Source organism: Archocentrus centrarchus, chromosome 10 (genome assembly GCF_007364275.1).
Source record: "Archocentrus centrarchus isolate MPI-CPG fArcCen1 chromosome 10, fArcCen1, whole genome shotgun sequence".
NCBI classification, from domain to species: Eukaryota; Metazoa; Chordata; class Actinopteri; order Cichliformes; family Cichlidae; genus Archocentrus; species Archocentrus centrarchus.
In genome coordinates this window covers 3,998,985-4,229,698 of record NC_044355.1, presented here as the reverse complement: position 1 = coordinate 4,229,698, position 230,714 = coordinate 3,998,985, and the positions used below count along the sequence as shown (strand labels likewise).

General features: G+C 39.6%; 2 protein-coding genes across 3 annotated transcripts; one reads left to right on the top strand and one right to left on the bottom strand.

The window, feature by feature from the left end:
- Window positions 1-13,199: 13,199 nt before the first annotated feature.
- fstl5 (follistatin-like 5) lies at window positions 13,200-221,624 on the bottom strand. Of its 2 annotated transcripts, XM_030738618.1 has the most exons (17): window positions 221,149-221,624; window positions 191,052-191,193; window positions 183,590-183,620; window positions 144,480-144,728; window positions 112,547-112,743; window positions 106,659-106,779; window positions 86,001-86,167; window positions 81,534-81,545; window positions 77,145-77,265; window positions 62,959-63,120; window positions 62,184-62,318; window positions 38,908-38,934; window positions 38,563-38,681; window positions 28,258-28,407; window positions 24,433-24,540; window positions 22,726-22,850; window positions 13,200-15,576 (listed from the first exon to the last, which is right to left on the bottom strand). In XM_030738618.1, exons 1-17 carry the CDS (start codon window positions 221,169-221,171, stop codon window positions 14,874-14,876), a joined length of 2,592 nt encoding a protein of 863 aa, XP_030594478.1. In that variant the 5' UTR covers window positions 221,172-221,624; the 3' UTR covers window positions 13,200-14,873. The 2 variants fall into 2 exon arrangements, with proteins under 2 accessions (XP_030594478.1, XP_030594479.1); XM_030738619.1 differs by lacking the exon at window positions 81,534-81,545 and having other exon boundaries at window positions 221,149-221,622.
- Window positions 159,557-160,885, top strand: LOC115786468 (uncharacterized protein K02A2.6-like). Its single transcript, XM_030738620.1, has one exon. It carries the CDS (start codon window positions 159,561-159,563, stop codon window positions 160,878-160,880), a length of 1,320 nt encoding a protein of 439 aa, XP_030594480.1. The 5' UTR covers window positions 159,557-159,560; the 3' UTR covers window positions 160,881-160,885.
- Window positions 221,625-230,714: the final 9,090 nt, after the last annotated feature.

Sequence of the window (230,714 nt, the reverse complement as noted above, 5' to 3'; positions counted from 1 at the left end):
CTAAGAGCCGTCAAGCTGGCGCGAGCTGGATGATGTTTTCTTCTGGCAGCGATAGAGCTGCTCTCTAGAATTATTTCCCCCCGTGCAGGATGCGTCTCGCTGTGTTTAGCAACCCAGGAGACGGGCATCACATCTGGTCCTGCACTCAGCAGCGACAGGCAGTGAGAGGTAAATTCTCCTAATGACAACTGGCTGGCCAACGGCCTGATCCACCAGGGCCTGGGTGTAAAGCTGGCATCCTGCTCTAGTAGAGAGAGAAATCCAAAGATGGGGATCTATATGATTTGTGAAACATTGAACACATTTGAGGGGGGTTTCACTTGGTGCCTGAATGGAAATGAGAGAGGCTTGAAACTAAACATGCTGCTGCACGTTTCACTCTGCTGGTTGTTTTCTCCAAGGTCACACTCTGTGGTCTGAAAGCTGTTGTGTCCAGATGGACAGTCAGTCGGGTAGATGATGGATGCTAAATGTTCATATTGGATTCCATTAATGATTGATACAAGACAGCAGGGACTCGACTCAGGGCCGGTTCATAGAGTACAGGTGTCTGCAAGGTTTTTAAGTGGAATAAAACACACAAATCAATGATTCTGTTGTTGCTATGTATGTTCTAGTTTCTGTACAGTTGCTGTACATAATCATGCCTGCTACATTAGCGTTCTCCGCAGGGTGTAAATCTGTGTCTGACAATGTGGAAAACTTGGTAATTTGATTGGTTAATTTTCTGTGAACACTGAAATCACACTAATAATAGTTCATGAACTTCTCATCTCTCGTTTTAAGCACTGCTGTTATTACTACTTCTAAGGAAATACACATAAATCTGATGAATTTAGACAGCATTGGCATTTGACAGCAACAACATATACTCAGGAAAGTGAGAAAGCTATCCTAGCTAACGTATATCACCTTTCTGTACTGACGTGGATGACAGCTGCCACTCACTCATAAATAATATTCAACATCTTTGAAATAGCCATTTGTTAGCCTAGGTTCTTTCAATTCATCTCTTTATGTGGAGCATAGGCTTAAATCACTTCTAACTGTTAAACATTGCACTGATCCTGTACCATAGATACCGTAGATGCACTGAAGCTGCAGTTCTTCTGGAGCTGATGGGGGGGCAGCACACACCTGCAAGTGTTCTCGTCACTCACCACCTTTGATCCTTTGTCACGACTCAGCAACACGCTGGGTTTGTTTTTAGTGTAATTTTTCCAGTTGAGTGAATATTACTCCTTCAAAGAGTCTGCAGGCAAAGGTGGTGGCGACCATTTTTTTTTTCTCCCTTAGACCTATTCAAGTAGTTTCAATGCTTAAACCTCAGCAGGCACCGAACAGCAACTGAGAAGAAAAAGTTAAAGCAGAAATAAAATGAAAGTGCAAAAAAAAAAAGCACTTACCAAAAGAGCTTACCAAAAAATGGTTTTATCCTCTTTTTAAAGTAAGAAGACTGACAGTAGCAATGGGGGCAGCATGGTGGTGTGGTCGTTAGCACCACTGCCTCACAGTGTACCAACATAATGACATTTAGAAGGTCTGGGTTCGATTCCATCTTGGCCCGGGCCTCCCTGTGTGGAGGTTGCATGTTCTCCCCGTGTCTGCGTGGGTTTCCTCCCACAGTCCAAAGACATGCAGTTACTGGGGTTAGGTTAATTAGTCACTCTAAATTGCCCATTAGTGTGAAAGGTTGTCTGTCTCTCTCTGTGTTGGCCCTGCGACAGGCTGACGACCTGTACAGGGTGTAACCCTGCCCCTGGCCCCATGTCAGGTGGGATAGAGTCCAGCCCCCGCGACCCCAAACAGGATAAAAAGAAGAGGATGGATGGATGGGACAGTAGCACTGACTTAAAAATTTATATTTTCTGAAAACTGAGAAGTTAATTTAACGTGTGTTCAATATGAGTTCTTTTTTTTTTTACTCCTACATCATTTGTTTGTAGTAATAAAAACAACAACCAGTCAAAGAATTTGGTGATTCGACTGAGCGACAGGATCCTCTGTGGCTGAATCAATAAAGAGTTGCCAGCAGAGAAACTTTGATGTTTGATTTTCTATTGAAGAAGTTCAAAGACTTTGCCTAATACACCCAAACAGATTATTAGCAGTGTACCAACATAAGGACATATAACATATATCAACCTCATTTCCCACGAACATCTCAGCTGGATATCACTGAGAGTGTTCTAAAACCGCTGTAGTCAGAAGTCTGCTGTGATGAGATACAGAAACACAATGAATGCTTTGAATATACTGCAGAGTTTGCTCGGAGTAATGCGATGGTCATTTCACGCCTTTTTAGGGCTCACAGACTCGTATCCCTGTCTCACTTTGAATAGATTGAAGAAGCGAGTTGTGCCGGGGCAGACCGGCTCTGTGCGGCGGTTCTGTTCAGAGACTCCTTGTTCAGAGGAGTTTGGACTGATCTTTAGCAACAGTAAATTGCAGGCTTCTAATTTTAGATACTTCTGTTCCCTAAATGTCTGTAAGGCCGTCTGATGTACAAACACAGGAACTGCTGTGGAGACATAATTTATAGTTTCTTAAAATAGTTTTTTGATAATCAGAGGTGCTTCAGCACGGATACATCAGCTGAAACAGAGTTTAACTTTAGAAAAACATCGTTTTTCAAGATAAAGTAGCCAATGCCATGACTATTGCATCTCACATGTAAGTAGCTGAAGCTTTCCTTGTATTACAGTTAAGGATTGGAATTTTAAGTAGAGATGGGAATCACCAGAGACCCATGATACAATAGTATCCTGATATTTAACTCACAATGCGATTTTAAACATTTTGTGGTTCAAACTTGTTTTAGTAAATATTAAATATTATTATTCTTTCTGCCCTTGTTACTAAGAGCACGGATTGTGTGCACGTGCTGCAGTGTGTCACAGTAACGGCTGCCTCCACCCCTCAGACAGTCAGTCTTTTTACTAATTTAGCCCCGGTACCAGGTTAATACCTTATTTTTAATATGCATCCATGTAACTTAGACTTTCAGTTGAGGAAGATTGTAAGATTCAAGATGATTGATTATCATTATCTAATGCATGACTGCACAACAAAATCACAGCTGCAGTTTTTTTTTTTTTTTTATGCAACTGAAAAAACAAAAACACAGAATGAAGAAATAATTTAGTCATTAAAAAAACTATTTTTTTAATATGTGGAGGATGGGTTCAGTAGTCTTGTAGCCCGAGGAAAGAAGCTGCTGTGAAGTCTTGTGGAATGACAGCAGATGCGTCTGCTTGTCTGATGACAGCAGGGTGAACAGGGGTGTTGGGTTTTTTTTTCTTCTTATGCTTTAGGCCCTTCCACCTCACTGGTATCTTGGAAGCTTGGTAAAAGACCGGTGCCAGTGATATTCTGGGAGGTTTTGATCACCAGCTGCAGAGCCTTCTGGTCTTTGGCTGCACTGTTTAGCAAATCTAGCAAGCAGGTGTAGAGGTGTAACACAGAAATACAGCTACCTGTTAAATGGTGCTATCAACAGCTAAAGTCAAGGTGCAGTGTTTGAAATGAGCCAGTTACGGCTCCATATTATCAGGTCTTGAGCATTTACTGGTGACGTACGATGTGCATTGCTTAACCACACCATGGGTTTCCTACAGAAGGACCAGCCTGCTTTTACTCTTAGATCTTCAAATGTTTCCATTTTCTCAAATCCGCCAATGAGACGCCAGCATTCTGAAAGCAGAAATGGTCATGGTTAGTCCAGAGGGTAGAGGGCTAAGATAGGAACTAATGCTAACAAGATTTGTTAACAAGTCGCATCCATAACTGTACAGGTGCAGCACATCTGCTAATTAGTGCTAAGAAACAGATTTATGAAACAATACACAGAGCTGTGAAAAAGTATTCGCCCCTTCCTGATTTTTTTAGTTTTTTGCATATTTGTCACACTTATATGTTTCAGATCATCAAACAGATTTTAAAATTAAAGATAACCCGAGTAAATGCAAAATGTTTTTAAATGATCATTTCATTATTTAATGGAAAAAAGGTTATATGGTAAAGTAATTGAAAAGAACCCAGAACAACATGCAAAGAACTGCAGGCCTCATTTAAGGTCAGAGTTCATGATTCAACAATAAGAAAGAGACTGGGCAAAAATGGCATCCACGGGAGTTCCAAGGAGAAAACCACTCTGACCAACAAGAACACAAAGGCTCGTCCCATTTGCCAACAAACATCTTGATGATCCCGAGCAGGGGCGGAGCTTCTGGAGGGGCTGGGCGGGCGGCACGCCCCCGGCCCAGGGCTAGAGGGGGCCCAGATGGGAGAGAGGAGAGGAGAATAAGATTTCAGGTAGCCAGGCCTGCGCGAAAGCATCAGTGATGCAGCTTCAGCTCTGGGATCAAACCATTAAACTCTCCCCGCTGCTGCTTTCTTATGAGCTGGATGAACCCATAAACTCTCTTTCTTCCTTCTCTTGTTTAGAAACATCAGGGCCTCATTACATTATCGCTTGATGTCGACTCCCTTTCTTTCACAGTGCGTTTTATGAGGGCGATTTATTCGCGAAAACGCAGCACGTCCGGTGTGAATGTAGGTTACAAGACAAGTTCACATCTGAAAGATTCGGAATTTCATGTCGTTTTTACGCAACGCATCCGGTGTGAAACGGCCTTAAAGGCTTTAAGTGGAGCATTTTTACGGACTAAGCTAACTTGAGTGGCACTTCATAACATACACATTCCCGCTGTTCTGGGCATGTGTATGTTGTAAAATGATGTTTATTATTTGGGTATAAAGGGCCCGGTCATTTGCCCCGCCCCCGGCCCGGCTCTGATTTGTTCCGCTAGTGATCCTGAGGACTATTCTGTGGACTGATGAGACAAAAGTTGAACTTTTTTGGAAGGTTTGAGTCACATACATCAGGTATACACCTAACACAGCATTACATAAAAAGAACGTCATGGCTACTAGGGATGTGCGCGATACCCAACTAGACGACTAATTGTCGCTATTGTTACTAGTCGGTACCAGACGTACTAGTCGTTTAGTCTAATTAAGGTTTTAATTAACCCAGTGCTAGTAAATCTTTGTCCTAAGTGTTATGCAGCCATCTGCCACCAGATGGGGCTGCAGCCCTTACATCGTTATAGAAAAATACCATAACGTAACCTGAAGCACACCTCCCAAGAAACACCCTTCCCTGCATTTCTGGCTACTTCCTCCAAGTTTGTTCAAAGAAGAGGAAAAAACTAGAAGGACAAATGTGTTTGCGCCTTAAAAAAACAAAAACAAAAAACTGACCACAGCCAAGAGTAGGACCCAGGAGGGGTAAAAGTGCCAGCATTTTATGTTTCTGTCGGCCGCCACTGCCTGTAAAACACAGGGACACGACCGAAAGGTAATTAACACACGCAATGCACGTGCACAGGTGGGCCACTTACGTAGGGTAGGTCGTAGCTGCTGAAATCTGAATCAGGTGTAAGCTGGAGGAGGAGGCTGGGTGAGAGGGAGGTCAGGGCTCCACTGCTCAGGATGCCACCCCGGATAAGCGGAAGAAAATGGATGAATAGATGTTTATTGTTTTGATGCGTGTCATGAATCGTAGAGCAACGAGCATCGTTGATAATGCGCGGCACCAGGCGCCACACTTTTAAGTCGCAATTTATTCGTTTTTCAGATGTTATTTTCTCATATTCAGTGATGCGTGAACATCGTTTGCAGTAATGCGTTTTCATATATTTATATCAATTGATTTTGTTTTTATTCTTCGTTGTTTGGAGTGTAACATGGAGTGTCTATAATGCCTGATGTTTGGTGCCCCACAGTTAAACAGCATTTAAAGTGGGATTCATTATAGAGGAATGCAATTAATGGTTTCAAATGCCTTTGTTTAGACAGGCATAAAATTTTATTTGATATCTGAATTTTTCTTAGTTTTAGACTGGAAGGTTAGTCCATTTTTTTCCCCCTTGTTTAGCCGACTAAGAAGTTCAGTTCAATTCACTTTTATCTGTAAGGCACAAAATTACAGCAACAGTTGCCTCAAGGTGCTTCATACAGTAAAATAATGACCCTACGATATTAGAAACAAAACCCCGACAATCAGATGAACTCCAAGCGATCACTTGGTGATGGCAGGAAGGAAAATCTGAATTTTAAAACCAGGCTCAGGGAATGGCAGCCAACGGCCTTGACCTTTTGGGGGTGAGGGTTAGGAGAAGATAAGAAGAGCATAATATCAAAACTATTTTGCACCAGGCTTTAAAACATTATTTTTAATGGCTGAAATTTTACACGTTAACATTGGAGTCTATGGGGATTGGATCCTTTTTTGGAGCCTGCCTCAAGTGGCCATTAGAAGATTTGCAGGTTTATTTGCACCTGGCAATGGCTGTTTTATTTATATAGTACATTTCAATACATGTAAACTCAATGTGCTCAACACAGAAGATATAAATATGAACCTATGTAGGCTTACAATGGCTTACAATGGCTTATAAAAATGATTTGTCTGTTTTTGAACATATGCACAGATGTAACTGATCTCAGGTCAGCGGGATGCTTGGTCCAAAGAACAGTAACCACAGTAACTGAAAGCACCCTCAGCATACACAGCTCTAATTCTGCACCTGATGACCTGAGAGGTCTGACTGGAAGGTAGACAGTGAGCAAGTCAGAGATGTGCTTGGGGGGGGGGCTAAACCATTGACAGCTTTGTGAACTAACTGAAGGATTTTAAAGGTTATTATATATTACACTCTGAGTTAATGAAATGCCTTCAAAACTGGGGTCATGTGGTCAAATTTCTGCATACCTGTAAGAACTCTGGCTGCTGCATTTTGAATAACTGTTCAGTATTCATAGAAATTGTTCTATGATGATTTGAAGGATCCTGCAAATAAAGTGTTAGAATAATCTGGCCTGCTCGATATGAAAGCCTGGAGCATTTCTCAGAGTAAGTCCGGCAGATTCCTTTTGCCAGCTTTACCTTTACACTGTTTCTCCAGGGTGCTTTTGGTGGACCACGTACAGGAGCAGTATGGCCAATAATCAGAGATTTTCCATAATTTCATCAACTTGATGACAAAAATATACCTCTGTTCACAAACGAATGAGCTGCATTGATGACTTTAACTGCTGCATGTCTCAAAGTGGAACACAGACGAGACAGAAATATTTTTTGTTGGTCCAGAAATTTCAAAACATAATATTTGTTCATGTTTATCATCCCCATCTCTGAAACACAAGTTTGTGACCTTTTGTACGGGTGGGCCCAAACACATGCTGTTTAATATCAAAACATTCTAATAAAGTGATGAACTGTCTGGCATCAGAATTGCTGTTGTCACCAAATAACATGTTTGCAAGGTAACGATAACAATAGTGAATAAAATTGCTGTATTTACCAGTGTCCTGGAGAAGGATGAAACAGAGAGAACCTCTCCATTTACAACTGCTTTATGTCAGAAGGTTTCAGTATTATTTCATGGTTGAGGTGCTGCAATTGGAATAATAAGCTAGGAGATGCCTACCACGCTTGTCCGTCTGACAGCTAGCGGTGCTGATATTATACTCAGCAATCAGAGAAAATGTGTCAGAAAAGATGTAAAAGCAGTTGAGGAAATCCTGAGTTTGACTTTGGAGCCTTTCCCTGCTTGTTTTTTCTTCTCGGGTCGACCTTGAGGAGCCCTCCCCGTGCTGCCTTTTCACAGCACACTGAACAGCAAAAGGACAGACAAGGTGCACGTTAGGCGAAGGTGGTGGCTCCTGTCATAGTCGGCCTGGGTGCTATCAGGATGGGATCAGTCGTCTGTGTCTGGATGACAGAACTGCCTGCGTCCCCGTCACTGCAGAGTGTCCACAGGCGTCTTTCGGCCTCGGTGTCATGACAGCCAGCTCAGCACGACAACAGGACAACTAAAGGGGACGAGCCGTCTGCTGTCAGCAGTTAAAAACCACATTCTGGGCTCCTGTCATCAACCAATGTCCAGAATGTGAAATATTAAAGGCTCACCTCTACACGCACATAAATATATTTAAGCAATACTGAAACAATTATATGAATATTCAACATCTCCTGTCAGAATGATACATTTGCCAAAGATTTAGAAAATAACCTTTAAAAGGTTTTGCTATTTGCAGACTGGCGTCCAGATCCTTGAACTCCCTGAAGGTCTGCTGAACACTGGCTTAACGAGCGAAAACCCCCCCAAAACTCTGCATCTGTTAAACAGGGAGCAGCGGTCCAGAGGAGAAATAAGGAGAATATTATGCAATATTAAAGCAATTTTGTAAAATAATACAAAATGCTTGAGACTGTCATTATTAGCAGGTTAACATAAATATAGTGACTGAAAAAGTGCTGATTTTGAAACCCCCCATTAAGCAATCAGTCCAAAAGTGAAAGCTACAGTTTTGATTGTTGCTGATTCTCCAGCGTGGTCGCTGTAAATGATCATTTTGTAGACTAAACAAACTATTTTCTTTACATTTTTTTTACACAAATAATTATTTATCTACTGTATAATAGAATTAATTGATGGCCTTAATTTGAGTAGTCGTCAAATATTAATCAGAAAATACAGCATGCACAGTGACAAGTTTTCTTCTATCTGTGTTTAGATAATCATAATTTCATTGTGTGGACATCAGCCCAGGCTCTGAGTTTTTTTTCATATGTTAGCATTGCTGTAATAATGTTTATCTGCGGCTGCGCTGAAATGTCTCCAGAGCTTTCGGATGGTTTTATAAAGTTTTGTTTAGCTATGAGGATGCTCGTTTCCTGACTTTTGCTAGAGCAGCACAGTGAGGGTGACATTGATGGTTTTGAGTGGACTCACAAATATTTGATATGTCATGTGATCAAGTTCAAATATTCTTGATGTCCTCTGGATAATTTGCATTGGGGTCCCAGACAGACATAGCTACTGAGGTGCTGCCCATTGTTTTGGGAATTTCCATTTTGAAGCCTCGATGGGAGCATTTTCCACATTTTACATGAGCTCCAAAACATGGTAGGACACTGTAGCAGATGATCGCCGGCCTGTGTGACTGAGGAAGTGTGTAATAGTGGAAATGGTGGATATTAGTTCATCCGGTCCTGCAGCATCTCTGACCACATTGCGGTCATTACATTGCACGAGGAAATGGTTATGTGCAGGCAAATTTTGTATTTCTCAGTGATACCATGAAACCTAGCAGATCATCACAATCAGCACCTGCACCCTAAATCCGTGGGATGATAGTTCAGATATATTTCTCTGCTGGTAAGAGAGCAGGGAGCCGATGTTTATTAAGCCAGTAAATTGACACGCAGGACATGTGATGAAGAGCTCAATCAGTTGCATCCTGAGTGAAGCACCAGCTTTTCATGGTCTGCTGCCACACACTTGTCCTAAATACACACTTAGCCTGTTATAAACTGTAAATCTCGCTTTGGCAGCAGCCCATGCTGAGCTACTGTTGTGCAGTATTTGCAGTGAGACGTCAGTGTTGATATTTAATCACTTTAAGGTTAGATCTGGTTTTCTCATGAACCATCGCTCAGTTACTATGTGTGTCTAGCCTGTATTTCCTGTATTATTATTAGTTTTTGTTCATAGGCAAATAGATTTTTATGACATTGCATTATATATCATTTATATACCTCCTTTTCACATGGGTGTTGAGAGCACAACCCCACTTATACTGCTACAATCCTCCTGTTATTGATTGTGTGCATTTTGTGATCTCTAAACTTTAGCATTAGTTTGAGGCACTAAAAGCAAATCTTATCAGCCTGAACTTTGTGTTCAGCTTGAAATAAAAGCCGTACAAACTTGATGAACGCAGCAGACTTTTATTGTTCTGCTGTCACTATTCAAAGCTATCATCCCAGCCTTAAGAATTTTTTTTCCACTTATTTTCTGCAACCCCACAGAAGAGAAACATGTAATTTAATCAAAGCGCATGTTTGCTATGGTAATTAAATTCCTTATTATGTTTACATTTTGCTTACTGCACCAGTGTGACTAGTTCATTTAGCATTTTAGGAAGGCTTCTTTGTTTGAGAGAAAATCCATTTTCTAGCTGCTACCATCCACCGCCACACACACAAGTGCACTGATTATTCTGGAGGCGCAGAATGAGGAAGCGGGCAGGAGAATGCAGGATGAGGACCTACAACTGGCACAAGGTGCAAGCACCACCAGTGGCCTCAATCAGTCATGAGGTGCCTCAGCACGAATGGAGCAGAGAGGTTGTTGTGTTGGCAGGCCCCGGCAGCATGATTAAGGAGCCAGCAGTGTGATTACGCTGCTCGCCTTATGAATGGAGTAATAGAGGGAGGCATAGTCTGGTGCTAAATTCTCCTGATGGAGGTGAGACATGAGTATGCGGTGGGGAGGAGTCCGAGGCCCTCCCATGTGACCGAGAGAAGATAAAAGACTGACAATAGATAATTAAGGAACTGCCAGGACCTCTTTTCTATTCACATGGCTGTATTATTAAAGGGGATTCAGTCAGGAAGAATATTAATATAAACTACAGCCTGTGTGACTCAGATGAATATAAATTGGGGCTGGTGTGTGGAGGAATGCATTAGGGAGTGTTTATCAGGGGTGCAGGGGAGCAGAGCGATCATGAGAATGGGCTCCACACTTTGGCAATGGAGCTGTGTTGAGTTCCCGTGAATTACCAAACGCATGTCATCAGTTACAAAGGTTTGCATGTTCACATATTTAAATCGCTGCTGCAGAAAAAAGTCACACAGTTGTAGTTTTTTGGGGGGGTTTTTTTGTGCATATTAGTCTCCTGTTCATTTACGCTTCATCGCTTTTAATGATTAAAAAAGAAATAAATATTTAAACCCCAGTTGAGTGATTTTATTTTTCAACTGCTGCACAATACTACAGAACATTAAGTAGAAAAGCATTAGATTAATTGAGAATCAATATCATCAATGAATCTCACCGTAAATATAGTTCAGGCAGTAAAAAGCTCAGACTTTTCTGTGTCGCAGACGTGGTTGAATGTGGTAAGTTTTCACTTTATCTGTGTGAAAAAAAAAAAGGCTTATCTGATGTAGGGGTTGTTGAGATGGAAGTACCTCTCCACATGGATTTCAAAGATAAGTATTCAGCCGTATGCAATTTGGAGGATCCTTTTATCCAAAACAGCCGACTGAACCTGCAGCCGTATACATTTTAAAGATGAATAAGCCTGGAGAGGAAAATATGACACTGCCAGAAAACATTACCTGTGCCGAAATGCGAACATCCTGGATGGAGTTTTTTTTTTTTTTGTTTGTTTTTTTTTCAAAACACGTCAGCGGGAAGAAAATATCTCAATGATGAATCACTGAAGGAGTCGAGGAGATGACTATAATAGACAAAGTTAGGTTTACGGAAACAGAAGTCTGAAAGTTCTCTACATCTGACCCTTGTTTGAAGATAATGACAAACACTGACTTCTTCAGATGAGCCACGGTTTATTTTCAACGCCACTAGACATGAACCTCGCCTCCACAATCCCCAGATGTTCCACAACTCACGGGACACAAAGGATCTTCTGCAAGAACCCTTCAAGAGTTCCTGTGTTTGTGCCCCAGCCGGTCAGAGGTGTTTTTGATGGCACCGGGTGCACTATGTTTAGCTGCCGTTTTCTATAACTAAAATCTTGGGGGAAATTAAGTGGTTACCAGATCTGGTTAAATAGATTACATAGCTGATGGTTTTCTTTTGGCCTCTATCCAGGAAAAGCGTACAGATTATTAACCAGGTGGTTTTACTGATGTGAACTGGTGTAAGACATCAGGAAAAACGGCATTACATACCAAGACACCGTAACTTGCTGAGGACAGTTTGCCTCATCAGTGATGATGGAGATTCACTCAGTTCTGAGGGACTCCAATAGAGTAGTTTAATTTTCATTAAACTTATGCTGCCTGCAGCACATTGGAAATGAAAATTTTTCTGCGTTCACAGGTAGGTGCTTCCCAAATGAAATGCTTGCAAAATGTGATATTTTATAGATTAACCTGATACTTTATATAGCAGTCAAAATAAGCTCCATCTGGATCAACTTTAAGTCAAATTTAGCCAATGTGTATAACAATCCACTAATGTATAAATATAATAAGCACAAATACCATATTTTGAATAATAAATACTTTTTTAATACTAATAGATTTTATTACTACTTTGAATGTGCTCATTTTATATCCATCCATCATCTTCCGCTTATCCAAAGTCAAGTTGCGGTGGCAGCAGGATAAGCAGGATGTCCTTTTCCCCAGCCATACTTTCTAACCAGATAGTGAACCACCTCAACCATCTCCTTTTGAGACGCAGGAGCAGCGGCTCTACTCAGAGGTTCCTCTGTCTAAGGTCCTCACCTTATCTTTAAGGCTGAGCCCAGCCACCCTATGGAGGAAACCTCATTTCAGCTGCTTGTGTGAGCAGCCTTACTCTTTCAGTCATTACCCACATTTCATGACCATAGTTGGGACGTAGACGGACTTGTAAATCAGCAGCTTTGCCTTTCAGCTCAGCTCTCTTGAACCATGAGTCCAGTACAATGGCCACATTGCTGCTGAGTCCTCACCAATCCACCGGTCCGACTCGCACTGCCCCTTCCCGTCACTCGTGAATACGATCCCAAGATACTTAAAATTCTTTGCTTAAGGCAGCCTTTTGCCCCATCCCAGAGGTACGTAGTATTCCACTGTTTTCCAGCAGAGAACCTTGACCTCAAACTCGGAGGTGCTGATGTTCTAGTGTAATTAATTTATTAAGGAAAAGAGTACTTCAAATGCATATATTGTTGCACCAAAAATCTCCTTGTGATTTCTTTGGTTGCTAGCGCACCGCTGCGATTGCCCAGAGTCGTCATGCCTTTTTAAATGTTGGTTGTAGCAGTAAGGTACAACTTTGACTTTGAAGGAGAACGCGAACATTTCTGGTTTGTGTTGCACTGCAGTAACACACACACATTTGCATGCAACTCACAGCCTTTAATTCAGTTTTCACAGACCTAGCAAGTCTTCATTTATATTTTCTTTATTTGCTTCTTACAATTATCTTAAACACTCTTTGCTGCAGGATAAATGCACCCAAAGGGAAAACAGACTTGTGACCTTGTTCTTGTTGCAGAATAAATAACTGGCAGCTCGGCTCCTAAAGGAGCCTTTATTCCATAACTGTAAACTGGCCTGTATAGAAGGTCATTTTAACAACAAATAGACACAATAACACACGTTTCATGATATATTTTTTTTATTGTTGGGTAAAATGACAAGCGTGTTTTCTCTATATAAATAACAATCACATGAAAGAACATACGAGACATGGCTATATGGAGGGTGAAAGCAGTGTTTGTGATCACAATGTGGTGCTCGGGTACAGGATGTCCATAATGACAGCAGTGTTTGTTTTTCATTCTTAAAAAGGAGTGTGCTGATTATTCGAAATGAACAGAATCTGTACACTGATGAGAAACTAATGGACTCACAGCCAGCCGCTATGTACAGGACATTAACAGAAAGGTCAGAGGTCATCATCAGCAGTAGAGCCAGAATTTAAAATAGGAGGAAAATTAAAATCAAAGTATATACGCTTTAACTGGAAAGACAGAATGACTATATATATATATAATCTGTACACATCAAAAGTTCATACTAAATTTGAGATAAAGTTGCCCATTGTGATTCAGAGTCATAGAGTGCTAGGGTGAAAATGCATAGAAATGTGTCCAGCTAGGAAACGGTTTCATTGACTACTGCAGGAGCATTTAAAAAGAGCTGCTTCTCACACTCAGAGACCCTCTACTCAGTGCAACCACATCTACCCCAGTGTGCTAGCTCATCTTTATTTCACACGAAAACATCCACTTGAAACATGCTGTCAAACATGCTCCACATTCAGCTACGCTCGAAGATGCTTTTCTTTTTTTATTTGGTCCAGGGTTATTAAAGTTATGACAGAATTTTCTCCACACGAGTGCTCTATTGACTCTCTGCTAAGGAACATTTTTGAAATACTTTCAATTTCACAATGTGTAGTGTATAAAGCTGGTAATATTTACCTAACATCACCACTGACTTTCATTTTTCTGCTTTGGACTATAAATGGAAAAAAGAAGAAGAAGAAAAAAAACTATATCATTCAAGACCTTCCAAAGCTGATTATAATTTCGGATCAAAGGTTACAGAGCACACAACCATAATGAACCACTCAGTCTCCACTTCAAACAGGATGGGATCACAGCGAGGGCTCGTTTTAATTAGATGGACTTGGATGCATTCGGTGGACGAGAGCTGTAAATTTGTGAGGAACCACTCACACTCACCATGAATGAAGGGGGTCAAAGAAAGAGGTGTTAGTCTGCAGTCACACTGGGAATAATTATGCTAATTCCTCTGATGGAGGGGAATTTTCCTTGAAGGCACAGGAAAAAAAAAGTTAGGAATGGGGAAAATTGAAATTGCGAGATTTAATCTGGACATATTTATGTATATATGCGTTTCTGCCGATTCACTTCAGTTTGTTTTCTTGAGAGACTATCTACAGCATTCCCACACACTGAATACAACCAAAATAATAATGCAAAGTTGCACATATTTATGGTTTCATACCAATTTTCCTGAAAAATGTTCTTAGCAAGCAACTTTGATGTAGAGGCAAACCACCAGGCGAAAACAAAACAAACAAACTTGGCTTCAAGACAATATCAATCAATTATGCCCTCACGTATTTATTTATTTATTTTTTTGGATGACAGTCCCTCTTCCGTCAGACTAACAAGTCAATTTGGTTTCTGAATCTGTGGTTTTCATTATCACGCTCCCACAAAACTAAAGAATCTGCAACAGAATTCAGTGCATTAGTACCTTTGAAAGGAAAACAAAGCTCACTGGGTCTCGATGTCGTGACCTAAGACTCTCCCACCCACACCACCACGTTGCCTTTGAGGACATCAGTGATCTCACAGTTGAGCTTGTTGAGCCGTCCATCCAGGATGAAGAGGGACTCTCTGGACGGTGTCATGAGGTACTGCCCGAACAGTCCGCTGCCTGCCATGATCCTGTTCCTGCTGCTCCACGGCCACTCGAATGACTTGGTGGGCTCCTTCAAGCTCTTGATCATCTTGACTTTGCCGGTGCTTAGCTCCACAAACAGAGCGTCAGTTTGACGGCCGGAGCTGCCGAACACGTTGTACTGGTGGACCTCGGTGAAGGAGCGCTGGAAGGCCAGATCAGACAGGTGCAGGTTGGTGTGGATATCGAAGGGCTCCTGGATTTGCCCGCGTTCCGAGATGGTCTGGATTCTCATCAAGCCATCGCCGTCATCCACGGTGACCAAGTAGTGGCCATCTGGAGACACATAGGGAGTGCCGGTGATGTCACGGTTTTGTCCAATCACGCTGTCTGTCACACTGTCTAAGATGAGCTGGGGCTGCGTGGCGCCGGTGGAGTCTGGCCTGCAGTTAACAAAGTAGTAGCCACCGAGATGGGTGTAGGCTACGGATTTGGGGATGCAGTTGTACTCCCATAAACTGATGTTTTTCACGTACGATGTCGTCTCCAGGTCAATCTTGTGGAGGACAGGCTCATTTCGATGAAGGATGAGGCCAAATCTGTAGGGAATTTAAAGAGAAAAACAAAGATTTAATCAGTATCACATTTTTCTTCTGAAATCCACATTAGGGCTCTCAAGGAACTGCCATAGCAGTTGACCAGCTGATCACTTTGTACAAAAGTGGTGTCTGAGAATGTCCACAGTAACTGAGTTCACCTGGAGATCACTTTAGTGATACTCTTTTTCCACCTTTAACAGCATCCAAGCAGCAGTGCAGAAGTACCAAAATCTGCAGTTCCTTTAATGAGCACTTGAGGCTTGCTTCAAAATCAATCAATTCAATTTTATTTATATAGCGCTAAATCACACCAAACAGTCACCTCAAAGCGCTTAAATCAATCCCTATACCTCCCCCATGTTAAAACACCCAAAGAAATACAAAAAATGGTTTTGGCCTCTCTGGGTAGTTTCCCCCCTTCATAACAACTCTACTAACGGTGAATAACTGATGACCTCTCCTCCAAATATGGTCTCTAAATACAGCAGCCACAGCGCTAACTTTGTGGCTTCAAAATGTTGCCGGATTCATCCCAACAATTACTGTATGAATTTTCATGAGCATCATATTGTGGTCACCAGAAGATGAACCCTAATGGGTTCCGTCAGCTTTCATAAAATTTTGACCCGTTGGTGCCAATCTATCTATATTTTTATTTCAATTTGGTTAGTTTACTTCTAGCCTTTCTAGCCTTAGAACATGGATCTCAAGGGCAATATGTGTGAGGCAGCATGTGAAATGTCAGCCTTAAGAAGCAGACTGAGAATCCCAGCTCTGCACAAAGAAGGCCGAGCAGCAGTTCAGCTCAATTTGACTCAACATGTGAAACTTCGCCCGGACACAGAAAGAACTGATTGACAGCTCGCTCTTGATTTTGCGGATGATGGCGCATGGGTGGTGTTAGTTTGTGGAGAAATTCAAAATCTGCTTTTTGCATGTTAATGTACAAGTTTTGGAATTTTAGGAAAGAAAAGAAATGAAAGTCTGGTTTAGCCTGATTTTTACATACTGCATCACATTTAGGAAATCCTGAACAGGTACTTCAGTGCACACGCTGTCATTCAGACATGCCAATCTGAATAAATATGCGGGCTCTTCATGCTGGTTGTGTTGACAAATTTGACATTCTGACAAAGTCTAAAAATAAAGAATTTTCTGTATTTGTTCTTTATATATTTAGTTTTATAAGCACACAGTATTGTTTCAGTTATTTATTCAAACACCTACTGCTTGGACTGCTGCACAACTTTGTAATTTACTTTCACAGGCATGGTTCACAGACTTTGACTAAACCCTTTCTGATGTTAATCCTCTGAGTTTTACCTTTATTTCCAGCACTCGTAATATTAGATGAAATATCTCAACAACTGTTAATGAAATCTGGAGTATATACTCATCTCTTCTCAAAGATAATTATAATAATCTTGGCGATTCTTAGCTTCTCATCCTACACCATCATCAAGTTGCATTTTTAAATTGTTGGTTTATGACCCCAGTATATCACGCCATCGGCTGCAGCTGTGTTTAGCACTACACTTCCTGTAATTTGTGATCTAATACAGACTGACTAGCAATTAGTGCTAGTAAGCTGAATTTGAGAGGCAAAAATCATACATTTTTGGGATGTCTGCACCAGCTTCCCAGCCTTTTTTTGGATGATTAATGCAGAATACATCTCGTTAGTTCAAATCTAAAGTAACTTGCTTCCAACAGTCATGAACTGTTGAAAATCTGACAGTAAAAAGCCCCCTAAATGTTTAACCTGCAGGCGGAAAAAAATCTTAAATAAACCAGCACAATGTACATAACAAGACAAGGTCGACTTGGAATAAGAAATTAATAAGAAAGGACTGTTGGGCTGTCATAATGTTAAAGAAATGTTCAGGAGTAAAAATTAAACGTTGCTGAGAGGTCCATTTAAGCACTAAAACAGCCAAAGTCTGCCCCCTGACAGTCTCAGCTGTCTAGCATCATCTACACTTTCACCTATAATAGAATTATAGCAGTGTTATATGTGGGCAACAATCAGTAAAAAAGCTACTCATTAGAAAAACTCAGAGACCCGCTTAATGGCACATTACACTTTAACAGCTGAACGGGGAGAATATGCAAGGAGTGGACAGGCCTCAATTAAATGCGAATACCAGCTGATCGATGCTGACAGGCACTTCAATCTTGCTGTCATTCATCATCTTTTATGCCATTTGAACACCATGCTGTCTGTACCTGTGAACAGAAAATGGCTGTTTGAAAGCCACACAGCACATTATCATCACTGTGAAGGGAGTCATTGATCCAGAGATCGCTGCGTCCACTGGGGCCAAGCAGGAGGCTGCACAGGGACGCAGAAAATCTGAGGATTTTTGACTGGTTTTGTAACACGTGCACACAAATTAACAATAACCTGTTAAGCACATGTTCGAGGCTGGCTTTACTCCTTAATTAGTTATAGTTGACTTATTATGTGATCTGCTGACAATCAGTGGCTTTTGGCATATTAAACTGCAAGCCTCTAATGAGACAGTTTTTCATATGTTGTGGCCACTTCAGTCTGGACTGTGCTAACCGTGACACACACCTGTTTGTCCTTTCTTTTGATTCGTTTGCTCACCACAAACTACATTTTATCTGTTTTAGAATGAAAAAGCCAAAACAGTAGATTTAATTGTTCTTTTTCTAGCTCAAGCATTTTCCTATAGGAATCATGTGACCAGGCACTGCTCTAAGCACAGTCAGTCTGCAGTGAGTCTCTGTTGCATTATTTGACAGAAAAACATTTATCGTTTTGTTATTTGTGACTGTCACTAATTAGAATCATACATGATAAAACACAGTGAGCTGTGCGCCATCTTAAAGATAAAGCATCATGTTTTAAAGTCTTCCTTATCAACCAAAAAGGTTCCAGTTTTATCACCTGGGACCGGCTTTTTAACATCTGGTATCTGGTGAAGTGGCTCTTCACAGGCTCATAATTGTATTTTTTATTTTTTTTTGGGGGGGGGGGGGGGGGCTAGTATTTTCCATAGTTTAATGTTAAATACAGTAGTTTTATACTACATTGCTACATGATGTCCTTCCACCCTCTATCTGACACATTTCCATCTTAGCTTCCATGTCCTCCTCCCGGAAATTTGGCATTTTTGAATGAGGTAATGACAATCTTTAAAGTACATGAAGTCAACCTCTAAAAAACTATCAAATATAAAAAGTATCTACGCTAACAAAAAGCTCTAGCCTTTCTCTCTAAGTGGTGACTTAGAAACACAAATACAGCAAAAATCTGAACAAAAATGTTATCAGACGACTTAGTTTTAAAATCGGTACTTTAGTGATGAAGACTGTAAAATGGCTTGAAAGTAAACACTGGTTTAGTTTAGTCTTCACAGGCATCTGTTTCACTCACTAGAGCTAAGTCTTAAAATATGAATGACTAACTGAAGACTAATTCTCAATTCAAGAGTTGACTTTTCGGTCAAACCACCTAAGCGGTTTGATGCGACTTATAGAAAGCCCTGTGACACTAAACATGCTGCTTCTTGATCCTACTACAATATCCCCCCCACCTATATTAAAAAACAGGCTCTGAAGGGAGACGGGCAATTTAGAAGAAAATCATTTGAAAAACGTATTGTGCAGTTTAAACCTGAAAAACCATTTTCATCCAGTGGCAGGTAGAGCCGGTGATTTACAGACTAATATTACAAACTCTGCCTGTCCAAAAAAAAAAAAGCTGAAATTGTTTTGCCATAGATTATTTTCAATATTGTGGCTGATGATGACTAGTGCACAAATGCTGTGATATATTGGTAACATGCTTGGAAGCAAAAGGTCAGTGGTGCATTTATCTTGCGATGAAACAATTATTTTTCTGAACAGCTTGAATTTTTTTTCCCCACCATGTATGAAAAATTGATAATCAGACGTTGTTTGGCCTCGCTGCGATGTGAACACAGCTGGGGTGCTTCATTGGCAGACTCAGATTGCTCTGTGCCAAACTGACAGCTGCTGTTTGTCGTTCGTACCAACGATTAATGCATTAAAGATTCTCCCCAGTTCTGCACAACACAGTGAGGTTCAGCTACAGCTACTTGGTGTGGCATCACATCCCTGTGTCAGTGTTTTCACTGTAGAAACGGCTGAGTCTGAACACTTAACCCCAGAGTAATGTTTGCTATGCAGTTCAGTAAAAGATCCTCAGGGTAAAGCTCGTGAGTAGCGACAATGGATGCTGCACAGTGAAATATATCTAAAGCACAGCAATTCTTGTTCATCCGTCCTCCAGCACAAAAAGAAACATCGAATCAACATCTCGCTCGACTTGTTTTGCCAAAAGGGAGTCTGTGCAATGATTAGAAATTTGTGGGGGGAAAAAAAGGAGTGTGGGCAGCTCGAGCTGCAGGGTACTGTTGATGTCGGTATAAATAAGAAATAACCACTTTTTTTTTCCTTTTTTTGCTGACATGTAGATTCGCCCGGCTGTAAGTCGATGGTTGTAATGAATGACGGCCCCTGGAAGTTCCTGTTTGCTTTTTAGTAGCTGCCGAGGGAATCCCCAGTCATTAAACAGTCCCCGGAAGTTGCTGAATATATGTTGGCCGTTCACACACTGCTCATGTTGCTAAATCGACTAATCAATGCTTTGTTCCTGCCAGCAGATAAATGGCTGTGTGAGTACCAGATATATAAAGAAAAATCAGGGCCACGAGGCAGCAGTTAATTCCAACTTTCCTAGTATCCCCAATAAAACAACTGCCCAAATAAAAATTGTGTATAGATCCAAAACTTTTTCTGCTTCACATGTCGTCACACATTCTCCAACCGCACAGAAGAGTACTCGGCTTTAGCCTCAGGTCCTGTCACATTTTAGCCACATGAGCAACATTCATAATATTTGCAGCTCCAAAGACGAGGCTTCTTCTTCTTCTTTTTTTTTTTTTTTAGCTATGAGTAGCTGTTAAAGAGAGCAATTTTCACACAACACTGGGGGAAAAAAAAAAAAAAGTGGTCACACTTTCCTGCAATCTTCCCTGCAGGTCTCAGTGGATCTAATTACAGCTGTGCCAGCAACCCCACCCACGCTCCCACCGCGCACACACTGGACTGCTTACTCCTCCTCGGCAGGAGACTGTTAACTTCCTGAAATCCTCCAGACCTCCTGCTTGTTCCCGGTCTCTCCGTGACATTAGCCAAGCGTTTGGGAACAGCTTTTCTCTATCCACGTTAAGCCTGTGTGTGACAGCTGCTCATGACATGTGAAAACCGCAGCAGCGTTTCGATGCACTCCACACTCAGCAGGTCTCTGCTTTGTTGTTGATTAACTAAAGCGATAAAGAGCAGGTGAAGCGCCAACTGCCCCCACCTCACCCCACCCCACCCCACCCCACCCCACCCCTGGCTCTGTTATTTTTTTTCCCAGCTGAATTTTATTTTATCTTGGTGAGAACAAAGATGACGCTAATGACCGGGGTGAGTTGTGGGTATTTGATGATAATACTGCTGCCTGTTTCATTCTTAACCCCACTCTTTGACCATCTGACACTAAGAGTCTGGAGGCGTGTTTGTGTGTAGGTGTAAGAGGCTTCAATTGAATCAACATTTTTTTTAATTAATGCAGACTATGTAGACAACCTGTACAGCATTTAAAACGAAGCTAAGCCACAGGTATGGCTGCTCCTGAATTATCAGGTGATCATCATTTGCTGGTACAATGTGCATTGTTTAACCCTATTATAGATTTCTCACAGACTATTCATAGAGGCCAGAATCATTTCTGTATCAGGCTGAAAAGAGACTTTCTTTAGGGACTGACTCATTGACTGGCTTTTAGAGGCAGCCTCATGCAGCCATTAAAGGAAAAGCAGTTTTTAGCACATTCTTGTTAGTGTCCTTTTTTCAACTCCCAAGGTTGCTGCATGACTTAAACACTGAGTAGTCTTACTGTACATGTCATTTTCCTACATACAGGGTAATGTGACCAAGTAGCTTACCCTAAATTAACCTAAACTCCTAAACCTAACCAAACAGGCTCTAAACCATGCAATCTGGCTGAGAAATGTGAAACATCCACCACCACCTCCCCTCATGTCTCCTTAGGCAGAATTTGATGCACATTACCTCTTAGTGTCCAATATTGTAGCAGCCCATGTGTCGGGTGTCTGTCACACCAGTGACTTCTGACTAAACTGCACTTATCTGACGGCTTGGAACGTGAGCCTGTTGGATGGGCTGAGGTCCCACCTGCCACATGATTTAATCTAGGCTTGAAGACGCCTTACAGATTAACATGCCCTGAAGGGTGGATCCAGAATCTATTATGATTTATTATTAAATCTGTGGAAGTATAAAAATGAATCTGATTATCTTACTAGACATTTGCACGTGTCAGTCCTTCATTTTTGATCATGTGAAAAGCACATTATAAAAGATAAATATACATGATGATACTTCATCAGCTACTGTGTAGTATTTATAGTCTTTGCACAGGTATTTGTCAAAGTCTTAAACACACACACACAACCACCAATCAGTTTTAGATTGGATTTTAAGCAGCTTAGCAACGTTTGAGATTAAACAATAACTGATGAAAAAGTTAATGAATCCAAAATTTTCAACTGTACTGAAAACTGGTAACAATTCAGATAATTTTCAAGCAAAAGTGCAGAATGTTTTCTGCCACTTGCTGTTTAACATTACTGTACGCTGAATATCTGTGATCTGTTGTGATGCTTCTGGAAAAATTAAAACAGATTAATTTGAACTTTTTTAGGTTTGTATTCTGACATTTCTGCAACTAAGTGATTAATTAAATTTTTGTTCTCTTCGTGGCTTCTCTTCAAACTTTAAGTATCCACAACAGCTGATTTACATTTAAACTTGTTGAGCTGTGACTTTCTGTGGCAACACTGTAACTGTTCCATGAAACTGCCAAGAAATGTAAAGTCGAGAGTGCATTGACATTTCAAAAATTTCTAATACTTAGCAGGATAAATAATAAACACACTGGACTTTTTTTGTGTCTGTAGCACATTGTTTTACACTCTCATGTAGTGTAAAACAACACCTATTCAAATTATTATACTGAATCTTGAAGATATTTTAAAGTGAATAAAATGCTAAAGGGGTGAACCTTGGCACGGTTGCTGGATGTACCTGATGTGGTTAATGATGAGGCTGGAGGCAGGAATGAAGAAGTCGTCCACCCTGTCGAAGCGCCTGCCGACCGGTTGTGTGTGAACGGTGTGGTGGGAGACTCTTCCGCTGGCCTGATTGATCACCTGGTGAACAGAGAAGCAGGTGGGTGTTTAAAATGAGCTTGATGAATACACTCAGTGCTGCTGGTTTCTCCTCATTAAAGTCTTTAGCTTCTACTTACTCGGTGCTAACAATGAACCAAAAGGGACTAATATCAAAAAACTGCAGATGTTTCCAGCATTTATTACAGATAAAACTCTTCAGCCTCTCCTCGTGCTGTTGAGTTGAAGTGTGCTATATTCCTCGGTGTCTAAATAATACTCATGCATGCATGGAAGCATGTAGACATGTGGCCGTGTGTAGGCAGGGTTTGCTTTGATTGTCCCACAGTGCTGACGGCAAAATGCCACAGACCAAATCCCTGCATTATAAATCTCTGTGCTGGTGATGACAAGCTGGAATTTCCACTGAAACCACTCAACAGTCAAACTGAATCAAGATCACCCTCAGAGGAAACAAGTGAAAAAAACACACTCATTATATATATTTATTCTATTTATAGCAAATAACTTATAAGATGCAATCATTGGGTATAGAAAAAAAAAAAAGGAAATATTTGGCTGATTTGGGTAGTTAGTACTGTAACAGCACAACTACTACTGGGTCCGTTTGACACCGACCCAACACGTTAATGTTTGCTCTTTGTGCAAATTTGAAATCTGTGGGAAAATCACAGAAACACAAATGGTCCGGACTGGACTTCTAGGCAGCAATGTGAAATAGGAGCAGCACTGAGACCAGTCCTGAGGTGCAAAAAGGACCAACTGCTGATTTTTTTTTTTTTTGTGTTTGTTTCTACATTTGTGGTCCAAAGTTTACATGACTTGATTTATGTTGAGTCCAGTGGTCGTTCAGAACCAAAAACTGCTGAAAATGTGCCCGTCTTCATACTTGCTGCACTCAAAGTGATTTGTAATTAGGCAGGCAAGACAAATAGGTTAACAATTGAAAATCCCAGAAAAGGTGAGTGATTAATGCATCTATGTCATTTTGGAAAAATGGAGAATGGGACACCTTGGAGGAATCTACATTTAAGAAGTTAAAATATACTCATAGTGAGAAGCAATGAAAATACTTTTTTTTTTCCAACTGTCAGATAATGCACAGCAGAAGTCGCTGAATTTGTTGTAGGGAGAAGAAAATCAGTGTGGTTATTAATTACCTTTGACTTCCTGGATTGGCTTTGTTGGTAATGTTATGCTAATATTTATTCCCTGCTGCTGACTTTACAGCCTACACAAATATATTTCCACACAGTGTGAAATATAATAAGCAATACGATGATATGAAGTTTCCGTTGGTTCCCTTTATTAATAAAAATCTGAAAAGATTAGTTGAGTAATAGAAAATTATCCTATGTTAATAACCAGTCAATTTGGCACTGTTGGTATAGAAAAATGAGCAGCCCTGGACTGAGTTTCTAACAGGTACTGAATAAAATGCCATTTAAAGGATGTGAGCCATCCTTAGTTTGCCTTGATTGTCTGCATCTTTGTGCTTGTTTGTTTAACTCACTGCTTTGAACAGTTTCACAAGGACAGAAAAGGACAAGGACTGTAGAGGAGTGAAAAACACTGAAATATAATTAGTCAACCATAAACACACCTGCAGGGTAGGAAAATTCTTCTCCGTGTCTCCCCAGCTGAGCAGCCACACCTGGTCGTGAGATTTGTCATAGTGGAGCTTCACCGGATACGGGTCAGTGCTGACCGTCTGAAAGAGAACACAGTGCAAACCAAACCGAGCCTTTAAAGACAGCAGGGCCGCGGTATAATAATGCAAGGCAAACTAGACTCTGTTTGAAGAGATCCCTCTTTGATGTCCAGTGGTAATGCTTTTGAAAAGTTTTCCTGCAGACTTAATGCGCTGCAGGTTGACAGGACCAAGTCTTCTTTTAACAAGGCAGATTGGAGGTGCGCTTTTTATGTATAAGGTGTGTTTGGTGTTGAGCTGCATTTCAAATCAAGTGGTGACAGACACAATTGCTTTACCACACCGAAGTAATTGCTTTCAGTCTTTATCCCTTCTTTGACGCACAGCGGCAATATTCCCGACCAGAACAATAGATGAGTCGTATGTGACAGAGGAGCGCTCCTCATGCATTATGTCCACCTGAGTGCAGAGAGACAGCCGGCTCAAAGGGAATACAGAAAGCTCAGGGGAAGAGAGAGCATGCAGTAGCTTTACTCTCCACAACAGCAAGAAAAAGCAATCATCTTTTAAGAATTATTGCAACCCTGTATTCCCACAACCCCCTTTGACTGCAGCTTGCTTTCTTATAATATTTGTTTTGCCACAAAGTCCTAATGGTATTGTTTACCTTGGCAAAATATATATACTGTATCTCTGAGAGAGTGAACCTCTCCTAAGAGAATTATTCCAAATAAGATGAGAATATCTGTTGAATCCTAACTAATCTCTGAGCATGTAGTCATCAGAGAAAACAGGTGTTCACGTTGTTCTTTTCCTCTCAACTGACAACTTCTTTCTGGCTGAGGAAGATTATCAAGATCCTCAGCCAATATGCTCTAGTAACTTCTGCAGATCTATGAAGAGATGAAGGACCGAAAACATTATAGCTGCTTCCACACAAGTATCCGCATGCACTTTACAATTAATTAGTTAAAACGCACAGAATACAGCTTGCTCATTAAAAACTGTAAACTGAGAATTTAATTGGTTACAAATTTCAAAACGCAAATCGCTTGTTATTGTTGCTTTCTGCACGTCAGTCATATTAATAATTCAACGAGTACACGAAAATCTGGGAAACCAGAACTTACGTGTCTCTTACTATTCGAGATGAGTGACGGGTTCAGGTGGTTAATTAACAACTGGTAATATAATGCAATGAAGCTAAACCTCCAGGCGACTGAATAATGAGCTTGTGACAGACTCTGGGACACCAACCTGCTTACTGGCAGGTCCCAGAGAGGCTGGCAAGTCGTAAACAGCTATCACGGTGTCAGGAACATCTGCAGGGATCTGAGCAGCCTTGAATTATTCTGACACACCCAAAAAAAAAAAAAACCCAAAAAACACTGACACTGATGATTCAACTCAACACTACACACTAGAAATGTGCTGAATGTAAGAACTGTGCCATTTCCTGAGAAAGCCTTACATATATATATAAAAAAAAAATCCTTCAGGAAAAAGAGTGCAGCAAGGCGGCCGAGTGTTAAAGGAGCGGTCCTCACACCACCTGTGAGGTATCTGGCAGGAACTGCCATTTTAAAGTATTTTTGAAGTGTTGCCAGGCGACAGTATCCATGAAGAAGTGGGTCTCAGGGTTACTCGGTCATCACGTTGATGCGAAGGTTAAGTGTGGGTCTTGACAGTTGCAGTTTGTATGAAATGGGTCAGGTCAGGGATTAGCAGTCAAACAAAAGCTGATCTTAAAGCTGAAAAAGCAGCACTTTAGATCAGCGGTTCAAGTGGAACAGAGCTGGGCTGATGTACTGGAAAGCTTTCAGGCAAGTAAGAAACACAACAGACTTTGTCAAATACAAGGACAAAGTCCTGCAATCTGCTGTTGATACTAAGGTTGCTTATTAGAATGATTTTATCCCTCTGCAGTGGGGACAGCAGTGGCTGCAAACCCCTGGTCAAAATTTCTGTCACTGAGAATAGTTAACGAGTAAATGATTAACTGATGTCTAAAAAGGTAAATATGAAACATTATTTGTAACATTTTAAGCAACAGTATCGAACTCTCTGTGCTTTGTAAAATTTTGGAATAGCAAAAAAAAAAGTTTGGGCACCCTATGAGATTTGACCTCTCAGATAAGTTTTACCAAGGTCTCAGACCTTAACTTGCTTGTTAGGCCTATTTTCTTATTCAGTCATCATTAGGAAAGGCCAGGGTACTCCTCAAACCTCGTCCCAACAACCAGTAGCTGCTGAGTACTCTCAAAAATGGAGGGAAAAAAAAAAAGAGAATAATTGATCCCCACAAAGCAGGACTACATGAAAATGCATTTTTTTTCTAACTAGCAGCTTCCTTAGTTTGTAATGGAATTAAGAAATGTCAGTTAACAGAAAGAGGAGGTCAGGTTGAAAGAAATTAAATGAGCTGCATGAAAAATTGCTAGAAAAGCAAATCAGAATCATTTTTCCTTAAGTAGACTTAGCTGACTTCGGAGTGGGAGTTTGCACTGTGCCACAAAAATAAGCTTCATGGAATCAAAAGCTTGCAAATTAATATCCAATAAGAAAACTAGATGAATTGTAGATTGCTACAGTGAGCAAATGTATATTTGGAGGACAAAAAGGGTGCAGGTGTTTATGAAGAGAATGCCTCTCAAACTCTTCAGCATCACACTGGATCGGTCATGCTTTGGGACTGCGTTGCAATCAGTGGCATGGATTCAAGTAAATAACGAACTCTGCAAGTTGACGTCCCACTGTGTGAGAAAAATGAATAAATGAAAAGTGTGTGCATATAGGCATGTAGACTTGATCGAGACAACCTGCTGAAGTTCAAACTGAGCATCACAATGAGGATGAAAAGTGATTTAAGTGGCTTAAATTACTGTGTGGTGCAACAGAAGAGTCAAATCATGGATGTGCAGCTGACAATCTACAGCAACTGCATGATGCTATCATGTCCATATGGACCAAAGCAGCTTAATAAAGTGTGTGTTTCACTCATTTCTGTGCATTCAGTTGACGAATGAGGAAATTTATACATATGTTTTTATACTCTGTGGTGTTTTACTCATACTAATAGAGCATAAACTGGAAAATTATATAGTCTACTGGCATTTATCATTCAGAATACTCAGCCTGTAAAATTAATTTCCAGTGCCTGATGAAGAAAGCCAGGGTTAACAAATAAAGTTGATCGCCACCATCTCTGATAAAGGTTTCAGGTTTTGTTGAGCCAGAAAACACAAAGCAAGCCTGGCTATATTGAACGTGCTTGGGAGTGCACTCCTCATGTATTGGCACACCAAAGCACTCACTCGTAATAATGTTCTACTAAATTATTATATAAGTTAAATATTCCAACTACCTCTAATGTAAATGCTTCCAAAATATCTGGATGAAGGTCATTTTCAGTTAGGGTAGAGCGTTAGTTTGAGCAGGTGGTCCAAAGCCTTCAGATATTTGAGTTTCATGAAGCAGGAAAAAAAGCACTTCCTTCATTCAGCAAAATCAATCACAGAAAATGCCCATACGCAGTATTGATGTATCAAAGGTTTTTGTGGAATATGTTGCTTTCAGTCAACCTTGAGTTTTGTTTTGTTTTTTTGGCACAGATGGCATCAGATTACTGTAAACAAGCACTTTTCACTTTGACAAAGGCACAAACAGGTAAGATCATTCCTTATAATCTTGCGCCATCTAACATCGTCAGACCCTCTTCTCAGTGTTTCCAGCAAAACTGGCGTGAACCTGTTTTTTCCAGTTTCGCCTGAAAATTACCTGGACAGCCTTCTGAGACTGGATGTCAACTATGAGCACTCGATCCAAGGTTGGCTGTGTCACATAAATAAACTTGTCCTTGATGTTGACCGCTGATGACCACACACACCTCTGAACCGCCTCTCCTGGTGAGGTGGGGCACACTTCCTCCTGCAAAAACAAAGGGACACACACACCCCAACTGTGAGCTAATTGTTTTTCATATTACGGGGAAATATGTCACATTAAAAAACAATTACCTTCACCTGGTCGTTTTTCTGTGTTGTTTACTACCTGCAGTCTTATCACCTATGCTGATGTGAGTCGTGTTATCTTGGCAACTCAGAGAAATGAGCTTTACGTGGTCCAGCAAAATCTCTGTAATCACTCCCACTTGTCCACACATATTCGACAGAACAAAGCCTGCGGACGGTCTACGGCTGTTCAGCTTCCACTCCTGGCAGCTCTCGCTTTCCTGGCTAACAGGAAACTCAACCAACTTTCTGGCTCTGGAGCATTCCACCTCTCACCCCCTCCCTAGCCCTCCAACCCTCCAGGCAGTGCCCAGTCGTCCGTTTCAGACTCTGTGGGACAATTTAGGAAGCTGCAAGGATGAATGAAGGGCTCCGGCATGGTGGGATGAACTCTTTCTGTCATATTTACAACTGCAGAGGCAGCCCATGACAGGTCCCTTTGCACTGGCCAACTTCTCTTGGTTCGAGGGGCATTATGTAATGTATGAACTTTGCTCAACTTTATATATCAAGAATGAGGGGACAAAACAGAGACGTGATCTAAACTCTCCTGCCGACCTCCTCAGTCATGTTGCCATGTTCTTATCTGTAGGTTAATTTGGCAACAAAAACATCCAGCTAAGAGGTCATTTCAAGAAGCTAATCGCTAAATCAATGACAGTGCTTTGACTTTTCTGGCTCCATCACAAGGTTTTCAATTCTCTGTGACTACAGTGTCCAGGTGCAGCACCATCTGTCAGTGTTTTTACTCCAAAAACAGATTGGACAGTCCATTTTAAAAGCCAGAAATCCTCTCACTTTCTGAAGTAATCGTTGAGTCATTGTTATTGAACCCCGCGACACCTCTGCAGACCTACGCTGTGGTCATTTTGTTGCTTGAGGGGCTGTATATATCCAACTTATTGCACCTTTAAGAAGTGAGAAATCGAACATCTGATGCCCAGCTGAGGGTGTGAATGGAGGCGGCTGGAATTCTCTGTGTGTTGCATATGTCAGTATGTGTGTGGGTGCAATCCATGTATGCAATTTATGTAGTAACTGACAATTTCCAAAGACTGCCGAGATATATTTTCCTCCCTTTATTATGGAAATGCCTAAAATCTGATACAAAACAATATGTATATTTAATAAAATTCTGCAATAGGACCTTATGCAGCAGTGAATTTACAATGTGGTGTATTTCTTTAAAAGATGCTATAAAAAAAATACTAGTGTGAAGTTATATTTAGAGGATTTTACTCTCTACACTGGTGAATGTGGATGATGACATTTAAAGAGCTACTGTGAGAAATATGAGGGTTCTGATATTCTCTAGTTAAGCCGCCGGATGATTTGTAGAGCTAGTACATTTGTGACACATAAGCCGTCTGTGGGGAGGGAAAGTGCTGAAAACAGTGAAGCAGTGACATCCAAAAGTGTCAAAAAGAGAAACTTTGTGGTAAAGTCACGACACAATCACGTCTAATCTCTTGAGGTGTTTCTCCAAGCTCTCAATCCAAACTTCTGTACACTTACAGTATGACGTGATGGTACTTTCACAATATTTCAACACGCTCTGCAGGGTTTTTTTTTGTTTTTTTTACACGATAACTTAGTTGGACCTAAAGCTTTCAGAGGATTCTCCAAGCATGAATAAACATTTTTTTAAAAAGCTGCAGGTTAGTTTCAACTGGTATTACCCTAAAGTGTTTTTTTCCTGTTGAACCAGCATGTTAATACCACTATTTAGAGCAAACAAGGTCCTCTTGGTCCTCTTGTGACACTTAAAAAACACTTCTGATGAAATGAAAGAAAAATACAGAGGGTGTGCAAATGAGCCGTTGACTGAGTCCCTTTAGGTTTGTAAAAAAATGTGATTTCTCTGCAAATGATGTTTTTAAAATTCCATTTACTGTATGTATTATTAAATCTTTGCCTGAACAAAAAAATATAAAGTTTATATATGTAACGCATTTACACAAGCTAAGCACTGGGCTTCTCTATGCTGCGGAAACACCAACAGCTGCTCAACTCCTCAGCTGGAAACAACACACACTGGAAGAGGACCAGTCATCTCAGGTGATCTCCTGGATCTGGCTGACGACATGCGCCCCATCCATTCTACTCCCTGAAACCTGGAGCTATGGGTCCTGGTGAAGTTCTTCTTCACCACGACCCAAGCAGGGGTTGCTTCCATCCTCACCCAGAGGGTATTCAGCTGGTAAACAATTTTTATCCGCTGGAAAATGTGGATGTACCAGGCTCTCTGGTCACTCAGCTGGTCCTGCATCAATCAACTTGTTCCTGTCATCTGTGGGGTGGTGGCCCTGATGCTGCATCAGTTGTTGCAGGGAAGATTACACCCTCTAGGCCAGCGATGCTGGGACCTGGCTCAGCTGTAAAGATTGGACAGCCTTCAGAGCTCAATCCTTGGTCAAATTCTGTTTCCTTTATATACACTTTATATAAGTATTTGTTCATTTGCCTTCACATGCAGATGCACTTGAGTGACATCCCATTCTTCTGGGAAGGATTTCCACAGGTTTAGGAGTGTTTATGGGAATTTTTGACCACTCTTCCAGAGGTGCATTTGTGAGGTCAGACACTGATGTTGGACGAGAAGGCCTGGCTCACAGTCTCCGCTCTGATTCATCCCAAAGGTGTTCTTTTGGGTTGAGGTCAGGACGCTGTGCAGGCCAGTCAAGTTCTTCCACAGCAAACTGTCTCATCCATGTCTTTATGGAGCTGCTTTGTGCACTAGTGTGCAGCCATGTTGGAACAGGAAGGGGCCATCCCCAAACTGTTCCCACAAAGTTGGGAGCATGAAGTTGTCCAAAATGTCTTGGTATGCTGAAGCATTAAGAGTTCCTTTCACTGGAACTGAGGAGCCAAGCCCAACTCCTGAAAAACACCCCCATACCGACCCCCCCCCCCCCCCCTCCTCCACCAAACTTTACACTTGGCACAATGCAGTCAGATACAAAAAAGGGAAAATATAAACAAACAAAAAGCTTAACATTGTGAAGACTTGGAAGAACAATGTGACACTGATGAGAGGATTAGGCTTCCCAGGTCATTGCCAGGCCAAACCGGCTGGTGATCAGAATTATTTTAATTATTTTTTTACCCAGTTTCGCTGGCGGTGCAGCGCTCACAGCCTGTCCGAGGTCCCGGGCTGAACTTCAAGCCCAGCCCGTCCCTCCAGACAATACTCACTGCTCCGCTATAATGACCGCTTTAATCTCATCTTTCTATTGTTTTTAATGGACAGTTCCGCTTACAATTACAGTTCAATGATGTGAGGATCCTTGGTACAGTATACAGCGGGCTGCAAATGAATGCGCTTCCACTATTACTGCTCCTCCTGGTGGATAAACAAGACATTACCACCATTTTCCCCAAATGCTGCTTAGGGGCGTTCCCACCAGTGGCCGGAATTCCTACGTCATTAGCGGGGGATCGCGTTTAGGCCAAGGTTCGGCCACGAATCGGCCAAGGTCGCGTCACGGATCGGCCGGAAATTTTCAGTGGCTGCATCTGTAAGTACCGTTCCTCTGACCACTGCAAAACCCAGACTCGTCCATCAGATTGCCAGATGGAGAAGCGTGATTTGTCACGCCAAAGAACACGTCTCCACCGCCACCACTCCCCCGAGTTCAGTGATGGCGTGCTTTACACCACACTGACACTTTGCACTGCGCTTGGTGATATAAGGCTTGGATGAAAACCCATTTCATGAAGCTCTCTACGTACTGTTCTGGAGCTAATCTGAAAGCCACATGAAGTTTGAAGGGCTGTAGGTTATGTCTTTATATTTCCTTCATCTCAATCCTGGCAAAACTGAGGTTCTTGTGTTCAGCCCCAACAACTTTTCTAAGGAGGTCAGTCATAACATCAGCCCCTCACCAGCACTATTAAATCATCTGTTAACAAACTTTTTTTTATTTCTGACCAACATTTGAATTTTTAGTTTCACATCACAAAGCTCCTCCAGTTGCATTTGTTATTTATTCATTTAAGAAACATAGCAAAAATCAAAGCTTTACTAACACCCAATAATGTGGAACTTTTAATATACACTTTAATCCTGTCTTAATTTCTGTAACTCACCTTTCACATGCATCTCACCACGCCTCTATAGCCCGTCTTCAACTGGTCTAGACTGCAGTAGCTAGGCTGCTAACAAAAACTAGCTAGCACTCGCACATCACCCCTATTCTTGCTTCCCTTCACTGGCTTCCAGTGAAATTCAAAGTTAATTTAAAAATTTTATTAACATACATAGCCAGGCTTCTGCCTGTGCAGCTGATCTGCTGAGACACTGTTGCAGCAGTCGGCCTCTGTGCTAATCTGATCAGGGTCTTTTCATTTTAAAACCAGAGGCAATCACATTTTTTGAAGCACCTTGTAACAGTGTGTTTTTAAAAAAATGTTACACAAACAAGTTACTATTATTGTTGTTTATAGTAAAACATTACCAAAACCCTTCCAGCGCCACAGTACTTAACCTTGTGGGAGAGATAATAAAAGACTAATATAACATTTCTGATTGGCCTTTGTTCCATAGGAACGCCACATAAAAATACTTTCTGAAGTAGAACTGGACATCGTGTTTTCTTCAATATGGCACGTATTGCAGTTGAGCACTCTATATGGTGGATTTGGATAATGGATTGGCTGTGTGATTACCATAAGCAATCAATCCTCAGTGATAGAGAAAACGTGAGCACTGTGCTGGGAAACAGCCTCATGTGTTCACACCGCAATCCACCAAGACAAGAGTGGAGTGCTGCAGTGATTGATATCCTAATACAAACACCTCTCAGAGGAACGCTTGGCTGATTGTTGTACATTCACGGCATCGCTTTATGTATAACAGCCATCCAATCAGTGCAGGGCTCCTGGATGAAAGGCAGCTCAGAGGAAAGCTGCTATTCGAGAACACGTGTAAATCTAACAGGTATCTATCAGTTGGGTGCTTTAAATGTTTTGCTGCTTGAAAGCTTCAGTGATAAGTGGCGTCTCAGTGGGGGGAGGCTGGGTGTAAACAGTCCACTGCCAGGTGAAACTCACTCTGACTGCATGAGCTATGTCAGTGAATTAACACAATGACCCAACGGGTGGCTTGCATGTCCAGCGGGCATTGTTTTCCTCAACTATCCATCCATCCATCTGTCCATTTCCTACCGCTTATCAGGATTCGGGTTGTGGGGCAGCAGTTCGAACAGGGATGCCTAGAACGGCCACCGCTTCCAGCCCTTTTGGGGGGAGACCGAGGCATTCCCGAGCCAAACGAGAGAGATATCTCCCCAGCTTTCTTCGGTGTGTCCTCTGGTGATATGCCCAAAACACCTCACCTAGAAGCCATCTTAGTCAGATGCCCTTTTCGGAGGAGCAGCAGCTTTACTCTGAGGCCCTCAAGAATGACTGAGCTCCTCGCCCTATCTCTTAAGTCCAGACACCCTTTAAAAGAAGCTCATTTCTTGAATCTACCACCTGATTTTTTTTGTCTTTTTTCTGTCACTACAGCTTGTAGACATAAATGAGGTGAGGAACACAGACTGACCAATAAATCGACAGCCTCACCTTCACACTCGGCTCTCTCCACTATAGCAGATCAACACCGCATCCACATCACCGTAGATGCTGCATCAAGCTGCCTTTCAATCACTTGCTCTACCCTTCACCCCGCTACTTTTTTGATGGAAGCAATACTTAACATATTTATTTTAACAATATTAAGAAAACTACTGTTTCAGCCCGTTGTTTTTGCAAGCTTACTTGTTTGCTTGTCTCCCTTCAGAGAAAAAAAGCTCTAATCAAACTACCTGGAAAATGGAGTAGAGACGGTGGAAACCAAAAGAGTATTTATTAAACTAAATATTATAATGTGACTATTACTATTTTATCATTCCCTATGCCTGCTTTTCTAGCTTCCTCTCACAAAGACAGATTAATACAAGACATATGTTTCTCCATATTAGCCCTGCCCCCATCACTCTAGTCGGATAAGCATTTAAAATGAAGGGATGGGATGGGTTGGGATGGATTTTTCCACCCCGGTGGAATCTTCTGGTCTAGTCTGAGCGTGATCTCTCTGGGGTTCCTGTGAAACTCTACACTGCAATGGAAAGTTTTTAGGTCCATTAATTTGAAAATTAGCAGAAAGGGAGGACATAGCAACATTTCCTTTTGGATCTGTCATTGACAGAGTAAGATGATAACATCATTTATCATGCAGGTGTGTGAGGAAATACAGATTGATGTTTAAATCATATTTGCAAGCACTGGTGGTTTGGGGGGCATAAAATGTGCAGTGAGACATTGAACCTTCACCAGCTTAGCTGCCTTTGAATCTCAGATAAATCTCGCTGATTGCTCACAGTAGCAGGCACTCATACAACAGAGCACTTGTTGTGTAGGATATAAATAGTGAATAACACACTACTTGCTTTTCAAACACTCCTCTTTGTCCACAGGAGTCCACTGTAAAACACATCTAGGTAAAAAAAAAAAGAAAAAATACTTTTTTCAGTTGTTTTATTTTAATCTATGACAGCTTAGGACTCAAGACCAGTCATCAACCTCTTTTCTGCATCCACTTTATTACATTATCTGTTTCTTTTATAAGTCTGTGTAGATTCTCAGTCATCCAGGTCATAGTAGTCTCTGGAGCTTGAAAAAGGCGACTGGACTTCTTTTTGTTTCTTGAAGACGTTTCACCTCTCATCCGAAAGGCTTCTTCAGTTCTCAACCAAATGGTGGAGAGACCCAGGTATTTAAACCCCTGTGGGCGTAGTCCCCTGGAGGTGGTTATGACCCTCTATTGATCATGTGCGTGAACACATGTGCCCAGGTGTGAAGGGGGCGTGGGTCATATTTAATCAGTGGTTTCAGTTGAAACCAATTTAGGACTCCGCTCCATTGTTTCCTGTGGCCTATTGAGGTCACTGGAACAAAGGTGTGAATGGGGGTTGAGACGTCTGGGAAGGGAGCTCAGGACAGCACTGTAAGCGGGGGAAAGTTGGTGACGTAATCCACCTCCTCTGTTCAATGATGGTTGTTCACAGTGGACATAGATGGCTTCTTTCACTCCTCTTTCAAACCAGCTGTTTTCCCTGTCCAAAATGTGAACATTGGCATCCTCAAAAGAGTGCCCTTTTTCCTTCAGATGCAGATGTACTGCTGAATCTTGTCCTGTCGAGGTGGCTCTTCTATGTTGTGCCATTCGTTTGTGAAGAGGCTGTTTGGTTTCACCAATGTAGAGGTCCGAGCACCAAAGATCCACAAAGAAGGAGTCCCACTTCGACCCATTATCAGCAGTATAAACTCGGTCACCTACAACATTTCCAAACACCTCGCCACCATCTTATCACCGCTTGTTGGCATCACACCCCACCACATTGAAAACTCTACAGATTTTACTAACAAGGTCCAGAATCTTGTACTGGATCCAGATGAAACCATGGTGTCCTTTGATGTGGTTTCACTTTTCACTTGCATACCCACAACTGAGGCAGTGGAGACCGTCAGAAGACGACTACAGGAAGACGATTCCTTACTGAACAGAACCAGCCTCACCCCAGATCAGATTTGTGCACTTTTAGATCTCTGCCTTACCACAACATATTTTAAATACAATGATGGATTCTACAGACAGAAGCATGGATGTGCCATGGGCTCCCCAGTGTCTCCCATTGTAGCCAACCTTTACATGGAGGAAGTGGAAAGTAAAGCTCTTGGTTCTTTCAAAGGGATGGCACCTAGCCACTGGTACAGATATGTAGATGACACCTGGGTCAAAATCAAAACCCATGAAGTAGAAGCCTTCACTCGTCACATCAACTCAGTGGATAAATACATACGTTTTACCAGGGAGGACACCAGAGATAACAAGTTACCATTCCTGGACTGTGCGGTGCTTATCGAGGAAGATGGAAGCCTCAACATTGAAGTTTACCGGAAGCCCACACACAGACCAGTATCTCCTCTTTGACTCCCACCACCCTCTGGAACACAAACTTGGGGTGATCAGGACCCTACAACACCGTGCGGAAAGTGTTCCCTCTAAGGCAGAAGGGAAGCATAAGGAACACACACACATTAAGAAAGCCCTCAAAACATGCGGTTACCCCAACTGGGCCTTCATCAAATCAGCTAAGATGCACAGGAATGAAGGCCAAACACAAACTACAGAGAATAGGAAGGACAAGAGGAACAACATTGTCATCCCATATGTGTCGGGCTTGTCAGAGAAACTCAGAAGAATTTTCTCCAAGCATGACATCTCAGTATACTTCAAACCAAGTCACACCCTAAGACAAAAACTGGTTCATCCCAAGGACAAACCCGCCAAACACAAGATCAGCGATGTAGTGTATGCTGTTCAGTGCAGTGAAGAGTGCTCGGACCTCTACATTGGTGAAACCAAACAGCCTCTTCACAAACGAATGGCACAACATAGAAGAGCCACCTCGACAGGACAAGATTCAGCAGTACATCTGCATCTGAAGGAAAAAGGGCACTCTTTTGAGGATGCCAATGTTCACATTTTGGACAGGGAAAACAGATGGTTTGAAAGAGGAGTGAAAGAAGCCATCTATGTCCACTGTGAACAACCATCATTGAACAGAGGAGGTGGATTACGTCACCAACTTTCCCCCGCTTACAGTGCTGTCCTGAGCTCCCTTCCCAGACGTCTCAACCCCCATTCACACCTTTGTTCCAGTGACCTCAATAGGCCACAGGAAACAATGGAGCGGAGTCCTAAATTGGTTTCAACTGAAACCACTGATTAAATATGACCCACGCCCCCTTCACACCTGGGCACATGTGTTCACGCACATGATCAATAGAGGGTCATAACCACCTCCAGGGGACTACGCCCACAGGGGTTTAAATACCTGGGTCTCTCCACCATTTGGTTGAGAACTGAAGAAGCCTTTCGGATGAGAGGTGAAACGTCTTCAAGAAACAAAAAGAAGTCCAGTCGCCTTTTTCAAGCTCCAGAGACTTTCTTTTATAAGATTTTCCAATGTAAAAATAAAAATTTGCAAGGAGAATTCAACAGTGTTATGAGTTCCTGCCAGGCACAAATCATAACAGTCTTTTGGATATGCGTTTTGCACACTAGTAATTGTCTGGAGAGACGTGCATTTATATTAAATAATGTCTCGAAACTATTATACTTAACTTTGAAGTGCAGGCGCAATCATTTTTCAAAATTAGAGTTCTGACACTCATACAAAGGAAAAGCTGTTAAATATACCATGGATGTCTCCTTTTATGCAGTCCCGTCGCCAGATCTCAGTCTTAAGGGGGGCTTATGAAATCCAACAGGGGGGCACCACTATTATTAGCTTGATTAGTGATCTGGCTTGGGTGAGCGGGCCAGGGCGGGCCCAAGCGTATCAGTGGGCGGGCACGGCCCCCTAGGGCCCGCCCATAGCGACGGGTCTGCTTTTATGCTGCATGTTGGGTATATCAGCAGAGACACCACAGTGTGGCTAATTGGAAAGTTTAAGAGTTTTGGAGGCTCTATGGCTCAGAGGAATCTGGTATTTGGATACATAAACAATACTTCTACCCTGAAATCCAGTGTTGATTTTGGTCTTTTCCTGGGCTTTCACAACACCAGTAAAAAGATATTTAAAACAAAAAAAATTACTCCTAACTAAAATGCTCAAATCAGGCTTTACATTTTATTTAATTACTTTGGAAATACAGTGATCTGTTCCAACAGCAAGCCCGAGCGCTCCTCTTTATACAGATATGATTTAGGGATGGGCATTTCAAGCAAAGCCAATATTCGATATTAAGTCAGAACTATTTACCTTCTCTTTGAAGACTGCAACCTTCTCCAACCCCCCCACCTCTTCTCGTATGGTAGATTTCCGATATGCTAGCGTTGCCTGGTCGAGTTTGCACTTTGTTTTTAAACATCGTGCGGTTTTATTGGTTGTTTACAAACAACTTCTAGGTGCATTACTGCCACCTTCTGGCTACATCTGTGCTTTACATACATTTTTAATGACCGCATATTAAAAAAATTATGACGAAAGTCGCTGAATATTTAATTAGTCTGACCACTCACCTGCAGAGCCAGCAGCTTCTCACTGGGTTTAATGTGCCGTTGTATCTCACATGCAACAGGCTGAATGACTTTGATGCCGTCTTCATAGAACACATAGAACATGTTGCCAATGCCGAGACCTGCGATAGAGCAACGACAGTACTGTTACATACCTAAAAAAAAAAAAGCTTGTGAGACTGCACAGTATGAACATTTAGAACGGAAATAAGCCTACAACATTGTTATCTACTCTCGAAGAATCAAATCATTTAATCCTTCTCATCACAGTTCACTAACCCTATTACAGAAATTCAATTAACTCCGTTTAATGAATGCTACAGTGTAGGAGAAGCAGTCTAGACATACCTTCTTCTCGCCACAAAATGTTTGCCACTGCGAGGGAGAAAAGAGAGGAAAGCACAGATGAAAATAAATGCAAGAATCAATAGTGTCCCTTTGTGAGAACTAACACAGACTCCTGTTGAGGCAAAGAGGAAAGCAGACCACATGAAAGTTTTATGGAAGCCGTCTGTCTGACACCTACTGCAACAATCAATCGATGGAGCCCTCTGCTTGGAAATAATTTGATTCCAAAGACTGGAAAATGGAGTGCAGGCAACAACAAGTACTGTAAAACAGCTTATGATTTTTGGATGCTGCAAGCTTACACGGAGAGAGAGGAAAAAAAATAAAATTCTAAGACCTCAGATCATCATCTATCACTATGAACGTTATGGTTAAGCTGCCCCAGATACCCATGAGTAGACCACAGGTTTCAGGCTCAGATGATTATCATAAGTCATTAGGAAGGATTAATGTGCTGCTTCTTCAGTGGCATGAAACCTGCTTTGGCTGCTATAACAGGTAATTTCTCATTAAATTCACTTAGAGGTGACTAATGACATGAAATGTGGGATGAAAGCCACACAACACCCTAAATGTTCACTGGCGACCTAAAACACAGACTGACAGTTGGCTTTCAAAGCAGCTGTTGGATACTCAGAAAAGATGACATTATAAGACTAAATAGTGAGAAGAAAATCTAGAGCTATTATATACTTTCCATGCAAAGATAAGAGCAAATTCTTCTACTCAATCATTCTCATCCCCCAGCCCACCACCACTACTATCATCTCACACTGGCTTTTAACTGTGACCTTCTCTCATTGTTCATGTGTCCCCCAGTCTTTTCCTGCTTCTATTCCATCTTCCATTTTCATGCATTTTCAGTCTACAAACCAATCTCCAGGCCAATTCACATCCGATTCTAATCTCGCCTCTATTGCACTGCTCATTCCCGCAGCCTCTTGCTCGGGTGGACGGATGCAGAGAAAGAAAAGGGAGGTGAGACAAAGCCAACCAGACACCACTGTGCCGTTAGTCAGCCTTAATCTTTCAAAAGTGCTTTGTCAAGTCTTTCCTGTGCACTCTTGCATACCTTTTAGCTCATTAAAAGTTACACAAAAGGAGTGGGGTGTATAGCAGGGTCTGGAGGATCGAGGAAGGAAGGAAGGCAAGGACAAAACAAAAAAGAAAACAATACAATTTATTTGAGATCTGCCAAAAATGGAAAATGGAAAAGAGGAGCTGAGATGAGATCTTGTGTGCCCCGGTCTTTTCCAATAGCCTACAGTATTGATGCTATTCATCACTTGGCAGAAACACTGTGGCTGTTCTGCGCATACAAGGGGCCCATACATCAACTTCATCATCCATATAGCAAAACAAGCTGGCTGCCACTGTAGGCAGTGAGTTCACTCTTTCTGGCTGTAATAACTATGTTTCCACTGGGCCCGAAACATCGGGGACACCACGCTCACCAGCCAGTCTGGCCTCCGCAGTTCCTACCCATCAGCAAGGTTACATAAATTCAATTTGTTTACAAGAGCATGCTGCTGCAACAGTGGGCCAAACAGCCTGTGGTGTTCACTACAGTGGCATGGCAGAAGACAGCATAATACAGGTAAAGTAATTGGGTTACAGTCGATGCAAATGTAAAATGTAATTCATGATGACTGCCTTAGGTGTTCGGTTTTTGACTGCTTTTTCCAGGTATTCTTCAAGTAATTTCTTGGAAAAACTGACCCAAGACTTATGCTTTAATTATAAGCTACACACACAGAGACACACACACACACACACACTCTCTGCTGACAGGTTGAAAGTGCAAAGCCCGCTCACTGCTGTAACATTATATATTCAGAAAGGGGAAAAATAATGCTAGAAAAAAACAGGAAAAATATAATTCTTCATTCTTTCATCATCTGCACTGATACAGAAGTCCTTTGAGAGCATTGATAACATGCAGAGCAGGTACACCACATATCTGCGGTAAGCCAAAAAGATTTTTGGACGTGCTTGCCAACTCCCACTTACAGTACATTGAGGCCTGGATCAAGACGCCTTAGGACGCTCTCCTTTGGGTCTTAGCCAAAGCCTGTAAACCTGAATATCAGCAAATGTTCCTTTAAAAAAACCCAAAAAAAACAATGCATATTCCTTTTTCCTACTACCAATTCATGACACAATCAGAATTACGGAGTCAACCTATTTTCTTAATTTGCTCTGCACAATGAGTAACACTGTCTACATGAGCATACTACGGTACTTTTATGGCATAAATAATAAATAGCTCTGGTTACTCCACACAAGATATTTCTGGATTTTTGCCTCTCTTTTTGTCTGTGGTTTGAAGTAGGCAAGGCTCAGTTTAAAATAGGGGACTATGCATCAGTGTGCACTAAAAATGCAAAATTAGTCTATTCTTGTCTAGAAGTCAGAAACCGTAAAAACCAAGGACAATCTAATGTATGAGGTTACCCGCTGTGCAAACAGTCTTCACCAGTTTTCTTAACTTTGAGTCTTTAATATGTATTTGGTACGTAGTCTCAATAAAACAGAACGAACAGAAGACTGGTACTCGCTTATGAGTGAACCTTCGAGTCTTTATCTCCATTTCAGCTACAGTATAAGTCATCACCAGCTCCTCTGACACAGCCTAAATAAAACCGCTCATTTCTGAAGAACTGCAGAAGTGCACATGATAACATGAATGTAATCCATTTTACTTTCCACCTAGCTTCTTTACAAGTTCCCATCACAGAGAGCGAGTGAGAGGGGTGTCACTGGCTGCTGATGCTGCAGCTCCAGCGAAAGCCAAAATGTAACCGGCCTTGTATTTAACTCAAATGAATATTTAGTTAAAAAATGATGAAATGTTGAGACAAGTAACTGTGCACGTCCTTAATGAGGACTGATGAGAACTAATGTTTACATGAAACGCAGCAACACATGCCAAACATTTAACTATAAAGAAAGTGTTCACCAACAACAGGGGGCTCATGCTACTGACAGCCCAAAATATGTAAACATACACCAAATGTATAATATTTGGTTTCAGTAAATTTCCCCCCTCAGCTGGGATGTCAGGCCAGATGTCTTGTAAAATGTTTTTTTTTTTAATTTTTTTGGTGCTTTGAGAACCACTGAGTGAATGTCGTTTAGTTCCATTAAATACAGGAGAAGGCAGATACCTCTGCAACTGGGCACCAAAGCGATCTGACTCTAGAGTGAACTGTCCCTTTAACCTCAGTTTGTCAGACAACGCTCTGGGCGAAGGGTGGGAATAAAAAAAAAAAAAATCAGTTCTTGTTGAGAACCGCTTCCAAACTGTCCGATCTAGCTCGACTGTACGCCTCCAGCTGCTTTTATCAGTGCTTTCACATTTTGACAGTTGAACGCTGCAAAACAGGGACGGCAAACTGATGGAAGTGGAGCTTCGGCACACGTGAGTCACGTTCAAGACTACTTTTTCTACTCTCGTTCCAAACTGTGTTTATGTTGGAAACTTGAGCCCCCCCCCCCCCCCCGACTAAGTGAGTCGTCCTCATAGATTTTGGCTGTGATTTGCCTACCAACTAGAAAGAGGGTGAAGAAGAGCATACTTAACCCCTTAGATCTAACTAACTAGAGATGGGTACAAAAACACTTTCAGAGCAAAACAGCCTTTCAAATTTTAGCTGTCTCCATGCAGACCTGTACTAAGGCTTCAAACCTCAAGCCCAAATTTACCAGCTGAACGTTTTAGAAGCTTCTGTGTTTTTTTTTTTTCTCCAAGAGGCTCAAAAATGTCAGACAGACGGCAGCTGGTGGTTCCAGCAAAATTTTTTCATCGTTATCGTGAGTTTTTTTTTTATAACAAAAACAAGCCAACAGAAATAAACTGAAAATTAATGAATTACTTTTCACACCAAATCTGGATCCTTCAAAAAGCTCATTTATTTACATTTTTTTCCAAGTAAAATGAAAATAAATGAAACTTTAATTTCACTAATGAAGGGTCCACAAAACTTTTCAAATAACTTTACTTCAGCTTTTAGTACACACGCTATTCTTTCTATCGCGAGGCTTATCTTTTACAAAGAAAAGTCATAGTAGAAATCTTTATCCAGTTCTATGAACTGAGAATTATAAAGCAGCGCACCTTTGTGAGTCTGAAAGGTCACAGAAAATGTCATGAAGCTGAAACTCTCAGATGCTAAGCAGACTGACTGACTATCTTTTTCTTGCGTGTTTTGCAAAATGTAAAAATGATGGTTTGTGCGGCTGGAGAAAAGTCATGAAGGGTCATTTTAAGCGCCACGACATTTCATGTCTTATTCAAAGTGGCTATCAGCTGATAGCGGCTCGGCCTCTCCGGTGTTAAAGTGAATACTGATGAAACAATATCACTTTCAGAGCCTTGTGCTTCTCACTTGGCTTCTTCGCTCTGCACGACAAACACTTATGAGTCACCGAGTGATCAAGTCCCACTTCATACAGCGGAAGACTTTCAGCTTTTATATTTAACTCATCCATTCTTCAGTCACTAAATTCTTCAGATTTTTTTAACAGCTTTTTTCCCCCCATTGCTTTTAGCAGCTCTGCGCTTCCACAGCAAGTTCCCAGCAGTACTATTTAAAGTCAGGTAGAGCGAAGAAGCTTTCAAAATAACAGGTCTGACGGCACTTGAATTAGAGCTGGGAGCCTGCGGACGACCGAAGGCTGTATCATCTCTTTAGGAAGAAAAGTATTCAAAAGACTTAATCCCTGAGAGTTTTCTGAAAATGATGAGTTACTGGAGAGCGCTTCATACAGCCAAACCCGAAAAATAAAACTTGTTTTAACCGATTGTGCTTCATCACAAACAGTCCGCTATGGCAGACATACAGGGATGAATATCAACTGCAGCAGTGCAAACCAGTGTGATGCATCTATAATTGTGAAAAACCCTTCTGTCTTTTTTTATTACATCATTATGTTTGCTTTATCACATTTATAATACTTTGCAAAGTCATGGCAACTAAATCCATTCAACCTTTGAGTCGCTCTAGTTCTACAAACCTGGTTTAATGTAATCACTATAATCATTCAAGTGTAAACAGATTTTAAGTGGACGTGTTTTGTCCTCTCCTGTTCATGATTTGTACTGATTATGATCATTATCCTCATGATTAGTATTATTACATTAGTATTCAAAAGAATCATCACAAATATTCATGAGCTGTCATGTTGCAACTAGGGCTTAAAGGCGTTAAAACTTTCCACTGGATTTACGATACTCATTTCACAAAGCCATCAGCATGAAACTCGGTCGACAGGCAGTAGGCTGCTGACACTGCGGCTGTGATGGGGAGGGACACTACTGATGGAAACATGGACGCTATTTTGGCTCGAGCTGATCTGCTCTGTTCAGAGGATATGGAGCAGACAGCACGGCGAACAGCGTAGCATAAAACAGCTTTGTGAAGACTTCGGTGTGGAGCAGCGGTTCTCATCTGTGTAGTGCCGAGGCGCGGGAGATTGCAGGGCTTTGTTCCGACCAATCACTTCAGCAGCAGATTTCACTGATTAGATCTTCCCCTTCATCTGAAAGTGTAAAATCAAGCAATGCCGTGTTTGATTGGATCAAAAGCCTACAAACTGCTAGATCTCATAAAATGGCCAAGAACAACTGACAGAATAAAAACAGCAACCTATGCAGAAGAAAATGTTTAGGGAGGAAAAAAAAGCTAAGAGCTCTGAAAAGCGCATGGAGCACAGACAGCAGTCGTTAAAAATAATTGTAGGTTGAATAAAGTAGCAAAGAAGGGAGATTATTAAGAAATGCACAAAAGCAGAATGTTACTCATGAATCATGCTTTTCGAGAAATTTCTGAAACTTTAAATTTAAGTTTGGATTTTATCTGAGAAAAAGGCTCCTGCTGACAATCTAATAAAGCAGTGGGGGGGGGGGGGGGGGGCGTTTCTGTGAGCACCGCGCTGAAATCGAACGTGGACGATCTCATGAGCTCACGCCGCCCGGTGCCTTAGATGGAGACATCAGGTGAGGACCAGCAGTAACTGACTATGGGAGAAGTTTTAATGATCTATTATTGGTCATGGGCCTGTGTGAACACGCCTGCTGATTTGCAAGATAAGCAGAGAGGTGTGTGTAGTTATTAGCAGAGCAGCTCTGCCAACTGTGGTTTACCAGGACACAACATTACTATTGAGGTGGAATAGGAAAGGCTGCCCAGTTACTGCTGTGCATTGCAAAGCTGGTAAGAATCACAGATTGTTCTCCATTCTGTCTGACATTAATGATTCAGACTGGATATTTAGCTGGTTGAAAAACATACAACACGAGTGGGATGAAGAACATCAGAATAAAGGGAATTGTGGGTGTGCTTTTGCACTAAGATACATTTCTCGTTCTGGAATGCGAGTGCAGCCTTAATCACGCTTCCCAGTGATGCACACAGTGAATCTCTATCTGTATTTTCACACATGTCCTCTGGACAAATCTGGGAGAGTGAGGTTATCATATTTTCCACAGTTGTCCTTCTTCGCGTGTGGGACACATTACTAGAAATGCTCCGTGTGGTTTAGGTGAGGACACTGCTAGAATAGAATTTGAAGGAAGCAACAAATGCGATGCCCACCCACTAGTGAAGAACATGCAGAACAATTAGCTGCTCTGTTTGAACATCGAGGCAAACCTGACATTACACTGACTTCGTACCAGGGAGCTGGCGGCTTAAACACTGGCTAGTGTTCAGTCTCACAGTGTCACATGCATCTCTGTTGGGTAAGCCCTAGAAAAGTTCAGGGCTGCAGTGCTTGTGTGAAAACGGCTTAAGATACCAAGCTGTCAATTGAAGAAATAACCACAAAATACCACCAGTAGAAGACCTAAAATAAACTTGAAAACAGAGCCCTGAATATCTCAACACAAGAGAACAATCAGACCGAGATTTGGAATGAAGACAGTTTGAAATTCTCCAAACAACTTTGTGTCTGTGCCCTACAGGTGAAATAACTGCACCTTGGCTGGAGTTCTGCTGCAAAAGAATGATTTTAGGACTCAATAAGTGAGTCATATCTGAGTGGAGATGTTTTTGTAGCAGAACTGCTTAACTCACTTTTCAGCCCACTCCAGTTTCAAGACTCTCTGTTCCTGCTGGAGTATTTAAAGGTCATACATTAATTAATGAACCTTTACAGTGAGTCACGAAGCAACGGATAGAGAGTAAAAAACATAAAGTAGAGAAAATATAGTAATAATAGATACCGGACTTGAATAAATAGATACCGGACTCGTGAGTCAGGACCAGCACTAAGAGAAAACAAGGATGTACCCTGACCTGCCACAACATTAAAAACCATCTTCTTCTTGTGCTGCCAAAACAGCTCTGTCACCTCCAGGACCCATGACACTGGCACCAGATCCTTTGGGTCCCTGTTTGGGAAATTTGGAGGTCTGATTAATGCCTTTGATGCCTAGATGTTTTTTACAGTGTGATGGGGCGCATTCTCCTGTCAGGTAAGGCTGGTGTCTTTAAGGAGTGTGGTGAGTATGAATGCACAGGTTTTCCCAGCAGAACATTGTTATAAAAACGTGCAGCATTTTTCACCTTTTTCACAACAGGCTATAACCCCGTCACAAACAGCCACAATATTAACACCTGTGGCTTTAATGGTGGTAAATGTGGGTCTATGTGGAAATAACGGGGTATACTGTCCCTGCTCCGTCCACATTACTATAGCTAAAATAGCAAAGATGTAAATATAAGTGTTGCGCTAACAAAGGAGGTAAGCAAGAAATGGATGTTCCAATTAAAGAATATCTGATAAAATATGCTATTTTACTGGTAAGCTAAAGAAAATAAAAATTAACAGTAAAAAAACCAAACAAAACAAACTTGCTTGAAACTTTAACAAAAGATTTGGAAGCAACAATATTTAATGGAGATTTAAAAAAGTCTATCCACCTGTTAAACAGCTGTTTCTTTCTTTGCATGTAAAGGCTCTAATTTGGCTGCTTCCTCCAGTTTTTTGTTATTCTTACATATTGTCACATATTTTAGAGGCAACTGTACACATCACTCATCCTCCAGATAAGGAAGGTTTTTTTTTGGGGGGGGGGGGGCTTTTAAAAACTTTTATGAATCTTATGAACAATGGAAAACAATTGACCTATTATAATAGCAAATGCTTTCACTTAGCAAGGTAATGTCATGTGACAGCTGCCACTAATCTTCAATGGTTTAAGACTACAGAATACAACTGCCACCACGCTGTAACCTATATGCTAATTATCTTTCAAATGAGAACCCATTTAGGTTGATATAGAAAAGAGTAAAACCTCAGTCTTAAGCAACATACAAACCATAGCTGCTGAGCAGACCAGCTACAGTACTTTATGATTAACAACTTATACAGAAGCCATCCATGCAGAAAAGAGCAGCCCAAGTGTGCAAACCTCTGCCATGGTTGAAAGTTCCCTCCATACTGTACATTAATTGAGTCCCTGGATCCAAGAGGAGATCCGGATTACTGTCTGATATATTCTTGAGAAAATCATGATGTCTCTCAGTTTTTCTTATTTCAATTTGATATGCATTTGTGAAGCTATGATGCAAATCATCCAATTTTGCAAATACATCCAAAACAGAGAAACTGAAGTAATCACACGAACCCCTCGGTGGGGATAAAAATACAGTTATTTCACAACTCAATATGTGGCTTAATAGATGATAATGATATGATCACCCCTTGAAACGGTGCACGGCAGACTTTCTCACGAGGTTATTTCTAGCAATAACTGCATAATTAAAAGTTCTTTATTTGGTCCACAAGGACACTTCAGTCAAAGAGGGCAAAGAAGCAGTAGCTTGAGCCACTAGTTTCACTATAGAGCACTGTAAGTCCCTAATATGGGGTATGAAGTGCAGCATAATGTAGAGACATAAAGTGGAGAGACCAAAGCAACAAACGCTCGCTTTGAGTCTCGCAGATCCTCTGACACTGCAGAAATAATTGGCACATTGTGAAGGGCAGATATTTATGCCAGTTTAGCGGCAGACTGTCAGAGATGGATGGTGCTCTGCCTGCTGGTGACAGCTTCTGTTAAAGAGATCTCAGAATAGTGACTGCTCAGGTTTTCCCAAACAACAAAGTGCTTGGATAAATCTGAGAGAAAAACAATTCAGTGCGACGCCTGTGAAAAGAAGGTTTTGACCTCCAAGCTCCTCTGGTGAATTCATCTAAAAAAGATCGCTCATGCCTTGCTCATCAAATCATGTTTTTCAATTCATCTCCTGCTTAATACCTTATTCAGCCCTTTGACAACTGGCTTAGTTAGTTATTCAGCTCTCCTCTCTCTCTTATTGAAGTGTTTGAAGGAGAAGCCCAAGGCGGGTTATAAACAATGATTCCACAGAAAGAGATCATTACTTTCCACGAAGTTAGGTTTCTGAAACATTTCCAAGTGTAATCTCAATATGTCATTTAAATCTCTGTCTGTTTCAGATCAATGCTGTTAGATCAAGGGTAGTCTGGTGCCACAACATGCCCACTAGCATCTCATCCTGTGTAGGATCAGAGTATCGAGCTCTTGGTTGAAAGCGTCCTTGATTCTGGCACTTAAGGCAAATGTCATCTGTTTTAATAATGTGCATATCTTGTCCCTGAGCATAAACACAATTAAGTCGGTACTTGTGAGCATCAAAAAGTTAGAAAACCAGACGTAAGTAGATAGAATCTATCAATCATCTGGAAAATGTGTTTTTATATAGGATTGTTTAAATATATGTAAATTATTTAGCATTCACAGTTGCTGGTCCAATTTTTAATTAGTGAGTTAAGGTTTTGCAAAAAAGCTTACATATAAAAAACTGTTATCATGACTTCCATGTAGTAGTTGTTCCAAAACCTTTAATCATGATGCACATTTTCAGCTAAAAGAGCCCAGTTGTCATTGAATTTAGGGATGGCCCCAGAGCCTAAGGCCAAGCTCATCTCACTTAAATGTTTCAATGGTTTTTAAAGATAGGTTCCAACCCCCCAGCCCCCGTACAGGATGAGTGGAAGAGAATGGATGGATGGATGGACTTTCACATTGTGCACAGTTGCACTAATAATCACATACCCTATGTCCACAAAACAGAGTTTTTAAACTAACAGCACAATAGAAAACTCATCAAATTTACATTTAAGATGGTATAGCAATATGCAATCCTCATCATAATCCAGTATGTACATCTACAATCATATCCCCAAAGTGCGCACTCAGAGAAATGTAGCCACAATTACAAAAGCATGTTTTAGACACCAAAGAATACAATGCAGGAGGTATATATTCACAAATATCCACAAGTGTATAAATAAACTCAACACACAATGGGACAGTGTGAGTTGCTGACTGTGAGTGCAGAATCATCTCCACATATTTCTGTTTTTGTTCAGCAACTCATGCTTTCAAACTAGCAGCACAAGCTAATGGATGAGCTCTTTTTAGTACCAAAGAGACATGAGGAGTACTTCCTGAAGTCTGACTTGCATCAGGGCAGATCTAAATCTCCATTAGCTGTTCAGCCCCAGTGGGATCAGTGTCCTTACTCATGGTAGTTAACTGTATCACTGCAGATACACTAAGCTACTATGGACTAGATAATTGCAAATTCAAAAAATGCATATCCAATTAAACTAAATAGACTGGGATACAGCATCTTGATGTTCATAATAAAACAGCACAAACTAATCTGGGTCCAGACACTGCATTCATCCATGGTGTGGAGGGAATTTTGTATTTTGGCTTTGGGTTACAGAATCCTGTTTTATGTTTGTGTAGAATCTCCAGCGATTCACGAAGGCACTTAATGACCATAACACTGCCTTCAGGTATGTAATATTCCCACTATTAAACAGTTAGTGAATCTACCTCCTACCTACCATAATCATTTTCTATGTACAGCAAACTCTGATTACACAGAGAAGGTAAGGGTGCCAACAATGGGTGAATTTTACTGGAAATGGCCAGTACAGGGAAGGATATGCTTAAAAACTGAAGTTATAAATCAATATCCATCAAACAAGGAAACAATTGCTTGAACTGTATTCTGACTATTTGTGCTTATGTGGACAATCACCTTCCAAAAGTCCACTCTGAGCAAGGGAAAACCCTGGAGACATAATAAAGTCTCCTTATAATGTTTGACCTTTAAGAAATGCTCATCTTTGTTGTATAAATGTTGAGCTGCAAGTTTACTTCTTACCCTTATGTTTAGGTATTATTCGAAATGGTTTTAGGGAATTTAAAATGACTAAACTTGTATACAAATTTAAATCAGAGGGAGGATCAGGACTGGTTTGGTGCAGGATACTTCTTCACTGGGTTATCTAATTTCTTTTATACCTATCCCCATAGTCTCTCTGTGAAATCAGCTTATGAAATCAGATGCTGCTCTATGGATGAATAATAACTATGCCAATGACTTTAGAGAGCCTCTCTGGCCCAACATGATATCACATGAAGCTAATCTGGATTCACACTCTAGATGTACTACAGTGTGTGGGTTTAAATGAGGAAAAGACTAAAAAGACTTATTTATGTAGCATAACTAGGTGTCACAGATGTTAGGTAATCATAACTTTATCTAATCAGTCTAAAGTTACTTATTATTACAAACAACTGCTGCAGCTGAAAAGTGGTGAAAAGTTAGTAGCAGGTTTTGTGTTAATACAGAGACTGGCAGGCTGCTGATGAAAATCAAGGTCAAGGATAAGCTCAGAGTCAGAAGACAGCGTGACAGGCCAAAAGATCTTTGAGACAAAAAGATAAAGGAGTGAGCTGGTAAAGTCTAGCCAGCTTGTCTAATTGCTAATGTTTCTGGCTGCTGGAAATGAAGGGGAAAGAATCAAACTTTGCTGCCTAAGGTGGAAAGTTCTTTTTTTGAGAAGAAAAGGTTAACCAAGTTCTTGCAGAATGGAGACAGAAATTAAATACTGGATGACCTGGAACAAACTTTTTGGTCTGGTTACCATCATTAACCAAAAAGGGGATAGTCATATGAAAAATGTTCCACAGGAATCTACAGGAAAAACTAAGTAGACCTTTACTGCTTCCATAGGAATTGAGAGAGTAAGTAGCAGCCAGGTGATGCTAATTAAATGCAACTCATTAAGTATGACCACCTTTATAAAAGCCAGAGTTTTTGCTGGTTGACTGGTCTGGAGCATTCAGTGTATGTTAACACAATGCCACAGTCTTCCAAGGAGTAGACATCCCAGCAAGTAAATTGTAGGGTCTTAAGTAAAGACCCTACAATATACAGAGAATACCCCAACAATCAGACGAACCCTTATAAGCAAGCACTTGGCGACAGTGGGAAGGAAAAACTCCCTTTTAGCAGGAGTAAACTGAAAGATTCTTTCTCCCATTCCACAATTAAGCCAGTAGCTAGCCACCAATCGCCTGGTGCTGCCCCTTGCTGAGGTACTGTCGTGCCAGGCTGAGAATTTCCACTGTGAGCTACCAGAACAGATCACTATCATCACAGTTAGCTAGTGGCACAACCATTAGCACTAGCAAATGGTCGTTCGGTATCGAGAGCCCCAATATATTGCCAATCCTATCCTATCCTATCCTAGTTTTTAGTATATTCTGCTCTGTAATTTGCTTGAAACACCCTGCTGGTTGACAAGTCAACTTCCCCCAGTGGGATCAATAAAGCTGTCTGACTGTCTGTCTGTCTAATAATACTGTCTAAGGGAAGCGTATATAATGTAAATAGAATTTGTCATAACATGGAACCCTGTGGAACTCCATAATTAACCTTAGTGTGTGAAGGAGACTATAGGAATAAGAATGAAGACTGGCCTATAATTAGCTAAGACAGCTGGGTTAAGTGATGGCTTTTTAAGTAATGATTTAAATACTGCCACCTTAAAGGTCTGTGTAGCATAGCCCAGTAATATAAACTGACAGATCATGTTTAAGATTGAAGCATTAATTAATGTACTTCTTTAAGCAGTCTTGTAGGAATGTGGTGTAATAAACACGTTGATGGCTTGGAAGAAGTAACTATTGAAGTGAACTCAAAGATCAATTGGAGAGAAAGAGTCTAAATATCAGTAGCATTGACAGAGCATGTACTTAATAATAAGTCTGTGAGATGGTCATGAATAATGTTTTCTCTTTATGGCTATAACTTTATTTGTGAAGAAATTATCAAAGTCATTACTAGTTAAGGTTACAGGAACACTCGGCTCAACAGAGCTCTGATTCTTTGTTAGCCTGGCTACAGTGCTGAAAAGAAACCTGGAGTTATTCTTATTTTCTTCAGTCAGTGATGAATAGTAAGATGTTCTAGCCTTAGGGAGTTTTTTATTTATTTATTTATTTTTTTATAGAGCAATAAACTGTTTTTCCAGGCTAAATGAAGCTCTTCTAAATTAGTGAGACACCATTTCCTCTCCAGCTTACAGGTCATCTGCTTTAAGTTTCACATTTGTGAATTATACCACCGAGTCACGTACTTCTCATTTGAGGCATTTCTTTTTTTGCCCCAGAGGAGTCACGGCATCCAGAATTGGACACAGTGGGGATGTAACACAGAGGTCCATTATCTCGTTATTAGTATGAGTAGAATTTAGGTAGCTGCTCTGCATTGTGCTGGCACATTGCACTGAAAATAACAGTGGATGAATTATATCCTCAAATTTAGTTACATTTTCAGAAAGACATCTACTGTAATGAAACTTACTCCCCACTGCTATGTAATCCATTATTGTAAATTTAAATGTGTTAAGAAATGATCAGACAAAGACTGTTTTCAAAGAATACTGTTAACTGTTCAGTCAGAACAAGATCCAGACTGTGATTAAAGTGGTGGGCTCATGTACATTTTAAGAGAAGCCAATTGAGTCTAATAAGAACTCTGAATAAGTGCCAGGTAGATGACAGACGGCAACAAATAAAACCTTTTTTTGCGTCTTCCAATTAGGGTGGACAAGGCTAAGAGTCAGGGTTTCAATGAATTAAAATTCTGTCTGGGTCTATGGTTGATTAATAAGCTGTAGTTGAAGATTGCTGCTACTCCTCCTCCTTGACCTGCTTCGAGGATTCTGACAGTTAGTATGACTCGGGGGTGCCAATTTATCTGACTGTAATCACGTCTCTGCAAGGCAGAATACATCAACATGTTGTTCAGTCCCTGTTAGTAAATGATTCAGTAATTGAACAACATGTTCAATGATTCAGTAATTGAACATGTTCAATTACTGAATCATTTACTAATAGGGACTGAGAAGAAAAAGATCTAATATTTACTAATCCACATTTAACAGTTTTACTCATTGGTGCAGTTGAGAATGCTATATTGTTCTTTTGTTTTTATGTTTGAATTGGTTGGTTTGGTTTTTTTTCCTGATTTTTGGCTTGTTTTTTGGTGGTCTTGGGAGCAGACCATCTCTATAGGGATAAGGTTTTGGGGGAATAACAGGAGGTTAGAAGTTGCAGAAAGCCCTGTAAGTCTGCAACGGTTTCCTGGTCTCAACCCTGGATAGTCTTGTTTTTTTTGTTTTTTTTTTTTTTTGGGGGGGGGGGGGGGGGGGGGGGTGGGTGTTAATAATTTTGCCAGATTTCTAGAAATGAGAGCTGTTCCATCCAAAGTGGGATGGATGCCGTCTCTCCTAACAAGACCAGGTTTTCCCCAGAAGGTTTCGCAATTATCTATAAAGCCCACATTGTTTTTTGGACACCACTCAGACAGCCAGCAATTTAAGGAGAACGTGCGGCCAAACATGTAACATCCGGTCAGATTGGGGAGGGGCCCAGAGAAAACTAGGGAGCCCAATTTTGTTTTTGCAAAGTTACATACTGATTCAATATTAACTTGAGCGATCTCCGACTGACATAACTGGGTGTCATTACTGCCAATGTGAATTATTATTTTACCAAATCTCTGTTTAGCCTTAGTCAGCAGTTTCAGATTTCCTTCTTTGTCACCTGCTCTGGCTCCTGGAAGACAATCATTAATGGTTGTTGGTGTCTCTAACTTCACATTTCTCAAAACAAAGTCACCAATAACCAAAGTTTGTTTCTTGGCGGGTGTGTTGCCAAGTGGGGAAAAACTATTAGAGACGTGATGGTGTACCAGGGCCTTCTGTTTAAGGCTACACTTCCTCCTTTCATTCACCCAGCTGGCTTGATTTCCTGGCTGCTTGGGATAATCTGATGGGGGAGAGCTAATGGTAGCTAAGCTCCCTTCATCTGCACTGACTACGGTTGGCCTGGCTAGCTACAGTATTTTCAAGGGTGTAGAGCCGGATCTCCAATTCACTGAGCCTGGCCTCCAAAGTTACAAACAGCCTACATTTCTTACGATTATCAGTATTACTGAAAAAGGTAACTTAACATTTGACGCACTGAGCAGTCAAGTTCGAGAAGGACAGGATAAGAAGCCATGCTGTTAGTGACTTGGCTGAGAGCTAAGCTAATAGCCATGCTAAGTATGGTGGAGGAAGGAGGCCTCCTGCTCCAAGTTTTTGTTTGTTAACAACGTTTTATGTTTTCCTAACGTTTTATTTTAGGCTGTGCTGCATCCAATGTTTCGCTGATGGGACTACTAGCACTAACCAGCTTTAGTGGAATTAAAGGACTGTGTAGTCTTACCATCACCAGGACTACTGGATAACATACCCAAGGAGCTGTTGAGGAATGAGAGAGGCCAGGACCAATTTGCCTTGGGAGACCCTATCAGGAGGCAGAAGCCCCTCAAAAAAAAATAGTACCTGGGACCCCTGGGACACACAAATACCTCCACTACAGTAAGGTGACGATTCGCTAAAAATTCTACTGAAAGATAACTAATGAAAAGTTATGTTATCTGGAAACTGTGACATTTGTCAGACATATGGAAATATTAACCAGGCTTGTCGAGTATTACTTTTCTGTTGTCTTTTTCTTTCTTGAGTTATTTAAAATTCCAAACATGTATTGTTTTTATTACCTTTGGCTAAATTGTTCTTGTGTGCATGTGTGTAAAACATTAATTTTGTAATATATGTTTTACACCTTTGGTTAAAAAGAGTGATTAAAAAAAGAAAGAAATATGGTTTTGTTTATTTAGGCTCTGAGAACAAATATAAATATGGGTGAATGAATCATTAATTTAAAATATGTGAAATATGGTTTAACAGTATCGTGTGCATTTTTACAGCATTTACAGATTTTAATTTTATATTATTTTGCACGTAACTGTGTGAGATATGTCAAGATGAAAAGCAGTCCCTTAGCTACATCTATTCATAATAGATAATCATTTGCACTGTCTGCTGTATAAATTAACAGTGTACTAAAATACTATATTTACAGCACTCTAATGGCTACAAAAATGTATCAGTCTGCATGTGTAAATAAATAAATACATGTTAAGTAATTTCAATGTGAAATTTAGAGGATATTTGAATGTTTTGTGGGGAAGTAGTGACTGGTGGACATACTGCGTTATTAAAACAACACATCCAACAATATTAGCAAAATGGACAGGCCTGCATACTCTAAACATTAATATCAGAATCATCTGTTTGCACTAAGCATAATAAACCCATAGCAAACCCGTTATATTTTTTTAAATTACTGCTTAATATTTTAATATTCACTAAAGCAATTTCTCAGGAAAAAACCAGCTGCAGTGTACAGTGACACTTGTTGAGCCTGATTAAGTTTGTTGTGTTAAAGCTGTAACTCACAATACACATAAGCAGCTTAGACTCAGTGTCTGTGTTCTGGCCTTAAACACTGATGTATTGACAACAGCTGGCAGCTTTCTTCGGAAATATCACCCCTGCCAGCCCTTTATTGGAGAGCCCAATAGGAATATCTGTCCATCTGCAGTGCACTGCTAATCAAATACCAAGATAATGCAAATGACAACACAGGGTCAAAACTCAAACCTGCAACCCTCTCGCAGATTTAATGAGTTTTGTGTTTGTTTCACCTTTTCACATGAGCAGCTGCACAGCCACAAACAAGGCTGAACTTGTATTAGTCACCTGTTCTCCTCTATGCTCAGATATTATATTAACTAAGCATGAAGGAGAATTTATTTAATATTTCACATTAGCATGTGAAATATTAAATGTAGTTTTTTCTCAGTTTTACATGCATATATCTTAAGTTCATTGTATCAGTTGCTGCTCTTATTGATAATTTCAGTACATACATTTTAAGCTGTTTAATTCGTTACTACATATTTTCCTTCAAGCTGGAAAACCTTTAGACTGAGTGGAGACAGTTTAATAGTTTATAGTAGGGCTGGGCGATATGGACCAAAAGTAATATCTCGATATTTTTTAGCTGAATGGAGATATACGATATATATCTCGATATTTTTTTATTTCCCAAAAGGTATAAACAAAAAGGCCGTTCTGAGTCAAAGCTACATGTCCCAAATGTCACACAGGCACTTTTATTAACATTCAGCTGTAGATATACATGAGAAATTGCTCAAAAATAAACTATTGACATATTAAAAATAATAATGCTCCTCAAATAAATTAATGCTTTTTTTTCCCTCTATAAAAAGACTCACAGCTGTGCTATTAAAATTTAAATAGAAAAGATACACAGCAAAAATGGCAAAAGGCTGACTTATTCTTTAAAAAGCCAGTCTGGTGAAGTCTACTTCACTGGAAAATGCTTCCTCCTTTGTGTATTCCTGTACATCCAGTACTGTGACAGACTGAATGAACAGCCAGCTCATTAAATCCAGACATATGCGCTGACGTACCACAGCAACGGGCCCACCCGCTCAATGCAGCGTCTGCAAGCACACGAAAAAGACCCACTTCCGCTATTTAGGGTCACGTGACTTACGGTACAAACCAACTTCTGCTGCGTATGGCGGCGCCCTCTTGCCTGCAGCCAGGGACTCTTGGGAGTCCGGGCAATGCCAAAGTGTACCAACAGATGCAGTATGAAGGCTGTATGTACACAATACACGGCAACAGCAGAAAATTTCAGGTTTCCAAAAGTTGGCGAAGTCACCGAAGAAGTCGCTAAATTTGTCAGTAGCCACTTTTTGGAAAAAATGTCACCAGTGGGGTCTGAAAAGCTGCTAAATCTAGCGACAAAGTCGCTAAGTTGGTAACACTGCCATGTTGTCGGTTCCTGCATGATTAACTGGTAAAACAGAGAGAGGCGGGGCAGTGCGAAATTGTGCAGACAAACACGGAGATAAGAAAGGAGAAATGGTGGATCTACAGTACAAGTATGATTGTAGCGCGCCATAGACTACATCAATATAACAATATTGTCTCATATCGTGCATGAAAATATATCGATATTTTTTATTCAATATATCGCCCAGCCCTAGTTTATAGTTTACTTTCTCTGACACACACACACACACACACATTTGCTGTATAGCACTCTGTGATGGACCTGTGTTAAAAGCACTTTTGGAATAAATCTGACTTGGCATGACCTTGTGTGACCATTAAACTAATTACACTTGTAAAGCTGAACAATCCAATACCTTTTTGTCTTTCCCTCATCTCAGACCTCTTGTGATTTCTATGTGATGAGGACAGGTTAGTGTCTACACTGTTAACACATGACAGATGTCCGGCTTTGATTGTACTGCCCTATTGAGTTCTGAATGGAAGAATTAAAAAGATCGCAGTTTATTATTGTTTTATCTATCTATATTATATATAAATAAATAAAGTATAGGTAGAAGAAAAAAAGTCTAGTTTTTTTATGCCTTGATCGTTAGCCTCCTGGTCTAGCACTGAATAATGCATCAAAAAAGGTTTGATGGCTCGTATTTGAAGCTCACTGTCTCCAAAGTTATACACATGAAGTCCAGACAATTTTTGCAGAATCAAAATGGGACAGTTTCCACAATTTTCCATTTTCACATAAAACACAAAGGAAATAATCAGCTTCACGTGTATTTGTGCTAGTATGCAACTTAGGTGAAGGAGGCAACACACATAACATCTACTCACTAGTAGTAACCACCGAACTATTAACTGTACTATTCTCACACGGACTATGTACTAGGGAGCTGTCAGAGTAAAGTCTGATTAATGTCTGATCCAGCTGCATCAGACAGTTGCATTCTTTCATGCACATTAGTCGAATAAGACATGAAAGAACGGTAAGAAAAGACCCTTACTGACACTTGCAGAAACCCTCCTATCAAAGTGCTTGCTTCTATCAAAGAAATAGCCATTATAGTTATTTATTTATTTTTACTTTACCCTTTAGTTATCCAGGTAAAAATCTCATTGAGATTAAAATCTCTTTTTTACTAGAGACCTGGCCAAGAGGGTGGCAGAAGTAACAACAAATACGACACACAGAAATATAACAAGAATGCAAACACTGAGTCTATATGCAAAAAGGCCCATCAGAAGCTGGAGTTGCTGAGAAAGTTGAGGTGATTTTGATGTTGAAGAGTCACCATTTGCATTTTTTATTCATTACGTTAATTGATTTTAATTTTTTGCAAAAATTTGTTGGCTTGACAACCTCAGCACAGTTAACAAAAACAGGCTGGGAAAGACTGCTAAACTGTGCCAAATGACCATTAGTACCAACTTGAATGAACTTGGCGATGTTTACCACATTAGGGCCACTCAGAGAACATGCTGGCAGAATTTTACATTTGACATCATTTGTCCCCACACACACACACACACACACACACCAACTTAAATATGAACTGATGCATTGTTACTGTTTTCACAGCTCATTGCAACTTTTATAATGATGATATTTAACCTATGTTACATTGTTTCTTAGTTATTTATGATGTCCTGACTATTGTTGACACTGCAAACACCACCAGTAAAGTCTATTCAATCCAATGAAACTAACTGGACACCTAAAATAACTGAATAACTAAAATAACAAAAGGTACAAATGAGGGGAGACATATTAGAGTCGATGCCAATTTGAAACATTTTTCACCTTCTGAAATTTCAACTCTTTGATATGCAAGATTTCAAAGCAACTGTAGGTAACTGTATCAGCAGAAACTAAATCACCTCTGATCAAAAGTGGAGATGCAACTGTCCAAAAAAAAAATCATTTAATATAGTATGGCAATCAGTCTGCAAAATCATGGCTTCATAAGCTCCACAAAGCAAACCGTGGTGACAAAGCGAAGAGAAGTTATCAAGATGAATTTAACTAACAGGTTTATGATGGGCTGATAAAGACACTAGGGTTGGAAAAACCTGTTTAACAGGTGATCGCCCATCTTTGAAGTTTTCATAAGATAGTTACTTTAATGATCCAACAGTTTGCATGCATGACGGGGAGATTTTTAACTTGACATGATTTGACTGCTCTAATTACATCTATAAGGCTGAATATGACAGTCCTCTTTCTGTGTCTGTGTTATGTCAGGACCACACTGCACGAGAAGTACACTGATACTGTACTTTTTGTAGTCCTACCACCTCAGGGATGTATGCCTTTGCCAATTGAAGGCACAGTTAAAATCCACGTATGCTTCCACTCCTGAGTTTTGGCACTGAATAATAGCGAGAAAAATATTTTTGCAGATGATTGTGATGCCACGTGAAGCTGACCTTGTATAAAAATCTTCATAATTGACTATAAATTCTTGAGATATGCTCAAAAACATGTTTTGTAAGGTCACACCGAACTTGACCTTTGAAATTCTAGAGTTCATCCTTCAGTCCAAGAGAACTTTGTGCCACATGTAATGAAGTTTTTTCCAGAGTTCCTGAGGTATCACATTCAGAAGAACAGAAAGGACTTACAGTAAGTTTGGCCTTTACACATAAAAATTAACCCAGTCATCCTTCAGTCGCAGGGCTCTCAAAATCCGGCCTGCAGGCAGTGGCAACACTTTCTGTGCTCCCAGTGGGAAAGGAAACAATGTACTCCCGATAATGTGATATAGCAGCATTGGTGGGGAAAGCAAAACTCTCCAGGCACTGTTACATTTTCTGATTTCCTCTGCAACTTTTCTCCCTTTGAACTTGGATTCTGAATATTATAGTTTTTACAGTTAAGAGTCACTTAAATTGTTCATTTACATTTTCATCATCAATTTTTTTGTTTTTTGGTCAAAGCACAGGGACACTATGGGCGTCACTATGATAACATGTGCAGGACAATGGGATATTCATGGATGACTGCCAGGGAAGAAAAGGAATACTACCTGCTGCCATACTGGATGCCAGTGCAAAGGCAAAAAAACCTATTAAAACACATGAGTGAAGCACTCCATTGTACTGGCTGTGTAGACTGTATGTAAAAGGTGGGCATAAAACAGCTGGTTAGTGAAGTCCCAGTATGAAGCCTCGAGCTGCATACTGAGACTCTTTGTTCTCAAACCAGACACAGCAAGCAGGGAGTAGACCTGCCTGAGAAGCCCAGAGACATACAATACTTGTCAGCAACAAGGTAGGCCTGCCCAGTAGAGTAACTTGGTTTAATATTCTTTTTGACTCTTTTTGAACCGTAACTGACAAAATGAACACTATATTACATCTAATAATACTTCAAAGTGGACACCAAGTGCATACACTTATTATGAAAGGGTTTCTGAGGTCACAGAAAAGGTAACAGAACCAGACAAACCTTTCAACCAGATGTGTGGAGCAGCTTCTCTGGTTGCAAAACCAGGTCTGGTTATATAGAAGTGGCCATTAGAAAGGATGCAGGTTTAAGGCAATTCTGCTTTGGCTTCCCTTATCAAACTGGAAAACTACATCCATCTTACACACAGTCAAATACGTACAATCAAACATATACCATCCTGCTGCTACAACCAGCACTTAAAACACCTGTATTTCCTTTTTTTTGTAAACAAAAAAAGTCCTTAGGGCTTAAAAAAGTGTCATAATGCCAGGAATAGGGGTAAGTTGTTGAGGAATGCAGGCTTTGTGAGCTGACACCCCGCATTAGCCTCAGGCTCATAGAAACAGCGAGTTCAGGGAAAATAGATAGTCAGCTTCTATTTGCTCTCTTAACAAGTATCTGAATAAAGGGGACAATCTCATGGGAAAAACTGAATGGGTCAAGAATGCAGTCTTCAGATATCCAGGCTAGACAACAGCATGCGTAGTCAAGTGCAACCTTGTCTGCCTGTCAGAAGACATTCCTTTGAACTGACTCCAAAATGGTCTGCCATATCTAACTTATAGCACCATTTTGCCTGCGGTAGAGTTTCAAAGGCTTCAAAGCATAAGAGTGACTTCTGACCTCACCAAGTACGATCCTCTGATGTGTGACAGGCAGGGCGGAGGAAGTGTCGTACAGCAGGGATGGTATCTAAACGCGCCAGGTCTGGCAGGTGGTGGTGTGGGACAGGGTATGTATGATGTGTGACCGGACTGCAGAGTGGAAGCATGTGTTGTTTGGGAACTCTAATTACCCACAGGAAAATACAACACACTAACAACTGGTCATAGACCCCAAAGACAGATTCTGACATTTCTGAGAAGGTCAACATTAATTAGAGTGCGCGATTCCACTCACAAGGAGGAAACAGAAGAGTCTGTTGAGAAGAGTTTGGTGGCATAAAACAAATATGAATAAGAAGGTTACTTATGTGCAGACAGTTGACAGTTAATCCCAAAGACCACCTTATCAATAATAACGCTGGGGGGAAAAATAATTTTTGGTTTATGTGGTGTTTAACAGAACAGATCATAATTTTAAGACATTCCCTTATGCTTAAATTATAATAAAATAAACAGCAACTGATTTATTCATAAATGCATTACAGCTCCACTTATTACTTTCATAACCAATTAATCTATCATTGCTTCTAAGATTAATCATTTATTTATTATGCAAATGTTTCAGAACATGATGAAAAATTACTACACCCAAGGTGAAATCCTCATATTTCATCTGTTTAGAAAGCCATCACCGAGAGATGCTCAATTAATGATCATCTTAAAAAGAGCAAATAGAAAAGGCAAGAAACAGTTCATGTTTTTCACTTCTGGGACTAATAATTATTCAATGAATTAAATTATTCTTGTCAGCACTAATAGGAATTCTGATTGGTTTGATCCCTAGTATATCAAGGCAGAGGCAAATGAAATATGAGGAACAAAAATGGCCTTCTACTGGGTGAAAGGGTAGAAGAACAACTCTCCCTGCTTTCGAGCCAAGAGATAGAGAGTAAAGATAGTATCGCCATTACGCCCCTTCCTTCATCGCAGCATCACAGGATATAAACTATTAAGAGCTGACAGGATAAATTATTAAGGGCTCCATTTGCATGGCTCCATTTTCCCCCTGAATAAAAAAAAAAACTGACATCATGACTTATACATACAAGTTTTGCGCGCAGAGTCCTCCACAAATAGTGAAGAGATGTCCTCGTCCACACCAGCCTCATTTTTGGCAATACAGGTATAGGCACCGGTGTCCTCAAAGTGTACGTTGCTGATGTGAACCTCGCTTCCATTAGCTGTGAGGGACAACAGGACCGGGGGAGGGGGGACAAAAATAAAAAGACAATTTTCCTTCAGGACAGAGAGAAAAAGGTGACTTCAATACTACCATCCTCTGCTACCCTTATATAACAGTTATATGTTTGGAAGAAAGGTGAAAGGTTTGTTTCGGGGAGATTTCAAAAAGGTGGGAGTTCAAAGTAAGAATGTGGCACATGCTGTGTTTCTGTGAGATCTGGGACGGTTTTTTCCGCTCTGTAGATTTTGTGAGCAACCTGAGAGGAAAAGCAATCGTCTTTGCTGTTTACAGTCAGAACTATGAGACACTCAATAACTCTGCTTCAGAGTGTTTGATACCGAGTTTGGACAAAAGACTTAATGTTTCACGTCAGCGACATTGTGCACCTTTTGATGGCATAAATCGACTTATATCTCAGTTTCAAACAAACAGCTTTACAGTGAAATCAGTCACAAGAACCGGTCTTCAAGCAGCCACTGAACTAACAGGACAAATGTATGTCAATATTAGAAATGCATGTAATCATCTAGGTCGCCCAGCCCTCTTTGATACATGAAAGCGATGCGCCCCATGGTCATATATTAGCACAAAAGTAAATGCACAGGTGCACATGCAGTAGACTCATGACTCTTGTTTACCTTGCAGGGTGAGCTGTTTGGACAGCTTGGTTGTGATGTCCATGCCATTCTTGAGCCAGGACAGCTGTGGACTGGGGATGCCCTCTGCATGGCAGCGGAGGCTGGCAGTGACACCCGGCTCCCTGGCCTGGCTCTCCGGATAAACTCGGATGACAGGAGGAACTGAAAGATGGTATAAGAGAGAAGAGGGAGACAGTACAGAGAAATGAATAAACGCTGCTGCATCCCTCACTGATGTTTACATTAGAATCATTTGAGGAGTTGGACAACCTTATCGAACAAGAAGTTTTCAAGAAGATAGCAAGTCCTGAACTTATGGCTTGGAATTAGCATAAACTATCAATAGGATTGAGTGCATTTGCAGCATTACTGAATGCCTTTAGATAAGGTTAATGTGCTCCACAAAGCCAAACAAATCAGATAGATAAATAAGGGAGGGAACCTCTGTTCACTTGGTAGCTATTGATTTTCCGTAACCTTCTGTCAGGAAGGAGATGAGGGGATAGAAGAAGAGAAAACAAAATGTGCAGAAAGAAAAGGCAAAAAGCTAAATGTCGCTCTCCTCTGCAAACCGCTCCAAAAGCTGACTTGACACATTTCTGCACACGGTGCCACTGTCATGCTGCAGTTTCACTTGTTTACCCTACCCTGAAGCAAAGACAAACAAAAATATCTCTGACATATTGTACTTTCAAGAACCATACATTAACATAAATCAATAAAATACACAAATGCATTAATAATATGCATTTATGCATTGGCTGAAAATTATGCCACGAATTTTGCTCTACACCCGGGGGCCAACTTGTTAGAGCCCTTTTCCACAAAACATGGAAATATCAGAAGAATGAATTTGAATAATCCCTTAGAGAAGGGAGACTTCTCTGAATAGCATAACAATGATAAAACCTTTCATAGCAGTATGTCTGTGGAGACTCCTTCACTGGAATGGTGACTCAAACTTGGACAGTGACAATGAACTGTTTACAGAGCATCCATAAAAATGCAGCATGATTCATTCCACAACAGCCTGTCACATATAAGGATGACAACCTGGCAGCAGTTAAAGTAGAGACATCAAATCTCTCTATCTTGCCATCTTGTTTTGAGCGATTCCTTTTGAGCCTCTGTGGCCCAAATCAGCGTCTTCTTTTTTTCCCCTCTCTTTTCTGAAACAGACTTCAGAGACATGAGCGGAGGATGGAAGCAAGAGTCTTGGCAGAAGCAGAGAAGGCAGACGCGCTGTAGAGACCATTTCCTGTGGGCACTGGGTTAGAGGAAGTCTTTACTCAGCCAGGTGAGTGAAAGGACTAAAGATTACGGCCATGACCATCTGGTAACCACAGCACTCCTGGGCTTTGGAGCTCACGTCAACCTGACTGCCAACACGCTGTCCACAGTGGGCCACAAGGGTTCTTATGGCACTCGGGTTACTTTACCAATCACAGCCACACAGACACTCCAGTTATGCCAATGCCTCTCAGCAGTCACAATGCTGATTGCATGGAACTCTAGGAGACAATTATTTTGTACAATCATTTGAGAGAAGATTATTACTCTTGCTTAATGCCCTCACAGATGCACATACAATCACACAAAACAACTCTCTCTCTTTCTTTCTTTGTGTGTGGGGTGGGTGGGGGTGGGGTGGGTAAGGGGCATAAGTTTATTATCTTCCTTCCTTATCTGTTTTTGCACCATATGCTTATTGTAAATCACTTTGCGGCAGCCTTGTTTGCTGAAATTGCTCTGTAAATACAAGCTGTTCAAAATGAAAGCTAGAATCTACACCTGCATCCAAATATCAATCAGCCTGAATACACAAGTCATAAAAATCATATTTTAAGTATTTCTATAAGCCCAAACTTTTATGTCAATGTGCATATACTGCAATTAGTCCCATTCTGCACCATGAAAAAAAAAGCAAAGAAAATCCTGTTTGAGTCATATTTGGTCAATGCCCGCCTAAATTAATCTCTTTGTGCAGCCCTACACTGCTCCCAGAGCTCCAGCTATATTTCGATCACTCTCTGAAAGTCCCATTTCAACCATGTGCAGTTAGAATTTCACCATGAACTTTAAAATCTGCACAAAGAGCAAACATCACCTTCTGTGTGAAACGGACCCATTTTTAATGTGGAAGTCGATTCAGCTGGAAAAAGCTCAAGAATGTGATCACGAGCAGGCTCGTTACTTGTTTTCAATGTTTACAGGGCTGTTTAACGTAGCACCCCAGGGTCGAACCATCAATGGTGAGCGCTACTCTAATGTTCAGAAGAGCCTGAGTAAGAAAACCGTGAAAACAACCCAAACCATGGCGTAAACCATCATCTCCATGTGCACCTGCAAGCAGTCAGAATGGGACATCCAATAAGCATTTAAAATAGCAGAAAAGCCATTAATGCTATTTATGTGTAAATACCTATATGTACCTATGATATTTTATGTATAAGACATGATTTCCCATCATACATTCAATGTAGCATTTCAGATTCCAGCTTTGTATTACTTTGTAAAGTGTGTACAAGCACACCTGTAGTGAGATTATAATTGACATTTTGAAATATCATGTCATATTTGGCATCATATCAGCTTCTGTGTGAAACCTGGAACCTTTATCTTCCTGAGGTGTAATACTTCAGGTGGCATTTATTAAAAGTCTTTTCTGACAATTAAATAAATTATTTATGTTTGGTGTTAATGTCATCGTCATTTATAAGATATGAAATTTTTTTTTTAGCAAGCACGTAAATTAAATCATTGTTAAGTGAGAAATGATGATTTGAACACATGAATGTATTGCGGTATTGTGAAATGCAATCAAAGCTACTGTATGGGCAGTTTTTCTTACTTTTACAATAAATTTATTGTAGATTTAAATTAGGAACTGTTCCATTTCTTTATAGATATTTCTACTTGTGCATATTACCTACGTTTTGTGTGTGGAGGTGTTAAAGAAAGAGGGTCATGACAAAATTGGCATGTTTCTGGCCCACAACACCAATTAATCAAGAGCTGTATAGCACAAGCACGGATCAACCAGATTCCCCTGAGTATCCCCATCATTAAAAACCTCTCAGGCAGTCTTTCAAAGCTGTGTTAATTAGTATGTTGGAATTAAAAGAAAAAAAGATCCTCTAATCTAAGAAAATAACAGCTAAAAGGGGTGTGGAGGGGGGGGCAGGTACGGATGTCTGCTCTGTGAGATCCCGAGGTCGCAGAAAGATGGACAACAACATAGAAAAGCAGCATATCTATAACACAGAATGCACTTTTTAAGTAGAGGACTTTTCACCTACAGGATCCCAAGTGGACATTAGTGTGGTATAAGACCCTGGTGGTCCAGAGCCATGCCACTTAAACCCTTTGGCTCCCGAGGCAATGGAAGACAGATACCATCCTCATCCTGCCATCAGCGACTACCGCAGAGACATGCAAGGGTCTAAAGTAAAAGGATACAGTCTGGTGATACCTTTGGAGCCAGAAAAGGCCCAAAAGTCTAAACCATGGCAACAGAAATGAAAAGTAAGAGAAGGGTGAATAAAACGTGTAAACGCCCGTGAATCATGGGGTCCACCACCATAAATTTGAAAATGACTGTAGTCTCCCACTCAGGCCAGGGTTGGAGAAGTGTGTCACACCTCTGATTTGAAGGCATTAACACTCTTTTTTTTTGTAGCCATAGTGCAATAATATCACTTAGTTTCAAGCTTAAGCTCTTTAAAGTACATCATAGAATTACAAATGTAAATGTATTCTAAATGCAGTCTGCTTGATGATGCTCTCTACTGGCCCAGACCTAACAGGATTTTTCTTGTTAATTGCATTTTAAAAATTGAGGACTTGAAGTAAATGTCATTAGGCATTCAGCAGGTTTTCTTTTTTCTTTTTTAAAGATAGCAGGGAGTGGAGTTAATAACAGAAAAAATACCTTAAGGTAACTCCACCACCTGTTTCCCACAGGGTTAGTGATGGTGTCATAAACAAATCCACTAGTTAACACTGTGATTTGTGCTATTTTTTTTTCTTAGCCAGTACAACACAGCAGCACTTTAATAGGTCCAAAATGCTGCAACAAGACTCCTCAATATAAAGAATACTGTAATTTTTACAATGTCCAGACTGACAGACTTACTCGTATGTTTAACAATTGATTTTTCTCTTAATGATTAATTATTATTTCTTTGAATTTACTGCATAACAATCCCTTTATAAGCCTTTATATAGTCTGAAATGCGTCAGCGGATATATTTCTTGACATTCAAAGGCGGAGGAAACAGAATCTGTGAGCCTTCAGAGTCCAGACAGTCTGACGCTGGAACGAGCTGTCTGAGGAGATCAGACACACCAGCTCTTTCTTATTTTAGGTTTTTGTTATGAAATGCACATTTTTTGTTGTTTACTTTATAACTGAGTTCTATTAAAGTGTGTTATATGTAATCTGTGTTTTGATACAATAATATTTTAACTGCACTTATTTCAACTTTAACAGTATGTGGTAATGTGCTATGTAAATACAATTATTTCATTATTATTCTCATCTTTAGGTGTTAAAATAGCATTCTAAATATTTTTATACAGGTAACCAGACATTTTCTTGTAAATTCAATGTGATTTCAAAGATACCAAATATGATATATTTTTCTAAAATTCATATATTTTGGTTTTAACTCTAACAGGTGTTTCAGTGGCAGCCAGATTATGATCAGGGTGGTCTTTTGCTAAGGCCAATACAGTATATAGAAATATCTCCTGGTGCTATTGAGACTGATGGAAAGTGGACAGCATGAGATTGAGCTCACATCTCATCCAATTTTTGAGTAAATTGCTTGTGTGATTTGAGAAGGTGGAACTGTTGGTGCTTTCAGCTCGAGGTCTCTGAACTACGATCTAATAATAGCTGGTAACAACACTTCTGGAGCCAGATAAGTTAAAGTTAAAGGGTATTTTCAGCATATACAGGCACAATTACAGAGTAGGTAAGAGTGTGACTAATCAGTGCTGTGAATGGGTATATATATGTTTGCTGAGGCAGACCAGCAGTTCCAGGTGAGTGGGTCCTCTGTTGGTTTCATGGACCTAGTTCAACTAAGCATCTGTGATGGGAGGGAACCGCTGCCTGCCAAAATTTTAGTAACCTAGCCTAGTTTCTCAAACTGTTTATTCATGAACATATTCAGCACAACATAAACACATAATTAACTATGTAAGAGCAGGATGAGACTGCGTAAGGCTAAAAATTCCCTCCGTGCATGAATTGAATTCCTGTATCCAAATAATTCTGGGATATTTTCTTGAGAATATCAATACAATAATACTTTTCAAGCAATTCTGCTAATAAATAAATTTTCAAAACTTAATGTTTAAGTAGAGATTTAAATCTTAATCTGGGTTTTGAAATCTTTGTGGTGACTGCTTTGTCAACTTCCAAAGGAAGTTTGCAGGAAAATTACATGTATTCTGGTGCAGTATTTAAACAACATTTGAAAAGAGTGAGTTATTAAAAAAGAGCCTACAGGTATGTGACTTTGCAGCATGGTGTCAGAACTCTAATAAGTCTTAGGATATATCAATAAGTATGAATCAATATGGAATTTCTGCCTGTTGTAAGTGTTGTTTAGCAATCGAGGGTATGAACTCACTTCTTTCTTAGTCCTGAAAAGCTACTCAAATATACAGCTCACATATCTTGAGTGTAAAAATGTGACTGCTGTCATTTACAGCCTACAACTGTTACTCGTGTTTGAAAAGAAGGTGTGGAGGGCTAAAACCTGCGTAGGAGGTGCCAAGTTCTATCAATGTTGCCATAATTCCCAGTGGCTGCCCAGAGAGCTCAATAAAGGTCACTGCTTAGTTAAAGGCCTATTATTTGAGAAAAAGCTCATGTCAGTGAATTCCCTGTGTGACTGTGTGAATGTGGGAGAGAAAGCCCATCCTGCCCTGCTGTAGATGTCTATTAATGCTACTGGGGTTCCAAACGGTCACTGGTAGGGTTCAATAAGTCCACCAAGTTATTTAATTCCCACCTAAGCTAGAATGAATGAATTAAACTCTGGTGAGCCAGCCATGCACATCTATTACATTTAGAGGGAAAAAAAAAAAGAGTTTGTGTGGTGTTGGATGAGTGCAAATTGAAATGTTGAATTGTGGCACTGCAATAACTGAAAGTCATACTTAATGTATGTAATTAAGTTCAAAACAAATTTAGCTAATATTATCGGGAGAATTGGGATAATTGCTAGTTTAGGAGAAGCACTGTTTGCTATGAACAGCAATTAACTACAAAGTGTGTGTGGATGTGTGTGTGTGTGTTATAATATGAGCTTAATGGGTGAAAGTTCTGAAATAATGTAATCATTTAAAGTAAAGTATTAGGGCACATTTGTTTACAGTTTGAATAACAGCCCAGGGGACTATTGTTGCATGTTGTACCCAGTTTTTTCCCAAATGTTACCTTTCTAGCAAAATACCAAACAAAAATACTTGAACCATATATATATAGCTAGCAGCTGGACTGGCATAGTGCTAACATTATGGTCCTTGGAGCAGGAGGTCAAGGGTTCAAATCCCAACCAGGGCATACTTCCAATACAATTGTTGCATGTTGTACCCAGTTTTTTCCCAAATGTTACCTTTCTAGCAAAATACCAAACAAAAATACTTGAACCATATATAAATATATAGCTAGCAGCTGGAATGGCATAGTGCTAACATTATGGTCCTTGGAGCAGGAGGTCAAGGGTTCAAATCCCAACCAGGGCATACTTCCAATACAATTGTTGCATGTTGTACCCAGTTTTTTCCCAAATGTTACCTTTCTAGCAAAATACCAAACAAAAATACTTGAACCATATATATATAGCTAGCAGCTGGACTGGCATAGTGCTAACATTATGGTCCGTGGAGCAGGAGGTCAAGGGTTCAAATCCCAACCAGGGCATACTTCCAATACTATTGTTGCATGTTGTACCCAGTTTTTTTCCAAATGTTACCTTTCTAGCAAAATACCAAACAAAAATACTTGAACCATATATATATAGCTAGCAGCTGGACTGGCATAGTGCTAACATTATGGTCCTTGGAGCAGGAGGTCAAGGGTTCAAATCCCAACCAGGGCATACTTCCAATACAATTGTTGCATGTTGTACCCAGTTTTTTCCCAAATGTTACCTTTCTAGCAAAATACCAAACAAAAATACTTGAACCATATATAAATATATAGCTAGCAGCTGGAATGGCATAGTGCTAACATTATGGTCCGTGGAGCAGGAGGTCAAGGGTTCAAATCCCAACCAGGGCATACTTCCAATACTATTGTTGCATGTTGTACCCAGTTTTTTTTCCAAATGTTACCTTTCTAGCAAAATACCAAACAAAAATACTTGAACCATATATATGAATATATAGCTAGAATGGAATAGCATAGTGGAAACATTATGGTCCTTGCAGCAGGAGGTCAAGGGTTCGAATCCTGACCAGGGCGTACTTCCAAGCCTACCTTGGAATATGAGTGAGAGATACATGATTAACAAGGTTTGTGTCAGGTGTTGAGGAAAGTGTTCCAATATACGAAGGAAGCAACTGCTATTGCAGATTGACAATGCTACGCAATACAAATGCTATGGCAAGGGGGAGCCAGGATGACAGGACAGGGGGGAGATTTCATCATCCCCACACTGATTGGGTAGTTGGCATTGAGGGGTCCAATGTGGACAAGCAGAGCATTGTCCACAAGGGCTCTGAGTGCACATGAGTTTGTTATTATACCTCCTGAGACCCTTGGTATCTTGGCTTTGTCATAAAACAATCAACTATCTAGGTAGGAGAAATTGAAAAATAAATATAGTTTAAATGAAAAACCAGGTACTTAATGTTAAAAGCGTTGATGTGTTGATATTTATTTCTGGAGACACAATCAGTGTTGTTGCTTCCTGACACCTTTGTTTGCCACCAATGAGTATGTCAAAATACAGTATAGCTACTCTGATATACTGATATTTAACAACAAACTTTTACAGTATCCATTATTTTTGTTGAAGACCTGCCTTCTCTCACAGTAGATCCAGATCTTTCACCAGTGTCCCAAAAATCAAGACTCTTGAAAATGCCTCGCTCACACAGTCCATCAGTGCATATACACAAACTTGATTCCTGCGTGCAAATCACCATTTCTTTTGCCCCGACATTCGTAAAAACGCAAAGAGTGAGCCAAGCAGGGCGATTTTTCCACTCAAAACTCAATTCAGACAAGATGTGAGAAAAGTTGCATTCTGATGTGTTTCTGAGTGTGTCAGGAGAGCCACTGCCAGGAGAATGCGACACAGCAGGGCTGACAGCTCCATCATAAAGCTCCCCAGCCAGTCGTCAATCACTCAGCAAGGCTCCCGTCGGCCATGGCGCTCCAGAAGATGAGCACGCGTGCAGAGACACACATACACAAACAAGTGCAGAGCACACAAACACCATGGCAGGAGACCACTTCACCATCACACGATTGGGAAATTTCCAACTAAGTCTGGAAGTCTTGGTTCAGAACTTCAGTCAAATTGAACTTGTGACTCTCGCTATTAAACACACACACACACACACACAAACACACACACACATCAAGCACAAACCCGTAATAACGCACATGAGCCTCTGCACATCTCATCATGACACTGACTCATACACCATCTTGAAGTACTGTCCACACACCGACATCTGCAGACGCACACCAGGACAAATATGCACACCATGATGAAAGCTTTCTCTCTAGGTTGTGATTACTCTTTCACCTTCATGCCTCCCATGGGTATGTGGAAGCAATCCAGCTCAGACAACAGTTTGGTCCAGAGCCTGAATCCAGTGCACTATGTGAAAATCACACAGCGGGTGAAAAAGTACTTTCCAAGGGTAAAACAAAAGTAAAACTGCTAGAAGTGTTATTAAAAAAGATCTGGAATGGAAATTAAGTATAATGGATCTCTACAGAATACTGCTATGCCGTGTTTTTATGCTTTTTCCTTTCTGCCTCAAAAACATTTATGTCTGTATATGTGTGCACAGGGGCTGGGCTACTTTTTCCTCATTTAATGTGTGTTTTCTATCTGATTTATTATTTACTACAAGGAATTTAAATAATACAATTTAAATTAGGGAAATTTGGTCCACAGGGAATCTGCTGAACACAACAATAGAGAACAAAAACAAAGAAATCAGAAAAGAACAGATGTTTTGGTTTTCTTTTTTTTTTCCTGTGGAAAGATGCAACCAGAGTTATAATAATTTTAAGAGTTCTTTGATTATAAATTCAGTTACAGTAAAAATGCAAGTTGCTGATATGAATTAGAGACCTGTTTTGCCATTTTATTTACTGTAATTTGTACTGGGATGTTTTCTTTTAAAGCAGAAATTACTCAAAGGAAATATTCAACAGTCACGTAATGTTTAAACCCAGGATACTTAAAATCAGGCTCATGGGCTGGTGACCTTTGGTGACATTTTAAACAGCCTTGTACTCTTCTTCATCTTCATCGTCGATCTGGTGTTCAGAAATATCACAGAACACTAACAGTTAAAAATATATAAAAGCAATAATAAGCATTACAATGTTGTCTCGTTAAGTTCACCAAAACTTTGAGGTATGGTAAATGGACTGATTCTTATACAGCACTTTTCTACTTTTCTACTCAACTTTGAGCACTCAAAGCGCTTAATACAACATGGCTCATTCACCCACTCACACCAGCACGATTTCTACGCCTAAGTGCTTTCTATCTAACATTCACACACGAATGGAAGCATCGGAGAGCAACTTGGGGTTAGGTATTTTGCCCAAGGATACTTTGGCATGCAGACTGGAGCAGACCGGGATCGAATCTTCAAAACAATAGTCCACAAATCAATGGGTTACGTTACAGTGGCTGTTTCCTATTTGGTTAACAATCTATGGTTTAATTGTTTAATGTACCTACATTAAACACAACCAGGCAAATATTCTTATTTAAGAACTGAGACATGTCCATGTCCAATAGTTGCAGGCCAGATTATGGCAGAAAAATTAACCAATTACACAAAAAGAATCGCAACTGGTACACATGAGATAGCTCATTCTTCCAAAACCACTCTCTCCCACTTTCTTTTTCTTTGTCTGGTTACCCGTGTCGATTTGACAGAGCCATGACTTCCACAGGTGACAACTTCCCTAAAACCCCAACCAGACACTCCAAATCTACACGTCTGTACACTCTGTCTGAACTGCTCTTCAACACCTACGCACAGAAACACTCAGACCCTTTTCTCTCCACAAAATCCAACGGTGTGTGGGCAACCCACTGGTTCTCTAGGAAAAGCTCCAACACAGCAGCATTCAGCTAGGGGCTTATAAGCATTCACACATCCAAAGAGCAACAGCAGAAAAACAGACAGTCCAGTTTCAGTCAAGGTTTATGCTTCCTGAGCTTCTACACAGGTAAGCTCTCATGGGTTAAGCTCCACCTCTAGCTCTGTTTCTCAGAAATATGACTTTCCAGGCCCTGAGGGGCTGTTTTGCAGCCAGGGATTAGCACACCAAGGCTCACACCACACCTCCCACCTATAGCTAACCTCAGGGTTCATAATAAGACCCCATGGGTATATGTTAGTTTCAGCAGGTCTCTGAATCCCCATTAGTGTGCCCTCCCTTTCACACCCTACACCCTACCACAAGCTCTTAACCCCCAACAACACGACTTCCAGGGGTCACAGGGCACATAAACAACAATGTGAGATGGTATTCTTGGACACAAATAAGGAGCAACATGTGCATCGCTCCAAGAAGCTTAGGCCAACGTTTGACAGAAGATACTACAACTTGCACCAAAGTCCAACTTCTCACATGTAACACTTCAAAAATATTTTTGTTTTGAATTATTTTTTTCAGAATGAAGGCAGCTTTCTAGAGAGGAAAACTCAGCCTATTTTTCCTGGAGCAAAACTGGTTGGTGTATTTTATGATCCAACCACGACTTTCATTAATTTAGCCCAAACAACAATTTGTTTTCTGCTTAAGTGCCTGGAAGAGTGGACAAACTTTGCAGCCACAGTATAAATGAGATTCAGCTCTATTGATTCATGTGGGTAAAGTGGGGTCACCCCAATACAGAAGGAAAAGGGGGAAAAAAAAGAAGAGCAGACAACAGAGTTACAACAACGAATAATCACAACAAAACGAACACCACGAAGATAATAGCGTATACTGATGATAGCATTGTGGTGTCTTCATTAAAGATGGGGTGAACAATAGGACACAGCTAGATGTCAATAACAGCATGTGGACAATAGATGAAATGCTTGTGTAAAATCCATGAGGGACATTTTGATGAGTCAGGTGGTGTGGGTAAAAAGAGATCAAAACCAAAACTCCTTAATGATCCTCTACACTTTACTCTCAGCCTCTCTGCTCTCGGCCTCCTTCACTGGGAAATCAGAAAGTTCCCCTAAATATACTTCTAGTCTAAATTTCATTAGTTGCTCAGAATAAAACTCTAAATGCATATCTTGTCATTCTCTTGTGGCCTCAGTGATGGACAGCATTCTGAATCCACTTCCCCAGGATTACCCTATTTCAGCTGTTTCTTAATTGAGTTTTAGAAAAGCTCAGTAGCCATAGCAGGATGATAGCAGGTCCTCTGAGACTTCACCCAGACTAAGCATGTGAAACTCATAGTCTTCAGTAAAAAGGTCATCTGGAAGTTAGAGTATTAATTACAACCAAAAGTCACTGTCCTCATGAGAGTCACCATTTTTTTCCATATACACAATACTGGGTTTATTAGGGCCTGTATTTCTTTGCAATTAACCTCAGAGTAATCTATTTGAAGAATGATAATGAGCCAAGTGTCTGTCAAAAGTAATGAAGATCTTGAGCTTTCCACACTGACATGTTGTGGATTTTTTTTTTAAATACATTCAGCTCATTAGGAGCAGTATGGAAGAAAACTGTCTCATTCACACAAGCTTGGCCTCTTCACCTTTGTCCTCTCTTCACACCGTTATTCCCTGTACTGACTATCCCAAACCAATTAGCAAAAAGTAGATAATATACTGAACTTGTATTAGTTCTAAATGAAAGTGAGGTCACACTTACTATTGCACAAATGAAAGGGGGATACTCTGGGCTAAAAAAGGTGTGCAATGGGGCAAAAAATAAATAATATGAGAATGAGACTATTGCTAAGCCAAGCATGGCTTGTGAGCCATTCAGTATTTCACTGGACCTGAACATTTTTTTGCCCACCTTCCGCAAGCCAATCAGCATCTGTTTCCTGTGCTTTAAATCTCTGTGCTCTTCGGTCATTGTGCCTTTCACACTCTCATTCATCCTCTCCATCTCTACCTCACCCCTGAAAGTTAGAGATCCTCATCCAAGTCTCCACCTACAGTACATTATCTCCGCCACCGCCACCATCTAGACTTTGGGGGTGGGGGTTCCTGTCCTATGCCCTACCATTGTTGAACTCTGCTCTTTTATAATGTCATGGGAGTGCTTAGATGTGTAGTCACCCCCAAAGACCCATTCTGAGCCAAGAAAAATGGAAGGAACACATCAGCTTCAAAAATTAATTTTTGACAATAGCCTTACCAGCCTACCAGAGGCAGACAGAGATCTCACTGGAGTAGAAACTGAATTTTAGTAATCAGTCTTTTGGCCTTTAATCAAGTGAAGTGACAAAAGAAATAATAAATATCCAATAACTGATTTGTATGGCCAGTCGGAGGCTGCAAGAAGAAGCTGTAAATGCAACACTGACAAATAGTGAACTCATTACCAGATAAAGCAAACTTGCCAAACAGTTGCTTATTTACTTATATTAAATATTACACCAGCAACAAACAGTAACAATGTCTTTCAATTGGAGATGTGATTTCAGCACTGTTTTTTGTTTTTTTTGTTTTTTGGAGTGACAGCTTGGCAGGGAAATGTTTGAATCTTTGGCTGCTAAATGCTCCCATCAGGTAGTCGCTGTTTGCTTTTTGGTGCTGAGTAAACCAAGTTTCAGAGCTGACCACCCAGGCTGCTAAACAATAAGCCAAAATTCAGACTAAAACTCCATCAAGCTAATTTTCAGTTCAGTGAATGACCTCTTTGACTCTACCACACTTTTCTCCCATTGATTGGTGCTAGTGTGACTAAAACCTTAACAATACTTTTTACCTCTGGGGTGAAGTACTCATGTCAAAAAAATTCCACTGCATTTTACCCTGCCATTAATTACTGAGCGAAAGGTTTAGGGATATTGTGCATTTGTAGAGGCAGCTAAGAAAAAAAAAACACCACAGCAGAACTCGGGGTGCTGGTTTAAGCAGTGGGTGTGGTAACAAGTATTCCTGAGAGCAGCATGATAACCCACTGCTTACCATTTACCTACAGTCTCCATTAATAAGGAGTGCTCTACACAATCATTCTGTTTTGAAGTGATGCTGGAGAGGAATCCTTTTCTAAAGGACCGCTGTTCCAGGAATAAATACTCAAAACAACATATTTTCCCAGAAGTGAATTTCCACTTTTCTGCTCTTTACAGTTTTTTTTTAAACTCCATTAATGATGCTACCTGTACACCTACAGTCAAGTACACAAGTCCATTTATGGACAATCACAACTTCTGTAATTTTGCCTCTGTATGCCACCACAGTTTTACTTATACAATATGTGATACATTGGAATGGAAACTAATTTGGCTGTAGGACAACCATTACTAAGCTCATACTTACTTTTTTTTTTTTTTTTTTTTACAAATTTCAAAAATTTGTAAAAATAAATAAATAAGTAAAAAATTTAAAGCCTGTGTGCAACATTCTGTATACCTTAGCCCAATGAATACTCATACTAAGTTTGAGTAGAATTTACCAATAAATAAGAAAGGACTAGTGATTGATGTTAAACATCAATGTACAGTTTTTGTCATCAACAGTGGAGCTAAAAAGCATTACAAGTTTAACAAATAAAATATCTGGAGCTGACTCCAAGTGTTGAACTCGCATTTGGTATCTATGAAAGTCTCAATCTGAGGTCCAAAGAGATGTTGGATGCAAGAAAAATATCATCTAAACAAGTCAAGAACACTCAGGGAGGGGGGGGTAGGTGTGTCATTGTCAAGGTGTAAAATCAAGATTTTTACAAAGCTTTACAAATAGTGTGATAAAAGTATGTGTAAGCCTCTTACCGTTCACTTGAAGAGTGTGGGTCTGAAACAGTTTCTCGTACCCATCAGCATAACAGGTGTAGTTGCCCATGTGGGTAGTGGTGACCTTGGTGAAGTACAATGAGCCATCATCTCCAAAATCCTGCCCCAAATAGAGGGAGAAAAAAAGTTTTTATCACTCACAGGAAACTACCAGAAGCAGCAATTTTGGTTGAAGGCATTTAAAGCCGAAAATGAATAGTTTCAGTGGAAATGCAAGAAGCCTGTGGTGTGCAGATGAGATTTTTTTTTTTTTTTTTTTAATAGCACAAGAAATGAAAACTACCACATGACAACCGAAAAAGGCACATTGTGGAGCTAATGGCCATCAATCTAAGTCAAAAGTTGAAGCCGTTTAGTGCCACATAAAACAACTGTGGAACATAACTGTCAAAGTCACAGTTAAGAAGAATTGTTTTCTGCTTTTACAATCAGTGGCAAGAGATCTGGTAGAAAGGGGCTGAGGTGACAATTGATTACTGTAGAAATTACAAAACCATCAATACATCCAGTGGGTACAATGGGGGCTGGCCTAGCCCAGTTGTCATAGGGTGAGAGGCAGGGTACATACTGGGCAGGCCAATCACATTCACACCTACAGTCAATTTAGAATCACAAATTAGCCTAACCTCACGAATGTCTTTGGACTGCAGGAGAAAGCCGGAGTACCCAGAGGGAATCCACACAGACACGGGGAGAACATGCAAACTCCACACTGAAAGGCCCCAGACTGGATCCAAATCTGGGACCTTCTTGCTGTGAAGCAACAGTGCTAACCAGGTCACCCCCCCAAATTACACAGGGTTTCATAAACAAAAAAACAGTGAAATATTGTGTTGCAGACACATTCGAAATAACAAAAAGCTGTAACTGACCTTAAAAAAGGCAAAGCATTTACACTTTGTGTCCATGCATGTTCCACAAATACACAAAGCAATACTCGTGGTTTTCTTCAAGAAAAACAAAACCCAAACGTATCCATGAAAGCCAACTAAAACATGATTAATTCATGCTGTGCTGTGATTATTAAGCCAGCGAACAGAAAAAAAAAAATGGTGCCGGACATGGAAGGAGAGCGAACTGTAGCACAGAAAGAAGCCCCCAAAGCTAATGAGCCCATTGATGGTGTGCTGGCAAAGAGTGAATATCTGCCCTCTTGGTAAGATCACACTGCAATCAAATGTCATCTTCACAAGCTACTATAATAAGTTTTGGTACTATGCTGAGCCCTAGAGTAATATAATAATCTACTCTTAAAATTAATTAAAGAGGTGTTCTTTTTCTGCTTTGGATTCATATAATGCAATAAAAAGACTTCTTTTGCTTTAAAAAAAAAAGTAAGAGCTCTTTTCTCCTTTTTGCATCTTTAAATGAGTGAGACATTTTAACCTAAACATGCTAACAATGCAGAGAGTTAGGCTGGTGTATTCTGGATGTAGTATTGGCTCAGAAGATTCACCTTCTGAGACTTTCAGACTGTACAATACAGCATATCGCATAATGTCTAATTTGCTTTCTGAAACAATATGTAACAAGAGCACCGCTGAGATCAGCTGTTCCTAACAGTGCGGAAGGGGGAGTGGCAGTGTGGGGGTGTCAAAGCGCTGTTATAGCAAAGTCAGTGAACATGTGTGTGAAGTTTGATGAGTCTAGACTTAACAGTATGCACCTATGGTGTGAACCTGAACATCCTAGGTTACATTTTTCGAGTTATTGCGTTCCCAAGACTTTCAGAAAACTTCACCTCTGACCTTTACCTTCAGGTCAAGGTCACTGAGATTCAAACTCCTCCAAGATTTTTAGTAGATGCATCCATGGTGTGAATGGGAACATCCTGGGTGACATCCTTATCGACTTATTGCGTTTACAAAAGTTGAAAGTTGGCTGGTTGCCTACCCGCCCAGCACGGTGACAACAAGAGAGAAAGACTCCTCTCCAGAAAAGAACGTTTTCAAGTTATGGCCAACGTTAAAGTTTTCGTGGAACAGACGCCGCCGATGCTGCTGACGCCAAGGCTATGACAATGGCTCAACTTTTTCTTTGAAACAGCCAAGCTAAAAACCAGAATATCATAATTTTCCATGCATCTTCATTGTAAAGCAGTTCTTGTCGTTTTAGCAAGTTTATTATTTAATCTCTATTTATGGAATCATTTATTAAGTATTATGGGTGGTAATTCCACTCATGAACTCCAAGTTTATTCCTACACTTGCTGATATATGTTGTGTCTTAGGTTGGACCTGGTAGTAACTGTACAAGTTAAAAATATATATATGTTTTAATCTGTTTCTTTAAGACGAAAGGACAAACCTACATTGAATTATGTAACAATACTCATTTAAGTGCATCAACTAAATCAAGTGAATGCATTATGAATCTTCTAGGACTACTTAAATAGCTGCCTGTGCTCATAATAACAGGTTTCACCACTTTGTGATGCACAGCAGCTTTTCAGAAATGAACGTGCTGCGGCACTCTGCCTTCATTAGAGTTTTCACCAGTGCCACCTAACTTGATGAGGGGCAAATGCCAAAAAGTATTCACTTCTGATTGCTGCCACGCATTTAAAGAAAAAAGAAAAAAATCATTCAGATATCTTTTAGCAGCGTGAACATTTGCTCTTAAGAATATCCATGATTCTGCTTCAGTGCTCCTGCTTTATTTTAACTGAACACAGCATTGTCAAGTCTCAGCCTTAATTACAGGCCCTCTACCAGAAGGGTTCATAAGAAGAAAAGTACCTTTTCTCATTAAATAGCTTTTAACATTTTGATCACATCGCTGCAGACTTTACATCTTGACATTCAGCTTACCCTTAAATGTCTGCAGACGAGCGAAGACAGGCAGCCGTCGTGTTTACAGGCATACTGTGTGTTTATCAGTTCGTCTCGGTGTGCTCTGATCTAACTTACAAGCTTGGTAACGGGTCGGGCTGAGTGAAGCATCAGAGCTCCACAATATGAGGGGAAATCGATGGTGCGTTTTGGCCCCTTGGGCTGAGAGCATATTGTGTCACCTTCTTAAATGAAAAATGAATGGGGGGAGAAATGAAACTCAGAGGGGTGGAACGAGCCACGGCAGAGGCTGTCGACAAGATTCCTCCACCTCACCTCACCACCCTAACCTCAGCTATCAGCAGCACCCAGCACCCAGCTCCGTGCACACAAAGCAGGCAAGGGTAGGACAACTCATAGGGAAAGGAGACAAGGGCAGGTAGAGGTGGATTTACAAATAGGCCATGGCCCTCAAGAAACTATAATTAATAAAGCTGTCACTGCCCAGTCACCTCTGAAAGGACACTGAAGAGCCACCTCATTGAATAACTAACCTGTTACATGATGAGGCTTTTCAGAAAATGGCCTCTCAAGAAGTTTCCAGCTCAGCCTCGTGAAACTTTGTTAGAGGAACACAATATTGAGTAAAAATACCCTCCAGTGTAAACAAAGAGAAATAAATGCTTTTCCAATACAGCTAAAAATAGGCTGTTTGACATTAAAATGTCCAATTTAAAACAAAGAAACATTTTATTACTTACCTCTGTGTGCTTGTATATTTTCGGTTTTATGTGCCTATGTTTACGCGATTTCAGCTGCTGTAATTACTGCTCTGCCCCCTGACAATGGAGGTGAATGGTACTTAATCTGTTGCGCTAACAATGCTGAAAACTGACATTTAAAACAAGTGCATGTTTTCCTACAAACACTTTTTTTCTGTCTCAACTCCTTCTTATATAAAGTTTTGTATTTTGATTGTTTTGATGTTTGTAGGTGACTTATCTATGAATGCTTCATTGCTTCAAATTGCCTTTTTGAGAGGAAAAGAAAATGTTGGAAATGGATTGACTTAATCCACAGAACTCATTCTTCAACTTATGGAGACACAGTTTCTGGAGAAATATTGCTGTTGAAGTTCATTTGTTTTGATGATGCACGCATCACAAACAAAATTCCCGTCACCTCCGTTGAACTGGGGAGAGGTGTGAATCTTTGAGATGCATATTTTTAAATGTGGCATAAAAGACCGATCTGCATGGCTGACCACCACCAGATATTTGTTAGAATACCCATTAAAATAGTGATCAGAAAGTGGTGTAATAGGCATGCTTGCTTCCAATCCTTACTTATGTTAAGAATTCTCAGTATAATTTTTTTTTTTCTTTCTAGTATAAAACATTTATTTTGGTCATATTACTCCTTGTACTTCTTGTTGATGTCTAATATTTTTTTATTAGTTATTTAATGAGTTTATGGTTTGTATAGCAGCATCATTGTTGGCATTTTACAGCTTTGTGGGCTTTTTGTGAATGAAATGTTAAAAAAAAAAAGTGAATTTATGGCAGTTTGGTGAAACCAAGAAACCAAAACACCGTACCTGAGACGGGATCTGTTAGGGGAAAGACAGAAGTCAAACATTTAGAGGTTTATTTCTAATCAAAGCATGAATAAAAGTGATGGATTCTAAACCAAACAAGTAAAACAAATAATTAAGACACCAACATTTTTTTTTTCATCCATCTATTTTCTTAACCACCTATCCAAATGGGGTCTACAGCCTACTACCAGCTGTCGTAGGGCAGAAGTCACATCACTGGCTGCAGGGCCAACAGAGGCAGAAAAACTGCTAATTAGCCTAACATGCATGCCTCTGCACTGTGTGAGGAAACAGGTGCAAGTGGAAGAACTCCACACGGTCACTCGCACACAACCTGGAGATTTGCTTTGATGCACACTCAATAATCATAGCATAACAATCGAAATTATTACCACTGCATATAAATGAGACACAAGATCAGTTTCCTGATTGTTAATATGCAAATTGTTATGACCATTAATCAATGGGCGTAAGTATTTTTTCACAGAGAACTATGGAATCACTGACATCCCAGCACCGTAAGATGGTGACAGAGGTACTCTTAGCTCCCTCTGCTTTGTTCTGAGATGGTCACTCGCTTTTAACATAAATGGCCTCCTTGACTTCCCACTCAAACCAGCGTTCCTGATGTGCACATTCTGATCACTGAAAGAGTGGCCACTGTCCTGTAGTTGAGGACTGCAGAGTCCCGGTCTGACGAGGTATCTCTTCTATGTTGTGCTAACCACTTTACCAGTGGTTGTTTGGTTTTTAACTATACTACTGCTTGTGCCAGGGGATGTGATGGTTGAGGTGGACTGATTTCTGGTGAAGCATCTTTTGGGGTTTGAAAGCCACAGAGATGCAGGGTTTCGAAGATATGCACTTCAACTGGTCCAACACTCCTGATACTACATATGGGTTCAACAATGCTTTTCGCTTAGGCAGCGGCTGTCCTGGATCTCGTGGCTCATTGTTATGCAATGGTGGTAGTTTTGATTGTTATGCAGCTAAGTCTGGGGAAACCTGCAGTCAGTTGAGAAAGAAGAAGTCAGTTGGATGAGTGATGAAATGTTTCTCCCACTGAAAATGACCTGAATCAACTTTAAGGGAACCAGGAGCTTTGAACCAGGTAACAGTGCTAACCACTGCAAATGCTGAAAATGTACTGGTCTCAAATGTGAAAATTTGCAGTTTTTTCTTGTTTCATAGTACTTAATAGTGGCATAAATTTAGAAGATTTTACCTTTTGGCCTTTCAGCTTCTCCCTCAGATTTTCTAAGGCAAACTGTCTGCTGAATGAACACTGACTCGACGGCTTATCATCCAGTACAAACAGTACAGAGTACGAGTGTGACTCTAAGCTTCCGGACCACATGCGTAATTTGCCATTTTAAAACAGAACACTAAATTTCAGTAATTTTTATGTATTATCTGCAATGTGCTATCACACAACTTGAGTGAATCATCTGCTTAAAACAGCACAATACAAATGATTCTTCACAATTATCAAAGCTGAATATAAAAACTATAAATAATCACATCAATTTAATGTTGCATTTGGTTAAAAAGAACAGAATTATAGCAGATAAATGCCTACTTCACTGGATGTGATTAGAAAGGAGAGGAAGAACGACTCAGATAAGGTTTCCTGTGTTTCATCTGCTCCCACTGAAGCTTCAGTGTCCGTCTTCAAAACACGTCTATTTTTAAACACGTGCATGTTTTTTATGATTCAATTCAAAGATTTTGGTCCTAATGGGATATGTTTCTATTGTAAAGTTCACTAGTTTAAGTAGGACGTGTTACTGTGAAAGTCGCTGATGAATACTTTATGCAAACTTCCTCCTAATACACTTTCAAATAGATGGATTTTCAAACTTTTAAAAAAATTACAAAAATGTCATCATCTGAACTACTGCCAGAACCCAAGAGTCATCATCCCCAAAAGCAAACATGAAGGTACGCACACAAACACACACAGAGACATGCACAGTACATAACTGTGTCTTTGGCTCGGCCACTCAGGGAGGATTGAAATACTGACAGCCTTGGATGATGATGCAATAGCCAGCAACTGTCAACTTCATGGAATTACAGTAAGCTGCTTTGTCAAAATTCAGAGAGGCTCTATTGAACTCCAGGATACAAGCGCCCCGCTGGGATTAATGTGCAATTCACTAAGCCCGAGGAAAAAAAAAGAAAAGAAAAAAATCTAAAATAACAACGTTCTAAAATTGGGAAGGCCTGCGAGATTACACAGCATAAACCTCCCATGTGTACTCACAGGAATATGACTCCAATTAAGGCTGGCATCAGATGCTCACAAATATTAACAGACAGCAATTATACAGAAATTGTCTGCAAGGCAATTTGGAAAGGGCTTGCGGATGCCAAACGCAGGCAAAATCCATTCTCCTCTCTGGAAAGAACAACAATGATTGACTGGATGTCTGAGGGCCAAAAATAAATCTGGAATGAGCCGCCCCTGTTCCACTGGTGGTTCCTCTTGATGCTGCGTGGTTCGCACACAATCTTCTGTTGAAAAGCCCGTTACTATTCATGCTGACTGACTTGGTGGCAGTGTTCAGGGTTAATGAGCACCAGAAGAGGTTGCAAACTTGGTCGTCGGGTACCATCAAAAAAAAAAGAAAGAAAGAAAAAACCTAATCTGACGATCGCATACCCGAGGATCAGACTACATCAAGTTCTCTTAGTCTGAAGTGCCAGATTAGTCCCTGTAGTCAACCAATTCGGTTTCACTTCATGAAGCTACACTGGCATCAACCCAACATGCTGTGTGTACCATAGAGCAAGAGGCAGAGCAAGTTTAATTTATGTCAACAGTTACTACAAGTACTATGAAGCCCTGGGGTACCAAAGTCGGTTAGGCTTGATTAAAATGCAAACCGTTAGCTGAAGCCTTCTTTCAACTCTGTTTTCTCCATGATGTAGAACTCAAACTAGGAGTTCTGCAGACTGCCATCAAATTTTGATGCTTTCTCTAAGAGTAAGATGTTTGCAAACCACAAAGGGCAGAGCTCTGATTGATTACCAGCACAGCCTGTTCTCCTCCCCACTCACACAATAACGGGGAAAAATTTATGAGTGGAAAAGGTGAAAAGTTTTATTTTTTTTTAAAGTTCTGATGCAAAACCTAAAAGCAATGTCCAACAATTTTAAAATAGGTCATTTTTATTCCTTTGTCTATATGTTGTCATTATTCCAGCTACTGATGAATTTCAGAGAAAGCTTTTCTTTTTGCCACAGTGAACATAATATATCTCATTCGACAGCAGAAGCCTTCATCCCTGAGCTGACATTTGAATTGAAAATACACCTGAGCAAGATCTGATACAGGTCACTTGGGAAACTTGCAAAAAGCAGACAAAGACCACCCCTCGTTGGGACGCCGAACTCTGCTGTGTGTCTTCAGGCAATATCAGGAGATGAAACAAAAACTTGCTCTATTAAATCTGCTAAAAAAACAAAAAAAAAGAGAGAAAGTAGTAAAACAGTTCTTGGAAAAAAATGTATGAAAGACATCAAAGTCTGGGTTGACCTTACAAAACCTTGCATCTCGCTTTTTTTTTTCCTCCCTTCCATAAATCCTTTGAAAGATATCCACAGCATTTTTAAGAAATAATCTGACTTATGCATGGTGTTGGCACTGCTTTCTATAAGAATCACACATCACCAACATCCAGTACCAGCACACTAGTTTAAAGCCAGTTGATGGTGCCAAGGATGACTGGCGACAGCTGGGCGCCTCTTACTCATTTTAAGGGTCATCAAGAGTTAATGTTACATTAGTGGCTTCGCTGGGTTTCCCTTTATCTTCTTCGACAGTGTTGACTTAATTATGCACAGCAGTATCACACTCATCTTGGTCAGCCCTGACACATGGAGAGGGAAAGGGTAAAGCAAAGGAGCTCTGCCTCTGTACCTCTCTCTGTACCTCGCCACGTTAAGGATCCGTGCTCCTTTTGATGTGGATGAAAGTGACACAGAGGGCTGTCTGGGACCGTGCATACAGATTAAAACGCCGACACATATGCACATGCAGTCTTTCACCAAGTTGTAAAAGTAGGTCCTTCCTCTAGGGCTGAACCCCTTTGGTATCCCCCTTCATCTTCTTTCTTTTTTCTGAAATCCCTGTCCCTCCCAGCAGTCTCTAAACACAGACGCCAGGAATACAAACTGACATTCTGGATTACTGTCAGGCCTACAACACAAAGCCAGCGCCAACAGTCAAATAAAATGTGCTGACAAGCTGAGCCACTGCCAAAGAATAAAGCTGAGATATCATGAGAAGAAATATAGGAGTTTTTTTTTTTCTGTAATTTTCAATGAAAGGAAAAAAAAATGACAGCTCTGAAACTGCAAAACCTGCAAATTGGTGGTATTTGCTGCAGTGAAAATGCAATAATTAGACCTGCATCCATCTAGAAAAAAATTCATTAGCCAGTGGTGACAGCCAGCTCTTACATTGATGTCTTCCAGGTTCAAGGAGTTCAGATATTGATGGTTCCTCCTCCACAATATAGGAGGCCTCCGTTCACCTGTGATGGCGCAAGTCAACACAGCACTCTGGCCAACTGTTACTGTTGTCACGCTGGTTTTCTGGTCATCTGGAAGGGTGAGCAGGTATGCATCTGTGGATGAGATTTAGAAAATAAAGAAGTTAGAGGGATTGTCTGGGGGGCACTGGCTCAATTTATGTTTTTGGAAAATTAACTGCTGAGTAAAAAGTGGCCACTCTAAAGCTCGAACTTAGCATGAAAGTTAACAGTGGAAAACTGAATTGAACTCAGTCATTCTATTCTATTTTATTTTTTTATATCTAAGAGTTCATGGACTTTTCATTCTGTAATGGCTCAGAATTTACCCACTGAGATGCTTCAAAATTCATGGTTTTCTCACATCTTTCTCTTAATGAAGCATAAAAATAAGAATACACAATGCAAGAGTGTCTCAATTAGCTGCTACGGTGCTATAGAGCCAGATGCTTTTTTTTTTTTTTTTTTTTTTTTTTTTTTTAAATATACACCGAGGCGGCACAATTACTGCATTTTGCACAGTAATGAGAGGGAATTAAGTTTAACGTTCTGTAAATACTTTGCATAATTTATGTGACGATACTATAATGGAAGTTCTGCTTTATCAGCCTCTCTGCAGAGCCTCTGTCCACCCCTATGTATTTCTCTTTTAGCTAAAAGAACAAACCTGACACTTCAGGGAGGCACCAGTACTACTTTTCGGCTGACTACTAAAATCTCAACTGAAGCGTGCTGCTTTGTAACTTAAAGCTGGAATATTTTTAACATGCTCAGTGTTCTGAGAGTTTAAAACAAGCCAGGCTCTCCATGCTGTTGTAAAAGCCCAGGAGTACATACTTTCTGATGAAAGTCACATTGAAATAAAAAAAGAAAAGGAAAAGAAAAAAAACCTCTGCGTGCAGAGAGGTTCCCCATGGAAACACAACCCCTCACCTCAACCAGAGTTAGTGTTTTGATCACTTCAGTATTTCTGCAACACGCCAAAGTTTTTAAAACCTGCTTCCGATGAGGCTAACACTGAGACAGGGTACAGCAGGAAAGCCTGGCCGGGTAGCTTGGTGAGAGGTCAGCATGGTTCTGGTTGGTTAATGTCTTTTGTGTGTCCACTATTTTGAAGAGACAACGAGTACAATGTACAGTCATCCATTCTTTGCTGATATTATGTAATGCAGCCTGTGAAAGAATGCCTTTTAATCTTTCTCTTGGGTAATGAGCAATGGAGCAAAAGGAAACAGAGACTCAATTTGTTCTGCTCCTAAGGGCATGAAATACAAAACCTAATGAAAGAGCAGGTCCAACAGTGTTCACTTGCCACAGCCCAGAGAATGAGGATGAGAACACCTTCAATTACAGCATGACTTCTGTGGCCCTTGTACCAATGACTGCTGATTGATTTTTTTTTTCTTTAACCTTCTCACTCATTTGCTATGTTTGGTCCACTTGTTGTGTCTTTGAACTATGAACTTGGCTAGCGTGTTAGATCCAAGCCAATCACACTGAGATGGCGAGAAAACTCCTACTTCTTTTGAATGGTAAGCTTTGAGTTAAGACTTTCTAATCTCACATTTGGCCCAATGAAACCCTACTTAAGCCCAGGCAAATCACAGCCAGGATTACATCAAAATTAGAGGATTAATAAGAGTCCTTTCTTCTGAAGGAAGAATAACTAAGTTTAAATGATTATATTGTTAGTGAAGTGTTGAACAAACTCTGCTGTATTTATGACACTGCAGTTTTTTTCCAGAATGTGTTGTATTATTCAACTGATGAAAATGTAATTAAAAAGAATAATAAGTTGAGCTGCCAGTATAGCTCACTGGTTTGATAAGACGACCCAAAGGCTTGGGTTCCAATCCACCCTGGGTCATTCCCCGACACACTCACAGCTTTCCTGTCTTCTTTCCACTGTCTTGTCACAATAAATGCAACCCACTGGCAACCCGCGGTCACTTAGGAATAAATTTGTATTCTCAACCCAGTTGGAGAGTGGCTGCTGGCTGTCGCTAGGTGAAATCGGTTGCAAAGAGGGTGCTGCACCAAAAACCACCTTGTAATTTCTTCGGTTGCTAGCCGATTGCCGTGGTCATCTGTACTTCAGACTGAAGACGTAGACTTCTCTTGAACATGCCAACAAACATTCCCCAACTAACTCACCAAGCGCTAGTTAAACTGGAAAGTTACAATGTTCACCTTGAAAGTCAAAGTTGGTCCTTACTGCTGCAAGCAACACATTTCAACTATTAGGCAACTTTCACTTTGAAGGGGAATGCTCTCCATTTATGGTTTGTTTCACACTTTTGACAGTTTCACAACTGCAACTGTGGCAACCAAAACAATCACAAGGAGGTTTTCGGTGCAGCGCCAATGGTATACTTCTTTGTGACAATTGCACCTAATGCACCAGCACTTCCCAATCAGTCAGGGAATACACATTTTTCCCTAGAGCCTGGGGGTTGCCAACTGGTCTAAGGTAAAGAAGTTAGGCAGTAGGCAATGGACCAAACCATTGTGAGGCATATGATGGGTCCATTTTCAATTTTTTTTGAAGATTTTTTTAGAAATTGTGTTTTAATATTTTCTCAAGAGCCATCCATTTATATTAACATTACATATTGTTATCATTTGTAAAGATATTTGTAAGTAAATTTAAGATGGGGCCAGTGCTGCCCCTGTCCTGCCCTTTAGACATGACCCTGGATCAGAGTTGAGCCAACCCCTTTGTGACGGAGCAGAAAAGTTCAGTTCCATAAAGCCGGTATATATGGCCAGGCAAATTGCACTGCAGTTTCCACAACACCTTCTCATTCAATATTTTTATTTTCATCTTTTTTCCTGCACTGTAAATTAGTGTCACCAGCAAAGCCCCCCAAATACCATCCCACTTCTCATATTTGGACTCATCAGACCAAAGGACAGATTTCCACTCGTCTAATGTCCATTCCTTATGTTCCTTGAGCCAAGCCATTCTCTTCCTCTTGTTCTTCTTCCTTAGAAGTGGCTTTTTTGCAGCAATTCAACCATAAAGTCCAGATTCAAGCAGCCTTCTCTGACAAGTTGATGTGTACTTCTGTGTGCTAACTGAACTCTCTGAAACATTTAGGTGGGCTGTTATCTGGGGTGCTGTTAACTTGCAGTTTCTGGGGCTGGTAACTCTGATGAACTTATCCTGTGCAACAGAGGTAACTCTTGGTCTTCCTTTCCTGGGGCCGTCCTGATGAGAGACAGTTTCATCATAACGTTTGATGTCTTTGCGACTGCACCTGAGGATACTTCCAAAGTTCTTGAAATTTTTCAGATTGACTGATCGTCATTTCTTAAAGTAATGATGGACTGTTGTTTTCTTTACTTAGTTGAGTAGTTCTTGCCATAATATGGATTAGAACATATAGTGCTATTCAAACGGGGCTGTTCACTGTATGCCAACTCTACCTCTTCACAACACAACTGATGGTCTTAAACACATTAAGAGGGCAAGAAATGCAAGTAATTAACTCTTGACAAGGCACAGCTGTTAACTGAAAGCCATTCCAGGTGACTGCCTCATAAAGCTGACTGAGAAAATGCCAAGATGTGCAAAGCTGTCATCGAAGCAAGCAATTCCTTTACTTTGTCTACTTTGAAGAATCTCAAATATAAAACATACTTTGGTTTATTTAACATCTTTTTGGTTACTAAATAATTCCATATGTATTTCGTCATAGTTTGTAAATTAATGCTAAAGTCATCCAGTCCATTTTTAAATGATGAAAAACCACAAAATTAGAAGGTGTGTCCAAAGGTTTTGACTGGTACTATATATTATAATATTAAAGTTATGTGCATAATGTATGTGAAATTTTGATTTTATAGCCATATTAAACTTTGCTGTTGTAAGCTGTGTTGATGCAATTCTTGTGTTTACATGAGGTCCCTGATTATTTTGTCATCAGTACTGTCCCCTAGCACTTGAAAATAAAGTACTTTGTTGTTAATAAATCATCTTGAAGACATATACTCAAGATGAAGAGAATGACCAGGTTCAAACATACATAAAAAAACACGAGTTATTTGTTGAGTAATCAGTCTTTTTGTTGATGATAAAATGATGATAAAATGTCATGTGATGCCTTGCACAGATAGAAATTTTTCTTGGAAATAAATAAACGTGTCACTTGTTTTGATCTGGAAAAAACATGCTGAAAATGATAGATGAAAAACAATAACCAGCTTCATAAGTGATTGGAACACCTTCCCTGTGGACACCATAATATGACAGTCATTTGATGGAACACATTTGATTAATTAAAAATTGTTTGTATGTAATAAAGACATGACAACAACTGTCAGCAGGGGTGATATGAAAGCTGTCACGGATGGAAATAAATAAAGTCTGAGGGGAAATGAAAAGTATTTGAGAGCAAAAACTAGTTTTACAGCGTCCTATTAAATGTGTATTTTCATACAGTGTGGCTACAGATGACCAATTTTAGGTCATGTTCATAGAAGTTCTAATAAGGAAAATGCTATTTCAGGGCTTAGAGATATGCTGCTGTATTTGACTGTAATTTAGTTATAATAAAGTAGATCCACTGCCAAGAACAGCATATAGCCTGAACTAAGACATTGCAAACTTACTCGACTAGCCAACTATAATAATCTGGGGGACATTCACAACCTGACATGATGACACTGAACCTACACTTATGGTGCAAGCTATCCTAAAGGTGAGAAAAGACTCCTCTGAGAGGAAGGTGAACTAAGGTGATCCTTTCACTCTATTGTTTCTTGGGTACAGTGTTACAGATCCACTGAGCATTGTGCATATGTAAGAGTTAAATTGTACCTTAAATTTGCCTGTTATCTTCGCCAAGGCAGTTTCTTTGTGTAGCAGTACTTGCTAATTTAGATCATCACTTGAAAGTCCAGTTCTGACCACCTGCAGGTGCATTTGATCTCCTAAACTTTGGCAAAGCAGCAACTCTTAAGCTTGAATTTGATTTTGGGACATGTTTGGGACAAAGTTGTAATTACCCAAACGTACTCTGTAGGGTTGATGGGGAGAAAAGATTGTGCTGGAAAGCCAAAAAAAATTCAATGTTTTCAATGCACTGTGTTCAGACACAGACTGACCCAGTGGTACAAGTCATTTGCGCCAAATGTTCTGTCTCAGGAGCCTGAGGATATTACAGCAGAACTCAGGTTTGACTACCTGATCCTGGGAGAGCAAACCCACGGTGCACAGCCCTGCAAAAGTATGCTACTGATGCAACTCCTGACCTGGTGCACCTTCGTCAGGTTTTCTTTTGGACACTGCAGGCTATAACAATGAAAACATAAACTTAAGCTCCAGCTCGTGTCACTAGCAATAAATACTTATAGGTTTTCAGAATGGAAGGAATGCATCTGTTTTTAATGCCAGCACCATCTGAGAGACAGATTTCCCAGGTTCTCCAATTATTACTTTTCTGATGTTACACCAAGAGTTTAATACGTACACAACTTGTCCACTCATTTGTTCCTCCTGTCCTAACTTCCTCTGAAATGCTTGGCAAGCAAATTCAAAATGACCATACATCAAAAAATAGACATCTGGAGACTTCTTGGGAACTTATCTTGTTTATGTTTGAGTTTCCCGTGAAGTGTCAAATGGGTATTAATTTTACTTCAACTTTGATTGAATGAAAGTTTTTAAGAAAATAATGGGCTGAATCTCAGGGTACTTCTACCAAATTTATGTAAAATTAACCATAGTCATACCAACCTAAAATCAAGCAATCAAGATGTCAGGCAAAATGCACAATGTCTGGAAGAAAACATAATCAGGAAAATGAGTAGAAAACAAAACAATAAAATAGCCCTGATGCAGAAAGCATCATTCACTCATGGCTAATCTGCAAACCTCCTCCGCCTCCCCTGACACTGATAACAATATAGCCAGCAGATCAACACTCCAAGCAGCTACTTGGTGCTCTACATGGTGCTGAGGTGGTGGTGGGTGGATACACTGACAAAAATCTCCTTCAATAATGTCCTCCCTAACCATTCAATTACAGCACCCTTGTATCTTAATGCTTTTGGAATACGCTGGAAGCAACAAACTCGATTTGTTGCTGATCCCGGGGGGATAGTATAGGAAGTGATGGTATAGGAAGAATTTTAAGAAGAAAGTGAGCAGACAGACGGCCAGGCAGGTTTTAGCTATTGGATGGAGCAAGGACAGGACGGAAGAATGAAGTGATGGCTAGTATCCGACCAGAATGAGAAACTGCTCATAGAAACGGGAGTCTGGGATGCCAGAGCCAGCTCAAACACTTTAACGTGCAGCACCTCCTGTGTTAAAGATTTATAAGTGGAGGAAGTGGCACTGGCTTCGCTGTTTGGTCTGATTTGAGGCCTGAGGGACTCAGCCCCCAGGGAAGGATCAACCTTCACCGCCCAACCTGTAATTAGTGATTAACGGTAAGGTCCTGACTTTTGATTTACTCTCCTCTGCTCTCAGAATGGGATGTTGGTCAGTGGCACGGGGAGAGGTAAATCACCTATTGCACTGGAGGCAACAAGCTTGTCCAAGAAAATAGCCTCTGCCTAGAGGACGTTGCAAAGGGCCAGCTGCATGAAGACAAATTGCACCAAGGTTGCTTAGCCAACCCTCTTACTCCATCCTCTATCATGCTCTGTCGCCCTCTTTCTCAAATACACGCTCACTCGAGCTGTCTTTCTTCACCAAGTCTTTCATTCCTTTTTAACTTACTCCCTCCCCTCACTCTTAATGACATTCAATATTACCAAAGCTGAACGTCTGTGTAGCCCCAATTGCTTTTGAGTTTGACATTTTGAAGCGTACATAAAAGTATTTCTCCCTGATGCTCAGTATTCATAGATCATATGCACATGCAAGACTCAAAGGTAAAAAAAAAAAAAAAAAACCCACCCCAAAAAAACAGAATACACATTCATCTGAATACTCTCTGATCTTGGATGGTTGACTTGATTTGTGCAAACTCTCTCCCAAAGCAAGAAGAATGGAGTCTCTGCTTTTGTGTTTTTGAGATAGCGCATGAATGACTCGGTGGACTTGGATGTTTGGCAGAAACAGAAAATAGTTTGACTGCTGAAAGATTCCCATTTCCTTTGTTTTCCCAAAGAAGATTCACATTTTTGCTTTTCATGTTGAACGGCTGTGGTTTGTTGCACTACTTTAAAAAAAAAAAAAAGATTCCCCGTACAATAAGAAACAAAACACTAATCAGGCAAATTTTTTTATGCCTATTAAGACAAACCCACATGTTGACAGGGAGACATCACCCCTTTCCTTAATTCCAGGTTGTATTTTTTTTTCCTAGTGATGCATATACAGCTTAGCTGCAAAGAGCAAAAAGCACAGTCTTTGACATGAGTGGGGAAACTTGGTGAGAGAGTACAAATGAAAGGTTTAATGTCACCATAATTATTGTTCAGTGAGAAAAAAAAAAAAAGATGTGTTCAGGATAAAATTACAACTTACAATGTTACCTATAATAACTTGATTGCATGCTACAAAAACACCAATTATTTCAAAATCTTATGTAGAGTAAAAAGAATAAAAGCTGAGGCCTGCACAGTAAATACATGATTTTTTTTACAGTAGTGTTTCTAACACAAAGATCTTTCACTAAACCACCATACGTTTTCCTAATTGCATAAATATGTTATAACAATGTAACGTAATAATGACTCTTATTTAGGTATACTGTTTATGTTAAGAAAAAGTCTTCTAATTCCATTTGAGCTGCTGTTCTTTAGTTTGTCTTGTGCGATGCCCTTATAAGAGTTTTTTAAACAGTGCTTTTTAGCTTAGTTTGCATTTAATTGCTTATGCAAAATAATAAGCAGACAGGAAAATATAAACAGATGCAGACATGGGGCTTGTTAGCTCATCATCTCTTACTGGTAATTAAGATCTTCTGAGCAGATCTTTTGAGCTTTGACATTAATAGCTGTAATCGATATTGTCCGAGGCAGCTGTACTCAACATTTGCACAAGCGAATTCTTCAGTATAAATAATAAATTCATGTTTGTTTACATCGAAAACGCTGCCCCTTAACTTTAGGTCACAGAACAATGAGCTGCCTTTTGTGTTGAATCTGTGCTTTTAAGAGAGATTGTTTCATAATGCACAGCTAGAGGGGCAACATCTCAGCATCTTGTGTCAAATTTCAGCATCTTGTAAAGCAGATACTGTAATAATTGTGCTTTTGCAGCTATATTGCCAAAACAATCTTAAATACTCAAAAAATTACAGGTTTCAGGTAAAAGGTCAGAACATGATTATGACCTTCTTGCACTCTCCTCCCACAAACATTATAAACATGAGGATGGCTGTAAAACACTGACAAATGGCCTTTGTGAGAGCATTACCTCTGGCTGATCAGCCTTTAGTCTGTTTCCAAAACAGCTGCTGGTAGAGATCCTGAGGGACGGCCTGCATTAGTATGCTACAGAGCTTAAGAGGATGTCTAATTGGACTAATTTTATCACAGCCACCTTGTGGAAAACAAGTAATGAAAAAAATCCCCCATCTTTCTGCTGTACGTAAATCACACAGCACTTAAGGTATAGCATAAGAGAGGCTATATTTCAATGACTTTATATTTCTTAAATATTAAAAATTATATATATATATATATATATATATATATATGTGTGTGTGTGTAAAACAGAGAGAACAAGCGAGCATAAAAGACTGTGTAGTGTTCCTGGACCATTCTGCCAAACCTCAGGCACCAGTTTGTGTGCACTAAGGGGGCAGCATATTTAGCACCTTTCCAGTACACTTCTACCCAACTGTCTTTGCCTTCTGCTAGTTTTACACTAACACTACAGCCCAGCTGAACAGCTGCAAATGGTGCATGCCTACACCTTCAAATAGATGACAGGAGATGTTAAATGCTGTAAGAAGCGAATGAATGCAGCAACCCGTTTACGCTGAACTCCTAAATATTCCTGACAGCTAGAAAAGCACATTGAACCTTTCTTAGAGGGCTCTAGAATGTATTCTGAGAGGTTTCTCCTAACTGGGAATTTAAAGCTGATCCTTCAGTGCCCCGTGAACACTGGTGAAGAGTTAATTCACTGAAACCCCACTGTTTCCAACCTCTAATAATGTCACTGTGTACAGAACTAGCTGCCATGGACAAACACGTTTCACAAGTAAGCTCACTGGGTAGCATAAGCACACTGTATCACCATTGTAAAACTGCAGTGCTCACACTGAAATTGGGGTTCATAGTAAAGTCTCCATCTTATAGAAAGTGGAACTAAACAACAAGCGCTAAAACAAATCGGGGCCTAAATGAACCACAGGGTGCTGTGCAATGATGTTCTCTCTTTCAATCTCTTGGTTTTGGCTGTTGATTTGGATTTATCTTACTGTCACACCCATTTTAGAAGTTATGGCCATATTATCCACTGTGTTCTTTGAGATGAAACATATTGGGGGGGGCTCGTTCCACCCAATATGTTACATCTCAAAGAACACAAAGTTTTGGTGCCAAAATCTAACTAATTTAAGGCTGCAAATAAAATAACTACCTGCCTAATATCGAGTAAGAGTGGCCCCACAAAGGAGTCAAATCATATTCTCCTAACAGAGCGCATTGTGTTACCCAGCATCACATCCTCCTCAAACATTATGGCTGCAATATCAACAGTTTCAAGGTGGTCTTAGCATTCATTTCCTTCTTAGCTCTTCAGAGAGCTCTCTCTTCTTCCCCTGGTCCATTCTCAGCACGATGCACACAATAGTACCAAACATCTCAATGAAAGTAACTTTTTTAATATATGCTTTCCACTTAAATATGTTAAATGAATCTTTGGAGATAACTTTGCCACTAACCAAAGACTGACTGAAATATATTTTTAAGTCACTTCATGATTATCTAAAAAAAAGAAATATTTGTACATGCATGGCAAAAAGAGCTTGCCAGAAAGAACAATGTCAATGGGAGCACATACATGGATGAGTTATACTATAGTAATGGATTAATCTTTTGCATGCTACACTAAAAAGTACTTCAATTGAGGATTGCTTGGAATTAAAAAGTAATTCAAGTTCTTCTTTTTTTTAAAAACCAGATTCTGGAGATACAGCAGAAACATGTTTGAAAATAAACCATGAATTATGAAACCACTCTAGCACTTCCCCTTGCCTTTGAATGGAACACTCAGCAGGGGTTTTGACAACCAACAGCAGCCAGAGTATCCATTAATTGTCGCTCTACCATGGGTGCTGAATAACAGCAAACTTGACTTAATGGAAGCAAATTTCCCTTGATCAGGCCTGGCTGATGGTTTGGATGTCTAATTATAATATTCACAGACATAACGGGTGTAAGTCAACTAATTTTCATGCCTGGCAAAGTCTGTATTACACCAAACTTGGAATAACATGAGATTTGAGCTGCACTGGGTTAAATGAAAGAATGTGAAAAAATAAACAAGAAATGAAATAAAACCTATATATATATATATATATATATATATATATATATATATATATATATATATTAGGGGTGGGATTTTAACACGTTAATTCTGATTAATTAATTACGAGGAAAATAACAAATTAAATTAAAAATTTTAACGCATTTTAATTGCACTTTGCACCGTGGAACTTTTCTCAGTGCACCAGTTCCAGGCATACAGATTATATCGACGCACAATGTGATAAGAATGATGAGCTGTCCAAATCATATATGTCTATGGTCCACATTCAGGGGCCACATCCTTCGAAGGACCCGGCCCACATAGACCAGGTCTTTCACAGCCCACGAACACTGCACAGGCCGGAAGTGAGCAGCTAGCCTTCATATCAGCGTCACCTGCCATCACCTCAGCGTAGCTCATGTCGCCTAGCAACCGTGACAGCGCGAAGCACAGCTGTGGAAAAGCAGCTGGTTAAACGGAGAACTTTTTCTCCTTTTTTGTGGTTTAATTTTAATTATTTTATTCAAAATAAGCTGTTAAACAAGCATAACACATAACAACATCAAGAAATACAGCTGAGCGAATGATTAATTTCCAACTATATAAGTGAGACATTAATGTTGAATAAAACTATCCAGTTATGATGATTAACTTTAATTTCAGGAGTTTGCTTATCACAGGAGCACTTCCACCCTTCGTTGGTCTATGTAGTAGACTGGTGGGAAATAAACAAAATTTTGAAGTTTAAGCTTATGTATATTGATTCATTCATCAACCAAACTTAAATTAATATTTATCATGTTAAATATTTAAATGTGATTAAAATGTGATTAATTTCAATTAATTAATTACAAAGCTTCTAATTAATTAGATTAATTGTATTAATCAAGTGCCATCCCTGATATATATAACAAATTAAAAATTACAAAAAAAAAAAAAAAAAAAAAATATATATATATATATATATATATATATATATATATATATATATATATATATATATATATATATATATATATATATATATAAAAATATGAATTAATCAAAAAACAGAAGGAAATTGGGACTGTACAGTAGACACCCCCCCCCCAAAAAATAAATGAAATAAATAAATAAAATTTGATTGGCAACATAGAATGAAAAAAAAAAACATGCTATAGGTAGACGGATGTGCGGGATAACCCCTACATAAATACACACCACGTATTTTGATGCAGACAGCAGAAAATTCTTTCTCTGTGAGGACCACAACAGTAATATATGATAGCTCATGTTACAGTCCAGCTAAGTTTCTCACAATCCCTCAGGAAGCGGAGGCTTTCTAGCCTCAGCAGAAATCAAAGAGGTACATATATTGAATGTTTGTTCTCTCAGCAGGTGTCAGGGTTCAGATCAATATGTTGATACCCAATAAGAGTGGAGTATGTTACTACTATGAATAAGCAAAATATTGTATATTGCACAAACAAAATGCCACATGCCACATTCTTTTAAGTAGTTTAAAGATATTTTTGGAAAGCTAAAATTAAGTTTATTTCAGTCATGATAAGAGTATACAACCTAAAGTAGGACAAATGCAGTTTACAGTTTAAATGTAAAAGACAAGGCCTCAAATCTGTGTACTGTCTATGGACCTAAGAGGGGGATTGTTTGGAGATAAGATTCAAACTACATAGTTAGCCTCAGGCTGCATTCATCCAGAGAGATCTTTCCAAATACTTTCAAATTCATTTTCACTGTTGTCTGCCAAACAGTGTGCCTCAAGATTGCATTCAGTAGGTGTTCCCAAACTAATAACATTTAAACTGTGTGGTGCATGGGAAAAAGCACATTGTGATTGTACAGCCAACTTCAAAGAGCTTAAAAAGCTCACTAACACAAGGATTCAGTCACTGTGTGCCTTGCATGCATCAGCTTTCAAAAAGCCTCAATCTGAATGCACCCAACTTAGCCAACGTTAAGCTACCTTTTAGATACTGTCCGTTCTTTCAGCTTGTGGATTTGGTACCTGAATTTAAATACATTCAACGTTTATTTGAGAGTGATCAAAGAGTGAAATTGTAAAGTATCCCTTTTTCCTATGTTCCTTTTGAACCAATGCAGCACCTTCTGCTCAGTCCTAAAAGCGGACGGAGGTTTATCTTTCAGCTTTGAGACACTGAATTTCATATTTTGATATATTTGTTGCTTATAAGTATTACATTTCATCTACTGTGCATTGTCCTATCTAGTAGTTGTTTAGCTTGAATTAAGAAAAGTACCTATATGTTGAACAGAAAGGTGTTTTTTTCCACAATACAGGGAATATTTATATTCTACTATTACATTGAGAAAAGTATTGGATGTAGCATTAATGCAGGAAGGATGCAACTAACTACATATAGAATAACAAGCATGCTATATTTTTCAGGAGAGAGCAACATCTGCTTATTAAAATAAAATAACTGAAGTGCAGCTAACACATACTGACTACACTTGGTACAAAATAAAGTGTACCAACTACTTTGTATAAAACACCTTCTGTTTTTGTAAACTCTCACATGTAACTGCTGTATGTAGTGTAATACATTACACATTATACCATATGTGTCTTTAGTGAGGTATGTATACTCTCATGATTGAGTGTATTTTCATGTTGTAATACCATATGATTACTCATACTTTGTTCTACTCCAATATGACTGCATACAGCATGATTAATCTTAAATTGAATTATACTTTCTGAGGGTCTTTCTTATCCTGTCTATGTATGTAAAATGTTGGCTAAGTAGTACCCTCGCCAAATTGAGTTATTCCATCACAGGAAATATGGTTTGCTTGTCACTTGTCTACATCACTTCGTAACACACCAGCGTAATGCCTTTTGGCCGCTAGCCTGGCACATCTTAAAATGAAGAATATGCAGCTGCCTCAACTAAATCCAGGTGCAGCCAGCTGCCTGGCAGTGTGCTATTAATTCATCGCTAGAGACACTTCTTCTAAATGTAAATCTCAGCTATGAGCAAAGCTCCAAGAGCAAACAGAAGAGCCTTTACGCACTTACAGCATCTAGCTAACTAAATATATAATAATTACTTTAATTTTAATGGCAAATTCTCCACAACAACAGAAAAATTCCCACATGTATAGTGCTGGTACACTGCATGCCTAATGTATAAGGGTTGCCTTGATGGCAGAAATTCAACATTAATATCGATACCTAAAATGGTGTCGAAATGGGAAGTTTACCGTCCTCTCAAAATTCCTCCTAAAGTGTTCAGTGTTGCAAATGTCACCTTCTTCAGCTGCTAGTGCAGGGAGGGGCTGTGTGCCTGCCTGTCTACGGGAGTGCTGTGCGAAGTTTGGTGTGTGTGTGTGTGTGTGTGTGTGTGTGTGTGTGTGTGTGTGTCAGCGAGAGGAGGCAAAGTTGGCACTGTTGGTACTGATACTGTCAATAATGAGCATTTAACCCAATATCATTTTTTAGCATCAATTATTATCATTTTTTCTGACAAACCTAGCCATGGCTAAAACTACTGTTTTCTCTCTGAAATCTTTTGCTCACATTTGCAGCATTTTAATACAACTGAAAACTGTTAAAATGGTTATTCTCACTTACATGGTTTTTTTTTTTTTTTTGGTTGTCAGACAACAAAATAGTATGAAACCATTTTTCAACTCACTGCTCTGCACTGCTAAAATCCTAATAACCATTATCTGCACAAGTTAAACACAATGGCTGTGCTGTAATTTCAGTTGGATACAATTGATCACTCAGAGAGAACGCAACTGAGAGCCTAATGTGGCTAAAGCAACGACTTTTTGGTTGCAGCTGACGCTTACAGCATTTACAAAAATAACTTTGTTATTGTTAACGAGTTAATGACACTTTGTTTTTGTAAATGCCAACTGACCAATCAGAGCAGGCTGGGCTTTTTGGAAGAGGGGTGTTATAGAAACAGAATGTAAAACTGCTTCAGGCAAACGATAAAAAGAGCAATATATAGTATGAGAAAAATAATTCAAAACATTAAAGCATGTAAACGTATTCTATTAGACCCCAAAAATAAAATCATGTGCCTGGTAATGAGCATAATATGGGTGCTTCAGTGTCTGCGATGATGTATTCTGTCACTCTCCTAGCAAGTTAATGACACTTTGTGATGGATGACACCTTATCTGTTTACCCATGATGCACTGAGCTATCACTCACCAAATTATTCAACAATGACATGGTGCTCACTATCAGCAGTGTGGCAGATATCATTCATATCTGTAACATCATCTAATTAAAAGACATCACTTCTGCCAGACAGCTTCCTTACTGCTAGCTGAAGCAAATTGATTCTCAACCCCCTTCCAGTCTATGCAAAGAAGGGATGAATAATGCATGGACATTAAAATCTTATCTTCTGTCCTGACAAACAATGTTGCAATGCTTTGAATATTCCATAAAGGTGTGCAAAGGGTCCTTATTAGCGCAGCAGTCAGACAGGTGCCGTTTTCATGGAGAGTCATTCTGCTTTACTGCTGTTTTCCAAGCCACGCCGTAATACTGGATACACTGAATCAACGGATTTACTTTATGATGGTGCTCAGTTTACGGCAGCGCTTAAGGTATTTGCATAGATTTTTATAGCTGCCACTCAGAGATTATGTTGGCAATGAAGTGAGAAACTATAACTTTACAATGTATTTCTACCCCAAGCTCTGTGACCAGGCCTCTATAAGACTACTACCTGCAAGTCACTGAAATAAATGTTCAGTGCTCTGACTCAAATTTATACTGGAGATGCCTGTTATTGGAGTATTATTAGCAGCAGTGCTTCGGCCCACTCAGATTTAAAAAAAGGAAAGAAAATTAAGAGTGTGTTTATATATAGTACTTTGTACCTAGACAGAACACTACCACCAGTAATAAAACAGATTAGCCACGCTCAGTAAAACTGATTGATTTGTGTGTTTTTTTTTTAGTAAATTCAATAAACTACAAAAACAATGCTTTTCCAATTAGCATTTATGTACTGATGTGAATCATATAGATAATGTGTGATATGGGGCATCAGTGCAAAATACAGTATATAGTGCAGTTATCTGCCTGAAATATTTCATTTGAGGGGGCCTGGAGGTCTTCCCAGCAGAGTGACCAGGTGTTCCATTTCCTTGTCCCTTATACCACGTTTTGAGCCATGTCTCGCATTTTGTTTTCAAAAATCGACACTGTAGGACAGACATTTTTTTCTTCAAGTCTGGATTTCAATAAATGGCTATGAAGAACGCAGGGAAGCCTGTCATTCTGACCCAACTAGAAGTCATGACTCACATATGATTTTAACAATCAATTTCACAATAACTGCCAACAAACGCCAGCAACCACTCACCAACTGGTCTGAGATTACAGACCAGTTTTTGGCATGCACAAAAATCAGGCACGCCCTACTGCGAAGTCTTTTTTGTCTTATATTGGACTCTAGACGAGACTGTAATGCACAAAACGTTGTATTCCACAGGACATGAAAATAGTTAACAGGATATTGATCTCATCATGACAATATTTAATGATGTCATCAATCAAGTGAGCAGGATGGTTGGTTTTTTTGTTTTTTTTTTATGAATGATATCTCAGCTTTCTTTTGTTTTTAATGTACCATTTTGCCAGTTGATTATCTGTGCAGATGGTGCTTTACCGCAAGGTAACAGTATTTTTATATATGTGGTGTATGTGTATATATATATATATATAAAATGCAAATGGTGTGGGTAAGTGAGCAGCAAGCACTGAAACAGAAAAGGTAACAATCACTAATGTACAGCTAAGGAAAATACAAAAGTTATTTCAAAAGAGTATTTTAATGCTAGAAGTTGCAAAATATCTTCTGCCCATTAAATTCCCACCCTGGACGTGGAGAGGAATGTTTGTGAGAAGGGTTGAAAATCGTGGTCTGTGGGAGCTAGGAGAGCTGTTTGCATGGAAGACCGGGATGAATGCTAATGACATGCCGATTCTCTCCTACAGTATGGTACCTGTCAGCATATTGAGCTTTTTGCACCAATAAATAAATAAATACACACATAAATAAATAAATACTACAGTATTAGGTTGGACACTTTGGGGGAATATGTACAGCATATTGTTGCATATGGAGTATCCCTTTCATAGCGCATAATTTTTGAAGTATTAAAATTAATTACACAAAGCAGATACACACTGTACTAAGATTAGTGGCAGACAACTTAGTGCAATGTAATGCTGAACGTAAACATGCATGACAGTGATCGTTGGCGTTACGCTGTTGCTGAAATGTATCTGGAAAGGCAGCGTGTCATCTGCACGGGCTTATTCCCCATAGTTGTAAGCGCAGGCCTAAATCTTTGGATCCTTCCTGTAGCTTTTCCTCAGCCTAAATATTTAGCACAGAGCCCCTCACATTTCTGGCACATTTCTGTAGAGCACTTGCCCTCTTGTATCATATCTAAAAATGGACCCTTCACTGAGAGGACCCAGCAGTAATCAATTCACGTTTAAATTTAGATTATACCTTTTGTTTAAAAACATTTGCAGTGCCATTAAATAATTGTTTTATACTTTTATGTTCATTAGTCAGCAAAAACAATGGTGTGCAAGCATCACTTCCTGTGTTCTCTTGCCTGCTCGGTGTGCACAACCTCTACTTCGTTTAATACAAGCAAATGTCTACATCAGTGTTTTAAAGAACGATTCACATTTATGATTCTGTTAAAATTACAGAACCCCTGAGCAAATATAAAATGTATGAATATACACTGTAGCACGCTGTAAACAAATGCACTTCCATTATCACTGCTCCTTCTGGTGGATGCACAAGACAATACCACCAGTTTTCCTAAATGCTGCTTAGGGCCGTCCCCACTCGTGGGATCTAATTTTGGCCAAAGATCGGCCACGGACCCGCCGAGGTCCCGTCAAGGATCGTCTGACAATTTCAAGTGGTTGTATCTGTATAACACGAAGTGATCAAGTGCATGCAAATCCTACATATCAACATTTCAAAACTCTCAGTATTAATAACGTGCACCACATTTAGTTTGTTGGGATTTAGTGACCGTTGCCTTCCATGGACAATTTTCTGCATTCTGGTAAGAATTTATGAACCAATTTGTACATTTTCCTCACCAATTTATAGCAGTAAGGCTCAGGTAATACTTAAAAACATTTCTCATTTGAATCTTTGCTGAATCAACACAAACAGTGAAATAACTTGTTTAAATGTCTTACCTGTCATGTTAAGATTTTATTTAAATTTACAACACATATTTGTTTTTTTGGGTTCATATCTTCTTTTAATCAGGCTGACTGAAAACTACAAGGGTAGGCAACATCACCTTGGAATTAGCAAACTACAGTAGGAGGGATATTTACATTGAAACTTGAAAAACAGTGTGCTGTAGTACATGTAGCTCACACGTTGGTAGTAAATTTAGACAACAAAAAAAATGGATGTCGCTTTCGGATTCGAAAAGTGAGGCCAATGTGGACGTGCCTTAAACCTGCCTTCTTTTCTCAGGGTCACCAAGTGGAAAAAAGACTTCTAGTTGTATAGTGATCTATGTGAAAATGGCCCTTGGCTCCCTTGCTCTGTGACCTCTGGACAGAGTCAGAAAGGAGGATGTGCTCATTTACTAACCACTTGTCATTCACAAGTCCTTAGCCAATGAGCCTAAGGTTCCACAGTCAGATCCATTTTCACTTGTCAGCTCCAGTTCCAAAAGCTCGAGATACCCATGATGAAAATACTCCGTTTGAGGACTTCACAAACCAGCTTGTGATGTTATGGTTACAATGTCCATATATTTTAGGTTTTAAATCTTGGAGATAAAACATCTTAATACTGGCCCTTCTCCTCCACCTTCTGGTTCCTCCATGGTTAGAAGGGCATCTTTCCATAGAGGTAAGCATAAATTTAACTGCTTCTCAAATTGAGGGAGTAGGGGCGGGTTAGAGGACCGTTGGCTTTCCTGTCAATATCTACAATTAAGACACTTCGGAGCACACTGTAGTTATTATCACCTCTCTACTGAATATATGACCTGTTATCTCCTGATTAGATAAGTAATTTATATTGATATTAGTGGAACTAAAATTTTCAGTTGAGTCATTAAGTCTCTAGAGATGGCGGCCTTTTTATCACCCTTCCTTTCTGAGCTGAGGGCCTATCTTGGAAGCAGCAAAGCATTTAGTAGAAAGAAACATGTTTGAAGATGAATAAAGTGAAGAAGACACAAGCTGCGAATATCATGACCTCCAGATATGTAAACACTTGTGTACACAGAGTATTCAGTACTGAATACTAGGTGAACTTGCTTTGAGCAATCCAATACTGCCCACATGGAAAAGAAACCAACAAAAATAAATGTTTATGCTTGATATACATTTTTGGTCTCATAAGACTTATATCCCACACTATGGTATATGCAAGAAAGTGGCAAATTTAGCATTTTTTCATGCTACATAAAGAACTGAATAGGAAGTAAATATGTTGCAGGAGGACATTTACTATTGGAAGTATTGTTGACATGCTTCTCTTTATTTTCCATATCCATATATTTAAAAATCCTGTCAAGTTGAGTTGTTGACAAAGACACAGTACTCAACTGTGCTAAGCATATTATGTATTGATTGCCTCCGACACTCTTAACGTCAATATAACAGCAATTCCCAGTAAAGAGTCTTAATGAAATGGCTTATCCAAAGATTAATTCTACAGTTGGATAATTTTCCATTGTTGCTAATAGGAACATAAAGTGCACATAAGGATAAAGAAATAAAAAAAAAAAAAAGTCTAAAAGAGGAGTGGAGTAAGGCAGGCTGAAAGAAAACCCCATCACAGAGGGGGAGATTTACTCACTTTAAATATCCTATTCCTTGTGAGCAGTTAGCTGGAAGCTTGAAAAAAAAATCATCTGAAACCTGAAAGGAAGAGACAACTCAACTCTTCAAAGAAATCTCACCCCACATTGGATGGTGTTCTGTCTTTCCGTGACTTGCCAGAAGGGGTTTTCTCTCCCACACATTCATGTATGATGTGAAATCCAACAGACTAGATGAAACTCTTGCACTTTGCCATTTGCTCCCCGTGACTTTTTTTTTTTGTGTCTGCTCTAAGAAATGCTTCAAATACAAAGAGCTGATAAGATGAAGGTTGATTATGAATTCTCTCCCACTGCTAAATGTGTCAAGCCAGCCAAATGTCAGAGGATATTCTGTCAGAGGATATTGAGCTGACTGAAAATGTCAGACAGGGAGGAACCGTGAATGGGAAGGAAACAAAAGCCAGAAAATGGTGCACATGTGTTAGTGTGACTCAGATATCATAGAGCATCTGTCATCTTTATGCTGCCTAATGATAGGGATTTGGTTTGAACTACTGTTTCTAAGAAGTTGTGACCTGCTTTTCTTTTGAACCATTTCCACTTTAAAACTCCTTCAGTGGTACAACACTGCTGGCAACCATCTGCAGATCTCAGTCAGGAAACTTTGGCAAGACATCAAATATTTTTTCCAGGTTTACCACCATCGTAACTTTGTAATGTCCAAGAGCACAGAAGCAGACTGTCAGTTCAAATGTTTACAAGTTAGTTACTTCTTAGATTTTAAAGTAAAACACAATAAAACTAATTAGACAGTTATTTCTTTAATTAAGCCCATAAATTTTATACATGTTAATACAGATGACTTTTTATTATATACATATTTTATACTAATAAAAGAAGAAAAGGAAGAGAAGCACTGAACAATCTCCCATTATAATTATGTTTTTGCTGGCTCTGTGGACTTGTTCTGTATCTTAACTTGTTTTGTATTGTTTTTTATGGCATTTAATTATGTTATTTATTTTGTGTACAGCGTTTTGTGACCACTTGTCTGTGAAAGGCACTTTATAAATAAACACTACTTACTTACTCTCTGTTGTATTTTGCTCATAATTACTGCAGTACTGTCCAAATCAAATAAACTTAACTGGTGAAAAATGATGCTGAGATCTTTGTCATAATATTTACACACAAGGGTGAAATGAACAATCAACCTTAAAATATTTTTTTAAATATTAAGTATTGACTGAGACAGTGAATTTAAAAAAAGGATTTTGTTGGATGACTATGAGGGTGATAAATTGGCATACTCACCGAAGGCTGTGTAAAACTCCTCCTTTGTCAAGTGCTCATCATCGTTCACATCGTTGTACTTCAGCAGGTCGAACAATGTGCACTCAGAGATGTGTTTGGATAGACCTTCTTGCTTGATGACCTTCAAAGAAAATGCATCATTCTTTAGTTAAAGAGGGTTTTTATTATTATTATTATATTAATAATAATAATAATAATATTTTAATACTGTTCCAGAAATTACAATAAACCTTTGTACAAATAAATCTGTTGCAAAATAAATCATCCATCCATCTTCTATCACTTAGCTGTGTTCAGGTGGGGGAAGCAGCCTAAGCAGAGAACCCCAGACTTCCCTTACCCCAGCCACCTGTGTCAGCTCATCTGAGGGGACACCGAGTCGTTCCCAAGCCAACTGAGAGATTTAATCTCTCCAGCGAGTCCTGAGTCAGCCACGGCTTCCTGCCAGTGGGATAGTTCTGAAACACCTCACCCAGGAGACATCAGATGCCTGAACCACCTCAACTGGCTCCTTTCGATGTGGAGGAGTAGCAGCTCTATTCTGAGTCCCTCTTGAATGACTGAGCTCTTCTCTCTGTGGGACAGCCCAGCCACCCATCGAAGGAAACTCATTTCCGTCACTTGGATACGCGACCTCGTTCTTTCAGTCACTCCCCAAAGCTTGTGACTGTAGATGAGGGTAGGAATGTAGACTGACTAGTAAATCAGATTACCGGGGTCCTACCCTGGAGCCAGGCCTAGGGTAGAGGCTCAAGGGCGAGTGTCTGGCGGCTTAGCCCATGGGACCCAGCTGGCTTAGCCCAAAGAAACTACATGAATTTAATGATGAAATGATAAAATATATTGTTGCTGTATATATTTTTTAATGGTACTGCTGCATTCTGTTCTATACTACATTCAGCTGCACCTGCAACATACCAGTTTACACTGACTTAAAATCTGTGGAAATGTAAACCATGTCGGGGTGTGGGGGGTTGGTTGGTTTATTAATCTGAGACCAAAATGGGAACACACTGGCTGAAATATCAAATGCAATCTCAAAACCATTAGCTTTTTTAATTTTTTCCTCTCCTTTTTTTTAAAATTTGCATTTACTGTTTGACAAATTATGCACAAAACAGGAAGCCATGGCCAGATATCCAGTTCTCCACTAGCTACACTGAAGTCCAAACACATTGGGTCTTGCCCCGAGAGGCTAGGTCATGACTGTAGAGTCTGATGGATGCAGGATTTTTAAGGCCAGTACCAGTATTTGGTAATTTTTAAATTGGCTGTGGGTGTGAATGTGAGTGTGATTGGTTGTCCCTCTGTGTTGGCTCTGTGACAGGTTGGAGACCTGTCCGGGGTGTACCCTGCCTCCCACCCTATAGTTGCTGGGATAGGATCCAGCTCCCCCACGACCCTTAAAAGGATGGGCAGAATAAAATGGATGGATGGATGAAAAAAATCCGATATTCTGATATAGCAGCCACACGAAACACATGAAACATGAAGAGATTTTCCTGACATTTTATATGCACAGTCATTTACTTGTTAATGCTCTGTCCAACTCTACTTGGATCATCTGGTTGTTGTGTTTGTATTTCAAACACATGTTGCCAACAGGGAAGTTGCAAAGTGCTCTCTGTTAGACAAACTATGCAACGTCAAGACTCAAAACATGGTTGAAGGGTATTTCTCCCATCTCATTTAATTTATCAAACATTATAAATGCCAATATGGTAGATCAGTAAATCAGCAGGTTACCTCTCAGTTTGAATGCACAATGCTGTAACAACTACTCTGGGAACCATTAATGTAATCTCAGATAAAGTCAATCAACAAAGTTTAATTCTGAAAAATAAATGTTTCAATAACTGTAACTACATATGTTTATAAAACTACAATATATAGAAGACACCTTTGTTAATCACAGGCTTTTCAGATAAACATTTAAAAGTACTATAATTCGCTCGAGTAAAGTGTGAGTCTGTCAAGGTTGTGGTCATGTTCAGTACCACTTGCATTGAAGCCAAACTGAAACTCAATGACATTCTGTCACAACAGATGATGAACAGGCTCCAAACACTGCAGTTTTTGTCATTGTCCTGATAAAAACATGATCCTATTCAACACCTTCTGCATGGCCCTGGCAGTAAAACATCCATCATATTAGATCAGCCGTCAAAATGCTGATCACAAGGGACGGCTTTATACATCAAGCATTGTCCATCGGATCAGTGCACTTCCCTTCCCAGATGACTTGCTCAAAATTTAGGAGTTACCTGTGATGCCTGAGAACACCTACCTTTCATTTCAATCATGAATCACTGAAAAGGGGTATTTTTTTTTCTATTTTCTTTCTTGGACTTATGTTTATAAACCAAACTGCTGAGCTCACAAACTAAAAATTGAAGTGTTTGCTCATAATGCTATGTGATTTATCAGATTAGCAGATGGAACTGCAGGCTTTGATGGGTAATCTCCATCTCTGTTTCTACTTTTTTTTTTAAAAGTCACTCCTCTGTAGAGAAAGAATATAACACAAACCAGTAATATGTACCCTTGTACATGTTCAGTGGACCATGCGAGCTAAATGATCTGAGACAAATCATTAATGGGTTAACCAGATTTATATGTATTGAGATTGCTGCTTCTGCGTGTTTCAAATCAAACTTTAATTTACACAGCCAATGGAACACTGGCTGGTTAGTCAGAACATATGTCTAACAATTAGCAGCTTTTACTTACACAGACCTGTTGTGGTAATACAGACATTATGTACAGTACCACAGCTATACAGAGTTTCTACCAAAAAAACAAAAACAAAAGAAAAATGTTCAGCTGGGATGCATAAGTTGACCCCCTTTTGGGCCTCCAGGCTTGCAATACACTGGCAGAAACCCTCCTGTGTGTGAATATTTTCCAGCATCCCTTTCAATCTTGACTCTGCTCTTCCCTCATAACCATAACAATTTACACACCATTTTCCATACAATTTCCAAAGTTTTAAAGTTTCATCTGTCTCCTCCTTATTCAAATTTATTATCACAAACAAAATAAAATTCTGTGTTGTTCATGCAAGCAGAGGGTAGCTGTGAACTCTCCACGCATTAATTTGCAAAAATGTTTTGCATTGTTAGGAGGATGCTGAAGGTTAGCGCAGGACTTAGAATACCTGTATGTGCGACTTCTGCAACAAGATCTTTGGCATCTCTGCCGTGAACAACACAAAAGATCTGCAAATTCATTATATTTACTTTGGCCTGCAAAATCCTGTAAGGGGGATCAGAGGTCACCTGTTCACATGCTTCCTAATTTGAATTCGGCTCTTTTAGAAATATTCTCAGTATTGAATAACAGACTAGATTTCTGTGGAGGGTTAAATGAGCAAATTTCCAATAGCTATAACCTTGATATTTATAACCTCGAGATTTGTAAACTACATTCAAGAAGTTTGCTTTTTGCAAGTTAAAAATAAACTTACACAATTCTTTTCTTACAACAACTTGTACAATATCTTTTATGCTTCATGTTTTTTGTAATCAGTAGACAGTACATCTGGCTCAATAGTGGACAAGATGCAGCCTTCTCTCTTTTTTTTTTTTTTTTTTAGTAAAAGATAAAGTTTCAAACCCTATCTTTGGTCCAATGATAGATAAGGTGAATGCATGAAAAAATATGTTTTGATTTGCCATTTTAAAAGGGCACCCTAGACTAAAAGGGCAGCAACAATTGCTCCCTGTGCCTCTTCATGTGCACACTCTGGCACATCAAGTAAGTCTGGGTGAGGGATTTCTGTCCTAGAATTTCAAATGAGATCAGAGAATGCTCCAATTATAAAGGGTGCTTTAGGCCATGAGGGTGGCAGCCATAATTTTATACTTTTAAACTGATGAAAAATGTGTGAATTGCTTATGTAGTGCTTTTTGAGGGCTTGTTCACACCAAAATTTGATTTGCATTAATCTCTTCTTTCAAATTTATCTTTTGTTAATAAGGCAAAACTCAGTCCCAGCTCAAGCAGCTGAGTTTAAGAAAACATCCACAGTTCTGGCCGAGTTTGAACCTTAAACATACTGTGTGACTTACATCCTATGAGTTGAGCCATGAAATACATTTATGAAGAATTACTTTATAAAACATAAGAATCCATCAAAGACCTAATTCATAATTACATTCAGGAGCCATTATGCTGAGGCACCATCAACCCAGAAGTCCCTGTGTTTGTTGACTGACTTATTAGATTGATAAAGCTATTTCAGGCTGATATTTATCCTGTGTAATTATGTAGTCATTTTGATGTTAAATAAGTTAAATTAGGCAGAAATGCAAAGTGTTCCCTGCATTTCGGAGCTCTAAAGGTGTGCAAGTAGTTGGAAAGTCGTCACTTACTGCAACCACACAGACATGTAGTCTGGGCTGCTGCGCTAATGGACCTTTTTTTTTGGGGGGGGGGGCAATATTTTCTCCAAGGCAAAAGGAAAGGGGAAAAAAAAGTGTGTTGTTGGCAAACTACTGTATGTGTATCCCAAAGTCAGGTAGGGCCATGAATAAAAGCATATCTTTATGAAGAAAGAAAACACCCGTAAATTCACCCATAAGGGCCATCTGCAATTGACTGATATTTTCAATTTCTGCCTCCCTTCTCTTCATTTCTCTGTGAATGAGGTTCATGAAGTTTATGAATGATGATGGCTCTGCATGAAATATGCCAAAATTCTCATATATGTAAACAACAAAAGGGGAGGAGAGCAAAAAGCAGCCCTTGAGGAATCCCTGAAAACTGTTTTTCCATCTGGGTGTTGATTATTAACGTGCATCATTCAAACACCTAGAGAGAAGTGCAGGGATCCAGTCTGCAGTGGAAAAGAATAAATGGCATTCACAACGAGGTTTAAACCCCAGGTTAAAGTAATATTCAATAGGTTGAAAGGGCATATTCAAATTCAAACTCTGGGTATATTGGCAATATTTTTTTCATAAAACCCCGTCCAACATGTTTTATAAGCATTTCACTCACTAAACACTGATTCCTCTCAGGCTGGCACCATTTAATGTTAAAACATGTAAAAATATGTAAATAATATGAAAATATGAAAAAAAACATCACTATTTTGTGGCTACATGCCTTAAACTTCAAGTATGAAAATATACTGAAATTAATCTAATAAGTCCTTCCCCATCGGAGGAAAGGCCATTGACAAAGCTTACCAAGGTGACCCCTGTACAGATAGGATATCCTACTGGATCAGCAGGAAGATAACAGAAGAAAAGCAACTGATATGATGGTTCTCAAAAACCACTGTGGGTTGCTTACCCCCTCAATTATTCAAATAAGCTCTATATTAACTCAGTCCCAGGGTGCTGGGAGACTTTATTTGATATGCACAGAATATCTTCCTTCCTTACGGCAGCCACAAAAAGGTCTTTACAACATCCCTCTTGGTAGTACTGGTCAAAGGCTGCAGCCTCCCTTAAGCTTCACGGCTCTTTTGACCCACATTGCTTTTCAAAAGATTTACCTTGAGCGATGCACAACAGCTACCACAGGGAAGGGTAAGAGGAGTAAAACGGACACGATTCTGGCAGACGTGAAAGAGGACAGTTTAAACACCTGAGCGCACAGATGGTTTCTTCGCTTCTCTTCCCCTCTTTGATGAGATGTTTAAACAAAATGGCTCAAGTTTTGACAGACATGACAGATACTGCGACGTGTTGAAATGAGAAGCACACCTTTTTATTACCTACCTAAACAATGCTTGAAAAATATCCAGGGCTGGCTTATGAGTCAAGGTTAAGTTGCATTTTACCTCCATGCCAGAAACACATTAATGATACATTAAGTTTTAAAAAAGGGGGGAATATGTATTGACATAGCGAAGCTCATCTTTACTTCAGTATTCTTACCTGTGAGAGCTCGCTGGCATCTATTTGACCGTTACTATCTGCATCAAAGCGTTTGAACATGACATCAACCAGTTGCTTCTTGGCGACCATGCTGTCCCTGTGTTTCTCGTGGCCGGCGGACCCCATGTATCGTTTGTCATACAAATCCAGAATCTTGTTTTTCAGCCGCCGGTAATCACTCAGCCTGCAGTTATCATCTGGGGGGAAAAGAAAAATCAAATCAGTTGGAAGATGGAAAGTTAAATTTATTTATTTGCAGTAATCGATGCAATAAGGTGAGAGGAAACTATATGTTTACTTTGAAAACATATTTCACAAATATCTAAATGATTCCCAGGTGCAGAACAAAACATAATTAAACATCTTAAAATTATTATTCATAACAATGGATGCGGTGTTTTCAAATTTCAGCCAATTAGTACCTGAGCAAAGAAGAACCCCCTTGAAGATTCACATTATTACACACTAGCTCCAGTTTGCAGAACCCAAATCTGTGCAGGTCTCTGATTGTCTGCCTCATAATAACAAATGCTAAGGATTATTTTCCTGAGGGGAGCACAAAGTGTAATAGACGTGCTGCCTTCACTGCCTCAAACTAAGAAAGCGAGAGCCTCCTCAACACAAAGAAACTGATGGACAAATCCATCACACAGGTGTCAAACGCTAACCCTGACAGCAACAGAAAACAAAGATGGTTTTGTATTTACAATCCACCATCAAAGGCTCCAGATCAAAGACGTAAACTACATGAAAGATTCAGCTGAGTAGAGTGGAGCCAAAGAGAAAAATAAGGACTAAAACTAGAGGTTGACACATGTCAAATCAGCTTCTCCTTGTTAAATCTGGAAGTCTTTCTCCGCTAATAACAGTTACATTAGCTGATGTCAACAAGCTCGAGAGAAAAACGCTGCTGTTCGCTGGGATGTCTTTTAAGTCTCTGGGAAGGGCACTGGCATCAATACCACAGCGTACTGAGTGATCAACCTTGGGCAAATACGGAATAATAGCTTCCTCGTGGAGTGATGTGCGAGACAAATGATCTTTGTTGGGGATGATCAGGCAGGAATTATTTAGTGAGTATAGTAATGAGATCTTCACAAAGTAGCAGTGGGTTCTCACTCAGAGCTGATGACTAGTTAAGTAGAATCAGAGCAACCCCAGAAACCAATGACTTGTCATTATGAAATACCTGGGATCACATTTTTGTCTTATAAATTTCTTCCAGCATTCCTTCAGAGGAACAACTTGAGCAATCAGTGCGCATTTAAATGAGAAGCTTGATGTAATCCCAGATGCTCGCCATCATTTGGATATGAGAGGAAGAAGAAGTTCTCCAAAAACTCTGCCAGGGAAATAAATGGGCTTTCACAGATGTTTTATTTTCATCTCAGTTCTGTGTGACCTTGTAAATTCCCAAAGTTTTTCCTGGTATTCATTTAATATTAATTATTCTGAATGAAAAACGTGTCTTTTTTTGAATATGGATGCTAAAAGATTTAGTGTAAACAACAAAGTACACTTATTAGAAATTATTGAGCTTTTCAGTTTTGTGTAAAACTTATTTTGTTGGGAAATGTAAAGAGAAAAGCCTTCGCAAATAAGAAGAAATATGAAAAATACAGATTCTTCCATACAAGCTTGTTGGATCAGATTTTTCTCTTTAATACTGATGTCAATACCACGGATAACGGGTGCCATTTGGATACCCGAGGTCTTCTTTTCAAAAATTTAAAAAGTGCCGCCATCACTGTTTGACTGCAATGAAAAGCAAAAGTTAACAGCATTACTGTCTCACCATTGCTATTCCATACAGGGCACAAGAGGTCAAGTGAATGTTTGATGATTGTAAAAATGATGTGAATCGCATGCTATGACCTTTGCAGTAACCATGAATGTTTACTGTGGGAGATATTGGATCAACATATTGGAGATCATGCTCTCTGCTGCAAAAAAAAAAAAAAATACAGCAACAAGGTTTATATTTTGTAGGAATGTTTTATCCCAAGAAGCATCAAAACAGTTCTAGATGCTTGTGGACATACAGCACCTTACTTAAACCTTGCACTTTATATAGTTTTTTTACCCTTTAATCTGGCACCCATTTCTACATGTCTCCTTTGTTTTGTTTTGCTATAGAAATATTGTGAAAAATGCAAATCTACAATTACAATGCTTTATTTTCTGATAACTAGGTGTAACAAGCCTCTGATATCTTTCCTAGACAGATGGAGAGAATTAGGCATGAAGAAGCACGTCTGGAACAATGATTTTGTTCATTTCTGAAGGTAGACCATCGGCAAGACACAAACTGAGGTGTTGACAGATGTTTGAGCTGCACACCCAGTCAGAAGCTCTCTGTAACTAGTAGGGTGTGAACAAAAACAGTGGTGGCTGGCAAGGTCTTTCTAGCAGCCACAGCAGGTGACAAAACAACAGGAAGATCTGTTAAATTACAAAATTTGCTTTGGCTGTCAAAATAGTGAGAGTGACTGGTGAATTCTCGGGAATCAAAACAGCAACTTGCCCTCTAAAGTGTATCAGCGGCAGCATGCTGCACATCATGGAGCGGGTTCTGCTTTAACAAGCATCAGTGCCAGAGAAGCTGCCCCGGTCACAAATGGCTGGTAAAATGAATAAAAGATAAATGGCTGCTGGCATACCCTCAGCTAAGGTCAGCTACGTCAAAGGAGCACAAACTGACACATGCGTGCAGGCCCACATGTGGATGCAAATGAATCTGCGCATACACAAACTGCTACGCACACACATGCACCTAAACATCTCAAAATATCCAAACAGTACTCGTCTACACAGAGGTGTTTAAGCATTAATTTGGCAATGGCAACTATAATCTGTCAAATTAACTATGCCAACATGCCTCAGTGGCACTTCAGGGAACAAGTAAAAATTCCACAGAAAGCTGTTGTATTCTTCAGTCCAATCCACTTTCTCAAACTAAGATCTACTGATTGTTGGAAGACTAATTATCACTTTTATAAAATCCAAAGGTTTTTGTAAATAAGGAAATGTCTCAGACACAGAAATTGCTTTCAAACTAAATGGGATGCATCACAATGCAACCTACTATCTCTGTGTAAATGGTGGGGTCATAACTGAACCTGGAAAAACACACTGAACATTTTGTTTTTTTTAAGAAAAATGTTTTCCCTTAAGCTTGATTAAATCAATCATCACCAGCTGAGACGCTCCCAGTTCCAGTGTTGTCTTATTATCGTCTGACTTTTTTCAGCTTATTGTAGACAAAGACACAGGAAATCAGGAAATGGGCATAAAACTGTGCAAAAATCTTAAAATTACTTGTAATGGAACAACAAGGGAAGAACGGTGGGATGCTCGTTTTCTTTTTTTTTTTTTCCTTTTTATTTGCTGCAGAATACCATTAGATACCAGCAAAAGCATTTAAAATGGTGTCATGATCATAATCACAATTATTTTAGTAAATATAATCATATTTATAATATTGATAATAGTGGTTAATAATTGTAGAGAGGGCCAGAGAGAGCCAAAGGCAGCAGCCTTGTATGCCTTGGGAGACCAACACAGTTGCCACAGGGTAAGTGACAGAAAGCCAGAGCAAACAGTCAACTGTCACAGATTACTGAAAGCAGACTGGCTGAAAGACCCAGAGAAACCCAGAGACAAGGGCAGCTGCAGGCAAGTGATAATCCTTCAAGAGGTTCAACTATGAAACCCTGAGAGCATCCTCTAGATTGGTCTTACTGACCGAACACTCTCTTAGTTATCTTGTCTGGGGCTGTAAACAGCGAGTCAGTTCGGGCATTTAGGGAAGGGTGAAAGGGTGCGCTGATTTATAACACAATACTGTCAGTGGGCAAAGCGATGGGTGAAAGCCAGGGTACACCCTGGACAGATCCTTGGTCCATCACAGGTCTAACACAGAGACAAAGACAGCTATATCCTCTCCCATTCACACCTAAAGCTAATTTAGAATCACCAGTTAAGCTAACAGGCATATCTTTAGACTAGAAACTAGCCAGAACCCACACAGATTCAGGGAGCACATGCAAACTCTACTTAAAAGCCCATCTGCCTGTCACACAGTTATACCTACTCATGTGCATGAAAACGATAATGCTAACCACAAAAAGGCCAATGCTCAACTAAGAGTTTAGCATGGCATACCTAGTTCAGAGTTATTCCAGCTGCTGCTGGTAATAGTCAAGTGACCTGGGCCAAAAAAAAGGAGCGAAGAAGCATAAAATAATAAAAGGAAAGTAAACAACAGAGTATTGTATACAATGGCTTGAAAATGACGACCTTGAAGACACAGAGAAAGCAATTCTTGTAATAACATTACATTAACAGAAGTTATGTTTGCTTACTCACCAAGGCCTTTAAGAGCTAGCATTTAAGATGCTACTGGCATTAAGTGGGTAAGGCTCAGCCGTTTGAAGGTGAGCTGGAATGTAGTTTAATTGGTTTTCTTTTTTTTTTTGTTTTATGTAAGTGGTATCAATGGACATTTTGCATTTGTTTGGCAACAATGATGGAATAGTGATTTTCAAACAAAGAAATCTTTCCGAACCCACTTTATGCAGCTGTTTGTGAATTTGCTGTTTGCTAAATGTAGAAAAAAACCTAACAGTTTGATGTTCATAGAAGAAAAAGGACCATCCACAGGCACTTACAGCCTTAAAAAGAACAGCTAGAATGCAAAATTACCTTTGACAGTGGTTTTCTGCATGTTTGTTTTGACTTTTTACAGCTTAATGAGCCCATCTTCCCTTTTCCACTGTGCAATATTAAAATTTTACCTTTCATTCAAAGTCTCCTTATTACGAAGACATACTGTACTGATGGCAACACATTATTTATTGCAGGCTGAGTAAATATTGTTCAATTGGACATGGAAAAATGTCCATCCACCATTCTCTTCCGCTTATCATTTTCAGGGTTGCAGGGGGTCTGGAGTAGGGGTGTGCAAGATTGACGAAAAATATCTTGATATTTTCTGTAATTTTGTCGATAAAGATAAATATTTTTCATTATTTAAAAATCTCTGTAAAAGAAGTGCAAGCTAGTAAAATATAAGACTTAAATCTGTGTTTTTTGTGACACGTTAACTTTGTGTTTTTTCTTAGTTTTTCAAAAGCAATCACTCAATACAGAAAACTTGATAGAATGAAAAAAATCGAAAAAGAGGCTGTCTACGGGGATTCCCCCTAAAGTATAGCAAAAAAAAAAAAAAAAATCAGAAAATACACACCTCCGTCTAATCAGAAAGCCACTTTCTGGTAGACTGCTTCAATGTATTATCCGATGTTTCAAACAGGTGAGCCCCAAGAACGTTGCTAGGTTATGACGCAGTGATTGTAACATACCTACTTTAACTTAAAGGATATTAACATCCATCCATTATTTTCCTCTCTATCCTGCTAGTCGGGGTCACGGGGGGGGCTAAAGTTTGCTGAGTGTGTGTTTTGCCGGACACCTTAGCTGATTTAGGTTTGTCTTGGACAGCGGGTTCCCAAAACTTTTCATATTCCTCATACTCGATGAAGGAACAGGTTAGTTGTTAAGCTATCCGCATTCTTACAAAGTCTGCAAACTGCCATCTCTTGATCAATGTCAGTCTTTTCAAAACCAAACCACCTCCTCGTCTAGGAATTAAATCTAAGGCAGTAGACTGCGAGGCTGGCGATGTCTGAATTTCTTCCCCTGGCGCTGTGTGTTCACTCATTTCCAGCTTTAGGTGTGTTGTGTAGGCATGGATGGAGTCCAGGGGAACCTCCCAGATATGGACCAGGGCACCACTGAGCTCTTGAACAGCCTGAGGTGCAAACTGGCAGCATCGGATGGACCGACGCATAATGTCCCAGAGGTGCTCTGTTGGATTGAAGTCAGGTGAACATGGGAGCCAGTCAATGGTATCAGTTCCTTCATCCTCCAGGAACTGCCTGCATACTCTTATCACATGAGGGTGTTGCCATGCACCAGGAGGAACCCAGGACCTACTGCACCAGCATAGGTTCTGACAACGGGTCCAAGGATTCATCCCAATACCTAATGGCAATCAGGGTGCCGTTGCCTTGTCTGTGGAGGTCTGTCTGTCCCTCCATGGTTATGTCTCCCCAGACCATCACTGACCCACCACCAAACCAGTCATGCTGCAAGATGTTACAGGCAGCATAACATTCTCCACGGCTTCTCCAGACCCTTTCACTTCTGTCACATGTGCTCAGGGTGAACCTTCTCTTATCTCCCAGTTATGGACCTGCCAATTCTGCTATATTATAGCAAATGCCAATCAGGCTCCATGGTGCCAGGCAGTGAGCACAGGGCCCACTAGAGGATGTCGGGGTCCCATTGTTGTCCCTCTAGTCTACCTATTGTTAATTTAATTAACACCAAAGCAGCTGAAACTGATTAACAAATCCCTCTGCTACCTAACTGACCAGATCAATAACCCAGAAGTTTAATTGACTTGATGCTACACTCTGATTAAAAAGTATTCCTTTAATTTTTTTAAAGCAGTGTATTATCCATGGATTGAATGCATAATATTTTCCACTGTCAGAAGGTTACGGAGAAAGCAACAGATGTAGCTGAAATGGGTCATGTAGGGTCAGACTGTTAACATTTTCATCTACTGTCAGCTCTTACACTGAGAAAATTTTTTTTTTTTATCTTTTAACAGTGACTACTCATCTGTGGGCAACTAGTTAATAAGTGGCTTTCAGTCAAAATGCAGGCCATTAATGTATTCATGGAAGCCAGTGTTAATTTTTTAAAGTTTGGCAATACCACATGAAGGAAACTGCCTCTTTACTGTTTGCTGTTGACTCAATGAACAGGAGATTGCTGTTCCCAAAGAAGAAGAACAAAACCCAACATTCAAACCATAAAAAAAGTGTCATTCTCCTGGGTATAACAGCATACAACCACAGAGAAACAGAGGTATACTCTGTGATGAGCAAATGTAATGAAGTGTGAAGGCCAACAGCAAAAAAGTAGTTTTTATTTTACACATCTTATCCACATACTGATGACATCAGTGTAGAAAACGATCTTAAATATTGCACAGATGATAATGCCTGCTTTCTAAGCACCTGAGAAGTGCACTACTGTGCACGAGAAATTTAGAGTCTAGAATGCACAGTGCCAAACAGCATGGAGAAGCAGCTGCTGCATTAGCAAGCGATATAAGTCCAGCTGGCACTAATGAAAAGTTACTTTTCGAGCTGAAAATACACACTAATCCATTGCAGAACATGCAGCAGACTCAGCGAAGAAAGAAAAAAATACTCCATGCTCTCCACTGAGACCATAAAAGTGACTGAACCCCCTTCGCTACCTGAACCTGCCCCTCTAAAAGCCCTACTGTTTTATTTATAAAAAGAAAAAGGTGGCTCAGCGGAATAGCTCGAGTCAACCCCGCTGAAGCTGTCCCATCTTTGCCCGACTAAGCCTGCCCCCCACCACCTCTTGCAGCTTTTCCATCTCCGTCTCCAGGGCCCTGGGTACTGCCACTGCTCACAATACATCAAGACAGCACAGCATGACAACTGGGCTAACCAAATCAGAGGTCACTGATTGCAATCTTTAAGAGCAACTGGAGGTGTCAGTGCCGCAACACCTGACTGAATCTGAAATGGATATCTGGGCAGTAGAGCTGCAACCCCTCAAAGCTGCTCTGGCCAGGACGATATGAATGCAAAACACTCACAGCAGACCCCAGGCACAGAGCAGAGACTCCCGCTAATATCTCAGGGTTGAAAATAAAAAATTTCAGTCACACTGAGGCTTTTTGCATCCATATGGGAAAGTAAAGAAATACAAAACTGAAGTTCATTCCTGCCCTTCAAAACAGCAGTTGAAAATACAATCCCACCCTAAGGTCCTTTTGTTAGTCGATTTTGATGTTCTAATCACACTGCATGATCTTTATCAGCAGACTGACTTTAGCTAGTTGTCATGCAGCTGCATTTCTTTTGTTATATCTGCCTATAGTATTTGCTGCTGACATTGTGTAATGAAATTTTGTTTTCATCCTGTACCAAAAACCAATTCCATCTGTGGTTGCATGGCAATGAAAGTGAAGACAAAATCTGGAAACAAGCCAGTTCAATTTCTACAGGGTACGGGTCTCTAAATGATTGTTAGACTCATGTCAAAGTGGCTGCTAGAGTTGATAAACAGATTTGCAGTATTCGGCTGGTAGCTGAGTATTTTACAGTATCTAACAACGTCTGTACAAAGAACAAGATTGATCTATTCTCGTCCTGAAATAATGACTGTTCAGTTTAATTATTAAAACCAGAAACAAGTTCGTTGACAAACTCAATCATAGAAACATTTACCTATCCAACACCTCTGTTAATATTTTATAGATTTTTATAGATTTTAGCCAACAAAAACACGGGTTCATAACGGGGCTTCACAACCAACGGGTGGTGTCACAGTGGGTACAGTGGTAACTTTTTTTTTAATACACCAAAAACCCACACCAGCCGCCTCTATGAGAGGTTTTGCAAATAATTAAAAATAGTAATTCCAACTCTCTCTTTACCAGATAACAACAGTGTGATTTTTTTTTTTCAGGACAGCCCCCTGTACTAAAGTTTCTAACTTTGTTTCTGTCCCACTTAGTTACTTTTTGAGTCTGTGTTAACAGCACACAACAGACTCCATCCTATCATTCAGTCTCTGTCACTACTGTTCCCTCCCCAGATGTAGGTGTAATCCTCTCCCTCCAATCTTTCATCAGGACTGCCGCTCTTCCTCACGTCTTAATCTTTGATGTATTACCATCTCACCCTCCCCTCTTACCTTGAATGGAATCATTATCATCTGCAAGACTATACTCAAACTTTACTCCATCCACCCAACTCACCCTTCCTTCTTTTCTTTTATTCACTCGACTGACAGACGCCCCAGGAGGTGTTCAGAGCTTCAATTCCTCTATTAAAAAATCCCAGCCTCTGTTGCATCTGCTACTATATACTCCAGTACACCCACACCTGAACACTCCAACTTTACTGGCCTTTTGTTCTAGCACTGTTGGATCCTGGCCAACAGGGGCTTTGTGGCATGTTCTGATGGATTATCTTAATTATTAATTTCAGTGAATGTGAAACATATGACTCATCTCGACTCCTGCATTGTATAAAGCATTACAGGCTGCAGCTCCAATTTAATTAATCCAATGCATGCATAAGTGAGCGACTGCAAATGGAAACTGATCAAAAAAAATCCTAAGTAGTATACCTTTTAATTTAATTATTTATGTATTTTTGGTGTCTTTTGGGGTGAGGAGGCAGATTTCTTTAAAAAAAAATAAATAAATAAATACAAATAAAAAAGCAGGCTGTCTTAGACTGATCTTTCAGACTAAGTGGAAGCAGACTGAGATACAAGATGGAGAGAGAAGGAAGAGAAGAGCAGGACATTGTGAGAACAGGGAGGCTTTGTTTTCCTCTCAAATATGATCCCAGAAGGCTTGATTACACAGAGCTTACTCCTTCAGTGGCAGGTCTTGTTGATGACATGATAGAAGGCAGTGACCCAGGGGCTGAATACACCTTGGCCAAGGCATCAAATCAACAGTGCTGCAGGTCTATATTTGGTCTACTGCAGACAGACTAAGGAATATTGTTTGTTCACAGTTGGGTCGCACTTTGATAAGCGGCCTTAAACAAGAATGAAAATATTTCTCAGATGCATAGCTGATACATAAATTATGTCAATAGCTGATTTAAAGACTTAATAATGTCAGAGTGAAACCCAGGAGGAAAAGCAAGGGAATAAGAAAAGTTATTAAAAAATAATCTAGTTAAGCTTGAGTAATATTTACACTTTAAACTAGTCAGAATGGCATTCAGTGTTGTTAGCTCTGTTATTTAGCCCGAGTCAGGACAGATCTGGGATGGATGGGTAGATGTGTGCTGGTGTGAAAAGCTCCTGTTTGCTGACCTAACATTTTGTTCTAGCCTTTAGGCATGCTATCCTTATTTCAATGGGGAAAAAACCTTATGAAAAGAGACTGGCTCTTACTTTTCTTAATGTTGTGACAGCCTTCTACCTTGAACAGGGTATGAGCTGTATACTACAAATGCAGTTCAACACAGCCAGGTTTTCTTTGCCTTAGCTGGCTTGACAAAACCTTAAAACCCCAGTCGGCAATAATGGGTATAATGATGGTTATTGACTTTCTCTGTTAAGCATGGCTTTCTGCTTCAGGCTCTTTGCACACTCACATAAAAAGGGGTGTTTCACACAACATATGACTGTTCTTCAACACAAAATGATCCCTATGAGTGCCACTCAGAGATGTTAACAGGTGAGTCTATAAAGAACAAAATATATACCTGTAAAATGCAACACTGTTGCAAATAAGACAAAAGATTAATGCAGCATTAAATATTAGAAAATGTTATTTTAATCACTGAGTGCCCTCTCAGTGCTGATGTTTATTTCTGAGGTGACGGCTGCACATTTGAGCTCTGAAACTTTAAACTGGACCCATTTAAACATTAAGGGTTACTGTCCCACAGCTCAACAAAGAAGATGTGGAAACTGCTTTAGTTTGTAGGCAGATCAAAGGGAAATTAATTGTATTGATTGAACAGGTATTATTTGTGTATGTGCTGTGTTCTGGTAGCTGCAGTGTCAGCAGGGTAAGAGAGACTTAGTAGCAGATTAGGACCACTGAATTTTTCCAACAGGACAAACCATTGCATAATGCACTTGCACAAACATGTTGGCAACAATACACGACAATACACTTGATGTTAAAGGGTTAAAGCCATTAATCTCACTTTGTACAGTAGTACACCACTCTACTGTGTGTTTTTGCTTGTTTGTCCCTCTGTGTTATCAATTATCAATGTGTAAAACTGTGAACTTATCATGGATGGATTACGATGACCACAAGCCCTGGACCTAAAAAATGCAGAGTTTGGTCACACAGTAACACAAGGCAGCTTACAACTACAGCATTTCTTGCAAATTTTGATGTATCAAATCCCAAATTTGAAAAGTAAAATAACTGACTGGCTAGTCAGTATGTACATTGTGTAGATCAGTTTTAATCATTAAATTCTGTGAAAAAGAACATGCAGTCCTGTGAATGAATAAGCACACCCCATGATTCAGTAGCTTTAACTTGAAGTGCTTTCTGTATGACTTTATCAATTTGTCACATTGATGAGGAGGAATTCTGGCCCACGCTTATTAATAATGTTGCTTCACTTCATTGGGGTTTGCAGGCATTTGTTTATGCATAGCTCACTTAAGATCCCCCAAAGCATGTCAATCATGTTGAGGTCTGGACTATGACTGGGACATTGCAAAAATTTGATTCTTTCTTTTTCCAGCCAGTCTGTTGAAGATTTGTTGGTGTGGTTGCATGACCTAATTTCAGCCACGTTTGGGCTGTTGGAGAGACTGCTTCACATTTCACTCTAGAATACTTTGGTATATAGAGGAGTTCATGATCGAGTCAATGACTGCAAAGACGTTAAAGTCCTGTGGCTGCAAAACAAGCCCAAATCATCACCCCTCCACCACCGTGATTGAAAGTTAGTATGAGGTGCTTGTGAGGATATGCATTAAGACCAAAGTCTTGAGTGTGTTCTGATGCAACTTTGCAAACCTAAGATGTGTTTCCCTGTTTTTTGTTTCTTTGTTTGTTTGTTTTTTAGAGTGAAGAGACTTTCTCCTGGCAACCCTTTTAAACAAACCATACTTTTTAACATTTAACATGCTAGCTGAGGCCCGTGGAGTCTGAGATATAACTTTTGTGGTTCCTGCAGTTTCTCTGAGCACTGCATGGGAAGACTGCATAATTGTGTTAAAACAAACCCAAATGCTTCAGCCCAGATAACTGCCAAAGCTTCTGTTATTACAGAGGTAGTAACACTTGGAGATAATCAATTAATAAATGCATTTCATCACCAGCACCTGGCTGCTACTTACCCTCTTAATTCCTATGAAAGCTATGAGGGTATACTTTTTAAAGGGTTTTTGTTTGTTTGTTTTTTAACATTACATAGAGTCCCGTGAAAGATTTCTTTTTTGCCTGTTATTTTAACTGTATATGTTAGGAAAGTGATGAGTGTATTCCACCATCAGGCACCTTTTTCCTCCACAGGAGATGTCGGGGGGTGCAGCCAACTTCCCTCTGTTCTTGGTCTAGTAGTATTAGCACTGCTGCTGCACTACTATCACTCATCTCAATTCTGCTGTCTTCCTCTGAACTTGGGCTATCAGCATTAAATTCTACCAAGGAGGCAGGATTACAGTACTCTAACTTACAACCTAAGTCATTATAATATAAACAGCTAATTTAATTACAATATATCTTAAGGTCAGTGTTTCCCACTGTATCTACTATGCCCATGCAGTAATCTGTCTGTGGTTAGCATCATTTAGGTTGATCTCTAAAATGTAATTAACTGTATTCAAGAGCTCTGGAACAAGTCAGGAAGCCACCTATGATTTCAGATACTTTTTGTTCTTATTGTTGTTTAGTAAAGCACATACCTAGAAACTGAATTTCTGACATCTAGAGACTAATGGCATTTACATTCTACCCAGCAAGAGACTCTGCACAAAGAAAATGTTTGGTTCTTTAACTCAGCATATCAGTGTTTACCTCAACCAATGAGTTTATTTTACTCTCCAGTGCAGCTCAGCCTCTGAGAAATGTTTGTACTGCATGAATAGACTCCAGTGTGCCAGAAGTCTGCTTTGTGGTCTGAAGACGTACAGTACTCTATTCAGCTCTATGTAGTGGTTTGTGTTATGCTACAGACATTAACAGACACACAAACACAAACACACACACACACCCACGCACACATGAAATCTCTTACTCTCGCTCAGAGTAAAGCAGTTTCTTATACTGACCAGCAGCAACACTGATCACAATGTCTATTGAGTCCTGCTTTTCATCCCACTCTGGGGTCAGCATTAGGTTAAAGGACTCTATTATCATATATCTAGCCACTCAACCCATAGCTGGGAACCATAAAGAGTTGAATTCCTATAGATCTGCTGCCCTGAGATACAGTGCACTCCATAGCCATTATTGATCAGCTCATAAAACATTCAGCATGGGTGAAAACAAGGCCGTTTTGTCGCAACTATTTCAACACCAACACAGATCATTTCTGAATGTGAGTTATGACATCATCAAATGTTTTGAGTAGTGTTTTATTTTTTTTTTTTAAATCTTTGCCACATTTTCAGCCATTTTTCATTCTGTGTTGCTGTTATCACCTTGAACATCAGTAGGGAGGATAAATGGATAAATAGATAAATAGCTACAGGTCAGCTAGACATTCTTCTTGCTGAAGGTTTATCGGGATGCTTGGTGTAAACTGCCATATTGACAGTGAGCTCATTGCTTCCTACGATAGACTCTTATTCAAACTGATAGAGCCATGAGGGACTTCTCAAACTGGAATCAAAAGCCTTGATGTGCACCGCTCGGCATGAGCAGAACATTTAATCAAACATTACTTACTTACTAATTTTAAAAACACAGAGTGCCGCTCCCGTCACCTACGAACAGGAAACCGGGGCTACAATTCGCACAGGGTCACCAAAATATGACAACTTGAAGAAAGAACGTGAAAACATGGACCCAACCTGCCTTATATTAACAGATCAGGCTGGTGATGGTGGAAGAGAGTGAGTGGATATTTTCATGGCATACTTTGAGCACCTTAGTACAAACTAAAAATCATCACAAACACCACACCTTACCTAAATATTGTTGCTGACCATGTCCATCCCTTTATGACCACAGTGTACACCTTCTGATGGTTGCTTCCAACAGGATAATATGCCAAATGTACAGCTAATGCATGATGACATCCTGTCACTATGGACCAAAATCTCTGAGGAAAGTTTCCAAGCACCTTGTTGACTCTACGCCATGAAGAATTCTGTTCAGTTCAGAATGCAAATGCTAGCAAGGTGCAAGATTTTTGGTGTGATTTTGTATCCTGCCCTTTAAAGGGATGATTTTGGTTTCCACTGACCATTGTTACACCAATTCACACAATGTCCTTCATTAAAGATTTCCAACTTGAATACTTTGTTCATTAAGATGTGATGCATGATTTAAGTGTTCCCTGAACAGTATACTTTGACCTGAATAAATGCATCCAATGACAATCTCCACTAAGTCTGCCAAACAAAAGATAGAATTCACAGTTTTACAGTGCAGTTGATGACAGCAGCCACTTTTCAGTTCTACAGCCCCTGTGAGGTTGGTGCACATGAACCCAAGGTCTGTACTACGAAACGTACTAAAGCAGGATTTGGGCTTATCCAGGTAAATTTGTGAGTCTTACAAAGCTGGTTCAGGTCTTACCGGGTTATATCACTGTGGTAACTTATGCTACAGGCCTATCCTGCTCTGGGGCAGGTAATGTCTTAAATTAAAGATCAACAAGTATGAAATGACCACCTACAGACAAATCAATTCTCCAGTAAATAGCATTACTATTCATGGAAGATCCTTCTGACCTCTATGTGTGGATAGTGGGGAGGGCCCAAAGTGTTTTAACCCTTTAACAGCTGGCGATCGCAACTGATGCACCTGTTCCCTGCCCTGACTTTTCGTGAACAGCTGGTTACTGCTGAGAGTATCACCGCTGAGATGTCTGATCAAACACACTTTGAATTACTGTAATTATGCAAAGGTTTGTCCTATCTGAAAAATTCAAAGGGTTTCTAAAAGTTGAGAAATTGCACTTCACACCCAACATACGGTTATTATTGTAATTATTGCCGGAAGTCCGCGAATGGTGGCACTTTTGAGGTTAATGGGCCACCGGCAGGCCCGTGGTAAATAATGGGTCAATAGTATCTAACTTCTTTATTAATAAATATGGATTTTTACAGTCTGTGTAAATAAAGACTGGAATTTCAAATTTAAAAAAAAAAACAAAGTTTTGTTTTTATTAAGCTATCTGTTGCATATACAATATATACTATCCTATACTAACCGCTTGAATCATACCTTTATGCTAGTAAAAAAAAAGGACCTTAAATTTGCATTAGTCAGCAATTATCTAGTTGCTCTCTTCCTTTTAAAGACATACCTTGCTCACTTTATACTGTCCAGCACCTGAAAATCCAACACATTTGTCATGTCATTGGGTCACATGTGTTGCACTAAATATAGAATGAGGTCAATGCTTTGATATTAGAAGACACCCACAATGCTGTAGCCCAGTCAACCTCTCCCCCTACACTCCTCTTCTTCTGTACATCTCTGTATCTATGACTTACTCACACAGCACTGCTTCAAGCAATCTTGGCTATTGTTCACTTTCATTTTAACAAATTTTACAAAGGTTGGATATCCAGGAAGGACAAAGTAGGTGGAAACAAAAGAGGGATAAAATGCAGAGAGCAATAAAATGAAAACTTTCAGGATAATGGCTCATGCAGGAAAATGGCTTTTAACCAATACTTTAATGGAAAGCCATCTTGCACAGACTGCAAAAAATGGTTTTGGAACCCATTCACTTCAAGCAAACAAACCTGCAATGGGATTCAATCGGCCAATTGACTCCCGCCAGAATCATGAACAGTCTGCAAAGCTTTTAAGGGGTTCTTTAAACTTGAGTTGTTATTGGAAATATTTAAAGGACAGAAAAAAAAAGGGGGCTCAAATTAAATTTAAATTAAAAACCAATTTAAGCTGTTTATATATATATAAATTTTTGCATCGTGTTGTCCCTGGTTAACTGAACATTATTAATTATAGGTAGCTAAACTTATCTCTAAAAATTCCTCCTGTAAACATTAAATGAAATTATTCTGCACTGACAACCTCTTATTCTGCACTACAGGGGAGAGTAACATCAAACATGTTTAATTGGCTAATTTGTCATATGATTGTTTGGGTTCTGTGGCCTAGTCCTCAGCACACGCCTTTGATGGAATAATTGGCCATTTTGGGCACATAATGACATGCAAATGACTATAAGTTGCTTTGAAGCCGGCCAAGCTAAAAATAAAGCCATCGATCAAAGACACCAGTTTCTTGTCTTGAGGTTCACAAACCTGCAGTGTGTGTGGTGTACAAGGGAAGCCAAGTGTACCAAAAATGGCACTAAACTGTGCTAATTAGTGCAGCATCTAAATAGATGTGCCACTTCTGCAGGTTTCTCTAGGGTTGCAATGTACCATGAAAATAAAGATATAGTTTCACATTCTTCTCTGCTAGCAGGAGGTACTATAATTAAAACATTTCTTTCCAAAGGAACATGCTCATGTTTTGATATCAAAGCCAAAATCCTTCAAATCAATGCTGCACAAAGTTTCCATCTAATATTTATGATTTCTTTGTGGTTCTTTTGACTGTGTGGTGTTTCATCAAAAAGTACATTATATACATACTATTTTCTGCTCTAATTACTAATGCAATGAATGACTCAGTAAGCTTGAGGGGGGGGGATTTCTCCACCAACACATGTTCTTTGTCTTATATGCTCAGTTTCTTCCCAAGATCTGTGTTAGTGTTCAATTTAAAGTTCCTGCCTACACGTTGTTCTCAGTTTAAGACCTTGTGGACTGATCAAGGACTGTTTCCTTACAGAACATGTGTGGTATTTTCTTTTGTGTTAAAAGGATAATAGTCTACACAATCTACTTGTCTTAAATATGTTTGTGCCATTTTCTCTGTGCCGTTGTCTGCAATGAAGCCCTATAAACAAACACACTGCAGGAAATCACAATTATCCATAGCATTTTATATAGTCCATAACAGATGGTGCTAATTGTTTGTATAAACAGGGTAAATCAAGCCTCAGGTGGCTAGACCGCGTACCGCTGAGAAATACACATAGGAGGAAAAAAACAACATACCACCCAGAAATGAACACTGAATAAAGGAAATGTCTCTTTGTGGGGCAAATTCTCAAAAGGTTTTTGTGTGTGTGTGTGTGTGTGTGTGTGTGTGTGTGTGTGTGTGTGTGTGTGTGTGTGTGTGTGTGTCTAAAATAGAGCCCTGATAAATCCTTATTTATAGATCAAGCGCAGAGTTGGGGAAAGTTTAATCCAAATTAGAACACTTTTATTAACCCGACATTCATGCCAACAAAATGCAAACAGCTACTTTAACTTTGTTATGATATTAGCCAGTACATGGCATACTATCAAAGTATTTCCTGGCTCAGAGTGAGCCTTTGGAGGAGGCTGACCATGCAAGTAGGTATGCATACAGTAACAGTAAGGGCAATATGGATGTGTTTTAGTGTCTGACAGAAATCTAGTTTATTATTTCTGACCATTTCATAAAAAAAAAAAAAGTCAATTATGTTTGGTTGTCTGTCTCTCTGTGTTAGCCCTGCAACTGGCTGACGACCTGTACAGGGTGTACCCTGCCTCTCACCCTATGACAGCTGGGATAGTCTCCAGCCGCCCCCCTCCAAAAAAAAGGATAGGCTGAAGAGAATGGATGGACTAAAAATATAATTTTAAAACACTGCTGGTTCTGTGGCTTCTATGCAGGGAAAAACTCTTGACTATATATAGCCATGACCGCAGTGAAGAATTTATTTAATCAATGTTACATAAACACATGGAATACAGTGATGCATAGAAAAGGTATAGTGTGCATCAGAGCTTCCAGCTTTTATTACATAATATATAATTTGATAGTCTAAGTAAAGTAAGTAGCTTATAACAAAGTAAGCTTGGTGTGATTCAATTACTGTGTTTATTGTTTGAGGTAGATTGGCTGTTAAGTTCCCAGAGTAGAAATCCTGAAAGTCCATGCAGGTGTTATTGCTCTGTCATCAAATCAACACACTCTGCAAGTGGAAAACTTCTAATAAAGGAGAAAATAAAGTGCATACATACAACATAAAAGGAAAAAATAGATGAGTGCAATAAAAGGACACTGAAAACCACAGATGAAGAAAAGGAGCACGTATATGCCCTATAAGATCAAAATCACATCAAAGAAACTACTGGCAGTAAAGCCTATCATGTTTACCAGATTCAAGGGCACACTGTCATCTATGGATCAAATTAAAGTATGGGATGACATCACTAATGTCCAGTGTACTACACATCTCACCATCACAGTGATCACAGTGCTGTGCCATCATCATCATCATCATCGCTATGCTGCAGATCATTGCTTTTACGGTTGATGGTGCCTTTACATAACCAAGAGGAGGAAGAGGAAGATGATAGATTGCTGTGTAGAAACAGCACCCAGCAAAACAGATCAACAAAATTATTGCAGGTTTTCATAAAAAGTTCACCAAGTTTCACTCACATGTTAATGCACTTTTGTGTTTGGAAACAAATCACTTCTTTCATTCGATAATAAAAAAAAATATTTACATCAACTGCATGCATCCAAACTACGAGACTACATCGTATGATGAAAATGTATTATTAGGATAACATGAGGAGTATACTGTGTCTATTACAAACTCCATAGGCCCCTGCGTAACTGGACTGTGTTCACACCCTGATATTAAAGAGAAGGATACAGCAATGTGAGGCAGATAATATTAAGCCAATCCTGACAAACTGACAATGTTAAATTAATAAGCTATATTCCCATATTAACTATAAGGAGCTTGCTGGGAATCATTCTTTTATATTTAAGGCAACATCAGCCTTGACATAAGTGTAATTTCCTACCTTTGTAAAACAAATTGTAATGAATAAATATACATTCATAAATGTACTATTTATGATTAAAATACCATCAGTGCAAAGACAGAGGACTGTGTTTTGTGGTCTTTTACACGTTTCTCTCTTCTCTTTCACCATGTACACCCTACCATACATGGACAGAGCAGAGCAGATAAGAGACAGGTGACGTAAAGATGACGTTAATCGAGCTGACAATAATATTTTACCGTAAGTGCATTATAAGCTTTCCAAGAAGTGTTCAACCTAGCATAACAAAAGAGACCAACAGTGAAAGCACCTTCAAAACGTGTTGTTTGTCATTAAATTGCAATTAATTCACAGACTACTGCAAAAAAAACAAAACCAAAACAACACAATTTCAGAGTGAAATGAGCATGAAATGACTCCAGACTGCTGTTAAGTTTCTCCATACTGTTTAGCTCTCCTTTTAGCAAAATGTGTGGGTCTACCATTGCAGTGAAATACAATAACATAGCTGAATCAAACTGAACTGATGTGGCTTTATCTGCCACATAAATCGGACACAGACACCCAATCCAGTTATTTGAGTCTGTATGGGACGGGTATCCCATTTAAATGTCAGATTAAGAGATCCTTTAATTAGGGGCTAAAGTAGGACCCTTTTTTTGCATTTCGATGAGGGGCCCATGACTTTCAGATGCCCTCGGGACACAGGCCTTCAACATGAATAATTTGAGCAGTTCAGGAAGCTACTCTTGTACTGTTGATACAGCTTGTAATGCAACCTACTTATGGCAGGAGGTGCCATATAGACCTCCCCGCTAAATTAGCTGCTAAGTCTTGAGGTTCGGTGTTTTATCACTTTGACAGGAGTCAGGGCTGTGTATAAACAAACTGAACTTGCAGCCTATGAGACTAGACCACTTCTCTTGACATGGAAGAGCAGCTTTAGGTCCTGTAGCCTTCAGTAAATATTGACTGTCTTCGCCATCTCCAGTCACTTCTTGCCCTCATCCTCCCATTTTTCAACCTCTGCTGTACAATATAACCCCACAGATATTAAGTCACTCAGTCCAAGATTGCACATTTCAGTGATTGACAATAACAGTAAAACAAATACAACTGGAGATATTTTGCCATACGTTACAAGATAAGTATTGAATATATAACAGACGAACAATACGTTTGCAGATTCCAGATGTTGAGGAGGTTTGAGTTACCTCGACTTAACATTTCACTCACTACACTTTTTGTGTGCACCTAATTTCAGATGTATTAACATTTTTTTCGACACCCCAGTCTGCTCTGCAGTGCACGAGAAAAAGCTGTTCCTGCTAACCAAGACACAGAGTTATGAAACCATTGTGGTCTGAAATTTCCAAATCAGTTTTCAGCAAATGGGCCGGTGCTAGTCCCTACAGCTATGTCATGTATCTACACACATTTTCTGCTGCATCTGTTTTCATTCAGCTATAATAAGGAAGGTCAACACTGCCATGTATTCAGTGATATGACTATCATTAGCAGATGTCTGTGACAGAGGAAAAAAGCTGGAAAATCAATAAAAAAAATAAAAAAAATTAAACTACATTTTTGTTTTCGCTGTAATGCCCCAGCTCTGATTTAGGATGACAATGTTCTGCTCTCCAAGTTTTCCGATAACAAAATTTTGTGCAGCATCAATTTGGCCACAAGAGAGGAAATTATGAATGAGCAGTATCACTGCTCCAGACAGCAGACTCTCTCTCTCAGTGTCTCCTTTTAAAATGTGGCAAAGTCATGGCAGCACCATTTATTTCTGCTCTAAAAAGTAATTTCAGTGCATTCTTTCAAGCATAATGCCTTCAACCTGGCCTTGTATTTCTCCATTTTCTGCATAATGTCAAACATTAATTCTCTTACTTGACCATTTAAAAAGAAACAAAGACAGCTGGCATTGCACCCATACAAGGTGTAGATTTTCATGTCTGAGGATATGTTGCTCTCTTAGCTTCTTTATCTTGCAGCTAATGGCTTGTTTGCCCTTATTCTGTATTTCCCTGACTGTGATAAGGTTTTTGTCATAAATATCCATTTTCAGAGTAACAAATGCCAAAAAATAAATAAATAAATGTGTGATGGCACACAAGCTAGTCTTTTACTGTGTAAACTGACACACACCAAGGCCTGAGTGGGTATACTAGTACGTGCATGCGTGTGTGTTTGTGTGTGTTTGTGCCTCTTCTTAGTGACAAAAAAAAACAAATGTGATCCTGCACAAACTGATTTGATACACGGCAGATAAGAATGTAATCTGGATATATTGAACTTGAACATTAATCCGCTAACCACTGAGTACTGCAGAATACAACTCATAGTTGACACAGCTTTGAGATAGTATGTCCAATATTAAGAATAATATGCCAGAAAAATATTTTGTGTATTTTCTGACATCTGAAAAATAAAAGATCCTTTCCCTGTGGTAATTAAGCATGCTGCTGTTTTATTACAAGGAAGATTGTTTTTTTTATGTTTTTTGTGAGCTGGTCTCAAATAAATCTAATTTAGAGAACAACATTTAATCAACAAAGCATATCGAGATGTGCACCGGCTAACTTCAGAGCTGACTGGCATCAAGACTCGGCAGCTGACAATGGTTTGGATGTCCTTGCAAACTTAATGATTCACAGGTCTAGAATTTAATGAGGAGCTTGTTCTTTGGCACTGGTGCTGATGACAGCACCAGGTCTTGTACAGAGGTCGCAGCATTAATGGCACCACAGAGTCATTAAGAGAAAGCAAGAACACACAGGAGGTTCTGAAGCCCTGTACGCAAGCTGATCTCACTGGAGTGACTCTCCAGTGGGAAAGGCACAGACACATCGTTAAGGTAGGCTGTCTCCAGAGGCTAGAAGCTATGATGCTTCATGAGCATGTTTTTCTTGGCGGAGCCCACGGGAGTCATCCACAAAGAGTTTGTTGTACAAAGAATACCAGGGAACCAGCTAATAACAAAAGCATTTTACTTCTACAAGCCCTGTTTTTTTATAGGCATAACCTAATTACAGATGTGCACTGTAGCTGTGCTGCCTACATGTTACTGGTGCAAAGGACAATATGTACCCAGGCCCTACAGTTTTAACTTAGCAATATTAACGTTAAATTTAAGAAGAGATGCTTAAGAATTTAGGTTTTACAAGATGCTTATAGACATTTCACTGTAGTTTGAAAGCAAAACTCTCATGTTCCTGCACAGCTTGGTTTACAGTAAAGACCTGAAAAATTAAGTGACACCTGTAATCCTTACATCCAAGCAGCAGATAAATGAAACCCTGTGACACACTGATTTCTCCGCTTTCACATTCGAAGTAAGATGCACCTGCAAACGGAAACACGCAATACATCACAAGCACAGGCATACATTTCATGGCAGATATAACATCTCAAATTTTTCCCTGTCAGTGATTATGTAACATTAGAAACATATTTCTCATCCATGAAACACTCCCCACCAATCTGTTTCTTTAGGTCTGTCAGATCACTGCACCTGCCACTTCATGTAATTTTCACACCACTTTTTTTTTTCTTTTTTTTGCACAACCTCAATCCTAGTTTTTCATACTGAAGTACAAATGTTGATAACACAGACTTACAAACAGAGCCTAAATGTATCTGTTAGAGCTCTAAATTAAATAAAAATAGCAATAATAAAAGGTGTTTGAATGAGTCTACTTTGGCACTCAGCAGTGCAGGAGAGCAGAGTGGAAATGGGAAAAAGACAATCTTCAAGTGTCTTATCAAATTTTACAAAATGGTTAATATTGCAATGCTTTTAAGGCTACAAAAAACAAATATTTTTCAGACTGAATTACAAATCATTGCCATGAGCCAAGAATCTGCTTCAGTACTAAAAGATTCTATCATCAATCCCCTTAACCCAATCCTTTACTATCATGCATGTTTCCTACACTGATACATGCACTGTGACATTTTTATTTTAGGGCTCAAGCACTAACAGGCTACCTGGAGATAGTGTTTACATTTGAGTCAGCCTTTGGTGGCTTTTTGGCTAGCAACTGCCTGTTCATGACTAAACAACACAACAAACACACTATAATACACATTAACTATACACTGTAAACCCGGATAAGTTGAATCTACTTAAAAAAAAACCAAGGTAACTCGTTGCCTTAAATTTTTTAAGTAATGAAACAGTTTATTTAACTCAGCCTGTTAAGTAAGCACTACTCCATTTCCAATTGAACTAAATTGTATGTTCTAATTGACCACACTTATCTTTTATAGTTCATGAAAAACTAAAATGTCTTTTGATCAATCAATTCCCCCTATCCTATTCATTGCTGTGTGGGGGTGGTGGGGGCTGGAGCCTATCCCAGCTGACAAGGCAGTAAGATGCAGGGTACACCCTGTACAGGTCACCAGCCTGTTGCAGGGCTGACACAGACAACCATTCACACCTGTGGGCAATTTAGAGAGACCAATTAACCTAACCCCAGTAACTGGATGTCTTCAGATTGTGGGAGGAAACCCATACAGACACAGCGAGAACATACAAACTCCACACAGCAAGAGTCTCAGTCTAAGGTGGAATTGAACCCAGACTATCAGATAGCTATTCCAGCTGTGAGGCAGCAGTGCTAACCACCACGCCACCATGCTGCCCAGTAACACAAATATTTTTTACAGTGTTGAACTGTGTCTGTTTAAAATTTGGTAAATAAACATGATAACACTCAGCCCTGCTGAATGCTGGTACATTAACATTTACAAATAACATCTGTCCATGGAACAATAAAAAACTATATGAGAGAACGTTGTGAACAAAAACCAAACAAAAACACCAAATGTCTACTATTCCAAACAGCGAGAGGCCTGGGCCAAGCCGGAATTTAACCCAGACCCAGACCTTCTAGATGGCATTCTACCTGTGAGGTAGCACTGCTAACCATCATGCCACCATGCAGCTGCGTGTTGATCGTGTTAAAACTGGTATAAACTAGATTTTTAGCAGGTGCAAAACTTGATGATATTAAGTTGTTTGAACTCAAACACATGATTACAATAAGATAGACCACCAAAAAGTACAGTCTACTCAGCATTAACAAGCAACGTTCACATTCTAGGCAATTTTAAGTAATATGAACTCAATATTTTTAAGTGGAATCAAAATCTGGGTTTACAGTGTACACTCCAAACATGCTAAAAGTCACAAGTTTCAAAACTTGCTATCAAAATCCCTGTCTTTGCCGCAGTCACTCCCACAGCTTTCACCTGTTCCTAAGCAACCAAATGCCAAGCATTGCCATATCATTTTTTTTTTTTTTTTTTTTTTGACTGGTTGATGTGGCGCACACTTTTCCACCAATAGGAAAGGGGATTTCATGATTTCTTTTTTTTTTTTTTTAAAAGCTCTGCATTTGAACATCCCATTTCTTTCTGGACCAAATGAGCATCAAACGTGATGACAATATTCACGAAAAAGCATGGCATAAATTATTGATCATAAATCTGGTTTTAATTGGCCTAAAGGGGTTACTGATGTACTATGGTTTGAGCCACATGAATGAAATTTGGTACACAGGTGTACCAAACAGTATATTGGACCCCATGACCCAAACCCAACAAATAGTCCACCATTTTGAATTGAAATCAAATTTTGGTGCCGTTTTTACCATTTCGAGGTGTTATACTTTTTTTTTAACTCCTCCTAGGAATTTTATTGGATCAACTTCATATTTGGTGAGTGTAAATTACAGATGTGGACCATAATAAATTGCAAAGCTTTTGAGTTTTTGTTGAAGCATGTCCATGGCACCATGGTGAATTTTGATCATTCGCTATGAAATTTTAATTGGCCGTCATTACATTTTCCGATCTGGCCCAAACTTCTCACGCGTGATAAGGGTCTGCCCCTGAATGCAACAGTATGGCAATATTTAATCAGTGTTATAGCCATCTTTGGTGAGTTCATTCTAAAAACCTTGGTGATCCTAAACTGAGAAGCTTTTGAGTTTTTGTAAAAGTGCTTGTTCATAGCAACACGTTTAATTTGTAGTTTAGAGTATTCAGATCTAATTGGCTTTAATAATTTGAGCCTGTCTATATTTTAGACTTTCCTAAAATTGTTGACAGTATGTATAAATCACAAATCATTCCCTCTAGACTTTTGAAAGAGCTCCTTTGTGTAACTGGGCTATAGACTTTTACAATCATAAATTCCTGTCTGGTGACAGGTTCAATCCCACATTATTTTAAACATCCAAAACTATGTCTATTTAAAAAAAGAACAATCTAGATGTTACAGATCAGTTGAAATCTAAACTAATTTCTATACGGTATCTTCTGTCTAAATTAATGGAGAAAGTGTTTTTCTTGAAGCTGCAGTCTTTTTTTTAAGTCATACTAGCATTTCTAAGGTGTTTCAAAGTGGTCTTAAATTATACTGCTGCATGGAATCTGCTATTTCATGACTTTAAATTATGTTTTATGCATTGGTGATACTTTTTACTCTGCCATCCTTGTATTGCTTGATCTCACTGTTGCGTTTGATGCAGTGGACCATGAGACCGCTGTATCAGTATCAATGGCCATGACTTAAATTGGTTCAAGCTTCATGCATTAGTCTTATCTGACTAATGATCCTGCTTTGCAGCACTGGTTACTTCCCTTCCAAAACAGCCTTTCTGACATGATGAATTCAGGCCCAATTCTATTTGCATTAAGCATGCTTCCTCTTGGGTCTACATTCAGAAAATATAATATAGCCTGTCACTTGTATGGTGATGATTTTCAGATACACCAAATGCTGAAACCTGACATTGTTATATTGTTACATAAAAACTATCATGAAACTGACATTTTAGTCATTAATAGACCATCAGGCAGTCCCACTTTTACCATTATCCCATAAGAATTTATGTTATTTTGATTGGTAAAATTAAACTTACATATAAATTCTGTTGTTCGCCTCAATGACTTTGCATCTTTATCATAACAGAGTAGATTACTGCAATTTATTATATGTCAGACTAGGCAAGACACTAAAATCAAAAGTGCAGTTGCTTCAAAATTCTGCAGAATAAACCCCTCCCCCAGTGTCATATAACTCACCAACAGTATTAAATTCTAAACTTCCTTTTAAGTTGTTTTAACCTTCTTTTAACTTGTTTTAATCATTTTAATTTTAACTTTAAGGTTTAAATGATTGCCTCAATCACTTACTGCACAGCACTTTGGTCAACATCTGCTGCATTACATACATACACCGTTCTGTCTAAATATTAATGTTGTCAGAGCAATTGTATGTTTATCCATCCATCTATCTATTCTCTTCTTTTACAATTTAATTTAAAAATGTTTTCTCAACAACTAACCAGCAGTTAAGCTAAATTAGTTTGAACCTTTGTTTACAATACAGTGCCAAAAGGTAATCAGCTAAGAATATACCAATAATTGTCAAGTCAACCAGATGACTTGATTAACAAGAATTTTAATAATTGATACTTAATAAGAGAGAGCCTCTCACAACTGATAGGTAAGGCAGCCTTAACCCCTTCAGTTTCTGTAATAGGGAAATAACCATATTTGAGTTTGGAGTTTATTTGGCAATGTGAGAAGATTATCAGCAGAAAATAAATAAAAAATAACCACCAATAACAAGAGCATGCTAGGTTGAAGTAATCAAGCACCTGCAGTAGTTTTGTAATTATTAAACATCTTGGAGATATTGCAATTAGAATATTTTGGCACTAATTCTAATGTACACCCACCAAAATATCCCTGATTGACAAGCGTCCAATTCAACATATAGCATGAGATTATGCTATGAAATTATAAAATGAGACAGCAACTTTATATATAATACATTTAACATTTTTGTCAAGATTATTCATTAGACAAATACTGGAAAAACAACTCCTTTTTATCAAAATGTGCTTGATTGTATACATTTGTTGATTGTTTTTATATCCAATAATCTTGAAAAAAAAACTGCTAGACTGAACCACATGATCTTGCACATGCTCACAGAAATAGAGCATTTATATTCTGGGCCTATGGCAATGATTCTAACCCTATCAAATCACTGAGAAAAAAAAAATGTCTTCAACCAAAATGCTCAAACCAATATGTTATGCAACTGCCTGAAGTCTGCAGCAAACCACTTCACTTCATACAGGTATGATGTCAAGCAATAACATCAGTTCAACCCCAAAGCTGAAACAGACAGGATCAAAGTGTAAAACTTTGATCCATCTTGCAGCGTGCAACAGCAAAGTAAATGATGCAATGCAACAATACAGTTAGTAGTTAATAAAAAATTAACGTCTGGCACAAGAATTTTACTGGGAGCCAAATGTCTGAAGATTTCTGAATGTATGATCTCCCACATAATTGGATGCACTAAATGCACTGTAACCACTTGCTTGATGTGCCGCAACCATAGCCCTAATTGTCTCCACTTGTGGAAATTGCTTGCTGCAGAGATTGCTCGTCTTCATGCCCACATTGCCCTCCACAGATTGGACAGGCTTTTGTGCGCCACTTAATTTTCAATCAGATTCGATCCTGGTTAAGTTCCCATGCAGTGTGAGAGGAAAATGGGGGTCATATGTTCTCCCCAGCGTTAATGAGAAGCTTCAGTCAACACATGGCTGTCATTTTTTATCCTGTCTTTCATAAGACATAAGAGGCACAGCGAAGGTTTGGCTGACAAGCTATGTCCATTTCCAACATAGACCCATCCAGCTGGGACCAGAACCAACAGTAACTCAACTTTTTTTTTTTTTTTGAAACATATGGATGTCAGTTCAAAAACAATAATTTCCAATGGCTCTATGTTAAAGCTGGCCTAGAGGGATAACTGTCTATCTAATTAATATAAAGCAAAATCTCTTCAGTGATCAAGAAATACCCTGGGCTTGTCTGCTGATGATATGTGGTCTCATTAAGATGTCACAATGGCATTTAAATAACTGTGCAATTACCAGCGTCTAATGAATAAATCAAGGTGCTGCAGCATCTTTTTTTTTAATTCTATAGGATGTTTGCTGTGTGGCAAACAGAGGACTGATGAGATTCTGAATGATTCACTGAATGCGTCTGAAGTAAGATGATCTGTATTATCAATAACTGTTTACAGCTACTGAATGTAAATGGTTGACGAATGATGTGAATAAACTATTGATGACCGTCTGACCATCACCATTTTATTAGCTTCAGCAACATCCAACAGCAAGGACAGTATGAACTCATTCGTGCCAGTCAGCTTACCACGGAGTCTGGTATGTCGTGACAGTTATAGCGTTACAGCAAGTTTAATATATTGGACAGTATATTGTACCTTATGCTGCTGTAAACGTTCTGTGTAGCAAAGGAGACCAACAACAGTAATTCAATCCAAAATGTCTGGATAATGCCTATTATTCTCATACAAAGGAGGACAAGGCCAGTGCCAGTTTAAAAAAGCCCAGCAAAATATATTTTTTACTCACTGGCTAGCTGGTCACATACACCATTAAAACGCTTTGCAGCATGAACCTAGTAAACTCAGTTTTAGTGCATTGTGTTTAGTTATTTCATTTAGTTATTTTCTTTAAATAACTGGATCAATCAACTGCTTACCTGGAAAAAAAAATCTATCTTTTCACTTTAGAAGAGAGATATTAATTGAAATTCAAACATTCTTTCTTTTCTTGACACTTCTTACCTAAGCAAGGTTGTGCTTAAGTTGATCTTCAGATTTAGTGTCACCACCAGCACACTCTCAGTGACAATATAACACAGGAATAATCAGCAGATTTAATGTTACCAATTTAAGTTCTTTTATCTTATGTATATTTCTGACTATTATGGATTTAAAATTGAGTATGGAAATATATATTTCACACAGGTTCCAACTGTACAGTTACATGTTGGGTGACCCATATACCGTTTACAAGTTTGAAACAAACTTAAAAAAATAAAACCAAACAAATCAGAAAGTCAGATGAAACTCAGCAGGTTTATTTGCATTAATGTCTCTAATTTCATAAGAATTCTTTCGTTTAACAGCTCATACGATACGTGCTGAAAGGATCAAGGAAAAAGACTGATAGTGTCACCAGTTGTGTCAGCCGCTTTCATTAAAGAAAAGCTTTTCACAAATGATTGAGCCATCTTCCGTATCTAAATGAAAGTTTTTCAGTGTATAACAAGGTAACTTTAACTCTTTAGCCTCAGATCAGATTCGTCAGATATTCAGTCTAACATTGTGTCCACTCTAACCAATTTCCTCCTAATTTCATGGGGTAGGGAATTTGATTTTCTCGAGCCAAACACAAAATATCAGCCTGGATCTCTTTCCTTGCTACAGTTGGCAGCACAGTGGTGCAGGGGTTTCTTCCTCCCACAGTCCAAAGGTTAATAAGCAGTTCTATATTTGCCATGGTCATTAGTAAATAAAATGCTAAAGTGTATAGTACAGAACAAAGTCCCTTATGGATATATGGGTAAATGTGGCTTGTTGTCCAAAGCGCTTTGAGGGGGCAGAATTACCAGAAAAGCACTAAATAAATAAAAGTTCATTCTTTTCTACATTTATTGTTCATTAACAATGTCAATGTGATGTTTTAAAAAGTTAGGATTTGCCATTTAAGTCATCCCCATGACAGAGCACAACTTGGCCTCCTATTGATGAAAGCTTAAATACAGCCTTAACCTTGCGGATGGTTTTGATTGGTTGATTGTTTGTTGTCCCACAGCACTTAGTGGATGACTGTTCTTTTTAATTGAGAAACAGCTGTTTTATGTCACAACACCAAAAGAATCAATCAACAGACTCAAAGGTCTGAAGCCAGGGAAGCTCGCTGGAGGTATCTAATACTGAAAGAAGTGAGGAAAATTCATTATTATGCTGTGATAATGAGTATATATCTCCCTGTTGCTACATAAATTGGACCCATTACCTGGAGGACAAATAATCAAGTGACATATTTAACATGCCATTGAGGGCACATTCATTTTTACCCACTAATAATCCCTGAATCATAATTACATCTAGATCTGGCTCTAAGCTCCATTACATTTGCTCAATTATTCCTTTCCTCTCACTGCTATGTTGCCTTTTGTACTTGCAACAAAGAACAAATTCCCTGAAGCTGTGTAACATTTAGGCAATCACTCTGTTTTCCAATGTAAAGTTTAAAACTGCAAACATTTTTTTTTTTTTTTTATAATTTATGGTTTAATTTTAAAATATTTCAAAGTGCTGAGGAGAAAAAAAATGCCTTTAGCTGCAATTACTAATCGGTCCAAAGGGCTACTGTGACCCCCTCCCCAGAGCTTTCATCCAATGAGAAATTGATTACATATCAGTCACAGAGAAAAGAAAAACTATCTGGACCGAACAAAGGGTGCAATGTAAAAAAGAAAAAAAAAAAGGAGGAAAAAAAAGACTTTTTTTTTTTCCTTTCTTTTGGCTCCTGTTGATCTGATATTGATCGCCTGACACTGGTCAAATATCCCACTCTGCATTGCGAATAGATACTGATGGGTGGGGAGGGGATAGCCTGACAGGACAAGGCACATGAGGCAAGCTGGTTAGGACAGTCACTCACCATTGATCAGATGCCTTTTTGTGTTTTTAGGCTGAAACGCACGCTCTGAGTGTTAACACTGTTACCTGCATTGTTGTTTTTTTGCTCCCTTAATGTATTCCAAGTCATGAGGCTGCAGTTTTAAGATGGTTTGTATGCCGGCACTCATATTGTAAAGGGAATTGTTGTAAATGCTTGTTTTCCTACCTGCAGTGAGGCTTTTGTTCATCTCTAAATTGAACATTTCAGCGGTGGAAGAACACATACTTGGGTAAGAAGGATGTGCTGTTTGTTTTTGTTTTTGGTTTATTTTGGTTTTACACTCCGAGAATGTTGTCCTCAAAACTCTCTGTAAGGAGGACCACAGAGAGTTTCATGTACAAAGTATATAGATCCAAGCACCATTCCCAGTGTCTTATGAAGTTACTTTTCAAAGTTAACAAGTAAGTGGAGGAACCCTGTCGAATCAATGCAGAGGCAATCACTCATGAATATTATGCATATGCTGTCTGTGAGTATTTTTTTTATCAATTCCCCTTGCCCTGAAAGGAACAAAGGTGCAGAGTGTCAGGAGCTTTTACTTCAGTGATGTCTCGCATTGCAAAGGGAGAGGAGCCTGTTTCCGGGGTCTAAGAATAATTGGTATGTTTATACAATCAATGGGAGAAAGCAGTCAGCCTTCTCTGGGGAAATATGAACACAACAGCACTACCACCTGCTCCTGCCTCTAAAGTGTACTGTGCAAAACAGAGAGAACTATATGACTGGTTTCAGGTAGTGTCCTCTGTTCTTTATGTGGTATTAACATGGCAGCGTAAATGTCAATCAAATGAGAGTGTGTGCATGTTCTGCAATGTGTTAACTCTCATTTTGCTATATGTTCCTTTATTGATTCATTTTTTTTAAAGATCCACTGCTTGAATTTTGACATGACGTATCTAAAAGTAAAGTAAAGCATGCATCTCTTTCACAACCATAACTGTTCTGCTGATACCCGCCTAATTATGATGCTGCTTTTGATGTTTTTGCTTGTACAGTACTCCCACATGGATTCAACAACATCATTATTTTCTCTATGACAAGATGAAAATGCAGATGCCACGATGGATACCCGCTTTACTGTTTACAGTCTTACCTACAAGAACCGTGTACTGTTAAACAGGCATTTAACAGTACATGGTGAGAAAGAAAATATTTTTTCCTGTCAGTCACATCACGTCAGTGGGAGCACACTCCTTTTCTTCTTCCAACCAATTAGCAGTATATGTGAAATTTATTTACTGACAACTATTATCTAACAAATTTCTATATGTTGTAATATCCCATAGTATCCTGAATTGAAATCTATCGAAAAATTCCATAAAAGCAAAGGTGGCAGTAGACGTATGATCTGCAGAGACATAAAGCTTTTTAAAATGTATTTTGAAGTGTTGACAGGTGTTTCCTATGCATGTAGTTTTTATATGTAGGTGACCACCATATTTCAATAGTGGCTTTAAAAAAACACTACCCACAAGCATTACCAGATGACTGACAAGTGTAAAGACTTTTAGTGATGATGCAAAAACCTTGTTACAATAAGCAGCGAGTGTATCCAGTTATATTTTGGTGCCAACTCAATAAAATGAAATCCCACAAGTCGCAGGGCCAATTAGGCTTCATATAATGTGCATTGCAAAGGGTACAGGATTGACTAGATAACACACACAACTTCTTACCTTTGTAGAAGCACTCTTCACTGTGCATGATGGTAATCCTGTGTCCTCTGAGACACGAGGTTCGGTGGAGCTCACAATGGTTCTGGTACAGCTTCCCATCTGAACCGCACACCGGTTTGTAGTGCGGTTTGCAGTGATCCAAGCACTTGCACTCCCCTTGTTCGGTCTCATGGTTGACCACACAGTGGCGTCCCAAGCCGCAGTACTTGTGTTCACATGGACCTGGATAGCTGCTGTGTCCCATGAAACCTAGAACACACACAATGAGGCACAGAGCATTAAGTTTCTGTCTGACAACAACTTGCGAGCTCTACAGGTTCCTGCCAGAAACAAATCGAAAGCCTGGATTTAAGTTCCTGTCAAAGGCTGGATCTAATTCAGGCTTTTTCTCAGTCCCCTCAGTCCTAAGGGAATTCCCATCAATACAGGAAGGTGTTTTTCTCAACTCAAAGTGTCAGTGAGATCCATAAATTCTGCAAGTCAAATTCACTGCAAACCATTCACAGTAGGAAAAAGCAATGAGAAACATTTTTTATTTTAAATCTGCACGTCTTTGTCCTAAAAATCACATTGACTCACCCACCAAGTGGACAGAGGAACAAAGATGATCAGCTGGACAAGCATATTTGCACCAAAAATAAAAACATTGATCAATTAATGGCCTCTTTGTGTCACATGTATAATATAATGTACATAGCCCAAATGCTATACCCTTATGGTGGATGGATTCTGAAGCTCTTGTATGCTACTTGTCTGCTTGGAGCTAGGTTCAAAATTGGAAAAAAAAGTAGTTTTGGATCAGCCCTCTTTGCTTCATTAACGATTATTTTAATTGTCATCACTACAAGTTGCAGAATTTCTATTGTCTTTCTACGGTTTTGGTCCAGTAAATCACTGCTAACCTTTTCCTGTGTGGCCTTAAGCCTATCTAACAGCTGATGTCAAAGAACGTGAGAGCTCAACATCTTCTAAACAGAATCATTACAAATATGTGCATGAAAGGGCAACACAAAAAGTAACCATAACTGTACAAAAGAACAGAAATAAAACAATTACAGTCATATACAATATTACAATATATGACACAGTATTAATATTTCATTTCAAAATATCATGGTTTTGTCAATACAAACCATGGTAACCACAACACCCTTAGTACACCCCTAACATATGGCTGAGAGCTTAAGAATGACCAAGTGCTCAAACTGTGGTACACGTACCACTGGTGGTACATGGACTCCTTCTACTGGTACGTGGGAAGTCTCCAAGTTTTTGGGTGTTTTTTATATCATCCAATAAGCTAAAAGCATACCAGGCTAGGCTAAGTGTTAGCTTATCCCTTTAACCGAGCACATTGTCGCTGGCATGTTTGAAATATGTCAGCCTTTTCCAACGCCTACACCGGTTTCTACTGTGTGTGTGTGTGTGTGTGTGTGTGTGTGTGTGTGTGTGTGTGTGTGTGTGTGTGTGTGTGTGTGTGTGTAGGGGCAAAAGAGCAAATTCATTGGCTTCCTGCAACAGCGTAAGTTAAATTACTGTAATAACGTAATGTCTTTGCTTATATTTGTAAATAGAGTGCAGTCAACAGGATTTAGGAATATCTTCTACATGAAGAAATGACCTGTTTTGCAAGTTATCTTCATAACTCTGTTATTGTGCCTACATTAGAAATCAATCCAGTCCTTTTTGGCCACTTAAAATATCTTTATAAAACTGTGATGTTATATTTGTTGTGATTTCTGCTGCCCTCTTGCCCAGATACATTTTCAGTGTCAATGACCAAATCACAACAAACAGTCGCCTCAAGGTGCTTTATATTGTAAGGTAAAGACCCTAGAACAATTAAAAGGACTTGATATCATTGTTGACATGTTTCAAAGATTATACTGTAGGCCAACAAGTCATTTACAACAGTTTAAATACCGGAAATCACTTTTTGGCACAACACTGGTCATAAAGACGGTACCTGAATAGGTGTACTCATTGGGAAAAGTTTAAGAACCACTGATCTAAACTTGAAGAACTCAAATCCATCCAGTGTTGTTCTGACTTGGTGTCTCTAGTCTAAGGTCTCCTCCAGGGTGAAGGTCTCTTGCACAGCGCTCAAGTGATTATAAAATGTTTTGTGTATGAAAATGAAGCAAATTATTTGCTATGGTCTTTGCAGTCGCTAAATGTCAACCCATATGAACACCTGGAAGACATCAGAATTTTTTAGATCAATGCGTTAGCCCTCATTCTCTACCAACATCATAAAACATCACAAACACACTAAATGAGGGAACATCTTTTGAAAGCCTGGTGTTTCATCTCTGTTTTTGATTTGCAAAGAGAAAAATCATCCAGAAAAGCAGCATGTGGTTGGCCGACACCTTACTGTGGCACTTTATGTTATTCCCTTTTTGTTTTTCACACATACATATTTACTTCCTCCAGATAATTCCTACAAGATATAGAACTGTAATTAATCTCACAGGTCATGAGATAAACTTATGTTACACTTATGTAAACATATGTTTTAAAATCTGTTACACAGTTTTAAACTTTTCCAAGAAAATATTAAGAATCAGACTTTCAGAAAGAAAAACTTTTAGGTTACTGTTTACCTACAATTTAAAGTGAACTGAACTAAAATCTAGAGAAACTGTCAGTCAAACAAAATCAACAGAATCAGCTTGAGGAGGCTTTGGAGGAGATATTTACTGACACGTTTTTCTACTGTAATACCCAGTCTGTACTTCTAAAACGTTGCTCGCGATGAATACTCGCCATATCATAATAAATTTAATTAAACTAACGCTTCAATAAAACTGGACTACAACTAAATATTAAATATAAATACTAAATATTAAAGAAAGACAACCCACTCTGGAAACTAACAAATTAAAAACGAACTGAAAATGAAAATTAAATATGAATAAAAACTATATTAACTCTGGTTAGAAACCACAAGCACAGGGTTTGTTTACAAGGTCGATGAGTCCCACAGTAAATGTGTGCATAACCTCCACCATGCTGCAAGTCTGAACTCGTGTGAATTCACACAAGATGGAGAATGACCAGAAGAGATGGAGCAGCTTGCATTTTGCAGTAACCAACATATTTTCAAAGTGACCCCTGAAATAGTGAGGTCTACGACGTCATTCAGTATTCATTGAATTCAAGGGCTAAGGAATTGAGGGTTTGAAATGAAAAACTAAGCAAAAACCAAAATGTGGGAAAGGCGTCCTTGAGTAACAGATTTATTTCTGGATGACTATAACAGTGCAGTTCTGCAACAGACCCTGATCTCTGACCGCTATGTGGAGGAGGGAGGCAAAGGAGGAAAGGAGGTAATAAGGGAGCCAAACATCGCAGCTTATATGGTGATTCAGCAGCAAACATAAATAAAATCATAGAGCTGCATGATTTGTGGGGATGACTTCATTTACAACGGTTTTTATGAGAACAAGATTAGTGTGATTTTCTCTGTGGTCTGCCTTTTCAACCTGTATGAACACTAACACGTCTTGACAGGCCACAGATCAGTCCGTACAGTAACCCATGAACCATATCAAATATATTGGCTTTCTAATAGCAGCCTGCTCGCGCTTAGATTGCCCTTTGGAATAGTCCACAAGAGGCGGAGGGGTATGTTGAGCACAGAAGAAAAAAAAAATGAGAAAAATAACCTCAATCATGCCTCTCAAGGCTGCACCCTGATGAACGTACGAGAAGTCTGGCAATGACTACATGGAAAATGATTATAGCTTTGTCCACCACCTACTCCATTACAGAAAAGGTCACTGTATTTATAGGCATTAGTATACCCTTATTTAAAAACTACCAAAGTAATAACACTACATTACAAATATATCTCAGCCTTTTTTCCTTGCAGAACACTGTAAAGACTATAATAAAAGTTAAAATGTTTAAAAAACACATATTTACATACAGACCACCAACTGGTGTTAATGAATCAAAGCCCTGAAAACTACAGCACCACAGCAAACAGTGTCATGGAGGAGTACCATGAATTCTGTTTTAATGAACACAATCTCAACAAAATAGCATGCTTTGTGCATATTAAGCAGGAGAATTGGTTTTATGACTATAAAAAAAGAAAAAGAAAAAACAAGACAGAGGAGACGAGGTCCGATACAGTCGTTTGATTCATCCACTGAAGCCCTTACACCAGAACAGATGATGTGCCACACAGTGCATCGTCCTCTTCTGCAAATTATTTTCTATTTTCTATCTATCAGAGAGCTGGAAAAATGACTCAATAGGTCACCATGAAATTATTCTCATAACAGATGACATTTTTAAAATGTTTTATATGATTGATACAAACATTTTTAATTCTCTCTGAGAATTTGATTGTCTCCCGCCAGGTGATCGCACAGGTCACCTGGCGGGAGACAACCTGTCTCCTAACAATCACAGTTGAACTCTGACTGTAATCACTCACAGATTAGCCAAGATTTGGAAATAATTGCATCTAATTTATAAATGCAGACAGCCTGCTGCAATTAATTTGACTGAGTCTGCACCAATCAATGCAACTTCTTGCAACTGAACTCAACTGATTGCCAACTTGTTGCATTCTGGTTACATGTATATTATCCTTTATAATCCATTTGTGAAGTTAATTTCAGTTTCAGATCTACGAGGCCTTTGCTAGACTCTGAATCTGAGCAGTTAATGTGAATTTCTGCATACGCAGACAGCAACAGATGTGCACAGACTGCATGTAATTAGCAACTGGACTCCATTCAATCGAAGACTGTTTGCTGACTGATCCTGCATCTTTTTCATTTCATCACTGTCTTTACACACCAAAGTCACTCTGAAGATGGCGACTGACAGCGAGCTGTCACAGACCTAGTCCCCATCTTCACAGCAACCATTTGAAAGGTAACAATCCAAGTTTATAGCACGCAGTCGCAATAACTTTGGCCATCATTTCCGACCACTGTTTTTCCTAGTGTGACTGTAGTATTTAGTGAAGTTTAACTAGCTTAGCTGTGCAGCAGGTTGGTTCATGCTGAAGAGTAGATTTCAGGGCCTAAACCTATTCAAACTGACCTCTAACCTTTCTTTAGCTATCAACTGTATTAACTTTCCAAACCAATATTGTAGTATTTAGTTAGATATTAAAATAAATAAATAATAAATTTAGTCCATAATGCCTGAGAATGCTTGTAACAGCTAATATGCTACAGGTAACATTCACATAATGTAATTTCCTTTCAGTTCTGAATACCTGAAAAATATACAGTGTCAAAGCATTTTTGTTTTCCTTCCCATTATTCACTCCTAAAGCAAGATTATTTCTTGCATAGCTCTGTTTCGGCAAGTTGCCAGCAAACATACTGCATTAGGCATTTCATTTACTCAAAACCATATTACGCTATGCAAATTAGCTGCGCACGATCACAACTCGTAGATCACAAGGTTTCCCTTAATTTACTCTACATGACGATGCCCAACTTAACTGTAAAACTGTCATGTAAAATAGAAAAATAACAAAATAAGGTGCAAGCAGGCCAGCATGCACAAATTCTACTCACACTGCACAGAAGTCGTTTCACTACCAACCAATAAATATTGACCAGAGAGTGGTGCTTCACTGCATTAATTACAATCTATGATATATTTAGCTTTGAGCAGGACAGTATAGTGGTCTATTAATTCAAGGGAAAGCAAGATCAACACCAGTTATTCACAAACAGCTGAAGCAGATGGTTATAGAAATGCATTAAAGAAATAGCTTTGCTTCTGAGACAAGATCCATTACGCACTGTGTCGTTAGCATCAGTTTTCTTTTCCATTTGTTAAACTAATTTTACTTTTGCAAAGTCTCTTTCTACAAAGATGGTTTCTGAGCCAAAAGCACTGTAATTTCAGGCTTTTGTTTTTCTGATGGTAGCGAGTATAAATATATGTATTTAAAGATCATGAACCAGAGATGCTGTATAATTTCAAAGCTTGCTAGAACCACAGAAAAACCAGGTAATAAATCCTACAGTTTCACTTTTGAGAGCAATGGCTTTCAATCAGAAGCCTTCATGAATATCTAAGCTCGGTTTTAGCAGTCAGACGTCAGGGTAAACAAACTAACTTAATGTGCTGCGCCTCATTCATATCCCAAACAATCTCCCCACACATAGCCCTGCATTATGCGCTATCCGTCACAGAGGATTTAGATGGGATACAAGTGTGTACACTGTGACCTGATTGGAGCCAGTCAATTTAGCTAGTTTATTAATTCCCCGCGGTGCACTGGCGTAATGATTATTCAGTGAATTTGTGTTGCACAGCGAGGCATCCTCCGTCACCAGCAGGGTCAGTGAAGGGCGCAGTCATCTGTTATCAGTATGCACATCCAACTGTCTGGCCATCAGCTGACATCAGAGACAAATGAGGGATTGTACACAGCAATTCCTTTATTGATGACCTACTGTTTTTCAAAACGTGGACAGAAATCCATGATACCGAGTGTTCAATGTGACCCTCGGGGTCGAAATGTAACTTGTAAACACCCACTGGGATTATGGATCATGTGCTACCAGTAGGTGCACACAATCGGTTTACTTAGGATGTAATGCATGAGTCTTGCTCAGCAAAAACTCAGTACAGCTGATGCTTCTTTTCAGAGCAGCCAGTTAATTTGTTTCTCCTGTGCTTATTGTTATATCACAGAATAGAACAATATCTTACAGTTATGTGCTGCGATACAAACTGTCATTTGTAAACACACCGCAACTTCTGTTAAAATACCTAGGCTTAGGTGGTGTTCCACCCCCCACCCCCACCCCCCATACATGTGCACCTTGCTGATACTATACCACAAACAAGAAGCAAACAAAAACATAAAATCTGACCTGAATGTAATAGAGACCCAAACCATCAACTAAAGTATTGCTGGAGGACTCAATGACACTTTGAGACACTGTGGATTCCGACATATCAGTGGGCTGAATAAACATGTTGTGTGTGTGTGTGTGTGGTGATAGCTTTATTGCTGTGAACTGCTTCACCTTAATCACTGAGACTAAACTGAAAAGATTCTAATAAAAAGTTACAAAAGGAATTTTTATTTATTTTTTTTTTACTGCAGGGTTTGTGCCCCACTGTAAGGCAAGCCCGGTGGAGTGGAAACTTAGGAAAACATCTTAGCCATCTTATATCAAACAGATTCCTTTCATAATCACATGAAACTGCCGGGAAATTATACCTTTTATAATATGCGTGAGCAGCCTTAAATAAAGCAAGGGGCACAGAATTCTTGGAAAAATGTAAAAATAAAACAGTTTGGGGTTTTTTTCTTGTGTTTTTTGTTTTAGGTCAGCTGATCTAAAGCATACAGTGCCTTGCGAAAGTATTCGGCCCCCTTGAACTTTTCAACCTTTTGCCACATTTCAGGCTTCAAACATAAAGATATAAAATTTTAATTTTTTGTGAAGAATCAACAACAAGTGGGACACAATCGTGAAGTGGAATGAAATTTATTGGATGTGTCAAACTTTTTTAACAAATAAAAAACTGAAAAGTGGGGCGTGCAATATTATTCGGCCCCCTTGCGTTAATACTTTGTAGCGCCACCTTTTGCTGCAAATACAGCTGTAAGTCGCTTGGGGTATGTCTCTATCAGTTTTGCACATCGAGAGACTGAAATTCTTGCCCATTCTTCCTTGCAAAACAGCTCGAGCTCAGTGAGGTTGGATGGAAAGCGTTTGTGAACAGCAGTCTTCAGCTCTTTCCACAGATTCTCAATTGGATTCAGGTCTAGACTTTGACTTGGCCGTTCCAACACCTGGATACGTTTATTTGTGAACCATTCCATTGTAGATTTGGCTTTATGTTTTGGATCATTGTCTTGTTGGAAGATAAATCTCCGTCCCAGTCTCAGGTCTCTTGCAGACTCCAACAGGTTTTCTTCCAGAATGGTCCTGTATTTGGCCCCATCCATCTTCCCATCAATTTTGACCATCTTCCCTGTCCCTGCTGACGAAAAGCAGGCCCAAACCATGATGCTGCCACCACCGTGTTTGACAGTGGGGATGGTCTGTTCAGGGTGATGAGCTGTGTTGCTTTTATGCCAAACATATCGTTTTGCACTGTGGCCAAACAGTTCGATTTTGGTTTCATCTGACCAGAGCACCTTCTTCCACATGTTTGGTGTGTCTCCCAGGTGGCTTGTGGAAAACTTTAAATGAGACTTTTTATGGATATCTTTGAGAAATGGCTTTCTTCTTGTCACTCTTCCATAAAGGCCAGATTTGTGCAGTGTATGACTGATCCGGCTTTGAACTTCTCCACAACAGTATATCGGACCTGCCTGGTGTGTTCCTTGGTCTTCATGATGCTCTCTGCGCTTTGAACAGAACCGTGACACTATCACAGAGCAGGTGCATTTATACGGAGACTTGATTACACACAGGTGGATTCTGTTTATCATCATCAGTCATTTGGGACAACATTGGATCATTCAGAGATCCGCACTGAACGTCTGGAGTGAGTTTGCTGCACTGAAAGTAAAGGGGCCGAATAATATTGCACGCCCCACTTTTCAGTTTTTTATTTGTTAAAAAATTTGACACATCCAATAAATTTCATTCCACTTCACAATTGTGTCCCACTTGTTGTTGATTCTTCACAAAAAATTTAAATTTTATATCTTTATGTTTGAAGCCTGAAATGTGGCAAAAGGTTGAAAAGTTCAAGGGGGCCGAATACTTTCGCAAGGCACTGTATGACTGGATTAAGCCTTATAATGCAACCGTGTTTGTTCTCCACTAAAGGAAAGCCATCTTTTCCATTCCCACATTCTACTTAAAAGGCACAGTCAGCACCACTTATGAGGTTATTTAACAGACAAAAAAGGGATGTTGTACTCCTAAATATGCATAGATTAGTGTGTAATTAATTCTTCCAATGAACTGATGGATTCTCATAAATTCTGCATTCATCCATTAAAAATACAGCAGCACCAGTCTGTGGAAGCTGCCATATTTGCCCACCATATCTGAATACAGTGACGGGGAAGGATATCACCCTTCGGACTTAGTGGTTGGCTAGAGATCAGCCACAAATGTAGCATGCCAAAGGCAGAGGAGAAGAGAAGTTGTAGCCATCTGCCTGCTGTGGAGGGACATTTAAATTCATGCCTGCACCTTCAGACTCAAGATATGAAAGATTATACTTATGTTTTATAATCAGTGAAGGGGGTCCCCTTCACCAAAGGAGCGAAAAACCTGAAGAAAGAGACAACACCACTGGCATCTTAATAAAATGTCATCCTTTTCCTCCTCGCCTCAAGCCTCATCTCCTGAACTGAAGTTAGGGCTCTAACACACAAAAACAAGCATAAACATGTATTTATTCCCGATATTGTCACTGTTAATTATTGTCAGCAGATTAGATGTGAAACCCTTCAGATAGCTGACAGCAAGCTGGCTAAACAGCAACAACAGCTGGTTATAATCTAACATCATGCCAACTAACAGTAAGCTTGAATGTCCTAAAAAAAATCATAAAAATAATCAAACTTTCCCTCTGATAAACAGTTTGATTAATTCTCACATCGTATGAAAGTTTACTCACTACGAGTCAGACTGCAACAATGTCAGAGCCACTTCAAAGACAGTTTAATACTGGCTAACAGCAGCTAACAGAGGCAAAAACAGAAACTGACAGAAAAGTTCAGGATATCCTCAACATCTCGCCTCAGTAACTCACCTCCGTATTGCTGTCATTGGGCAGACATGAGCTTCACTGACTCAACGACTTGTATCAGACTCCTTTCACGTTTTACATGCTACACACGAACGGGGACCAGAACTTTGTGGCGAATTGTGGGTAAAAGTGTAAAATACTGCAAAATATTTAATTAACACATATGCATTGCTAAATGTTGATGTTATTTAAATATGTGAAAATATAGTGTACAATTTTTTTTTTCTTACACAAACAACAGCAGAAACACACCGGGATTATGCACTTGAATTGAGAGGAGTAAGAAAACAGAATCCAGTTGGCTGCAATCTGAGATCTACTCACATCTAGTGGTGAAATTTTACATACTAACTTTAAGCAGCATTTCAGGAGTCACAGTTTAACGTAATTCCTATTTATCTTACACTGGGGCTTTAATGCAGCCCCCCAAGTTTATATTCTGTCTGATACAAGCCATTTTAGTTACTTTTCCACTCCTTTCAAGCCAGCTTTCATCTGATTGGTTACCAGTTATAAACAGGTTTGAAAATTATGTGGGTGGGGCTTCTGTGCTCACAGCCAGAGATGGTTGTGTGCAACTGAGTATTTAGAGCAGCCTAAAGCCTGAGCTCGCAAGGATTACAAACACATACTCTGAACTGACTAGTTAAAAAAAATAAAACAAAAACCTGTGACCATGTATTGTACAGTTGTGGATGGAAGTTTAGATATACTCATCATGGGCATGATTTGGCGATTTGGGGCATTAAATGATTTTTTTGGACTCTTCTTTTTCCAGGGTGGAATGTTTGGATAACACACATCTTTAATGGCTTTGAAAAAAACAGGAATTGGGTACACAAGTTTGAATTTATTTTGGATTTTCCAAAATCAGTTTTGATATGTGTTTGGGGTTATTGTCCTGTTGGAACACCCAACTGTGTCCACATTTCAGCAGTTTTTTAGATGATTTGAGGTGAAATTAAATAATTTGGAGGTAGTCCACCTCCTTCATTATTCCATCCACTTTGTGCAATGTACCAGAACCACTGGCAGCAAAACAGAGCATGATGCTACCACCACCATGCTTGACAGTGGTTCAAAACCTCACCTTTATATGCCTCTTGTCATTGTGACCCAATAGCTCAGTCGTTGTGTCTTCTCACATAAAGCCTTTCTCCCAAAGACATTTAGCTTGTCCATGTGGGAAGCTGCATATTTCGGTTGAGCAAGGTGTCGATTTTGGAGCAAGGTCTTCTTTCTTGGTCGGCACTCCCTCAGTCCAGTCTTCTTTCAGACAGATCCACACCTGAATCACTTTTACTTATGGACAGTTGTTTGAACAGATGATCCTGGAATCTGCAGTTTTTAGAAATGGCTCCAAGAGACCTTGCCAACCTGCATACATTTACAATTCTCCTTCTTAGATCTTTACTTTACTAGTTCTTTGGACCTTTCCCATCGTTCTGATGAGCCTTTTTACAAAGTGAATCTATGTGGGCTTCAAAAGTCAGCCTGTTGTCAAGGATTGTTCACAGATATTTGTACTGGTTCACAACCTCAACATCTTAACCAGTTATAACCACAGGCAAGGTGACTGCACTGTCTTGTCCAAAATCAATAACCATCTCCTTTGGTTTAGAAACATTTATCTTTAAAACGAAGGACTCACACCAGTCAGTGAAATCCCTGACCACTAGCCTGTGACCTGGGCCATCACTGTTGAGGAGGGACAGAATATCAGAGTCATCAGCAAATTTTAAAATGTGGCAGCGGCAATCATTGGTATTGAAAATAAACAAAAGGGGTGAAAGAACACGGCCCTGAGGAGACCCGGTAGAGGAAAAGAGGACGTCTGAAAGAACCCTGTTGACCCTCACCCTCTGAGAGCATACAGTTAAAAAGTCTATCACCCAATATATGAGGCCAGAGTCAAATCCATAAAAACTATTTCTTAGCCAAAATATGTGGTTGAATACAGTTAAAAGCAGGCGAGAAATCAATAAAAAGTAATCTTGTGAAGGTTTTTGTGGCCTTCAGATGTCTTAAAATCATATTTAAAAGGACTCTTGTTGTATCCTCCACTCCCCTGCTTGACCTACAAGCAAACTGAAGTGGGTCCAGATGTTCTTCAACTTTAGGTAATAGGACTTCCTTAACAATCTTTTCAAATGACTTCATTGTTAATGAAGCAAGGGCAACAGATTGAGTGACCTTGTTTTCTTGGAAAGGAACAATGCCAGAGGCTTCCTGTGATGTATGAACCTAGAGATGTCCTACCAATACTTACCACAGGGGGGCAGACCGCCACTAGGGCATACAGGGGTTCTGATAGCAACAGTAGCATAATAAAAAAACGAGTGAACCAGCAAGAAGTTGTCCTCCATGCTCTGTGTGTCGAGTAATAATGTTTACTTAGTGACACTATAAGGGAGCAACATAACATAAATTGGCGACGAGTCGTGTATTTCGGAATACTTTTCATCGACTGGCTGTGAAAGTTAAGTCAGCTTTGTGCAAGTTTTTGGACCGAAATGAACACCCGCGTTTTTGGATAGCTAATGTGCTGATCAACTATGAGCCAACCATCATCGGAGGGCCCGAGTGCAGCTAGTGTTACATCTGCGGATACAAGGACATCGAGTGCTTCGAGTTCATCTACAGTGCACGTAATCCCAGAAAGACGTATGATGGCTGGAATATATGGACATATGGACATTTTCGATGAGTCTGGTGAGCAATGGGCAACGTATATTGAACGTTTTGAGCATTACGTGGTGGCTAATGACATTCATGAGGCTAAGAAAGTTTCAGTACTGTTCAGTGTAATGGGACCTAAAACGTATGGACTGCTTCGTAGCTTAGTAGCTCCCATGGCACCTGGCACAATGACTTACAAACAGGCTGTGACTGTGCTTAAAGATCACTTCACATCGAAACCGCTTGTTATAGCCGAGAGGTTCAGGTTCCACAAGCGAAATCAGGGGGAAGGAGAAACGGTAGCACAGTATGTAGCAGTGCTCAAGAAGCTATCGGAACACTGTGAGTTCGGGGCTTACCTAGAGGACGCTCTGAGGGACAGATTTGTTTGCGGATTGAAATGCGAAGCTGTGCAGAAACGCCTTCTGACTGAGGAAAACCTCACGTTCAAGAAAGCTGTTGAACATGCAGTGTCAGCAGAGACAGCAGCACGCGACGTACAGCAGTTAAGTAATTCCCTGAAAGTAAACGCAGTGTTTTCGCAAGGTGAAAAATGCCGCCGCTGTGGGAAGGGAAATCATAGTGATGATGACTGCTGGTACAAAGACCGCGAACACACGAAACGAATGTGCAGGAGTAAATCAAAAAGCAGTCATGAAAGAGAACATAAACACAAAGATATTAAGCCTGAACAGAAAAGCCATGCACACAAACGCAGCGTGAAAGATAGAAAGAAAAAGATCCATCACATCGAGGCGAATGAAAGTGAAAGTGAAGGAACGAAATCGGATAGTGACAGTGACTTGGGACTGTATGCAGTGTCTCAGAAAGGGAAATATTCACGCATATCAGTAGTGCCAACAGTTAACGGAAAGAAAATGGAGATGGAATTGGATACAGGGGCTGCAGTGTCATTGATTCCTTGGGAACTGTACAAACGAAAGCTGCATAAGTTTCCTCTGCAACCCACTGATATCATACTAAAGACATACACAGGAGAGCCTTTGGCACCAGAAGGAGTTGTTAAAGTGCAAGTGGCATTGAACAAGCAACACGCTGTCTTGCCACTGTATGTGGTGAAGGCGGATGCTCCACCATTATTTGGCAGGGAGTGGCTGAGAGCCATTCAACTAAATTGGAGAGACTTAAAGACTGTACATGCAATTGAGTACAGACAGACAGACAGCTTAGAGACAGTGTTAAAGAGACACTCCGCTGTTTTCTCCGATAAGTTAGGCACCATGAGAGGAGTGAAAGCCAGGCTCACTCTAAGACCAAACAGTGTACCCAAATTCTGCCCACCACGCAATGTGCCATATGCTCTTCGACCGCGAGTGGAAGCTGAGCTGACACGCCTCACTGAGCTTGGCGTCATCTCACCTGTGGCGCATAGTGACTGGGCTACGCCAGTGGTGCCCGTGAACAAGAAGGACGGCGCCGTGAGACTCTGCGGGGACTTCAAAGTCACCATCAACCCAGCTCTCTGCATCGACAAGTACCCAATTCCACGTATTGAGGACTTGTTTGCTTCTCTCGCTGGAGGTCAACGCTTCAGTAAGCTGGATCTATCCAATGCATATCTACAGATGGAAGTAGAAGAGAGCTCCAAGAAGTTGCTGACCATCTCAACACAGAAAGGACTGTTCTGCTTCAACCGCTTGCCGTTTGGTGTAGCGTCATCGCCCGCCTTGTTCCAGAAGGCAATGGACCAGGTGCTCCTCGGACTGCCACACACTCACTGCTACCTGGACAACATACTGGTCAGTGGTCCTGACAAGCAGACACACCTGAAAACTCTGGATGCAGTACTCAGCAGGCTAGAGGAATACGGCCTGCACCTCAAGCAAGAGAAATGTCTCTTCTTCCAGGAATCCGTGGAATACCTGGGCCACATCATCGATGCTGCTGGGCTCCACAAGTCACCGGAGAAGGTACGTGCCATCGTGGAAGCACCAGCACCAGGCGATGTAAGTAAACTTCGATCTTTCCTAGGAATGCTAAACTATTATGGACGCTTTATCCCTGATCTGGCCACTGTGCTAAAGCCGTTGAATGAACTGCTGAACAAAGAAAAGAAATGGCAGTGGACGTCAGCCTGTGCATCAGCGTTCCAGAAAGCCAAAGCACTCCTGGTATCACAAGAGGTGCTCACACACTACAACCCTGAGTTGCCTCTCCGTCTCGCTTGCGATGCTTCACCCTATGGGGTCGGAGCTGTTCTCTCGCATGTCATGCCGGATGGCGATGAAAAACCCATCGCCTATGCATCCAGAACTCTCAGCAAAGCAAAACAAAACTACGCTCAGATTGAGAGGGAGGCGTTAGCAATAGTCTTTGGAGTACGCAAGTTCCACCAGTACCTGTATGGCAATACATTCACGCTACTCACTGACCATCGCCCGCTTACAACCATCTTCAGTCCAGTGAAAAGCACACCATCCATGGCTGCAGCTCGCATGCAACGCTGGGCGCTCATGCTTTCCGCTCACAATTACACCATTGAGTACCGAAAGGGGGCCCTACATGCCAACGCTGATGGACTGTCAAGGTTACCGCTCCCTCATGCCCCCAGTGAGAAACAAGGTGCAGTGGAGGTGTTCTACACGTCACAGTTGGCCACATTGCCAGTCAGCAACGCCGAGATCAAGCGTCACACCATCGGATTCCACCCTGTCCCGTGTCATGGAAATGGTCACAACTGGTCGTTTTCCAGCTGCAAAGGACGCAGGTGAGCTGTCTCCCTATCTCCAGCGCCGCCATGATCTCACTGTGCAGCACGGATGCCTTATGTGGGGGTTGAGAGTGATTGTGCCACCCAAACTGCGCCCCCGGGTGCTGACAGAGCTACACTCAGCACACCCAGGTGTAGTAAGGATGAAGAGCTTAGCTCGTAGCTACGTTTGGTGGCCCAGCATCGACTCCCAGATCGAGCACCAAGCAAAATCATGCCACTCATGTCAACGAGTGCAGAAAGACCCTGGCCTAGCACCCTTACACCCATGGATGTGGCCATCCAGTCCTTGGGAACGGATACATGTGGACTTTGCAGGTCCATTTGAAGGGCACATGTACCTGGTCATAGTGGACGCACACTCCAAATGGCCCGAGGTGCACATCATGGATAGCACCACATCCAGCAAAACCATCCAAGTGCTTAGGGGACTTTTTAGTCGCTATGGCATTCCACACAGTCTTGTAAGCGACAACGGCCCTCAGTTCTGCTCTGAAGAATTCAGCACGTTTCTGAAAGCCAATGGAGTCAAACACATTCGCTCAGCACCATACCACCCTGCCTCCAATGGCTTGGCAGAGCGATTTGTGCAAACCTTCAAGCACGCTCTGAAATCTTCCAGAGGAACTACACCAGTGCAGCAGCGTCTGGATACGTTCCTCCTGACCTACCGTAACACCCCCCATGCAACAACCAAGGAAAGCCCTGCAATGCTGTTCATCGGACGCAAGCTGCGTTCTCGACTGGATTTCCTGAAACCAAGTATGGCTGGAACAGTGCACCAGTCACAAGAGGCTCAACAGCAACGACGCCAGCTACACTCTAAACAGAGACAGTTTGAACTTGGTGAGCCAGTGCTCGTGCGTGATTATAGGAGGGGGGAGGATAAGTGGACGCAAGCTGTGGTGATCGAGAAGACCGGACCAGTGTCCTACAAGGTACATGTGGGAACACAAGGGGTCTGGAAGCGTCATGTGGACCAGATGCTGACTCGGCCCGAGTCAGACCCACCAGAGACTGCAGGGAGTTTTCCTGTGAGTTGTCCACTGTCACTTCCTCAGACAACCACACCTGACCCAAATACACCTCAACAGAAGGAGGATACTGATACAGTGCCACACACACCACATGCACCACCAAAAACACCCAAAACACTCAAGACACCACAGTCCACAGAAATGACACACACAGAACATTCAGAGACAACAGGGACTGTACGACGATATCCTGTGAGGATCACACGTCCGCCGGTACGTTACAGGGATCAGTAAACTTAACAACCACGAAAAAAAAAAAACGAGTTGAACAATGTTGACATTCCAAGATGTTGTAAAAAAAAAAAAGAAAAGAAAAAGTTGAAGAATGTTTAAGAATGTTTGCTTTTGTAGAATGTTGTTAAATGGTTCTGAGTTTTGATATTTGAAGTGATTATAAGCTGTGACATAACTCTCCTATTTTCTGGTAATGTTGTGGAGAAGTAAAGAAAGAAATAATCTCATGTAGTTTAAAAGGGGATATAATGTCTTACGTTTGTTTCCGAAGAAATGTTTTTGTTACTGACAACAAATCTTATGGGCTCGACACACGGGGAGCGACAAACGACAGCGACGAATGGGTCGCATCGCCACTGGGGTGAAACCGAACACACGGGACGCGATAGCGACGGCAGCTTTGCGAATCGCGCTCTTACGTCACTCGTCTCCAAGAAATGTGATTGGTTATGAAACTGGAGGGATTTAGACATTTTCAAAGCAGTCCGTGTCAGACACGGGAATAAAGATGAGGAGTCTGAAGATTTTATTGGAACTGACAGAAATCTTGCTGTTAAGTCTCCTCTACAAAAGAAAAAGACAACCTCGCGTTCATCCTATATTAGCACAAAAGTCCTCTCTATCCGTCTGTTTAACGTTAGTCTTGCACCAACACGTTCTCATACGGCTGCCTTTTATGTTTAACTCGATAATCACTGCGTGAAGTGTCATATAATATAGGAAAGTCAAACACAGCTAAAACGATGCTCTCCTTCCTGCTGAAAGTGGTTGCAAACTACAGTGTGTAGCATACTCTTCGCTCATTGGTCAGTCAATGAAACTCTTGCTGATTGGTTTAGTGCCACGCGACAGCGACAAAAGTAGAACATTTTCCAACTTTGTTGTGTCGCGTTGCCTGGTCGCGTGTGCACGTCTACGTGTACGAGCTCGAAATTTCACATGCACGAACGTCGCCGGTCGCTTAGCTGGAGGAGGGCAAGCGATTGTCGCCTCATCGCACAAGCTCCATAGGAAATGAATGGAGAGCGAGCGACGTCGCTCCCCGTGTGTCGAGCCCCTTAGTGGGGAGGAGATATGTGATGTATGAACCTAGAGATGTCCTACCAATACTTACCACAGGGGGGCAGACCGCCACTAGGGCATACAGGGGTTCTGATAGCAACAGTAGCATAATAAAAAAACGAGTGAACCAGCAAGAAGTTGTCCTCCATGCTCTGTGTGTCGAGTAATAATGTTTACTTAGTGACACTATAAGGGAGCAACATAACACTTCCCAAAGCTAAATTTTAATAATACGTATGAAAGAAATCCAGGGTAACTAAAGAAAGTAGCTAAAAAGTGCACAAACTCACAAAGAAATTGAAAATCATTTTTGGTATTTACATATTTTGCTAGCTACAGAAATGCCATAGGTGTAAATGCTAATGAAAACAATAGAGTGCATGGAGTGTATTTTGTTTTTTTGCACTTTTTATGCAATTTCTGCGAACCCCATTAGAGGAACGACACACTGCTCTGGGACTCGTTGGATGCATGTTATATAAGTGTAAATCCTCTGGTTTTGTATGCAAAAAAAAAAAAAAATTATTGCTCTATGTGGTTGCAATTCCACCGCCATTTAAAAGCAGTTACGCAATTGGGAGCACCGACACTCCATCTGGTCACAAAGAAAACAAAAGTTGTCTGCCAAAAGAGTAACACTATTAATGTGTACTGTGACATCTGACAGCACTTAAAAGCAGGCAAAGAATTAAAAGCAATCACAGTCCTTTTAGTCGGCATCCCCATCATAGACTTAACCCCGTCCTATGCAGGCAGAGAATTATCGGACCTAAACTTATTCTCCACCCTCTTCTTATAATTCACTCTGGCTATTTTCAGTTCCTCCCTCAGTTGTTTCTTCAGTATGTGGTACAGTATCGAGCCATTTACCAATTATTAAAACATATTACTCAAGTTAATTGTACATTTAACTGATTTGGAAATCCAAGGTTTATTATTAGGAAATATAGTGATGGAATGACTAATTCGTCACAGAAAGTGACATATGATGAAAGAGTCTGTAAGCTCATCAAGGTCAGTGCATGCACTTTTTTTGGGGGGGGGGGGGGGGCTTTTACAGCTTTATTTGACAGATTGCAGTGGAGAGACACAGGAAAGTGGAACGAGGGAGATGGGGGAGGACAAATGGCAACAGGTCAGGACTCAAACCTGCACCACCCGCACCGCCACACGGCATATATATGGTCACCTACTCAAACGCTGAGCCAACCTGGCACCCTGTTTCTTCAGCAGATTTGCAGGACAGAACCTCATACATAAGTGGGACACGTCACATATTTGTAAAACTTCCCAACCCTGCAGTGGTTAAAATCATAAAGTTTGGAGCATCCAGGGAGATTCCCTGAAGCTGCTGGACGGATCGCACAATAGCCTGAGAAGCTAGATCCAGATTAGCCTTGGGATGCATGTAATCAAGGGTAAAAACAACTGCGGAAATTCCCTTGTCAGGTAAAAAGGGTGCAAAGATACAGACAGAAATTAAATCTCAGGAGTGCACAGTGCCTCACTGATGTCAACGGTGTTGCTCCACTTTTTGTTCACACATAGACGCAATCCTCCACAAAGTGATTTGCCTGTCACCGTGGAGTCTCTGTCCAACTGAGTGGGCTTTCCAAACCCTCAAACTCTGCATAGGGTTCCACAAAGCCCACATCTGAGTCTCGCAGGAAGAGGAGGAAGAAATCCCAGCTAACCGCAGATGTACTTTGTTCTTACAGCGTCCACCCAAAAAAAAGTGACACAAGGACCAATAAGTGCACCACACAAGCAGGAGTCATGATTGTTGCTTTGTACCATTCACACCCAGGACGATAAAAGCAGTGTAAAAAACAAAGTACACAAAACACACCCAGAGAGCGCACACAACCACTGCTGCCTGTTGCCATTACCAGTGCCATCCTCAGGGCCTTGGTCTTATCAAGTTAAAAGAAACTGTAGATCTTTTAGCTCCACTTATTGAAATATTTAAGTGAAGGTGTGCACACATTTGAGCCTGCATGTATAATTTTGATTGAGTGGATTAGAGAAAATCCAAAATAAATTCAAATTTGTGTTTTTTAGAGTCATTAAACATGTATGCTGTACAATCATTCCACCCTGGAAAAAGAACGGTTCAAAGAAATCATTGAAAGCCCAAAATTACCATAACATTCATGCCCATGACGAGTGTATGTACAGTAAACCTCTGACCACAACTGTTAGTATATACCACTGAAACAATATATAAGAAAGAATAATGGGTGAGTATAATATAGTTACATAAAACACTATTTTTGTTGCAGGCATTTATTTACTCATTAAAATATTAGAATATTGGTATGTTTTACCTTTCTACTTTATATTTAAATATATTCCTGTTATTCAAATGAGGCATTATAGCAGCGATAACAGCTGCATGATTACCAATTAGTGCCAGGTATTACAGTCATTTCAAACTGCAGGTAGGCTGTTTAAAATTATTTGATATGAGTGGCAATTATTAAGTTAAAATAAATTTAGTGCTACTATGGACAGCTGGACACGATAATTGGTTGAACTACTGCTTGCATAACAGACGAAAAGGACCCCAAGTACAAGAAGTCCAGAGTCTGACTTTTTAAAATGGCAAGCTTTAAAGTCACCTGGGAAATTACTTAACAGTTCACCAGCTGTATGCCTGCTATATAGTGCAACTATGGCACTGACAACAGCTGTTTATGTTAAACTGCAGCTGAATAATGATTCAAGTCATCAAAAATTCCAATAAGAAAAAGTCCTGGATCATACATTTACATTTAAAATCCTTCAGTGAGTATAATAGACTTCTGTTCTTAACCTTGTTTGAATAAAGTTCTGTATTTTGAAATCTCTGTGTGGAGAATTACTTAGGATGCAAAGACAATTAGTCAGAATTATCTCATTAAAAAAAAAACAAACAAATGAAAATATGCCCTGTGCAGGTAAAACATTAACCTTTAGTCAGAGCATGTAGGTAACACCAAGGTCCTGACAGATGTGACTCCAGTGTGCAATATTTGAAGGGCATTATCCCTCCATGCATGCATGATGAGGTGAACGCTGTGTAAAGGGATAACAGACGTACTTGGACATGGCCAACATAATCAGATTGTCTTTGCAGATGGATCAAAGCGTTGCTATGACAGCAAAAAACAAGCTCTGAAAAGGGAAGGGGGTGGGGGGGTGCAAAAACCAATAGCGTGATGGAAATTGCCCTCCCCAAAGTGCAACAGCCTTCTCCCTTTGTTAACCCATTCAAGCTTCTAATAACTTTGGTCCTGATCCATTTAAGCAATATTTGAAGCATACTTATTCTCAGACATGCAGCTCTGTAATGCATTTTTATTTATTTTTGCAATTGCTTTGTCTTCACTTTCTAAACTCAAACTGTTGCTGTAGTACCTGTATCTGATGTTTTCCATTACAACAGCTCAGAGTCCTGAGGGAGCGAGCAGAGTGCGGTAAACAGCAATCAGGCTCTGAGCTCACTCGGTGCACCAAGTTTAGCTGGCCCACAAGGACGATGAATAAGAAAAAGGAGATGCAAATCGGAATAAACAACAGCTAAAACAATCTTAAAACTTTATACGGTGCATAAACAATGTCACATTCCCTCACACCAACAGACACTTTGTTCAAATAATTTCTTTGAAAGTCTCAGATGGTGAGCAAGTACTTAAGGCAAAGTGGAGAGCTGCAGCTAATGGAATGCACAAGCATCTACACTAGCAGCAGCAGCAATAGTAGTAAAGTGTATTTTTAGCCAACCTGTTGTCATGCAAAGAAAAGGTGTAATATATTCATGGTTAAACATCACTGGGCGCTTGCTCCCACAGTGACTGCATGTAACTGTGACCATTAGCAGCGTCTCAGAAACAATCTCCTGAATGTCACCAATTTGTTGACAATGAATTATTTGTGACACATTTATGGAGAAGGACATTTAATGACGCTAAGCGCGATTTATTTTCAGGCACTCTGAGCTGCAGGTATTTCGTGTTAAAACAACTGGTGAATAATTTTCACCTAAAGACACAAACCTTTAACCAATAGATGGGATTGTGAACCCTATAATAAGACTGACACTTAAAGACAGATAATTTCATAATTTGAGATAATACCTCAGATGTGTTAAGTTGGTAAAAAAAATGTTCTTTTTAGTTAAAAATGAATTCTCCACCAGAAAACATGTTAAGCTTGACCAGCGTAATTTCCTTCATATTCAGTGATAAATGATTTACCATAACTGCTGGAGATAAGTGGAATAAAATAGCTATAAGGCATGGGATGCACGTCACCATTTTTTTTTCAAACTGTTGAGTAGCTGATCGGTGATGAATGACAACTAATTTCACAGTTTGCCAATTATAGTCCAACAAATTAAATTAATGAAAAAAAAATTTAAGAAAATCTCCAATACCTTAAAACAAGTGCCAAAACGTGCAAACCATAATGAAAATTTATCTTTTAGTGCATTTTATCATTTCCAAATTTAGAGGAGAGTTTTCTTAAAGGTTCTTACTTAAAACCCACCGCTAAATCAGTATGTTTAAAACTCAGCTCTTCTGGTTAATGGATAGTTTGTAATGCTCAAAATTACTCCATAGATATGAATCTAAATGTGCATAATTACCACCTTTTCACACTGTCAATTTAGAAAGTTCCTGTGTTTTGAAATATCACACCAGAATTACATTTTTTGCCAAGTTTTGCCAAGTTTGTTTTGTTTTGTTACAGAAGCGAGGAATCTGTCTACGTATGTGGAGATAGACGCATCAGGTTCGCTAAAAGTACATTTGGCACAGTTTCTCATTTGATTACAAATTGTTGTCTGCTGATAAAAGGTGTCAAAAAGGCAGCCAGTTACAGCATTGCTATCGTCAGCTTTACACATGCCAAGTCAAAGACTTGTTTCTGTCAGCCCCCCGAGGTAAAGACTTGCTCAAAGACCTGTATCCATCAGCATCGTTAAGGTGTTGTGTTATCACCTGCTGAAATGCACATCCTTCCCCTACCAAATGCTAATTGCAGCACTGTGACAACACTTTTACTCCTGGTGGCGTAAACAACTCTTGAACAATTTATGAGAATCTATTTGAGGCATAAGAGCTTTTTCAAGCCTTTGAAGCAGAGCAACACACTATGTTTGAAACATTGATGACTTCCCTTCCACCTCAATGAGTTCGCTCCACAGCCCTTTCACTAAAATGCAAAGAAAACGTCTTGGGGGGGGCATTATGTCACTTCTTATGGTTCCATTTTTTTTTTATTTAACTCACTGTATGACTGCAGCTCAACATATAACTCAGTTTCATGCTGTTGCATGGTTGGACTATATATTCTCAAATTTAATTTCCCATGTTTTGTCCTGTTTTGTTTGATAAATTCAATCTTGTCTAACTCGACGAGGAACAGAGGACAAATCCTTGACATTATTTATAAAGGGGAAAGCCTATTCTGTTTTAATAAAAGCTGAGCTCTGCAACCTGCTGGTCTGAAACCGTGCCAACCTCAGTATCTCTAAGTACCGTATAAAAAATATATATATAACAGTTATGGTCAAGAGAAAGCGTTTGCATTCACATTTTAGACATTTAACTCTTATACGAGACAACTGAACAGTGAAATCCAATTTTCTCTTTAACAGTAAAAGCAGCCAGAGTAGAAAGTGCAAGGGTCAAAGCCATTACATGCTGACAAGAATAGCTGCAAAATATGCTCCTGTGAGCCTTGAATTATCACATATGATGGAAGCTGCTTAGATAAAAAAGTACAGCAAAAAAAAAAGAAAAAAAAAACAGAAAAAAGCTTTATTTTTTAAACAAGACAGGGACGTTTTCAGTTCAGGTAAAAGGACGCAGACGGGGACGGGGGGTGTTTACTACTGAACATCAATCTTGTCGCTCTCTGCAAACACAACTGACAGCACATGAATAGATTGTGCTTGGTGTTTCTGAAATCTAAAAGAACACCCAAGTTAAGTCACGCTCAACTTATTCATAAAATACTGCCTGACATATTCATCACAAACCACTTTGAGTACAAAGGGCATAGTGTAAATATAAATTAAAACTATACGATTAAACTGCACATGAAATATTTTCCAGCTTGTCAACAGTGCACAAAGGTATACATGAGAGCTGCTCAACAGAGGCTAAGAATCCCCACCCCCACCACTACAATGAATTTTAAAAATATTTTTGCTACTTTGAAGCAAATGAATCAAGCTACACTGTCAAAAAGAAAAGACTCTTTATGAATGAAAACATTTTTTTCCCACCTCACAGGGTTTTTAATTAATGCAGAAGAAAACCTGTGCTGTTTATGCAGAAATTGCACCAATTAATTTAGTGAATTCTTATTTACAGTAATTGGAAATGTTGTTCAAATATGGGGACAAATATTGTTTTGTGAAGATTATGCTGCTGTCTAAGATGTGCACATGTTTAGTATATACTAAATCCAGTCATGTCCACAAATGTTTGGACAGTGAGAAATTGTAATTTTGGCTGTGTACACCACCACAAACTTTCAGTTTGGATTCAAGGGGTTTAGCAAACATATTGCATTAACTGTATAAGAATTACAGCTATAAAAACTTCTGACGCACCTCCTTTCTGACTCGCGAGGTTTCCTCGTGGATCTTTGGTCTCTTTTTACTCATCCTCGATCTGCCTCTACCGTTTCTGAACGTAGCAACAGAGCACCAGCTGATAACCATGCTACCTGGCTAGCTACCATTACCCAACATGCCATTTGGTGGTGTGATTTCATAAATGTGCAATCATTAGTGTAACAAATTTTATATATTTCACAAATTATTGTGCACCATGATGTCTGCCCCACTGAAGAGAGATGTGGAGTATTGATTCTTTTTTTTTTCTTTGCATCGTATGATTACAAGCTTCTATCCCACTTTTCAACAGATCAGCATTCTACCTACACACTGGGCCATCCCAAGTTATATTTTTAGGTGCATACCCAAAAATCCTGAACTCTGTGTAGCCAAATACTTATTCAAACACTTCAAACAGTTCCCCTCAAAACTGACTCCACAACTCTCCTGGTGGCCAAAAATAAAATGCATTTACACACTTTGGAACCCTACATAGAGCATTTTGTCTCATGACTAGTATAGCGATATTTGAACAATTCATATCATTCACGTAATTACAACTGGTACACTGTTATATCCATTAAATCCACTACATCAGTGTAAAGAGATGTCATATCTTAGATCATGCCTCAAAGATTATTTCTGTTTCATTCAAGCTCTGGAAGACAAACTGCAAATAAGACATCAGCTAATAACACATATCCACCACTTTAATGTGCACCTGCTTTTTATTCAGTCGACATACTCATTACATTCTCCTTTTAGGATGTACAATAAGGTGTTATAAAGACAGCGAACTTACATTTTTTATGACATTTTTGGAAATGCCTTCATCAGTGTTATTCTGTAACTTATTCCGTGGATGTAATGTGAAAATGTGCAAAATGTGAAATACAACATTGTTGAAAAAAGAAAAAAAGACTTCAATTTCAGGAACAAGACCAAAAGGAGTGTGTTACTTTTAGCCACTTATAGTATGTGTGTGTGCTGGTTCCTGGCTGAGTGCACGTGTGAGAGTGGATGAGAGCACCTGGCAACCACTTGGCAACTTTCCGTCCCATTTCATTCCCTGGCCTAATGACTGAACGTGGGCCCGGCTCCTCTCTCAGTCTGTCCACATCAGGATGCAGCACTGAGTGCGTTTTCACCAACAACCCCATTTATCAGAGATTGCCACCTAATTGTAAGCCCCCCCACGCTATTCCCCATTACTACTTCACATTACAGTGGGCTGGGCTCCTCTCTATTCTGAACTTTTCAGGATCATTCTGTGTTATTGCATCTCTGGGTGAAATATTGACAAAGATGAAAAATTTTGAAGTGAATTCAGTCCAATGTAAAATGCTCTTGCTCAAAGCATTACAGGCTCTCGCCACATTTCAGGGTCTGTGATGTGAGCAGATTAACACATCTCTCTCTTCAGAAGAGAATAAGAAATACAAAAAGACAAGCTTTTCTGTTCATATTGACTGTTGACTACAAACCCAAGTCTTACTGCATTCAAGCAATTTCTACATGTATTGTAAACTGACTGAAAAAAAGAACTCAAGAATCAAGAAACAGCATTTCGTGCCTGACAATAAAACATGAGTAAGAGAGTCCTTGTTCCCAAAGCTATGGATATTTCTTTGTGTTACTGTTCACTAAAGACCAGGGGCAAGCTGGACTGAGCTGTATTTACTACTCGCTCCAGTTAAGGTTCTGTCCTAAACAACTCTCTCCTGTTTAAAAGTCTTCTTGTGGCAAAATCCATATATGGCATGTGACAGCAGTATTATAAGCTGTACAAAAACAGCCAAGACTTTGATTTTACATCTACTCTTATAATCCTAAAATTTATGGCCAGTTATCGCAGAAGGTGTTACGGCTGGTGCAGGCGCAGCAAGGAAGGACCTCAAAGCAGGACGCAGGCGAGAGCTGATTTGGCGCGCAAATTTATTAGAAAGTTATTCAAACATAAAACAGGCTGATGGGGAGCCCGCAACACAAAGAAACACAAACTCGAAACTTGAAACTTGAAAACTCGAAAACCCGAAAACCCAAAACTAGATACTTGAAAACTTGAAACAAAACACACAGCCATCGCCACAGACACATAGACAAGATGAGGAGTACAGAGGAAAACTAAGGGCTTAAATACACACGAGGAAATCAGGGAGAGTGGAAACAGCAGGGAACAGGTGAAACAAATGAACCTAATAACACAGGGGAAGTAAACTGAACACAACACACAAGGAGCACAAGACTACAAAATAAAACAGGAAGTGACCAACATAACGCATGCAGACTAAACACAGAAAACTTGACAAAGGGGATCAAACAATATGCAAAGAAACAAACAGAAAACTAGGAGAACACTAATAAACACAACTCAAAAGGTACAACAACACAAAGCTAACCAAAAAACAAAACACTGGGCCACCGACCCAGGACCATGACAGACAGCTTACACCAGCTATTTGGTGAGACACCAAGGTGCAACCAATTTAGCATAAAGCGCTGTCAACATATAAAGCAATCTGCTCATCATTCATTTCTAGCAGACAGTTGGTCAGTGTAATGAACAGTATAGTTTGTAGTTATGTAGGCAACTATTATTTACAATTATCATCATATTTACAGTGATGCGTTCTACCTTTACAAGCATTTGTGAAAGATTGGGTCATTGTAAAGAGTTCATTGAATTTGTGTGGCACTGCAATAGGACGCCACCATTGTAAAAGGTAGTTTGTGAAATATGTGAAAAAAATCAACTGTAAGTGGTATTATTGCAAAGTAGAAGTGTTTATGAACCACAGTAAGAAAGAAACTGTCACTGAAAAATAGAACATAAACAGAAAAGTGAAGACATTAAAGCAGCCATTGCCTATCTAGAGAAAAAGCATAAAACACACACACACCCCCTAAAGACCAATGCACGACTTTTTTATGGCCATGATAAAACATGGTCAACTAAGACTTCACTTCACGAAGGATCAGAAGAAAAACCTAATCACTGATGGGTTTTTTTCTCCTTAACTCATACAACAAGACTGGAGCCTTCCATCACTGACATCAGCTTTTTATCTCCCTCTGAATGCAATAAAACTTACAGAAACAAAAACAACACCTGAAAACTAACCTGGAATCACGGTGTGTTTTCACTCTGTTCATATTTCCCAAGTTTAACACAAGCAGTGTTACACGAAGACTGCCCATGACTACTGTGAGGTGATTAATGTCACGTACATGGAAAAGGGCTGAATGGCAACTTATATAAAATCTTTCAAATGTATTCTTCTTTGGGACTGCAAAACGTTATATTTATCTTAGACATGTACAACAAAACACAATAAAAAAGTTGTACATGAATGGGTCAAATGGACGTTTTTTTCCCACGTTTGGACACTGATGCGGTCTTGCCATTCACATAAAAAGGGACATTAAAGTAGGCTGAAAGCTGGAACCGACCTTCAAGATAATCTTTCTTCCTATGATTACTGTGTTGACCTTCAGATGGAAAAAGAAGCGCCGCTATTGCCAAGCCTTCATCATTATCCACTGTAAGTAGCATGGGTTCATGCAGATCACTAAGAATTATTGATGAATCTCAATTAGATTCGTCTCACTCCATTTAATTCTACATATTCAGGATATGGTTTGCCAAAAATTATGGGTATCAACATCCTGGGAGTCATTTATACACTCAAGATGAGTTTTGATGGTAATATTGTTGATCTTGCTAAGTGTGCAGCACGTTATGCTTCCTTTGGCAGCAGTACTGATGATCACCATGACACCCATCACTCTTTTTTTTCCCTTTTTTTTTTACCCTGTGTGTGTTGCTATTTTCAAATAAGCAGTTTAATGTTCTTTGAAAGTTCATTAAGCAATTCAAAGACCAGAAAATAAATTGCATGCCATAACAGTATACTAGGATATGGCTCATAAATGTTATTCTTATGGCCTAGAACAGTCAATGTGTTTTCCTGGGTTGTAGCTCATTAGAAGTCTGTACCCCAGCAGGAAACATTTGAGTGGTTCACACTATGCAGAGTCCTGCTGGTTTACATCTTAGTCATCTAATTAGGAACTAACTTACACCTGGAACACCAGGTGAGTACAATTAACAAGCATGTAGGATGAAATACCAGTGTGGTATAGAAAACTATTTAAAAATCAAGCTAAATTTGGACACCTACTGACAAATTTTGGTAGGGTTTGTCACTTTTCCCCATGACAAAATCCAATTAATCCTTATCTCATATAGCTCTAGTAATGGATTTGTTCCATTTAAGATGTTCCAGTATGCTAAACAAATCTGCGCACAAAACTATTATGCTTTCGCAGACAAAACTACATTAAATGTAGTATTTTTTTTTTTTGGCACTATAACATTTGATAAGCTGGTCTTAATTAAATTTAAAAAAAACTACACAAATTCATTGTCTACATAACCTCAACTTATACCAACTTGTTTATTTTGAGTGCACAGAAGTTAAGAATAAATCACAATATACCAAAATGAAACAGTTCTATTTTAAAGTTAAATGCAATTCACTAACGATTATGGACTAAAAACGCTGCGCCACTAGTGGGGATTAATTAGGTTAATTGGCCGCAGGTGTGAATGTGAGTGTGAATGGGTGTCTGTCTCTCGATGTTAGCCCTGTAACAGACCTGCAACCTGTCCAGGGTGTACTCTGCCTCTGCCTCTCGCCCTATGGCAGATGGGATACACTCCAACCCCCCTGCGACCCTGAATTGATGGAATTGGATGGAATTAATTGATTGATTGGAAGGAATTCATTGATTGATTGGATAGAATTGGTTGGATGGATGGACTGATGGATTGAATGGATGGATGAAAAAAGTTTTACTAATCTGAAATCTGTTGACCAGACTGTATCACTGTCTATAGGATACAATGCGGTGTAAGCTGAGTAAACACACTATAGTTCAGGGATCCTCAACTCCAGGCCTGCAGGTTTTAAATGTGTCCCTGATCCACCACACCTGAATCAAATGGCTGAATTACCTCCTCAGTATGCAGTCAAGTTCTCCAGAGTCCAGCTAATGACTTCTATATTTGACTCAGGTGTGTTGAAGCAGAGACACATCTAAAACCTGCAGGACACCGGACCTCGAGGCCTGGAGTTGAGGATCCCTGCTATAGTTTCTAATTTTTTTTTAAAGTGACCTCCTGTCTGAAGAATATCATGTTAACACAAAAAGTAAACATGTACTAGCAAGCAGTTTTTGACTTATTTCTAACATGGACATCTATACTTAGTGTATCACATTATATTTTCAAATAAGCAGTTTTGAATTAACAGTGTATAAAAGATGCATAATCATGATGCATTTTGAATGTTGTGGTTTGTTATTTTTGTTCACCTGTTTTGTTTGTTTTTTGTTTTTTTGTTTTCCCATTCAGATCTTTAAAAAATGGTCATGTTTAGTGTTTTTGCTTTTGTCTAGAAAAATAACATTTTTGCAACTGGAACAAAACAGTACTGTTAAATTGTTAATTGTACTTTAATGTGTTGTTGTAGCTTAGGTTTTTTTGTGTTGGTATAACAATGTTGGTGAGCTGTCCTCAAAACACTTGTGCTGTAGCTTGTGTGATACCTTTTAGCCTTCTCTGTCATCCTCATTGTCAAGGGTCAGATCAGCAAAATTACTGTGACAAAAAAATACGGCTTCCCCATTCATTTCACTGACATGTCTACACTGGGATAGAAGGAGCCCTGACCCCAGGGAAGCACAGAAGGCCAAACTTGCCCAGAAAAAAAACAAAAAATCATTCAATATAACTTCACTTGATGATCAGCTAACAACACTAGAAAGTTTAATAAGGTGCATCCATAGATTGTATGGGTGCATCACAAAGACTCAATAAAATCCCCAAAATTTCAGCCACCAAATCTCAAGCACAGACTTTACGGCCAGGCTGTTAGTACACTTAGGCAAACAGCAATCCATTTGATTCATCAGATAATTGCATTAAAATCTCCCAAAAGGCATGAATGCCACAAACATTGCCACGAGCTCCAAATTAGTGACTAGAATTAGCAAAGGTGAAGCCTAGCAGACAGTTAGCAGCGCACCTGTTAGCATCCACCTCTCCCACTTGATGTGTCAAAAATGCAGCCATTGCCATGAAGGGGAAAATTTGTGATAAAGATGAAAAACAGTTGGAAGTCTAAGTGAATTGATTCACTTTGGACCCACCGTTAAGTGACCATTAGAGGAAGTGCAATGTTTGGCTTTGCGTTTCAACTATAAAGTTACACAGATCTGTTTTTTTTTTCTTTATTTTTAAAAGGGATTCTATAATCATGTTTTAAGCTCTTCTTTATAATTAAATCAACAAAAATCCCTTGGCTGCTATAGGGCTATAATTCATTTAACTTAAGTGTAAATGTATGGATGAATGTGAGGATGTCAGACCTCACCTTGGTAACACTATAAACACACACTCATCAGCTGCATCACAGGTTCCATAACAAACTACTGTACAGGCCTTATGGTTTTAAATTTTAGACAAACACTGAGCACAATGCAAAATACCCTTAAGGCCCTTACTAGAAGTCATTTTTACAGTCAAACGATGAGCCTAAGAAGAGAATTGAATAAAAGAAACCCAAATGTAATATGTTAATTTTTTTGTGGGTGGTTCGAGGCTGCTATCAGGTAATATTGCTATCACACATCTTATGGGCTATAGCCAAGGATTTTGACACTCATCCATTAAAAAAGATATCTATCCATTTTCTTCCACTTAAAAAAAATATATGGATGTCAATTTAAAACTGAGCGTGAAGACCTGTAGTGCAAACACAGTCAAATGCTTTCTGAAGCGCAACGTGACCGTGCAAGGTACAGCTGGCTTTTTCCCCCCCAAGAAGGTGAAAGAGTATGATACAGTATTTAGGGCAGACAAGTGTCCTCTAATGGCTTAGTGGGTCAAGGAGCGTAAGTGGCCTGTAAAGCTAGCCACAAAGTCCTGCGGGGATTCAAAAAGCAGATCCTATAGGCCCTTTTTTTTCTTTAAAACCCAGCCACTCGTCTAAGACTAGCTGGGGTGCTCGTAAGCAGATGGTGCAGTGCAGTCCCACAGCATCTCTTTAAAAATTGCTTCCTTCCCTGACCAGGAAAAGACTGCACTCCCTGAATCTACAATAACTTGATTAAGACTTACTGTATGAAAGCCACTGCAAATTAAATTGTGGCAAAACAGTGACACTAGATGGAACAACAGGGAGTCTTCCAGTAATTCTGCCTGAGAACAGTGCAGAGGAACGCAACGTTCAACTCTCCTCAGAACAGCTCTGACGAGTTATTAAAAGTGTAACCCAGTCCCAGGGGGTGGTGTGTAATTTTAGAATTAATATACAATTTAGAGCTTGGTGTTTGCAGCTTTTGAATTATTCAAATGAACTGCTATGGGCCCGGGTCTGGTAGGAGCAAGCAGTAGGCAGTTGCCATGCATACAAATGAATAAATTATGGGAGATGACACAGATTAGAAGAACATAAACATTTGTGCCAGGAAACAAAACAAGATGTTTGCTCTTGTGCAGAGTTCAAACCTGAAAGGCAGTAACATACTAATAGGAATAGTCCAGAATGTTCAGCTATTAGACTGATAACTGCAGTCTGGGGAGAAATCTCTCTTCACTATTCACTCAGTGAAAATACACGGTATTGCATTTTCTGCTGGTATGAGCTTTGATTAATCTGGTGAATTTCTATGGTATTATATGGTTGTTTGGTTCTGCATATGTCAGGTAAATAGCAATAACTACACAAAATAAAGTAATGATCCAAACAGCAAAGTGTTGCTATTTATCATGGACTCTGGTGACTACAGGCGTCGCATTAATGTCAATAATAACAGAAAAGTACTGGAGGAATATTCATGAAATATACAAATTTCCTTTGAAATGTATAATTAAGAGGTGGGCCAGGGTGCATTTCAACTGGATTCACACATAGCATAAATGTGGTGTGGTTGCTAACTGCTCCCAAGTACTGAACTCCAAAGCTTTCCTTATGGTACAAGGCCATGGGTGCACATGTGAGTACATCCTCACTTTCTAAAACTAGTACGTACTCACTAAAACTAGAGCCCTACCAATGCTGACTGAACATTTTGTCCTCGAAGCAGAAGCAGGAAAAATGGGCAAGTGCAAGGATTTGAGTTTTCTTTTACATCACATGGATGGCCAGGTGCATGTGCGTCGCTTACCTGGGGAACACCTGGCACCAGGATGCACTATTGGGAAGAAGCCAAGCCAGCAGAGGCAGTGTCATTCTTGGGGCAATGTTCTGCTGGAAAAACCTTGGGTCGTGCCATCCATGGGGATGTTACTTTGACACCAACCACCTACCTAAGCATTGTCGCTGACCATGCACACCTTTTAATGGAAACTGTATTCCCTGATGGCTGTGGCACTTTCAGCAGGATAATGCACCTTGCCAAGAAGTAAAAATGGCTCAGGAATGGTTTGAAGAGCACAACAATGAATTTGAGGTGTTGACTTGGCCTCCAAATTCCCCGTATCTCAATCCAATCGAGCATCTGTGGGATGTGCAGGACAAACAAGTCCAATTCCTGGCAGCTCCACCTTGCAACTTATAAGACTTAAAGGATTTGTTACTAACATCTTGGCACCAGATATAACAGCGCACGTTCAGGGGTGTAGTTGAGTGCCTCTACAAGTCAGGGCTGTTTTGGCAGCAAAAGGGGGATTAACACAATATTAGGAATGTGGTCATAATCTTCTGCTTCATCAGTGTTTGTAAAAATGGATATCAGTGACTATGATGTCACCCACTGACTTTTAAAATTTTGATTTTAGCATTTTGGCTGTCACATGTTTTTGAAACCAGGCATCATAAGTGAAGGGTGGATCTGAAAAACAAAAGACACTAAGCTCATATTGTAGCAGCTAATCCATTCTAATGTGCTTTACTCTAAATGCTACCAATAACAAAATGAACACTACACTATTTTAAACATAACTTGAAACTACAAATTGCAACCATAAACTCATCAGGAAGCACTATTTATTATATTAGCTATCTGTCGCTTTGTCGGTAGCTGCATTTGTAATGGCCAGGGGGAAAAAGTAAGAGAAACAGGAAAAACACCCTTCAACCATGTTATGAATGTTGATGTTGTATATTTTGTCCACCAGAGGGCACTCTGCAACTTCAACGTTGGCAAAACTCAGCTGATCCGAGCAGTCGGCCATAAACAAGTAAATAACTACACATAACAAAATTTAGGAAAATCCATTTATGTTTTTGTGCCAGAAAGAAGAGATGAGACAATAAATAAATAAATTTAGCTGATATATCAGAATATTAGATTTTTAAATCACCAAATATCACTATCAGTCTTAAAATTCCATCTGGCTTGACTTTTAACCTTAAAGGTTAAATTCTGACCAAAGCTTTTTAATATCACAAAAATAAACAATATAAAAAAACAAAAAAAAGACAAGGGTCTGCTAGATAAAATAAGGTTTTCTTAACACAGCAAGTTAGTTTCACTGTCTCTTGTTTACACACTACACCAGCACAAGTCATTAATCTTAATTGTGCTGCTACCAATGACATTTTTTACATGTAATGAGAATGGGAGGATAATGTTTAAAAGCTCCATCAGATTTTTCATATCCCTAAATCAGTCCATTTATTTTGTAAAATTGCATTTCACCAGCAGCCCAAGGTCTTCCTGTAGTATGCATAACAAGCTCGCTTAGTGTGGTCTGCGCTCGCTCTGGGACTCCAATTACAGAGCATCCTGGAATATGTTTGGCATTTGTCTCTTCCTTGCTGACATTCAGTTAGAGTTTATAAGGCACTTCGTTCATTCCATCTATGATTTTTTTTTCTATCCACACTAAATGCAGGAATGTAATTTCTATCCATCTATACATTTCTCAAAATGCTTGTCTTGTTCAGGGCTGGACCGGTCGCCAGTATATCACAGGGTGAAGAATATAACACATGTATGAACATGAAAAAGACTGAGGGGGGATTCAGCGCTATACCACACAAAAGACTATTAACTGGTTGTGATAATGAGAGGGAAAGCATTTTAAAAATGGCCTTGTTGACCAATTAGTGCTTTATATTATCTAAAGACCAAAAGACCAAAACATAAGAGCTGATACTGAACAATGCTGAAATTATATAACATATTTTGGACATTTTATAATGGGTCTATTCATCAGTGCAATAATTCCTGTAACAGACAATATTTGATACTTTCTTTATCACACATGACTTTTGTATTTTGAACTGTTGTTTGGACTGTGGTTTGTAAAAACACTTTAAACTCCAATCTGTGGTTTAACCGTTTGCACTATTTAGTGTTTCTGCTAGTATACTGACAGCCATCCTGCCCTGCTTTTAAGCTAAAAGCTACAACTTAGCTATATTTTATGAGCTTGAAAAATTAAATTTTTGGAGCTTAATATCTTTCTCATTCTTATGAATAATGTTATATTCAATCATATTTTCTATACACTGCATTTGTCACATCTACTGTGCACTCCCATCATTTTCTTTCAACAACAATAACAACGAGCGACAAGAGTTTTTCTGGAGTTTTTCCTGTTATAACCACATTTTTGGATACTATTGGACTTTGTTGTTGCTTTTTAGTGGACCTGTGGAAAACCCAGAGATAAACAATGGCATTTTAAAATGCTTTTGTGTACCACATTTATTTTGTGAGGCTAAAGCTGATGAATAAACACACTTTTTCCACCTCTTTTCATCTACAGCAGGAGTCAGTGAAGGTTCTGTAGATTACAGTTAGGAACAAATGCACCGTTAGGACACCTACTATAACCGTTAACCATTTTTATATACGTGACAAAAATTTTCACGTAAGTAAAAGAACTATAAAGAAGTTTAACTAAATATATATTGTAACAGAACCAGGTAAATTCTATCCTAAAGTTTTACCTTCAGATATTCAGCTGATATCATCCACTCATGTTCACTAAATACTGGAGGCTAATGATTCATTGTTGTATGTGAGCGAGGTTAAGGTCCATTGGGTTAGTGCCCCCGTGAATATCTGCAATAAATGTGTGTGATCACTGGTTATACAGACCTCAACACTGACCAATATTTTTTCTGTTGCTCATAAAGCTAACAAATGTAAGCTTTTTACAGTATATATTTTAAGAACCTGTTTAAATTGAGCAGAAAGCTCAGACAAGCAAATATTTTTTACAAAATGTGTGAGTGGTGGTGTTTTAGACTGACGCATTCTGCATGTGTTGTAAAACACTGAGCAAATTCACACTTCCTTCTAGTAAGTATTAACTGAATTAGTGCATTTTCTATGTCTCTTCTCATTTTGACTTGCTAAAAGTCTATTCAATTTGTTGATGGTGACGTAGCTTGTAAAACTGGGACTTTTAATGCTAAATTGATCTCAGTTCTGCAATAAGGAGAAGGCTCCAGTGTACATGCTGATAGTTGAATAATTTATGATTTTCCCTACAGTTTGCTTGCCTTCTCGTTATCAGGGCTGGAAATTAGTTTGCTGAAAACTGGCCAAAGTGAGAGCTCCCCTCTCGGCTTACAGAACATGGTGCATTAAAGTGAATCACAGCAGACAGCTGGGGCCGCCCTTTATGGTAATGCACCCTCTACAATTACTGCTTCGACCTTCCCCGGTGAAGAAAAATGGGGAGACGTCCATTTAGCGCCCCTTTCAAACACTTAGTGGCAGGCATGTTGGGCAGCAGGACCACCTTTTGCCTGACATTGACTCTTGTTTAGAGGAGACAGAGAAGATGTTAGAAAGGTGATGGGCTGACAGCTGAGATGCATCTGTCAACCAGCAAGAGGAGCATGGTGCATTAATGCATCAACACTGTCCACAACCACACAGGTAGGTGAAGATGGTTGGAGATAATGGTGCCAGCTAAAGCTGCAACCATTTTTTTCCCCCATTTTTTACAAAGCCAATTCCAAAAATGTTGTGACGTTCTGTAAAATGTAAGTAAAAACAGAATCCAATGATCTGAAATCTCATAAACCCACATTTTATTCACTATAGGACACAGAAGACATGTCAAATGTTTAAAAGAGACAAAGTACAATTTTAAGATTTTAAGAATTATCACCTTTTTAACAGTAGATCATGATCATCCTAGATCTTGACTCATTCTTAATTTTGTCACCTCTCAAAAATTAGACATTTTCTGTATCAATGAAACCTAGCTCAAACCAAGAAACTGGTGTCTCCTTGTGGAACTTTATCCACTCAATTACAAATTTTTGAATGCCCCCAGGGTGCTCAGGCCATGGTTGGGGTATAGCAGTGGTTTACAAGAGTAACAAACTGTATTCCAGTTATGCCTGGTTCACTCCGCACCTTCAAAATCAATTCTGTTTTCTTTACACATGTTACCCCAAGGCCATCTACTTAACCCTTTTACTCCGAATGCATCTGCCGTGGCACAACATACTTCAAAAGTGCCGCTGTTCGTGGACTTCCGGCAACAAATATCGTAAAGCCCTATATCGCTGTGACGTGCAATTTCTGGGCTTTCAGGAACCGTTTGCATTTTTTCGATAGGACAAAATGCAAATAGGACAATATTTTGATAGGACAAAATGCAAAAGCCAGCTGATCAATGTTCCTTTGATCAGCTGACTCCAGTGATACGCCACATCTCAATCAGCTGTTCGCCGCTATTGAGGGCAAGTAACATGCGCTTCAGCGGCAATCGCCCAGCGTTAAAGGGTTAATAGTTTTAAAGGACTCTCCTACCATTGCAATGCAGATGATACACCGTTATACTTTGCTGTTAAGCCCAACAACCTACCCCTCCTACCTCAGTGAACGCTTCTCTGCCATAACAAATGGATGTATTTAAATTGCCTCCATCTCAATTCTAGTAAAACTGAGGTTCTACTGTTTGGCCCTGACAGTTTCTCTAAGGAGGTGTATCAGCCCCCTTACCAGTGACATCAGACCATCTGCTATGAACCTTGGTATCATCTTTGACCAACATCTGAATTTTGAATCTCAAGTCTCTGAGCTCACGCAGTCTTGTTTCCTTCATTTAAGAAATATTGCAAAATTAAAATCTTTACTGTCAACCAATCATCTGGAACTTCTAATAAACACTTTAATTTTCTCCCATCTTGATTTTTTCATCCCACTTTTCATGTGCTTTTCTCAGTCCTCCACAGTACATCTCCAATTGGTGCACAACACAAATATTTACATTATTACTTTTTTCTTAAAATTATCAGTTTTCTCAGTTCAAATATTTGCTTTGTTTTTTTTATGTTTTGCTGTGCATTAAAATAGTGGTTTATTAGATTTACTGACTATTTTAATTATTCCTGCGAGCCAGTATGAATAAAGAAATCATAGGTGTAGACTGTAAAGGCCGTTTCACACTAGTGATATTTTTTTAGAGTAGCAAATAAGCAGAGGCATGCATTAAACTCAAATGAACATTAGTGATGCAATAACTGGTTAATATACTGCGTGTGTGCGCCCTGAGTACATTTTAAAAATTTAAGTTTAAAGATAGGGTTATAAAACTTTTATTAGGTTTCTGGACCTTCACAGCACAAAATGTTTTTGTTAAAGCTGATAGCTGAACCGCTGTGTTTGGTCTGTGGTTTATTGAAAACTCTACACTGCATTTTAACTTGTTCATACATTTCCTTGTTGTTATGGAAATATAATTCCATCACTTTTGTGGACTGAGCATATCATGAGTAACATATCTCACTGCACAAAAAATACCCACTGTACTGAAAAGTAAAGTAAAAGCATGAAAACACATTAGAACAATAACTACCTCCCATTGCAGAAGCTGAAGGGTATAACCATTTAGTGCTCACTTAAGCTGCTTTCAAGCATGCAATGCAGCACTGAACTTTTATAGAAATCACTCAGCTGAGGTATGTGTGACATGTCTGATTCAGTCTTATCGAAAATCAAACAGTCATTAACCTGCCAGTTTATGTACATTTATTTCCTTGCACTTATGACTCTGGCACCACTGCTCCCCTATAACCCTACTGAGTATTTCCAGTAGTGGACTATTCCCTGTTGTGTGCCAAGTGTGTGAAAAGGCAACCTCAGACCTAATTCTCCTGGCATTGCAGGAGGTTAAAACATGTGACAAACTGGTTTAATAAACTGCACAAAACCTCTCTATATGGTCAAAAAATAATAATAATTTAAACTACATGCAATATGAACAGACGCAAAACCTGTTGGTGGGCATAAAATATATCCTGTGAAGCGCCGAACAAAAAGCATGAAAACATGTTTTGGTGCAGCTGTCGAAGTTTTGGGTGACTAAGCTTTGTCACAATTCACAGTATTACAATTAGGAACAGGCATTTCAAGCAGAAACCAGCCAGGTTTCTCACAAACGGACCCGATAACTGTGTTCATTTTTTGAAAGGAAGTGAAAACAAAACTTCTTAATTGCTGTTGTCTTTGGATTTTTGTGTTTCTCCTGTTTAGGAGCATCTGGTCTCACCGCACGTCAAGTTTTATCAGTCTGGTGCCTGATGGGTAGTAGCACATTCTTCTGTTTTTGTTATTTAGTGGTTCCTGGCGACCTACCAGACCAGACTACTGTATATTTTAAGACAAACTTAGTTGCATAAACTATTCAATCAGGGTTTAAGTAAAGCCTGATAAGTGATAAGTCAAAGTTTGGACCAGAATGTGACAGGAGAACTTTTTGGTGTGCGAGACAATAATAGTGAAAAAAGGAGATGAGAGTCCTATGTATGCTCCCTACGGGTTTCTTTCTTGGGAGTTTTTGATTAAAATGTGCTCTTTCTTTCTCGTCTTTTAGTTATAACAAAAAAAATAGGTCAACACAAAATTTTTACATCATCATTAGTCAAAAGATCCTGCAACAAATGTGCTTTACTCACAACTTACTTTTAACAATGCCTCCTAACCTCCATGTTGCACATACACAGCATGTCAACAGACAGGAAGGAAGAAGGAATCAAAAGCAGAAACTCACCTTTTATTCTCAGGCTCTCTGGGATGCCATCCTGTAGAAAACACAGGAAAAACAGTTAAAATAAACTATAAGATCCAAAATCACCAACAATAAGCGTAAAGAATGGAAGTTACATGTTCTTGTATTAATTGAATGATATTCTATAGTCAATTCAATATACTTAATTATTTTTGAAAATCTGGCAGAGTTGCAAGCATCACACACAACACCAAAGTATTTCACTCATGTCTGAATGGCAAACTTAAACTCTGAGCTTTTACTCTGTGCACCGATACATATCATTTAGTTTCTTCCTGATCTTGCTTTTAGTCATTAGATATGTTTAGATTCTGATTTCTCATTTCTTTCCTTTCTACCAAGTCTTTTTTTAAAACCCCTTTATTACATTAGCGCACTGTAATCTGACAGAAAATGGACAGCACTGTTTTGAAGCATGACTATGTGCTCATGCTTCAAATATATGCCATTAAAAGTTAATTCTAAGTGTTTTAATTCTCTCTCTTATCTTTTGATTCTTTGTTTTTCTTCCAAAGTATTTACAGCGTGCGGCTCTTAAAGTGTTTGGAATCAGTCAACCAAATTAGCAACTGTAACAGAAAAAGTTGCAGTGGAAAAGAAAACATTTTACAGAGACATAAAGAAGAGCAAACAACCAGGACCTTCTACAGTAAGTAGCTGCACTTTAACAGATCTGCATGCACACTGAGCATAGTTGTAGAAAATGCTGCTATCAGGGCTACCATTCTAAGTAGCTGCTCTCCAGAAACCATGAATGCGAAAGAAAGAGGCATAAATATTTGATTTCTCTACAGTGAAATCTGCATAGCTCACCCTTCTCGTTCTTGTACAGAAAATTCAGATTCTCTTTCAGCTCGAGCTGGGTGGTGTTATGAGGGAGATGCATTATGCAATGGGTCTACAGTCAATAATGAACTGTGGTCCCTGAATGCATGAAGAAAACAGCGGTTTATCCATTTCTCCGGTTTGCACAGAAATCTGCCTACTGTGAATTTCCTCCTTAATGCTCTATTAATTCTCTGTCAATTAACTGTGGATATTATCCATTGAAAGTATTTTAAAGGTATGTGGGTAATCATATCCAAGGAATATGACTGCAAATATCAATTATGACTGCAAGAATAGCACAGCTTATATCTTGCTTCCTGGTTACCATGTGTAAACTGTATATTTGACATTGTCATATTTTTATTAAAACTATTCTGGGTCTGTGCATCTTGAGCCCTAGTGCTAATTAAATCCCTATTCCATAGAGAAGAATATCCACATGAGTTATAATCTAATAAATGGTGCATGGCTAAAACTAAGTTTTTTTTCCCCTTTTTAATAAGCAATGAAATAATAACTACTGCTCTTTATGGTTTGGTTAGTATTTGGTTTGTCTGAAATGATTAAGATTAAGTGATGTTTATAATGCATCTATAAACATTACCTGGACAGTTGATATGACATTGTAATACTTTTTACCTGCCTACATATAAGCCTTTATCATAAAACAACATTCAGTTAATAATAAACAGATAATGCATCAAAAAAAAATTTGTGCCAAAAGAATTCAGTTTTTATCAGCTCTTAACTATGATATACAACATTCATATATAAATAGTTCAAAAAATATTAATAGCAGCATATAACACTTAATGACGCTAATAATTAGTAACCAATAATTAGTACACATTATCATCATTTCATCCTTTATTCATAATAACTATTAACTATGACATTTATTAGAAAATGTTACCCTGACCAGATTTTACAACAAATATCAGCCTTCTTCTTGTGAAGGTTGAAGATGAATCCATGACTCAGATGGTCCTCAAAGTCTATATGACATTTTATGGAAATTCATAACATGCTTGTTGAGATATGCAAAGCTAGAACACATCACATCACCCAGCAAAAACTAAAAGGCAAGTTAAACATTGTGATCTGGCAACAGCTCTCTCTTCCTGAATGTTTCATTAAACACTGCTGACCATCAGGCACAAATCAGGGGAAACACCTGTGACCCCCACACCCCCCAACACACACACACACACACACACACACACACACACACACACACACACACACACACACACACTACAGGAGCTGACATTTAGAACTGCACTACAGGTAGGGAAGATATCAAATAGGGCTTATTTGCATATAGCAGACAATGTTCTCACTTCATTTGTTTGAAGAGAGTGGTTTCTCCGGAGCCACTGGCAGGCCTGTCTCTTCTGCCCTGAGACTCTGGGGACAGTGAAGCACCCAGCTGTACAACTCGTGCTTCATCTGCTCCTGTCACAGCTAGCTGGCTGACCGCCTACATCTCTCTCTCTTTCTCCCTCTTTGTGCTTCTCTCTGTCTCTCAGCCCTCCTTCACTCCACCAGCACCACCTCCTCCTCATCTTTTCTTTCTCATGCTTCATATCTCGCAAACCTCTTTCCTCCAGACCACCAGTTTCCAGGTACACTGCATCTGGAAATGTATAACAACAAATTGCAACACACCAGTGTGACAAGTGAACAGAATACAGTATATGCAGCACTATCTTTATGAGCAAGCCTGGATTTATCCATTTCACCAATACCCCAGAGACACAAAACAGCAAAGCTGCCTCATTCACTTCCATTTTTTCATTTTAGCAGGTGCGTTGATGCAGATGGTGGGACGTTCAGCTAAAACAGCTAAAAAAAAACCCAACTTTTGCCAATGTAAGGTCATCCAACAACAACGTGCACAGGCAAACAAAAACAGATGTGCATATTCCAGTAGAATACTTTAAATTCCAGAAATTCAAAAAAAAGAGAGAGGGACAATCTTTTTCCTTAATATATTGTAATGTAATGCACAGCACCAACACCTGTTCCATTACCTGCACCTGAAACAACATGCCCAGACCAACAAAGACTTTTCTTTTTAAAACACATACTTGGTACAGTCAGGACCTTCAAAAAAGCAACTATGTAATTTAGTCTTTTTGCACCAGGACACCAATGCTATCTCTCCATGTTTTATCTGTTTATAATTGCCTATGAAGCAGCCTGTGGTTAGCTGTGTTTCAAACATTTCTGAAAAAGAATAGCGAGGCCAGTTCTTGTACTGCCAAGACTCATCATGTTGACAAGTAACAACTATAATAAATAAACCAAAAGAACAGGAAAAATAACCATGTAGCAGAAAGACTTTGAAAGCCACAGGTCAACACCTTGTTATTGTTCTAGTAGACCGGCTCTGTGAAGCATCTGTGCCTTTTCGGCCCCTGCGGAGACGTTACAAAAGCTGGTTACCTCAGTTTCAGGCTGGCTGCCATTTGAAAGCAGACAGCTCATCAAGATGAGTGACAAGGGTTGGGGCTAAAATTGACCAGCTGAGGAGGAGGAGGAGGAGGAGGCAGAAGAGGAGGGGGAAAATAATACTGACAGAAGTCATGTTTAGGCCAAATGCTGCCTGTTGCAGCTTTAACCGGTGCTACTGTACAACAAGCTGTTTCTTGTGAATTTTGCTATTCATTCTTGTTGTTTCTCCCATTCCCCGTCTCTTTATCTCAATCTAATTTGCCCACCGCCCCCACTCCCTCTCTCTCACTCTCTGCTTATCCCCCGTTAATCTAGATTTGCCATGTGGCCAAGCCAGTGCTGGATAGATGGGGCTTTGCACACACAGTTGTCCTTGCCTCCATTTTGTTTGTCCTGACATAACAGCTTGATGTCAAAGTGACAAAAACTCACACAAATTGCCGTAGTCCCTCGTGTCGAGCAAGCCTGGCACATCTACACGATTTTCACAAATTACACATTGAGCCTTCCATCATTCTTATAATTAAACTTTTCATGTAAGACCTTGGCTTAAATACGACTGAATAACACAAGATCTCCAAGTAACAGAAGCTCAAGAATAGCAACAAGCACTTTGAATGGCAGAACATATATCTGGATTCTGCCGGGGAGGAACCGTGTCCTATACCTGACCCCGTGTGGAGGATTTCACAGTGAATTTCTGAAACCACACCACGGCCATTAGGAGTAGAACTTGTGACCAGCTGTTTATGAGCACATGGCTCTTGGTGATTTAAGTCTTTGCGAGGAAAGCTTATAAGGTTGTGTCCGATCCCCTTACCGTAGTCAAACACTCTCCTTCAAAGCACAGGAAAAGACATTAACATTCCCAGCTGAAGCGAAGCACACGTCCCCATTTTTCATTCCTATGATTTCTGATATGGCTTTAATGTTTTTAAAAAATAAGAAATTAAAAAATATGAAATTGTTTTTTTATCTAACTGACCTTAATTGTCTACTTTTAAACAGTACTAACAAATACTTATTTTGAGTTGACAGCTGTGTTCTTGAACTTGATATTACTTCTCTACAATAATTCACTTTGAAGCGACTGTTAACACAGCTCACTCAGTTTTATTGACAAGTGGATGACCCGAGCCTCTCTGCAGTCCAGGCAAGAGCTGAGAAATCCTCTAAGCAACAAAAAGGCCAATGACATAATTTGAAAAAGGTCTTACATTTGGCCTTTTTTTTTCCACCCACCAAAGGGCCGTAAATTTCCACGGTCTCGTCTGACAGGCAGATAGATGAGCGCAGTTTACCTCTGTCCTCTCACAAGACGAATTGTAATGGTATGCAGATGCTGTAATGACATTCCTCCGCGATGTAATCACAGCGCCTGGCACATTAATTTCACTGGAGTGGAAAAGCACATATATCATTTTTGTAGCTTCTCGTCAGATTTCCGCTACATGTGGGTATACATTACCTTAATTATTAAAGTCACTGCAGTTCCAAACCACACCAGTCAAGAGAGACAAAGTCAGAACCAGTTAGTTTCAATAAGAGAGAATGTACTCCTCGATACAATAAAGAAATGAGCACCGTTCAGCTTCAAAATGTACTGTTGGTTGGATTAAAAGTACTTAAAGAAAATGTGTCTGCCTTATTCACATGGCACTGCATTACAATAAAAAGTACACTCTCTTCAGTACAAGAGAGAATAATGGGACAATAGAAATATTGGACTGTGCTGCAGGAGAGAGATTAAAGAGACACTACAAGTGAAAAGAGTCAAATTTATTACTAACAGATATAATTATGAAACTTATGATTTTATTACTTATATTAAGGGTTTTTTGTACTACAAGTTTCTTAGGTCTTAATATTTAAAAGAGAGCCGTGTTTCCCAGTGATTTATTATCTGATTATGGCATGTATACCTCCTTCTTTATATTATTTTAGCCAAATTGTGGAGAAAGAATTCAGTGCAAATACATTTGTTGTTTGCAGTTTGTTTTGTATTTTTAGCCACAGCGGCTTTTATGGGCAGTGGAGTGAGACAGGAAATGGGGGAAAGATACAGGGGAAGACACGCGAGCAAATTGGCAACGGGCCGGGACTCGAACCCGCGCCGCAACGCGGCATATGTATGTGGTCGCCGGCTTCACCACTAAGCCACCCAGGTGCCCCGTTTGCAGTATGTTTTATCTGAGTTTATGGCCATGTTGAGGTAACTTGGTAGATTACCACGTCCAAAGCTGAATCCTTACTGCAGCGGACTGGGTTGGTCTCCACCCTGAGCCCTGAGCTATTGTCATTCCTTCTCCCTGATATTCTCAAAAAAAAAAAAACCTGTAGCACTGCTGGATTGAACTGCAAGAGCTTATAAGTGTACCTAATAGCGTGTATTTTTGTTTCTGTCACTAAAACTCAAAAATTATATTTTTAAAATGAAACAGCATCCACCAATTCCAAAGCCAAAGGGGAGGTAACTCAGGATTATTCACAGGCACCCCAAAAATGAAGCTCTCCTTTTGTATTTTTCTTTTTTATTGTGGTTTAATGTAGTTTCACAGCAAAAGGAGGAATGAATTGTCTTCTAAATCTCTAACTAGTACATAAAAGTAAGCATGTTATCAGGCCTATGAAAGTAAATTCTATAGATTCTTGTGCCAGGAAGCCAGTCTGTCTAGAATACTTGTTGATGTTGATAGAAAAATGTTCCATCTATCCCTGAAATCCTTCATCCAAGAGTGTAAACACAGGCTAAAGAAAGAGACATTACATCTTCCACAGACTCTCTCTTTACAAGATGAAACTGTGAAACACTGTGCTCCTCGAAACTAGTTCTTCTTGCATCGCCTCATCCTTGGATATGCAGGATATGGAAAGATACAAATCACATACCTCTCTAGAGAGGTAAGGTTTTGAAAAAAAATAAATGTTGCCTGGTCATTTTAGACTGAATCCATCCGTGTCCTGGCAGAGGTGGATGATGGATCATTTGCGGCGCCTCCCTTTGGTATAAAGCACTGCAGCCTGGCAGAAGTGCTATCTCTGCAGTTTATTGCCACCATATTACAGGATGTTTGGGTATTGAAGTTTAAATCTCTTCACTTCTTTAAAATACTCAATTTTCAGAATAGATGTTGCTAGAAAGAAGCACAAGTTCCATATAGCTGATATGTGCAGTCTCCACATTTAGAAAGCGTCTCTCTGAATAAATGTTGTTCGAAAGGTCACAATGTTTTTGACCATTGTGTCGATTCAACAGCTTTGCATCGCTTCCAGCTCCCCGCTCAACTATGATACAGCACAATGACGTTCCTACCATCTGTTCCCTCCGACTCCCTCTCTTTCTAACCATCTCTCACCCTACCCACCCTTTAGTACCACCGTCTTTGCCTTTCATTCCAGACCAACACAAACAAACATTAGATGTAATGTGCAGCCAGGAGACGACAGAATTTCTTAAAGTGAAAAACCAAACTTTATTCCCTTTGTTGTCACTGCTAATTCTTATCATGGACTGGGCTGAAAGAAGTGTTTACTAGCAAACATAATTACAAAAAAGGGGGGGGGTTATGGGAAATGTGTACTGAAGGACCACAATCTGACTAATGCCTCTTGACAAAACAGTTTGTTTTCTTCAACTCCCCGTCTGCCAAAACAGTCAATTTCTTTCCTAGTCTGGATCTAATTGATCCATGCCTGCTGTGCTGGTGTTTTGGAACTGGATCAGAGGGGGGAAAAAAATGAGCGTGCTACTATTTTAGAAAATAAAAAAAAAAAGATCTTGTTCCTTAAGATGCAGCAAGAAATTAATACAAGTGGCAGATTTTGCTTTCGGGGCCTGCCCTCTATTACTAAGTCCATAAGCATTCAATTACATCTTTTACTTAAAACACTCAGCTAAAATGCCACACCAACATCATCTTTCAAAGCTCGTCTTCATCTTTGCTCATCTGTGCTTCGCATTAATCTGATGTTGTTTTTGAAATGACAGTCTTCTGGCTCAGAGGGAGGGATAATGATTCATCAAGTGGGGAAAAAAAAACTAACAACCACAGGAGAGTCATGATGCGGGAAGACAGCGCCACTGTAATGAGTTTCATACTTGGCCAGAGCACACAGACCTGTTACGGACAGCATGTGAAAACAGAAAGGCAATCAATACCTTGTGTCGAAATCTCACGACTGGTCGATAAGGTGGTGACCCGAATCCCTCCTTGCTGGGTCTCCCGTTGGCGCCAAGCACAGCGAGCCCCAACAGTAAAATCGCAGCCGACCACCATCTGGTCGTCTTCATTGGTCTTTTCCTGTCAAAAACCAAACAAGAATGGTGAGCACTCCCCCCCAACACTCTGCAGGTTCAATACCGGTAGGCCAAGACAATACATCAAGCCCACAATAATTAGTGAAGACAATGAGAACCGCAAAACTGTCGCTGGTTTAAACTAAAGCTATCAATACGTGGCCCACACTCAGCAAAGAGATTAGATCTCCTTTCGAATCAATTACGGGGAAATAGACGTCATGAGAAAATCAAGATAAAGAAGACAAAGAGCCAATATATTAAGGCAATTAAAGTGAGGGCTTTAGATTAATTAGGCCGAGTGTCTAAGTCACGCAACTGTGATGAAGCGGAGAGATTACATCTTAAAACAAATTCTTCACAGCCTTGCTCAGATGCAGCCTGGAAATATTTATTTTAAAAAAAGTGAGAGTATTCACTTTTCACCTCCAATATGACTGCATTTTCAATTATTCATTGCACTGTGTAAAAACAAGTTTGACCTTTGCATGACATGAATTAAACAAAATCACACTTGTGGAGGGGGAAAAAAAAACAAGCCCCGTGGAAATGTCTGTGTCAGTAAAACAGGCAGGTTCGAACAAATAAAGGCACAGGACATACCCAGATAAGGAGATACGCTCACGACTGCTTTCATACCGCCTTACACCAGGTTCACCAAACAAGCTGTATGTTAAAACCTGCAGTGCATTTGTTCCTTCTTTTTATCCCTCATCTTTACCTGCATTTACACCCTCAGTTTTTTTGTGCACCTCACTGCAAAGATCTCCTCCATCAGAAGCATTTTATAAATAAATCTGCCTTGACTTGACTTGTTTATTTTCACTGGCAAACACAGAGCTACGCTTTCTAAGCCGTCCCAAATCATCCTCCAGTGGAGGGAGATGACTGACAGCAGGATGGTGACCCCACTTCCTTGTTGTTCTGGAGTGACACTGAGTCAGACAGCAATGGCACTGTTATGGCAGCTCTGTGGGTCCACACGCTTTTCGCTGGAGGTCAGGAGGTTGCGCCAGCAGGGTGGCATGTCACTGTGATGTGCTGGACAAAGAGGAAACACTAAAACTTTATTTTTTGTGACTTTAGGTGACTTCCATAGCCTTCCTCTGCTGCCTGATGCCTGCAGGTTTTCTGCTTTGAAATTACTTCTTTTTATTTCAAACCAACAGTTTTTTTTGTTTGTTTGTTTTCTGGTCTGGAACAAATATAAAGATCTTGTTTTTTGATGGAAAATCCATTTAATTAAAATCTTCATCAACAGCTGGGGTGTATACTGTGATTGGTAGATTTACACTTTTTGTTTAACCTTAAAAATGCACTGGCCTTTAAAAACAAACAAGTTCTTTATTAAACTCTGAAACAGCCTTGAGAGAATTTCCTCCTACACCCACCACCAGCCCACCTACTAACCCATTAAATTTATTTCATGCTATTTACTGAAACAATTACCTCCACCCCACCCATCCACCCCCAAACAAACTGTTTACATATATGAAAAATTTTCAAGTCTTAAACATACCAGCATAATCCTGTCTGTTAAAGTGTTGGTCTTGGCTGCCTTCTCAACAAAGATTTAAGCCTCTGCAAATTAAAACCTCATGCCAGGTCCCCTTCCCCAGCGCGTGGCGAGGGGCACTGAAAGTGCCTCGATAATCCAGTGGGAGTTTTTGTTCTTAAGAACAAAATTCTAGAAATTCTAAAGATCTATGAATCTGAAAAATAATTATTAAAATGCTGGCAATGATCAACAGCCTTACCAACCCCCCCATGGATATATTATAGGCCTTTTGTGCTACAGGGCATTAATAGTCGCACTTGCGTTTTTTTAATGTGATCGTATTCATATTCATTCTCTGTGTGTCGTAAGTCTCCAGATCCAGGTAGGAAACCTGCCTGCAGCAGCTGCTGCTCCACTTCTCCGCTAACACAGTCTTTATGCCGCACTAGGTGGATTACCATATTTGCTACCACAATCAATCAACTTCTTTCCAGCATCCCAGTGTTAAATGGGTTATTAATGGACCAACTTTTGCAGGGTGCTGTGTCAGAGACAAAAACATATGCACAGTTTTAAGAACTTTAACTGCACCATACAGCACAGTTCCTCAGAGACATTAAACTCATTATGATCAGTCACAACTGCAACATAAGCAAGCACCTTCACAGTCCTTCTTCTCGTGAATCATTAGTAAGTGATCAGTAAGTAAGCGTTGTCCTATATTTCATTAAAATAACCTAATTTTCTTTTAAAGTTGCTGTCACTTGGTCAATTCATTTCATCTTGTTTGCTTTTATTATTAAAGTTTTTGCAGAATGATAAAATACAGAGAGCACTTGGATATGAAGGAAAAGGTTGGACAAAGGTTGCAGTACTCCTGAGCCAAGAGATGTCTGTAATATTTTCTCCATCCCATTTTTAGTAATGCCACTAAACAGCAAATAGATTGCACTTATATCACTCTATCTTACCCTAATGGACAAAGCACTTCACAATATTTGCCTCCTTTTCCCCCATTCAGACATAAACAACAATAGCAGCTGAGCTATCACAGAAGTGGGGGAGCACACGCACCCTTTTTTAAATGAATTATTAAATAATACCATTTATAAAAGGCAATATATTCAGCTTCCTCTCCAGCAAGTATCTTGGACAAAAGGACTACACATCCATCTAATGTGCAGTTTGTAGTCCTTTTAATCTGTTCAGCCTCTGTGAGCTCAACATAGTGGCAAATGAAATGGTTTTCCACCTGTTCAGCTTAGATTGGCTCAGAAGCTCTCCAGAGCAGAATGTGGACTACCATCACCAGTTCCAGGCCAGGATGGTAGTTGAATCGTGATCAAAGGAGCTACTGAGTACTGAGTGACCTGGCCAGTGAGCCAGGTGGTAAGAAAACCTTGAAATAAGAGAACGTGGATCGTGTATGCTGTGATTCTTTTAAACAGGTGAAAAATAAAATATGCAGCCTTTAATATACCTGGCCAGCCCAGGTCAAGTCTATGTGTGGGAAACACTGAGGGGAAAGAGCAACTAAATATTAAGTATCTTGCCCAAGGATACTTCCATGAATAGACGGCAGGACCCCGAACAGAAAATATTGCAACTCAAAGAAGTACGGTGCACTTAATTTCAAAAGCAGCACTTCCACAAAAACCATAAGGCTGAACAAACCCATCCCTAAAAAAAAAAAATTAAAAAGGATATTGAACAATGGTTGCAGAGGGAGGGCTAGAACCTTAATTTGGATGGATGGATGGATGGATGGATGGATGGATGGATGGATGGATGGATGGATGGATGGATGGATGGATGGATGGATGGATGGATCAGTTTAAAAGAACACCATATTTACCCCCAAAGTAGACTAATGGCTGTACGCAATGCTGCTCAACAAATGAGCCTTCAAGAAACTTAGAGAAAAAGCCTGATAATTTATCACTGAGTTGTTCAGGTTTAAAGCAAAATTTGAAGCAATTCTGAAGTATAAATCATTAATATATAGTCTGAAGCAGAAATAATTAAAAACCTCCTGGCAGCTGTAGGTGCAAGTCTTAGTATGTGAGGGAAAGCATGCATGCTTGAGTAAATGCTGCAAGTCTTATTTATTTCTCTTGAAAGCACAAGAGACAAAAGCAGACTCAGTTTTTTTTTTCCTGGGATGCCCAAGGGACTGCCATCATAACTTTGGTATGTGGTTTTAAATCCCCTAGAGCACACCTAAGCTTTGGCATTGACTTTGAAATGAAGACTACCTATCTCCCACTATGTACACAATGAATCATGCCCTGCCAAGCTCTCAGATATTTTCCATCTTATTCAGTAGATTTCTGCCATTCATACACTGGGCAAGCTACCATAAATGCCCATACAGCCCATCATACAGATACTACGGGTTTATGTATGCATCACACTCACTGTAACACACTGGGCATTAGCTCGATTTGAAAAATGAACATTTTGTAATTTACTGTCAACTGTCATGCATGTGTGGTAAGTCGTAACTCTGGAAAATAGGAATATATTATTAAAACGTGCAATACATTTTCCTGACATTATGCATGGTTTCCCCCAAAAGACCTTTCCTCTGAAGCTCTCCCCATTATTATGAGTCATCTTAGACCAATTCTGACTTATTGCTGATAAGTCTTCAATTTACAGCTTTCTAATTACTGTCAGCTTGTCTCCAGTATAATTAAACAAAGCCCTTGAGAAATGCAAAACTCTCAATATGGCTGAACGTCTACTGTGACCATCCCTGGCTTTCTTCTCTCACTGGTTTTAGTCAGACAGTGGAATACAAACTACAGTACAACTCGTGTTTAAAACACACACACACACACACACACACACACACACACACACACACACACACAAACTTAGAACAATAACTGCAGAAGTTAAACGTCTTTTTCAAAAGGGCACCAAACCCTGTAGCTGATTGTTTAAAATACTTTAGCACCAAAAGCAACAGCCAAAGCTTCCTTCTAACATCTGCTTTGCGCTGCTAATTACCATTTCTTCTTCAAAGTTTCTCAGAACTGCGAAGGATTTTTCTAAACCAACTGGAAAATAAGGTTTGGACAAGAGTAATCAACATAATGAAATACTGTAAACTTGGAAAAGTTCCAGGTTTAAACCTCTAAACTAGCAAGGACAATTTCAGTTGCAGCATCTCCCCTCTGTGTGAGCTGGGGCCTCCTGAGCTCTTGAGCTCCTGATATCATTGAAATGGCAGTAAAGACTGATCCACTTGTACACTTGTGTCTTTAACCCGGCCGTCGGGTTACAAAACTCAAGAGCTGACAAGCTGAAACTACACCAAAGCACGGTGTGCGCCAGTTCTGAAGTTTGGTTCACACCGCTGTTCACTGGTGAACATAAACAAGGTTTTACTCGGCCTCTACTTTAAAGCCATTTTCCAGTCGGCTTCTCCTCAGGAATAAACTCATCTGATCAAATACCTGTTCACCTGGGTTAAAGTCTTGGCTTCTCTATGACTTTACCTATACTCACATGTAAAAAGCTGGAAGTAACATGAGGCAAAAGCTTCTTGTTAGCAGATATACTGACAGTAAATGTAACTTATGTTATTTTGTTTTTAAACTAACAACTTTCTGGGAAGAGGAAACAGGAGTTAAAACAGAGTGTTACACACAGAGGGTGACAGGATGCCCTGTAGCAATGCACAGCATAAAAAAAAACTAGTTTGTTTTTATCATTAAAGAATGAAAACCTTTTCTAGTAGCACCCCCAAAAATAAAATTCTGAGCTCGCAAAGAGCCAATTCACCAGATGCCAGATGCTAAAAAGCCCTCCCTGGTGAGAAAAAAAAGTTGGTTGATAAGGAGGATTCACCAATTTTAATTCTTAAACACCACTGTTCAGCTGTTTATTGTTCCCTAATAACTCATGTTATGGGTAAATGCTTTTTTCTGGTTATATTTTCTTTGGGGGTGGGTGTTTAGACAAGGTAATAGGATCATAAACATTGGTTTAACTGAAATCAGGGGGGTGGGGGATGCATTTTATTTGAATAATATTCACAGCCGTGGAGAAGCAATTCAAAGTAATAAGCAATACAGAAACAAAAACAAAGATTACAGAAATGTCTCCAATAAATGCACATTTATTTTGAAGAAAAATCCTCCCCTGCTCTCCTCTCCTCTGCTTACTTTCCAACCCTGCAGATTTATCTGCTCACACCTTGTGGCAAACCTGACCTTCTCACAGGGAACCACAGCAGCTGGATTCAGTGAATACACACAAGACTGAATCCAAGGATATTTGATAGCTTTTTTTTTTGTCCCTGTTTAGAAAGTGAGCATGCTGTGAGCATTTTTGACATGATGCATTTTAAGGCTGTGAATTTTCAATTCATTGGTTTCTCTTCGCCATTTAAACCTGACAGCACGCAAGGTTTCTATGTTCCGAACCTTTTCAGGTCCCCTCAGTAACCAGTGAGCCCTCCAGGTGGGAAACAGTAAACCACTGTTGCAATGCACAGCTCCCAAGCGTGAGCGGAGCAAACATCTATGAATAAGGAACAGGGCAATTCTGAAAGAAACACGCATGCTCAGTCAATGGACCGTGGCCAAACAACCACTAAAACACTCGATGTGAGAGTTAAGACTGCTTCAAGGTCACTGTAATGGCTGCATTTCTCACATTACATATAAAGAGAGGGAGGGAGCACTTCCTGACAGTTCAGCACTAAATATAAAGCAATTTTGCAAGAAACAGACTTGACAATTGAACAATTTTTCACTAGAGCTAATCAATAGGTAAGCAATTAAAGTATAAACACATTTACAAAGCTGTTAAACTCCATGGATGTCACATCTTAGAAGTGCTATCCAATTTACAAAATACAGCTTAAATTACACTCTTGGTTTATTTTTATTCGCGTGCTGCCACAGAACAAAAAATGATGACAGACACAAGTGAAAGAAGCAGCAGAAAAGGGTGTGAGCCTGCCTGCCAGATAATTTAAAAATCAAAATCTGTTCTGCTGTATAGACATTTTTTTTTAAACCAACATTTAAATGCCATTTTTCCAAACTGTGTTTGAAACCTGCCCAGTTTTAAAATGACGCTTGAAGTTTATTCATCCTTCTTTTTGTGTGTGTGTGGCACCAACTTCTCAGCATTTTGACAGCTATGTCTTTTTTTTTTTCCAATGCATTCCAGAGTCCAAAAAGAAAAAATAACTTTTTTTTTGGACTGCTATTTATCCACTTTGCTGGGCTGGCACTGCTTTTTCTGCTTTACCTCAAAGTCATTGAATCATGCAAATTTAAACCACAGGATCTAATAAAATTCAAGCTGAACTGCTTAAAAAAATTGGAAGTGGTTTTGCCTTGTGATGACCACTTTTTGATTTATTTAAATGACTTGTATGCAATGTTGACCTTAATGCAAGGCGGCATCCAAACTAATATATTAAAACAGTGTTTTCACAAACACTGTGTGACAGAAGAAGGTTGGTGGGACACTTGAACACTAATAGGCCATACCATAAAAATCAATCAAATCAATCAAAAAAAGTGTCCACCTGACCCTCTCATATATACATATATATATATATATATTTTTTTTTTAACAATAATGAGCATATTAAATGAAGTCAAGCAAAACATTACCTTCATAAAATGAATATTTTCCAAGCCCATGAAGTACATAAGGTTGGAATGAAATCTGGCACTTTTTAACTCATGTATTTTTGAGCCCTTATAACTTAAAGTACAGGAGACAGTCACATGAAAATCACATAAGCTCAGTTAGAAACAGCAACTAAATCAATTTTACACTGATTGTGACTCCATACACCATAACTCAAAACCCAAAACAACATTTTTGTTCAGCATGATTTTCACTATGACCAACTTCAATGTCTAAGACATTAAGGAGCACAAACAAGCATTTATGCCTTGGATGTTTTATCGGTTTTCTGATCATTCACTGGAGAAAATTTCAGAAACTGAATTTTGTTTTTCAGTTTTTAAATGTTCATGTAACCATCTCCTCCACTGAAAATACGGGAAAACACATCAAACTAAAAAGTGCAAAATTTCCTATTGATTTTTTATTAAAATACGTGCAAACAAAATACAGTATAAGAAAAAAAAACTGTAGAAAAACAACAACTTTTATTGTCACATAAACATACACATGCCGGGAAATTCAGTCTGCATCAGTCTGCTGTGGTTCCCTGTGAGAAGGTCAGGTTTGCCACAAGGTGTGAGCAGATAAATCTGCAGGGTTGGAAAGTAAGCAGAGGAGAGGAGAGCAGGGGAGGATTTTTCTTCAAAATAAATGTGCATTTATTGGAGACATTTCTGTAATCTTTGTTTTTGTTTCTGTATTGCTTATTACTTTGAATTGCTTCTCCACGGCTGTGAATATTATTTGGTTTCAGATTCCAGGTGGTTTTTCAGTCCATCCAAGGGTGGAAATCCAATTTTTTACAGTACATGCAGTCCAGTCCAGTCTAGTACAGTCAAGGGATTCGAACCAGCATCCTCTCAGTCATAAACCCTCTTCTTCTCCTCTTGAATACCACTCTCCCCGTGTACAACTCTAACGAGCTTGAAAGTCAATATTTGGTATGACCAACTTTATTGTTCACCACACTCTGAACTCTCTTAGGAAAGACTTCTTGGCATTTCTTTAAGTAATCTTCAGGAATAATTCTCCAGGCTTCTTAAAGAACATTCAAAGCTGCATCACTGCACACTGCATCATTAATGTTGAGGTCTGCCAATACACCTGTTACCTGCTGATACACCTGTTACCTGCCTTTAACACCGCCTGTATTGCTGCTGAGACTTTTGATCAAACGTACTTTAAAGTACCATAATTACACAACCATTTTGACAAGATCCCCAACACCACTGGCTGAAATGCAGCTAAAAACCATGACAGAACCTGTAGACACTTGCATCTCTCTCCTGACCTCCTCAGTACATATTGGACAATTAGAACCAAAAATCTGGATTCATCACTCTATAATACTTGCTGAATCATTTCATAGATTTAGCTAAAGAAATGGGAACCAATGATGTGTCTTGTGACAGGCTGCTAGTAATAAAGTGCTTCAAGATACAATTTAAAACTGGTTCTTTGCCAAGTTGTCTGTTTTGTGTAGACACAGCACTGGTTCATCCCTTTAATTAGGTGCAGATTTTATGCTTAAATGATTCATAGGTCAGTATTAAGTGGCTTAACAAACAAACTAACAGATTAAAAAAAAAAAAAAAAAACATCAACCATTTCTCTAAAAATGGTCAAGTACAAGACCTGGACTGATAATGACTGAAAAAGCAGCCAATGTCCAAAGAAAAACTTTTAAAGACCTTACAAAGTTGCTCAAGACCACTTTAAAAAAATACAAGAAAGTATGGCTCCTTGGAAGGAAAATACACTATACTGCCAAAAGTATTCACTCATCTGCTTTCACACACATATGAACTTGAGTGAAATTTCATTCTTAATCCATAGAGTTTAATATGATGTGGGCCCACCCTTTGTAGCTATAATAGCTTCACCTCTACTGGGAAAGCTTTCTACAAGATTTAGGAGTGTGTCTATGGGAATTTTTGTGTCAAACACTGATGTAGGATGAGAAGGCCTGGCTCACAGTCTCCGCTGTAATTCATCCCAAAAGTGTTCTATCAGGCTGAGGTCGGGACTCTGTCTTGACTCTCTTAGTCAAGTTCCTCCACACCAAACTGGCTCATCCATGTCTTTATGGACCTGCTTTTTGCACTGGTGCACAGTCATGTTGGAACAGGAAGGGGCCATCCCCAAACTGTTCCCACAAAGCTGGGAGCATGAAACTCTCCAAAATGTCTTGGTATGCTGAAGGATTAAGAGTTCCTTTCACTGGAGCTAAGAGCCAGAGCCCAACTCCTGAAAAACAACTCCATACCACAATCCCTCCCCCCTCCACCAAACTTTACACTTGGCACAATGCAGTCATCAAGTACTGTTCTCCTGGCAACTGCCAAACCCAGACCTGTCCACCAGATTGCCAGAAAGAAGCATGATTTTTCACTCCAGAGAGCAGGTCTCCACTGAGTCCAGCGCAGGCATGGTTTACACCACTGCACCCCATGCTTTGCAACTATAAAAGAACTGCTTTTATACACCTGTGGCCACAGAAGTGATTAGAACACCAGAATTCAATGATTTGGATGAGACAGTGAATATTTTTGGCAATAGAGTATATAAAAAATTTTACAGGTGGCTCTAGACTTTTGCACAGCACTCTCTCCCCATATAGATGACACACACTGTAAATACAAACAATAACAAACTATACAACACTCTGGAAATACTCTAACATCCTAACACATGTGTCCTTTAGATGATTACAAACAACAGCGGCATCCTTTTAAAGTGAAGTAACTAACTTCAAGAAATCCCAAATGCAATTTTAACTTTTTAGTAATAAGTGGTATTTTAAGGCCTTTCTTTAATAATTAATTATTATTATTAATGGTAATAATAAGCCACAGATCATATCGCTACATTGTAAGCAATTTCCACACCTGTGGACCTCTACAAACCACACTGAAACTTTGTGTTTTTCTCTTTATGACCTAAAAGTCAAAAGTCTGCTTTCTGCAAAAATACGTCTGGACCTCTCACTCTTCAGCAAGATACCCAAACCCACAAACACCTGTACCTGTGCACTTTAACTTCAGTGTTAATCTATTGCCAAGTGATGCAAGGTAGATAACCATAGTTTATTTAAGTGTCCTTGGGCTGTTAATGTTACCCATTAGACTCAAAGCATTAGTCATAAACTTGCAGCCTGTTAAATATTATCCATGTATACAGGTGTACTGCTAAGTACCTGTGCTAATCAGTAATGACAGTACAGCCAATGTACTTAAATTTCTTTAGGCCTATCTTACACAGTACACTAGCAACACCTTTAACATGTGGCACTTTACATATTTTATAATAAGTCTAAAGCCGTGAACTCACCTCTTATCCCTGACAGAGGGCTGTTAGCTGTTAGCATTCGCTTGTGAAGCACATATTAACCAATTCCTCCAATTCCTTGATAATAAAGTTAGTTGAGCGAACATTTAAAATATTTTTTAAGAAGCAAAGGAAAAGCAGGTGAACTTCTGAATAACATAACAAAACGCTTAACCACCGTGCTGGCGCTCGTAAACATCCGCAGAGGAGGCGGACTGATTTGTTTTTAATGTAAATGTGGTCTCACAGCTCAGTGCTGCCTCTGCTGGTGGGAAGCGGGAGGGCAGGATGGGCAACACTTTTAATCAGAGGGCCAGAATGACTCAGACAAAGGACCAGCCACTGCACATTTAAATTCAAACATGACACACAAAGAGTTGAATTAATTTAAACCATGAATCTGGTAGGCAGGTGCTGTTTTACAATATGCCCTTGTGGCCCTATATATACAGTATGCTACGGGAGTATGTGCCAGAAGAAAAATTAGGGAAATATAAATATTCATAGACACCAATTACAAATAAATGCATGGTCATATTCATGAATATGAATTACCTAATATGACCATGCATTTATTTGTAATAATTTTCTGTTCTATTTTTACCTGTATCACTGTCTGAAACTTAACTACCACTGCAGTGCAGACACGCATCACTGAATTAGGACTGACTGAGAGATGGATTAAAATTAAAATAATATTTCTTATTTTTGAATAAGATGTAAAAAACAACATTATACGTGAATATTGAGACGAACACCTCTCTGCAAGATCATCAAATCATGTCATCTGCTGTTAAAATATTCAGAACAAAGGACAGATGACAGATGTTTAGCCATCAGCCAAGAGCTGTAACATGTTGTAGTTGATAACAGAACAGGTTTGTTTTTGCATATAAGCAGAGCTTAAACATGTTGCCTAAAGATTTATTGACATAATGCTTCCTTTTGCTGATTTTGTGGGGTTGTTTTCCTTTTAGGATATCAGGGGCTGGACTCGAGGGGCCAGCCCTGGGAAGAAACACCATTCTTCAAAAATATATTTCCTAACTTGCTACTTTGTGATGATGATTGTGGAGAGAACAGTCTAACACAGAAATCTGTGATTGCATTTAACTGGGCTGAAACAGAATATAACTCATACCAATTTAGTGACCCTTTGTGCCCACTGAATGGGGACACGTCATCCTGACAGAAGCCACTCCTCTCAGAATTTAAATGTTTCATCATAGGATAAAAGTGATCAGTCAGACTAACTTTGCACTGATTTGCTGTGACCCTTCCCTCCAAGGCAGGGGTTATGAAAGCTTTAATAACAAAGTGCCAACATGTGACTGAGGGCTGCACAGGAAAAGAGCACACATCAAACACTTTTGGTTAGAGTTTGTAATCTTATGGTTTATGTTACTAATTGATTATTTTTGTGGTTGTTTTCAGTGGCAGGAAGATTTAATCTCCTAGAACAGAAAAAAATTGAAACTGTTAAGTACTGCTGCAGTCTATAGTCCAACATGAAATATGGATGAATGAAATGCGCAGCACTCAATTCTTTCCTTGCTAGATGAGAGGGCCACATGGCTGGAGGGCCATACTTTGAGAGCCCTGGCTCTAAGTGGACGAGTTGACCAAATGGCAGCAAAATGCCCCCCACAGCAAAGAAGAGTTTCTGGATCCCCCCCACCCACCCCAATCTTCCCACCCCACCCCCAATCTATAGAGGTCTAGGGTTCTGTTATTTTAAATTGACAGCATAGCCCGAAGTTATGTGGCAAGGTCAACAAACGTCTTTCAAACGGGGGCAGTATTTCAAGTGGAAAACTGGACATTTCTCACCCCTTTCCTTCCTTCTCCTTCCTTTCCACACAGATAAGATGCTTGACAATAAGAACAAATGAAAATTCACATTAAGCACGTCAAGAGGAGGTTTGCTCATTTAGTAAATTCAGCTCAGACTACTATTTCACGTCATCAAGTTTCATTACACACCCTACATATTGCTCAATATTTTTTTTATGTAAAAATGCAAAGCAGACTGGTTTTCTGTTTGTCTGCAGGGTCCTGCTCATATATTTCACTCCCTAAATTATTCTATAAACGTTGTGACATGCAAACAAATGTTCCCAATCTGCTTGCACTCGAATAAGCACATAAATCTTCACTGCTTATATTGGCTTATTTTAATTTGAACGCGCATTATTGTTGATGTAATAGAATTTGCTCATTTTAGTTTCATATTTTGGCTTTCGGGAGTTGAAAAGCTGCACAATATAGACTTTAAAAAAACAAACAACAACAACAAATAACAGCTCTAGACTAGGTGAGTGGACTTGCTGAAACGTATTGATATTTTAGGCTTGTGAGGTGGGTTCCCACAGGAAAAATCATTATCTTCAGCAGAACAATTTCTAGTCCAAATGAAGCCTACCTGTGCAGATGAGAAATTGGATTGCAGGAGGGGCACGGGGACCTGTTTCAGCTTGCAGCTGATTGCATACTGTATACTGGGATCTGAATGCTCCCAGTTTGCTCTGCTCACCAATGATTTCCTTGAAAGACATGTTTGAAATTATTCAACTTGTCAGTGAGGTCACTGGAGGGGAACTTCAGTCAGCAGATAAACGGCTTTTCTATCCCCCACCCTACTAGACCGCCAGCCCCCACCACCACCACCATATGCTTCGGCTGACACATCCCTGACCCCCTGTGAGCAGATCTCTTTAAGCACGCTCAGCAGTATTTCTATGTACAGATCAGTTTGGTTGGAGTACTACAGTTTGTCTCTGAGATATCTGGAGAACACTGGAGCATCTGCTGTGTGTTTGCTGCCCAAGCACCCTGCTGAAGCATGTCTTATTTGGCAGAATTATTGTGCCACTTCTCATAAAGTCTATGCTCATACTCATACATCCCCAACAGCACTGAATACTGATAAAGGACTCCTTCAAGTTCAAAGCACGTCCAAAACCACAGGCGTCACTCTGTGCCCAAGGGTAGTGCTTCCGTTTATTCCTTGTTCCTCACTTACAAATGCTGAAAATGCTGTGCCAATCTCTCCGATGTAGCACTTCCTACAACAAAGCAATAGAGGAATCATTCTGAATGTCATACATGCCTAAATGGGTATCTCATATGGTATTCATGCTATGCCCCCGCATGGTGTCTGTATGAATCGTTTTCAAGAATTTCTTACAACCCATGAACGCTTTGTTATTGTTTTGGTGCATCAAGAAAGTGTTAGCCGCCTCTGTAGTCCGTGCATTTATGATGTGCATGAAAATGAAGCAGTTGGGGTTTAAAAGGGACATGCTGAAAAGGCTTTGCATGGGGCTAGAAAAAAAAAGGTTTTCACTTAGGTTTTCTAACTCTAACAACTCAAACAGACTATATTTCCTTCTGCAGGACTCACAGTCAGTGAGTCAGTTAATAAATGGCAAAGTGGGTTCATAAAAAGGGGCAGCACTTGCCTAGAGGTTAGAGGAGCTGGCTGGTGAATGTAAGTATATATCCACACAGACTATCTAAAGGAAATGGGGTGTTTGAAGAAACGGGACAAAAATCTTCCCTTCTTTAGAAAATATTGTAGAAACCGCCCCGGGCAATGTACTCAACCCCAGCTATCTACCATGAGACTACAAACTGGTCAGCACCATCAACAAGAGAGTGAGCTTTCCCCTGTATAAAAAGATGGCATTCTTATATTTGACCTATATTTTATAGGGAGAGGATAGAGATTTGTGTCTGCATATTAACATTTTTATTTCACAAGTCTCATATTTCCAAGCATAGGCTTCGTAACTGCATGCTATAACCTGAGCAGGTACAGTATACTGGCTCCAAGCCATAAATTAAAACCGAGATATGCGTCAGTGGCAAAGCTTCGGGATTTGATTTTATAGGAATCTTTCAAGAATGAATCCATTATGAAAAGCTTGAAACAATCCTCAGGTCACTTGCGGCAATGATCCCAAATGTCTTTGAGTCAGTGCAAATCAAAGCCTTTAATTACCACACTGATAAGAGGCCAGCAATGGAGTTTCATTTATGAAGCAGATAAATATGGGATTGTTTATAATTAATTTCCAGAACAGGTGCCAACCTTTTCAGTGTGTTTCCCTGAATTTTTGCCCAGCGAACGCTGGAACGGTCTCCACTTTCTCTACGAAACATAAATGTTCTCAACCCGCTATGAATTATAAGTGCGCAGTCACATCCTAGTATTGATTTATTGTCATTTCATGCAGATTATTCTGTCTTCAAGAGTGCTGTCATCATATTTACCAAGACAGTAAGACAGTGTCTTCATTTTTATTTATTTTCAAATATTGCTAATTAAATGTTGACAGAATAAAGCCAATTTGCACATGGTCATCACCATCAGCACATCACATTTGCTTAGTTTTCACTCAGTTTTGACATCAACAGATGTTGAGATTTCCACAACAGCAGCTTTAGGACATCTTGTCAGTTTTGGTTTAGAGGAAGGACTTTTTATTTTTATTTTTTTAAAAAGTGCTATGGAAAAAACTATAAAAACAAATGAGCCCACAGGTGTAGATTTCAGTGGGTACACTGTGGAAAAATCTTCCTCAGTATTCACAATACATGCAGCAAAAATATGAAAATTAGGAGAGCAAAAAAACAGCGATAAAGCAAGGGGAGGAAGTTGTGAGCACTCTGTGAGTTTGTAGTGTTGTTTGCTAGTAAGGCAATGTTCCCTGTTCTTGTTGTCGCAAATCAACCTTAATAACATAGTTGATTATCTTCACAGTCATCCCGTAACACAGATTTATGTGACATGTTTTGAAATGTGCAGAGTTTTGAACCCGAGCGTAAATGTTGCTGAAACACAAGCACATTAAAGCACGTGGAAGCCTGATATCAAACAGAACACTCTGACTCAGACGTCTGCAACCAGACAAACACAAAGGAGGACAGAAGAGCAAATTATGTCTATATGTGTGTTGACACAGAGAGGATAAAAACATCAGAAAAACTGAGCATAATTGAGCATAATTGTTTGAAAGCAACACAGAATGCTGGAGACCCAGATTGTATTTTATTATAGAATGTGAATTGTTAGCTACTTATTTGTGTGTGTGTTCCTTTGAAGACGTTTTCACTATAAACTGATGTTGAAAAGGTAGGAAAAAAAATTCACTACAGTGTGGAAAATTATGTGTCTGAAGGTCAGAATTTCCTTGGGGAGGCCCACCAGAACCCACAGCATAATGGATCATTAAAGCCTGTGCCCATTAATGGCTCTATATTAACTTGGAATCGCTTTTCTAAGCTACTTTTCCTGACATTAAAGGCCTAAAATTCAACTTTCTTTTTGCTACTTCACATCTTCCTTGTAGTTGCTCACTGTCTTTTATAACTGTGCAGTTAAGCATAACTGCACTGCTGATCTGGCTGCACAGTCCTTGTGGCAGCAACCTGGAGAGCTACATAGTCACAGTTGAAGAAATTTGGCACCGGCGATCACTTGTCTTTTACATTTTCTGGCCCATGCTGTCACATTTATTTTTTTCTTTTCTTTCTTCTTGATGAAGTCTGAGTTTTTGTACTTTTGTGCTCTTTCATCTATGAAGTCGTGGCGACTTTTGCTGCTCGTGATAACTGCTCGGTCTCTGTTTACTGCAAGCTGTCGTAGCACCTGGAAACATAAAACATGCTTCCTGTGTGAGAATTTTTATACTAGAAGCAAAGTACTAAAAACCAGATGTTTGTAAACTCAAATGTAAAAGCCGTCACGAATGGAATATATTTTTGAATCAGCCTTCTGTGTTCTTAATAGGCAGCACTGAGTTAAGCAGAAAACTGTCCAAGAACAAGGAAAGTTTCTTGCAGTTGGGTCCTGACTGGCCACTTGTGAGTGCAGACGTCACTACAAGCTGTGTACAATATTCATTCAGACATGAAGGAATATGGAATTTATGTTCTTGTCATTCCCGCTACAGTTCAGTTTGCATCTGACTTACAGATTGTTTCAAAAGGAGATGAAATAAGTATATATATATATATATATATATATATATATATATATATATATATATATATATATATATATATATATATATATATATATATATATATATATATATATTCTTTTTCTCTGCACAACTAATTTGCCTCAGCAGTCTCAAGAGAAACAACTGATGAGGCAAATTATTATTCTATTGTGCTCTCCTGTGCTTGTGATGTCCAGGGACTATATACAGATGTGTGGATATATATAAAAGTGTTACCAAAAACTTCAATGCTGGTCTGAAAAAGACTTTAAATATATTTTATTGATTTTAAATTCCAACATGACATCTCATCCATGCATTCTTGTCTCAGAAGGATGTGGCAACACCGAGCGTCTTGTCATCTATCCAGAATTAGGTGGTTAGATGCCACCTCATGACAAAACCATCATTGTGTAATCACCGGCCATTCATCTCGGATGACATGGTGACAGATGTGTTGTGAGAGGATGTACAGCGTCTTTTTGCTATGAGAGCACTTCCTCTGCAGATTCCCAGCTGTGCTGGCAGCTGTATCTGCTGACAGCTAACATGGATTCTGCTTTGTGTGCAGCCTCTAATTTCCCTGTGATCTCCATATTTGGAAGGCACTTTTGCATTCAATATATTTAGCTCATGTTTCTACACAGAGCTGGTAATGAGTGACCTTTCGCTTCGATGCTGATGTCGCTAACATTCTTTGACTGACTGAGGTTTAAAGAGTGAAAAAATTGTGTCAGTGGCACCTGAGGAGTTATAATAAGGTCCTTTGGACTTTCTTTGCTGTTAAATTCAAGAAGAAAGAGTGTTTTCATGACAGATTAACTAACCCAGGCTCACCTTTAAGCCACCTCTCTGACGGCAGCCTACTGTTCAAATGGGTAAAATGCCAGTGGACTTCATTAAGTGTATCCTGGTTTTTGCTATTCACAGCATGATAACGAGAAGAAATACTAGCCACAATGTGAGAAAAGGGCTCTTAAAAAAAACTATGGGTGTGCTTTATTTCTTTCATTTCATCTAAGGAGCAATTTTCAGAAAAGGGGGATTTCTTTGTGGAGCTTAAATTGAGTCGTAGTAGTTGAGCCAAATCTAAAAAAGGCTGAGGCCCAAACCTGGCACAGCCTTAATCATCTCTCAAATATTCTGGATCATGTCCAAATAACAGGCAATTTAGCTTCCATAATCACCATGATATATTAAATATGACCAGTTATGCTAATGGACTAATTCATGAAGCTAATTAAGGCACTAATTTGTGTATGTTTCATATTAGTGTTATTGTCATCGTATAATTTGTAGGTGTTAATATCAGCTCTGTAGGCAGTGAGGAATTTAACAAATTTCAAGAAAACAAATTTTTCTACATTAATATGCAAATATATGCAGTTATGCACTCAGAGATTTAATCACCGCAATCGCTGATCTGCAGTTTGAGTACAAGGTATGACGAACAGAAACCGTGTGCATGCTTGTGCAGCACATGTTGGCAGGAGGTCAGAATACCCTGATGGTGAAGTAGTGCAGGATGGAGCAGTGGAACTCCCTGAAGTGAGACGGGTCAACTCACAGCACCGAGAGGGACTTTTCAAAAGCTTTTATCTTCACGCTTCAGCCTGTTTGTTTGCACTTGTATCAAAAGCAATCTGAAACAGGAAATATGTACTCATTCTTTAAACATGCACACACAATATACAATAACAATCTTTGGATTCTGGAGAGACTTCTCTCTTGATTTGGAGCCACTTTCAGTTTCTGTCTGTGGGAGACAACAGTGATAAAACACTCTGCTCTGGCCTACAACTACAGTAGGAGATGCCTTCCATTTTAAGTGTCCAAAAATATTCGGCTGCTGAAGACATCCAGTGACCTCCGCTGCATTTTTACACACCCTCCCACCTGGAATCAGTCTAATACAACCACAGTCTTCTGTGTGCTACTGAGCAGCTTTGTACAAACAACAAAGAACGTGTGGTTGATACAGTCTGTTGATTGCAGTTTATATGTGGTTAGCATTGTCACCTCACAGCAAGAAGGTCCTGGTCTCAAACATTGCTGTACAGAGTTGGCATGCTCTTCCAGCCTGCATGGATTTTTTTCTTGGTAGCCTACTTCGACTTCCTCCTACAGTCCAAAGACACGCATGTTAGGTTAATTAGTGATTCTTAATTGACCGTAGGTATGACTGTAAATGTGAATGTTAATGGTTGCTTATTTCTCTCTGCACCCTCAGAGGACTGGCAGCCATCCAGGGTGTATCCTGCATCTTGCCCTGTGACAGCTGGGATAAGCTCCAGCACCTCGCAGTCCTGAACTGGAGAAGCGGTTAAGAAAATGAAATCAGTAATTTAAGGCAAGCTGCATCATGTGAGCCACTGAATAGCATCATTTTTCTTAATCAGATTTTTTTTTTTTAAGTGTTTCTAATATACACGGCCCACATCATACTCTGTATGCTGCAGATCATCATCGACCGCGTGTTGCAGTGGTGGTGAAAATGAGGACATTTTAATGCATTTGTTGTGGTACTGTCCTCTTGTTAAGCACCTTTGGCTGGGTATTACTGAAAAACTGTCATGTTTTCTCAAGAGAAATATTAAACCCTGTCCAGAGACATGTGTAATAGGTGTGAAAATGGATATATCACTGGGATTTCTATCAACTAAAGGGATTATTTTAATGAACTGCAAATAACATAAAACACATTGCTTCAGTATGGATAACTGGCATAGAGACTTTATGGACTTGTTATCAAAGGAACAGGCTGCTGCAATTCTGCAAGATGAAGAGGAGCTGGAGGAGCTTATTGGACTTATTGGAACATATTGTATCCACTGTCTATTTTTACTGCAAAAAACAAAAACAAAAACCAGGTTTCTAAATTCTTTCCCCTCTTTTTAGTTCCGTCAAGCACAGAAATAAATGTTAAAACAATTTTTGACAAGACTTTCAGGTGAATATGAACATTTTAAAAAACAAAAACAAAACACAGAGTATAACATATGAGTGTGAGTGACATATTCATACCTCATTACCCACCACTATGGTGCACTTAACTCCCATTTGCTCTCGCTGGGCTGTTGGTGAGTAGCAGATAAAAACAGTGCTCGCTCGGGGAACCTATCAGGTGTGACTGTGTGTTACGAAGCATGCTGCTGATTTCATGCTCAGCTAACCTGGCTTTAAGAAGTCTACCACCAGCCTCAGACTTTATACACTCGATAGACTAATTATCAAATTGGCAATGTTCACGTTCCGAGCACTTTCCTGCTAATAATTTCAGATAGCATGACTTGTGAATGGGACACTGGGATGAAAAAGCACTCAGCTGCCACTACGGCAGTCATGCTGGTGCCAAATAGAAATTAAACTCACAACCAGCAGTTAAAACTGACAGTCGAAAGTGCAACTGAGATTCTTTTGTTAAGCGCTGTTTCCAAGGTCAACAAATGCTTTTAAATTGAAACTCTTGAGCCAGTGTGGAAAAGAATTCCCCACAGCCTTAAAATAAAAAACAAAGAAATACAGAAACTGAACATCTGTCATGACACCTGATGAAGACTTGGTCACATGATCAAAAGCTCTCCGCTATGCTCTACTAGCTTTTGCTAATCAGCAGCTTTCCCCTAAATTAACTGGCTAATAATCCTGAAAAAGATGCTACTTATGGTAGAATTTCCTCTCCACTACTTTTCTGTTATATGATTTGGTCATTCCCGCACTAATCAGCGTTATTTCCACCAGCAGCAGCAGTTGTTTTCAGTAAACCCATGCTACACTCCCCGCTCAGGGCCAAACAAGAGGCTGACAAAGTTAAGCACTGAACAGGGTCGCTGTTTTCACACAACGATATTGGGAGAATCAGATCAGGACATCATCTAAAGTTGCCCTTTTTCACATGCAGCACGCAGCAGGAGAGAGTGCACTTCACGTGTTCTCACTACTGAAAATACTTTGGTTGAGGTGACGTTTTGTCTGTATGAGACGTGCAGGAAGCCGTGACATCCACCCACTCTCTGTGAATTTATCTTACACTTGTTGTATTCTAACACAGACACAATCAAAAAGCACGCAGACTTTGGATAAGGGAGCTGGCAGGTTTACGGCCATTTAAGCCTGACTATCCTCACATGTTCCTCGGTTTAGAAAAGCGCATGTGTGAGAGCAGCTACCTCTTGTTGCTCCTTGTAAACACATGAATTATTTACTAACACATTAGGTATAGCAGCTCCAGCATATGATGATAATATTTCAATTTGTTACAATGCCCTTGGGTGAACGAAAATGAATAAATGCAAGATTAAATGCATTAAACTACAGCACAAAAACACTTCAAAGAGACTCATATCATCATTCAAAACCCCTCCATCAATCAAATCTCAGTCGCAGCATTTACAAGCCTCTGAGTTCTCTGCCAAACTAAGTTCAAAGCAGCTTCAAAGAAGCAACTTCTCATCTACAGCCTTCCTTCTCAACCCTGTAGGAAGCCACTGGTCCGATATCCCCGACTCATTAGACAGGGCAATGGCTCCAAATGCCAAGCGGATAACAGGAGTGTGTTCCTGTGCCACCGGATGAGAGATAAAGAAGGAGACGGATCCTTGTGTAAATTTGTTGGCGGCATGTTGTGATGGCATAATTCATCACCCGCCATCCATTTTATGAGGTTGTTATCTGTTTCATTCAGATATTATCCAAACACATAAACTGTGATAACAATGCGCTTTGAACTTATGCTGGCATATTGTGTCTTCTCACTAAATCCTCCGAGCATCGCATGTTTACCACGGATGGAGGAACGTCTCAAACGCTCGCAGGATATGCTTACATTGTGTTGTGTGCAAGCGATTAGATGATTTGTGTGCAGCCCTGGGCGTGACCACAATGTATTTTCACACCCAAACCGCTAATTAACATGAACAACTTGTACTTATCATTCCACAGTTACTGACACACAAGAATATTCATATTTTGCATGTTTTGAGTATTTCGTGAATGTGGGAACATGTGAGGCAGTGAGGATGGAAATAGAGGTTGAAAAAAAGTTATTTTTCTGCCCTGGTAGTGACTGCAGAGCCTGAGAGCTAAATCACTTTCAAAGTTAATCTGCTATAAATCCTGGCAGGCAGTCCAAATCTGGGCAGAGAAACTTTTGAAATCAAATGTGGAATTTCAATGATCCTCACACTTAGAAAGTGGGTACTTCAAGAGAAAATTCAAGAGAAACACGGCAGGTAGAGTCCCTCCTTGAGAACACTGGCATCTCATTTGACTCTGATTATGTGTGTTATTGTGATTTTTGGTGTATGAAAAGACTCCTGTTGGAGTCACAGTTAAGCCAAATGTGTGATGTCGGTGCATAAATGAACAGATTTACAGCAGTTAAAACATTGAGAAAGTTGTGAGGGTAAGTAGAGTTCAGCTGGTCAATCACTGGAACGTTAATGAGCCTCTGATGTGTTTCTTACTGAGCAGCCTGCTTTGTTCTCTGCAGGACTGTAAATGTTTTGTGTGGGCTGTGGGCTTCCAGTGATCACTGAGACTGACTGAGTGATCCTGCAGGCACTCAAACTGATTTTTTTTCCTGAAACAGGATGTGTAATCTTTCTGTCCAGATAAAGACACAGATATTTTTCGAAGGAAATAAAATACAAATTTTGCATGAAAAATACATCAATTTTCCTGTCACTCATCCCAAGTACAAAAACCTTGGGCACGAATGAACCAAACTCACTGATTATTTTCTCAGGCATTAACTGTGAGGAAAGAAATTTCACTTTGCTTACTTGTACTTGCAGCTTCACTGTAAAATATGAGAAGCTCTGTTTAAAATGGTAAACTAATTTCATCAGGAAAAATTAAGTTAAAATAAGAAGAACTTTGGTGTGAGCGTGCAATATTCAAGTAGTACAACTAAGAATAAAAAAGGCATGTGAAAATATACTTAATATGAAAAGTAGATGAGTGACTGCTACAGTGCTGATGTCATTACTTGAACTTCAATATTAACAATCCCACGAGGCTGCCAAAATCTGCATCTCCTCCAACAGCCAGTCCGAGTCAGTCCCCACACATTTCAATCCTAAAATGTTCAACTTCACAGCAGAAATAAAGAGACAAAAAAAAAAAAAAAAAAAGGTTTGAATAGCTATTTACCTCTTGACTCCACAGGGGGTGATTTTTTTTCTTTGTAACTCACCCATTTATTTTATATTAAGGTGTTTATGTTTTGCGTTATTAGGGGCATAGCCAGGATGTGATAAGTACTGCAGGTGCCAGCACTGGGAGGCCTTACCTCTGCTAATTTAAGCAAATGAACTGGACTCCATGTTTGCGGTGCTGGTGGCTTTTGGAGGGTTTTTTTGTTTTTATAGCAGTTGTCTGACAAATAATACGGCTCCCTGTACTAACCATCCCAGACCATCCAAGAAGTTTATGCTCCAGTTTTGATAAGTAAAATTGTAGTAAGTTATTAATCTGTGAGATGTACATGTCTATGCAAAGCTCCATCCTCTTCTCCAAACGGGTTCACCTCTGAGTCCAAAAAACATACATGATAGTTATGATTCCAAAATAGATGGTGAACATCAGTGGCTGCCTCGATCCTTTATACAAAATCTATGATTATTAAATGAAACAGGAATAAAGGCAAAAAGAGTGCAATTAAAATAACTAGTATAGATTAAGTTAAATATACAATTTAATTTTAAATGACACTGTTTGCATTTACAGTGTGGCTGCCTATAGAAGCAGGATATACTTATCTTACTGCTAAACTGAGCTAACCAGATACTAGTTATTCATTCATCACAGAGATCTGAGAGTGGTAGCTTCTCAACTTTTGGCAAAAAGTAAATAAGTTTGTTTCCCTAAATAAGAAATGTATTTATATTGCTCATAATAGTGAAATTTTAAAAAATATTTATGACTTCATTGCAGCCAGGCATATTTTACTGTTAAATTTCTGTCATTAAATTAAAACTCAAACACAGAATCCAAGTGATATGAAATGCACTTGAAGTTTTTGAAGTTTCAGTAGCTTAAGATGTATGAATTAAGAAATTTTAGCCATTAAAAGCAAATAATAAAACTCCACAAAATTAATTTTATGTAAAACTAGGACTTAATGACACTTGGAGGGGAATTGGAGGACTCTGTTTCTGCTAAAGACGCTCAAGAATTTCTCAGCGTATATCTTGTGTCTTTGATCCACACAGCCAGTCCTCTAAGAAATGCCAGATAGCACACTGTGACCAGTCCCAGGCTGCCAGTTTATACTGTATGAAAATCTGAACTAATTCATGCACAGAGTTCATGTGCATTATTCATCACAGCGCTGAAAAAAAAAAAAATCACCCAAAGCGAAAATGAAGGGGATTCAAATATATGTTTTGTCATGCACAGGCTTTCTGTTGAGTTTGGCTCAATATCTGAGAATTATAAACAGTGTCATGTGCACTGTCGGCTTCCAATTAATCCAAAAATCACAGTTATTAACAATTAAAGGCACCACAAAAATATTCCCAATGCAGGAACCTTTTGTGCAGCGACTCCAGCATTCACCTATAAGTTCTGTGCGAGAAAGATTTTTTGGAGATTTCAACTTTATATGGTCCACATTACAATCATTTATGATCGTGGGAGTCTTTCCGTATGAGGCGGCGGCAGCGAAGACCTTGACTTTTCTTTTATAGCCATTTAATTTATAGACCGTTTCAAATGTCAGGAAGTACAGGCTGTCATTACAAGACTGCAGGAAAAAAGGCCTGGCAGAGGCGCACGGCTCTCCCATTGTTTATAATCATTACATAATCAGACTGATCTGATCTACTGTACTGTGCCCTGAACAATGTCGTCACACTCACACCATAGAAGCAGCGAACTGCGACCTGTGATATCATTAAAATGCAACGCATGGCCAGACCACCCGGGCTGACTCCCAGAACATAAGATGCTTCCAACAACCAGCAAACAACAGCGTTATTATTTCAGAGACACTGCTACATCTCTGGCTTTGACCAAAGCCACCAGCTCCCTAACAGACCCACTGAAACACAATATTTTACAGTGCCTCAAACCACACTCGCCATAACTGTACTCAATGAGATTAGACCCGAAACCTGCAGCCTGTTGGCTGTCGCAGAAAGTTTTGTTCTGCTTCTGCTATGGTCGGACCATCTGCAAAGAGCCTTCTCAATATTTCACTCAGCCTCAGCCTTAAAAGTAGTCACGAAATCCTTGTTCTGCCATACTGCATGAAATAGGTTATGACAATAACAATTTAACAATCCACTTGGAGTTCAATCAAGACATAGAATGTAGGAGGTCATGCTTCAGAAATCTAGAGCTGTTTGAAAAGTCAGGAGACACAGGCTCATACTGTTAGCTTATATTGATCCTCGAAGCAAGGAAAAAGAAAAATGATCCAGTGGAAATGTTACCAGCTTGATTTCACTGCACACCGAGCAGGGATCCTCTCACATCATTACGGCAAGCTAAACACAAATAGTAGTCTAAAATTACATTATAGCCATTCTCATCTGTAAAAGCTACATGCGATAATAATAGGTTTTCTGTTTGTTTGCATCATTTCATGCAGTGGTGAAGTCCGATAAAAGAGAGGGGCAATGTGCACAATACAGGGGGAAAAAATAAAAAAATAAAAAAAATGTTCACATCATCAAACAAACTGCTGCTTGCCAGGAGACAAGAATGTCAGGGGGAGGTAGCGTCTCCTAAACATGTTAGCAGAATAACATACGTCAGTCTGTGTGGGTCTGCTGCACAATAAAGATTTCACGTATTAAAGAGGGGAGCTACAAAGACAGGCGCAGAGACGCAGATGGGAGTTGGCAGCAGTTAAAGCTCAGCTCAGAGTGGGAAGAAAGGAGATGAAAAAAGGGTGGTGGTGGGGGGGCAGTGTTACAAGTGTCATTGTTGAGATGGGTTGGTCTATTAAGTCATGAACCATAAAAACAAACAATGTTCATATCAAAGCAAACACTGAAAATGTTTGAAAGTTAGATTTAATCTGAATTTTTTTCCTCTGTATTTAGTAAGTTTGATCTTTCGTATGGAAAATAGCCATATGATAATTGTGTCAAAAAGCTAGGCAGACAACACCCATCCTGCTCATCAAACCCACACTAACATGGAAAAACTACTTAGGGTGAATTCAAGGAGTAAACACCCTACAAATTGGACTGGGACCAATTTAAAAGTGCTTTTATTCTCCAAACTGCTCCATTGGAGTCCCTGTGGCTGTGAAGGGGTAACTCTAGTGAGAACATACACAATGTCATTACGACTGTGAAACCAGGCATCACTTAGGAACAGCCTACTGCTAATAAATTCAGTCAGCACAGGTGGCATCGTTCAACAAATAACAGAATTCAACTGAAGGAATAGAATAGAAAGATATTTTGGGAATTGTGCTTATTTTCTTGCCAAGAGTGAAATTTGAAGACTGATGCCACTATTATGTCTGCACTGCAAACACTGAGCTGGGGAAGCAGGAGGAAGCTGCTAGCTCTTTTCAAAGTTCAAAAAAAATGTATCTCCTAGTATCTCTAAACCTCACTAAGTATCAGGCCATATAAAAATAACTCCACAAATAGTGAAAATCTAAATGAAATTTTGGTGTTGGTGTTGTACAGTATGTGCTGGAGACATTTCTTAGCCAACAACAGCTGTGTGCAGTGACTTCCTAGTCTCGCTGTCACGATGTGGCTGCCATTTCAAGAGCGAAGATGCACTGATGGGTGACAGGCAAAATGTTGCTTCTTATATTAGATCTAAAACTGTGAATCAGATGAGCAAATTAGTTGCAACCTGCTGATTTGTGTTAGTAGGCAAGTTTTTAAGCTTTAAGTAACATCTGGCTGCCCCCACCCCCCACCTCCCCCATATCTTTGTGGTAGACTAAATTAATCAGATTTGGTTCCACATTCAAAATATTTCATCAAATGATTGTGAAAACAAAAGAAAAAAATTAGAGTATATCTTGATCACTCAACTATCTTTATCTGGCTCACCTAATTTCAAAAGATATTTTCTCATTTACTTTAGTGCCAGTGATTTATTTCTATTTGCCCAAACTGAATTAGATTTATTTTGTAAAGCTTATGGAACTGAAATGTTTTGAAAGGGATCTGATATGCTCATTTCCAGCTCCTTATTTTTATTTGTTATTTATCTTGTACCAGGCCTTGGTTCAGCACACAGCTCAGTCTCTGTCTCAAACTAGCTATTTTAGCCCCTTTGCCCCCTACTTTAAGCCAGTTTTATTTTTATTGGCTGCCCCTCATAAACAGCAGGTGGGTGGGGCTCCTGTGCTTACACATAGAGCAGTGGGTCTGAGATGACCATATTTAGGGATATCTCCTTTCACTGACATCATACAGGACCAAGAGCAGAAGACATGCGATGCATTTAGAGCAGCTTTTGGCTGTAGTCTGGAAAGAATAATAGTTTCCCTTTAAATCAACAGAAACATGTACTTGTAGGAATAATGTCTTGCCCTTTGGATGAAACAGTTTCTGCCAAAGAAATAGTCCCTATGAAAGCTACACTGTGTTCGCACTAGTACTGACACAGATTAATATGTATTTATGTTCACTGTAATTTATTTGGACAGAGGCAAAAATTTAAGAGGCATGTGTCTCCCAACCTTTTTAAAAGCAAAGGAAGAAAACAGTCTGCATGACTGGATACTAAAAACATTTCTTTTGATGCCTTTTGGTGAATAGACCTTTTAAATATCAAAGGAAGCTTTGAAAAAGAGTTCATCAAATTCTGAGAGTTGAAAGGTTGTGTACCTTAAAGATGTCTCTCACTGTCTAAACCCATTAAAGTAACTATACTGGCACAGCTGGTCTGTTGTCTGCTGATGCGTGCTGAGGTCGCATGTTAGAATTCTCAGCACAGGAAACTGGTGGAGGTACGATTTTTATCCTGCACAGTAGTTGTAAGAGGCCGGAGCAGATCATTACTGGTTTAAAGGGAAAACCCAATGGAACTGACTTGGCTGCAGCATGTGCAGTTGTATTCGATATGTGTACAGAAAGCCACAAGAGTACTTTTCTCTGAAAAAATATGCTTTCTAAGAGCAGTTACCTCTCTAAAATAGCCCATAAAGACATCTCAGAGGGTAATTGGTAAAGATTTTTGAGCCTGCTGTGATGCCTTGACACCTGAGATCACGGTGAAAACCCTAAAACGGTACCATTTTCAGTGGCAGCGCAATTTTCCTTTCCAACATACAGCTTTATTGTCATATCATCCCAAATCTGTCCCCCGCAACCAGCCACCATCAGTGGGTGCCCACACCTCCACATTGTGTGCTTTCCCCCTCAAAGCTGAAATGCCTTGATCAGTTTCCTAGTATTTTATTCTTCCTTCTAGTGAAAAGCATTATTGACTCAAAAGTCTTTGCCTCCCCACTGCGCTCAAAAGAAAGTAATTTTAATGAAAAGCAGAGCAGCTCCATTAACACTATACCTGCTCAGCTGACACCTACAGTATATATTTTGTTAAATGGCTTAATTGAAGTCTAAAAAAGAAGTGGAAATTTTTTTTTCTGGTCTTAGTGCAGCAGAGAAAAATATTTTCCTGCTGGGAGTATTCTGAATACGGCTGTTTAGCTTTGTCGTCTTGAACGTTAATGTGAACTGAGACTATCAGCATCATTCAGGGCACAAAGACTATGGAGCCTTTCTGAAAATTAGCATTGTCTTATCTCATGTTCCACTTCCCTCTACAGTTGTCTTATTTATTAAGACCATTGCATTTATCAAATATCCTCACTTAATCCTGCACAGTATATATAATATATAACTTGCATAAATGAAACATTACTCGGTCCCTGTATTCAAGTGGAGAATCAATTAGTGCGTGCAGCCTTGAAAACCAGATTCACAGATCCATCTAATGCACCATTGGAAATAGATTCTATCTTGTGGTTTCAAAGAGCTTTGACAGATAAAGCAGATGCATTGCGGGAATAGAACATTTGAAGTTGGATTGCAGAGGCCTACAGATGGCTGAACGTTCAAACTGCATGCTTTCTGTAGCATTTGTACTTTCTACACAAGATTTTTACTTGCTGGTGCAATTAGTCAGGGAATGTGCTGGGATTGGCATTTGTGCACCTTATGAATTTACAAAGAGTGTCAACATTGTGCAGGAAGGACAACATACCAAGAATATAAAGTATTTACAAAGGCATCCTTTGTCTTGTCCCTTTTATCTCCTTATAGCACTTACTGTAGCTGAATAAAGTTGTCACCAAGTGAATCAGGGTTCGACTTTGCCCACAAATCACAAAAGAATGGAATGTTTTAGGTAGAAGTTGAAAAGTTAGTGTAGTTCTCCTATAATCTGTGCTTCTAGAGGCCTTTGAATCATTTAAAGGCAAGAAAAACAACACTACATATAAAAGTAACACTGAAGATGTTGTAAGTAAAAGCCTGTTAAGTCCTGTTAAGGGCCAGATGAGCACCCTGTGTGTCAAATGATGGTGCATAAATATGTTTAATCAATTAAAGATTTCCAATCATACTGCCATCTGAAATATAAGCTTAAAGAAGAGAACGGGCTTTTATCCATGCAACAATTCATTATAATAATTTGAAATGTGCAAATTCTGGAGTATATTGATGTGAATAAGTCCTAGTTGTCCAAAAATAATGATGATGTCACTATGTCCTACAACAGAAACCTCGTATAGTGGGTTTAAGATGTACATCTAAGTCCTATCATTGCAGAACCTAATCTGGTTTCCTGGTAGGCTACTTTTAATTCCATCTGCTGCACCCCAGCAGAGATTAAAACAATGACTCCAAAAATTTCTTTCACAAATCGCCAGACAACACAGTTAACGGCCATCCCCGGCACAAGAGCCTGTAATATAGTACTGCCAAATGAGTCAGGCGCAAAGCAGAGGATGAAAAAACAAAAGTATAATCCCTCCACTGCTAACGGTGTCACTCAAGGATTAGCGTGCCAAGGGGAGGGAAAAAAATAACACGCTAAGTACTACGCGGATAAATTAAAAGCTCTGGGCAACGCGGCGTGCCTCCAATCGTTTCGGAAACATTGATTGTGTTACAATAGGGAGTGTTTGTGCTTTGGTGCGCGTACCCTGGCAGCATAACAGCAACTATAATCTCAACTTCAGATATCCGGATATCAGCTGATTTGAGCCTCTGGGACCTGGCTCAAAGTAAATTGAAAATGGTAAAAGCTTAAGGCAGTAGATTGAGAGATATTTTCTGAGTCGGGAAGGCTGACCTGGTGGATTATTAGAAAAGAGTTGTGGCGCCTCACCGATGATGGGGGTTAAGCTGGGTGTCTGATAGCGAGTCACACAGAGAAGAGGACTTCTCCGGGAAGGCGCTTAGATCGGATTGGCTTTAACAATTAGTGCACAACAGCAAATAAAACACACAAACACACGTTTTCTTACCTGTGAGTCCAGACGTAAACCATCCAGGAGGGTAATCCAAACAATAGTTGCGGTGAACGGATTGGAGCAACACTTCTCAACAAAGTAAGGGCCAATTAATGATAATCTCGAGGTCGGGTCAAATCCACGGCCGCTGTGGTGTAATTTCCGATGTGGGCAGAGAGATGTCCTCCGTAGAAGTTTGCACCTCTAAGCAGCCAGAGGGCAGGTTGTTAATCCTTTCCCAAAATAACACCAAATACAGAAGAGCCGACGGAGGACGGAGAAGGCGAGAGGAGGGTGTAGAGTTCAGCACCACGGCAGAGTGGACAGCTCCGACGGCGAAGCGATCTCACCTCGGCCGCTCTCGGGTCTCGTGTGCGCCACTGAGGTAGGAGCCACCAGCCCCAACCTCACCTACTGGCTCAGTCCCGACCGGATTTACATACAATCACAGGGGAGGGAGGGAGGAGAGGAGGGGATGAACCAATCACAAATATCCCGTAGTAGGCAGTACAGGCAACAGAACGAGGACAGACCGACAGAGTGGCTGTGGAGCGGTTTAGTGCCTCCGTGCCAAGCGAAACTGTCCTTGACTAACACGGGAGGGAAAGCGAAGCGCGCGAGAGAGGGAGAGGAAGAGAAAGAGAGAGAGAGTTGGGACCTATGGCTGCCCCGCTCACTCACTCACACACACAGAGATACACGTATGTGTATATATATTTACACACACACACACACACACACACACACACACACACACACACACACACACACACACACACACACACACATCAGTGATAAAGTAATGAATAAACGGTGCCGTATCCTCCATGAATTAAACTCTCATTACCATACTACTACTCCATAATATTCTGTTTTATACTGAATTAAATTTGGGGAGAAAGAGCGCAATATTAGTAGAAGCAAACAGAATTTATCCATTATTTCCTTTTTTATAGAAACCACAGATTGTATAAAGAGGAAACTCAAAAGAAATTATTGTGATATTTACTTAAGTGCAAGTTTAAGGCACATGTTCTCAAGTATATATATACCAGCATGTCATATATATATATATATATATATATATATATATATATATATGACATGCTGGTATAAACTACCCAACAATGTAATAAATTGCAGGTATAGCAATGAAAGATGTTAGTTAAAACTACTAATTATTCTTATTCTTACTACTACTACTAATACTACTAATAATAATAGAATATTTTTAGTACTTCATGTTTGGCACTCTTACTTAAGTAGTGTACATCTTTCACTACTGTTCACATTTAGTTGTTATTATTATTATCTGTGGTGTCATGCACACAGATGTCCTGCAGTAGTTTGTAAGTGAAGACACATGAATAGCACAGGAGTTTACCTTCAGGGTGTTCAGCAAGAAAGCCTCTCTGGCTTTAAATAACTTCTTCTTGTACTATGTATGATACATGAGTGTGTGCCGTATTTATAGGACATCAATAAATATGCAAATGCAGTGCATTTTTTTCATCTGTTATTATTATATTTATTTCTGCCTAGCCTGTTGTCATCACAGTCTATGGTGTGGATGGGACCGAGACACAGACTTGGATTAAAAGTTAACAGGTTTATTTACAATGACGCAAAGGCAAGATTTTGACAGCTGAAGGATTTCCAGTTAGTGAATCCAAGGCTCCAATACAGACAGGTCCACAGATAAATCTCTCCACAGGGAAACTTCCTCTCTATAACTCACTCAGAGACAGTGCTGGATTCCTGTGCAGAGGAGAACAAACAGGTGAAGTGAAGGCAAAGAGTAGCAGCAAGCAAACTTTCTGATCGAAGGAGCCAACCATACTAACTGCTTCCAGATTAATGATCAGGCGTTGACCGAAGGTCTTTCTTCCTCTTAAATAGCATGCAGCAAATCAGATGATTACCAACAGGTGAGTTTATTAATCCCAGGTGTGCAGAAATGCAGGGTGTGGTTAACTCAAAAACCCACCCTCACTCACTCACACATAGACAGAGGGAGAGGAGCAGGGGGAACGAGAGGGTGGGTGAGCCAGCACAGGAGAAATCGAGGACAATTGTTTAGCTTACGTTCTAGCCATTTCAAAATTCCCTTTTTTCTATGCACACATAAAGTAATATGACATCCCACTCTTACTTAATGTGTGCAGGCTGCTGTTGGTATATTGCATACCACTACACTATTTTCTGTTGTTTTTGTGCATTAGGGGCTACTTTTTAAAATTTACTGTAGGTCATTCAGCAATATACAGTATCTCCCTGCAAAATAGTGTTTCAAGTAGTAATTATGCCATTTGGATGTGTAAACATCTGGCGCATAGTCGGTGTTTTGCACACAAAAGGAGTGATGGACGCTTCCTTCATACAGCAGCGGGAACAGACAGAGGAGGAGCTGTGCAGCATTGTAACATTAGTCTTCATGACTGAGCAGACAAAGAAAGAAACAGCACCAATAGAAACCTTGGCTGTATCTCAAACCAGTCTCCAGTTCAGCACATTACAAACTGTCCAGGGAATAAGATATTTTCTGGGTTGTTTCAGTGCAAGAGAAGTTCAGTTCTATGGAGGGAAAAAAAAAGTCTCAGAAAAAGGAATGATTGCTCTCTGTCTTCAGTGCCTGGAATTGCAACACTTCTATTTCACTAGAGTTTTTTTTTTTTATTGAAGTAGGCAGGACAGCTGGATTTAATCAACAAATTACTGTTTCAGCATGCTTTGTTGTTGGAATTTTTCCATTATTATATTGACAATAAACTTGCAAAGTGAACATCTTGGGTGTAAAGTTGTATTGATTTATCATCCAGGCACCTGGCTGTACTTTATTTATTTAATTATTCTTTTTGGCAAGCAAATATTTCTGATGCATTCGAACTATTATTAGAGTTGTGTGTGCCTTTGAGTCACCAGTGCTTCAGTCTTCAGTGAATATGTAAGCTTATAATAAGCTAGTGACTCCCCATTGAACTGAAGAATGATTTGAAACTACGGATGTACTGTAAAACACAGACGAGGAGTCGGCACTCGCTGGTTTATTGATTTCAGTGACATCTGCTCACCCAGCATGCGCTCAAAAACTTTCTCACTTCCTCCTCGGGTGCAAAAACTACAAGGCCAGTGTCTCTCTGGTAAACTATCCTCACATACAAATGACACATGGTGTGTTTCTGGGAGGAGGGAAAGGAATAAAGAAAAAATTTACATTTAAATGAGTTCGATGCTGTAAAAATTTGTAAATGATTTGTTTTAAGTAACTGTCTTTTGCAAGATATTTTTCCAGGACCCAGAGGATCATTCAGCTGCCAATCAAAGATACTGTAGTTCTAGGTTGTGGCTTAGGACCAGCTACTGTGACTTAAATTGGATTGTAGAATTGTCCTACCTGGGAAAGTATACTATATTACAAAACAACTATATTGGCAGGAGACAGCAATCAATCAAAATGAAATGAAAAATGACAGCAAAATTACAGCAAAGACACAAGAACTGAGTAAAATGAGTTGCAACAGGATCACAAGGAGAAGTAAACAAGTGCAAAAAAAAAAAAAAAATGATAGAAGGCAACAGAGTAAACTAATGAGAAAGAGATGCAGCCTGGAACAGACTGGTGACCTGTCCAGCGTGCACCCCGCCTTTTGCCCTGTGACACCTGAAACAGGCTCTAGTTGCCCTTTGACCCAGAATTAATAATGCAGAAGAAAATGGATGGATGGAAGAAAGAGATGCAAAACAGCTACAAAAAGATTGAAATGACTCAAACTCACAACAAACCTACTACAAACACACACAATATACCTCAAAATAGCCCCAGGATCCAATACAGAACATCACAGATGCAGAGTTTATGGCTGTTTTATGTGTCTTTTTTCATCTGGGGGTCTTGCTCCACTGTGGGTGGGGGTGGGGGGGGGGGGGGGGTGAAGGGGCTCCAGCAGTCTTTGTCTACCATTTTTTTGCCCAGGGGCTCACCCATGCTAATATCTATGCATAAAAGTCTGAGCTTGGAAACATTACTTAAACAATCAAAATCAACATTTACTCACCAGCTCTTGTAGAGTTTGTTCTACCTGACAAATGCTCCAAAACTCCTGTGATTACAACTGAGATGTTCCTATGATATCTGAACAAAGAGAATGATGTGACTGAAAGCTTCGCCAAGCAGCTAACACATTATGTGGAAACCTAAAAAAAAGAAGAAACGAAATCCAAAATAAGCAACAGCTGTGACTGGGGTTTTTTTTTTTTTGGCTGTATATACAATATACGTGTTTTCTGATCTGCCATCTGGTTTAAGGTATAGGAGTTAAACAGTGTTAACGTTGGGAATGAGTGCTGAGAAAACAAAACAAAACAAAACAAACATGCTGACTGTTTGGAGGAGACATGATGCAAAGTCACATTCTGCCACTTTGTATGCACAACTACCTCCTTCCTAAGTGTTGTGACATTATCAAACCTCCCATCCTTCCACTGTTGCTTGTGGCAGAGGTGAGTCACTCAAGACGCAAAAGGTCACTTGTTAGGAAAATGTAAACACGGGTCATTTGAAGCATTTGAACAAAAAGCAGCGGTGATGTTTTCCCATGAAGACAGAGTTCTTACACTAAGCCTCTATCTCCATAGCTTCTTGTTTATCTGTTTTCCTCAGCTAAGAAAAGCTGATGAGCTCCTCTTCAGACATTAATTCCCTTGCATCTATCTTCAACATTCATTACCAACTTTATATTGTTTAATCACATATTGTTTGGCCTGTGTGCAACTGAAACCGTAGACTGCATACAAAGACGGAGATTGCCAGGGCTGATATAGAATAGAATAGAATAGAATAGAATAGAATAGAATAGAATAGAATAGAATAGAATAGAATGCCTTTATTGTCATTATACAGGATGTACAATGAGATTGGAGGGCCACTCCTGTTCAGTGCCATGTAACAGAAAATCAAACTCTCTAAAATGAAAATAAAAATATTATAATCTAGTATAATCTAGTATAAATATCACTTACTGATTTAAATTGATGTCAAATTGAAGCCCAGAATATGTCTTTTTTTCTTTCTTTCTTTTTTTGGTTAATGCCATCTTTCTGCCATCTTTCAACTCAGAAACCAGTCAGTCATTCAGACCTAAAAAATATATAAAGTTGGGACATGCAGGGTAAGTGATACTTGAAACCTCACTGGAGGCAATGGCAAACATAAACAGCATCATCAGTGTGTTAGCTATGTTATCCATAAATATTCTAATTAACACTAAATGTGAGAGGTTACACAGATAACTGAAGTCTGGAATCTCTGATGGCCACCGACCATCACAAAGGGATGTGCAAAGAGTACTTCCTGTGTGGACACCTCTTCAACACGGAGAAAAGACAGTCAGCCAGTGGTTTATTCAATGTTGACTTTTTTTGCTTTTTATTTACTTTTTTACATCATAACAAAATGTGAAAAAAGTTCTTTTTCTGAGCCAGAGATTTTTCTGGAGCCAGCACCTGCTGATTCTCAGTGGTAGCCCAATGTAAGGTCCATTTGCCATGGCAGCAATTTCATAAGTCTGTTTTTTTAATGGTTATTTCCACATGAAAGAAACACATTTTACCTCAAACTGAAAGTCTAAATCTAAAAAAAATAAAATAAAATTTGAAAATAGCCAGGCCTCCTCCTGCAGCTTGGCCTCTGCCATCAGATGAAGCATAGGTATAGAATAATTGGTCTCACACAATTTCATACCCCACTCATCAGATGAAGGGCTAACTCATTGCTCTGCCACTGCTTAATTCATGTGCACATATTTTTTGCTCCTTATACTTCAGCCCAAAAACTGAGCCCACACGAGGTGTAGGAGTCAAGTTCCCTCTCAGACCACTTGAATTAAAGCATGCTGAAAGGTTATTATGGATTTATTTGTCCTGCGAGGACAAAAGCAATAAAACACTGAAATGTTTGACTTCATGTAAATCCTGAAATCAAGTCACAGGTTTCGTGTCACATATGTAAAGAATCACATCACTGCAATCAAACATGATGTACAGTTCGTGCTGACGCTCACTCGGCACATATGCCAAATGTGTTGCTGCTCGTGCGAAATAAAGTTACAGCATGATTCATTAAGGCAAATAAGAAGGAGCTCTCCCTTGACATTCTCCACACTAAACCAGAGATTATGTTGCCACATCTGTGCTTATAAACTACCCGTGTGTATATGTCACATGGGCGCAGCTGAGATGGCTGTAATTTATCATGCAGACAATTAATGCCCTGCATGTTAAATAAGAAAGTCGAGGAAGGATTTGTCTCCATGGGTGCAATAAAGCATTCTGCTGTGTTCAAGCTACAGATTCATTGTGTGTGTGTGTGTGTGTGTGTGTGCGCGTATGTTTACAATACCTTGTGGGGACAATTTTCCTGACATATACTACGTTGTGGGGACCAATTGCTCCTTGTGGGGACTGGAACCTTGTCCCCACAAGGGGAAACCCTGTTTTTGGGTCAGGGGTCAGAGTTAGGGCTAAGGTATGAATTGAGTTTAGGTTAGGGTTAGGTATGTGATGGTTAGGGTTAGGAAAAGGGTAAAGGTAAGGTTTAGGCTGTAGAAATGAATGGAAGTCAATGGAAATTCCCCACAAAGATAGCAAAACACACTTGTGTGTGTGTGTGTGTGTGTGTGTGTGTGTGTGTGTGTGTGTGTGTGTGTGTGTGTGTGTGTGTTGAGGCTTTTGTGTTGAGAGGTTGTGGGTTTGCTGTACGTAAGCCTGGTTTTCAAAGAGCCTGTGTATGCACACACACACACACACACACACACACACACACACACACACACACACACACACACACACACACACACACACACACACACAGACATACATTTAACTGAGAGAAATTCCACCTCTCTTTTTGTTCATATGTAAGCAAGCCTTTCTTTTGAACATAATGGGTGTGCGAGTGTGTGTCTGTGCGTGTTGGTGCGTGGTGTAGACTGTAATAGATTGTGACACATTGTATGGACAGCGTCAGCAACAGCACGCTCACACAGATGTGATATGTGACCAGTTTTGCATCCCATTAGCTGTTGGAGTGCGCGCTGTTGTGCATGACTCCAGATTGCGACGTCAACTCGATGTGCACCACGCTCGCTGCATTAGGACTGACATTAGAACTGAGCATATGGCTCCCACTCGCCACTCTCTGGGCCGCTACTCGAACCGAGTGCCATTAGCTGGGATCCATCTTTGTGAGTCGAAGCTTTGGATTCAACCTCAGAATATTTAAAGATCCATGCTTTAATCTAAGTGAGATTTCAAACATTTGAAAAGAGATTATTATAGTTTAGAAGTAAATTTCATAACTGAACAATTCATGTGATATGGTATGGTACGATATGGTAATCATTCTCTGAGTGGATCTTGAAAGAAAATGCAACTGAAGCAAAAACGTCAAGTTTGTGTGCTTCAGCCTCTCAGGTGTGTGGATTTGTTGATGTTCTCTGCTTTGAACTGAGTTCTGAAGTGTTTGTCAGAAAAAGGTGTCACTTTTTTACCTTGGGAAACCACGACGGACAATTTTCACCATTTCACAACTACACTGCTCAAAAAAAAATTAAAGGAACACTGAAAACACATCAGATCTCAATGGGGAAAAATTATGCTGGATGTCTATACTGATATGGAGTGGGTAATATGCTAGGAATGAAAGGATGCAACATGTTTTGATGGAAATAAAAATGATCAACCTACACAGAACTGTATTCAAAGACAGCCCGAAAATCAAAGTGAAAAAATGATGCAGCGGGCTAGTCCATTTTTCCCAAAACACCTTTGCAGCAACTCGAAATGGTACTCTGCAGCTTGTATGGCCCACATGTGCTTGTAGGTATGCCCGACAACGTTAGGGCACGCTCCTAATGAGACGACAGATGGTGTCCTCGGGTAACTCCTCCCAGCTCAGGACCAGGGCATCACTAAGCTCCTGAACAGTCTGAGGTGCAGCCTGGCAGCATCGGATTGACCAAAACATAATGTCCCAGAGGCGTTCTGTTGGATTTAGGTCAGGAGAGAGTGGGGGCCAGTTAATGGCATCAATTCCTTCCTCCTCCAGGAACTGCCTGCATACTCTCACCACATGACGCTGGGCATTGCCGTGCACCAGGAGGAACCCAGTGCACTGGAAACAGGGCCCTCTAGACGTATTGATCTGCCACCCTGGAGGAGCTGGATTATCTGTGCAACCTCTGTAGGATCCAGGTGTCACCTCATGCTACCAGCAGTGACACGGACCCTAGCCAAATGCAAAACTACTGAAAAAACAGTCAGAAAAGATGAGGAGGGAAAAAATCTCAAATAAAAAAATAATTTCTGTTTTGGGGGTTGTATTATTGTTGTTAATTCTAATACAAAGCAGGTGAAACTGATTAAGAACCCCCTCTGCTACTTAAATGACCAGATCAATATCCCAGAAGTGTAATTGACTTGATGCTAAACTCCGATTAAAAAGTGTCCCTGTAATTTTTTGAGCAGTATATTTCAGAGGAATTGTTTGGATTCAGTATCATCAAAGAATTAGCTCCTGCATTCATTTCAAGAAGGCCTCTGCTTTATCACGGGGCAACTACTGAGGAAGACGATGCTTTGTGAAGCGGAATGTGTGCTTTTACCATAAACCCGTCCATCATCAGAGAAGTCGTTGTACCGTACCCTTTTTCCTTGCTTTCAAGAACCTTTCAAACTTGATCTAATCCAGCTGGAACATCAATCAGATTCAATCTATTCACAGATTCCTGCAACACGTGCACAGCCCTTTGAATATCCATTAAACTATTGATTTATATATGCTTTTTACAAAGTAGCTTTTATAAGCATTTTGACCTGATTTCACCAGCCGTATTGGCTGAATGCAAGAACAAATGCTGTGAAATTTGTTTGAAATTTATGCACAAAGTAATACCACAGCACACGTGGAGCTGCCTGTTCCAACAGCGTCGAGATGATTCTCTGAATGCACATTCATCTTTCAGTTCTGTGTTTGGGGCTGCACAGTTTCATTCTGTGCTCCTCGAGGCTTTCAGCAGCCTTTTCACACAGTTGTTTTGCTCTTGTCACTTATGCACAAAGTAATTCTTTGAAAATGAGTGGACGTCTTTGCTGAGTCATTCCTAATGGAACACTCTGCCACTACATTCATAATGCATGCAGCAGTCACGGCACTTTGACTGAAAGCTTTTGTGTTTGGCTGGAGGTCAGAGTCCAAACATCGCTCTGATATTTGAGACTAGAAACCCAAACAGACCTCAAACAAGGACACGGCACCACGCTGCTTTCAGGCCGCTGCGGCGTGCATTTCTGACCACTGTTTGCTATAACTCAAATGATTGGATCTTGGCGAGGCATTCAGCCCAGAATTTATGTAAAACATAATCTGTGCTCAACACATATTTGAATTAAAAAGACAGGGGAAAACAGTTTGCATGCCACTCTGTAATTAAGATAATTATTTGTGCATATTTTATTACTTTTAGACATCCCCGTGATTGCAGAAACATTTAACAGTGGTTGCTGGATATCTCAGTACCTACTTC

Bases quoted from the DNA above. Each gene is read 5' to 3' on its own strand.
- LOC115786468 (XM_030738620.1), top strand. From the start codon at position 159,561: ATGGAAATGGTCACAACTGGTCGTTTTCCAGCTGCAAAGGACGCAGGT.
- fstl5 (XM_030738618.1), bottom strand. From the start codon at position 221,171: ATGGTTTACGTCTGGACTCACAG. The intron at 63,121-77,144 runs GTAAGAGGCTTA...ACCATCTTTCAG, and splicing joins CCACACTCTTCAAGTGAACG to TTCCTCCTGTCATCCGAGTT. The intron at 38,682-38,907 runs GTATGTCTAGAC...GCTCTATCGCAG, and splicing joins CATTTTGTGGCGAGAAGAAG to GTCTCGGCATTGGCAACATG.